The sequence below is a fragment of the Cynocephalus volans genome, chromosome 11 (genome assembly GCF_027409185.1).
Source record: "Cynocephalus volans isolate mCynVol1 chromosome 11, mCynVol1.pri, whole genome shotgun sequence".
Lineage (NCBI taxonomy): Eukaryota > Metazoa > Chordata > Mammalia > Dermoptera > Cynocephalidae > Cynocephalus > Cynocephalus volans.
Window position 1 is genome coordinate 104,302,689 of NC_084470.1, and position 288,358 is coordinate 104,591,046.

General features: G+C 43.0%; 7 pseudogenes; 4 read left to right on the plus strand and 3 right to left on the minus strand.

Annotated features, from left to right (window-relative positions):
- Nucleotides 1-46,574: 46,574 nt before the first annotated feature.
- On the minus strand, nucleotides 46,575-47,343 carry LOC134390211 (Parkinson disease protein 7 homolog; annotated as a pseudogene).
- Nucleotides 47,344-61,151: 13,808 nt separating this feature from the next.
- LOC134390527 (ski oncogene-like) lies at nucleotides 61,152-126,167 on the minus strand (annotated as a pseudogene).
- On the plus strand, nucleotides 63,967-109,845 carry LOC134390878 (transport and Golgi organization protein 1 homolog; annotated as a pseudogene).
- LOC134390879 (mortality factor 4-like protein 2) lies at nucleotides 78,877-86,116 on the plus strand (annotated as a pseudogene).
- Nucleotides 126,168-138,698: 12,531 nt separating the features above from the next.
- On the plus strand, nucleotides 138,699-203,121 carry LOC134390526 (ski oncogene-like; annotated as a pseudogene).
- Nucleotides 184,493-185,397, minus strand: LOC134390880 (mortality factor 4-like protein 2; annotated as a pseudogene).
- A 14,047-nt stretch (nucleotides 203,122-217,168) lies between the features above and the next one.
- Nucleotides 217,169-217,725, plus strand: LOC134391255 (Parkinson disease protein 7 homolog; annotated as a pseudogene).
- The last annotated feature ends 70,633 nt before the right edge of the window (nucleotides 217,726-288,358 follow it).

Consider the following 288,358-nt stretch of genomic DNA (forward strand, 5'->3'; position numbering starts at 1 on the left):
CTGGGTGCTCATAAGAAGGAAGGCCATCCACTTGTCTCTAGAGTTATGTCTTCCCTTAGGTTTCCAGCTTAGACATCAAACCACAAATGATGTATATCTAAGCAATTCAAAATTTCAGGTATGGCTAAAAAACAAACAAACAACAACGACAAAAAAAACAGGACAAATGAAAAGTCATTATAGGTTTTGACAAAGCATAAAGAATCGTGCAAATTTATGTTTTTATTATTTTTATCTAATGACACTGTCTCATAACCCTACAAGTTTCTTTGCACATCTGCTGCCACTGATGGGTGAAATTATAGAGGGAAGCTTGCTTCATGCTTTCTTTTGCCAAAGGGTCTTGTGTTTGTGACACCAGAGCCACAGACAGTGTTTTTCTGTGTAAGTGGGATTGTAACTGAGTAGTCCTGTTTTCTGAGCTCATGGAAGAGAAACTTTTCCCAGGGCTTTGGCAATATGTAAGAGATTTAGAATTTGAGGCTGCAGTTTTCCACCGTCATTGTCTTTTATTCCACAAAGGACAGTTTTTTTCTCAATTTGTGGAATTAGTCATTTCTAAATCAAATTGAGAAAGAAATTTTTAAAAGATCAGAGAGAACCTAAAAACTAATTAAAGCAGTCACTTCCTAATCCTGCTAATAACATTTTTATGATTAATTTTTAGTTTGCATTCTTTCTTTGAATTTTTAAATTTGTGTCCCATAGTATTTTTTGATTTAACTTAATGCCAGGGTTTTTAAAAAAAAAATTTTTAACTTTTTCAGCCCAAATGATTGATATTATTTATATTTCTATTTAATATTCTATAAATATTTATTGAATGCCTACAATTGCAAACCTTATGCTAGGCATTGTCAATGATGGTTCTTAACTTCATAGTCTCACAGTCATAGTCATAGATGGTTCTTAACCTCATAGTCTAACTGGAGGGATGTCCATTAATGAAACAAGCAAACACACACAAATCATAATGCTCAAGTTGTAACAGATGCTAGAAAAGAGTGGCAATAGTGCTAACAGTGTATATAATTAGAAAACAAGACTGTCTTGAAGAAGTGACTACTTGTATTGAAATCTGAAGTTCAGGAGTTAATTGAGCAGATAAGGGAAGGAAGTGTGTCCCAGAATGAGCAAACCATTTACAAGGGCATGTACAGTAAAAGCTAAGGCTATAGTGTGTATGGAATCCTAGAGGACCAGTGAGAATGGAGCAGAGCAAGCTGGTCAAGTGCTGTGCAAGATGAAGCTGCGAGGAGAGACAGGACCATGCTGGACAGTGTAGGCTAGGTTAATGAGCTTGCTTTTTATCCTGAGAGCAGTGAGGGATATTAAGCAGGTAGGTGGTGTGATTACAATTGCATGTTTAAAAGTTCAGCTCACAGAACAGAGAATAAAGCGGGACAAGAATAGATGTGGATAGAATACTTAGGAGGCTATTTCAGTATCCCAGAAAAGACATGATGATAGCCAGCATGGACTAGAATTCATGTTTGAGGATAGAAAGAAGTGGATGTACATGAAATGTATAAAGTCAGCTTGACAGGATTGAGTGATGGACTGAATGTGGGATGAGAGGGAGAGAGAGCTGTAAAACCACGCCACCTTTGTAGATAGCATACTTTGATGTATGAGTTACTATTATTGTAAGCAAAGAATGCTGGGGTGGAAGCAGGTTTGGGCAAAGTATAACGAAAATAGTAAAATTCATGTTAGCCATTATTTGTCTGAGGCCTTTTGAATATCCAAAAGAAGATGTCACTGGACTTTGAATAAATAATTTGCAGTTTGAAGAGTGGAATGAGTTGGAGATATATGCTTGTATGTGATTGAATCAGTGAGCATAAATGATTTTCCCAGTGACAGAGGGCAGAATGAGAAAATGAAAAGGCCTAGAACAAAGTCTGGGGAATTCAAACTTTCAATGGCCAAGTAGAGAATGGTGGACTATAAAACAGGCAGAGAAGTAGCTGGAGAGTTAGAACACTGTGAGAAGGTTGTAACATGGAAGTTCATAAGAGAGAGCACTTCAGATGACAAATGAGTCAGCATTATAGAATGCTGCTGAAAACTCAGGTGAGAAGGATAAAAAAGATCTGCTGGAGTCAGTGATGTAAATGTCGGCATTGACCTTAGCAAGAGCTATTTCAGTGGAGTGTTAGGAATTGAAGCTAGTCTAGCACAGTCTGCAGGTGAGAAAATGCAGATGGTGGGTAAAGATAACTCATTTAAGAAATTGGGCTGTGTCAGTTATTATGGATATCTCTCCTTGTCATTATATAACCTCATTTAATGGCTGAATAATGTATGTGTTTATATCTGTACATAATACCACAATTTATTTAACTTTTATCTGTTGGGTATTTAGGTCTCCCTTCCTCCTCCTCTTTTTCATTCCTCCCTTCCTTTCTATTTTGCTATAATTAGTATTATCATATTATTATTATTAAAATTTTCTATTATAAACAATGACTTATTGCACATATTTGTCACATGTCTATATTTATTGTCAGAATACATTCATAGAAGTTGGATTTGGGGCTAAGTAGTAGGGCAAAGTTTTAAGACTTGCTACTTCTGTTGCAAAAATGGTCTCCAGAAAGATTAAAAATTTCATGTCCATTTAGGATGTCCATTTGTCTGCATTCTCTGAAATACTTTGGTTCAATATTTTTTTCTGCTCTTTGCTAATTTTATAGAAAGAATTAATATTATATTACTGTACTAATTTGTATTTCACTGAATGGGAGGTTGAACATTACTTTCGAATTTCGTTATTAAAATTAGGTTTATTCTATATACTTTTTGTTCAGGAATTATGCTCTTTTTCTTCAGGCAGGCTTACATTTTCATACTATGTGGTTGTTAGAATACTTTACATAAAACATATTTATCATTGTAGCAAAAAAAAAAAAGAAAGAAATCGGGCTGTGAAGTTGAGAGAGTATTAGCTGGAGGGGAACATCGGGTCAATACTTATATATATAATTTATTTATTTAGGTTTGTTTTCATTTTTTGATTTCACAGATTTGTATATGTTTAAAAGGTGATGGGAAGGGATCAGGTGAGAGGAAGAGGCTGAATATCTAATTCAGCAAAGGAATATTCTAGTTTTTTATTTCCAGAATGCAGCATGAGATGAAAGCTGTAGCAAAAGTGGTGGGAACGGCTTTATCCAAGCAAAGGGACATGTAATAGGAGAGATGACAGAAAGTGCAGGTGCATATCCAGGTTGGTTTGTATGACTGGTGACATAAATATTGGGAGGAAGTTGAGAAGATGAAGAAATTTCTATCTGAGAGCTTCTATTTTCTTTGTAAAGTGGGAGATGAGAGATCATCGGCTGAATGTGAGGGATTTGGAATGGTAAGAGAGTATAAGAGATTCGATGAGATGGTTTTCAAATGGTTATAGTGAATGGGAGAATTTTTTAGACACAACGTAATGTTTACGAAAGGTATTTTGGGCATTTTTGAATGTGGTAATCATTAGTTTATGATGGAACGAATCTGACCTGTTGTAAAACTTTCTCAAGCAGAGCTCTGCTGCTCTGGTGAAGGCACAGAGAATACAGATGTCTGGTCGTTTCATTCGGGTTTGTGGTTCAAACATTCGAATGCAATGAAACATGTCAGAGACGTCAGAAAGTGTGTTATTAAGAGAAAAAATTTTTAAAACCCTGTAGATTATCAGCTTGATAAGAAGGGAAGTGAAGCAAGCAGAAAGCTGATGTATATCAGAAAATAATAGAACAGAGAACTGGGAAATCCAAGAGTTTTAGAAATAATTGTAAAAAAAATGGAAAAGTAATTGTAAAAAAACCAATAATTGTAGGGGATGTAGTTGAATATAAAGGTGGATTTGGAAGTGTGGTCATTAGAGATGATGGTAAATCCAAGCTGTGACTGTGGGGCGAATGGCTGAAGTGGAACCGGAGAGAAGAGCACTGGGGGTAAGGAGGTCACGGTGATGATCGATCACTAAGATGAATATTGTTATTGGGCATATTAATAGCAGTGTTTATATCAGAAAAGAAAACTGCTAGTGAAGAGCCAGAGTCTTTGAAGAAAGAAGCGAGCAGGACATGGACAGCGTTAACAATGAGAAGGTGGTAAGTGCGATGGCACGTGCTTCACAAGAAGAAAATGCGTGGGCTCTCTAAAGGCCAACAAGAAGAATGACAATTCTCTTTTTGACCATGAAGTCTATGGGATGGTGAGAAAATAGCCAACACTTGTGAGACAGATGTTTTTAGGGACAAGCAGAATTCAATTAAAACATGGAGGTAAAGGAATGATCTGAGAAGAGGAAGAAAGCATGGGGTTTTTTCAGGTTTCGAAGTGGCGGCTCCAGAAGGTGATATGGAGGGTTTGGGGAAGTGGAGCAAGGATGAAGGGCTGGGTTGGGGGCAAGGACAGCCAGAGTAATGAGGGAATGATATACTTGGTGTGCAATGCTTCACTCTTACCAAGAGAGACCAGCAAAGAATTTTCAATCCATATCTAAATATTAATTCACTTTGACTTTAAAAACAAATATTATGGCATGCACCCCTTCCATCTGTCAGGATTAATGAAACATGGACAAAAAAGGATACTGCACAAAATCACATAGTATCAACAAGGGAAAATGTATTCTATTACCTTTACCGTAAAAAAGAAGCAAATTAAAACATTCTCCGTAATGAAATAAGAAGAAACAATTAAAATATTAGTATATCTGAGTAATTAATTATGTACATCTTTCTGAGTGATTTTTAAAATGCATGTAAAGCCTTGAAATAAATGTCACCATATCCTAATTCACTCATGTTTAAATTATATTTTTAATTAAACTGAGTGTATATACTATTTGGGCACTGTCCTATTAAACATATTTTTGAGTGCAACAGATCATGAAAGGTGGTTTACAGTTGTGTCAACTAGCTCCTACAGAAGAGTAACAAGCCACAGTGTGGGAACGACTGTACACCCAAGAAAGATGAGGTGCTTTCTGAAACCCGATGGAAATGTGTAAAACTGTGTGGTCAGGAGAGCAACAAGAGCTGAAGGGTAACAAAGTGGATCTTGGTAAAATTGGGAAGACATTGTTTTATGGTGATTTTGAGTGAGTTGTAATTATTGAAGACATGTCTAGCATTGCTTTTCATCTTATGGATGACTCCAAATATTCTGTCATTTGAGGAAACTAATGGAAAATTGATGAGAAAGTAGATGACAAAGCCAAATCATGGTAGGGTAGACAGTAAATAGGATTGGGATCAGAAAGCTCTAGGTCACAGTCTATTCATCGCTTAGTAGCTGTATACCTTGACCAAGTTGGTTAGGTCTTCCGAACCTCAGTTTCCTCATTTGTAAAATAAAAGTCATGAGAGCTACTAGGAGGATTGCTAGGAATATTAAGTATAAGTTTTTGGATAGTGTGTGACAAAGTGCCTAACACCCAGGAGCTGCTCGGTAACCCCTCATGAAGGTTTTGCAGTGTGACCACTGAGCATGGGCTAGGAAACCAGACATCTGGGTTCAGATCCCAGCTCTGCCACTTAACTAGCTGTGTAGCTCTGGGAAAGTTGCTTACTCTTCCTGTGATACGGTATCTCATCTACAAATGGAGATAATAGCACTACTTATCTCAAAGGACGACTGTCAGAATTAAATAAACATATGCCTCTTAGAACACAGGCTTATCCATAGTAAGTATCCAATAAATACTTATTTGCAAAAATTGTATGAAGATTATGAATTAATTATAAAATAGTATTAACTAATAAGAAATTATTATTAATAATATCATTAAGGATTTTTATTAGGGTATCCAGTTAAGAAGGAGAAATATATTGTTAAAAAGTTTTAGTTGAACCAGTTTTTAAAAATCATACTAAGGTATTATTTCACTCAGTGATAGAGTCTGAATGCTTTTTTGAAGATCAATGTAATTTATGATAATGATCTGCCAAAAAGTTCACATAGGACCATATGAAAAGTAATCTCACGCCTATTGATAAGCCTCAGGTTTTGTTCCCTTCTTTCAGACAATTTTTCAATGCCTGCCTAGTAGTTTAGATGTAATTACAAACATCTGGTCCCACTGACTTCTCCTTAATTTCACAGTTATTGCTCAAGCTCCAGACATTCTTTGTAGAAGTACCATTTTATTGTTCGTTTAGTAGAAATGAGGCAACTCTGAGTGCAATATGGTTGCTGTGAAATAAGTAATTTCTGACAACCCATGGAGACAATGTTTACTACTTTGTTCTTGGTAAATACATGTGCATTTTCCTTGAACATATTACTTGGAGATAGTATTTACTGTTTGCCAATCACAAAAAGGGAAAATGAATAGAGTTAAGATTATTGAGAAAGATGTATGCTGTTTTTATTTTCATTTGGTTGGCTCATTTCTCCACATTTCTGTGTAGATAGTTCCCATAATTTTTCCATGCAGGTAGAAGTTGATACTTTTCTAGAATATCTCTCACAATATTCTGGTATGTTATATAATCTGCATAGCCTAGGCATTGAAATTATTAAATTTGTTGGAAGATTTAGCTATCCCTAAATCTTTTGACAGCTTTGAAGACAAGGGTCATACCATGTGAAACAATAAAAGCACAAAAATATCAACTGTCACAGAATTAAAAGGAACTGGGCTTTGGGGCTTGGTATGTCAGGGTTGAAATCCTAGCACCTCCATGGGATGGTGTGTAATCATCATGGAGGGATTTCTTCTCTCTGAGGCTCTATAAAACAGGGCTAATAATACCCATCAATGTGTGTTGTAAATATTTATTGCAATCATGTGGATTATGCAATGAGTACAGCGTATTAGCCATAATAGATGTGCAGCCAGCATTTCTTCCTTTCTTTATCAACAAGAAAATGTAACACATAGATTTACTTGGCAATTTTTCTTGCTCTGCCACAAAAGAAGTTTCTTTCAAAACTGCATATGGCAGTTTTAAATAAAACTGCATTTTATATAGAAATATGTACGTCGTCACCAGGATCTCTTGAAATTCTTGAGCCTTAGTTTAAGGGGAAAGCTCATTGTGAGGACGTATTATGATAAAAGTGAAATACCTAAACTTTTTCTTATTTTTGTTTTAAAGCAAAAATATTAAAATGTGTTCACTTAAGATTTGAGGTAGAACGTCAACTTGTCCTTAAACGTACTAATGTTGCCATTACTATTTTACTTTCTGGACAAACAAGCTAAACATATTTCTTTATTCATGAATATGTCTGAAGTTAGCAGTTGTAGCCTTTTCATCTTACCTTAACTTATAAAAATGACACTGATCATTTTTGTAGCACAGAAAATAAAAAGAAACAAAAAAAACCATGTAGAAGATTTTTAACCTCTGCAAATTTACTGTAATTCTTATAACAAGTAGCATAGCTCTAAAAAGAGATACTGCCATTTTTTGGCATTCTAAAATTTGAAAATTATTTTTAACTTGTTTATATAATTTCAATATCTCACAATCTACTGTAGGATAGTCTGTTCTTTATAGACAAGAATATAAGTGATTTGCCCAAGGCCACATAATTTGTAAGTGTTTGAACAACAAATGGATCCTAAGTTTTCTGACTTTTAATTCATCTCAATCTCTATTATATTATGTGGGAAAGTTTCTTCACTCTAACTAATATGTAATTATACAAAACAATTTTATAGCCATGCTAGAACTGTTTTTTATTTCAAATATGTTACATATTGGCTTCTAGGATGTGTGAGGTATATGCAATTAATTTATTAACTTTATTGGTTTATTTTTGATGATACTGTTTAATAATCAGAATCTTGTATATAAAAAATTTAGTGAATGGAAGTGACTTTTATGTATTCAAATATGACCAGATATGCAATTTTAGTTTTTGTTCTTTAATCTCTTAAAAAGACAATGACTACAGGAAGCTTCGTAGAAATCACATGTATATAATATTCTAGTGTAGCATTCTGGTTAGGTTAGGAAAAATGCATGCTGTTCAATGTCCTGAGAAAATCTAATGGTATCACGATAGTAAGTAATTCTTACTTACAGTTGACCAGCCACAATAATAAAGTAGTTTTCAGAATTGAGGCAAGATATCAACTAACACACAAAAAAACTGAAATACGATTCTGGGAGTGGAGTCCATATATTGGATTTGGACAAATACAGCCTTGAATTCCAGCTCCTCTGGTGATACTCTCTATGATCGGTGCTGTGAGGGTTATTTAACCACTTTGGTCCTTGGATTCCTCTTCATTGAAACCAATGAACTTGGTGTAGTGGCAAGTAAATGGGCTTAGAAATCAGATTGACAGTGTTCAAGACTCTAATCCACCAATGATTACTCATGTAACTTCAAGCAGTGGTAAATCTATAATTATTAAATCCAAAAAGTTCTGAAATCTCAATTGTTTTTAGCTCATTTGTCTATAATATCCTGTCCCTCCTGAACTGAAATGAGCTATTTATAATCTTTACTTATCTCACTTAGTGTGATGAGTGCTGTTTTGTTTTGCTACTGGTATGGACCTTTATCCTGTTGTCATGTTATACAATTTATGGCTCATGTATATTACCTTCTAAAATAAAATTAATAATAAAATTCTGAATTCCAAAATTCATTTAGTTCTAAAAGTTTTGAATCAGACAGGGTGGACCTATACCTAATATCTCTAAGCCTCAGATACTTCACCTATGAAATGAGGACAAAATTGCTGTACCTGAGTGTATTAGTTAGGGTTCTCCTGAGAAATAGAACAATTGGCATATATATAAAGACATTTATTATAAGGTATTGGCCTGTGCTATTAAGGAGGCTGAGAAGTCCAAACAGCTGCAAGCTGGAGACCCAGGAAAGCTGATATGGGTGGTATAGATTGCTGTCTGGGTCTAAATGAGAATCAGGAGCCTTGAGGGAAGGATATCAATGTCAGGCAGAGTTAATTCAACTTTTCTTCACCTTTTTTGTTCCATCCAAGACTTCAACAGATTGAATGATGCCCACTTGCATTGGGGAAGGCCATTTGCTTTACTCAGTCCACCAATTCAAATGCTAATCTCTTTTGGGAACATCTTCACAGAAACACCCAGAAATAATGTTTAAACAGCTCTCTGGGCATCTCCTAGCCCAGCTAAGTTGACACATAAAATTGGCCATCGCACAGAGTTACTAAATTGCTGTGAACAGTACATAGCATAATCCATGTGAAACATAGTGCATGGTAAGCTTTGAATAAATGTGACCCTTTATAACTATACTAAAGCTTTCTCAATTTCTAGAACTGTCTTCTCTTTTAATAAAAATTTCTAGGCTTTACCTTCATCCATAATTGAATTGAATTCTCTTTTCTTACCAGCATACACTTTGTGCCAAAGCATCATAAATTTGATTCTGTTCTTCCTCCAGACCCCCCGCTTTTGATTTTCTTAATACCACAAATATTTAGAAACATTTTTTTGGCAGTTAGGGAATTTCCAAAATAGCATGTTTAGTGGTGTTGAGAATCTTAAAACTTGGGCCTGTCTTCAGTGTCATGATGATGTTATTTTGGCAAGTGAACAGAGGTTATAAAATTAGACAAAACACATCCTGAGAGACATCCTTGAAAAAAATCAAGAAAGAAACAGCTCCAGATTTGAACAAATGAAAAGCTTGAAATCTCATCTACTGTGTTCTACAAAAGAAAAACAGGCAAATACTGACAGGTTTTCAATAAGATCTCCCGTTACTGCAGTGAAACTTCTTTGAGCTAATCCAAATGAAACAAAATAAATTAAAACAAAAACAAAAACACACCAAGAGCAGCGATATTTACCCCCCCTCCTGGGCACTGACAGCAGCACTTGAGTCACTACTACTCAAACAAATTCAATCACTTGTGTGTTTTTTGGAAGAGGAGTGGAGGAAGGTGACTTCAAAGTGACTCCTTAAGCACAGATGAAATTTCTTTATAACTCGTCAGTATGTCATATTTATATTTTACTTAAATAGTGGAAAATATTAAACACATTTCTTTAAAACACTAACATTTCAGATGTATAAAAATATTTTAAAAATCAAATTGTACTTTGGTATTTTTAATTTTAAATTCAAATAGTATTTTGTTCTGAGTATAATTATTTTTTTCTTTTAGGATGAGAACTTCAATCTCAATTTTACCCTAGAAAAAAATTTTAGACTATCATAGAAATTCTTGTCATATGAATAATGTGCTGAAGAATTTCAGGGACAACCTAGACTTTGTAAACCTGGGAAATTGTAGGCCAGAGAGGCAGAAATGGATCCAGCCTCAGGCTTTCTTGCTTAGGTCCCAGAGAAGCAGTAGAACCTGGTTATTTTTAGATAGAAGTTGGTTTTTGCTGCTTTGTAAAAGATCATTGAAGGCAAAAAAAGACATTGTGGGAAAGTTGAAAATATTGTTAGGTATTCCTAAGTTTATTTATGGTTAATGATTTTTGAAAATGCTATTTAATTACAGATTGTAGAAAGCACCATGATTGTTCTCTGCTTAGCATTGCTAAGGTTCTTAAATCACTCTAGAGCGGAGGCATCCTCAGACTTGTACACTGAACGGTCCCCACTATCCTCCTTGTCCCTTCACTTTGTACAACCTCAGTAACCTCAGTTGTCTGTATCAAGGACAGAGTGTAGACTTACAAGAGCAGTCCTGGGGACTGACTCTGAAATGTTCCATTGTTGACTGCCAGTCCCCTTATCTCAGTCTTTCCAGTTATAACCAGGCGTGCATGCAGTCAGTCTGGAGGTGTATGCCAACCTGATGATTTCTGCTTAGAGCTCTGAAATGGCACCATTTATAAAAACCTTACCAAAGGAAATCCCGAGACAAAAAAAATTTAAAATTTTGTATACTTTAATGAACCTGAAATGATTACAGTGTAAGATCATAAACCTTGATGAAAATCTATAGCATTGCTTCTTTCTGGTCCTTCATTATTTATACAAGTCAGTCCTTAACATTTTTAAACTATATTTTTATTTTAAAATATTCTTATTTTGACTAAAAGTTGACCACATATATATTATATATGTGCGTGTACTTCACTTCTATATGTATGTGTGTATATACATATATGTGTAGAGAGACACACTATCTATGTTATGTAAAAGCATACAAAAGAAATAATACTTTTTCCACATAAGAGCCTTAGCAGATATTATTCACCTCTTGTAGTCCTGGCTTTCAAAACAAATTGTGACCTTTTCCTCTGACTTATTCTGAAATCATGGAGGACTTCATAATAGGATAGGGTGAGCCAAACAGCAACTTAACATTTTCAATTCTTGTGGAAGGTTTTTCTTACCAAAGAGATGGGCAGAAATGGTATTTATGACTAAAATGCTATTTTGAAATAAATAGAAAAATGTGTGGAATATTATAGATGCCATTATAAAATGCAAATGTCACAGCAGAGTGAATTGGACAATGAGGTCTCAGCTGGGTTTTTCTTAAGCTTATTGCTTAATAAATATAAACACTGGTAAAAAGTTTTTCTTCCTAGTCTTAGCAAGCAACTTTGCATAATCCATAGCTATGCTAGTCCCACACAAATCATGACTCTTGTTAAAAGTTTTCTAGAGAATATTTATTAATTGGCTTCACAATATCAAAGTATTTTAAAATTGAAAATTTAAAATCATGTGTTGTTAATTGTCATTTACAGCATAGGATTAGATGAACTCAGCAAGGGAAGGTGGAAGGAAAGCTGGAAATCAATTGCAAAGATGCATGAAGGGAGGGGAGAGATGACAAGAGGAAAGAGAAGCTTGCTGCGTTTGGGATGAGGTGGTGTCTATGGTGCTGGGCTCTGAAATCCCAACTCTGCATGAGATTGATGGGACAGTCTAATCTGACCTTCATCCTAGCAACATATCTCATTTTCTCCATAAATACTAAAGTGGATTTAAAAGGCATTTCCATGTGTCCTTCCCCTATTTCCAGATCCCAGGTCCTTTTTGAACTCATTTTACCATGCTGTTTCTGATTCTGAAAAACACGTTTTGTTAACCAATATTAAATTTCTAAGACACACATTAAAAACTCATTTTAATTGATACTTACATTTCATATTTCACTTCAGCAGTAGATTTCAAATTCAGGCTGTAGAACTTCCGCTAAACTAGATCAATCAAGCTGGGGCAGAACTGCCAATTGTGTACTTGAATCAGAAATGCTTATCAAGGGAAGCCAGGTAGTTACCATGGAGAAGGGATGTTCCAGACAGCATGTGATTAGTGAAATGGATGTTTTATTTTATGTGATCAGGAGTTATTTTTGGGTTTAGGTCAGATGCAGTTTTTAGTACAATTACATTTCCTAGTTGGAGATAAACTAACGTCTCTTAGTGTCTGCATGTAATTTTTTTCGCTCTCAAAATATTGGGCCACAACTTAGCACAACAGAAAGGTAGCAGTGAAGGAAATGTGTGTAGGAGTGAAGGGACAGAATACAAGGAAACAGCTCGTTTTCTGCTGTCATTACCCAAATTGCCTGTGACTAATCACTGAAGAGTCGTTCTGTAAATCAAAAACAAAAGTTACAAAAAATACTGCTAGAAAGTGTTAAACCCTTGCATAGATAATTTTATAGTAAAATTAAAAAATATTTCATGGAGAAAATACAGAAAAGCATAAGAAGCAAAAAAATTACCTATAATTTTACTGCTCAAAGTACCATTAAGTATTGGGTTTATTTATTTCCGTTATTTGTTCTATATCTATTTTTATGTAGTTAAATAATTCCATATATAAAATACCAAATTTTTATTCTTTAGATCGAAACAGAAGCATTTCATAAATTCATCATTAGCATTATTTTAATAACTACGTAATATTTGTTAAGTGGATATGTCAAATTTTATTTAACAATGCCCTTCCTGCATTACATTTGAATTACTTCTAGTTTGTCACTTCTGCAAACATCTTTGGGCATAAGAATTCCTTTTGTAATTTTAAATTATTTTCTTGGAATAAATTTCTAGAAATAAAGTCATAAGATGATAAATGGGATAAAGACTGTGAAAGCCTCTTGGAAAAAGTACTAAATTGCTTCCAAAATAGCAGTTTAAATACACATAAAAAGTACATGAATACCCATTGCATGTGAATGCATGTACCCACAGTATATGACATTTGATAAAAAGCTGTAAGTTATTTTACATTTCTTTTCATCAGTGATAAATTTTTAAATGTTTATTCGTCTTGTATGTTTCTCTTTGTAAAGTGTTTATATATTGACACATTTACTACTGGGGACATTAGTGCTATTCTTTACTAGTTTATATAAGCATTTTACAGAGCAATCCCTTTGTGAAAACTTCAGCAAATATTGTGATATGTTTGTTTTATCCAATTATATTTTTATTTAGGATTTTCAACAAACTGAAGTTCTTGTTATTTATTTTATCTATTTTACCTGACATCCTTTTGGCATTTTTCATTTTTATGCTTAGAAAATTTTTATCAATACTGAGATTGGCTAGATATACATTTTGCTTTCTTCTAAATTTTATACTATGATTTTACACTTATCTCCTTAATCCATCTGGAATTTAGTTTGTTGAGCAATGTTCATTAATCAGGAATTGTCTTTTGTGGCCACACTGCTTTGGATTAAGGTGGGCAGGTGGCTTGGTCCATGAAATGGGGAAGAGAAACACTGTACTTGGGGATAAGAGTGGTTGGGACTGGATGCCACCAGGATGCTTTCTCTCGTCTCTCATCCCCTCTGCATGCTAGTTTCATTTTCTCCTTGAAGTTGGGAGAAGGTGACTGGCCGTATATATCCTCACAGCTTTGCCACCAGAGAGTAAGTCCCTTCGTGCTGAAGCATTCTTAAGAATGGATGTCAGTTGTCACAGCACAGGTCATGCATCCACCACAGTGACCAAAGTAGGTCAAAGTACCAGTATTAGCAGCCCCTGCTTGAACCAAATGGCTGGCACGGGAGGAAAATATTTACCCCATAGGGGAAGGAAGGGTTTTTGCAATTAACTGGAAAAGAAAAGTTCTGGGTGAACAAAATGGGACTGGGGCACTGAGGTGGGATGTGACTTCCCTTTACTGTTCTGTTTGAATTTGTTTCCCTGTTTGGGGCCTACAGAGGTTGCTAATCATGCTCCTACCCTTCCCACTTTTTCCTCTTCCCCATAATGTGGAACCAACTGAGAAACAAAAGAAGGACATCAGGCAGATGCTGATTAACACATTGATTGTATTGCTTACGGTGCTTTTTGGAGAAGACAGCATGTCTTTTGCCCAACAATGATGTTCTTAGTGTGAAACTTCTAAATTGAACCTATAACTTTATCCTTCAGACCTGCACCTAAGGGAAGAGGCTTCCTTGCTAAACTTGGTACATGGATGAACAACGGATCTGAGTATCTCCCCAAGGACAGGCAGATTTAAGTATACAGGACATCTTTCCTGCCTGAGTGGGTAGAGTTAATCCAGAATTAGGATCTGGGGAATCATAATGTTTAACGGATTGGTGAAAGAAGAATCCTCAATGTTCTCAAAAAAAAAAAAAAAAAAAAACTGGGTAAAGCATTTTGATGAGGTAAGAGAAGAACAAGGGGAGAGAGGCTTCCAAAGTTGAGTCTTCTGCTTGTGTGGGTATTGTGACCATTTAAGTCCACAGCTGATCGTCAGCGCACTACCACACCACGGTACCTAAGGTGGTGACGCAGCGTATACTGATGCCTGAATTCTTCATGGAGCAACATGATCCAATGATTTCAAACCTGAGTCCTCCACACCATAAAGAACCTTTGAAGCTTAAAAATTTATCTCTAGAGACTGATGTCCTCACATGTTTACTTTCAATTAGGAAAACCTAGTTGAAATTTACCATTTAACATCTCTTCTTCTTCACTCTGGCACTGCTGTGCAGTGAGAAAAGCTAAGTGTAATACTTGGGGCTCAAAAGTGCCATGCCAAATTTTGCTGAAACAAAAACGTAGCTTTTGAGTTGCATTTATACCTTTTAGAAACCATGTTTTTCATATTTTATTAATTATAAACTTGCTTTGCTTAATCTTTAAAAAAAAAGTGGGTACGTAGATGTGTGTGTGTGCACTATTTACAGAATTCCATCTTTCCTTACAGGTAGCTAATGTATCTGGGCAATTATTCAATGGTGGAAAAAACAGTCTATTGCAGGCCATATGCAAGTGCATAACTTTATTCAGTCTTACTTCAAAATTGTAATTATTGAAATTTCCACAAGGGCTGTATTTTAAAGTGAGTCATTTGAAACAGGAGATTAAGAGCAAGGAGATTGAGTATGCAGCTGAAAATGAAGACAGGACAGAGAGATGACTAAAAGGAAATGTCTTGAAAGATGGTGAGGTGCAAATGAAGTTATTTCTACATTTTTATGGTTTTAATGCACCAGCTCATAGGCATTAGCACAAATTTTGGAGCTCTATGAATAACCGATTCAACTTTGCATGAAATGTCATTTTATTCATAGCCGTAGGTCTCTGGGAGATAAAAAAAATTTTTATTGGTCCTCTACTGTTCTTACAAGAGGTGGCAAAACAGAAATTTTAATTATATTTATTTAGTCTATTGACTTTCTTAACATAGGGTTTAATTATGGACCACTGAATTTTCTTTCAGGTATTTTAAAATTATTTAACTTAATATTTCTGTTAAACAGTTATTTTTAAACTTTGGTGTGCATCAGAATGCCCTGGAGAGCTTGTTAAAAAATATCATTTGTCCCCAACCCTAGAGTCTTTGCTTGAGTAGGTCTGGGATAGAGCATGAGAATTTTCATTTCTGTGAAGTTCCCAGACAATACTGATGCTGGTCAGAGAACTACACTTAGAGAACCAGTGCTACAGAATTGATTGTGACTCAAAAAGTGAACCAAGTCTCTGGATGGTGCCTGCTTATTATGAAAATGTGCAAGACCTGTGGTAATATGGTTTTCCTGGCAAGCGAAGATATCTACGAGTCGTCCCATGGTAGTCCTATGTGATAGTTCTTTAAACAGATCATTTCACTGTAATCTCAGTTTGACTCAAGAGCTGCTTCTCAAAGATTCTTTCTTTCTCAGTCAAAAGTGCACCTTAAACATTAACTTGTCTAGAATAGGAAGGGTGTACTGAGAAAAATAAATGAATCAAAGCATGTCTGCCATGTTGCATGTTTTAAGAAGCATGTTTTGTGAAGCTGCTGTTGTTTCAGTTGCAGAAACCAGCTGCAGTACTAAGTTTACAAGTGATTTCAAATGTTTCTAAGATGGACTCGTGTTAGTGTAAGTTTAAGAATGTACCTATATAGAAATATTTCACTAAAATACACTTCTGAGGTGCAGTTGGAATCAAACACTGAATTTACCTCCCCCACGACCCACATAGGGTTGAAATGGAAAGATACTTCTGTTACTATTACATTGCAGTAAAAAGAACTGACTTCAGCTTCAAGTAAAAATGCATAACATCTTTGATTAACAATATAATAATCTCATGTGGGCACTGTGCTTGAGCTGTGTACGTAGTATTACATGCAAGAGAGTGTGATTGCAAAGCTAAAGGCTGTTTAACACTCATTGGATTTAATTAAAATGCAAAGTTGAAAGACACCTGGAGAGTCAGGGAAGGAAATAGATGTACCCTGTAAGTACATGTTTTACACTGAGAAAATATTATTTTAAAATAGTTAGAAATAATTTCCCAATGATATATGGCCATATAGACCACTCCATCCGGATATTCAAACTGGAGTATTTTAGCAAGAATTCAGCAGACCTTAAGGTCTAGGGAGTCAGAGGTAATATTTTAAGAAGAGACTTACTAATGGAGAGTCACATAGTGAACAGTACCTACTTTAGCACTTGAATGTTCCACCAAAAGTCATCTCTATCATGTGAAAGAGAAGTTTTAGGTCACTATTAGGATAGTGAGAAGAATGACTTTCTGTCGCATTACATTCACCATGACTGGAGCAAAGCACCGGGTATCTTTAACTGATCCATGCCATGGTTAGCATTCTCACCTGAGGAAAGAAGTACGTTGTGTTATTATCTCTCTTTTGTAAATACAAGAAGGTCCTGGTAAGCAAATATGAGCAAAGTTACAGACTACAGGCCCTTGGCAAATCAAATAAAATGTTGGTTAATGGTTTTCTCTCAAGAATTGAATATATCTAATGTATGTTCAAAATTACTGTAGCTTTACATTTTTCAATATTTTCTCTCTACTCCTGTAAAAAACACTGCACTTGCAATGAAAGCTGTTGTGGGAATAAAAAAGAAATGATTGTTTCTATAAAACACACAAATAGCCGTAGCTATCTAAAAATACTCATACAACCATTCACTTATTAATTAGGGAATGAATGTCTTAAAACAAGAAGTAAATTACAGTCTTTCCAAACATATTTGACTCATTACCATATCACTCTCAATATTTGTGAGTGCCTACTTTGTACCTAGCACAGAGCTCCATATTAGCAATTCAAAGTAAAAATATATAGTTCTATGACCAAAACCTCCCTCCCACCCAACATAGGCCACAGTAATCAACCACATTGTATATTGACAAAATAAAATAAAATTTTAAAATAAATAAATAAATAAATACCAAACTGCACCCCCCCCAAAAAATATATATATATAGTTCTGCGTTTTTTGGTTTAGTTGGGGAGATGACAAATAAAGCAACAATGGATCACAGCTTGAATACAGGATGGACAAGGAAGGTTGAGGGGGTGTTTCTATTCAATGATATAAGAGACTGGTGACATTCTCAACTTTTTGAGGGATGGAGTGAGGAAAAGTTCAGAGAAACCTGACGGTAACATGTTGAACTGAGAACTAGAGATCTATCAAAACTCTACAAATGACTACCTTCATTTACGCTTTAACCATCTCCTGAAATAGGACTGTCCATCTGTGAGTCTGTGAGCTTTCTTGAATGAAAAGTCACATTATAAACATTTAGTCCTCCGACAAACTAAATTTAAAAATATTAATTACTTCTTGGGTTAAAACAAAAACAAAAACACTCCAACTGATAAACTATATGCAATACTTACCAGCAATAAAAAAAGAATGAAGAACTATACATGCAACAACACAGATAAATCTCAAAACCTAATATTGAATGAACGAAGTTGTTGGACACAAAACAGTGTATTCTTTGTTTTTGTATTTGTATAGAGTTAAAGAACAGGCAAAATTCATGGAAGGTGATAGAAGTCTGGTTAGCAGTTACCTCTTAGGAAAAGAAATTGGGAAGGGATAATAGCAAGCATATTATGGTGGTGAAAGTGTTGCATGTTTTGACCTGGATGTAGACATGTGTGTATACAAATGTAAAATTTCATTGTGCTCTATAATTAAGATCAATACACTTTACCAACTTTATGTTATGCTTAAATAAAACATAAAGTAAATGTAAATCACTGTAAATAATTCAAATTATTTCTGTAGCACAGCTGAAAAAACCTTAGGCAGAATCTTCTAAATAGAAAAAAAATGGAATATGCATAGAGAGTTTTAACGAAACTTGTAAGTAGATGCCCAGGATCCCATTTTTTTTTTTCAGGAACTGCTGCATAAAGTATGACAGTCTGTCTTCATATTGGCTTTTGAATGATTCCAGACAATCCATTTCAAATCCTGCCCAGATCATAAATTCATGGACTATTTGTGACTAAAAATAGAAAATTTAGGATTCGTTCTTTTTAAATTCTGGTTAAAAAAAAAAAAAACCACCTAACTAACATGTGTAATTTGGGGGTTTGGTGGGAGGATGCTTTCTTTAAATGGCAGAGCAGTCTTTGTTCTCTCTCCAATTCCCCAGTGCCATAGTGATATTAAAAATTCTTTAGGAATTGGCAAGAGGAAGAATGTGGAAGTTAGGGACAGTCTGCTGTGAGTGCCAGTTATAGACATGAGCAGTTTTAGTATCTGGTGTTTTTCCCCATGAGTATCTCAGTTGATGGTACAGACATAGTCTACAGGATTTAAGAGGCAAATAATTGGTTTCAGAGACACCTTGAACTTCTCAGTTGTTATCTGTTTGTTTGCTGATGTGAGAGCTGGCCTATTTCCCTGGAGTTTAGAGAGGCTGACAACATCTTACCCAATGTCTTTTACCTGATGGAACATCCACATTTAAAAGGTTTGCAATTTTCTCTGGCAATGATTCTCCACTTTTGTAGAGTCTGTAGATTTTCTATTTGAAAAATCAGTGTAAAGAGTAAAACATGACATCATAATTTTCCAAAGCCTCTATACCAGATGAAAAGAAAGTAAATATATTGCATCACAGAATGTAGCCTAGAATTACATTTATGTATATTTTTATTGTCATCAGGATTCTCTGCATATAAGAATACAGAGAGGAGATGGGAGAGAGCTGTTATATGACCTTTAAAGACTATTAATTTTTTATTTAATATATTGCAGTAAGGAGAAAAAAACCTTCTGGAATTATATATTAAGTGTTTTAATAACAGAGTAGCAAAGGAAAAAGATATGGGAAAGATTGCATATGTGCCAATTAAATGAGAGAAAATACTATTTTACAATGACTAATAATATGTAATTAAAAATTTAGAATACAAATAATAAAAATTCAGATTAAGACAATTACATTTCTCAGTTGAATTCTTCATCATTAAAGAAACAAATAATGACTAGTGCCTTATTTTTAAGCTCTGTAAAGATATTACATGTTTTAAAGAAATTTTTTCACTAGAGCCTGGTTGAGAAACATCCAATATTTGTAGGTACATACATTTGTTTTTTTATTATTAAGTCTCAGTCGGGGCCGGCCTGTGGCTCACTCGGTAGAGTGCAGTGCTGATTATTAAGTCTCAGTCGACTTAAGCTTATATGCCTTTTTACATGCTAATGCACACTTTCCTGATTTAGCAAAGAATTAAATCTATTTAAATTATTCATGCCTTTTCAAGTATTCTCAGACATTACATTCACTTTTAGAATGGTATGATGGACACTTGCAAGCATGCTGTGAAATGTGCATTATTTTATGAATAAAGCTTGGAAATTGAAAAACATCCAGAGACAATGCTTTGCCAGAATCATCAGAAATTATTTCTTAAGAATCTCTTTGAAGGGCTACTTACATGAGCGCTGTCCTATAGAACTTCTGTGGTGTTGGAAATGTTCTATATCTGCACTATCCAAAAAGGTAGCTGCTAGCTAAGAAACTAAATTTTTACTTTTATTTAATTTTTGTTAATTTAAACTTAAATACCCATGTGTGGCTAGTCATTATCATATTGGACAGTGCAGCTTTAGGATTCATAAAAAATCAAGTAGAGGGTGACTGTGAAGACAACAATGGCAGCACCACTGAGATTAAATGAGTAGCATGGGTAATATACATAGACACTGCCTAGTATGTACCAAGAGTTGTACATAAGTAACTTCACTTTTTTTCTCCCTGTGTAGTTCAATACATACCTATTACTGCTACTCCTAGAAATTTGTTGAACCATTCTATTACTTTTTACAGATTTTTTTCTGTTCTCTCTTTATGTTCTCCTGAAATTCTCTCTCTCTCTCACTCTCTGTCTCTCTGTCTCTCCCCCCTTCCTCTCACTCTCTCTCCTTGTTTAACTAAACGTTCCATCCACTTCACTGTATTATTTTACTTCCATTTTTACTTTTACTTTTTACTCTTTAGTTTTCTCCTTCCCTTCATGATTGGAAAGGCTACTCAACAATTTTCTTCTCTACAATGTTCTATCCTGAATGCATGTATGACCCAGGAATGAACTTGCTTCATTAGAATTTGGCACTAAGTGGAGGGAAAATGAATCTTCCCTGATAACCTGTAACTATAACCCAGATCTCACATAGCTCAGTGGTCCAAAAAACCCTTCAAAAGGAGAATTAAATTTAAAGTGATATCATGTTGGTAATACTCCTTGTCTTAGTCTGCTAGGAATGCCATAACAACATGCCATAGCCTGGGTGGCTTAAACAACAGAAATTTATTTTTCTGTTATAAAGGCTGGAAGATCCATGGTCAGGGTGCCAGTGTATCTGATTTTTAGTGAGGGCTCTCTTCCTGGCTTGCAGATGGCTGTCTTCTTGCTATATCCTCACGTGACCTTTCTTCTGTGCACTCAGGGAGGGAGAAAAAGAGAAATTTCTCTCTCTTCCTCTTCTTATAAGGTCGCTGATTCTATTGAATTAAGAACTTACCTTTATGACCTCATTTGACTTTATTTATCTACCTAAAGGTCATAACTCCAAATACAGCCACATTAAGGATTAAGATTTCAATATACAAATTTTAAAGACACACAATTTGGTACATAGCACTCCCTAAGTACAAATACATATCTTCTCTCAAAGAATATACCTTCAACCAAGGCCTCTAAGAACTTCTTAATTAAAGTTCTAAAACATACAAGCTCAGAGTTGAAAATTACCAAACACAAACACACAAGTTTTCACATGAATGTGAGCAAGAAACAAGAGAAAAGGGCAGCAGCCTGAGACACGAAAAGACTTGAAATTATTGGGCACCAGAATATTGAACAACTATAGGTATACATTAAAATAAATAAAAAAGAAAATACAAATTGTGGAAAAGTAAAATGGGAATTTTTAAAACACCAACAGACTTAGGAAAAACCGAATTAAAATCAAACCAAAAAAATAATAATTTAACTTAAAAACTCAATGGAAAAATTAAAGAACAGATAAATGTAGCTCAAGAAAGTTAGTGACCTGGAGTTTCAAGCCAAATAAAAAATATAGCACAGAGAAAAACAAATGGAGATTGTAAACGAGATATTAATCGAAACTGAGAGTAATGTAAAAATGCCTAACATAAATCCAGTTTGAGTTCTGGAAGGAAATAATAGACAGAAAAGAGGTGTGGCAATATTTAAAGAGATAATATCTGGCAAGTTCAACAGTTGTTGAAAAACACCAGTCTCATATCAGGAAGCCCAAATAGTCTCACATGGAATAAACACACACACACACACACACACGTACACACACACCCCATATCATAGTGAAACTACATAACACCAAAGACAGAAAGAACTTTAAAAGTACCCGCAGAGAAAAGAGAGATCACTTATAATGGATGAACAACTTCTTGATAGCAAGAATGGAAACCTGAGGGCAGTGTAAAAACATCCTCCTTATATCATAAACATTTTTCTAAAACACACAACTCAGCAAATGTGAACTCCATCTCAAGAATAGAGACAAAATAAAGACAAAGAGAAATAAAAGACTGGGAATTTACCAGAGCTTACTACCAACAGACCATTACAAAAGAAAATCCTGAGTTATGCCTCTGATAGTTAGAAAATAATCTTAAGTAGAAGTTCTGAGATACAAGGAGGAGTAGTGAGAAAAATTAAAATAATATCCATATCTATGGTTTGTGGAGTTAAGAATAAGTAGATCTGACATATTAGATAAAATTAACATAAAAATTGTGACATGATCAAATCTAAAGCATTCTCAGGCCATTATTCAGAAAAAGGGTAAATATATTGACATACTACATACTTATGCAGGTAAAAATTATATAATTACTAAAAATAGCATAACAAATATAACTACCAAAATAGTGGAGATAAAAGGTTAGAAGGAACAATCCAGTATAAGCCCCTCAAAATTATGGGAATAAATACAAAGTATCAGAGTGGATATAAATGAAATATATAAAAGAGAAATTAAGAGAGAATTATTAAAAGAGAAATATTAAAAGAGAAATATTGCCAGATTGTATGAAAAAAATAATGAAATTCAAGGCGTCTTCAGAAAGTTCATGGAGAGATAAGTATCATCTTTTAAGTCCACGATTTCACAAACTTTTTGAAGTACCTTATACAGTGTTACGCTGTTTTTTAAAGTTGAGGACACAGGAAAGTCAAAGGACAAAGAACAGGAAGAAGCAGCAAATAATACTCCTCTACCCTTCCCCTGCTCCTGGGGAAAGAGAACAAAACAAACGGATGTGGCTGTAGTATATGCAGATGAATTAGACTTTAAGCTAAAATTTATTGCTAGAAATAAAGCCAGACTAAATTCTGGTAAAAATTTGCAAAGAGAATATGATAATTACAGATTTATGTGCATTAAATAGCTTTCAAAACTTGAAAGAATTACCTAGAGTAATTGATAAATCCCCTTCATAACAGAAAATGTTTAACGCAATTCTATCAGAAAATGACAGGTCAGGGGGGAAAACAAAGTTACAAAAGACCTAAACAACATAATGTGAACACTCTAACAAGACTGCATTTCTACAGAAGTAAAAATTAGTTAGAGAATATCATTAAAATGTATGGGAATTAATCCAACCAAGGGTGTGCAGCATCTAACGCAGTATTATTGAAAGACAATGAAAGAAGACCCAATGTTTGGATAGAAAAATAAATTTCACAAACTGGCATTTTTATGAATTTGATTTACAGATACAGCTCAATTCCAATCAACAGAAATTTTTCCCAAAATTCATAAACTGGGACTAAAATTTGTATATAAAAATAGGTGAAGAATAGGCAAGACAGGTTGGAAAAAGGACAAGATGGGAAGTATTTAAAATATTGGTAGAGGAAGAAAAGAAGGAAGGAGGAAGGAAGGAAGGAAGGAAGGAAGGAAGGAAGGAAGGAAGGAAGGAAGGAAGGAAGGAAGGAAGGAAGGAAGGAAGGAAGGAAGGAAGAAAGAATCTCAACAATTCATTGAACTTTCAGGAGAGAACAAACCTAAGGTTACTGGAGATGGGGGGAGAGAGGGAGGGGGTTTGGGGAGGGACAGGTAGGGTAAAGGGCATAAAGAAAAATCATGATTTGTAATAATGAATATTCTAATAATAAAAAAAGAAAAAAAAGAAAAACTAAAGTAGTGATAGAATATTCTATTAATTTTGGTGGTGGAATAAAAAATGTTTGTTTTATTGTTTTTTAATCCAAAAATTTATTTTATACATTTTCTGTTCATGTGCTCTATCTCACAATAAATGATTTTGAAAACTCCCATGTTATAAATCTGAGGCTCATATCTCTGCAGAATCAACTAAAAACTAGGATATTTTACAATTAAATGTATAGAATTCTTACTAATAGTTATTCACCTTTGAAAATACAAGATACTTTAATATAGACATAATATATGTATAACCTAGAAAATGTGGAAAAATATAGGAAATATGCAGAAATGAATAAAAATCACCAGGACCCTTATAATTCAGTGTAACCACTGTGAATGTTGTTATGCATCTTCTATTGTTTTCATCTGTGACAATGTGTGCATGTGTTTGTGTATGTTTGTGAATTTTTACAGAATTACTCCCCTATTATGTATTCAATTTGTGTTATCCTTTTTATTTGCCATTGCAAGTTTATTATTTAATGTGTTAAGAATCTTCCAAAACCAGCAATTTTTTTCACATAAAAATATAGTTGAACATGATATACTTGCTCAAGCAATTTCTTAAGGAAATAGTAATATTTTAGAAAACAAAACTTGAAAATTCAGCAAAGAGGGATTATATAGCCAGGAAAATGTATAATATTTTATTATATTTATTTTCAGCAATCCAAAAATATATCTTTTTCAGTGATATGTATTTTCAGTAATGCAAAAAAAAAAAAAAGAAAATGTGGGGGAGGGACAGAGCAAATACGCATTTCACACACTGATGTCAATCTGAATCATAGTACTTTGCACCACAACTGCTACTCAGTTTACTTGTCAGCTGTTAAAATGTACTACCAGGGTTTTCCTTAAGCAGATCTCTCACAGAGGCTGTTTCCAATTGTTTGCATAAATGACACAATTATTTCCACAGTGACTGAGAAAGAAAATATAATATTGAACTTAGTATGACGAAACATTTTATACACTATTCTTTCATTCTATCAATAAAATTAGATTTATCTTCAAAGTCAGGGAATATCCTGAGTAGTGTTTCAAGGAATAGTAAAGGGAAATCACTTGCAGATTAAGAAATTCTTCCTTTGAGGTCCCTATCTTTTCCTCCAGCTAGCAGGAAAAATTACAGGCCTTGGGCTGGATCTGGTCCCTAGCAAGTAATTTTATAAATCCACCAATGACAGTAACACTCAGGACTTTCCTAAATGTTGTTTTCAGTATGTGAAATATGTGTATATTCCTATTACTAGCTAACTGGACAAAATAGTAGGATGATAAGTGCATTGCCATGGCAACTTGCATCTCTAGATTGAAATAATATATTTACCTGTTTATTTCTACAGTGTATTTAGCAATGACTTTTTTTTTGTCTTTTAGATGAAAAAAATAAGTTAGGTATGCATAGAAAGGAAGAAAAACTAAAATTTACTTAACAACTGCTACTTGGTTAATTTGTTTAGATATGGCATTGCGTTCAGTTCTCCCCGGACTCTGGGAAGAAGGTATCATTTTGAGAGGGGGTTTAGAGAAATTTCAGTGTTTTTCTGTGATTAAGGTCAAAAAGCTACAAAGCGATAGAGCCAGAGTCTGTCAGAGATTGATGCTCTTAATTTTCAGGCCAGTGCTTTTACATTTCTCCACTCTTCCTCCTATACTTTTATTTCCTGTCTGGGCTCCTAGTCAGTCTCACTCTCCCCTAAAACTGACAAGCACCTTATGAAATACCAGTATGTACATTGCAATATGTATTTTTTAAGTGTCATGGTTCTTAATGTTTAATTCCAATTTCCATATATAGAAAATTGCATCTAAATCAGGATTGACTGATTATGTTTTACTCTTTGGTTAAAATAGCTATTGAAATGCTTTAATTGCATACCATGTGCTTTAGAAGATGACACCAATTAAGTAGTTAGAATTTAGGTATACATGTGATGGGGATTTACTTATGTCATTATGAAAGAATTATATCTATATTTTAATACAAATTTACAGATAGAAAATGTGACGTATGCATTGCAAAAATTAGATAATGAAAATCTGCAAGTATTTGTTGAACATAAAGATATATCTCCATGGATTATATTTTGGATATGTCATTCAGAAGAGCAAAAGAGTAAACATTAATTATATTTACAAGACACTGAAGCAAAATTAAGCTGGCCATTCAATTCTTAGCAGATTCTAAATATTCTGTTTAATAAAAATTAGATGCCATTTTCTTTACATTTTGTTATAAGGATTTTTTTTCCAAACAAAATAATGTAAAGACTAATGTAGAGAGAAAATTCCTTTGTAAGAGACTTTATGAGACATTTAAATAGTTTTGTTTTAATGATATGTTGGTAATTCAAAGGCATCGCCAATTACAAGAATGAAAGCGAAAATTCTTTTCATTGATCTTATCTTTATGAAGCAGCAAGTGAAAGCAATATTTTATTATTTTAACATTAGAAAAAAGGTGACATCATGGTTTAAGCACCACATCCATTTCTTTTTCTCTTTTGGTTTCCAGCAGAAAAAAAAAAAGTCTCCTAAACAGATATTGTTTGAGCAGTTTGAGGGACATTAGCACTTAAAGGCAGGACAGTTTCTACTGGAGCAGTACAGGCAAAGAGGTGGATTGGAAGCCATTAGGGACCAGTGGGTGATGGAAGCAGACTGCATGGAATGCTTTCCAGAAGTTTAGGAATGGTGGTAGAAAAGAGGTGTGGCAGGATGGAATACAGAGTAATTATTAGGATACTGGAAACCTAATTTGTCTGTAGATAATCAGAAAGAAATCAGAAGAAGGAAACAAACTGAAGATGCAAAATTAAGTTGGAAAAGTTATGCTGGGGTTCAAAGGAGTTGAGGAGAGACGACTGGGTTAGTAGATTTTACTGTCTTCAGGAAGCAGAGCCTCAGCTCTCATTCTGCAGTCCTTTAATACCCACCCTTGTCAATCAGAGGTAGTTTTGAAGTGGTATGATGCCATATTCTAGCAGAAAAACATTTTTGATTGACAAATTATTCTGAAAAGCTAATATGAATATGTATGATATCCAGAGCACAAAAATTTCTAAGATGTTATGAGTCTTATATGTAATTAACTTTAAATGATGCCATAGCCCTCAAAATAATTTCACTGTAATATTCTTTTGGATTTCAATAATACTATATGTGTGTGGCTTTTACATGGGTTATATTATGATAGAAACTAATCTGTAATGGAATAAATGTAATAGCAGCATTTAAAATGTATAATGATAGCTATATATCCACATATGTGTCGTAAGTTTCTAAATCAGGTATGGTACATTTCAGCGAGAAGAAGAAAACACATTCTTTTATGCCTTAATTCAGGTAGTGAATAAATATCCTCCCATCATATTATTTTCTTTATTGTGCTCTTGGAGCTCTTAAGGCGATGGAGTTTTTACATTCTTATTCTGAATTCATTGTTAGCATAGACTTCCGTGCTAAACCTAGGAAGAGTCAATAAATGAGTAATTTTCTCATTCTTTTTTCATAAATATATTAAAGGAGACTGAAAACATGATAAATGTATTCATTGCTGGGAGATGTTGAATGAGAAACTCTTCCTGACATAAATACTGCCCCTTAATTCTATTCCTTGCATGCTAACAACCCCATCAGCCAGGTCCCCTAACAGCTACAGGAATTCTACTTTTAACTCTCATGCCTCTGCTGAGAATGTAGCTCCACGTTTTACTTCTCTTACTTCTCATTCCACAGCTGCCGGAGAATACATTTCCCTACCTCCATCCCCAGACCTCAGCAGTTTGGGTTTAGATTGTGTTCATCTGGGTTATAAAAGGGTGAAAAATTTATACTAGCACTGCAGTTACAAGGTCCAGATTCGTCATTCCTCTGGGTCCATTTTCTAAGAACTCTTCTTTCAACCTCTACGTTTCTTAGGATAAAAGAATCTGATTTTACTCTGAAAATGCAGGTGGCTTTTATTTCAGATCTTTGCATAGCTAAGAGACATTATTAGCACCTAAGTGAAATTTGCATAGACAGAGGAAATATTCTGCCTCCTGAGAACTTTTGAAAATACACACTATTAATAGCTACATTAGATGGAGTCGTGAATTTTTGTTATTTCAGCATCTTCTACCAGGTGGTTAGTTTCTCTCCACATCACGGTGTCATTTAAAAGAGCCACTACCATCTGTCTTTTCAGGTCTAAGGGCATTTGATTTCAGGAATTACAACAGTAAAGGCTCATCTGAACTTTTTGGAAAGATAAAAATAGTAGGAAAATAAAGCACTATTAAGCTGCATGCCTCTTTTTAAATTTCCTTATTAAATATAGTGAACAGATAATTAACATACATTTATTTTTCATAAGACTGTCCCTTGCAACCACCCCTTGGATGTAACAAATACCACAAAGAGATCGATAAAATAAATGGAAGACAATCAAAATATTGAAAAAGATGAAAATTTTCCTCATGCTAGCTATTTATCATGAATCTTCTTTTTCGTGTAGTTATTCTTACTGAAGTTGTGTTTCTAGAACTCTTCAGTATTATAACATTTTCAAATTGATAGATATGATTTTTATTCTTTTACTTACATAATGAAAACATGAAATAATAGTACGTGTAACCAAACTGTGACATTCTGAAAATCATTACTTCATGTGCAAGTATTTTTAAGCATTTTTCCTCAATGTTCTATGATCGGGTTTCCACAAATAATAATGATGACGGATATTATTGATGATTATTCCAAGCAATATATATCAAACACTTTTATGTACATTTATCAAAATTATCTGACATATTTGTTAAAATGCCAATTTATATCCTACCACAGGCTTTCTAATCATAATATAGGGAGGGAAGGGCAAGAATCTGCATTTGTCTAGTTGCTCAGCTGATTCCATTATGCATTAAATTTGAGAAGCATTTTCTAAATATTTCAGTATAAAACTTTCCATTAATTTTCAATATTTTACAAAAAGAACATTAAGCCTTTTTATTTTATTTTTATCCCACGGTATTTGCATGTGTTAAAATATGAGGTTAATGTGCACTAAAATAAAAATGATAGTTTTAGATTGTAATCTAAAGAATAAAATAAATATCCATTAGTCTGTACTGATATTAATTAATGTTTGACTAAATAAATAAGTGGGGGGAAAGAAATGAATTTTCCTTGAAGAAAAATTCCAAACAAAAAAATGTAGACAGAACAAAAGAAATAGAACATTATTAGAACATGCAATAAATAATTGTAGCAGGCAAGATTGGCTGAGAAATGTGAAAATTAGTGGGAAAAACTTCAAGCAGAAACAGGATGTTTGCATGGCCTCAAAGTATCTTCCCCAAAATATTTATTAATCATGTGGTCGTTCTAGTGCATTTCCATGAATTCTTTGAGATTGCTCCCTGCAGTAGGTAACACTTCATTTTCCACCCCTGGAGTGCAGGCTGGATGTAGGGGCTCACTTTTGACAAACAGAATATGGAAAGGGAAAGGTATTCAAAGCAGAATCCTGACAGACACCAATGTATCAAGTGACCAAGGTTAACATCGACAGTACTAGGTCTTGTTGATAGCACGCACTTGCTGATATGATGAAGCACATATATTGTAGCATGTACCTTCTGATATGGTATGATATGGTATGATAAAGGCACTTCACCCCTGCGGTATTCTTTCCCAAAATCCATGACCTCAATCTAATAATGAGAAAACATACCACAAATCTAAATCAATGGGCATTCTATAAAATACTCGGCTAGTACTCTTCCAAAGTGTCAAGGTCATGAAAAACAAGAAAACAGTGAAAAACTCACAGATAAGAGACTAAGGAAACCTGATGAGTAAATGTAATGTAATATCCCTGACTGGACCCTGGAACAGAAAAAGACAATATTGGAAAAACTTGTAAAATCTCAATAAAGTCTTTAGCTTAGTTAATATTGTTGTACCAATGTTAATTTATTAACTTTGATAAATGTACTTGGATAAAATCCTAACATCATGGTTAGAATTCTCTGAGGTGCTGGCAGTGTGCCTGATTCTGGGAGGGGGGCCTAGTTCCCTTATCCATGCCTCGGGTCCCTGGGCAGGCCCCAAGGCACTGGTGTGGTTTGCCTGGTTATAAGAGAGTGTTCTGTTCTCCAGGTCCATGCCTCGGGTCCCCAGGCAGGCCACAAGGTACTGGCACAGTTCCTGTTTGTAGGAGCAGGGTCCGGTCCCCTTCTCCATACCTTGGGTCACCAGGCAGTCCCCGAGATGCTGGTGGTGTGAGTGGTTATGGGGAGGGATCCAGTCCCCGGATCCAAGCCTTAGGTCCCCTGGTAGGCTCTGAGGCACTGGTGGTGTGCCTGTATTGGAACTAATTTTTTGTCCTTTGCTTACTTCCAAAACAGGGGAACTTCCTGTGGGAACCAGTACTTGAGCTGTGTGGTTGAACTAAATTGCTGCTTTGCTGCTGTTTCCTTAGGGAAGGCTTTTTGTGTCGCTCAGGGTTTAATGATTGACCTTATATATGCTTCCAGCTCTCCAGAGACTCAGTTCACCTGGGTTGTGCAGAAACTCTGATCTGGGCCTGAGGTTTTTCATCAAACTGCACCCCATGCAATTCTGCATTCCCAACCAGTCTCCTCTGAGTGGTCCTGCACTGTTTGGGGGGCAGATCGGCTGTCCTTCGTGGGTACCAGTGTTCTCCCAGTGGGCCTTTCTCCCCCACCACCCGTGCTCCAAACATTTCCCATAGACGGGCCCTGGGACAGTCCCTTGCAATGACTCACTGGCCTCTGAATGGCTCCCCATTTTCAGCTGTTCTGGCTCCTCACTCCTGCATGGATCCATGGCAACCCTGTTAGTGGTCTTGCTGTCCAAGGCCCTCTTCTCCTCTGCCATCTCCAAGCAACTCCATTTGAAGGGCACAGCTGCAGCTTCTGCTGGCTCCTGCTCCATGCACTCAGCAGTTCCAGCCTTAAAGTGGCCAGAGCCCAAAATGCTCAGAAGTTTTTTATTTCTCTCATCGTGGCTTCTCCCACTTCATGAACTCTGTAGGTCTCTCTTCCTCTTCTCCTGAGCCCCAGTGGCCCCAGCTTGACTGTTGCTACATTTTTATAGTTGTAAATTGGTTGATTTGTGGGAGAGAGTGATGCTGGAGACCATCTATTCTGCCATCTTGACCGGAACTCCGGTCATATATTTTTAACTGGTTGTTTTAAAAAATGCTACAAAAAACATATGTGTCCCACAAAGCCTAAAATATTTACTATCTGACCCATTACAGAAAAAGTTTGCTGACCCCTGAGCTACAGTAACCAAGACAGTGCAGTGCAAGGCAATCCAGTGGACGAATGATAGTCTCATCAACAAACAGTCCTGGAACGAGGGGATACCAAATGCAAAAAAGTGAACCTTGATCTAAACCTCGTGTGCAATGCATGTGAAAGTTAACTCAAAATGAATCAAAAATCTAAATATAAAACCTAAGACTATATAACTTCTAGAAGAAAACATAAAATTGTGACCTTCAGTTTGTCAAAGAATTTCTTAGATATGACACTAAAGCAAGATTCATAAAGAAAAATTGATAAATTGAATTTCATCTAAATTTAAAATGTCTTCTCTTGAAAGTCATTGTTAAGAGATTAAAAGACAAGTCAAAACCTGGAAAATTTTGCAAATCATATGTCTTATAAATGACTTGTATCTAGAATAGGTAAATAACTCAGAACTCAATAATGAGAAAAACAGCCTAATATGTTTAAAATGGGCAAAAGATTTGAGCAGACACTTCACTAAAGATGACATAAAAATGGTACATTATGCATGAAAAGATGCACAGCATCATTAGTCATTAAATAAATGCGAATTAAAACCACAGGGAGATATTACTACATACCTATTAGAATGACTAAAATGTAAAAGACTGATCATACCAAGCGTTGGAACGCTCATACTCTGCAGTTGGCAATGTAAAATGGCAGAACCACTTCAAAATCAGATTGGCAGTTTTTGAAATGTATAAAAATATATCTGTCATGTGGTCAAGCCATTCCACTGGTAGGTATTTCCAAGAGAAATGAAAGCAGGTGTTTATATAAAGACTTTTACCTGAATGTTTACAGCAGTTTTATTTGTAATAGCCAAAAACTGGAAGCAAATCAAATATCTATCATGAGGTTAATGGATAAACAAATTGTGGTATAAAAATATGATACAACACTACTTGGCAGTAAAAAAGAATTAACTGTTGAAAACACAATAACACAAAACAACAAATCTCTAAATATCTGTGCTATGTGAAAGACACCAAAACAAAATAGAAGAAGTGCATACTGTATAATTCCACACAAAAATCTTTAGTGATAGAAACTCATCTGTAGTGATAAAAACTAATCTGTGGTGATAGAAACTGATATGTCATGATAGAAAGCACATCAGCATTGGCCTGGGGGTGGGGTGGGGGCTGGCAGGGGAGGATAGGGAGAAGGGAAGGGGCACAAGGAAACTTTTGGGAGTGGAGATGTTCATCATCAGGATTGTGATGGTGGGTTCCCAAGTGTATACATATGTCAAAACATCAAATACGTGCACTTAAATGATACCAACCATACCTCAATACAGCTTTTTAAAAAATAGGGCAGGTTATCATTTTTACTTCGTTTCAAAACAATGAAACAATTTTTTTAATTTAAAGCAAATTAATAAAACAAACAAAGAAACAAAACAAAACAAGACAAAAAAACCACCACAACCGCCATTTAAGACCAGAGTGTTTCAGAACACAAAATTTCACTGAGACAGCATAAAGCAGAGAAAAGTGTAAGCATATCTTTGTTAACAAATATAAATAACTTGGGGAAACTCTTTTGCTCTCTACCCTCACCTCATTTGGACATTCTCCATGTTTGTTAGCATGCACAAGACTCCACCCGTCCTGAGGAATCAAACTTACTCAACTTTGTTTTGACCCAAGCCCCTTTACCCAGATAACTATTAATATCCTATAGAACTAGTGTCCATGAAGCACATTTTAAGGAACAATTTCGTAGACTGTAGGTGCTAGCAGAGGCCAAGTGAGGATGACAAAAGTAGCAAGAAAATGATGGATAACTTCCAGCCCGAATATTTTATTAATCTATGACACCCAAAATTTGGACCATTAAGCTGGACCCAAGTCAAAATCCAAATATATGCTAGAAATACCCCACATCATCTTAATTGCACATTAAGTGTTACGAAAAGGAGGAAATAAAAAGAGTTAGTAAGGTCCAAAGTCAATAATAGTCTGATCTTGCTTTTTACATGCTTTATCACATTCGGTCCTTGCCAATTTCTCTATTAGTTTAGCCTCAAATTACTCCCATGCTTTGCAGACTAAGATAATCCTTCTGTAAATTTTACATCTTTAAAGTTCCATGTCTAAGAAGATAAGCATCACCAAGATAAAAATGCAAGCATTAATTTCAAAAATCTTGAAAACCTGCCTTCAAAAAACACCTCAGTGAGTAAATGTGATCATTTTGTATTTTTTATACATTTTTGTGTGTATAAATTATTTCTTTACAAAACTCAACTCTGCCTCATTAGGCCTCTTGAGGCCCATCCTTCACATTTATCCTCCGCACCCTGCCTCCCACCTTCAAAGATATTCTTATATTCTTGAACTCCAAACCAGAGCAGAGAAGCCCTGACTGACTCTCCAGATTATTCAGGCTCAGCCACCCTCATTAGGACACCCCAGGTCAGCTGCTTCAGGAATCTGTGGGGTCAATTGTTCAGGTACATTACATTAGTCCATTTCTGTTGCTTATAACAGAATATCTGAAACTGGGTAATTTATAAAGAAATAGAATTTATTTCTGACAGTTTTCAAGGCTGGGAAGTTCACAGTACAGGGAACACATCTGGTGAAAGCCTTCTTCTGAGTGGGAGCTCTGCAGAGTCCCATGGCAACCAGGGTGTCACATGACAAGAATGAGTTGAGCAAAAGAGAGCTAACCTTCTCACTGGATCTCCTTTGAAAGCATCAGAACCACACCCATTACTCCATGAATGGATCCATCCATTCACAAGGGTACAGTCCTTACAACCTAATCACCTCTTCAGGGCCTACCTTTAAAATGCCAAAATGGATTTTCCACCCTTTTAGTACAGTTACAATGGAGGTCAAGTTTCCAATACATTAACTTTTGCCAGGTTCATTCAACCCGTAACATACCTATTTTTCAACTTTTAGAAATAAAACATGACTCATTTATGCTGTTTTAGAGAAAAAGAAACCTAGCAAGAAGACTGACTTCTAACCTCCTCTTCTGTTGACATTGTGGATGCAAGAATACAACCCAAGTTCTGTAAATATGACTCACTAAGCCATAAGCACACCTCGTACACACCTTCATTCTTCTCCCTTGACCTCCCAGACTCTGAGCAGGCACTAAGTACAATTCACAGCTCTTTAACCACTTTAGGATAAAGGGCAACCAACAGCAGCCACATTTCCCAGACCATTTGTAGACAATCACATTTGTCACTAGACTTGGTCTTTGGGCTTTCATGCCTTCAATGTACTACTACTTGAGGGGTTAAAATAGAGGGTCCCTGGGAAGGAAGTCATAGTCGATCTTATTTCCCATGTGGAGTTTTTTATTGTCTATTGTTTGAAAAAAAATCCTACAATTCAAGAAATTTGGGTATTTCACAGAAATCCTTTGGTTATTATAAAAATCTCTATCTTCTTGGCCTTGTGCAGATAATAAAGCACCTTCACAATTATCATAACACTTAATTCTCACTGCAGTCCATGGGATAGGCAGTGCAGAGGTTATTGTGCCCATTTACTAGATGAGGCCCAGGAGAGTTCTATGGATTCAAAGAACTGGCAAATGCAAGATGTGTATCTCACTAAAGGCACAGCTGAATCCATATTTTCAAATTATATCACTTGGATATACAATAGTCATCTCAGAGAAGTCAAACGTTTGTCAAGGATACACAGCTCATAGCGAGACCAAGACCCGAATGGTAGTCTCCAAATGTGATGCTTTCTCACACCACTTCTCCTAGCATAAAGACAGAAAGGTCAAAATTTCTACACTCAGATTAATTTTCCTCAGATCTGTATTCTCATACTCCTATTATGTTTCATGTCACATTGCATTACAGCTATTTGTTAATGTAGCTGTCTTCCTTGCTCATGAAAGCAGTCACTGTCTTATTGAACATTCAATAAATGTCTTTTAAATTGAATCATCATCAAAAATAATTCATTAATGGTTTGCCTCAGAACATTTTATCTCTCTCACACACACAGACAATACAGAGAGACATGGATGGTCACGTGAACTTCTATAGGACAGACACGAAAAAGAGGCAGTCGATCAATAGATAAGACAGCGAACAAACCAGGAATTTTGCCTACAGTAGTTAAGGCAAAAGAAAAAAAAAAGCCAGAAAAACGATTATATTGGCTCATAGAACTGGAAAATTTAAGAGATATATCTGACTAAAGGCACAGCTAAATCTGGGGTTTCAAATTATATCACTTGGATATACAACACCCATCTCAATCTGCACCTTTGGTCGTGTCTGCCTGGAACCATGTCACCTGGGCACAAAGCCTTATAAGGTTCCTCATCAAAAAAGGCCCTCTACGTTTTTTTAAATGTTCCTTTTTCCATTTGTGGTGAGACCTAGTCCTGCAGCCAGGCTGTAGAACAAAACACCATCCTCTCCTTTTTTGGGAAGACTGGAGACATCTTCCTGTGGATTGCCAGGTTCCCACAGCCAACTCCATCTGGGAACATCCAGCTCTAATGAAGGCTGTGGTTCACAACACCCATTCTCCCTCCTTGAATAACAGAACTCCCACGTTTCAGGTGGGCATCCTGGGAAGCTGTGTGAATAAACTGTGGTCAACAGGATGTGAGCAGAGTGATGTGTGCCACCTATAGGCCCTGCCCCTAGAGAGAAATGTGCTTGTACTTCCCCAACCCCTTCCCGTTATTTTCCCTCTTGCTGGGGCAATGACAAAAATTGACCATCTTCCTTGGACTCTGAGGTGGAAGCTGTATATGGAGGACATTATTCCCTCCCTACCTGCCCTAGACCACTTTCCTCTGGACTGTGATGTAAGAGAGAAATAAACTTCTCTATCATTTAAGCCATTCTACCTTGGGGCTCCTTTGTCACTGCATCCTGCCAATACCCCTTCTGGTACACTTAGAATGTCTTTCTTTCCACTGAGTACTTTAGGAGCAAAGGGAAATAACCTGGGGCTGCAGGAAGGGAGGAGAGGAGAAATGAAGGGCTTTGCCAATCCTGTGGCAAAGCCAATCCTTTGGATCTGTGGCAGATCCAATCCTGCCACAGAATGCTGGGCTCCAAACATCATAAAATGTTAGAATTGATATTTGTACCAACGTGGAACAACCTTTAAAAATTGCTAATATGTTATCGTTAGTTAATTTTTATAAGATCTGTATGTATGCAAGGTCTCCGAGCATAGAGTATTTGTGGAAGAATACCAATGCAACTGTTGAGTGGCTGCCTCTGGAAGTGGGAAATGGACAGGTGACATGGTGCAGAGGAAAAGGATTCACTTTTGGTGCCTTTGGAATGTTATTTCATGTGCAACAATTCAAAAATAATAACATATAAGACTTAAAAATCAACCATTCTAAAATTAATTGTTAGAGATGGCTTGGATCTCACCTGTTACCTCTTCCTCTCATAGAAGTGAGTTTCACCCTTTTTGATTGACTGTGGCCCACGTGGTGAAATGAGGGGGAAATGCAGCATTTCTTGAAGCCATTGTTATCAATGGATGTGGCAGCAAAATTCCTCTTGGACGTGCATGTGCAGCTTTCTAACAGAATACAAAAAAAAAAAAAGGAGTTTTCCCTGGTATGTTTTTTGTTTGTTTCCAATGGACGCAGGAAACAGAAGCAGCTTAGCATCCTGGAAGCGTCTGCCCTCCCCCCCCAACCACCGCCCACCACACACACACACACGTACATACACATCATCATCATCATTTTGTAAAGGTCATTCCACAATGAAGGGGTTGCCATGTCAGGGTGGAGACAGCTCAGCTGCCCTCATTAGGCTGATTCACACCGTCTTCCGTCCCCTCATCAGCACAAAGTCAACATTTCATCTGGGAGCTAGAATTAAGTTATCACCCTTCCAGTGAGCAACACTAGTACTGAAATAAAAATTTTACTGCAGGAGGAACACTTAGCATTTGAAAACACTTCCCCTGTGACCTTGAGCTTTTATCACTTGGGAGCCAAAATGAAATCTCTGAGGCAAGATTTATGAATAAATAATTAACTGTGAAAATAAAAGCAGCACTGAAAAAAAAGTAGCTCCTTTCCATTTACAGCCATAGTTCCTTCTGCGCGGTCACTCAATCTTTTCAAGAAAAAAAATCCAAGACATGAAGGCCTGACCTAACCCCAGGAGCCATAAGGCACTGCGACAGATTCTGCAGGGCCCGCCTCTTCCACGGGCCCTGCTGGACCCTCAGACTGTGCCAGGTCAGCCAGACACTGAGCAGCAAAGACAACACTCACTGTTCCCTATCCTCCTGGGCACTGGCTTCTTCCCATCCCACTCCACTCTTCCCAACAAGGGTGTTGGGGTGTTGTTCCAGTGGCCTGCCCATCCCCACCTTCTTCCCAGATGAGGGAGTCAGAAGGGAGCAGCCCTGGCTGAGTCCTGCAGAGGAGACTCTGAGGTGCACAACCCCCACCTCGGACAGAGCAGTGCTCCCTGAGAGCAACTCATCCAATGAAACAAAAACAATGACATTGGGGAAAGTTCAGCCCACTTTCCAGGCAACTTGGAAAAAAATCACAAATAGAGAGAGCTCCCTCCCTCCCTTAAATGAAAACCCACTGTTCAGAGGAGCCCAGTCCTAATGTTCCGCTTTGACAGTAATAAGGTCTCTCTGAAGAACTGCGAGTGCCTCTCCTTTCCCAAAGCTCTCACCTCCTGGTGCACTGCCCATCCCTGTTTAAGCAAAGAAAACACTCCCAGGGTGGGTGAGAGGAACCCAAACAGGCCTCCCACTGGGTGAGAAAGCAGAGAAGCAAGGAGCCAGGGGACCCCCAGGTGCCAGCTGGGGCTCATGACCCACAAGGAAGCATAGAAAACCCTTGACCTCCTTGATCCTAAAGCTGAAAATCTAAGGATGTTATGTTTTATTTTTACAATTTCTATCATTTTTCTTTAAACTGCTCTAATCTGCTTCCCTCCTAACTCTTTCAAACATTCGCTGAAGAAATATAATAGATCAAATTATACTGAATCAGAAGAAGCCATTCCCAACCTCCTGCTCTCTACCAGGGTCTCCTTCATCAGGGGGACAGGGGTGAGTAACAAGCCTATGGGCTGCTGGAGAGCCCTGTGTATACAGATAAAAGTAGCAGAAACACTCTTCCCATCAAAGGAAGTAGGCGACTTGAGGGAAAGTTATCTTGTCCACCTCAATCCAGGTACCAAGCACATCCAGGCACAGGTTAGGACAGTGAGCATGCAGGAAGAAAGAACTGACTTCACCACCACACCTTCCCTAGCCCCACATTTTCATTTTGCACTGGGCCCCACAAACTATGTGCTCTCTAAGAACACTTTTCATAAAATTAAAATACTTGGTGTAGCACAGGAATCAACAAGACAGCCCCCATCTGTGCCATGTCAAGAGGTTATGTGAGAAATGACATCTCATGATGATAAAAACAATTACTATCCGATGGTCCTCTAGCCCCTAGCAATCCTGTCACTCAGGGGCAGACAGAGACAGATGAAGAATCTCCAGCTGGCTTAAGGAACCTCACAAAATGGTGTTAGCTTAGCTGGAGCTGAGCTGGAGCAAATTCCAAGATGAATTCTGCTACCAAATTGCATGAGTAGATCTAAGCTTCACTGTCGGCTTTTACGTGGGGGCTCCACCCCCCTTCCATATACCTGCCCCACCACCCAACTCCCCAAGACAGCTTCAATAGCAAATACTATCTGTATTAGCTTGCTACAGTTATCATGGCAATGTTCCTCAAATGGGTGGCTTAGAACAACAGCATAATTGTCTCCCAGTTCTGGGGGCTAAAAGTCTGAGGTCAATGTGTCAGCAGGGTTGGCTCCTCCTGAAGGCTGGGAGGGAGAATCTGTTCCATGTCTCTCCTGGCTTCTGACATCTGCCCGCATGCCTTGGTTTTTAAATGTAGCCCCCAATCTTTACCTTCATATTCACATGAGGTTCTGCCTCTGTGTGTTCCTGTGTCCAAATTTCCCACTTTTATAAAACCACCAGTCGTATTGGATTAGGGTTACATCTTCAATAATCCTATTTCAAAAATAGGTTACATTCTGAATTACTGCAGGTTATGACTACAACATATAAATTTGGGGGCGACATCATTCATGGGACCATAAAAGGTCCCATGAGTAAACCATCAGAGACCACACTTCAACAACATGACTCTGAGGAGAGGAAGCACATTGGCTGGCTCAAAATTCACACTAAGGGTGAGCAAGTTTTGGAATGAGAGAGAAAAACCTAAGGTCCTTTGCCTCTAGAATTCAGCTGAGGTCCAGGAGAAAAGGTTCTAAGGACAGAGAAGACGGAAGGAGAATAATAAACGCTCATTATAGAATATGGGAGTAAAAGAACACAGAAAAGAGTGAGAAAGCCACAAGACAGGCTTGCTAGCCTCACAGAAGGCCAGGCCCAGTCCTGAGGCTGCAGGAATAGGGACCGTTTCCAAAAAGTCACCCAGTCTGCTGTAACTTCACTGTCATTTTCTCAGTTTGGAAACTTAAACCAGCGCGCGCGCGCGCCCGCGCCCGCGCCCGCGCACGCGCACGCACACACACACACACACACACACACACACACACACACACCCCTATTGTCAAATAGCCAGTCCTCTCTAACAATCTTCCATTTGATGCAGCAAGAGCCAGTTTCTCTTCCAAATCCAGGTTCTTCCAGAAATGGTTCCTTCATCTCCAACTCTGCCCAGGACTGAATCAACACTTCTTAACTATATTCAGCAAAATCCTGCAGCATCTGCAGGCCTGGATATCAGAACCCTCCCAATAAATAAGAAAAGAAGCTGAAATTGCTGCACCTTTCTGAAAAACAGCAATTGATTTAGAACATCTTCAAATATATTCCAGCACATTATAATGTACATACAAAATGGCAGATGAGTATTTAAAATCCATGAAAAGCCCCTGAATAAGTTATTACCAGTCAACCTCAGCACCTGTAATCTTGTCTATACTCCTGCTTTGGTAACAATCTGCTATGGTGTCAGCTAAGTGCTTGGATAGCAGAGGACAAAGTACATGCATGTTCCCATGGAAATCCATGTATTTATTAATGGCCCTAAATGTTCATCAAACTAGCAGACTTTAAAAATTCATTAACACTTCTGTGCTTTATCCATGGATTTGTTCTTTAATAAACATGAGCTTGTAGTAAGGAGCTATTAGCATATCACAATTGCTGTTTGGAGGGATCTGGCAAAGTGATGAATTAGATTGGCTTTTACTTTTCTAAACCATGTGAGTTGAAATCTTTGCAAGGCAAATTAACCAAGTTTTGTCCAGGGGTAGAGGATCATGGTTTTGAATGGCCCCAGCACTACAAAATAATAATTGCCATAAATAAATACTAAGTACTCTTTGAATCCTCCCAAATACTCTACAATGTAGGTGCTATCATTATCCCCATTATATGGTCTTAGTTCCCAGGCATATTGGATTAGGGGCCCACCCTACCTCAATATGACCTTATCCTAACTTAACTAATTACATATTCAATGACTCTATCTCTAAATAAGCTCGCATTCTGAGTTACTGCCAGCTTGAACTATGCTATGATTTGAATGCCCCTCCAAAACTCATGTTGAAATTTAACTGTCATTATAATCGTATTAAGAGGTGGGACTGTTAAAAAGTGTTTAGGTCATGAGGACTCCACCCACATGAATGGATTAATGCAAATTATAAAAGAGCCTGAGGTTGTGAGTCCAATCTCTTCCTTTGTCTTATACCTGCTCTTTTGCCCTTTCTCTCTCCTACCACAGTATGACACAGCAAAAAGCCCTTGCCAGATACCAGCACCTGGATCTTGGATTTCCCAGCCTCCATAACTGTGAGAAATAAATGTCTCTACTTCATACATTACCCAGTCTGTGGTATTCTGTCATAGCAACATAAAACGACTGAGACAGACTACAACATATGAATCCTGGCAGGATGCAATTCAACTCAATACAGGCCCACGAGTAGACCTTCAGAGGCAATGCAGTCACTAAGAAACTACAGCTGCAGAAAAACAGCTTGACTTCTGGATTACAGAGCATGGAGCTACATGGAGGGAAAAAAAGAAAGATGAGGACTTTTTTTTAAAAAAAAAGGAGAAATGGAACTTTTATCCACTTTTCTTTACTAATGCCAGGATAGAGGAGAAGGAAAGGAGAAAAGGCAGTAGAGTTCCACTCCTCATGGTCAGCATCTTTTACCTGCTCCTGTTCTCATAGTTTCTACTCCATTTCTTCATTTCTGAAATTACAGACTCATGAGAGATGCTGCTTTTATTCCCTGTACACATCTTCCTACTTGACAAGGACATTTTCAGTGTTGCTTTGCCTCACCCAGGGTGATGGAGATGCAAAAAGGATTACTCAAAGCCCATCTCTTCTGAGCAGTGAGACACCCCAAAGGAGTTCATTTCCTGGAAACCTCAAGAGGGAGGCATTCCTCCTTCGGGAAATTAACCCTGAACTGGGGTTGTGCCTTGGTATTTATTCTCCAGGCCAGAAAGTTACATAAAAGGAACATAGGTGGAGTAATGGTTAAGTATAGTTTAACAATAGAAGCTGGTAACATCTGTGAAACAACAAAGTGACATGCCATAATGCAATTTGCAAAAGGTTAAGTTGATCCACCAACAAAAGTTTGTTCTTAGCAAATACTGTGTTTTCCTACAGCAGTTTCCTCAATATTTTTACATAACAAACGCCTGCTGACCCTCCCATCCTGCTGTTGAGTTTCTGACTCTACAAGTAAAGAAAACAATTTTATCACTTCCATATGGTTATCTAGATATGCCAATACCACATATTAAAAAGTCTGTTTTTTGGGCGGCCCCCTGGCTCACTTGGGAGAGTGTGGTGCTGGTAGCACCGAGGCTATGGGTTCAGATCTTATACCGGGATGGCTGGTGCACTCGCTGGCTGAGCATGGTGCAGACAACACCATGCAAAGGGTCACAATCCTCTTACTGGTCAAAAAAAAAAAAAAAAAGCCTATATTCTTCAGCTGATTTTTACTGTATCACAGATGTCCACTGCAGCAGGGTCTGTTTCTGGATTTCTGTCCCATCCTGTGGTTGGTCTGTGTCCTTGGGCTGGTACCCTACTGACTAATGACAGGACCTGCCCTGCCCTCTCACTGTACCCTTCATTGCTCTTCTCCTTAGGCTTTCCCTGCTTCATGCTTGATTGTTCTTCTGAATTGACTTTAGATTCAACTCAAAGACATCTCTTTAAAGATCTACAAATACTTGTTTTTCTTTCTGCAGTGTAAATGTCCCCAGTTTCATCAACTTTTGGAGTGATTTCCAGGCCATTCATTCTCCCTGTCCTTTTCCATGAGTCAAGTAACCTTAAAATGTGGGACCCAGAACTGGACCCACTAGCATAGGGGTGATGATAGCATGACTGTGGCAGGATAGGCTTTTTAAAGGGGTGTCACCAGAATGGTAGGCCGTGTGAGCAGCTGGAGATTGTGCAGACAGAGTCAGCAGAGGATGGAGGGTGCGGGGCTGCTCCTTTTCTGTCTGGACCAGAGGGCAGCTGTGGGTCTCGGCACTTTGTGACATAGGGGCCAGCTCTGGGCAGCTGGAGAGTCCTGCCTTCCTCCTGTACCCCGGCCCCGGCACATGGTCCTCTCCCGGTAGCCCACTGGCTGCCTCACTCCGGCTCCTTGCGTCGCCCATTCTCTCAGCTGCTATGGCAAGCGACCCCATTCGTCACCTCCCCTGCTTGGATGCTTCTGCTCGGCTGCCTCGCTCACCCCCGCACTGGTCGGCAGTTGGTTCTTTCCACGCAGGCCCCACCCTCGCGGTGCTCAGAGTGTTGGCTATCATCACCATGGCAACAGGGTTCTCCGTGTTCTGTGGCAGAAGAGCCGGCCCGGGGCAGACTGAGTTCAGTCTCCTCTGTGAGCCGGTCTTCATTAGAGGAGACGAGTCGTGTGCTGTTCTGCAGGGAAGCGTCTCACCCGCTGCCTGTCCATAGGCGATAGAGGCAGTCCCTGCCATTGTGTCTCCCGTAGCCATGTCGGACAGGGAGCTTTGGGGACCCCTGTCGGTGCTGTACACAGCCCTCACAGCCAAGCTGCTGGAGGTGACCATCCCCGTTCCCACGGAGGGACCCCAATTCTGGCAGGCGGGTGGACAAGTTGTGAGTGGAGTGGGTGCCCTGATCGACCTGGACAAGGAAATGGAGTGTGTCAGGCCCGAGACACGCAGGATGTTGTTGTGCTGTTTAGGGAGGCTAGTGGGATTGTATTTGAAGTTTCATCCCTTGCTCATTTCTTACTGAACAGTTCGAAGTGACAGGCACTGTGTTGTGTTTAAAGCCACTATCCAAACACTGAGAGCCAGTGAGTCTTTTCCCAGTAACTGCTGGCACTGTTGGGGGATGGGGTCAGTATGGTAGTTAACTCGGGTACTTGTAGAGGGCAGTAAAAACGGTGTGGAGCTGGCAGGTGTTTGATGGACTATCTCCCAGGCAACATTTGAAATTAAGGTGCCGAGTTTTATAGAAGACAGTTAAATTCAGGATTGATCTAGACCAGTTACCAGGAACTATCTGACTTAGCATTTGTCCTTCTTTATGTAAGAGTAGAATAAAATTAAAGTTTAAATTTTGAGAGGAATAACACATCCATTACCATCATATTGGTTTTATTTGCAGCCATGAAATTTGATTACTTTTACTGGATTTAAACTTTTTGTCTTATGTGGGGGGTTTTTCTTTTTGTTTTTTTAAGTAATAAAATCCACTTAAGCAAGAGAAAAGTGTGATCCAGAGGGACTCTAGCCATGTGTTGGACAAAATGATGTGGCAGGGTCTCTGCTAACTGGAAATATATGCTCAACTTAAAGACATTTAGACTTGTAATACTTAAAAACACTACTAGTCAAAACAAGAAATGAGATGGCCAACATCCTGTCTTTCTTGAAGCAGTAAGAGCTATTGAAGCTTTTTGAGGGGGTTGTTATCTGGTGGAGTTTGGCATAGAATTTCTATGGCTGACTCTTTGTGAGTGCATTATTGCAAATTTCTTTAAGGCTTCCCATTATTTCTAATATGTCTATTTCAGTTTGTTGCTACATTGCCTGATGACGTTCAGCCTGGGCCAGATTTCTATGGACTGCCATGGGAACCTGTACTTGTAACAGCCTTCTTGGGAATTGTTTCATTTGGTGTATTCTTCTGGAGAACTGTCCTTGTTGTGAGTAAATTAATTTATACTTTAACTCATAAATGCAAGGGATGTTTTATAATCACTGACCCTTTTATTTGCTTCTTTTTCAGTAACATAAATGCTAATTAATGTTTATAGTTCAAGATAACCTTCTAAAATAGTGTAATCTTTCTGTTTTAGACTTAAGTGAACAAGATAACATGTATAAATTCAAGTGGCAAAGTTCAATTTATGAATCCCTTATATCAAAACCTAAAGATTAAGCATGAGGAGGGTGCACATATGCACTGTTAGTAGAATTGGGAATTCATACAGCCACTCTGAAAAGTAGTTTAGTGATATGTATAAGAAGCCTTACAAATGGTCATACCCTTTTATATAGTATAATATCATGTCTAATTATCTGTCCTAAAGAAATTACCAATCATGCATTAAAGATCAAATACAAGGGTATTCATTGGAACAGTACTTATTAGAGTGAAAACTTGTCACAACTTAAATGATCCCTATGGTAGGGGAATTGTTATATAATTGTATATCCATATAATGGGATATAAGGTGGCTTTACATATTTCACAGACATTGGGGAACCGAAAGTGCTCACAATTTAACATAAAGTGGAAAAAAGCAGAAACCAAGACTTCAAAGTATAGGTAAACTGTGCATTATATAAAACACATATGTACACTCGCACCCACCCAGAAAAAATAATGCAAGGAAATAAAATAGAATGATAAAAATTCTTATATCTATGAGATGAAGTAATTTTTCAGCTTTTTCCCCTTACATATACAAGTGTTTGCCAGATTTTCTGATTAGATCATGTGCTCAGAAAATATCTTATTTGGAAATACAGGTTATATAATTTTCAGACACTATTAAACTTTTCTATCCTTTTTTTCTGTACAGAATTTGACTTTCAGACATATATATGTATGTATATGTGTGTATACTCCTACATATTTTTATTGTACTGTATGTCATTCTGCTTCACACTTGTTTCACAAAATTGGGGGATTATTCTCTGTAAATGAACTGTGCAAATGAAAAGCTTTCATTTGAAACTTAACAGTTAAAGTGGTCAAAAGAATTGAATGCAATTCTTTCTAAAACTGAGTACTGTATTGTTTTATGAATTTCTTAACTATATTACATTGGACATATTATTGTTAATAAGTTTCCTCTCCTTGCCCAATTGATTGTAAAATTACTCCAAAAAGAAGGATTTCTTTTGACTGGATTCTATAGCCTCATGAGGTTTTTCCTTAGATAAAAGGAAAAGGGGAGAATAAAAGTGTGAACAGAAGGGGAAAAGGTGAAAACATTTTATATTTCCTACTTTTCTCTCTCCCATTCATAAAAACCCTAACACCTGTTTTGATTTGCACAAGGTTTTGTAGTCTCTTTGTCCTATTGCTTCTCAGCCGTAGCATTTGCCTTTTCGAAGGCTGGTCCCTATGTGACTTTTAGTTTGGGTGAAAGGGAGCAAAGGAAGCTTACTCTCATTAGCTAGGCTGTGACAGTAAAGAAATAGTCATTTCTTTCCAAGTTGGAATTTTCTGAATGCATTTTCCTTGAACAGCATTCTTGTAAGTGGTGTTTAGATACTGTACTAATAATGAGATACCATGGATGATTTTGTGGACTGGTCTGAAAATCCCATCACCATTTATAACATTTGAAAGGAGAAACGTATTTGGAGTTCTAAAGAAATATAGTAGTATTTTTTTTAATTAGTTACTGCTTAGATTTTATTATCCTGTAAATTTAGAGCGTCTTCAGGGGGTGATTTTGTTTTTGCCCGTTTAGAAAGATGTTAGCAGTTATTTCTCTTGTCTCATCTGCATTTTGCTCTAGCAGTCTTCCCTTCCCTTTCAGATGTATGATCACTGTTTATAGTGGCTTGGGAAAATTAAATGATCTAACTCATGAGATTTTTTTTTTTTGTCTAAATGCCCTGTTTATTTGGCAGACAATGTTCAGAAATGTACAGACACAATTTATAGGCTGAGAAATCTCTGTGGAGTTGTTACTTCACAACTACACTTCACAAAAGCAGTAATGACAGCTTCTCGGCACATTAACCAGTCATTTTTTGTTTGAAGTGAACACAGAGAGAATGGATTATAAGGCCTATTTCTCTAACTCAGCATCAACTTCTTTTGCTCTAATCTTTAAGAACAAGTGGAGCCTTCACTTGATCAGCCACCTCCTTGATGCTCAGCACCTCAACAATGGCAAGAATAAACTCAAATCAGGTCCCAGGACCTCGGCTTGTAAGAATCAGGCCGTCCTTTTCCACACAATTCTGAATGGCTGTAATGACTTCCATTCATCATTTTGTTTTTAGCAAGTGGGTATGTTGTATCTTTGCTTTCAAAACCTATTTGATGAGCCAACAGAGCAGTAGGACCTGCACAGATGGTAGCTATGAGGCCCTTCCTCTTTTCTTGTTCCTTCAGTGTCTCTTTCACAGCAGCAGACTCAGATAAATTCTGTGCACCCAGACTATGTAGTGGAGAACCACCACATTATATGGTCCTTGTTTTTTTTTTGCACCTTCAAGACTGCCATCAGGACAAATGACAACATCATGGCTACACTGTACGGGGTCTTTTCCAGCCAGACCTGCAATGGTGACCTTAATCCCAACGTGTCTCATGACATCTACAGGGATGACTGTCTCCATTTCCTCTGCTCCCTTAGCCAGGATGACCAGAGCTCTTTTTGAAGCTCCAGAAATATTTTTAGGTCATATTTTTTAAAGACCCAAACCTGACTGAAAGGGACCACACGCCCAGAAGTATTTCTAAATTCAGCCAATATCCAACTTTGAATAAGATTTCAAAGATGTTTTCTGGTGAATGAAAAAGGCTTAACTTAGTACAAGGATTATACCTTAATTTTTTTTCCTCAGACTCTTTTTGAACAATCATTGTTTCTAGACCTCATCTTGGCTATTTTGGGTTATTGAATAAATGACTTTAGGTAAATAAGCATTAGCATAATATGAAATATTAGCCATATCTGTTGTTAAAATCATGTTCATTTTGTTAGATTGGTACTCATTTAATAGATATATAAACATATCTTTAGCTCCAAGGTATATTTACCTTAGTGCTTTTGTCTATCGAGACTATTTATGAAGTATCGCCACCAATTAAATTTGAAATTCTTTCTAACCTTTTTTTTTTAATCCTTTGAATTCATTAGGCTGAATCAAACCATTATTAAACTCTCACTTGGTTTTGATTTTTCACCGTTATATTACGAACTATATATTTTTATTAATAAAATGTTTAACATCAAATTTAATTATATTTCTCTCTCTTCCAGGTAAAGAGTAGAGTTTATCAAGGTAAAATTTTAGAATTATTTTATCTATGGTAGTGTTTCCTCTGTATTGGTGTTTGTCATGAGTTTTATATAAGCTAGAAGTAGATATAATGACTTCTTATGTCTGATTGACTTATTAGCTCCCAAAAGTTTTAGTTTTCCTGAGTTGCTAGGTTGGATGATGGAGTAGATGGTGGTGATACCAATGGAGAGGAGATGAGGATGAGTTAATTGTGGGACTAGAGAGAAGATGATTAGTTTAATTTGGGGCAGCCTGACTTTAAATGTTGATGCAATGCAGATTTATTACAGGTGAACAACGTTCCTGTGCTAATGATTTAATCAATACATGAAACATTTATTATACTAGATAATTTGAGGAATAGAAATATCAATCAATATATTTGCATTTTCATTCTGTTTCTTTTTGTAAATAACATGTATTTGAAGGGATCCCATTTTCTGAGAAGAAATGTGCTTCATGCAGAAAGGAACATCAAGCTATAACGTTCTACTATATTTCCCATTTTTGAAATATATTTAAACTAGAATCTCATTTAAATAGCCATTCTATTATAAGAATATTTTTCTTAAATTTTAATAATATTTTTATATCCTTATTGCTGTTAACTACAGATTGCTCTTTAAGTCATAAAACTTTTGAAAAGAAGTAATTTTTCCTCATAGTGCCAAATAACATGTCTTTGCTGCTAATACATTGGGTAACAATTTTATTTAGTGACGTATTGATTTTTGCCCCCTTTTTAGTCACTGAACAGCAAATTTCTGACAAGGTGAAAAACATCACAAGAGAAAATAGAGAACTTGTTCAAAAGTTGTCAGAGTATGAACAGAAGGTATAATGATTTTTTAAGTTTTGTTCCCCATTGTTCCCGCTTGAATTATTTCTGCCTGTTTTACAGTTACTATAAATTTAGTTATTATAGTATTGTTAAATCATATTTTCTTATTATTTGCTACCAACCATTCAGATCTTAAGCAGTCATCATATGTGTAAAGCACTGCTTCATTCTGGAAGGGGTCACTTATTTGGAATTAAGTTTTGGTAGAACTATAATTTATATTTTTGAATTCTGAATGCTTTATTTTATATAGATCAAGGAATCGAAGAAACATATTCAAGAAACCAAGAAACAAAATATGATTCTTCGTGATGAAGCGATTAAATATAAGGTAAAATTCCCTTCTTGGGATTACATTCTGAAAACAGAAGTAAAAGTAATGAGTAATTATTACCAATCTTAATATCTTTTTTTGTAGGATAAAATCAAGACACTTGAAAAAACTAGTAAAATTCTGGATGACACAGCTAAAAGTCTTCGTGTTATGTTAGAACATGAGAGAGAACATACTGTCAGGAATCAGGACTTGGTAAGAGTTTTGCTGCTAAGTGTTACTGTAGTGTAACACTTTTAAATATTTTGTATACTGCATGAGCTGAACACGATATTTTCCATGCTGTTATCTAAAGTAAGAGTGGGAGTCAGAGAAGTTGAACCTACTTCTGTCCATTTTTGAGGAATTTTAAGGACTAATATAATTTAAAGTGGTTTTGTGGAAGTATTTTTGTCCTCAGCTCTGTGTAATTTTCATATTACTTGGTTCTGTCCTCTGAAGCATGTAGAGCAACCAAGAAACTGTAACTCTGATAACTGTAACAGTCCTTACATTTGGTTCTGTAAGTTTTTTCAATAAAATTTTTACTTTAGTTTTAGAATTACATGAAAGTTGCAAAGACAGTAGAGAGGCTTCCTGTATGTCAGACACCCAGTTGAGCTTGACCACCTAGCAAAGGTAGTCTTGACAAGTTTTTCTGTTATGAAATTACTCTTTTTCCACCTTTTATATACTGGAATCTTTGGAAGGAAGTTACCCACAGTCCAAGAGGGGAGAGTTATGCCCCACCTCCTTGAAGAGCCAGTATCTTCATAAATTCTTTGGAATTTCTTCTGTATGTGAAATTTATCTTATCTCCCTCAAATCCTGCCATTTTTAATTCAGGCAAGAGAATTTTTAAAGTGTTCTTGGGTTTGTTTCTTTGTTTGTTTTCTCTGCCATTAGAAAAAAATTACTGATTTGAATTGGTTTACTTGAAAGTTTGTTCATTTTCTTTGCTTTCACCTTTCTGTCTGGTCATCTAGTACATTATCTCTTAACCAGGAAGGTTGTGGATGTCATGAAATATTTGTGCACTCAATTATGGTTCCTCTTTAAGTTCTTGATTTTTCCCCTATGCCAAAATTGGTTCACATGCTTTTACATGAAACATACAGGATGGCAGAGGGATATGTTTTGTTATTGCTTCTTCTTTTTGGCACATATTCTGATGTTTCTACCAAACTTCTAATATATGTTTTGTGTTCTGTTTCCACATGGCAGATATTAGAAAACAGGAAATCTATAGAGAAGTTAAACAATGTTATCTCCATGAACGCTTCAGAATTTTCAGAGGTAAAGCTGACTACAATTCCTACGGAATAGTTATACTATGTTTTAGTTTTGTTGAGGAGCAAAAATGTGATGTGTGCTAAAATATACAGAAAATGAAAACTACATTATTTCTGGTTGGGAAATTGTAACGTGCTTGTCCTTTCGAATTAATTCACTGATAGGAATGTTTTCACATTAGGTTCAAATTGCTCTTAAAGAAGATAAGCTTAGTGAAGAGAAGATGAAGTCTGAATGCCACCGGGTTCAAGAAGAAAATGCTAGGCTTAAGAAGAAGAAAGAGCAGGTAAAAAAAAAATAATGGATGTCTAAGGTCATGTAATCTAGACAACCAAATACCATTACCTCATGAATATTTTTTCTCAGATTGGTTTTTAAGGTAATGAAATGAGCATGCAGAATTCTGTACCTGGATATGCAAAGTTAAAACTCTGCTTCCAGAACTGAGTGCATGTCTACATTCTTATCTGTTCCAGAGCTCCTGTTCTTCTGTACAATTTATGATCAGAGTGTTTAGACTTTGTCTTATCAAACATTAACCAACTACTAACTTGAGTAACTTCAAAGGTTTAATAGATTGGCTTTTTAGACCAAAGAAGTAGGTATTTTTTAACCCTTCTTCGAGTAATTAACTGCTTCACTGGCCAAGGGAAGGTTACATAATCAAGAGTCTGGACTTGGGAGACGATAGGACATGCTCTTCCATTCCTACTGGAAGTGAGTTATTTGAATTGGCCCCAATTTTCTGAAGGATACAGTGAACTGGATCAACTTCCTTGACAGATCTGGTGTTCATGCTATAGCTCTGAATGTTAAGACCACTCTCCACTTTCCTTTAGCAAGGGTTTTAACCCATAGTCACAGGTCAGGGAGGGGCTTAGTTTCTTACTTCCCAGTCTCATTCACATAGTTCTCATGTCTTCAGTGCAAAAGCCCTAACCTGTGGGAATTCACATGTTTGACCTTTCAGTTGCAGCAGGAAATCAGAGACTGGAGTAAATCACATGATGAACTCAGTGAGCAAATCCAATCCTTTAAGAAGTCTCAGAAAGATTTACAAGTAGCTCTTACTCACAAAGATGATAATATTAATGTAAGTTCATTCTCATGAATACATGCTTAATTCTCATGAATTCTCATGAAATTTGCTGGATTAAAATTGAGAGGCTCTTACGGATCCCCTTTTGCTTCTTTTCTAGGCTTTGACTAATTGCATTACACAGTTGAATCAGTTAGAGTATGAGTCTGAATCTGAGAGTCAAAATAAAGGAGGAAAGGAGTCAGATGAATTAGCAAATGGAGAGGTGGGAGGTAAGATCAGTCTCAGGAAGTTGGACCCATTGTTGCCTTCCTGTCTTTAATTTAGTACACTGATGCTGCTTCTCCGCTGGCAGAATTTCCTCTTAAGCTTTACAGTCATAGAAAGATATCATTCGATTTCTATATATGTCTGTCTGCATTGGGCAGAGGTGGTCTGCTGGGTTGTGATAAAGCAATTGGAATGCAAAGAACACTGAACTTTTTTTCCATCCCATTGAGAACTAGATGACATGCATTAGAACGGTACGGGTCATGTTTTATACCTCTAAGTATTGAACACATGCAATAGGAGAAACCTGTTTCTCAGCTTCACAGAGATGACATATTGTTTTAATACTCGTCTCTGTAGCTGTGCAGTTTTAAGCCTTACAACCAGTTTTAAGAGTACTGAGGTGGTTGGAGCTATAAACTAACTTAGGCTGTGACAGTAGCAGTGTTTGCTGATGAAGAATATGTTTCTAAACACAGTTTCCCAAGTTGGCTATTGCTTGCATTAGTGGTTGTTTTAAACCACACCTGATAACAGATTCTGGGGGAGAACAGAGGAGTGACTCTTTCTAAAATAAGACACTTACCGAAGCAGAGATCTAAGAGAGAAGACAGAGCTTCATCTCAGATATATCCTCTTGCTCAAAAACAGCATGGATAACATTTTTATTGTACATACTAGGAATTTACTTTTTAAATTATATTTCTAATTCTCTTAAAAGTCAATTAGTCTCATTAGTTCTGTTGGTTAATTTGCTTTTTTCTTTTAGAATTTGAACACGATAATTTTGTAGTTTTGAGGAAGTCAAGAAAATATATACTTAAAAAAGCAAGGGAAGAAAAAGCAATTAAAACCTTCTGTTTTTTAGGTAACCAAAATGGGAAAATGAAAACTCGAATTAAGCAGATGATGGGCATCTCTCAGGTATAATCCTTTTTATAGAGTCCCATAAGTGCTTGTGAATACTAACGATGACTCACTTTTAAGAATACTTCTCTCTTCTGCACTTTTTAGACACAAACTACAATATCAGTAGTTGAAGAAGATCTAAAACTCTTACAATTTAAGCTAAGAGCCTCCATGTCCACAAAATGGAACCTGCAAGGTAGGTTGCTTCTTCAAAAGAAAGCAACACATATTGGAAAGATACAAAATATCATTGGGAAGACGAGGAATGGCTTATTGCTTTGCCCTTCTCATTCCTGTCGGCACCACCTTCTCAACCACGTTCTGAAGTCCTTGTGCACACACATAGAGCTCAACTGTTTTATCCTTTACAGATGGAATAAAGCAATTAGAAAAGGACTGCAGTTCACTGCAGTCTGCCAAAGCTGGACTGGAGGATGAATGTAAAACGCTGAGGCAGAAAGTGGAGATTTTGAGTGAAATATACCAGCAGAACGAGATGGCTCTGCAAAAGTAAGATTTTCATTGTTAGTTGTTAACACAATTGTCATGACTAAATACGTATACTAATGTAGATAATTTTATCTTAAAGATTATTTATGGTTTTTTCCATCTTTGATGGGTATGTGTTGTCTATCCTTCTTTGCATTTTTTTCCCCAGAACTTGCATTTTTCTTTCTGTTCTGACCAGCCATCAGGAATTGTTGACTGTAATTCATGTGAGGGGCGCGGTTTACTGGTAGCAGCGGCTGCTGCTGCACACGTGCTTCTTTTCTGCAGATGCACACCCTGTCTGTAGTCCACCACTTACTCCATTGGCCTTTCTTTGTGGTCATTTATGTAATTCGGATTAGTCTTACATTTGTTTTACTAGTGCTTGATATAGTCTTTTCAAATTCCAGGTGATTTTTACGACATGTTTTTTAGTAGAATAAGAACTTCAAAAGGAATATATAGTTACTGAAAGTATAGGACTTAATAAAATCAAATATTCAGACTAATCATGATGTAATTATGGTAAGGATGTTAGGAGTTTTGAATACAGAAATATCTGTTTGGTGTGCATATTTGGGTATTAATCTTTTGAAATATACATCTCAAATTTGGAGCTAAGTATCTCTCAAAAGATGTATTTTTGTAGTCAATTTTGAGGTTTTTCTCCACAAAAATATTTGAATTCCTAAAAATAGCTTGTCTGTGGCATTGCTATTTGTGTTTACTCTTACACTTTACTCAGTCTGGGAGAAGGCCTGTATTGCTGAATAAAGGTAACTTCTTAAAAAGTGCTTGTACTGCCTGATTCCATTAAACACTGAAAGCACACCGTTAACTTTCTCTAATTCTGCGCTCATCAAGCAACCAATTTAGATTTCCGAATTTTGTTCAGGCGAGATCTAACAACTGGGCCCACTTGAGAGAAACATTCCTCTTTTTATTACCTTTTCTAAGAATAAGCATGTCTCTGCCCTAATAGTAGGGTGAATCATGTAAGTGACAGTTTTTCTTCAGGACTCGGGCACTGTGGCACTATTTTATTCAGCTCCTCCAGCCTCCTTTCAGTCACCATGTCTGGTCTGTATTCTACTGTCCTCTCTCAAAGCCACTATGTTAGTTCAGGCACATGTCATCTTTACTGCCAGTCCCCTAACTAATCACCTGTCTTCAGTCTCCCTTTCTTATGCAACTTCCTCCACACTCTGATCAATTTTCTTGAAGCTCCAAGAGTGTATATTCTAAAATACAAGTGGGTCCATTTCATTATGTGCCTAAACTCTGTCAAGGATACGCCATTCTCTTCAGTATCCATGTTGGACTCCTCAGCAGGTATAGCGGTTGCTCCCCTTACATGGTCCCGAGCTGCCTCTCCAGGTCCATTTCCTGTAGCTCCTTCGGATGCTTCCTGACCTACAGCCACACACAGTACAGTCCCTTCATACCACTCCACGCCTCCTTGTCGTCATGTGTGTGGTTTTCTCCGTAGCAAAACTGTATTCTAACACTATTTCCACCTGCCAATCTCCTGCTTACTCAAATGTTTATGCTCCTTAAAATCTTTTCTGGAGGGAGTGGTGGCATAAATAGCCATAGACACTGGGTGAGTACTCATTTTTTTCTTATAATGTAACTGCTAAATATGTGTTTAAGTTTAAATCTACATATTGGTATTTGCTTTCCGTTTGTTGGTTTGTACTGTGTTTCTTTTCTTCTTCCTCTTGAATTGTTTGAACATTTTAAATTATTCTCTTCCCTTGTTTAAGCTTGGTAGTTAGTTACAGGTCATCTTGCTCATCTTGTAATGACATTTTGGTCAATGATGCACCACATGTATGATGGTAGGCCCACAGATTATAGATGTGTAGTAGGCTATAGCATTTAGGTTTGTGTACGTACACAGTCTGGTGTTTACACAGTGATGAAATCACTTAGCAATGCATTTATCAGAATGTATCCCCATTAACTGACACGTGACCATAGCTTAAAAGACCACAAAATTATATCCCAGACTTATCAAAAAGTCTGACATAAATTAATAGATTTACCTCTTTCTGGGCTTTATTTCCTTCCCGACTTAGGTGCTTTTGTGCTAGTGTATATTAATATTCTGTATACCTCAAACTCCACAAGACTTTTTTGTCTTTCACGGTGCTGTCCTGCAGTGTTCATTCAATTTACACACATATTTATTGTCCCTGTAGTTCTTTATTCACCTACATCTTTGGTCTTACATTTGGGATCACTTTCATTCTACTGGAACATCCTTTAGTAACAGATTCGATGAGTTTACCTTTGTATCAGATGTCTTTATTTTGATTCCATTTTAAAATATCTTTCTGCTGCCTCTAGAATTTTTCAGTTATTGAATTTCAGCACTTTAAAGATAACCAATTGCTTATTTTCTGGTTTTAAAGTTTCCCTGAGGAATCTGTTATCATTCTTATTTCCCCTCTTTCAAATGTTTCACCCCTGTCCTAGCACCTTCAGTCATACTTCTTTTTGGTTTTCAGCAGTTTTATGGGGAGGTGCCCAAGAGTGGGGTTTTCATTTTTCCCCTTTCTCTGTCTCTCTTTTCCATTTATGCTGCTTGGATGATGAACACCTCTTGAATTTGGAGGTATTTTTTTTTCTGTATTAATTTTGCCTCAGTTTGTCTTCTCCTGAGATACCAATTAAACATGTCAGGCTTTGTAAAAATTATTTCCTCTATCTCCTGCATTCTCAATTTGCTTCATTCTGGATGTTTTCTTTAGACCTGTCTTCCAAAGTACTAAAATATCACTTCAGTTATGAAACCTGCTGCTAAAGTCAGTCATTGAGTTCTTAATTTCAATTACTATTATTCATTTTATAATTTCTAATCCACTGCTGAAATTCTTGATCTTCATTTTCACTTCCTTGAATATGTAAGGCACAATAATTTAAAAAATCTGTGTAAAACTAATTCCATTATGAGAAGCCGTTGAGTCCATTTCTCTTGTATTTTAGATTTTGATCACATTGTCTTGTCTTGTGGAGTGCCTGCCCAGTTTAGATTGAGTGACAATTATGATAATGATAAAGGAAATTTGAGGCCTAGGAGGGTGTGATCTTCCCACCGGAAATATTTGAGGTTATTTCTAGCAAGTCATCATCAAATAATCCAGTCAGCAGTTAAGGTCATTCAGAAATGTCATAGTTTCTTCAAAGGACAGTGTATTACCAGTTTAATATTCCACATATCCAGCACTCTCTACTCTCAGCTCAAAGCCCAGGGCTTTTAATAGAGTTCCTCCATCTCCAGCAGCCCAGAACTCCACCTCTTTTTTATTTGAACCAGAGACCTGTTGGAAGCTTTGTTCAGCCTCCTTATCTCTCTGCACTGTCTTCAATGTGTGGATGAACCTAGGGGAAGAGTGGCTTAAAATGCCAGTCTTACTTGTAATTCTGAGATTCTTTTTCCTACAGGATCTTGGCCATACACATGTATCTTTCATGCCTTATCAGCTCTCTGATGCCTTCAAGCACATTCTTTCTATTTTTGTCAAGATTTTCTCATTGTTCTCAGACTAACTCATCCACTATTGGAAGCAAAATTCTCTCTGGTCTTTCTTCAAGTCTCAGTTTTTTCACATTTCTTACTAAACCAGAGTTAGGGAGGGATTGTTCAGTTCTTATATATATCTTTTACATATTAAACTGTGAGCTCCTTTTTTTTAATGTGGGTATAGTACTTCACCCATACTTTTATCTTAGCACCTTACAAGGTGACTGCTGTATTATAGCCACATGTAAAATATTTCCTAAAGTACTGAATGAGCAGTTATAAAAAAATACGTAAACCTTTTTCTTTGGTGTTAGGAAACTTTTTTTACTATAGCTCTTCTAATTTTGCTTCTGATTCATAGAAAGTTAAGTTTCAATTTAAGTATCATGAATCAGAACTATGGGTAAAGAAGTACAAGGGTTACTATAAAAGGGCATTTTTAAATCATTAAATGTTGCTCCCTTTACAATCTATGTTATACTAGATTGAAATCATGAACTTGAAGGTTATTAGGTTGAAACCAGTTTCTAGTAGATATCACCCTGACCATTTGGATTTTTTTTCTGTTCAATAAACATTGCCAATACTCAGATTGGCCTCTTTCCTTAATCATGATTCCATCGAAGTAGGTAGTAGGAGTTCCACACCTGACATGTGAAAATGTTCTCCCGTTAATTGCACAGTTACATGACATGTTCCAAGGGCTCTTTCGCTGACTACCTTTATCATGTCTTGGTTTCAGAAACAGTTCATCCATAACAAAATAAGAAAAGTAACTAGTGGTCTTTCCATGGTAGAAGGAAGAGAAGTAATTCTCCCTTGCTTATCCCAAATAAGCTTAGCTATGCTCGGTTGATTCAGCTGGGTCTCCACACTGAAGTAACGTGAGCTTTCTTCATGTCCAGCACAAGAGATTGCCCACTGTGTTTTTACATCTGTTTCGTTCATTATTGAGCAGAGAATTATGAGTTAGAAAATGCAGGTGATTCTCAAACAGGCCATAGTTTGATTTTTATCCCTAAATGGCAGGTTTGAATTCCTTCTTAGACTCTGTATGTCTGTGTATTTTTGGGAGTAGGATGGGAAGTGACATTTGAATAGAGATTTCAGCTAGACTGCTGGGAAGAAAGAGAAACACTTTCACTTGACAACCCATTTTATCTTAGGAAATTGAGTGAAGAAGTGTATGAGCGGAAAGAAAGAGAGCAGCAGCTGTCAACTGCAGATGAGAAGGTGGTTTTGGCCGCAGAGGAAGTAAAAACTTACAAGTGAGTTCAGCTTCTAAAGGTGGTGTCAATGGCTAATGAAACTAGTGTTAGTTTTTTTATAACCATCTTTACATTTTGTAGAAGAAAATAATTGAACAGAAGCATAAATATCAGTGGGCATGAATACCTTCAGTTCTCACAAGAGAAAAAGTAAATTTTATACCCAGTGCTGGCAAGACTGTATGTAAGGGAACTTGGTTAATGCAAACAGTTTGGGGGAGAGGGGAGTATATATTGCAGTGATTCTTTAAGAGACCAATTTGTTATAGGATGTATCAAAAGCCTTTAAAGTTACTGTGCCATTTGATAGATGCAGTAGTCATAATTTTCGGAAGTTTTCTGATAATGGGGGTAAAAAAGCTTTACCAAGGAAGATATTAAAAGGATTATTTGGGAACATATTGAAGAACATATAAGGAAACTATAATTTATCAACTCATAATCTCCATCGACTCAGAATTTCTAGCCATTAAATAATAAGGAAATTATGTAGCATTAGCTTTCAACATTCTTGTACTCTATTTATATAACCATGTAAATATGTTTTTATATGTATGGATGAATTCTTTTAGGGTACAGTTGTTAAGAGTATTGGGAATGTGGCCAGGTTGTTTGAATTTTTATCCAGTTGTGCTTTAACTGGTAAAAACAAGTGTAATTCTTAGGCGCAGAATTGAAGAAATGGAGGAAGAACTGCAGAAATCAGAGCGCTCATTTAAAGATCAGGTAATAATTATACTGCCCTACAGTTGCAGAATTTTTTGGTATTGAGTACAGACTGTTCTAATGGCTATTATAATGAGTTCCAAAACATATTTTTTGATGTATCTTTTCAGATTGCTGCTCAGGAAAAAAAAGTGCATGCTAACTGGGTAAGCTTTTCTTTCTTTCCTTTACTTTGTGTGTAATCTACCACAACTGAATTTAAATATATTTTCTCCAACAGATAAGAATTCACAATGCAGAAAGGGCTTTAGCTGAAGAGAAAAGGGAAGCCGCTGACCTGAGATACAAGTCAGTGATTTTGATATCTCTATTTTCAATGCAGTTTAATTTTTTAAAGGCTGAACTATGTGGTCTCTAATAAGGAATTGATTTCTATTTCATATTTAAGTCCATGCTTTCTCTATATTCAAGATTATTGGAAATAACTCAGAAGGTGGCACTGCTGAAAGAAGAGCCTGTGACTGTAAAACCAATGCCAGGAAGACCAAACACACAAAACCCTCCACGGAGAGGTGGGAAACATTTCGTAAAAAGCAGCATTCTGTTTTTTGGTGTAAAGAGTATATAAATTACTTTTTATTTTGTGTGTAATAGTTATGATGCCCTAGAAATAATTCCAAGAACTTACCGAAGAAAATTAAGGTCTTAAAGTGGTAACAAGACGCTGTCTTCTTCAGGTCCTTTGAGCCACAACGGCTCATTTGGCCCATCCCCTGTGAGTGGTGGACAATGCTCCCCTCCACTGGCAGCACAGCCACCCGGGAGGCCTCTCTCCGATACTCTCAACCCAAGAGATATGCCTAGAAGAGAATTTGGTGAGCATTCACATGTGACCTTGAAATAAACTTTTCAAGAGTGCTCTTTCCCTCTTATTCAAGATTTCTAATGCAAATAACATTTTAGAATTTTGGGTCGATCCAGTAGACAGAAGCAAATTTCTTCATTTGTGTTGGTGGATAGTCTACTGAAGATCTACTTTAGAACAGAAAGCATTTATTTATTATTTCTGTGGAGGTCCTTTTCTTGTTTTTGGTTTCTTTTAACTTTTTACTGGGAAGTATCACCCTACATCTTTAAATTTGAGGTTCCTCTCCTGAATATTATAAAACTAGCCTTAAAACTTTATAGTTTATGCAGTATATATACTTCTGTATATCACCACTATAATCTGAAATACTATAAGTTTGTTTTAAAAATCCTAAATATGTCTATAATGCTAGGTAAAATATTGAAGTCCGATTATGTAGTGAAACAAATCAGCCTATAGAATTTATATCAAGCTTAAATGAATTACAGGACCAGTGCTACTAATGTGCAGGGTTTATTGCTGTTATTTCAATCTACAACAGTTCTTATTTTAATTCTTTAAGCCCGTGCATAAATTACAAGTGATTTCCCTTAATTGTATTGGGAGTCCCGTTTCTAATGCCGCTTTTTAGCTAGAGTTGAACCCAGGTCTGTCCACAATTGATTTATTTCTTCTGAAAAAATACATTCAAGGGCTCAGTTATCTCTTTCTCAAGGGTCAGTGGACAGGCCTCTGTCTCATCCTCAATGGTCTTCTGAGGTGTCTGGGAAAACCTCTGCCTCTGGAAAGAGACCTAAGTGTGTTCAAAGAGTCTAAAGTCATGGTGGAAGGTGAGTGGAGGATTTTTTTCACAGTGTACAAGTCAAAATCAGTCTAAATAAATACTCTGGCCTTTCACAGACCCAGGATCTGGTGCAGCTGCCATGATGAACAGCAACTCAAGAAGCTCTTCCCCTTCTAAGGTGATGGACGGGGACAAGGTAAATGCTGCAGCTGTTGTGAATTACAATTAGGTATTTCAGGAACATTCAGCTTTTCCTACAGCACTCTCTCTTTGCCTCATCTCCTCTTTGAGTGTTCGATTGTTTTTTTTTTTTTAAATCAAACTGTTCCCCAAGAGCCTGAAGGCCCTTCAGTTCCCAGCATTACTTCATTGGCTGAGCATCTAGGAGCAGTAAGTACATAGAGTTCGAGGACTGGACTGAGCTTGTACTTGGTGTATTTCTGGAAAGGATATGAGGAGTACTAGTGTACTTGGCTTTAAATTGCACTGCAGTACTGATCTCACTCTTGTCCTTGATTTGGGAATGTTGCTGAAATCTGACTAGTTGGTTGGCTGTTTTTTTCTCCTCTTGCCTGTTTTGGTTAGACAATTAACCTGTTCAGAGCATCTGCTATAATTGTAATTACTCTTAAAAATGTGAAAAGTCATCATTTCAACTATATTGTGTGATTCAGTGTTGAATGCTCTTAGGGAAAGTAAATTCATTTTAAGTTGCAAGACCCATAGTTCTTATATTTTCATTTGGAAGACTGCTATTTAAAAATTTCTCCACTTGTACACTAACCAAAGCCCACTATGTTTTTTGGGGTTTTTTTAAAAAGATGACCGGTAAGGGGATCTTAACACTTTACTTGTTGTTGTCAGCACCATGCTCTCCAAGTGAGCTAACCGGCCATCCCTACATAGGGATCCGAACCCATGGCCTTGGTGTTATCAGCACCACACTCTCCTAATTGAACCACAGGCTGGCCCTGGGAAAGCCTACTTTGAATGATCTGAAATTACAGATTGATAACAGAAGAACCTTTGCTGCAAGTGAAATAGTAGTGAAAATCTGTAATTACCTGTTGATTCCATTCCCAGCAATGGCTTTAAATTATGTTCACATAACTGTATTCTCTTGTTACTTCTGTTGCTGTTATAACTGGTAAGTCTTCTGATCATACCTCATAGGGCTTCTCTATGTTGAAATCAAAGTAAGTTTAAATATTTAGAGTTTCCAAGCCAGTTTAACATAGGAAATGATTAGTCAGTATCTTATAATATATAGAATTTCTAATGAATGAAGGTAAATATTAGAGCTGTGTCTGCCTAATTGTATATATAACATTGTTTCTGTTGGAAGATACTTCTGAGTTCCAGGGCAGGACTCCAGGAACACATATCTCTTGAGAGATCTCTTTATTGAAGGGAAGCTTGGGTTAGACCCAAAAGCCCTTTGAGGTGGAAGACTTTAGAGAGAGTAGAGACCCCTTTGTTAGAGATGAGAAGCAGAGGTGGAAAGAGCAAGGGCTTGGAGGCAAACCTGGTATTGAATTGTAGCTTGGCCTCTTCCATGCTGGGGGACCTTCAGCAAATTATCTAAAACTCTGTTCTCCCACAATGAAAATAAGATGTTCATACTTAGAGATTTAGAGATCTGAGAATTCAAGATATACAAAAGCCCTTCTGAAAGTACTCTGACTAGTAGCTATTAGGACATGTGTAGAGAATGGAATTTTTATTCCTTTTTATTCTCTGCATTCTTAATATGAAAATAAAGAGCTATTGTGGTGAATGGAGAGAGTGACTGCCTTAGAGGGACATCACAGTGTGTGTGGTGTGGCTTCTTCATTAATCAGGAGTCATCTCCACTGATAACCTTTGACAGTCCTCCAGGTTTTCCCTTCCATTCGCAGACACAAACAGTAATATGCTTACAGTGAGACCGTTCACTCCTGTGGCATCCCTATAACCTCTCTAAGCTGTCATTGAGAACAAACAGGGGAGGGACAGAATTTTGTTGCACTGATTCTGTTCTTTGGACAGGTGTCTGACATCTGCTTCTTTGGGTTTTACCTTTTACTGGTGTTGGTGCTTTTGTCTGTCAAACCGAAGTATTTTCAAAACTTGAATTGCTTCTATTCTGCAGGTTAATATGGCTCCTAAAGGCCCCCCACCTCCTTTTCCGGGGGTGCCACCCATGAGCTCCCTCGTTGGAGGCCCCATCCCACCACCCATTCGATATGGACCACCTCCTCTCCTCTGCGGGCCTTTCTGGCCTCGGCCATTTCCTCCACCATTCGGTATGATGATTTCAATAGTAGTAACTGACTTGTAAAGCATATTCATCTTTTCTCTCTGTTCCTCGCTAAAACAGTTGCTATTGCAGGGCTTTGCAATACAAGGATAAAGCTGACTGTGTAGATTTTAATTTTGGCTCAAGTTCTTAGGACACATGGAGTGCTACACAGTCTCCCTGTACTAAGATGGCAGTAACTATCTCTTCTAGACAAGAAAAGGAGCTCTTGATGGACAGATATATTATTTCTGCAGCTGTTTATTAAACACTCATGGCTATGTACCAGGCTCTGCAATGGATAGAAAGGTGGTTAAGACACATCCCTGAACTCAAGGTGTCCTGTTGGTCACAGAAACATAGATTCTACAACATAAAGCTTGTGATCACCCATAACAGAAGCATAAGAAATGGGTCACAGAACACAAAAGAAGGAAAGGTTAAAGCCTCACTCCTCACTTGGGAATAGATGAGGAGTTTTGAAAGAGAAGGTAGGATGTAATAGCTATCCAGTGAATGTTGCTGATTTTAATTGGATGAAGCTAGAATGTCTTCTCCAGGAGAGCAAGCACCTTGAATTTGATGGTGTACGTTAGTTCTATGCTGAGCTATTGCATGAATTTTTACAGTAGTACACAATGGGGTTTCATTTCTCTAAATTTCTTTGTTGCAGGGAAGACCTATTTCATAATCTGTCACTTTTGGTATGGTATTATGGTATGTCCAAGTACAAATTGAGCTCTTATGAGAAAAAGAAGGCAAGACTGTATAGTGGAAAGAATGCAGGTGTGGAGCTAGGTACAGCCATGTTTAAATCCTGCCCATGCTCTTTCGTGGCTGGCCGGCCAAAGGCATGTAACTTAAAAATGCTGAGTCTCATTTTGCCTCATCTATAAAACCGGGATGCCACCACTTGACGTTCTAGGGTTGTGAGAAATTAGAGAATATGTTAATGTACATGGAATCATCTTAATTTAGATATGTTCGTAGGTATCTTTACATGACTGAATGTTTGTTTTCCAGGTCCTGGTATGCGTCCACCACTAGACTGAAGAGAATATGCACCAGGCGTTCCACCTGGAAGATGGGACCTGCCTTTTGACCCTTGGGGATTTGGACCAGGACATACACCATTTAGACCTTTTGGCTCTCTTGGCCCGAGAGAGTACTTTATTCCTGGTAGCCGATTACCACCCCCAACCCATGGCCCCCAGGATTACCCACCACCCCCTGCTGCAAGAGACTTACTACCTTCAGGCTCGAGAGAGGAGCCTTTACCTGCCTCTCAAAGCAGCATTTAAGAACATGTATTTCCATTATCTTGTTTTTAGTATGCACCAGATAAATACATAACAATGGTGTTTATAAGACTGTTATGCTAAAAATGTTTAGTAAAAGATCAGTAAACTTTATCTCCCCTCTTGCTGAAGTTCTCTGTAGTAATAGTTAATAAAGATTTGTTTTATTAATATTTCCCAAGTGTCTGTTTCACTTGATTATCATGATACTTGTGACATTTGGGGAACATGTAAATCAAACTCTTCAGAACTAAAGATGGTGACTTGGCAGCACACTCCCTGTTGCTTACTGCTAAGGATTCAACCTATAAGTCACCTGTGAATTCCCTCTGGCAGGTCCAAAACACAACACAGGGATGGGGCCGAGCAACCTCACCAGCCACATGAATCATTCCTTCCCTGGGGTAGAGAGAATGAAGCGAAGCCAGGAGTACTACTTGGGTGGGAAAGTGGACTCCAGCCTCCTGGCCCCCACTGCCTGAGAGTAGTCATCACTCGAGGTTGACACAGGAGCCCCTCTAGACCCAAAATGAACTTGGAGTTATGTCTGTCAGTAGCATGGTAAGAGTTTGCTCTTGTGCCACTTAGTTAGAGACACATTAATCTTTTTCTTCCCTTACAGGAGACAGATTTTGTTTGTTTTGATGGCAGAAGAGACGATTTTGAGAATTATAATGTAGAAGAACTTTTAGGGTTTTTGGAATTATACAATTCTGCAACTGGAGTTTCTGAGAAAGCTCTAGAAAAAACTTCTCTACATGTGCATGTGGAAAACACTCCTGAAGTATCTAAGGAAAATGAACCTGAACCTAAACCAGAAGAAGCTGACTCAGGGGAAAACAAGTGTGTTTCTAGAAAACACTAATGATCTCAAGGAATGGTTTATAGCTGAGGAGAAACATGCAAACAGTCAAATGGGAGATGCTAAGGGAGAGTAGTCTTTGTTTCAACTTCTTGAAGAAATGCTGCAAGATCAATTAAATTTAAACAAAGTGAAAACAACAAAACCAGCAATAGCTCTCAGATTTCCAGTGAACAGGAGAAGATTGATGTTTATAAACTTTTGCAAAAGGACATGACTCTGGAGTTGAAAACCACATTTGGCTCAACTGCTGATGCACTTGTATCTGACGATGAGACAAGCAGACTTTTTACTTGTTTAGAAGATAATTTTGATGAGGAATTAGATGCTGAGTATTACACATTTGAAAAAGAAGAGGAGAATAAAGAAAACTTTGATGAGCTACCATTACTAACCTTTACAAGTGAAGAAGATATGAAAACTCCAATGACGTCTGGAGTTGAGAAATATTCAACAGAGAAAGAGCAGAATTCAAATGGAGAGGATAAGGTTGAGATAACTTTGCCTCCTGCCATCAAAAAGGGTGATAAAACTATACTAACAACTTGGGGGATACTATATTCTCTATTGTCATGGGAGGTGAAGAGAAAACAGGTGTGATGGATTTAGAGTCCTTCTTCAGAGGAAGAAAAGGAAGGTGATGATTCATTCATCCCGAATATCAAACAGGAGACACCAAGATCAGCCATAGAGTATACTGATACTGAAAATGTAGAAGACAGTCTTTTGATTGTAGAAGTCCCTGAAAGAAATAATGGGAAGACCCAGAAGTGGACACAGAATTTTCACATTAGAGGCAAAAGGAGGGAAGTTCAAGAACCTGAGAGGGGCCTGGTACAAAGTGAGAGTGAATTACACGGTGAGAGGCAGGAGGAGATGGCTGTGCACAGCTCTACTCCAGACAGTAACCCTGACTCTTTATTAGCTGCTGAAAAGCATAAAGACACATTAAAATCCACCTCTGGTGACAGAGAAAATGACCAGAAAGGAGCAGCTATTCATGTCTCAGAAGGCACACTCCACGGAGAAAAGCCTGGGGAGCAGATTTTGGAAGATGGCTCAGAGAGTGGATCTGTACATAACGCTGCAGGGAATCAAATGAGTGAAGGAAAGATTAAATGGGAATCCTTGGACATTGTGCCACTTTTGGGAGATAGTCCACATAATGCATCCAGAGACAGTGTGGCAGAAGTGAATGTTTTGGTAAGTGAACCGGAACCACACATGCCTTCAATGGAGCATCAACATGAGGAATTTAAAGAGCAAGTATTTCATAAAACTCAAAATCAGCCTAGATTCTCCTCTTCAAATAAAATCGGTTTGCTGAGAGAACAAAAATCAGAGGCTCCCTCTCTGGGAAGAAGTCTTTCCGAGCAACGAGGAAGAGCTGTGGCCGCTGCAGGCAGCGAGCGAGTGAGTGAGAAGATGAGGCCACTGCGGCAGAGGACAGCGAGGACTCCTCCGGCACGCGGGAGGCAGACCAGACTGACAGCACACGAGGGCCAGGTTCCCATGCGGAAAATCCAGAAGCAGCAGAGGATGACTATCCCCCTGAAGAGCTACTGGAAAATGAAAATGCTGTCACTGCAAAACAGTCTAGAGAGAAGAGCCCTGGGACTCAAGACAGGCAGGCAGACGTAAATGTGCAAGTCACCGAAAGAGCAATTTTAGGAACCATTAATCCTGAGCTGGAAACTGAAGAAAACAAACAAGAAACCAGTATGATTTGGGATACTAAAAGAAAAAGGTGAACCCATGGCCGAAGGAGTAGACACAATAGGCAGGGACCCAGGCGGTATCGTGGTGGGAAAAGAAGAGAGCCCTCTGCTAGATAAGAAAGCACAGAATCCATCTGACATAACTGATTTCCCGAACAAGGAGAAAACTAGGACTCCAGAGCAAGGCAAAGCATTTCAGAATAGAGATGATCTGAAGAAAGACAACCCACAGGAACCCCTCGGGGTTGCAGAGAATCCTGGGGGAGAACTCTTAAAAGAGGACCACGAGGATATAGAGAAATTCATGGACACAGAATACCAGGGGTCTGTTTCTGAAGAACTTGAAGATGACCTGTCCCACTGGACGCCACATACACCTGTAGATGTACACATACATCAGCACAGTGACCATAGGGAGGACTTGCGTATAATAAGCAGCTTCTTTAAAAGAAGAGCAGTGCTTGCAGTGGTTCCAGAAGTACTTCGATGTCCGTGAGCTGGAAGCCATACTACAAGAAATGTCATTAAAGCTGAAGTCAGCACAGTGGGAGAGCCTGCCCGACAATGTAGAAAAAGTCCTAGATAAAGTCTTCCGTGCTTCTGACTCGCAAATTCTGAACGTAGCAGAGAACATGCTCGATACATGTGTGTCCAAGAACGGTGATGTGGGAATGAAGGGAGATAATATATTTGAAGAGGCTGCGGTGCTAGATGACATTCAAGACCTGATCTATTTTGTCAGGTACCAGCACTCTACAGTGGACGAGACTGCCCCACTGGTAATGGCACCACCCCTAGAGGAGGGCTGGTGCAGACCCATGGAAGGTAAAGTACCTGCCTGTGGCCTCGTAGAGCAGGCCTGGAGAAGAAGGTGGGGAAAGGGGTCGCTGAAGTGCCTCATACCTTCTCCATAAAGCTCTGTTCACATATCCAGGGTGCGTGAAGGACAGAGACAACACAAGGGACCACATGTTCCTTCCTGCCTTCTTTTGTTTAGGCTGGAGTATGGAGAAGAATTCCTTACTTTTCCTGGACAGTTGAGACTGATTAACATTTCAATATGAAACTTTATAGAAAGCTAAAGAGAAAGACATAAATAAGAAAATGATATACGAGTTGCACTTGTTAACGAAGTACAGATATCATGTAAAATTCTGAAAGGGCTTTACTGAGTACAATTTCTTATTCGAGTTACCTGCACTCTAACTGATCCTTGCCTGTGTTCCTGCATTTCCCCCAAAGTTCGTCTTTTGTGGATGTCATGTTCTTTTGTGCCTCTTGGCAGCAGTCACTTTCTCCAGTTAAACTAGGGCTCCTGCATCCGATTAATCAAGGGTGGAACCAGTATGAGGAGCCCCTAACACAGCCCTTGACACATAGAAGTCATTCAGTAAGTATTTGCTGAATTGATCCCAAGCCAGTATCCTGATATAAACTTTCTGATTCCTGGTTCCATGCACTGTTCTTTGTATCCAGGATTTTCAAATGGAGGTATTTGAACTGAAGATATAAGTTAGAGTAACAGGAGGACATAAAGCCTCAGAATAACATATTTCCCCAGGATGCCAGTTATTCCTGAGAATTAGGGGAGGAAAACGTTTTTGCATTTAATCAAAGCAGATATATTTGGGGTGGGAATAAAAAATTCAAATGAGTTTTCAGGGTAAATTGTGAGGCGGCAAAGAAATTTGTCTTTGCCATGGATCACATTGCAGCATGCCTTGAGTGTCTTAGGGAAAGGGATGGGTGTACTCTTTTGGCTCCTTGAGATACTTTGAGAATATTTGAAAGACACTTCAGCCACCTGCTTCGTGTGGAATGCCTTCCTCTGTACTAGCTCTGTGAGACAAGCGTGACTGTGCATGTGCATGAAATTCTGTATTACTCTTTATAGAAGAGGCATTTCACACTTTTGCTCTTGATTGAAGTTCCCTTCTACACATTTCTTTGTGTGCATATATGTTGGTTTTCCAAGGGGAGTTAAATTATTGAAGTCCCTACTATAAATCTATTTATTTATGTAATACTAGGGAATACAGGCTTCTTTGTAAGTTGTATTATGTAGATTAGTCATCCTTGAAGTGGAATAAAAGAAACTGAAACTCCTATTTCCCGCCCAGCTGGGCTCCATGTGATGGCCCTGCATGGTGGGCGTGCAGGAGAGAATGCTGAGATGGGGGTGGGCTTGAGGTGCAGATTGGCTGCACAGGTGGTGTCAAGCTGTGCTAGCCTGGTGCACTCTCCTCTTCCCTCCCTGTAGAGAAGCAACCACCACGTGAAGATCTCCCACAAGAGAGTAAGGAAGACCTTAGTATGCAGGGAACTGCAGCGCTCAGCAACTTGGATCAGCCAACAACTGATGACACATGAGCCTCAGAGGTATCACAGAAGCCAGATACTGAGAACAACTTAGACCCAGGTAAAACGTGCTCATTTTTCTCCACAAAGTAGAGGCACGTCATAGAGAAAATCTTCTAGGAGATTTGTAGTCAAAGGTGGGAAATAGAGGGGAAGATAATGCAGATACATAAGAGGTGTGTGTGTGTGTGTTTTTTTTTTAAGAGATCCCAGAGCTAATTGAGAGAAAGGCAGGAGTTTAAAAATATGGTGTGAGGAAAGTCAAGACAGACTGGTTGGGCTCCCTCACCTCGTACCTGGCTGACCACAAGAGCATGTCTGTTGTAAATACGTTAACTGCACATGTGCGCCAAAGTGTTCCTTGGCTCTCTGACTCGCACCCATGTGTTAATTGGCTATCTGACTCTAGTATAAAAGACAATGGCTCTGATCCATGAGGGGCTGAGCTCGCATCTGAATAAAGCATGTCATCCTTGCCAATGGCTCCCAGGATCTTTCCAATTACCTAGCTCATGACCTGCATATGAGGGGTCTGTGCCCTGTCTGCACAGGATGGGTTTGAAGGATCTGTGACTCAGTCTAGCAGGTGGAAATAAAAAATAGGAGAGGCCAGGGGCCATAACTAACCTACAAACCAATGTTTGGCTATCACTAACCTGTGTAGATCATTTTAATCTAAAGTATTATTCTTAAAAGGACTTATACTCTCAAATAGTAGTTTTCAACCAAAACAATAGCATCAGAAACTCTGGTGATGGGAACCAGCAGTCTGTGTCTAACAAGCCCTTCAGCAAGTTCTTGCCTGATGCTAGTTAGAGTTTGAGAACCACTGCTCTAAACCTCAAGAATTCTGTGGTTTTTTTCCCACCTTAACCCCCTTTTCCATAAATAGGATACAATGTAGTACAGTTCTTTTTCTGATTTGCTACCTAGACATGGTAAAACCAAAAAAAAAAAAAAAAAAAACAGGACAAACTTTAAAATACAGGGAAGGGTCCAGGTATCTGTATACTATGTGCTCATAGGAAGTAGTCAGAACTTTGCAGCATGTGACAGTCCGTTGTAGGCTGTCATTTGTCATTGCAGCACACAGTAAACTTCCAGTGGGAGATGAGAAAGTTTAAAATATTTTTTTAAAAACTCAATAATGGTATCAACAGCTTTCTAATGCTTGCATAGCTCACATTTAACCAGTGAATCAGAGAACAGCTGATTGTGTTATTTTGTCTGTCCAGTACGGGGGCATGATGACATTGTTACTGTTTTTTGTGTTTTTAGAGTTTCTGATCTCTGAGCACAGGTGCAGCATTACCCAGTGACACTGCAGGGCTGGGAAGCACTGGGCTGACACCTGCCCACCCCTGGCACACACACAAAGTATAGGAGGTCACAGCAGGGAAAGGAATAAAGCTAATTTGCAAAGGAATGACATCACAGAGGCCCCCCCATGTTCCAGAGGACATTGCATTCATATATAATACTCTCTACTTCTAAACTTGTTTAACTCAAAATGTTCTGCTGCTGAAGATGAGCTATGCACATTAAGACTTGTTACTCTCTTGCTCCGAAACTTTCAGGATTACGCAAAGTTCTGCTTCCAGAGTTAACAAATACTTTGCCCTATCTTTTATGTCCCACCACAAAATAACATCATTAACCTTCACAGGCAAGTCTTCCTAAATGCGTCTCCGTGCATTGCAGGCACTGAGGTGCTGACTTGATTGGGAAAACTTCACCAGAGGTTTCATAGATCCATAGTGGGTGGAACCTTCAGGTTGGGAGGGACCTTAGAGGCAACTAGTCCTACCCCTCACTAATTGATCAGCATTTTGGACTCCTAGCTGTTTGTAAGACATGCCCCAGGCTCATATAACACATACTGAATCCCACGCCCCCACCGCCTCCTCACGTGGAGATACTTTCAGGTGTAAGTATCTACCACTTCCTCAGAGGCCTGAGGCAGTTCTCTGCCCTGTAAGCGATTCCCTTTGGTCTCTCTTGGTATTTACCCTCTTCTCTTTATGGAGCTGCCATTCATTCACAGAGAGGATACTTACTGCACACCTGCCGGGTGCCAGACCCTGTGGTGAGCACGAGTGCATTCTGCCTACATCTGCAAGCCAGGACGCACTCTTTTTCACTCCTCGTTTTTCTGAAGTTTTTACTAATTTGCTTCACCAGCACTAAACAAATGTTTGTTGAATGTGACTGTCTATATGGAGAAAGCTTAAAATTCTTGTTTTTCTCAATTCCCATGAGTAAATACTCCTATTGTTCCCATAGTGGTTGTGTTGCCAGGGAGGTGATGGGGGACTGGTGGGTGTAGGGTGGGTTGGAGATTGTAAAGCTACACAACTATGCCAGTTGTTGGGTTAAGGCAATAGCTACACTAATTGTATGGCTAGGCATTTCCTAATTAAAGCAAAAACATTTCATTATTTTAGTTATACTAAGTTTCCATTTTGTATTGTCAAGGCTAGGGCTCAGACCATTCAAACCCATTGTACAGACTGGATCATAGACCCCTCACATGCAGGTCCATGCTAGGTAATTGGGAAAGATGCCAGGAGCCATTGGCAGATGACACGAGCTCAGTCCTCAGCAGTAGCAGTAGCAGCTTACAGCAGCAGCGGCGGTCGCCTCTCAGGGCATCCCAGGGGCACTGGCAGCAACAGCCTCCAGCAGCAGTAGCGGCCTCCCCCTGGCCCCGCAGGGGCATTCCGGGTTGGGGGCCCCCCCCCGTGGATCAGAGCCTCTTGTCCTTTATACTTATGTCCATAACCCAGGACACCTGGATGCACATATGCAATTACATTGGACAATAACCAAGGAATACCTGGGTGCACGTGCATATTTACATCAAATGCTCAGCAAGATTCTGAACATTTGAGGGGCCCTGAACATTTTCCTATATTTTCCCAACGGAGATATGTTCATTTTATAATTAAAGGGTACGAAGGCTCCAATGGGGATTCTAAAGATTTTTCCTCTGTGCAATTGTCTTTAGGAGAAACACTTACTCAAGGCACAGTGTCTAATACTTACTGCATACTCAGTAAATATTTAAACTGAAGAGAATCCTTATTCTAAAGTGTAAAATAAAATACTTGTTTTCCCCTCAATTTAGGGGAAAAACAATAGAAGGCACTAACAATAGAAGGCACTCCTGTCACTGCTGTTGATGCAAGAAAGCAACTAGAGACAAATGCTGAAGAGCCAGCAAGTGTTAATCCTTTGAAAAACACAATTCTTTCACTATTTTCATACATGGATTTATTTAACTAAGAGAGCAAGTTTGATACATACAGTTTCTTATAAACACAGTAGAATGTTGATTATTACAGTTTTTAAGTTGATTTTGAGCATGAGCTGAAGACCTTAAAATATCTTTATGAAAATGCTACTGATCCTTTGAAGATAGCCCCTGAAATGAGCCATAGGTGTATGGCTTTGATGGGTTCCTAGTTCAGCACAAGAGGAGGATTTGCTGCTTGCCAGGGCTGGGCACACGTGTAAGAAATGGTTCTTCCCCTCAGGGATCTTTCGGTCTAGCTGGGAGATAAAGACAATCACTTGAAACATAATATGATACAGGCAGAAAGAAGTATTTACCTGAAGGTAGAACAGTATATTGAATAAATTGGATCATTGTGGTGGGACGATGCTGAGACAGGCTTGAAGCAGAGTCAAATGGGAGTTTGACATGTAGTTTGTGGTTGAATAGAAGGGCTGGGGGAGGGAGACGGGGGCAGCATTCAGCCAGACAGGAAATTACATGTTCAGAGAAATGGAGGCCTGAAGACGAGGTTACTTGATGAAGCCAGGGGAACGTGGGTGGTTGGTGGTGGTAGTGTGTGGGACCAGAGGGGGATGGTCTGTGAAGGGAGGCAGGGTGAGTCATGTGTGCCGTGAAGAGTGGCATTAGGCCACTCATTTTAAGTGGGAAAGGGATTGGTCAGATGTGTTTCTTAGAAATAGTCATTTTGGCAGAATGTTTATTCAGATTGATCTTTCTGAAGAGAGTCATGACCCAAATGAGGCATTTAATCTGTTTAGAAGTTTATCTAAGCTTTTTAGGATTTAGCTCCCCCTTGTGGTATTTGCGGAAATTGGACATTTCTTTAGAAAATTATGGAAATGTACAAGCTTTCAGAAGTTGAAGGCTAGGGCCGGCCCGTGGCTCACTCGGGAGAGTGTGGTGCTGAGAAGTTGAAGGCTAAGTTGCCTTTAGGGCTGTGGAGAAAGTATCCTTTTCAACAAATGTACAGTATTTTCCTCTAGGTTTTATTATTGCAAGATATGTATAGGGAAGAGGGTTTTTGTTTTTTGTAGTTGCTGTTATCGTTCTATAAAATGCATGGGTTTTGAACCAGGATGATCTGGTTTCCAATCCCAAAGCCATCATTTAGAAGTTTGGTCAAATCACGAAACTTTGAATCTCAGCTTCCTCATCTGATAAATGAAGACAAACCCTACAGCAGTTGTTGTGCAAACTCAATGATTAGACAATGTTAAGTGTGGTGCAGTGCCTGGAATTTCATAGGATCCCGTTCTCCACCTGATTCCCACTTGCAGGGCTAGAGGGCAGTGTAAAAACATTGAATACCTGGGGAATTCAGGAGAAAGACCACCAAGATGGGAAAGATGGAGAAAATAATCAAACCCTTTTTCAATTTTCTCCATGGTCGTGGTGGTAGCAGCCGCCTGGATGAAGGTGTGTGTGATCCATGCAGTTAGCATGATGAAATCTTCAGTGATGGAGGCAGTCTCAGAACTCAGAATTTAATTATCAGAATGAATCGTCATCACTTGAAAAAGTTATCCACCTCCAGATGTGGGGAAGATTCTTTTTTATTGTATGTCTAGATATGAACAGTGCCCTCTTGTAGGCCTGTGTGACACGATGCGTTGTAGGACACGTCTGTGATTGGTTGTGACAAGGGAAGACACAGCCATGAATCGTAAGATAGAAGTGCTGGCTCCGTGTTACAGATGCTGATGTGAAAGGGATTGTCAAAAAAGGATTTTGATGGCCCAATATGTACAAGACATTGTGCTAGTAACAAAAGATTCCAAGAGGTATAAAGCATAATTCTGATTTTTGAAAGGCTTAAGAAAATGTCTTAGCAAATATCTACAAAAACCGGGAAATGTGAAGAATATGGGAAATAGTTTATCTTAAATGTCCAATAGATCATGTAGATAATTACTCGACAGGGCTTAGGGAGTAATGGGATGCTGATGTGATTGGGAAACCTGCACCAGAGGTCAGATTCATTGATCAATATTTAGTAAAACCTTATGTAAGAGGTCTCAGAAGGCTACTAGTCCAACTTCTCACTAGCTGCAGTTATTTCTTCTACTCCAGCCCTGACAAGTGATTTTTAGTTCTGTGCATCATCAGTTCCTGGTAGAGCCACCTACATTCCAAGGCTACGCACTCCTCTGCTGGTTAGTTCATTCTTATATTGACTCCAAATTTTCTTCCACATGATTTCCTCTTTAGAATCTAATTCCCTTTTTACATAGTGAGCCCTTAAACATTTGAAGTCACATCTTAATTTTTTTAGCGTCTTATCATGGGACATTTCAAACATGCTAAAGCAGAGAAGCCATGGGCCCATCATCCAACTTAACAATAATTCCTTAATATCACCCAATATTTGGCATATTTAAAATCCCTTTTCCTCCTTTTTTTCCTGCCTCCATTTTTTTTAACTTTGGTAAAATATACATAACATAAAATTTACTCTCTTAACCATTTTGAAGTGTGCAGCTAAGTGGTATTAAATATATTCATAATATTGGTAACCATCATGCTCTCCTTTTAAAAATTGTTCTTGTTCAAATTAGGATCCTTCTGAGGTCCTGGTGTTGTAATAGATTGATATGTATCTTAACTCAACTTTAATCACATATAAATTACATATAATTAAAATGTACCTATTGATATAAGTAATTACCCTACACAGGTATTGCTTAAAATTCAGCCCAGAACTGAAGAACCCCTTGCAGAAGTCTGAAACTCTGTTCCTTTGTAGTCCTATCTTTCTGTTGCCTTTCCCTGTGTATTTCAGGTACCTTAGTCTCCCCAAACTCCGATTGCTGCCTCCACACTGGGATTGATGTATTCTGCCTGCGTTTTCCCTCCCTGCACTGAGGTCTAGAAAGTGCCTCCAGGGAGAAAGCTGGGTGGTCCCAGGGCTTGCCAATTTGTTTTCTTTATCTCAGGGATCACAGGTGTCCTGCCTGTTCTCTATCTGAAAAACAGTTGTTTTCATATATTTTATCAAGTTTTCTAGTCACTTTCAGTCGGAGGATTGAAAGTAGTTAGATGCAAATTCAATTTTGTTTGGCAAGAATCAGGAAACATTTAACATCTGGGTGTTACTCTTTTACTTTTTTTTTTTCTGATGTCAATCATCATCGGTGACATTAACTAGACCTGTCACTATATTACAGGCTGCAAAATGATGATAGTCTCATTGTATTGTTCCTTCTTCATTTAAAGTCTGGGACAATTCTACAAAGAGAAACTACGATCAACTATTCTTTACACTGAGATTTGGTATGTATAGTTAAGGCAGGGTAATTATTTTTTTTTCTTAACTTAAACGGTTTTCAAAACAATGAGTTGTCTTTCCAGCATTATCCAGTGATGCCCAAAAGGTGGTTTTGTTTGTTTTTTCTTATGTTTATTTTGTTGTTATGGATTTAAAAATCTTTGGTGTGTTTCAGTCCAATCAAGGATATTGATCATTCTTAGTGATGCTCAATTGCTCTCATCTTTGGCTACTGCGAGACTCCTCAGCTTGGCTCTTGGGACCTTTTTTGTCACCATCTACTGGTCATTGTAACCTTTCTTGCCTCCTAGCATGACAAAGTGATCACAGCTCATCTTGTACATTTCCTACCAAGATCTTGAAGGAACTGTTTCTCTAAACAGCCCTTGTTCCTTTTAATGGATAATTGTATTTAGAGACTACATTCTGGTGCTGAGATTGCTTATTGCTTTTGAGTTGGCCATCATTTCTAGGCCTTTTCAGAGGACAAAGCTAGGAAATATGTGGGATTTTTTATGTGAATATTCATCAGAATGTCATATGGTTACTCCCAATCAAAATTCAGGATGCCAGAGAGATTTTTCTTTCATCTAACATTTGTTTTTCCTCTGATGATGGAAATCCCAGTTTTCAATGACATCAACATATATTTACCTTATTTTACAATAGTCATATGAGCATTAAAAATACACATATCAGCACTACCACAAACAGTAATTGATTGAAAATATTTTAAGACTGTTTAGCAGTTCCTTTGTCTTTAAGGTATATCCCACTAGGGTGACTTTGAAAAACACTCTTTTATGTGGTCTTGCTACCAACTTGATACATAGGTGGTTTCATTTTTCTTTCAAGTTTTAGAGCCTACTTTTAAAGGTTTTTGTTTGTTTGTTTAATAATTATCTAAGATGTTTACAGGATCCAAAGTCAATTTGTAAAACAAGGTGTATTTGGAGAACTCTAGCTTTTGTCCCAGTCCCATTCAGTCTGTTCTAACCCTTCTCTATAGGTAACTTTTAAAATTAATTTTAAAATAAGCAAATGATTTCCATATCCAGCCATGATAGCTTTATAACTACTGGCTTTACCCTCCCAAATGAAACTACTAAAAAGAAAATACCAGGCAAAATAAATAACATAACATTTTTTCAGCCACTGGACATCAGGCAACAAAGGACAGTAATGTCTGAATGATAAGGAAAAAATGCTGTGAGTACAGTTGTCCCAGCTTACAGTGTTAAGAACGTTCCCAGGCTGTGGCACAGAAGGGAAGAACCAAGTGGAGCCAGTGGACACCCTGAGCTGAGAGAGTGGTCAGAGTCCATAGAGAAGAGGGCAGCTGGAATTCACAGGATGGAGAACCAGGAGGAGAGAGCTACATGCCGAGAAAACTCTGGAGATCCATTAAGAGTCCCCTTCATTCATCACAGTATCGATCAGCTCAAGAGTATGACAAAACTACTGGAAGTCCGAGCTGTGGGACACTTTTAAGCAACTAAATGTAACTGGAGAGTAGAGACAGTACCTATAAAGCTATCGTGGCTGGATATGGAATCCAACCTACATGTAACTGGGATCCCTGTAGAAGAGGAGAAAAGAGGTATTCAGAAAAATATTTGAAGGAAAAATGGCTGAAAGACTTCCAAAATTTATGAAAACTATAAACCCATAGATCTAAGAAGCTCAATGAAACCCAAGCACAAGACGCATGAAGAAAACTACACCAAGGTTTATCATAATCAAATTGCTCAAAACAAGTGATAAAGAGCAATCTCAAAAACAGCCAAAGAAGAAAGACATTTTACATAGAGAGGAACTAAGATAAGGATTACTTTGGATTTCTCGTCATAAACAAGGCATGAGAGAATACAGTGGAGTAATATCTTTAGTATATTTGAAGAACGATATTATTGACCTAAAGTATCATACCCAGTGAAATATCTTTCAAAACCAAAGTTGAGACAAAGAATATTACAACATCTAATAGTGGAAAGAATTCCGTAGCACACTTGCCATAAGTAATGTTAAAGGACATATGGGGCAGTCACCAAGAAAAAAGAAATGTTAAAGGAAGTTCTTTAGGCATAAGGGAAATAACAACAGATGGAAGTTATGGAGCTACACAAAGGAGTGAAGAATGCCGGAAATGAGGACCACATGGGTAAATATATAAAACCGTTTTCATATTATTTAAATATCAGTGTAAATGGGATTTAGAAAATACATAAAAGTAAAACATATGCCCATAGTATAAAGGTCAGAAGGGGGGAAAATGGTATTAACTATCATCAAGTGTTGCTTTGTGTTGCTTCGCCCCCACGGAATTGTCACCCCACTTCCCCTGGGTGATGGAGATGCAAAGGATTACTCAAAGCCCATCTCTACTGTGCAGTGAGAGGCCCCAAAGTGGTTAATCTCCCTTTGGGACCCTCAAGAGAGAGGCATCCCTTCCTTGGGAAATTAACACTGACATGGGGTTCTCTTCCTGCATTTATTTTCCAGACCAGGAAGTTACAGGAAGAGACATAGGTGGGGTTATAGTTTAACAGTATAGGCTGGTAACTTTCAGTGAAACAAGCCAGATGACATTCCAGTAGACAAGTAAATGGTCCTAGCAACAAGTTTGATCTTAGCAAACATTCCTTCTTAACAGCAATCTCTCAGTATCCTTACATAACCATCAGTAACTAGTCTGTCTTTTGAGCCAGCAAACTGCTGTGCCACAATCCCTATTTTGCAACAGAGAATTATACCCTGAGGAAAATTTCCTGTCCTTGCAAGGTCAATATATTAAACTGCAAGGCTTTGGAAAACCAGGCCCTGTGAAGTACATATACTCTATATAGTATATTCCACAATCAAGTTCTTATTATAGACATGAAGTAGTGCAGTGTCATTTGAAGGAGGACTATGATTAAGTTAAAGATGTATATACTATAAACCCTAAAACAACCACAAAATAACAATACAGGAAGTTATAGCTACTAAGCCCACAAAGGAAATAAGTTAGAGTCTTTAAAAAGACTCAACTGATCCAAAGGAAGGCAGAATAAGAGGGAAAAGGGAACAGAGAACAAATGGGATAAAGGGAAGAAAAGGTGATGCTGAGTTTAAACTTAACCATATCAATAATCACAGTAAGTGGAAATTGTCTAAATACCCCAATTAAAAGGCAGAGATTGTCAGGTTGGGTAAAGAAGCATGACTCAACTACATGTCTACCAGGATCACCCTTCAAATAAAAAAACATATCCCACACTCATCCTAGTCCATTGAAAGCTGGAGTGACTATATTAAACCAGACAAAGGAGATTCCAGAGCAAAGTATATTACCAGGGATAAAGAAAGTTATTTCTTTAAGGAGTCAGTAAATTAAGACAATATAACAATTCTAAATACTTGTGCTCCTAATAATAGACCTTCAAAATACATGAAGCAGGCTATGGCAGTTGTAGGAACAGCAGAGATCACACATCAGCTGCTGGGAAGAACTGGACTTCAGGTCACCATCAGAAAAGCTAAGTTTGCTGTACAGTAAGGATCAGATTGGATCTTGATTGCAGAACCGTCCCTGATTGCAGAATCTTGGATGATTTCACAAAAGTTCTTCAAATTTGCAGAACCTGCTTTCCTTTCCAGGTTATGTCTCCTACTTCATCCTTTGAGACCATCCCAGAAGATCTATAAGAGTCCATCTGGGAACTCACTAGGCATTCTTGGGAGGAAAAAAAGGAAGATTGTTGGTTGGAATAAATACAGGGTTGAATGAGTTCCAGAAAGCAGGGTTCTCAAACTCATGGACAACAATTTGTGGAACAAAACAACTTCAAAAAACCAACTAGAAGCAACACTCAGAGAAGTAAGATGAGAGGGTCCTGTTCAGGAAAGAAGACAGCTGGTCCACAGCAGAAGAATCTTGAACCAGCTCTCCCAGGATGTTGGGGGGTCGTTCAGCAGACAACCTCCCTTCAGAATCCATTAGAACACAAAAAAACAAACAAACAGAAGACTCCTGGAAATGGAGATGGTGGCAGTGCCAGCAAAGCACTTCAGCCCCCTTGGAAGAAAAGGGCCCATGCAGACCATACTGTTGAAAGTGAAGTGGTATTTAAGAACAGGATGGAAGTTAAAGTGAAGATTCTTGTAGAATTAAAACCATGGCTTGTTGAGGACTGGGACTTAGTTACAAGGCAGAAGCAGCTCTTTCAACTCCTAAGAGAAACATATATGCCATTCTGGAGGAGTATGTGAATTGCAAGAAATCACAGAGAAACATCAATAGTAATGAATACCCAGTTAATGAAATTGCTGCAGGAATAAAAGGATATTTCAACATGGTGTTGGGCACTCAGCTGCTTGACAAATTTGAGAGGCTCTAGTATGCTGCAATCCTCTCAGCTCACCCTGATGCACCAATGTCATAGTTTTACAGAGCGCTACACCTACTGAGATTATTTACAAGAATCAGAGCAATGTTGGCATATACACCCCTTGGTGAGAAGAGCCTTCTGTTATTGTTGGGCTATTTACATGATTTCCAAAAATATCTGGCAAGGAATTCCACAAGGATTGCAAGCTTTTTTTCTCATTTCAAAGTTGCTGCTAGTATATGCAGTAATACGCCAAAGAATAAACATTCAGTAAAACATTTTGTTGCCTACACTAGTTGACCATATTCCTTGAAGGCTGGTGGTTCTATCCCTTTGACACTACACAATTTTCTATATGTGTTAATGCTACTGACTTAATGTCCTGATCAATCATGCTTATTAATGCACGATTAATCCCAGTTACTACCCTGATTCCTAGTGCCAAATGATTCAACTTAATGTACATAATTGAAAACCCATGCATTTGTGCTCTTTTTTTTTAAATGGTGCTTGAAGTGAAACAGCCCATCCTGTCTGCTAGTCCATCTATGCTGTTTCTTAGGTATACTATCTTTAAGTTGCTGAAGGATGGTGGTTTGTTTAATGGTTTTTGTATTTGATTCTAATGCACATTCTAACATGATAGAGGCAATGCATTATTGTGTAACCAAGCTTTTGGGGAAAAGTTGATATTTTAGGAATTGTATTTCAGATCTTCAATAAAATTTGTTTCTAAATTTCAAAGCAGCAAAAAACATATACATGAAGTAAAAATTGATAGAACTACCAGGAAAAAATGAATTTACAATTATAATTAGAGATTTCAATACTCACCTCTCAATAATTAATAGAACAGTAAGAATCTAGAAGGTGTGAACATCATCAACCATCTTATTACTATTGACATTTACAGAAGAGTGAAAAGCATATTCTTTTTAGTGTACATGGAGCTTTTACCAAAATAAACCCTATTCTGGCCATAAAACAGGTCTCAATAAATGTGAAAGGATTCAAAGCATACTAAGTACGTTCTGTGACCATAACAAAATTAAATTAGAAATCAATGAAAAAATCTGGAAAATCCTCAAATATTTGGAAACTAAATGATACACTTTAAATAACTTATGAGTTAAAGTCAATGGGGAAATTAGTATTTTGAGCTAAATGAGAGTGGAAACACAACATGTCAAATTTGTACAATGCCTCTAAAGCACTGCTTGGAAATTTATAGCACTACCTATATTAGGTAAAAAGAAAGTCTCAAATCAGTGACCTCAGTTTTCACCAAAGCAGACTAGAAAAAGAAGCATAAAGTGATTCCCAAGTAAGGAGAAGAAAAGAAATAATACAGATAAGAGCATAAGTCAATGGAATAGAAAACAAAAGGAACATAGAGAAAATCAATGAAACCAAAAGCTGGTTCTTTGAGAGTAATAAAATTGATCAACTTCTAGCCAAAGTGATCAGGAAAAGGAGAGGCGACACAGATTACCAATATCAGCAGTCACTGAGGAGCATCACCCTAGGTTCTACCGATATTCAATGATAACAAGGGAACGCTACGAACAACTTAGGCCAATTAACTTGACAATTTAGATGAAGGAATTCCATCTAATACACAACCTGCAAATGCTCACTCAAGTAGAAATAGGCGACCTCAATAACCATGTAAGTATAAAACAAATTGAATTCATACTTAAAAACTTTTCCACAAAGAAAACTCCAGCGCATATGGCTTCACTGGTAAATTCTATTAAACCTATAAGGAAGAAATAATACTAATTCTACACAAACTCTTCTAGAAAATTGAAGAACAGAAAATACTTCCTATCAAAGTGAAACCAGTGTTATGATATGAAAACAAGACAAACAAGAAAAAAAAACACAGACCAGTATCTCTCATGAACATAGGAACAAAAAGTCTAAACAAAATTTTAGCAGATCAAATTTAACAGTATATAAAAGGGAAAATACATTATGATCACATAGGTTTTATCCCAAGAATGCAAGTTTCATCTAACATTTGAAAAGTTACAGTTAGGTAGGAGGAATAAGTTCTACTGTTCCATTACACAGTAGGGTGACTCTAGTTAACAGTAATATATTATATATTTCAAAATAGCTAGAATTTGAATGCTCTCACCTCAAGGAAATGATAAATGTCTGAGGTGCTAATTACGATAATTTAATTACTACATACTTTATACATGTATTAAAACATCACACTGTGCTCCATAAATATGTACAAATGTGTCTAAATTTAAAATAAATTAATTAAACTGGCTAGCCAGTTAGTTCAGTCGGATAAAGCATGTTGTTATAACACTGAGGTCGAGGGTTCAGAGCCCTGTACCAAGCAGCTGCAAAAAAAAAAAAAAAAAAAAAAAAAAAAAGACAAAACAAAATCAGTGTAATTCACCATGATGACAAACTTAGAAAAGACAATCCATATGTACAGCTCAATAGACACAGAAAAAGAATTTGAAAAAATAATCCAACATGCATTACTGCTGGAAAAAGAAAGTCAACAAACTAGGAATAGAAGAGAACTTAAATAGGCTCTATGAAAACTTACGATAATATCATATTTAATGGTGAATGATTGAATGCTTTTTCCCACAATCAGAAAGCAAAACATGGATGTCTACTCTCATCACATCTATTAGACATCATGCTGAGGTTCAGTAAGGCAAGAGCCAGTACATTAAGGTAAGAAAAAGAAATAAAATGCATCCAGATTGGGGAGGAAGAAGTAAAATTGTTTATTTGCAGAAATCATGAACATCTATGCATAAAATCTGGTGTGATCTACAAAAAAGCTACCAGAGCTAATAAAGGAGTTTTGTAAAGTTGCCAGAAAAAGATTTACATCTAAAGCAATTTTATTTCTATATACTAGCAATAAATAATTGGGAATTGAAATTTTAAGAAATTTCCAAGTACAACAGTATAAAAAGAATGCAGTACCTAAAGATAAGTATGTCAAAAAATGTGTAAGACATATGCATTGAAAACTATAAAATACTGCTGAAATTAAGGAAGATCGAAATTTATAGAGAAATATATCTTGTTTATAATTCAGAAGACTAAGTATATTGTTAAGTTGTCAGTTATCCAGTTTGATCACTAGAATCAACATAATTACATTCAAATTCCCAGCAGGATTTTTTTTTTTTTTTATAGAAAATGTGGGGCCGAGTGCAGCGCTGGGATCGCAGCGACACTCCCGCCGCCGGTTTGCATCCTATATAGGAATGGCCGGTGCACTCACTGGCTGAGGACTGGTCACAAAAAAGACAAAAAAAAAAAAAATGTGAAGCTGATTCTACAGTTCTTATGGAAAATAGAAAGGACCAAACATTACATAATTTCAAGACTTTATAAGTAATCAGGACAGCTGACAAATAGATCAATGAAACAGAATAGAGAATCCAGAAATAGATCCACACATATCTGGCAATAAACTTCTGACAAAGGTGGAAAGAAAATTAAATGGAGAAAAGAATGTCTTTTCAACAAATGGAACTATTGGCTATTTCTGTGCAAACAATCACCCATACCTCGTGTCATATTCATAAACTAATTCAAAATGGGTTATAGACTTTAATGTAAAACCTAAAACTATAAAAGTTGTAGGAAAAACAAGAGAAAATTTCTGATGAACTTGGGTTAGGCAAAGATTTCTTAGATTTGACATCAGAAGCATGATTCATGAAAGTGAAAGTTGATAATTTGGACTTTATCAAAACAAACACTTTTCAAACTAAATGATAAATACAAACCACAGACTGGGAAAAATTCACTACAAAGCATCTGTTTAATAAAGGGCTTGTATCCAAAATATATAAAGAACTCTTAAAGCTCATTTGAGAAAAAAGCCCAGAAAAACATAACACAGTAAAATAAACACTTTACCAAAGATTTGTGGGTAGCAAAGAAGCACATTTTAAAATGCTCAGCATCATTAATTGTCCAATTTAAACCACAATTAGTTACCACTACACATTTATTAGAATAGCTAAAATTTGAAAGACTGATTATACCAAGTGCCACATTTTGTTTTGTTTTTTAATATTCTGGAAACCACATTTTATATATAACAGTATAAAAAATTATTTTGTTTCTTTTTTATAGCTGCACAGTATTCTTTGGTTTATTCAATGTCTCTTTTATTGATGGAAATTTTATTTCCAGTCTTGTTACTATAAATAATACTGGATTAACATAGTTTTGTGCATATATATTTTCAACATTCGTTGTTCTCCAATATCTTTGAGATAGAGCTTTAGAAGTGGGATTGTTGAGTCAATGGGTAAATACACACTTAACTTTGGGCGATTTTGCAAAATTCCCATTCATAGGGGTTGTATCATTTTGCATAGTGATCAGCAATGCATGAGAGTGGCTATTTTCACCACATTCACTCACCAGCAGAGTACAAGGTATTTCAAAAATCTTATGGAAAGATTCGTATTATCTTTTAATTCCGTTTTTCCACAGACTTTTTGAAGTATCCTCATATGTGGTCACAGATTTGGATCTGGCCAAGGTAAGTGAGAAATGGCATCTCAGTGTAGGCTTTATTTGTATTTCTTTTATTATGAACAGGGCAGAGTGTGTTTCCTTATGTCTACAAGCTATTTATATTTCTTTACCCAGATCCGTTCATTCTTTCAGCCCATTTTTCCATAGGTTTGCTGGCCACTTTCTTCTCTATTTGTGAAGCTTTTTATATTTTAGAAATATTAATCCCTTTTAATTTGTTACAAATGTATTTTCTCAGGTTGTCACCATCAAATTTTGCTTATTTTGCAATTTTTGGGGTGGGGGACTGGGCAAGTTTTTTTATATTTAAGTAACCAAGTTTAAAAATCTCTTCCCTTGTTGCTCCTAGATTTTGAGACATAATTAGGATTTCTCAATGCATGAGACATAGAAATTATTTTCTAGTACACTGCTTTTTCATTTTCATTTTTTCCATTCAGGTTTCTGGTCCATTTGGAACTTATCCTTGTGAACAATGAGAAAAAGATCAATTTTATCGTTTTCCATATAGTTATCTAGATATGCCAATACCACGTATTAAAAAGTCTGTTTTTCAGGCCAGCCCCTTGGCTCACTCGGGAGAGTGCGGTGCTGGTAGCGCCGAGGCCGCGGGTTCAGATCCTATACATGGATGGCTAGGGCGCTCGCTGGCTGAGCGTGTTGCCAACAACACCGTGCTGAGGGTCGCGATCTCCTTACTGGGCAAAAAAAAAAAAAGTCTTTTTCTTCAGCTGCCTTTTATTGTATCCCAGATATCCACTGCACTGGGGTCTGAATCTGGATTTCTGTCCCATCCTGTGGTTGGTCTGTGTCCTTGGGCTGGTACCCAACTGAGTAATGACAGGGCCTGCCCTGCCCTCTCACTGCGCCCTTCATTGCTCTTCTCCTTAAGCTTTCCCTGCTTCATGCTTGATTGTTCTTCTGAATTGACTTTAGATTCAACTCAAAGACATCTCTTTAAAGTTCTACAAATGCTTTCTTTTTCTTTCTGCAGTTCAGTAATGTTCCCAGTTTCCTCAACTTTTGGAAAGTGATTTCCAGACCATTCATTCTCCCTGTTTATTTCCATGAGTCAAGTAACCTTAACATGTGGGACCTAGAACTGGACCCACTGGCATAGGGGTGATGATGGCATGACTGCGCAGGATAAGGTTTTTTAAAGGGGTGTCACCAGAATGGGAGGTCGCGTGAGCAGCTGGAGCTTGGGCGGGGCGGAGTAAGCAGAGGATGGAGGGCACGGGGCCACTCCTTTCCTGTCCAGATGGGAGGGTGGCCAGGGGTCTCAGCACTTTGTGACATACGGGGCCAGCTCTGAGCAGCTGAAGAGGCCTGCCTTCCTCCTGTCCCCCGTCCCTGGCCCATGGTTCAATCCCAGTAGCCAACTGGCCGCCTCACTCCAGCCCCTTGTGTCATCCTTTCTCTTAGCTCCTACGGTGAGTGAGCCCCATTCTTCACCTCCCCCTGCTTGGATGCTTCTGCTCCGCTGCCCACGCAGGCCCCGTCCACGCAGCGCCGTCTGACTTGTGCACAGTGTTCACTATCATCTCATTGATTACAGTGTTCTCAGTGTTCGGTGGCCGAAGAGCCAGCCACGGGACAGACGGATTTCAGTCTACTCCGTGAGCCGGACGGTCTCCATTAGAGGAGATGGTGAAGGAGACGAGTCCTTTGCCATGAGACAGACGGTCTCCATTAAAGGAGATGGTGAAGGAGACAAGTCCTGTGCCTTGGGCTGGACGGTCTCTGTGAGAGGAGAAGGTGAAGGAGATGAGTCCTATGCTGTAAGAAGGATATTGTTCATGAGAGGAGATGATGAAAAAGACGAGTTCTGTGCCTTGAGCGAGACAGTCACCGTGAGAAGAAGCAGTGAAGGAGACAAGTCCTGTGCCGTTCAGCAGGGAAGCGTCTCACCCCCTACCTGTCCATACGCGATGTTGGCAGTCGCTGCCATTGTGCCTTCTGTTGCCACGTCGGACAGGGCGCTTTGGGGACCCCTGTCGGTGCTGTACACAGCCCTCACAGCCAAGCTGCTGGAGATGACGATCCCCGTTCCCACAGAGGGACCCGAGTTCTGGCAGGAAAGTGGATGAGTTCTGAGCGGAGTGGATGCCCTGACCGACCTGGCCAAGGAAATGGTGTGTGTCAGGCCCGAGGCATGCAGGATGTTGCTGTGCTGTTTAGGGAGGCTAGTGGGAGTGTATTTGAAGTGTCGTCACTTGCTCATTTCTTACAGAACAGTTAGAAGTGACAGGTGCTGTGTTATCTTTAAAGCCACTATCCAAACACTGAGAGCCAGCGTGTCTTTTCCCAGTGGCCCCTGGCACTGTTGAGGGATGGAGTCAGTATGGTAGTTAACTCGGGTACTTGTAGAGGGCAGCAAAAACAGTGTGCAGCTGGCAGGTGTTCAATGGACTACAACCCAGGAAACATTTAAAATTAAGGCACCAAGTTTTATAGAAGACAGTTAAATTCAGGGATTATCTAGACCAGTTACCATGAGCTATCTGATTTAGCATGTGCCCTTGTTTACATAAGAGTAGACCAAAATTAAAGTTTAAATTTTTAGAGGAATAAGACATCCATTACCATCATATTGGTTTTATTTGCAGCCATGAAACTTGATTACTTATACTATATTTAAATTTTTTGTCTTACGTGGTTTTTTTTTTAAAGTAATAAGAACCAATTTACCAAGAGAAAAGTATGATCCAGAGGGACTCTAGCTATGTGTTGGACAAAATGATGTGGCAGGGTCTCTGTTAACTGGAAATATATGCCCAACTTAAAGATGTTTAGACTGGTAATATTTAAAAACACTATGAGTCAAACAAGAAAGGAGACTGCCAACATCCTGTCTTTCTTGAAGCAGTAAGAGCTATTGAAGCTTTTTAGGGGGTAGTTATCTGGTGGAGTTTGGCATAGAATTTCTATGGCTGACTCTTTGTGAGTGCATTATTGCAAATTTCTTTAAGGCTTCCCATTATTTCTAATATGTCTATTTCAGTTTGTTCATACATTGCCTGATGATGTTCAGCCTGGGCCGGATTTCTATGGACTGCCATGGGAACCTGTACTTATAACAGCCTTCCTGGGAATTGTTTCATTTGGTGTATTATTCTGGAGAACTGTCCTTGTTGTGAGTAAATTAATTTATACTTTTAACTCATAAATGCAAGGGATGTTTTATAATCACTGGCCCTTTTATTTGCTTCTTTTTCAGTAACATAAGTGCAAATTAATGATTATACTTCAATCTAACCTTATAAAATAGTGTTCTAAAATTTGTCTTTTAGACTTCAGTGAATAAGATAACAAGTATAAACTCAATAGGAAAAGTTCAATTTATGAATCCCTTATATCAAAACCTAAAGATTAAGAATGAGGAGGGTGAACATTTGCACTATTAGAATTGGGAATTCATACAGCCACTCTGAAAAGTCATTTAGTGATATGTATAAGAAGCCTTACAAATGGTCATATCCTTTTATATAGTATAATATCATGTCTATCTGTCCTAAAGAAACTACCAATCATGCATTAAAGATCAAATACAAGGGCATTCAGTGGAAAAGTACTTATTAGACTGAAAACCTGTCACAACCTAAATGATCCCTATGGTAGGGGAATTGTTAAATTATTGTATATCCATATAATGGGATATAAGGTGGCTTTACATATTTCAAAGACACTGGAGCACAGAAAGTGCTCTCAATTTAACGTGAAGTGGAAAAAAGCAGAAACCAAAACTTTAAAGTACACGTAAGCTGTGTGTTATATAAAACACATATGTACACACACACACACACACACACACACACACAGAAAAAATGCTGCAAGGAAATACAATAGAAGGATAAAAATTCTCATATCTACGAGATGAAGTAATTTTTCAGTTTTTTTCCCCTTACATATACAAGTGTTTGCCAGATTTTCTGATTTGATCACGTGCTCAGAAAATATCTTATTTGGAAATACAGGTTATATAATTTTCAGACACTATTAAATTTTTTTATCTTTTCTATACAGAATTTAACTTTCAGACATATATATGTATGTATATGTGTGTATGCTCCTACATACATTTTCTAATACTGTATGTCGTTCTGCTTCACACTTGTTTCACATAATTGGGGGAAATTATTCTGTGTAAATGAACTGTGCAAATGAAAAGCTTTCATTTGAAACTTAACAGTTAATGTGGCCAAAAGCACTGAATGCAATTCTTTCTAAAACTGGGTACTGTATTGTTTTATTAATTTCTTAATTATATTACATTGGACATATTATTATTAATAAGTTTCCTCTCCTTGCCCAATTGATTGTAAAATCACTCCTAAAAGAAGGATTTCTTTTGCCTGGATTCTCTAGCCTCATGAGGTTTTTCCTTAGATAAAAGGAAAAGGGGAGAATAAAAGTGTGAACAGAAGGGGAAAAGGTGAAAACATTTTATATTTCCTACTTTTCTCTCTCCCATTCATAAAAACCCTAACACCTGTTTTGATTTGCACAAGGTTATGTAGTCTCTTTGTCCTGTTGCTTCTCAGCCTTAGCATTTGCCTTTTCGAAGCCTGGTCCCTATGTGACTTTTAGTTTGGGTGGAAGGGAACAAAGGAAGCTTACTCTCTCATTAGCTAGGCTGTGACAGTAGAGAAATAGTCATTTCTTTCCATGTTGGAATTTTCTGAATGCATTTTCCTGGAACAGCATTATTGTAAGTGGTGTTTAGATACTGTAGTAATAATGAGATACTAGCGATGATTTTGTGGACTGGTCTGAAAATCCCATCACCATTTATAACATTTGAAAGGGGAAATGTATTTGGAGTTCTAAAGAAATGTAGTACAATTTTTTTTTTTTTTTTGATTAGTTACTGCTTGGATTTTATTATGCTGTAAATTTTCAGCTGTCTTCAGGGGGTGATTTAGTTTTTGCCCTTTTAGAAAGACGTTACCTGTTATTTCTCTTGTCTCTTGTGCATTATGCTCTAGCAGTCTTCCCTTCCCTGTCAGATGTATGATCACTGTTTATAGTGGCCTGGGAAAATTAAACGATCTAACTCATGAGAAGTATTTCTTCTTCTTTTTTTTTTTTTTTACTAAATGCCCTGTTTATTTGGCAGACAATTTCAGAAATGTACAGTCACAATTTGTAGGCTGAGAAATCTCTGTGGAGTCGTTACTTCACAACTAAACTTCACAAAAGCAGTAATGACAGCTTCTCAGCACATTAACCAGTAATTTTTGTTTGAAGTGAACACAGTGAGAATGGATTTTTCATTCCTTTTTATTCTCTGCATTTTAAATATGGAAATAAAGAGCTCCTGTGGTGAATGGAGGGAGTGACTGCCTTAGAGGGACATCACAGTGTGTGTGGTGTGGCTTCTTTATTAATCAGCAGTCATCTCCATTGATAACCTTTGACAGTCCTCTTACTTTTCCCTTCCATTAGCAGACACAAGTTTCACTCGCTGTCACTGTCACATGGAGAGGCCACAGCCAGGAGAAGATGGCCGGCCTTGGAAGATGGAACATGCCCAGCCCACAAGCTCCAGCGAATGACACCATTAGTCACCTAATTAGCACAACACTAACAGTGTTTGGAAGAGCTGTGCCTGGTGGGTACTGGGGTCCAAACCCTTGACCTCTACAGGCATCTTCTAGAGGTGATGCTGCCTGGTGCAGGTGGATGCCCCCTACCCACCTGCACATGCACCAACTTGACGCCAAGCCCACATCAGGGACGCAGCCTGATCAGATTCACGCATGTGCAAAGGTGCTCGCTGTGGCATGTAGGGAACATGGCAGCCACTGAGACCAGGGGCCAGAGCCCATGGTGCCAGCCCAAGATTCTTACAGGCTTTCTCCCAGAGTGTGGGCTGAGGGTCAGGTAAGGCAGCATCCCAACCACAACCAGCCAGTGACCACATGTGCACGAGGCGCCAGCAGTGCCTAGAAACCCGACTTCAGGAGCCTCAGTGTCATGGCAAAACGCACTGGTGTGGTCAGTGAGGCATAGTGAGCCCACCGCAGCCCCTGACCATGCAGCGCCAGGCAGGCCATGGGCTCCACGGACCAGCGGCAGGGGTCCTGGCCCTCCACACGGGCAAGATTCGCTAATGCAAGCCAAGAGGGCCCATGGTTCTGGCCAAGCCCCAACCAGGACCTGCAATCTCACCATGGATTTGTCACTTCCCCCTGGATATTCTCGCAGTCTGCTTGCCAGTCACCCAACCTGGGGACCCCACACTTGTGTCACCCCACTCAGGCACTGAAGAGGCCATCCTGAGGACTGGGGTCATGGGCATCCAAGGGCTCAAGTTCATGAGAGGAAGCAGGGCTGGGGCTTTGTCACCACCACAGGCAGAAGAGCGAGGACGGGAGCTACACCACCTGTCCCTGGCCCTGGGCTCCCAAGGACCCTGGAAGGAGTGCCCCCTTTCTGCTGAGGTCCCAGGCGCCAGCTGCAGAGGGACATGCCAAGCAGTACGTGGGACCAGAGAACAGAGACTCTCCCCATGCACACTTCCCAGGACCCAGCGCCAGGCAGGACAGAGCGGGGAGGCCAGCAGCAGCACCGACAACAGGAGAGGCAGAGCCTCCCGCGCCTGAGGCTGCCCCAGGTGGGGCTCGAGCACCACCAAACAGACCTCCCTCATCTGTTACCAAGATGAAGGGCCAAATGGCTTTGGGGTCAACTCAGAAAGAAAGAGCACTGTGACATTTGCACTTTGAATACTGGTAGCAACATAAAAAATGTCTTTATGGAGAAGGCAAGGAGCCTGTGTTTTTGGGTGCTCTTTCAGGGCAGCTGGTTATTTTTACTACTGTCAGGACAGTTTTCCTGGTTTAAGACCTGGTGTTCCTGCCCCCTGACCATCTCCCTGGGTAGACGCACACCCCCAGCATCTAGCTCCAGCGGCAGAAAGGCTCAGCGACACATGGGGGCAAGGGAGGGCTTCATAGGAGCGAAATATCTTACCTGCTCCAGGGTCCAGAGAAACAGGCCAGCACATGCAAAGAAGGGAAAAGGGAAAAAGAAATTAGATTCACATGCACACCAACAGAATACTGGAGTAGCAACAGGAAAGTCTGGGTTCTGACAAAATGTACAATTACATTAAGGACAACATTTACAAGACATGGTTGTATTTAAGGGCTTTTTGGCCAATTACAATGCAAAAATATGAACCAACTCACTCTCTATTATGTAAAAAAGTCACAAAGCGCTTCCCCGTGCCTCGGCTGGGAAAGGGGGCTTGTGTGGGTCTGTGGGAAGGGGGCCCACACACTGCTGGCGAGTGCAGATGCAGAGCCACAGCCGCCCCTTCGGACGTCGTGTGGAAAAGGCCCTCTTCCCACTGCTTTCCGAATCACTTCTGTTTTAGGAGGTGGCACAGTCTCCAGTAGCTCTGGTCCGTGTTCACCTTAAACTTGGAGATGCATGTGTATTTTTGCTTAATTTTTAGCACTATTTTGTGCTACTGTAACATTTAACCTTGGTGGCTCACCATTCAGACCTTTCAGTAGCTTTTTAATCCCATGAAAGGCCGGGGCCCTCCTTGAAGCTCAAGTCCCACCCATCAGTGTGCAAGGCAAGAGGTCGTGAGAACACAAGAGGCAGCAATGAAAATCAGAGCAGTGACCTTTTGAACTGGTCCCTTTGCAGGGTGAGAGCCAGGAGAGGGTGACAGGCAGGTGGGGGCCCCAAGAACCTCAGCTCGGCAGCCCCTGCACCTGCCCAGGAAGAGAACACCCTGTGGAGAAAAAGGAATGAAGGAAACAGCAATCATGGGCCACCCTTCCCGTCCCAGCACCCTGCCTCTTGTTTAAGGGACCAGGTGTGCCTTGAAAAGCCACTTTCTGCAAACACCACCAGCCGGGCCTCCCCGGGGTGTCAGCGTCTGGAACCATCAGCACAAATGTTGTCAGAAACCTCCTGGTCCTTCAGCAATTGGCCTGGATGTGAGGGAAGGGGTGGCAGGGGCGCCCTCGACCACCAGAAGCTGCTCTAGGGCAGAAGGGCCACAATCTCTGCCCAGGTAAGGCCTGTGGGTACAGCAAGGGGCCCCAGGCGCTGGCAGGGCTCAGAGACAAAGGTTTTCATGGGCGAGAGCAGCTGAGCATAAAAGGTGAGCGTCTGGCGTCAGCCCGGGTCAGGGTGGCCCACACAAAGACCCCGTGAGGAGTAGCCTTCTGGTGTGCCTCCCAAAATGTGCCATTAACCTCAGACTTTAACTTTGCAACTGCAAACTGTGTGAGTGATGGGACCTTAAATAGGTCCTCTTAAAAGGAAAGCTCAAAAGGGGGATGTGCAACAGTCACATGCTCACTAAGTCCGAGACGGACGCCACGCAGCCCCTCCGTCAGGCTCGGGCAACAGGGCAGAGCCAACTCCCAGCAGGGGAGGCCACCATCTTCCCACAGCTCCCGACCACAATGGACTTCTGTGGACAGGTGCCAAGTTTCCTCTGTTCAACAAACACCTGAGAATACATGCTCCTGAGCACCTGGAGCCACCGGGGAAGGCGCTGCTGGGGCAGGGGGGCAGCGGTGATGACCAGCCTGGCTGGAAAGTGCAGGGTCTGTTCTCAGGGACTGTCCTGGGCACCCACAGTCCCCCATTACCCAAGCTAGCACAAAGCCCACCTTGGCTCACAAATGCACTCACTCCCATCGGGTGACCCAAGTGCTGGGTGTGCTGAAGGGCATGACCCTCCAGTCCTCAAGGGCCCTGCAGTGTACCCACAGCCCCAGCCCAGGGCCAGGTGCTTGCTGGGGCCATCAGGTTGGTTCATTCACATGGAGATGCCCACCCTGTGATGTGGGCACCCAATCCAGCCTATAGCAGCCCAGGATGTGGAAGGGTGCTCTTGATCTGGAGAGGCACTCCAGCGAACTTGTCTGTCCCACGGCTGGCCCAACTGGAGAGTCCTGCAAAATACCACCTGGGACTTCGACAACCACACAGTCTGTACCCCGCCCCCCAGGCCAGGGTACCAAAAGGAAGGGAACTGAGGAACATCCGGCTAGATCCAGCCTCTGTGTTCCTGTCCCACCTCCGGCCCCTCTGGGGAGACAGGACAGCCTGAACTTTTCACCTTGGGAACAGACACCCAGAGAAAGGCCACAGAGGTGTCTGCCTAGGAAGCAGGGTAGGGCAGCCTCCTGACCGTCTGCAGCTTTTCCCCTACCATTCCCCCCTCCAAAAATGTGTATTGCCCGTTTTACAATCACCAGATGGCACCCCAGGAACTGCAGGCCTCTCATCGCCCGCTGTGACCACCTGACCTCTCATAAACAGGACAAAGCCCAGGACCTGTTGCCACACCCCCGGGCCCGCAGTGGACCAAAACAGGACGCTTCAGGTCAGCAGGGCTGCATCTTGGGCACCAGAGCCTGGGACCACCATGGGAGGGAGCTGGAAGCTGAGGATTCTGTGCACAGGACCATACACGAGCCCATCCCAGGGCTAGCACAGGCGCCACAGACAAGGAAGGAAGGAGGACCGTGTCCAGGACCAACCACAGAGGCTGCTTCCCCAGAGCCTATTTTTATCAGCAAAGCACCTTCAGCCCACCACGAGGCCCCCACCCCTCATGAGTGTCATGCTTTAGGGCAGCAAAGCTCATTGTCATGACCAAAGAACAAGACATTGTTACATCCTTTAAGCACAGACGCCACCACCTGTAACATGGCTTCACTTGAGGAAAGGCCACAGAGAGCTGAGCCGGGCCTGGGATGCAGGGCATCCGTGCCCCCAGGTCTAAGTTTACACTCACGTACCTGCCAAATCCACTGTCACCATCCCGCTCACTCTACCCAAGGCATGGCCATGACAAGGCCCTTCCCTCCCTCCTGGAGCTGAACATGCAGAACGACATCACAACACAGCAGTTGGGGCTCCCAGGCCCTGCCACGCTGCCCCACCAGTCCCCACACCCCTCCTGCTGCAGCTTCTCTTCAGCTGTGCTCACAGCCTCTCATCCCTCTGCTGTGCAGCCCTCATGAGCCAGAGGGACACTGGAAGTCTCACCTGTGCCAAGGAAGAAAATTAGGTAAATCTCTCCACTTGGCTAGAGAAAAGAAACCCACCGCAAGCCCAAGAACCAAACAAAACACGGCTCCGTGGCTGCCGTGCAGTTAGCTCAGCACTGCCTGGGGAGGCCGATGAGTCCCTGTCCACCTGGATGCACCTTGCCAGGTGATGTGTGAGCTCTAGGGGACCTGGCTCACACTGAGAAGCCCCCTTGTCAAGAAGCCCGCGTCAAGAGGCCACTTGTCCGTCAACGACAAGTACAGCAAAGCACCTTGGCAGGAAGCAAAATGCCCCTCAGCAGCAGTGACACTGCCACAGTCTCCTCTCCACTCCCACATGCACAGCACTTTATTCCACACTTGGGTGCATTCCATGGCCAAGGATGCGTGGCTTGATCCACCCCTGGCCCACCTCCAGAGCCCCAGCCCCTCACTCCATACCTGACCACAGCTTGTCTAGTGGCCTCCAAGGAGGAATCTGAGGGGTGAGAAACATGCACACTGGGCCACAGCACTAAGGTCTCAATGGCCACCAGGAAAGCCCCAGACAGCAGCAGCAACACAGAGGCCCACCGGTGAGGGTCCTGCCACATGACATGCTCTATGCCACAGCTCCAAGACCTGGAGGCATCTGGCCCAAGGCTATGGAGTGAGACCAATTCCAGAACACAAGCACCAGCTCCATGTAGGACTCTCACAAAGTTCCTGAGCCCTGGCCCATGGGAATGTGACATCCACAGGGGGTGGCCGCCACCTGGCCTGCAAGACCTCTGCCCGATGCCCAGGCAGCCACAGCCACCGGGGCAGCCACAGAGTGAAGGGCTCCAGGCTGCTGGGAAGTTCTCCAGCCTCCCATCAGAGCCAGCCTTGGGTTCAAGCTGTGACCTGGACCTTCTAGCATGTCTTGCAGGAGATGCAGGGTGCTTCCATTCAATTGAACTTACTCACAGGCAGCATCATCACAGACCTGTGTCCTCGAACAGTCTGGCAGCAGAAAGCCAATGAGTCAACCCACCATCCAAGACACCAGGCCACCAGGGCAGCCATGTTCTCTGCTGCTGGCTGTGTCCCAGAAAGCAGGCTCAGGAGTGGGGATGGCAACACTGAGAGCCTCCCAGGTACTGCCCTCCTCTGAACCATCCTCTCCCGGTGCCCAGCCACCACCTGACTTCAGATGACAATGGAATGCAGAACTGAATGCGTGGTCCCCAAAACCCTCATGGCCCACACCCCCCAGCACTACCCTCAGGCCTGGCCAAATCCCAAAGCCATCCACCAGGCCTTCTGCCCTAGAGGAAGTCCCTAGAACAAATGGGATATTTAACTGGGAAGAGTTTGTCTCAAGACAACACGAGAAGGAACAGGCTGTTCTCACTGCTCTGCTCCAGCCGGAACAGCACCATGAACATGCCCCTTCCTCACTCTTAAAGGGATCAGACTGCCTGAAAGTTTTGCAGACAAACAAAAAATTCAATCTTCTCTCAGCTCAAGCCGAATTCTGAGTGGCATGTGGCAGTCCCCCTTCCTAACGGCCAGCATCGCCCACTCACACAGATGTTCCTGAGAGTGCAGGGATATCAAGCACACTGCAGAGCTGCACGGCACCAGCTTGATGTGGTCCCAAGTCTGAATAGTCAAAATCAGTGCACTATGTTCGCCATTGCTCCCAATGGAAATGAAAAGGCGGTAATGAAGATGCACACAAAACGAACCCAATGTAGCCAAAATTATTTCAAAAAGAAACACATCCTCTCACAATGGATATGCCAGTCAGCACAATTCAGCAGCTTTTCAAGTCTGCCACCACAGAGCACGATTTGCTCACATTCCCCCTGAACTCGAGACACTCCCAAAGACCTGTCATCTCAAAGTCTCAAGTTATTCTTGCTTTTTGCAGCTTTCAGTCCTAGAGTGACTGGGCAACATGCGCACGACCACAGCCGCGGCCTGGGGAGGAAAGCCTCTGTGCTCCGCAGGTCAGGCCAGGCAAAGGGGCAGCAACGCCGCTGTTTTTTTTTTTATCCCATCTCTCCAATGTAGTTTACGAAGAGGGTGCCTGGTTAGAGAAGCTGGAAGTCATTAACAGACGTGGCAAAAACCACACTATGTTGAGAGGGCCCACTTGCAGCCAAGTTAGAACTACGGGCACCCACCACCTTCCCACCTGGAACAGTGAAAACCCAGACAAGATACAGGAGGCAATGGCCCTCAAGACCCTGGACGTCAGGTGGCAAAGCATGGTGATCCCCAAGAGACAGACAACTCCGATGAGCCCTCCACCCCCAGCTCACTGCCTGAGAGTTTCCTGGCAGGGAGGGGATCTAGGAGGGACCCAGTGGACCCCCGGAGTTCACAGGAGGGAGCAGCATAGAGGAAAGCATGGCACAGGGGAAGCACCGGGTCCATAGGGCCCTCCAAGAATTCAGCAGAACCAGATAAGGGCTTGTGAGTGAGGAAACTCCACCAGTCACTGAGAGGACTGTAGGGAATAGGCCTGAGGTTCACATCCAGCTGGCAGTGGCCCCATTGCCCACTGGGCAGACAAGAAAACCCAAAAATCCCTGGGGAAGTGGTAGAGAACTCAAAAGAGCCTTGCCTCAGTGGTGGGTAAAAACTAACCCAACAGGGCCAAGCCCGTGGTGCTCTCGGGAGAGTGCAGCGCTGGGAGCGCAGCGACGCTCCCGCCGCAGGTACGGATCCTATATGGGAACAGCTGGTGCACTCACTGGCTGAGTGCCAGTCACGAAAATGACAAAAAAAAAACTAGCCCTAGAATGAACCCTGCTCCGGAACCACCTAAGAAAGCTAAAGGTAGACCCAAGAGGGTCAAAATGTCTCCAACTAACTTAACTGCACCTCAGAACAAAGCTCAGGAAGATTGAAAGACACACAAAAACATTCAGCACCCAAACAGGTAAATTTCAAAATGTCTGGCATCCAAAAAGCAGGAAAATATGAACTGTAGTGAGGAGAATCATTGCTCAATTGAAACTGACCAGAACTGTCACAGACAAAAGAACTCACAGAGGACATTGGAACTGTTATTACAGCTGTATTCTGCATGTTTAAAAAGCTGAATAGAGACATAAAAGATATGATCGAGTCCCAATTCAAACTTCTGGAGATGAAAACTACAATGCATGAGATGAAAAATGCACGAGGTAGGATTAATGGCAAAGTCGACACAGCAAAAGAGATGTGTGGACTTGAATACACAGTAATAAACTGTCCAAAAAGAAACACACAAAAAAGAACCCAAAAGATGGAAAAGAGCACTGTGAGCCAGGTACTGCAGTACTTCAAAAGGCCCAACATATGGGTAACTGGGGGGCCCAGAGGAGACAGGGGGTAGAAAAAACATCTTTAGAAATCATGGCCAAAAATTTCCTAGACGTAACAAAAACTGTAAACCCCAAATGTTCAGTAAATCCCAAACACATGAAACATGAAGAAAACTACAGTGTGCATCATGATCAAGTGGCTGAAAAAAGTGAGAAAGAGAAAATCTTAAGGGAAGACATGCTATGTAAAGAGGAACAAAAGGTCGTGAGCAGATTTCTCTTTGGAAACAACACAAGCAAAAAGATAGTGGAGCAGCATCTTTAATTAAAGTTCTGAAACGTTTGTTTAAAAAAGCTACAATTCATTACCAGCAGACTTGCAGTACAAGGAACATTAAAGGACATCCTTCAGTCAGAAGAAAAACAATACCAGATGGAATTCTATACCAACAAAAGGAATAAATAGTGGCAGAATTGATAACTAATTGGTAAATATACAAGGTTGTTTTGCACTAAAGTCCCTTTAAAAGATAGCTGTTTAATCATAAACAATAACAATGCCTTACAAGCTTATAACATATGTAAAAGTAAACTGCACGATAACAAGAAGCCAGGAGGGGAAAACGGAAATATCCTATAGCAAAGTTCCTATAAGACAAAAGAAGTGCTATAGTATCATTTGAAGGTAGGCCATTGTATGTTAAAGGTAATAAGTATAAAGGTGTTATCAATCAGCCCTAGAGAAATCACATAGATAGAAAGTATTTGATTAATCCAAAAGAAAAGAGAAATCATTCAAAAAGGAATGAAGAACAGATGGAACAAACAGAAAATAACCAGCAAGACAAAAGACTCAAACCGAATCTTATCAATAATCACATTAAATGTGACTGGAGTTAACACCCCAATTAAAAGGCCAAGATTGTCAGATTGGTTTTAAAAAGCCATATGTGGCCTACAAAAAAACCCTCATTTTAAATATAAGGACACAGATAGGTTAAAAGTAAACAGGTGGAAAAAAATATACCATGCTAACAATAGTCAAAACAAAGCTATTAAAATACTAATATCAGACAAAGTAGATTTCAGAGCAAAAAATATTAACCAGAGACAATGGGAGACATTTTATGATAAGAGTCAAAGAACCAAAAAAGAAAAAAGAAAATGACAACAACAACAACAAAAAAAAACCTAGAAACTCTGATGAACCTAATAACAAAGCTACAGAACACATGAAGCAAGAACTGACAGAACAGCAAGGAGACAAATCTACAGGTGGAACAGATGTAAGCACCCTTCCCTAAGTAACGGACAGAGCAGTAGACAGAAAACCAGCAAAGATATAGCAGATTTAAAGCACTGTCAACAACTTCACCTCATCAACATTTCTATAACACTCCCCACAACAATGGGAGAATACACATTCTTCTCAAGTGCACACAGAATATTTACTGAGATAGACCATGCTTTGGGTCATAGAACAGGTCTCAACAAATTCAAAAGGACTCATATCATACAAAGCAAGTTCTCTCACTACAATGAAATTCAATTAGAATTAAGTAACAGAAATATCTCTGGAAAAATCCCAAAGGTTTGAAAACTAAATAACAAACTTTTAAATAACCCACACATGAAAGAAGAGATCAAAAGTCAATTATTATGAACTGAATAAAAATAAAAACAACATACCAGAATTTGTGGGATACCACTAAAACAAAACTTAGGAGAAAACTCAAAGCACTGAATGCTTACATTGGAAAAAAAAGACTCCAAATAAATGATTCAACTTCCAACTTAACTAGAAAAAGGGCAAATTCAACCCAAAGTAAGCCAAAGGAAATCATAAAGACCAAGATGTAAATAAATGAAAGAGAAAACATAAAAAAATAATAGAGACAATCAATGAAACAAAAAGCTGGCTCTTTGAGAAGAACAATAATAAAATTGATAAACTTCAAACAGATAGATCTGGGGGAAAAAAGAGAGAGAGAAATACCAGCATCAGGAATGTGAGGTGTGGCATCACTACTGATTTCTAGGCTATTAAGCAAATAGAGGAATACTATGAACAACCTTATGCCAATTAATTAAACGACTTAGACAAGTTGGGCAAATTACATGTGTAACACAAACTAGCAACTCAAACTCAATAAACAGCAGACAACCTCTCAGCCTATGCCTGCAGAGTTAAAAACCTTCCACAAAAAACACACTTGGCCCAAGTAGGCTTCCATGGTAACTTACACCAAACATTTTAAAGAGAAATAGTAATTCTTTCAGAAAATATAAGACGAGGGAACACTTGCCAAATCATCCCATAAGGCCAGCATAATTCTGATACCAAAACCAAAGATATTACATGGGGAAAAACAAAACACAGCAAAATGAGATACAGACCAATCACTGCCCCTCGTGAACAGGAATGCAAAAATTCTAAACAACATTTTAGCAAATGAAATTCAACAATATTCTAAAAGAACAATTCATCATGAATAACAGGGAGTTTATCCCAGGAATGAAAGGCTGGCTTAACATTCAAAAATCAGTGACTATAATTCACCATATTAAAAAACCAAAAAAGAAAGATATTTACCATATTAGTCATCTCAATGAATGCAGAAAAAGCATTTGACAAAACCCAACACCCATTCCTGATTAAAGTAAACTACTAGAAATAGAATTCTAGGGACCTCCTCAGCCTAGTAAAGGGCTGACAAAAACCCAACAAGTAACATCATATCAGTGGTGGGGACTGCATGTTCTCCCCATTCTGGTAAGCGCCATCCTAGACATTCCAGCTGGTACAGTCAGGCAAGACAAAAGGCATCCAGATTGAAAAGAAAAAAATAAAACTGTCTTAATTTGAAGATGACATAATCATCTATGTAGAAATCTGATGGAATCTTCAAAAATGCTACTAAAACTAAGTGAGTTCAGCAAGGTTGCAGGCTGCAGGTTCAATACACAAAAGTCAACTGTACTGGCAACTTATAAACAGGAACAGAATCTTTAAAACAATACTGTTACAATAACAACAAAAAAAGGAAAACAAATAAATCAAAAAGTCTGACAAAAGATATGAAAGACCTGTGCGCTGAAAACTACAAAACATCGCTGAGAGAAATTTAAAACAAACCAAGTGGAGAGCAGTACTATAATCATGGGTTGGAAAACTCAATATTGTTAAGATGTCTGTTCTTCCCAAATTGATCTACAGAGCCAGTGCAATCACAAACAAAATTTCAGCAAGATTTTTTTCATGGAAATTAACAAACTGATTTTAAAACTCATATGGAAATGCAGAGGACCTAGCATAGCCGTAACAGCTGTGAGAAAGAAAAGTTAGAGAGCCAATGTTACCTAACTTTAAGAACTGATATAAAGCTACAGGGATCAAAAACTGTGGGTTTTGATACAAATAGATCAACTGGACTCACACATGGAGAGCTGATTTTTGACAAAGGCACAAAGACAATCCAGTGGAGGAATGATCTTCATAGCAAATGGTGCTGAAACACTGAACACCCTATGCAAAAGATAAATGAACTTGGATCCACACTTTGCAACATTCACAAAAATTAACTCAAAATGGGTCACAGACTTAAAGCTTAAAGGTATAAAATTTCTAACAGAAAACAGGAGATAATCTTTGTGACCTTGATTTAAGGAAGGTTTTCTCAGCTAGGAAACCAAAGTCCAATCCAAAAGTACAAACTGAAAAATTGGACTAGATAAAAATTTTAAAATTCTATTCTTCATAAGACACTGTTAAGAAAACAGCCAGACAGGGAGAAAGTCTTTGCAAAGTATAAATGTGAAAAAAAGACTTATATCCAGAATATATAAAGAATGTAAAACTCAACAAGACAACAACACAATTTAAATCAGTGGGTAAAAATTTGAACAGACACTTCACCAAAGATGTATGGATGGCAAATAAGCACATAAAAGGATGCTCAGCATCGTTAGGTAAATGCAAATTAAAACTACAAGGAGATACCACTACACACCTATTAGAATGTCTAAATTGCAAAGACTGACCACACCACGTGCTGGCGAGGATGTGGAGGAGCTACACTGCCCGTGGGAACGTGAAATGGTGTAACCACTTTGGAAGACAGTTCAGCAGTTTCTAAAAAGTTCATCATGAACACAATGTATTATCCAGCCATTCCACACCTAGGTATCTATCCAAGAGAACAAAACTTGTTATGTCACCACTAGAACTTGCACATGAATGTTCATAGCACCTCTCTGTGTAATAGTCAGGAACTGGCAATAACCCAATGTCCCAAAGGGTGAGCAGATAAATCGAGTGCGGCATCCATATGAGGGAGCACTACCCAGCAGTTAGAAGGAAGAGCTACCGACACACAACCACACAGGAGAGTCTCAAAATAACTACACTGTGAGAGAAGCCAGACCAAAAAAAGAACACATTGTATGATTTCATTTACATAAAGCTGTAGGGAAGTTTCTGTGGCTGCCTGAGCAAGGGTGGGGCAGGCAGGGTGCCCACTACGGGTTGAAGACACTTATGGATGATGGATAGGTTCATGATGTCCAAGCAGTGATTGTTTCACAAGTGCATACACACATCGAAAGTTACCAAACTGTATGCTTTAAATACATGAGTTTACTGTATGTTAATTATACCTCAAAAAAGCTGCTTTAAAAAACAACCATACAGCAATTATCCCACCTAGACCCTTTGTATTCCAGGATTTGTTTGTTCTCTTGCTTTAAACAATCTCCACAGGTCAACACAAATGTGAACTAGCAACGTAAGACCACCATTTCTTCTGTGGTTACCCCAAGTATATCCTTTTCCATCCCAGAAAGTTTCACAAAAATTGTGTAGCACTGCATTACAATCATTTCTTTCTCTAGATCAGGAATCTTCAAGCTTTTCTTGGAAGAGCCAAATAATGAATATTTTTGGCTTTTCAGGCCGTGTGATCTCACAACTACTCAGTCTGCTGCTGTAGTGCAAAAGCAGCCATAGACAACACGTGCAATTATGGGCACATTCGTGTGTCAATAAAACTTTATTCACAAAAACAGGTGGGAGCTGGATTTGGCGCATAGCCAGAGTTGGCGGAGCTGTAGATCTGGGGTTCCTGGAGCAGCAGCAGCAGCCACGTCACCTGGGTTTTGTTATAAATGCGCATTCTCAGACCTGGGAGTCGAAGCTCTGGGAACAGGACCCACAAACATGTTGTTTAAGAAGGTACCCCATGATTCCAAAGCCCCAGTTTGACTCACTGGTCCAGAAAACCTGCAGAATGATGGACTCATCCAAAACCCAAAAGGAACAAAGCTTAGGTAAACTCTCAGCAACTAAAAGCTACAGACCACACTCCCAGCAGAAACACTGGGCTGTGGGAAGTCTGGATTACAAAACAGAAGTCAAGAACACTCATGGGGGTGGGGGTGGGGGCAGTGAAAAAGGAGGGAGGGGATGAGCCTCACTGAGCAACCTCCATTACTAATGGCTGGTGTTCCTTCCACTTCTGGACTGACCAGAGTTTCAAACCTTTGCAAAAAGCAACCCCAAATGCTTCCCCTCACGTTCTTCCTTGACTCTGTGTCACTCAACAGAATTCATCCTTTAATCATGCCGTGGGGATGATTAAACCTTAAAATCTCAGAATTGGAGTATCTGGGTCATTCCTTCAAACATCAGTCAAGACTATACTATGCTGCAGACACTGAATGTAAGGATTCAAGGACCATGAGTCCTGCATGAACATACACAAATGCATGCACACACCCACACTAGCATGAAATAAGTAGGACACTCCAACAAAATAAAACCTGATGATCTGAGCATTACTTCTGGCTAAAGTCACAAATAATTGGCCTTACTGTATTTTCCTTCTTTTTAATTTTATTTTATTTTAAAAAATACAAAAACTATTGCTTACAATTTCAGAGGCTAGGAAGTCCAAAGTCCAGGGAAACACAGCTGGTGAATGTCTTGGTGGTGGTGACAGTGATGGCAGGTTATCGCATTGTGAAAATGGTGGAGCAGAGAAAAAGCGCATTTTCCTTTTTAAAGCAGTTCTTTATGCCCTCTCTTCCTCAATGCTTAAAATGCAAACACTTACCTAAAAACTTTCAAATCCAGTGAAACATGTCAAGAAGATATAATAACTCAAAAGCATCATGAGGAAAGAAAAGCAGTTTCAAGATGGAAGAATGAAAACACTTCAATCCCCTTCTCCTCTCAAAAATCACAAAAGCCCTGCTCTTCAATGGAGGAGGAACAGTCTTGACCTGGAGCACACACAGGGCAGGAGGCACTGGGGAGGAGGCTGCGGCTGAGCCGCTGCAGAGGCAGGGGCCAGAGAACCATGCGCAAGAGTCCAGGGAGCAAAGACACAGCTACCACAGCAGGTGGAAAGGAAGTTTCCAGGGAGCGAAATCAGGGACTGGTCTGCAAGTCTGCATGGGCAACAGTTGGGGGGAGGGGCTCCCTGGGGCCTTGCCGCCCCCCTGCTGCCCAACAGCATTTCAGTTTGGACGTGACCCGTCAAGAATTGCCAACCCAGGGAAAGCTGCCCCTTTAAAGCCAAGGTCTGAAACCAACCAGAGAAGAGAATTCAGGAGAACCAACAGAAGACACTGTCAATATAAACATCATTAATAGCTGTGGCAGTAACAGGCAAGACATGCATTCAAAAACAAAGCAGGTGGGGGCTTTTACAAAATACACAAAGAACAAAAAAGGATATCTTAGAAACTAAAAAGACATCACAGAAACTAACACACAGAGGGAGAAAGCAGGGCAGCTATGGCAGTTAGAGGACCAGCCATCCAAGTGGAACACAATCCAGCCAGGAGGGGCTCCAAAGGAAAACAGAGGAACAGAACAGCAAAGAAGCACCACTAACATGATCCTGAAAATGGGGGCATGAGCCTCCTGGGCCCAGTGGGTGCCCAGCACAGGAACAAAAACAACTGGCCTTGAGGTCAGACACGGGGATCAACAGAAGGTCCTGAAAGCTCCCACAGGACAGAGGCAGGTTACATGCCATGGCCTGAATCAGAGGGTATTGGAATTCTCCACTAGGTCACTGGAGGCAAAATGCTGAGAGCAAGGTCAACTGAACATCCTGCTCTTAAACCAAAAACCATAGGGTGGAAAATTAAACATTCAGCTGTGCAAGATCCAAAGTACCAACCTCCCAGGCACCTGTTCTTACACATGCTGTGGTCGTTCAGATGAGGGAATGAACCCTGGAGGGGGGCTCCTGGAACCCCACACTGGGCAGAGGCCCAGAGACACCAAGAGCAAAGAAAAACCCAGGAACAGCAACTAGCAACAAGAGGGCAGGCGGAGGGGACCAGCAGGCCATGTGGCTGCTGGATCACACAAACAATTGTGCAAAGAGGCAGGGGATAGCACCGGAGCAAGCATGTAGCCAGAGATCCTGAGAAAGCCAAGCAAGTGAGCAAAAGCATGAGGACCAACTCCATAACACAAAGTGGAGAGGAAATAAGGTCAGACACGCAGCTTCAGGGCAGTGTGTTCCCAAGAGGAAATGAGGGCAGGACACACAGTGGTGTCGAGACAGGAAATGAGGTCAGGACATACAGCAGTATCTAGACAGGGAATGAGATCAGGACACACACTGCTGTGAACAGGAAATGAGGTCAGGACACACAGTGGTCTGGACAGGAAATGAGGTCAGGACACACAGTGGTCTACACAGGAAATGAGGTCAGGACACATAGTAGTCTAGACAGGAAATGAGGCCAGGACATACAGTGGTCTACACAGGAAATGATGTCAGGACACACAGTGGTCCAGACAGGAAATGAGGTCAGGACGTGCAGTGGCCTGAAAAGCAATGCGGTCAGGACACACTGTGGTCCAGAAGGAAACGAGGTCAGGACACACAGTAGTCTAGAAAGGAAATGAGGTCAGGACACACTGTGGTGCAGACAGGAAATGAGGTCAGGATGTGCAGTGGCCCAGAAGGAAGTGAGGTCAGGACACACAGTGGTCCAAAAGGAAACAAGGTCAGAATACCCAGTAGTCTCAACAGGAAATGAGGTTAGGACACACCATGGTCTAGATGGGAAATGAGATCAGGACACATCATGGTGCAGACAGGAAATGAAGTCAGGACACACAGTGGCCCAGACAAGAAATGAGGTCAGAACACAGAGTGGTCTAGACAGGAAATGAGGTTAGGACACACCATGGTCTAGATGGGAAATGAGGTCAGGACACACCATTGTGCAGACAGGAAATGAAGTCAGGACACAGAGTGGCCCAGACAGGAAATAAGGTCACGACACATAGTGGCTCAGAAAAAAATGAGATCAGGACACACAGTGGCCCAGAGAGGATATTAGGTCACGACACACAGTGGCCCAGAAAGAAATGAGATCAGGACACACAGTGACCCAGAAAGAAATGAGATCAGGACACACAGTGGCCCAGAAGGAAATGAGATCAGGACACACAGTGGTGCAGAAGGAAATGAGGTCAGGACACACAGTGGCCCAGACAGGAAATTAGGTCAGGACACACAGTGGCCCAGAAAGAAATGAGATCAGGACACACAGTGGCCCAGAAAGAAATGAGGTCAGGACATATAGTGGCCCAGAAGGAAATGAGGTCAGGACACACAGTGGCCCAGACAGGAAATAAGGTCATGACACAGTGGCCCAGAAAGAAATAAGATCAGGACACATAGTGGCCCAGATAGGAAATGAGGTCAGGACACACAATGGCTCAAAAGGAAATGAGGTCATGACACACAGTGGCCCAGACAGGAAATGATGTGAGAAGATGCCACTGAGTCCTAGTAATCAGCAGAAAGAATGGATTTATCAAAACTGGAGATGCAGTGACGTAGGCATGTGGGAGCTCTGAACAGCTGAACTGGAGGTCAAGCAGCACCGTGCTGGTCCCTCAGAGACATGGGGTTGACAGAAGAATACTCAGCAAGAATGGAAAAGTACCTGCCTGTAGCTGACTTGAGGAGGAGAGGATGGGGACACCTGCATGTTGTCATTTGACTTCTGGCACTCTGACTCTAGCTACTGTCCATGGATTCCTTAACTGACTACAAAAGAGAAAATGAAACCCTGTATAATGGTATGACAGACCAAACAGAGAGAGAAGTGGACTGAACTTGGCTCGTGGGTGTGCAGGTGGGGCAGCCAGTCCGAACCAAGCATCACACAACTGAGAGGTGACACTGCTGGGCAGCACCAGGCTGCCATCACCTGAAGGCCCCCTGAGCCCAACTGGATGGCACAGGCATCTAGAGGAAAAGAACTACCATCTTGGTCCCTTCTCTCCATTCTCAAAAACTGATCTAGAGCTCACTGAGACCCTAGGGACCCCACAGGTATGCAGCAGAGGGGCCACATGCATCAAGTGAATGTGTTGATGGCCTGTACTGTCCTATCACAAATGCCCAGAGTCACATCCAAACAGCCTAGCCAACTGTGAGGTCATCAAGCACAAATAACATTCCAAGTCAGCTCCCACCTCCAGGTCTACTTCACCTATGCCCAGGCACAGCACCAGGCAGGCAAGATACCGATCACATGTGCACAAGGACACAGCAACAGCCAGTGGGCCGCAATTTCAATATGTCCAGAGTGAATTCTGAGTAAATGAAGAGGAAATGCAGCCAAATCAACATCAAAATAGGATCTTCAGCTTTCACAGTCAGCAATTCCTAGAATCAGGCAGAACTGAGACAGCGGCAGGGCTGCTCAAGGGACAGGGCATAACAACACGGGAGGCCACAGGGAGGAGGGCAGAGCCAAGTCGTCCTGCCCCTTGGTCAGCTCCAATGTGGGGGACGCAGGCCCAGGCCAGCACTTCCAGCAGGTGCACCCAGGCAGGCCACCACCTCCTCCACACAGAGGCCTCCTAGACCCTTCAGAATCAACGTCTCCAGGTGAACAGCAATTCCTATGTGTGCCAGACACTTCGCAGGGGCAGCACCAGCCCAGAGTGTCATAACTGTGAACCTGTCAGGAGCACCTGCAGCAACGATTCTGACAGAGAACAATGTGGTGCAGCTTGGGACAGCTGAGCACCCGTAAGGACGCTTGAGCACTTGAGCCCTGAACACTGGCTCAGAACCACGGCCTTGAAAGGCTGCACGGCCCTCGCCTCCTCCTCCTGCTACAAGGGCAAGGCTGCAGCCAGGGAACAGTTCTTCCACCAAAGCAGATGCTGACAGCTCAGCAGGGTGCCCGCAGGAAGATGCTAGGCATGCTGTTTTGAGGTTTTTTCTCTCATGAGATGAGCATCTAGAACACAGAACTTTCTCCTCCTGCACTGAGAGCTCCATGGGCAGCACCCTGTACCTAGGTGTCCATGAGCCACCAGGGCTGAACCCCCAGCAAGGCCTTTGCTTACGCTGCCACCCCAGCACACTCCTCACTGTATCAGTCACCATGGATGTCTTCAGACAGGTCTAAGAATCACACGCACCTCGTCTGCTCCTGCGTGGAGCACAAAGAGCATACGTACATGTGGGCCTCGTGCCAGGTCCGTATGGAGGGGCGCATGGCCTTGCTTCCCCGGGCCTCTGCAGATACAGTGGACAGGGACATCAGAGCTGGCACACAGACTCACTAGAAAGCATCAGCCAGTTCTTGCCTCCTAGTCCTTTCAAAGTGATGTTTTTTCCTTTGCTTCATACCATTTCTAACTGCTAGCAGTAGGGAGCATGTGGCTAATTTCAAATAAATGCACCTGTGCAGGGAACATGTCCTCAAGAAGAGAAGCGAAGCACCCGGGGACGCCAGCATCCTCTGGGACGTGCGTGTGCATGGGGGGTGGTTATTGAGAGAACACATGTGTGTGCTCTGTACACTGTTTCCTCACTGTGCCTGTCTGAGGACAGACCTGGGCTCACATGCTCCTTTGCCCCCAAGAAGGCCTGGACGGGCCTCTCTCTGGGTGTAAACAAACAAAGGGATACATCAAAATTAAAATAAAAAGACGACTCTCAGGACACCTCTTTAAGGATGACTCCAGACTCCCCAGGCCTGTGGAGCCTCCAGGCTTTTCCCTCATGACACCCACTTTTGTTAAATGTGGTGGCTGATGTTAGAGATGGTGGTTCCAGCCCAAGTCTGGGTGTTTTGGATTCAGATCACGGAGGCAGTGTGTGGAGAGCTATATTCACAAGGCGTGACTCATGTCACAAAATATTGATTCCAGGTCAGTAATCCTCACTTCCTTCCTGTAACGCTCAAAATTTCCAGCCTTCTGCTGATGAACTGGAACCCCTGGAGGTTCTTAAAGACAAGCTGAGCACCAGCCTGGCACTGGTCCAAAGGAAGAGCCCACAACCGAGCTCAGGAGCGGCTGTGGGGATGCCGGCCTGACTCTCTGGAGGACCACATTAGACAGCCATTCACTTCTCCAAGCTCCATCCTCTCTTTGGCCCTGATCACTGAGTCACTTGAGGTTTAAAGTCATGGCTTTGCTTTGAGGTCAGCAGCTCGAGCAGACAAAAGCCTGCAGTAGGGAGAAAACACAGAACCATGTGGGGACCCTTCAGGGAATCCCAGATAGGACCACAGGCCCAGGATGCTCCCAGAAAGGGGAGTGCAGCCCAGCACCAGGACCTCCGGGACATGGGCAGCCCCCAGCTGCCACAGGCACCAGCTCAGGAGCCCTGTGGGGCCTAAAGGACCCATCAGCCCCATCGTACAACAACAGCCACTCCAGTCAAGACTTTCCTGCTTTTCCTAGAGCAGCTGGAAATGAACTGAGCTAGTCATTACCTCATAGGACTTCCAAAAATTAAAAGTGGGATAAGGTTTGTTTTAAAACTGGACAAGAAAGGACAGTTTTCAGTCCTCAGTATCTGAAGGAGCCACCATCCACACTAGTCCGCTTTTCTCCCTCCAACCCCACTCACCCAGATGGGGCCACACAACCCCGGGGGAGGACCTCGGGAGGCCTCGCAGAGAGGTGCGCAAAGCACAGCAAAAGGAGCATGAGTCCCCGCGTGCCTCGGCCTGCCTGGGCACAGACACTGCCGGGGACAGTGAAATGTCAATGGGGCACAACAGCAGGGAGGCCTCCGGAGACAGGGCCAGATAAGCTGCACTCGCCATGCTGTGCCCACAGCTAAGGAGCAGAGAGGGAGTTCAGCAAAGAGAGGAAGGTGTTCGGTTGTAAATGATCAATGACAATGAGGCCTGGAAAAATGGCCAATGTTCATGTGCAGAAAAATGCCTTGCTGCTCATTTTTCTAGAAAAGCCGTCTTGTGCAGACACAACTTTGTGATTCAGACTTGAGAATCTGTCAGATAAACTGGGCTTTGCCAGTGACATGTGGCACCTCAGCTGCCTGGCACCAGAGCCACATATGCCGTCCACTTGCAGGTGTGCATCTGCTCATCACGCAGCTCTGGCTGAAGGGTGTCCACAAATCCACATACCAGGTCCTGCGGGTCAGGAACAACAAGCCACACGGCACTGCCATGAGACGTGAGGGCGCCTGAGGGACTGCAGGGAAAGCTCTGCTCGCTCTCAAAAAAGACACCAGCGAGGACTGGCACCAGCAAACAGCCAAAATGACAATTTGGGCATCAAAATAATGACAAGAACAGATCGTACTGGTGATGCTTTAAAAAGCAGGGTCCACAGTGATACCAGCCAGCAAGAGGCAGGAGAGGAGAGGAAGCGCTCTACAGCCAAGGAGGGAAACTCCACAGTCTCCAAGGCCGAGCCCGGCAGAATCCCCAGAGGACCCCGAACCCACAGAGAGAAAGTTCACAGGGTCAGAGACGTTACAGGTTCTAAAGTCTACCTGTGGATTACTCATTAATTACCGAGGGAAAAGGCTCCTGAGGACAAAGCATGGAGGCCAGGCTCCTACCCAAAACACCTCCCATGCATCCAACCATGGATCACTGGGCACAGCCAGGCTGGAGGTGCTTCACACGACGGCCCCCGGTGCCCTTCAAATATGCCAGCATCGTGAAGGACAAAGGGCAGCTGAGGGACTGCCCAGGTACAACAGGGCTCAGGAGAGTCATCGGCTGCACTGCAAGGCAGGGCTTGGGCAGAAGTAAGCGGTGGAAAAGGACGGGGACAGCAGGCAAGCAGGCTGATGGCTGCGGCCCAGCCACAGGTGGTCATGGGGTTAGCTTCCCAGATATGGTGACCACAATGCCCTAGCTTTTAAGAGATTCACACAGAAGAGCTTGAGAGAAGAACCAAAACATGTTCTCAAAGGATCTGCAAAAAACTACAAGACCTCTCACATGGAGACAGGAAGCCAACATGGCAAGCATCGGCGATGGTGCATCTAGGTGAACAGGGCCGCCACGCTGCATGATTCTCACAACATTACCATACATCTGAAGATTTCTCCAAACATCAAGTCCTAACCCAAGGAGAGGCAGCAGGCTTGCACACAGGCTCATTTCTGCTCACCCATCAGCCATGGACCGCGGCACACCTGGGGTGGCAAGGCCACCCCACAGACAAGGAACACCTGTGAGTGGATGTCAGGCCCCAGGGACAGCCCCGGTGTAACTCAAGGCTGCCCCAAGCCTGTTTCAGCTTGTACAGGACAATGAGCGCCATTAACATCCAAGCCGTGTTTAGCGGTTTCTCTGAAACAAGCAGCCAAAAATCACGCAGACTAAAACAGCATTATGAAATTCAACTCCAAAAAATTCCAAATTCTCTCAACTGCAACAAACCCTGGCCCACTATAAACAGATCTCAAATTCCAGGTCAACTCTCTAGTGCAGTAATGGACAAATCCAACGTGCCTGTGGGCCTGGACAACAGTGGCAGAAGGATGGGAAGGCCCCAGGGATACTGCAGCTTAGAGTCCATCTACAATGCTGGTGCCATAACCCTTCCCACTGACTCTGTCTCTCCCAAGCTTTCAGCCCCAGCAACAGCAGACAGAATCAGGGGTCTCCAAGCTGGTTCTCCACACACCGCCTTGCTCTCAGTGTAACCCCGAGGACGGGGAAGTGGGCAGCATGGGCACCGCCCATTCTGGCCGAGGTGACTGTCCAGGCCCCAGGTTCCACCTCCCAATCCTCGAGGCCTCATTACCTGGACAGGGAGCTGGCCTAGCCTGTTGGGCTGCAGGGAAGGGACGTGGCTGTTCCACACAAGGTCCCACAAGCATACTCTACAAGTCTCAGAGCCACAGTCACTCACACAACACGCTCATCAACAGCCTCCCAGAAACCAACAGAGTCACACAGCCGAACACATGACGAGAAAGGGCCCTAGCCTACAGGCCCAGGTGACGGAAGCAAGCTAGCCCATCAGGGAGACGCCAACACCAACACCAGGCAGCGGTGGGGGGCGGGTAGAGGGGCCAGGGTCGTGGTCACCTCTTTCCCACAGCCAGACTGGACTTGGCCATAGGTCAGTTGTGCATGCCCCAAGCACCTCTGGAGTCCAGGAAGGAGAAAGCGCAGTGCTGGGCCCGGGAGCAGGCCCCGGGCTCCCCTCCTCCCACTCTACAGGGAAAGTCGAGGTCCAGCCCGTGGGCTGTCCCCACTCTTGAGTGGTCAGGGAAGGGATGTCCCTCCTGCCTAGCAGCTGCACCCCATGCCAGGGAGACATTTCAAGGAGGTGCCAGGACACCAACACCTTGCCTTGGGTCCACGCAGCCCAACTTTGGCAGAGAGATTAAGGAGGAGGAAGGAGTGCAGACCTCCATGTGGCGAGAAGTCTCACTCTCGGTGAGCCCATCTCTTCCTGAAGAACTTTCTCCAAGTATGGCAGAAGGCAGACTGAAGAGTGAGAAGCGAAATCAGTACCAGGCCCACCTGGAACCCGAAGCCCTCCTGCCACCTTTCCCTGTCCCCAGACTGAGCCAGCCATCTGTCTAGGCCCTGCCATCTCCGCGCGCGCGCGCGTGCGCACGCACGCACGCACGCACGCACGCACACACACACACACACAGCTCTGACACAGGCCTCCCCAAGAGGCAAAGGCAGTCCAGGCACAGTGGGCAAGGCAGGGTCTCCAGACCACCAGACTGGACCCCAGGCCCACCAGCACGTTCTCTCTCGTGGCTGTCACAGCCCAGGCACACAGCAGGACCTCTGCAAGAAAACAGTGTCCACACTCAGGCCTGCTTGTTGCTGTGCTTCAAGGCCACACTTCCACTCGGAGACTCACTCCCACCATGACTCTCACAGCCTCCATCCCAGCAGGCTGCAGTCACCTCTGCATGGGGCAGGCACCCTCTCCCTGAGCACCTGGCAATCCCAGGCACAGTCCCTGCCCAGCACAGGGGGACAGAAAACTCACAGGCAGCCCTGGGCACTATCATGTGCAGGGTCTCCTCTTATAAAGAAGATTCCGGCACAAAGACGTTCCTGCCTCCCAACATACCACAGCAGAGACCTGCGGGCAGCCCACCAGTAACAGAGAGCAGCCAAACCAGGTACGTTCAGCAGATGCACCAGGAGAAGGTCACTTACAACAGTGGAGACACTCACTTATGACAGTGAGAAGCGATGAATACCCAGAACAGAGAGAACTACAACCAAAAAAATGGATCCACATAGCCCAATTCAAAATGGGCAAAGGACTTGGACAGAGCTCCCAAAGAAGACACACAGATGGCCCATGAGCACATGGAAAGATGCTCAACACCACTGATCATCAGGGAAATGCATATCAAAGCCACAGGGAGACACCACCTCATACCCACAGGATAGCTACCATCAGGAAGACAGAAGATAACGACATGGGCAGGACATGGAGGAGTGAGAATCCCGTGCACGGCTGGCAGGAGTGCAAAACAGGGTTCTGCTGCAGAAAACGGTCTGGCAGTTTCTCAAAAAGTTAAAAATAGAATTACCACATTATCCAGCAATTCACTTCTGGGTCTATACTCAAAAGAACTGAAAGCAGGGTCTCAAGGAGCTATTGGAGCACCCGTGCTCTCAGCAGCATATTCACAGCACCTACAACATGGAAGCGGCCCAGTGTCCACCCACAGATGAGTGGGTAAGCAAGATGTGCACCACACATACAACGGAATTATTATTCAGCCTCAAAAAAGGAGGAAATTCTGACACATGCTGCAACACGGGTGAACCTTGAGGATGTTATGCTCAGTGAAATAAGCCAGTCACAAAGCAACAAGTACCATATGATACTACTCATGTGAGGTCCCAAGAGTAGTCAAATCCACAGAGTCTGAAAGCAGAAAGAGGTTGCCAGGACTCGGGGAGGGAGACAGGGAGCAGTCGGGGTTCGTGTTTGGGAAGACGAAGAGTTCTGGAGATGGACGGCAGTGATGGTTGCACAGCAGAGTGAATGTGCTTAATGCCACTGAAGTGTATTTAAAAATGGTTAAAATGGTAAATTTTACATTATGTCTGTTTTGCCACAACAACAACAACAAAATAATATGCACAAGGCAAATTACAGAAAAGAGCACTAAAAATAACAAAATGGTCGATCCCACTAGAAAGAAAAGAAATACAACTCAATGTGACTTTCCACCTGCCAAACTAACAAAGCTATTCTAAATAACAGGACCTTACGGAGGTGGAAAAATGGGTAGCTTCTTTACAGTTCTGTGGGTGTGTAAATTGGCACACCATTTAGAAAAAAGTTTTGGTAATACGTAAAACCGACAGTCTTTGAAATGGCCCTGCCTCTTGGGGACCTCAGGGCCTATTATATAAGTGATCAGAACACGCACAAAGACTTAAGCACAAACATGGTCAGCCCACATGATTTCAGATGCAAAAGAAATCCATCCAGGCGTAAGTTGTATCTGTGTGAGTGCACGTCCAATGTAAACAAACAGAAGGGTGACAAGCGGGCATCCCTCTGACCTGCCAGATCTGCAAGAAACTCACCACGCCCGGTGTCACATGACAAAGGGGAAGGCAGGACAGGGACATTTCAGAAGACAGCCTGGTGTGATCTACGCACCCTCTGATCAAGCCATTTTACTCCTAGGTCCGTGGTCCACATAGACATGCAGCTCGTGCACACGCGTGCACCAAGACGTACCCAACAACACTCTATACACTTAAACTGAGGAACCCACACCGGAAGCCCAAATGTCCACTAACACAAGAACAGGGATGCAGCAAAGCCACACAACAGTGACAGGGATCCAGCCAGACTGATGACAGTGCTGAGTGAGAGGGCCCTGCACAGACAAGCACCAAAGACTGGGGATCCTGGGACACAGCTTGGCGACCACCCTGCTGCCCCACAGGGCAGACACAGGGAAGGGAGGCTCCTGGGATGGAGATCCTGCAGGGGCACAGGAAGACAGAAACAGGGGTATGCTGCCTCTCTTAACAAGGCAGAGACGAAGCAGCTGATCTGCAGAGTACATGACATTTCCTGCTGGTGCGTGTTGCATAAGGAAGCTCCTATGTTGCAAGTTTGTTAAGACAAGCCCTGAAGCACCACTTACAGTAACAAAAAATAGCATATGCCCTAGACACTAGAGAAACTCCAGAACCCTCAACACCAGCAAACGCTCGGAAATACCATGTGGACAGCCAAAGGCAGCACCCAGCGCCACTGATACCCCAAAAGACAGGAAGCAAGAAGGACAGGCACAGAACAGCATGCCGCATCCACCTGCAGTAACCGAGAACAACATCACCCGTGCTGCATCTCCGTTTTTCTCTCATGGCCTTCTGTACCACTTGAATGTTGTCATCATGTGCTATTTTATAGCTTATCTCCTGAAAGAAAGAACAATATTCCTATAGAAAACCTAGCAAGAGAGGAAAGTACTTTCAATATTGCACTCAGGGGAAAGGCAGACTGTACAATGGGGTACATAAGGGAAAACCCAGTCAAGAAAAACACTTCCAGTCAGTGTGGTGGAGATTAAGGTGAGGGCAGTACCACAGGGACTGGCCACTCTACTCTGCCCTTTTCTCTACCATTTGAGGATCCTTCAGCGAACCATGTGCCAACTGCTTTTCTTATGACACATGTACAGGGAAAAGCTCATACGTTTACAAGGGCTCACCACTTCCACTTCCAGAGAACCTGGTGGGTGCTGGTGGCTGTGCTGATGGGCACACCTGGTCCCAATGCCAGGCGAGGAGGCTGTCCCTCCACAAGGGGGAGAATCTGGCTCCAAGGCCAGCAGATCTGATGACCATACTCTGCCCTCTCCCACCCCTGCTGACTCTCAACAGGAAAAAATGTCACCTCTGCCATGTTCAGGACAGCACTTGGGACTGTCCATACAAGCCGATCACAGCACCACACACACACACACACACACACACACACAGAGGCAGACAAGGACATAGACACACACACACAGAGGCAGACAAGGACATAGACACACACATAAATGTGTGAATGAAGACATGCATACGCACAGAAGTGTGCACACAGACACATGCGCACAGACGTGCGCACACAGACACAAGTACACACATACAAAGACATGCACAGACACGTGTGCACACACATGCACAAATGCATGTGAATGCAGGCACACGTGCACACAGACATAGGTACACACATACATACACAGGCAGATATGCACACAGACACACACATGCACAAAAACACTAGTGAGTGTATGCACAGAGAAGTGCACACTGACACAAGTACACACACAGGCAGATGCACACACACAGACACACAAGCACACACATGAATGCAGACATACATGCACACAGATAGGTGTAAACAAGTACACACACATATACACAGGCAGACACACACAGAGACATGCACACAGATACACACACAAACTTGAATGCAGACATACATGCATACAGACATGTAAACACAGATATGATCACACAGATAAAAGTACACGCATACATGCACAGGCAAGTACTCACAGACATGCACACAGACACACATGCAAACACACACACAGAGACACACACAGACATGCACACAGATGCAAACACAGTAGATTCGTCAACCACACGCGATGTTGTCCCTGGATTCTGAAAAGCAGTAGCATAGACCCTTTCTGAGACAGCAGGGACCTGAACGCAGGCTGTCGCTAAGGAATTCCACTCATGTTGTCGGGCATCTTAATGGTGTCATAGTTATGACTTTTTCTAATTCCATATCTATTAACATAGATATTAAAACACTTAAATATGAAATCAGAAGATGCCTGGGATTTGCTTTAAAAACCTAGTCCCTTTGCAAAAAAAAAAAAAAAAAAAAGGAGGAAGAAAGATGAAACAAATTAGTAAGCGTACTGATAACTGCGGAACTGGGTACATGGGGTGCACTAAGCTAGTCTCTCTACTTTGGGGTAAGCTTGAAATCTTCCACATAAAACTGTTTTTATATAAGTGCACGGACAAGTTTAAGACCCACAGTCACAAAGACAGTGAAAGGAAATGTTCCCTACCGGCCCGTGGGGAAGTGCGGGGAGTGGAGAGGGACCTGGCTAGCCCTGCCTCTCCAGACTCACGGCCTCCTGGTCTTCTGCTCCCATGAGATTTGAAGTCTCAGCAGAAAACAGAGAGGCCAAGTGTGCAGCACAGCCACAGAGCTCCACAAAGCGTGGGACCCTGGGGTGGCCAGGCACCACAGGGTCCAGACCGTAATGCTGCACTGCAGCCCCAGGCGCCAAGGAAAGGGCAGGGCCGCCCTTGCAGGGGGGCAGGAAGGGAGTTGTGGTGGCAAGGCTGGCACGCACACGTGGGCATCCTCCACCCTGGCTTCAAACGTTTCCAGGGAAATAGTGGTGGTTCACTCCTGCCTTTTACCTGACCATGGAAACAAGATGCCACACTCCTCCCCAACGATGCGGAGTCTCACTGCCGCTCCTCAGGTGGGTTACAGCTGCAGGGGGAGCCGTCAGGGCAGCCTCGCATCCCACAGCCCCAAGTGCACTTTTACTACTGCGCAGTCCCGTCAGGCTGAAGAGAGCTTCACATCTTAAAATCCACTTGGTTTCTTTTACTGTGGATCTCAGCAGCCCAGGAAGCCCTGCCTGGGGGACCAGCCTGTGAGTTCGTCCCTGCAGCCACCACCTACACGTCAGCCTAGGCGGGTGAACCAAGCGGCCACCCCCCTCCAGCTCTTCACCTGCCATTTGCTTTTGAAAATTTAGTGTTGCAAACATATTCCCATCTAGCCAGCCAAGCCAACCAAGCCCACACTTCTCGAGGCTATTCGGAAAGGCGCAGATGGGACCTCCCCCCAGGACATGAGCATGCTCTGGGCACAGCCCCTCCCCACTGCTCCAGGACCTTGCTCGCTTGCCCTCCCTCCCTCACTCCCTCCATCCACTTCTCCTCCTGTGCGTTACACACCCCCATGGCCATTTCACCCTCCCAAAGGCCGAGATCCCAGAAGCCTGGGCCGGACAAACAGGACGGAACTCCAGAAACAGCCGTCCACTTCATGGGGCTATCCTGCTGGGTCCTAGGCCTCTTTCCTATGCCCCAGGGGAGCATGCCTCATAGAGAAAAGGAGGGCACAGGACATCACAGACATGCCTGAGAGAAAACAGATCCAGTCCTCATTCAGAGCTGAGTAAGTCACCAAATAAATCACAACTCAAATAAAAATGTTTAAATTGTTAAAAACTTATCTATACCAGAGACATCAAGCTCAATCAGGCAAGTAAACGTGGGGCACTAAAAAATCATACAGGACACCCTGCCCCACACGGGAGACAACTTTAAGAACAAGCAAATTAAAGCATATTCTGAATCCAGCTGAAAGAATAATTTGCACCAACCTCCTGTTCACACTGGGACATCCTGGCAGAGAGGGCAGGGGCCCAGCCAGTGGTTGAAAAGGGCACCAGTGGACAGAGCCTGGACACAGGCAGGTCTTACCCAACCCCAGTGCTGTGGAAACTGCCTCTGGTTCAAGGCAACGGGGACAAAGGCTCTCGGTGATCAGGAAAGGAACTTCGAGATCAGGAATTCTCGCCTCTCAAAAACTAAACCATGAACCCCCCAAGGCAGTGCAAACAAACATCCAGCCACAACAGCAGGCCTCAGGGACCCCAGGGGCGTGCCCGTGCCCACCCGTGTAGGTCCCCCAGCCTGAGCTCTGTGACTGCTGGCCCTCAGGGGCCCCACCTTCCTGACTCCTCTGCAGGTCTCCCAACCCTGGGGCAAGGCACTGCCAGTAGCTGCCCAGATCCAACCTGGGAGGAAAGGTCTGCATGTTCTCCACGCAGGGAGCCCAAGACCCCCACCAGCAGGCCCCCCCACCAGACTGTGCACGGGAAAACACAGATCACAGCTTAACTCACACAGCCGCCAAAAGGCAGCCCACGGGGCTCACCTTGTTTTCACAGTTTAAAAAGCTTTATAAATTGAGACAAAATCCATGAGGGTCAGGCAGCTAGGCAACACTTTTTGCATACAAGAATGATTTTTTTAAAAAAAAAAATCACAGTTTTGATATTTCTGCAAAAAAACACTTAGCAAATTTACAACAAAACTGTCAAGGAATTAAGGCAAGGCACTTCACACATGAACTGAAACTGCTAATTAAAATCCCCTCGCTTAACTGACTACATTTGCATATCATTCAACTTGGGAGTATAATTTTTTTAATGGTTTGGGCAACACAGGTTGTAACTCCAAGAAGGGGAGGCAGCAGGTGAGTCAGAGTAAAGATGGGGCCAACAGTGCCTCAGGCCCTAGGCAATGGCTCTGGGTCCCCACCTCCCAAGTGTCCAGTTACACCAGCCTGGAGGTCCTGGGCATCTTTCACCCAGGCCCCCTCCCCAGTAAGTCTGATTAGCCTGGGGCGGGCTCTGCAAAGCCCCCACCCCCACCCAGGTACACAGAATGCCCCAGCAGGGCACACCTTTGGAGGGAGAGAGGAAGGGGAGACAGCAGGACCCCCTGCAGCCTCTTTGGCACAGAGACCTTGCTGCAGCCCCGAATGCTGACAACACAGGCTCTAGGCGTGACCCTCTTTTGGTTACTGCCGGTCCGGGGGGACGCATAGAAGCAAGCCCTAGGGGCTTCAGGAGATGCACAAACTGCACCACATGTGGTCGGGTGTGCTACCCACAGCTTGTGCAGGGGACCAGGCTGCCCCCACCCTGTCCGGCACACTCCCCCTCACACTCAAGCCAGGGGTCAGAGTCCAGACCCAATGCTCACCTTCAACAAACAAGCATGAGTCCCTCACCCTGGCACCCTGGCTCTCGCCACTTCTGCAGAGGCGAGCTGTGGGGCTGGACACGCCACAGACCAAGGAGCACCCCCTTGGGTGTCAGGGATGGGCAGGGAAGCGGGAGCCCAGGGGCACAACCAGTGCTGCGGCACAGGAGATGGACAGGGCCACGAACCTGTCAGGGTGGCACAGAGAAAAACATGTCCAGGACACAGAGGCCCAACACGGTCCAGTCAGCTGGGACCCACCACAACTGTTAGAGCCAGAGAGCCGAGGGTGGGCTGTGAGTGGCAGGGCAGCGACGGTGCCCGCCCACTGCCATGCTGAGGAGCCTCGGGCCATGGGATCACTGACAGGAGTGCAAGAACAAACTGCTGTCCGAGAAAGGCTCAGGCTCTCTGGATGAGGAGGATCAGGCGCAATTCCTTGCAAGCTTCCCAGGCCAAGCCGCCCTGACTCTGCAGCAGCCCCACCAGGAAGCCCCAGCACAGTGCCCCACACAGAGAAGCCCCTGACCCCAGCACACACGGGGTGCCCACCGGGAAAGTCGCACCCACGACATAATAAAAATCAGCCTCCCGATGCCACGTGACTCATTAAATAACTCATCCCAGGCAGGGTAGGACATGCTGCAGGTTACAGGTGCCGGGTGCCACCAAGTCCCCTGAGGGTGTGAACGGCATGGGTGCTGCGTCCACCCTGGGCCTTCTCCTAGGTTTTACTACTGTCACCCACAAGTCTCACCGAAAATTCACACCCAAGTCTTGGTCCTTCATTTCAGTAAGTAAGTAGATGCAAGTGGTGATGAGCCTGGAGCTGGGGGACCCCCAGACCCCGTTCCCCCAGCGAGGCCTCCTGGAAAAGCATCAGGTACCGTACAGTGCAACAAACAAACAGGCTCTGGAAAGCAGAGCTCTTCAGGAACTGTCTCCGTATTCACAAAAAAGCAGCACTAAGAGCTATCGCTTACTACGCGCCGGCCCCCAGGACGTGCCAAGTACTTCCTGAGGGTGACCTGAGTTACCCACAACAGAGAGCAAGGAGAAAGGTGGCCAGAGCAGCACCCAGTCACCAGAGGAGGAACCAAGCTTCCCTGAGGTCAGGTGCAAAAGTAGGGGTAGACCTCGGCCAGGCTTACACAGTCAATAAAGTGTCCCCAGGGACATGACAGGTGATGGCCAGGGTGGGAAGGAGGCCCCACCCGACAACTACCCCCAGCAGCAGTTGGGAGGGAGGTGTGACGGTGAAAAGCTAGGCCTGTCTCCGGTCGGTCCCCAGCTCCACGAGCCCTAGTGACGAGAGGATGAGGAAGAGCGGGACATTCTTCTTTCTCAGCTGTCCAAGATCTTCAGGAAATAACTCAGCCACTGTATTTTGACTCAAAACAAAGAAACTCTTATAAAACATTTCACTTGAAACTTGCATAATACTTCTAGTGGAGAAATCCTCCCTAAACTTTTGCAATCCTTAGAAAGAGACACAATGCCGCAGAAAGCCCAGCCGCCAGGCTGCGGACACCTCCTTCCAGATGGCCAGGGTGCAGGCCCCGGACCCGCTGCCACCTCCCCCCAGGCCTCCCTGGGCGCAGGGCTCAACCTGGGCTGGGGCTGCCCCCCACGCCCGGCTCCAGGGTGGGGCCCGGCTCACACTTCATCCAAACTTCCTCACGCGCCATATCCTGTCTGCCTCACGGACGTTTCAGACAGACATTACACAAACTGGCTTCAGGGAGGTGGAGAAACAGATGCCGCACAGTCAGCGACCTTACTCTCCAAAGCCGCATGCTGACTATGGCACCCAAGGAGCAGCAGGGGAGCGACTCAGTGATCCTGCTGACCCCAGAAGGCAAGGCACCCAGCCCAGCTCCCAGGGGATCCTGGAAACCAGCAGGACAGACAGTCAGACGGATGGGACAATGGACCGTGCCCAGAGAACGAGCTGTGTGAGGCTCTGCACCCAGCACAGGCCAGCCAAAAGCACAGGAGGGGCAGGCAGGGCCCCAGCCCCCCCCACTGCAGGACCAATTGTCAGGAACTCAGACAATCCACACCGCCATGCCTGCCGCGCACGGCTCCATGCACCACGGACTGACATTGGTCAGACACATGAGCAATTCTAACAAAGACCCCTTGAAGACCTCAGGCGTCTGGAGACAGAGGTGAAATAATGTAACAACAGAAATTCTTCACTCACAAGGATATTCAAAACCACACACAGTAGTTTGGAGCCTGTTTCTCAAACACAGAAGCGGTGGACACTGCTCTGGCCGAGGGAGGCACCATGCCACCTTGTCGTCAGCCTGAAAGGAAGTGCTTGGCTACCCAGCGAGAGGCCCCGTGGGACAAGAAGTCGTGTCCCAGGCAGCGGGCCAATTGGCAGCTCAAACTGCCACCGTATGTCTACTTTTCTTACTGACAGCAATCTATGACAATGAAAAGATTTAGTCCAATTTCGTGCAATGGCCATCAGACAACCCAAGAGAGGGACAGATTTGACCAGGCCAAAGAAAAGGGAAGGATGGAGAGGTAAAGGCTCCTGTCTCTTTGCCATGTGTTCCAAGCAGCAAGGACCAGTACAGACCCCACCTGTGACACTCAACACATTAAACACCCAAGATCAATAAAACATTAGTCCCCAGTTTACACATGAGGAAACTGAGACACAGAGAAGCTAGGCAACTCACTCAAGGTCACACAGCGAGGGACAGAGTGGAGATGTGAGACCAACCCCCAGGTTCCAGAGCTGGGCTGGCTCACTGCAGATACCCCGCAATGACAACAGCCATAGGAATCCCTAAGAGGTGACTTGCGGCACTCCCAGGTAGCGCACGTGGTCATCCAAGCTACACCAGCAGGAAGCCGGGACAGCAGTGAACACTTCCTCTGAGCCCATGACATTAGGGAGACATGACCAAGGAAGACTGCCAATCCCTCACACTGTCACAGCACCACTGACATGCCAGGCCTCAGGCACAGCCTCCTGCCTGCACAGGGCCCCCCCAGGGCTCAAAGCTGGAGCCCTGCCTCCCACCCGGTTCCACACTGGGATGAACACAGGAACCATGACCGCACCACAACCAGGCCCACCCAGAAAGCAGGGCGGGCAGAGGAATCAGGGTTCCAGAGAAACTGGGAAAATCACCGAGTCCACCCTAGCAGGAGACCGGGACCACACCTCACCTCGCACAAACAACCAGAAGGCTCACTCCCACTCAGCAGGGCCCAAAGACCTGCTGGAAGCAGCGTCCCCTGCAAAGAGAGTTCCAGTACATTTTTTGTTCCTTCTGCCTCATCCTCCATAGATCAAAAATACTAAAATAAGCTACAAAAGAAGTGAAGAAATCAAAACATATCCCATCAAGCTGTCAAGAGGCAACTGGGAGGAGCCAAAGGAGATCAGCAGTGGGGCTACGGGTGGGGCTCGGGGGGTCCTCCCAGGCCACTCCTCCTAGGACCAGTGGGGTCTGGGCAGCCATGGGTCCACGCCCACCTTGAGAGAGATACCCCCTTCTCACGTCGTGCCCCTGGCACGTACACAGACAAGCACGCTGCTGTAGAGGGAGATTTAGAGGGGACCACGTAGCTCAGACCTCCCAATGGCATGGTCACTGAGCAAGGGGAGCCCAGCCGCTGCACCATCGAGAACTTAAAGAGAGGCGAGGCTCGGAGCCCGAGCGCCCCACAAGGAGTGGACAGTGGCCGTCTGGTCCCTCCTCAGGAAAGCATGCAGGAGCTGGCAAATGTGCAGGGACCCAGTCCACGCCACCATTGTGAGGGCAGGGCTGGGACTGCCACTCAGGCATGGACACCCCAGTCACTCACACTCACCACTCAGGGAATGTCTTTTTAATCAGTAAACTGGACTTCAGAGCCGTGCTAGAGAAGGCACTGAAAGAGAAAGGCCTCTCCAAAACTTCTGCCAAGGTGACCCAAGTGGAGGCCTGGCCTGTCTCTAGGACCACAGCTTGGGGACGTCCTGCCTTTCGCTCAAGGGGCACCTGGGCCGCAAGCTCTGGCCAGGCCTGCCCTGAGCCTCAGGACCCCTCACCCAGAACCACAGGGCCTGCTGCAAGGGAGGGAGAGGCCAGTCCTGGGCTCCACTCTACAGCAGCTGTGACAAAAAGGCCCTGCTGGCCACTCCACCGGGTCCCTGCAAAGCCCAGGAAGACAAAAAGACCACAAACACACAAATGACCCAGACTCGGACAAAAACAAGACACACCCTGCTCAGACAAGATCCCCTGTTCAACACGCTGGAGATCGGTAACATGAACGTTTCCCAGCAGCTCGGGCCTCGCCGACGACCAGCGCCACGGTCCGCCCGGGCTCCTCACCACAGTCCCTGGGGAGCACACTAGCTTCCTCAGGCCACAGAAGTTGGCGAGGGTGTGGGCACCCCAAACAGAAAGGCCCTCGGCTCACTGGGAGCACCCATCGTGTCCACCCACAACCACCTCCCCACCTGAAAGAAATGGCCACCAGCATCCTCACCCATCCCCCAGGGGTCAGCACCCAGTGGCCACTGGGGCACTGCCCTAGTCCGGGACAGAAACACCACTGCACACACACAGATGCACATATGCATGCGGCCCCCTCCAAGCAGAGGCGACACTCGCTTCCACAGCCCCTCCTCCCACAACTCTGACACTCTGCTGGAGGGGCGCCCAGAGAAAACCAGGCTGGAGCATCTATTCACAGATTTAGAATAAAAAGCTTGATGCAATAGCTGAATTATTTAGGCCTCCAAAAAATAGCTGAGCCAATACAGCACTGCGTGTGTGCAATTTAATAAACCTGGACGTGTCAAAGAAAAGTTACAAGTACTTTTGGGGGGGCGTGCAACAGAAAGTCCCTGAGGACCCCCAGTGACTGGTTTCAGCATCTAGTGGGTCACAAGCTGTCCAAGCCGGATCCCACAGATCCTCCTCCTGGCAAACAACAGAGCCACGACCAGGACCCTTCCACTCGGCGCCCTTTTGCATTTCAGAAAGGCAGAGAAGGAAACGGGCAAGTCCAAAACAAATCGCAGGCGCCAGTAACTCCAACACTGCCCACTGATCAGGCCCCAAGCTGGGAGCTCAGTGGCCCTAGCCCTCGACTCCGCCCAGGGCCTCTGGGACTTGCTCCCTGGCACGCCCAGGGCTGGAGTCACCAAGTCTTGGCCCCCTGCCCCTGCAGCCCGGACACCTGGCTTCATTTTTGTGTCTGTGTCCCAAGACTTCAAGGCACAAACAGGGAAACAAAACCAGGCCCCGCCTTGCCAAAACTGTCTCCTGGGGACCAAGGGCAGGCACCCATCTGTCTGCAATCTGGGAGGCTTCTGGGGTGAGGGAGGAACCTTCACCCCAACCCATCTGGACACCCCAAAGAAGACCTGGGCTGTGGCTCGAGGCCTGGGTCCACCCGAATCGAATTTGCCGAGTATGGGGCAGGCTTCTCTCTCGAGCGCCCTCCCGGCCTATCCAAGCAATGGCTGTGGGCCTCAGGGGGGCTTTTCCACCCACCAGGCCAGGCCTCCAGCCCCTACGCAGGCTTGTCATGGTGGTCAGGCAAGAGGGCCTTCCAACCAGGCCATCTGGCCCTGTTGATGGGGACACTGGTGCTGCCCTGAATCTCCTTAAAACAAAACAAAACCCTAAGACGTGGGGTAAGGCAGTAACGCGGGTGCCAGCCTTGGGAGACTAGAGCCCCTGGCCCAGGAGGGCCCTCCACACCAGGTGTGGCCTGCCCAGCTCCCAGGCCTGGGAACACTCACCCGGGGCACCTGCTGCTTGTACTTGTTGCCATAGTCAAACTTCTCCTTCACGTCGTCCCGGCAGCGGCAGCGGCCCAGGCGAGCCTGCCCCTCCTTGCTCCTGTAGTCCTGGCTCAGCAGGAGGTAGGCTCGCCACTTGGCCCAGTCGAAGTCCCAGTGGCAAGTCCGGTTCTCCTGGATCTTGTGCGAGTGCACCACGAACTTGTGCGGCGGGTACACGAGGCGGCAGTCGAGGCACTGAATGCAGGCGGCGCTTGGGCTGCTGTAGAGTTCGGGCACCAGCTGCCCCTTGCACTTGCCGAAGCACTCCTGGTACACGCGGACGCTGCGCTCGCTGAGCTCCAGGCCCAGCGCCAGGCCAGCGGCCAGCTCCTTCTTGCAGGTCAGCGGGTAGGCGCCAATGTAGAGCAGAGCCTTGCACAGGCGCTCAGCTCCGTCTTGGTGATGAGCCCGCACGAGGGCGCCGAGAAGAGCAGGATGCCCATGACTTTGAGGATCTCCAGCTGGTCAGCCGTGCAGCACTAGCAGTACATGTGCAGCTCATCGCACACTGAGTTGATCTGCAATGAGAAGTCGCGGCAACACAGAGTTGAGCATTTGCGACAGGCACTTCTCGCCGCCCACCACAAAGCACGAGATGGTCTCGCCCTCCAACACGGTCTCCCAGCGCTCGGTGGAGCGGTCGGACGGCATGAAGAAGGGCCGGGCAGCACAGGCAGCGGCGGCTGGATGGCGGGCAGGTGCAGCACGGCGGCGGCTCCGCCACCACGGGCACCGGCGCCGCGGTCGCGCCCGCCTCCTTGGCGCTCTCCTTCTTGTAGGCCTCCTGGGCCCAGCGCACCGAGAAGGCAGCCGGGCCGCCCAGCGAGCTCATGGAGCTTAGGAGGAACTGCTCCACCGTCTTCTGCAGCCCCGGGTGCGTTTGGAAGCCGCGGCGGCCGCCCGCCGCCGCCTCCATGGTGCGCTCCGGTTCCCCGGGCCGCTCCTGCTTCCGCGCCCGGCCCCCGGCGGCGCCCGCGACGCCGACCCCGGCCGCCTCCCGCCCCCGGCTCCCGGCCGATCACGGTCGTGCCCTCAGCCTCGCCGGGGGCGCGAAGGGGAAGGTCGGGCGGGGAGAAAGGGTCCCGCTGCTGGAGCCCGCCGCCGCCCGAGCCGACCCCACATCCACACGCCCTTAGCCGCGCCCGCCGACGCCGCCGCCGCCCGGACCCCGCGCGCCCCCCGCGCTCTAGACGTGGGGCATGACCCTGCGCGCGCCGCCAACGGCCAACGCCAACGGTCGCGGGTCTGGGGCTCGCGGGGGAGGGGGGGGCGCGTAGGTGCCAGCGCCGCGAGGCGCGAATCACCGCGGCGGCCAAGCCCGAGCCGCCCGGGAGGAGCGAGGGCGCGGGCGCGGGGCCGCCGCCGCCGCCGCCGTCCCGCTCCTCCCACCGCGCGGCGCCCGCCCGGCTCGTCCCGGCGGCTCTGGCCGGACTGCGTCGCGCCCGCCAGCTCCGCGCCCGCCCGCCCTCGAGGCTTCCGGGGCGGCGGAGGCGCCTCTGGCCCGCGGCCCTCAGAGCTCGGCGGCGGCGCGGGGCTCGGTGCGCTCGGCGTACATCCTCCCGGCGGCTCGCTCCGGCGGACTGAGCGCCCGGCGCTGAGCTCACGCCGCCGCCGCCCGGTCCCTGCGCTGTTTGTTGCCGCGCGTCCGCCTCAGCCAAGCGCCGGCCATGAAAGTGTCCCGCTCCCGGCCCCGCTCTTCCAGCAGCGCGCGCTCCCCCCCGCGGGCTCGGTCCCGCCCGCCCCAGCCCACCCGAAGGCCGCTTGGCGGAGGCGGCAGCTGCTTCGGCGGCGACCAGGGCCCACCTTCCGACGGGGGCCGCTTCCTGTGCGTCTGGGAAGGCGCCCGTCCCGCCACCGCCGCCCAGGCCAGAAACCCATAGGGCCCCGCCACAACCGCAGACCAGCGGAGGGGCGGGCGGGGCGGTCAGCGCAGCCTCCGCCCCACGGCTCGGGGTCCCCGGGCCGGGGCGCCCCGCACACGGCGGTGAGATTCCACACGTTAGGAGACACACATCAGGCAGGTGACCTGGGACACCCCCACAGGACGCAGCGGGGCACACCCCCTAGCCCCAGCACTGCTGGCCGGCAGCACTGACCACACTGTGACCCCGCGGCCCATTCGCCGAGTGACCCTCCCCGCTGCCCGGGCTGGGGGCTCGGGCCTTGGGTTGACGGCCACACCTCTCTGAGCCGCCCACCTACCAGCTCGCTGGAAGGCCTGGGAGCCCGGGGAGCGGCTGGCGTGCCCTCACCTCGCAGCCTCCAGGGCCAGGAGCCGCTTGCACGTCTGCCAGGCTCGTGGCCGGACTGAGAGGCCACTGTCTGTCCCTCGGACACTGGCTGTGTTGTGGGTGAGACACGCGCCAGGAAGGGCCGGGAGGGAGAAGACCAGGGGCCCCCAGAGAAAGGCAGCACTCAGCAGACGCCCAGGGAGTGGGGACTCGAATGGGGGGCACAGCCCCAGCTGGCTCAACCTGATGCAGGTGGACAGTCCAGCGAGCTGGGCATGGCACTTTCTCACAGGACAGGGGTGTTGAAGCTGTCCTGGGTGACTTTCATCTCTTGACCTTCTGTTCCTTTCTTCCCCAGTGGAGGCTGGAACCGGCCCCAAACCAGCACCCCTGGTGCACAGCTCCTGCCCTGGGGAGCCAGTCTGTGCAGGCCTCGGGTCGCCCCCGAGACAGGGGCAGATGTCGAGCGGCAGCGACCACCCCAGGAAGGGCTTGAGGTTCAGGGTGTTTGAAAACATGATTGCTCCCGCCACAGACACGTGAGCCCTCTCCCTGGTCCCTACTGGCCAGTGCCCTGGGGGGTTGTCCCTCCTTGTGATCACAGCCCCTGCTGTCCCGCCCACTCTTCCTTTCACTCGCTGGCCCCCACCATCGGCAGCCCCCACCAGGAGCGTCTGTATTTGTTCCCACGTAAGAAGACAGGCCAAGAAGAGTATTACCTTAAAACAAATGCTTAAAAAACAAAGAAAAACGACTTATTTGATTTCCTAGAGATGGTCTTATTGGCCCACATTTTGGAACCCAGAAAAAGGTAAGATTGCACCTGAAGGAGTCATTTCCTTCCATCTGGATTTGAATTCTGTACAACCAAAGAAGGTATCTGGAGAACCTAAGACAGCTGAGAAGTGTCTCCAATCAAGGGAGGAATTTCTCTTGCTTTTCTGGCCAAGCAGGAGTTCTGGACAGGACTCCGAGCATGGCCCCCAGCATGGGCAGTGTCCACTCAGATGCTCCACTTCCATCTGTGCCTCTGGCTTTGCAGGGCCCAGATGAGGTGACAACACTTTCCCCAGCAAAACAGGCAGGAGTGTGCAGGAGGGTGAAAGTACTGTGGACAGGGGCGGCGAAGGGCCCTAGGAAGCAGGGAGGGCCTTGGGCTGGCCTCTGAAGCTGCCTCTGCCCTCATTGGACTTCCAAGCCTCCTCCCCCCAAAATGGAGTTTCCGGAGTAGCCCACCCCATCCCCACCCCACCAAAGATCAGAGCTGCTGTGCCTAGGCAGAGCTGGCAGGGCCCTACTTTCTCCCTGAGCCCAGTGGGGGTTCCCACCTGCTGGCCTTCCTCCCTCCCACCCACTTCCAGCAGCTGCTCTGGCCAGTCGCCCACTCATGCCACTTGCCAGCCCACTTTGCCAGGCTACCATGCCAGTCCGTGGAGGGTCCAGGCCACAGGCACAGCCACATCGGGGAGTGGGGTGGGATGGGCTTGGTGCCTGTCCAGAGGAGCCTCCACATTTGGGCAGGGGTAGGGACCTCTGAGCCAGGCCCTCCTGCTCACTTCCTGGCCCTTGGCACACAGATGGGTTGGGCAGCTTGCCATGGTTGTCCCCTTGTTGGATAAGCATGCATGTGTGGAGCTCCTACTCCTGCAGGCTCTGAGCTGGGCACCAGGACAGCAGAAGGAGACGAGCCCTGCACTGTGCGGCTTCCACTCCTGTGTGGGAGACTGATGACCCTAGTGTAGGAGCAGTACCACCCCATCCGTGGGGAGGCAAGAGTGGTGGGGAGCTGGCTTTAGGCAGGGAATGACCTCTGGGGGCTGGCCTTGTAGTTGAGACTCCAACCTCAAGAAGCCAGCAGCCTGGAGATGGGATGGACAGCCCTCAGGACCGAGAGATGAGGGTGCCATCATTCAAAGGGGTACCCCTACTTGTCAGGGAGCTCAGAGGCCCAGCTGGAGAAATGTACTATGGGCATCAGACCAGCCCCAACACACACAGCTTCCCCACCGCAGACCAGCTCTGCTCCACCCTGCCCTACTGTCCCCCCACTGCCATGCCACCCCTCCTTCATTGGGGATCAGAAAGAAAAGCCTAGTAGCAGCCAGGAATGAACTTCCATTGTCAGGAAAGTGCTGAGTGACTGTTTTAAAACTTCAAATTTGAAAAAAATGTTACTCAAGAAACATAAACTTGATGAAACCTAGAAAAGACTTTTGCCTTGTTTTAGGTTCCCTGCAAAGCAGACCTTGAGACAGATCTGAGTGCAAGTAAATTATCTGGGAGGCAGTCCCAGGAAGCAGAGGTAGGGTCAGAGGGTGTGAGGGAGGGAAGGGAAGCCAGGCCCTCTGGGGTAAGATGCAAAGCCTCTTACCTCCCCAGGCACCTGGAGACAGGCTCAGAGCCATCCCCAGGGGGCAGCCCTGAGCAAGAGGTCAGAGCCCAAGAGGGTGAGGGGACATCCACTGGAGCAGGGAGATGGATTATGTGTGTGTGGTGCGTGGAGGGAGGTTTGACCAAACCAGGAAGTGTTTTAGGGCAACAAGAGTCAGGTTTCTCACTGTTAGAGGTGAGAATTTAAAATATGGAAAGGGAGAAATTAACCGTGCGGTGTTGGATTAGAATTAGCAATACCTATGTGATCTCAGAAATGTTAGGTTTTATAAACAGAACTACAGATGTAAATGTGTGTGTTGCACAGATGTGTGTACCTAGCTCTGTCACAGAGAGGCCCTGAGAGGAGGGACCCCTAACAGCAGTGAGCACAGCAAAAACCCAGAGTTTGCCTTCTGAATTCCATTCTCTTCTGAAAGAAACCTTTGGAGAAAAAGCTGATCCCAGGGCTGGGGCAGGGAGAGAGTATAGGATGAGAAATAAGGAAGAGCTCAGAGAATGACAAGATGTGTCCAAAGGACCCAGGCCCGGCCTCAGCTGCTGGACAAAGCTGGGTGGGGTGGCGATGAAGCCACCTGGCGTATGAGGGCCTGGGCAGCGCATTGGGCAGTCCTGGGAGCCAGATGGTCACCCAACCCCCTACCTCCAGACCCACTCCAATGGTGAAACGTGGCCTGGCCCAGGCCCCAGGCTGGGGAGGCAAGGCTGGCTCTTGGACCCTTTCCCCTGCAGGAGACTCCTGCCCTGCCAGCACAGGGGACCTTGAGGGCTGAGGGTGCCGCAGCAGCAGGAATGAGCAGGAGTGAGGGAGGGGCACATGGCCCTGATCCCCCCAGGGGTCCCCCCTGAGCAGCCCACAGCCTGTCCCTTGGGACTTGCCCCCACCTGTGGGCGGTGGGTGGGACACTCCCTCCAGGCCCAGCCTGGAGGAGCTAGCTGCATACTGAGCTGAGAAGAGAGCCTGTGTGGGTGCCCTGCCCTGAGGTCCCACCTCTGCCTGCCAGACCCTCTCCCCCAAAGCATCCTGTGCTGTTCTGGAATGTGCACTGTGCTGGCCATGGCCCACGTGGGGCCGCGGCCATACCATGCCAATAACAGGGAAGCCACCTCGTCCCCGTGGGGTCTAGTCCTGACTTGGCTAAAGAGATCACATGAAAAACGAAATGGATGGGGGCCATAGAGGCTTCAGTGGGGGAGGGAAGCTGGGGACCCGGCCAGGGCCTGGTCATCACTAGTATCCTCCAAGCCCAGCACACAGCGCTGAGCATGGCACTGTCCCTGCCCACATGAGGGTTTCAGCCAGCGCCATTAAAAGTGGAGTGCCACTGCCCACAGCACCTTCCGGAGGCCGGAGGCTGTGACGCTGTTGGTAAGAAGAGGAGAAATTCGTGTGTCACGAGCATCAGTGCTAGGGCTTATTTCCCCCTCACGGTACTGAGGCAGGTGGTATCACTATCCCTGTGTCATACCAGAGCATGCCAAGGCTCAGGGCACCCGGGACCTGCCACGTCACTGGATGGTAGGCAGTGGGAGCCCAGGTGAGGCCCAACAACCTGCTGCAGGGCACAGACAGGTGGGCTCTGCTGAGAGGGCACAGGGCAGGGTGAGCTGTGAGGGCCAGACCCCAGTGGCTTGGTGGTCCCCTCCATGCAGGTCCTGCCCTCCAGACACCCACTTTATCTCTCAGGAGCCAGTGACATCCACCTTCCTGTTATCCGGAGGGAATCCAACCTTCCACTCCCAGACAAGCCCTCTGTGGAAGCCTCTGCCCCTCGTCCCCTGCTACCTACCACTCTCCCATGCTCACCCCTCCCCCTTGTCAGCAGGACATGGTCCACCTCCCCTCTCCTGGACCCACAGCTCCTCCAGCCACACTTCCTGAGCACAGGGTCTGCCCCATGCTGGGCTCCGAGCACAATGCTTGACCCCCTCAGGTGGCCACAGGCCTCAATCCAGTTCCCGGCTGGGCGTCCAGTGGATGGAGGGGCAGCGGGCTTCTCTCTCTCCTGCCTGAGGCTTTAGAGCATAGTCCAAGACCCTTCCCAGAGGCTGCTGACCTCTGCAGATCTGGCCTCTGGCCATGCTCACTGCCCGGGCCAGTGACCCAGGCATGGGGCTGGCCTCCTCCTGCCTGGTGGCCCCCTCACTCTGCCTGTCAGGGTCGGCTGGCCTGCCTGGTGGCAAGCACCAAGTAGAGTCTCATTAAATCTGTGTGAATAGATGGACGAGGTGAGGCACATCCCCCAGGCCCAGCCACTGGCCAGCCAGGTATCTTCAGGCTGGGCAGCCCACCCACACAGCATTGGCAGGATGGTGCCCACATGGCTGTGGGTACTACCCTAAGGACCCCCCACTGCGCACTCAGGCCCCAAGAACTGCCCCGCAGCCCCTGACACAGCCTCTCTGGAGCACCTTCCACTCTTTGAACCTGTGGTCTTCCCAGGAGACGGGGGTTCTGGGTTGGCCCTGGGGTTGGGGCCTGGCACGGTGGCGGGGGACACTGCATGTGCCCCAGGGAAGCAGAGGCGGAGCAGTGGTTGGGGCTGGGTCTCCAATGAAGGAAGAGAGGAAGGGGAGTCCAGGCAGCCACGGGCCTCAGTCTGGTTCCCAGCTGGGCGTCCGGTGAATGGAGGGGCAGCGGGCAGCAGGCAGTGGGCGCTGCGGGGAAAGGGCGCTCTGCCAGCCCACTGCAGAGCTGCTCCCAGAGGGTCTTGGGTGAATCAGGAGGGTCCCCCTTCCTGTGACATCACGGTCCTGTGGTGCCTGGCTTGCGAGGCAAGGGTGGACCCGGGACTGTGGCCTGCTTGGCCAGGCACACGCGTGCTGAATGAACTGCCCAGCAGCCAGCCATGCCCACTCCCCAGCCTCGGCCACAGCACGGCCCCACCAGCCCTTGCTGCCCTCATGCCCCTCCTGGGCCCCCTGCCCCCATGAGGACCCAGGTGTGTGCTCTGATCGCCTTGCACCACTGCACGGCCCACGGCCCCTCTTGCTTCAAGGCAGGGCCCAGCCGGCTTGTAAATCTGAGCCGCACTTGGTTTCCCGAGCAGGCCCCCTCCCGCCCTCCACGTCGTTTCTCGCAGGCAATCGAGTGAGCTCAGTCATTACATAAGGCATGAGAGCTATTTCTTGTGGGAGTGAGCTCCCTGACATGGGGCTCCCTTTCCCCTCTCTAACCACAGACCACCGCAAGCCAAGGGTTGCCTGGGCACAAGAGGTGAGACCCCAGTGCTCCCCCTGCCCTGAGGACAATGGTGTCTGCAGAATAGTAGGGACTGCAGCTCTTTGCAGATATCCCAGGACTCAGTACTGCAGGAGCAGGAGCAGAGACCCAGCCCCACCTTGCCACAGGCATGAAGGAAGTAAGGGGCTCCCAGGCTGCCCAAGGCAATGCTTGCTGCTGTCCTGGAGACAGCCGCCCTCCCCTGGATGGGCTTTCCTTGCCTCTTGGATTGATTGGTGCTCCCCCCACCGCCCTCCATACTCTAGGCCCATCTGAGGGCACCAGGGTCATCCTTGGATCCTGAGCCCAGGGACATTTAACTCAGGACCTGTGCTCTCGAGAGAAAGAAGCAAGTAGACCTCACTCTGGTCAGAAGAGAGGTCCCCCTTCCCCGTGAAGTTCCTGCTTGGGGGAGAGGAGCCCCCACAGATGCTGGAACAGTATTCTTTTCCCAGAAGCGGCACCAGCCCAGAAGGCCCCACCTGGCTGCAGGGCTCCTCCAAGGATGTGACCATCTAGGGAAAGCAGCCCAGGACCCTCAGATCTCCGGCTCCATTTCTGTGTTCTGGAACTGAGGAGGGACCCATGAAGACACAGAAGACCCGCATGGGATGCAGCTGAAGGGAAATGCAGACAGTTATATACTTGGTGTTTCTAGGGGTCAAGCCTTCTCCTGTCCTGGCCCAGGAGCAGAAGCAGGCCAGGCAACCTCCTGGCCTGGAAGGAAAATCCTGGCTCCTGGCATGAAAACCACCCTGGAAGGGGAGAGTTGCAGCGTAGGGGGAACTTTTCTCATGCAATTGCCCCTTCCCTGTTCCAAAATCAGGGCAGGAAAAGAGCACCTAGGCCCAGGCAGCAAAGACTCGGTCTGCGCCTTCCCGCCCATCAGAGGCTGCCTGGAGGCCTGGAGTTTCGGCCTGGAAGGGGCCTGGGAAGCAGAGCATCTCCTAGGCCACAGCCGCTTCCCCGTTCCAAGGAAGGAAGAATCCTTGTAAAGTGACCCACGGGCTCCAGCATGCTACAGGCTCCTGTGTCCCATTCAAAAGAAAGAGAATGTGCTTGCAGACCCTCCTGCTGGGAGCCTGCCATGCATGCCTCACCCTGCATGGGGACAGAGCTCCCATGGCGGCAGTGACCTACGGGCGCATGCAGTGTGGGCGGCAGCCAACGGGAAGCACAGCGGGCCCCCTCACTAGACTCCCAGCCCCAGGGCCTCTGTCATCTGTGAGCAGCAAGAACATGTATTCCTTGCTTTTCAGAGCCTCGGGTTCTTGGAACTTAAGCCCTCTTGGGTTTGCTATTTTTATCCACCCAGAGCCTTCCTGTCTCCATGGCAATGTCTCCAAACAGCAGATTCCTGGCGGCAATAGTCATTGTTCCTTTCCTGCAGCACAGGCCTCTGGGGCCTGCTGCCTGGGGCTGAGGGGCTGCAGGATTTCCCTGGAACCCCTCTCAGGCCCCCAGTGCTTCCTCAAGCTGAGACCCCAAGGGTCTGTGGGTCACAGCTGGGCCCTCCTGACTCTTGCTTACCTGGTGGTCAGGGCCCTTGGGGGCAGCACCTGCCCTTTTCCCTGAAGTTCTGCCGGAGCCCATGGCAAAGGACACAGGCCCAGGGGACTTAACCCAGGAGCAACCGTCCTCCCATTTGGGGATCCCTGCCATGCCGGCTGCCCTGCAGAGCCACCACAGGCCACAGCACCGGAGAAGGAAGGTACAGGCCAGCACCTGTCAGGCCTGGGAAGCCCCATGTTTCCCCCGCATCAGAAACTCGTTCCCAAGAGAGGCAACGACAGTGACAGTGGCCCAAGGACCTGGAGGATGCAGCTGATGTGGGGTCCACCTAGGCACTTGCTCCAGCAGCTGTGGGCACCCAGACCCCTCAGGTGAGGCTGTCAGAACTCTCCAGCCACAAGGCCTAGGCCTGCCACAGGTCGTGTGGCTCTAGTCCCCAGCTTGGGCAAGCCGTCTCTGCAGGGCCCTGTGCCACACCTCAGTCCTGATGAAGAATCTGGAACTGACATGGGGCAGTAGCCCCTAAGCCCAGGCCCATGCCTCCTGCAGTGATCACCAGCCTGTGTCTCCACTGGAACCACACTTTACCCAGGTGTTCCCATAAGGGCAGCCCGAGGTCTGCCCTCAGCCCAAACCAAGAATGGGGATACTCAGGGCTGAAAGGCTACCTGTGACCACAAGGGGGTGGGAGGGTGAGCTACCTGCTCCCTGAGTCCCCCTCCAGGAAAAGAACCCCACCCCCAGTGCATATTTTGCTGTGGACTCAGACAGGTGCCAAAATGAACAAGGAGACTTGGCAGTGCCTCGCAGGATGGACAAGGCTGCTTAGAACACTCTACATCCCTCACTGTGGCCGGCAGCTGAGGAGCCCCTTGGAGCCAGCATCCCCAGCCCCTGGGCTTGCTGAGACCTGCCGCCTTGCCTGGTAGGATGCTGGGTCCTGATCCCTAAGCAGGGCTTGCTCCTCCCCATTGCCCTGCAGGGTCTGGAACTAAATAAACCTTAGTCCCACCTCCACCCAGCCTCAGCGCTGAAAACAGGCACTGGGGTAGGAGAGCAGGGGGACAGGCAGGGCTGTGGGGGCCCTGAGAGGGGCTGCAGCACCTGGCACAGGCCGGGACAAGGCCAAGGTCCCACTCTGTCCTGTCAGCACCCAGGTGGGAAAAGAGGGGCTCAGCAATCCTCCCTAGTTGCCGACTGGCCGATGCCTGTGCTCCAGAAATGATATGGAATGAAGGTGGCTTCGCAGCTCACATTCCTGCCCCCTACTTGATTTCAGGTATGAAGCCCCGACTCGCCCCTGTCTGACATTGGCAGCCATGCGTGCAGGTCTGGGCATGGGGCAGGCAGGTGGGCAGCCCATCTCCAGAGCCCCATGCAGACCCAGCCACACACCAGGTGCGCAAGGGGCCTTTCCGGCCAGCCCCGCCACAGGAGCCCCCTGGCCTAAGGCTGTGTTTCAGGTGTGAAGTGCTGGGAGAGGCCCCTCCAGAGAGGGCCCAGCTGGACAGAGGCCCTGTGAGAGTCTGGTGCCCAGCACATGTGGTATTTATCCCTCTGTGTTTTGCTTATTTCACTGAATGTAAGTTTCTCGAGGTTCATCCATGTTGTTGCAAAAGGGAGTATTTCATTCTTTTTTATGGCAGAGTAGTGTTCGTGGTGTGTGTATACACCACAGTTTCCTTATCCAATCATCCATTAATAGACATTTAGGTTGGTTCCGTGTCTTGGCTATCGTAAACAGAGCTGCGATGAACATGGGAGTGCAAGTATCCCTTCAACATGATGATTTCCATTCCTCTGGGTATATACCCAGAAGTGGAATTGCTGAGTCATATGGAAGATCTGCCTAGAGTTGTTTGAGAGAACTCCATACTGTTTTCCATAGTGATTGTACTAATTTGCAGTCTCACCAACAGTGTAGGAGTGCTCCCTTCTCCCCACACCCACACCAGCATTTGTCATTCACCGTCTTTTTGGTTATAGCTAGTCTAACTGGGAGGAAGTGGTATCTCAATGTAGTTTTAATTTGCATTTCCATGATGACTAGTGATGTTGAGCATTTTTTCATGTACCTGTTGGCCATTTGTATGTCTTCCTTTGAAAAATGTTTATCTAGCTCCTTTGCCCATTTTTTAATTGGGTTATTTAGTTTTTTACTATTTAATTGTTTGAGTTCCTTATATATTATGGATATTAATCCCTTGTCAGATGCATAGTTAGCAAAAATTTTCTCCCCCTCTGTAGGTTGTCATTTCACTCTGTTGATTGTTTCCTTTGCTGTGCTGAAGTTTTTAGTTTGATATAGTCCCATTTGTTTATTTTTTCTTTTGCTGCTTGTGCTTTCGGGCTCCTGTTCATAAAATCTGAGCCCAGACCTAGTTGCTGGAGTGTTTCACCTATATTTGTAATTAGAAGACTGTGTTATCAATCTCATTATTTCTAACATGAAGGTTGTCCTTTGTTTAAGTTTCTGAAGAGCAGTTTCCTCTAATGAGTATGCTCATTACTCTCAGTTGCTTCCAGAAGAGACATACTGTGATCCTCTTTACTTTCTGATCTTGATGCCATGTGTTATGTTTTTCCTGTGGAGTCTACTTTCAGGAATTACTTGTATAACTAGAAGCTTAATGCATTAAAGACTTCCTTCACTCACCAGTACTCTAGCAGTATGGAAATTGTGTTAGCACTACTTCTTTTCTGGAACACTCTGTTTTTCTGCACAGATTTTGAACTCTTGTCTTGTTTTTTGGTTTCAGTGTAGAATGATCCAAGTCCTGGTTCCTCCTTCATTCTCATGCTTCTGCTGTGTTCTCACTGACCTTGACACATCAGAAGCACTTGCTTCTCAAGACAAGACGTGTTGAAAAGAAAATGCTTCATTTCCTTGGCAGGAAACTTTCAAGGCAAAAAATTGTACTTGTAATAGTAATCTTATTTAATTGGACTCATTCTAGAAAGAGCAGAAAAATATTTGGGGGCCACAAATTCCAGGCGTACACTACCTTCTTAATATTTGATACAAAACCCAGATGAGATTTTAGGAAATGGGTCAGAATACCTCCAATGTACTCCATGGGTTGGAGTCAGCCCTTACTAATATAATGCATGATTTATTACAAACCAGGGCCTGGCTTTCTGTGAAAGCACATGAAATCACACCAGTAAGGCCTCCTTCCCAGACACGCAGGAAGCGGCCCCCGTCGGAAGGTGGGCCCTGGTCGCCGCCGACGCAGCTGCCGCCTCCGCCAAGCGGCCTTCGGGCGGGCTGGGGCAGGCGGGACCGAGCCCGCGGGGGGAGCGCGCGCTGCTGGAAGAGCGGGGCCGGGAGCGGGACACTTTCTTGGCCGGCGCTTGGCTGAGGCGGACGCGCGGCAACAAACAGCGCAGGGACCGGGCGGCGGCGGCGTGAGCTCAGCGCCGGGCGCACAGTCCGAGCCAGAGCGAGCCGCCGGGAGGATGTACGCCGAGCGCACCGAGCCCCCCGCCGCCGCCGAGCTCTGAGGGCCGCGGGCCAGAGACGCCTCCGCCGTCCCGGAAGCCGCGAGGGCGGGGGCGGAGCTGGCGGGCGCCACGCAGGCCGGCCAGAGCCCCGGGACGAGCCGGGCGGGCGGCGCGCGGTGGGAGGAGCGGGGCGGCGGCGGCGGCGGCGGCGGCCCCGTGCACGAGCCCTCGCTCCTCCCGGGCCGCTCGGCCTTGGCCGCCGCGGTGATTCGCGCCTCGCGGCGCTGGCACCTGCGCGGCCCCCCCCTTCCCCGCGAGCCCCAGACCCGCGACCGTTGGCGTTGGCCGTTGGCGGCGCGCCCAGGGTCATGCCCCGCGTCTAGAGCGCGGGGGGCGCGCGGGGTACGGGCGTCGGCGGGCGCGGCGAGGGGCGTGTGGATGTGGGGTCGGCTCGGGCGGCGGCGGGCTCCAGCAGCGGGACCCTTTCTCCCCGCCCGACCTTCCCGTTCGCGCCCCCGGCGAGGCTGAGGGCACGACCGTGATCGGCCGGGAGCCGGGGACGGGAGGCGGCCGGGGTCGGCGTCGCGGGCGCCGCCGGGGGCCGGGCGCGCGGAAGCAGGAGCGGCCCGCGGAACCGGAGCGCACCATGGAGGCGGCGGCGGGCGGCCGTGGCGGCTTCCAACCGCACCCGGGGCTGCAGAAGACGGTGGAGCAGTTCCTCCTAAGCTCCATGAGCTCGCTGGGCGGCCCGGCTGCCTTCTCGGCGCGCTGGGCCCAGGAGGCCTACAAGAAGGAGAGCGCCAAGGAGGCGGGCGCGACCGCGGCGCCGGTGCCCGTGGTGGCGGAGCCGCCGCCGTGCTGCACCTGCCCGCCATCCAGCCGCCGCTGCCTGTGCTGCCCGGCCCTTCTTCATGCCGTCCGACCGCTCCACCGAGCGCTGGGAGACCGTGTTGGAGGGCGAGACCATCTCGTGCTTTGTGGTGGGCGGCGAGAAGTGCCTGTCGCAAATGCTCAACTCTGTGTTGCCGCGACTTCTCATTGCAGATCAACTCAGTGTGCGATGAGCTGCACATGTACTGCTAGTGCTGCACGGCTGACCAGCTGGAGATCCTCAAAGTCATGGGCATCCTGCTCTTCTCGGCGCCCTCGTGCGGGCTCATCACCAAGACGGAGCTGAGCGCCTGTGCAAGGCTCTGCTCTACATTGGCGCCTACCCGCTGACCTGCAAGAAGGAGCTGGCCGCCGGCCTGGGGCTGGGCCTGGAGCTCAGCGAGCGCAGCGTCCGCGTGTACCAGGAGTGCTTCGGAAGTGCAAGGGGCAGCTGGTGCCCGAACTCTACAGCAGCCCAAGCGCCGCCTGCATTCAGTGCCTCGACTGCCGCCTCGTGTACCCGCCGCACAAGTTCGTGGTGCACTCGCACAAGACCCAGGAGAACCGGACTTGCCACTGGGACTTCGACTGGGCCAAGTGGCGAGCCTACCTCCTGCTGAGCCAGGACTACAGGAGCAAGGAGGGGCAGGCTCGCCTGGGCCGCTGCCGCTGCCGGGACGACGTGAAGGAGAAGTTTGACTATGGCAACAAGTACAAGCAGCAGGTGCCCCGGGTGAGTGTTCCCAGGCCTGGGAGCTGGGCAGGCCACACCTGGTGTGGAGGGCCCTCCTGGGCCAGGGGCTCTAGTCTCCCAAGGCTGGCACCCGCGTTACTGCCTTACCCCACGTCTTAGGGTTTTGTTTTGTTTTAAGGAGATTCAGGGCAGCACCAGTGTCCCCATCAACAGGGCCAGATGGCCTGGTTGGAAGGCCCTCTTGCCTGACCACCATGACAAGCCTGCGTAGGGGCTGGAGGCCTGGCCTGGTGGGTGGAAAAGCCCCCCTGAGGCCCACAGCCATTGCTTGGATAGGCCGGGAGGGCGCTCGAGAGAGAAGCCTGCCCCATACTCGGCAAATTCGATTCGGGTGGACCCAGGCCTCGAGCCACAGCCCAGGTCTTCTTTGGGGTGTCCAGATGGGTTGGGGTGAAGGTTCCTCCCTCACCCCAGAAGCCTCCCAGATTGCAGACAGATGGGTGCCTGCCCTTGGTCCCCAGGAGACAGTTTTGGCAAGGCGGGGCCTGGTTTTGTTTCCCTGTTTGTGCCTTGAAGTCTTGGGACACAGACACAAAAATGAAGCCAGGTGTCCGGGCTGCAGGGGCAGGGGGCCAAGACTTGGTGACTCCAGCCCTGGGCGTGCCAGGGAGCAAGTCCCAGAGGCCCTGGGCGGAGTCGAGGGCTAGGGCCACTGAGCTCCCAGCTTGGGGCCTGATCAGTGGGCAGTGTTGGAGTTACTGGCGCCTGCGATTTGTTTTGGACTTGCCCGTTTCCTTCTCTGCCTTTCTGAAATGCAAAAGGGCGCCGAGTGGAAGGGTCCTGGTCGTGGCTCTGTTGTTTGCCAGGAGGAGGATCTGTGGGATCCGGCTTGGACAGCTTGTGACCCACTAGATGCTGAAACCGGTCACTGGGGGTCCTCAGGGACTTTCTGTTGCACGCCCCCCCAAAAGTACTTGTAACTTTTCTTTGACACGTCCAGGTTTATTAAATTGCACACACGCAGTGCTGTATTGGCTCAGCTATTTTTTGGAGGCCTAAATAATTCAGCTATTGCATCAAGCTTTTTATTCTAAATCTGTGAATAGATGCTCCAGCCTGGTTTTCTCTGGGCGCCCCTCCAGCAGAGTGTCAGAGTTGTGGGAGGAGGGGCTGTGGAAGCGAGTGTCGCCTCTGCTTGGAGGGGGCCGCATGCATATGTGCATCTGTGTGTGTGCAGTGGTGTTTCTGTCCCGGACTAGGGCAGTGCCCCAGTGGCCACTGGGTGCTGACCCCTGGGGGATGGGTGAGGATGCTGGTGGCCATTTCTTTCAGGTGGGGAGGTGGTTGTGGGTGGACACGATGGGTGCTCCCAGTGAGCCGAGGGCCTTTCTGTTTGGGGTGCCCACACCCTCGCCAACTTCTGTGGCCTGAGGAAGCTAGTGTGCTCCCCAGGGACTGTGGTGAGGAGCCCGGGCGGACCGTGGCGCTGGTCGTCGGCGAGGCCCGAGCTGCTGGGAAACGTTCATGTTACCGATCTCCAGCGTGTTGAACAGGGGATCTTGTCTGAGCAGGGTGTGTCTTGTTTTTGTCCGAGTCTGGGTCATTTGTGTGTTTGTGGTCTTTTTGTCTTCCTGGGCTTTGCAGGGACCCGGTGGAGTGGCCAGCAGGGCCTTTTTGTCACAGCTGCTGTAGAGTGGAGCCCAGGACTGGCCTCTCCCTCCCTTGCAGCAGGCCCTGTGGTTCTGGGTGAGGGGTCCTGAGGCTCAGGGCAGGCCTGGCCAGAGCTTGCGGCCCAGGTGCCCCTTGAGCGAAAGGCAGGACGTCCCCAAGCTGTGGTCCTAGAGACAGGCCAGGCCTCCACTTGGGTCACCTTGGCAGAAGTTTTGGAGAGGCCTTTCTCTTTCAGTGCCTTCTCTAGCACGGCTCTGAAGTCCAGTTTACTGATTAAAAAGACATTCCCTGAGTGGTGAGTGTGAGTGACTGGGGTGTCCATGCCTGAGTGGCAGTCCCAGCCCTGCCCTCACAATGGTGGCGTGGACTGGGTCCCTGCACATTTGCCAGCTCCTGCATGCTTTCCTGAGGAGGGACCAGACGGCCACTGTCCACTCCTTGTGGGGCGCTCGGGCTCCGAGCCTCGCCTCTCTTTAAGTTCTCGATGGTGCAGCGGCTGGGCTCCCCTTGCTCAGTGACCATGCCATTGGGAGGTCTGAGCTACGTGGTCCCCTCTAAATCTCCCTCTACAGCAGCGTGCTTGTCTGTGTACGTGCCAGGGGCACGACGTGAGAAGGGGGTATCTCTCTCAAGGTGGGCGTGGACCCATGGCTGCCCAGACCCCACTGGTCCTAGGAGGAGTGGCCTGGGAGGACCCCCCGAGCCCCACCCGTAGCCCCACTGCTGATCTCCTTTGGCTCCTCCCAGTTGCCTCTTGACAGCTTGATGGGATATGTTTTGATTTCTTCACTTCTTTTGTAGCTTATTTTAGTATTTTTGATCTATGGAGGATGAGGCAGAAGGAACAAAAAATGTACTGGAACTCTCTTTGCAGGGGACGCTGCTTCCAGCAGGTCTTTGGGCCCTGCTGAGTGGGAGTGAGCCTTCTGGTTGTTTGTGCGAGGTGAGGTGTGGTCCCGGTCTCCTGCTAGGGTGGACTCGGTGATTTTCCCAGTTTCTCTGGAACCCTGATTCCTCTGCCCGCCCTGCTTTCTGGGTGGGCCTGGTTGTGGTGCGGTCATGGTTCCTGTGTTCATCCCAGTGTGGAACCGGGTGGGAGGCAGGGCTCCAGCTTTGAGCCCTGGGGGGGCCCTGTGCAGGCAGGAGGCTGTGCCTGAGGCCTGGCATGTCAGTGGTGCTGTGACAGTGTGAGGGATTGGCAGTCTTCCTTGGTCATGTCTCCCTAATGTCATGGGCTCAGAGGAAGTGTTCACTGCTGTCCCGGCTTCCTGCTGGTGTAGCTTGGATGACCACGTGCGCTACCTGGGAGTGCCGCAAGTCACCTCTTAGGGATTCCTATGGCTGTTGTCATTGCGGGGTATCTGCAGTGAGCCAGCCCAGCTCTGGAACCTGGGGGTTGGTCTCACATCTCCACTCTGTCCCTCGCTGTGTGACCTTGAGTGAGTTGCCTAGCTTCTCTGTGTCTCAGTTTCCTCATGTGTAAACTGGGGACTAATGTTTTATTGATCTTGGGTGTTTAATGTGTTGAGTGTCACAGGTGGGGTCTGTACTGGTCCTTGCTGCTTGGAACACATGGCAAAGAGACAGGAGCCTTTACCTCTCCATCCTTCCCTTTTCTTTGGCCTGGTCAAATCTGTCCCTCTCTTGGGTTGTCTGATGGCCATTGCACGAAATTGGACTAAATCTTTTCATTGTCATAGATTGCTGTCAGTAAGAAAAGTAGACATACGGTGGCAGTTTGAGCTGCCAATTGGCCCGCTGCCTGGGACACGACTTCTTGTCCCACGGGGCCTCTCGCTGGGTAGCCAAGCACTTCCTTTCAGGCTGACGACAAGGTGGCATGGTGCCTCCCTCGGCCAGAGCAGTGTCCACCGCTTCTGTGTTTGAGAAACAGGCTCCAAACTACTGTGTGTGGTTTTGAATATCCTTGTGAGTGAAGAATTTCTGTTGTTACATTATTTCACCTCTGTCTCCAGACGCCTGAGGTCTTCAAGGGGTCTTTGTTAGAATTGCTCATGTGTCTGACCAATGTCAGTCCGTGGTGCATGGAGCCGTGCGCGGCAGGCATGGCGGTGTGGATTGTCTGAGTTCCTGACAATTGGTCCTGCAGTGGGGGGGGCTGGGGCCCTGCCTGCCCCTCCTGTGCTTTTGGCTGGCCTGTGCTGGGTGCAGAGCCTCACACAGCTCGTTCTCTGGGCACGGTCCATTGTCCCATCCGTCTGACTGTCTGTCCTGCTGGTTTCCAGGATCCCCTGGGAGCTGGGCTGGGTGCCTTGCCTTCTGGGGTCAGCAGGATCACTGAGTCGCTCCCCTGCTGCTCCTTGGGTGCCATAGTCAGCATGCGGCTTTGGAGAGTAAGGTCGCTGACTGTGCGGCATCTGTTTCTCCACCTCCCTGAAGCCAGTTTGTGTAATGTCTGTCTGAAACGTCCGTGAGGCAGACAGGATATGGCGCGTGAGGAAGTTTGGATGAAGTGTGAGCCGGGCCCCACCCTGGAGCCGGGCGTGGGGGGCAGCCCCAGCCCAGGTTGAGCCCTGCGCCCAGGGAGGCCTGGGGGGAGGTGGCAGCGGGTCCGGGGCCTGCACCCTGGCCATCTGGAAGGAGGTGTCCGCAGCCTGGCGGCTGGGCTTTCTGCGGCATTGTGTCTCTTTCTAAGGATTGCAAAAGTTTAGGGAGGATTTCTCCACTAGAAGTATTATGCAAGTTTCAAGTGAAATGTTTTATAAGAGTTTCTTTGTTTTGAGTCAAAATACAGTGGCTGAGTTATTTCCTGAAGATCTTGGACAGCTGAGAAAGAAGAATGTCCCGCTCTTCCTCATCCTCTCGTCACTAGGGCTCGTGGAGCTGGGGACCGACCGGAGACAGGCCTAGCTTTTCACCGTCACACCTCCCTCCCAACTGCTGCTGGGGGTAGTTGTCGGGTGGGGCCTCCTTCCCACCCTGGCCATCACCTGTCATGTCCCTGGGGACACTTTATTGACTGTGTAAGCCTGGCCGAGGTCTACCCCTACTTTTGCACCTGACCTCAGGGAAGCTTGGTTCCTCCTCTGGTGACTGGGTGCTGCTCTGGCCACCTTTCTCCTTGCTCTCTGTTGTGGGTAACTCAGGTCACCCTCAGGAAGTACTTGGCACGTCCTGGGGGCCGGCGCGTAGTAAGCGATAGCTCTTAGTGCTGCTTTTTTGTGAATACGGAGACAGTTCCTGAAGAGCTCTGCTTTCCAGAGCCTGTTTGTTTGTTGCACTGTACGGTACCTGATGCTTTTCCAGGAGGCCTCGCTGGGGGAACGGGGTCTGGGGGTCCCCCAGCTCCAGGCTCATCACCACTTGCATCTACTTACTTACTGAAATGAAGGACCAAGACTTGGGTGTGAATTTTCGGTGAGACTTGTGGGTGACAGTAGTAAAACCTAGGAGAAGGCCCAGGGTGGACGCAGCACCCATGCCGTTCACACCCTCAGGGGACTTGGTGGCACCCGGCACCTGTAACCTGCAGCATGTCCTACCCTGCCTGGGATGAGTTATTTAATGAGTCACGTGGCATCGGGAGGCTGATTTTTATTATGTCGTGGGTGCGACTTTCCCGGTGGGCACCCCGTGTGTGCTGGGGTCAGGGGCTTCTCTGTGTGGGGCACTGTGCTGGGGCTTCCTGGTGGGGCTGCTGCAGAGTCAGGGCGGCTTGGCCTGGGAAGCTTGCAAGGAATTGCGCCTGATCCTCCTCATCCAGAGAGCCTGAGCCTTTCTCGGACAGCAGTTTGTTCTTGCACTCCTGTCAGTGATCCCATGGCCCGAGGCTCCTCAGCATGGCAGTGGGCGGGCACCGTCGCTGCCCTGCCACTCACAGCCCACCCTCGGCTCTCTGGCTCTAACAGTTGTGGTGGGTCCCAGCTGACTGGACCGTGTTGGGCCTCTGTGTCCTGGACATGTTTTTCTCTGTGCCACCCTGACAGGTTCGTGGCCCTGTCCATCTCCTGTGCCGCAGCACTGGTTGTGCCCCTGGGCTCCCGCTTCCCTGCCCATCCCTGACACCCAAGGGGGTGCTCCTTGGTCTGTGGCGTGTCCAGCCCCACAGCTCGCCTCTGCAGAAGTGGCGAGAGCCAGGGTGCCAGGGTGAGGGACTCATGCTTGTTTGTTGAAGGTGAGCATTGGGTCTGGACTCTGACCCCTGGCTTGAGTGTGAGGGGGAGTGTGCCGGACAGGGTGGGGGCAGCCTGGCCCCCTGCACAAGCTGTGGGTAGCACACCCGACCACATGTGGTGCAGTTTGTGCATCTCCTGAAGCCCCTAGGGCTTGCTTCTATGCGTCCCCCCGGACCGGCAGTAACCAAAAGAGGGTCACGCCTAGAGCCTGTGTTGTCAGCATTCGGGGCTGCAGCAAGGTCTCTGTGCCAAAGAGGCTGCAGGGGGTCCTGCTGTCTCCCCTTCCTCTCTCCCTCCAAAGGTGTGCCCTGCTGGGGCATTCTGTGTACCTGGGTGGGGGTGGGGGCTTTGCAGAGCCCGCCCCAGGCTAATCAGACTTACTGGGGAGGGGGCCTGGGTGAAAGATGCCCAGGACCTCCAGGCTGGTGTAACTGGACACTTGGGAGGTGGGGACCCAGAGCCATTGCCTAGGGCCTGAGGCACTGTTGGCCCCATCTTTACTCTGACTCACCTGCTGCCTCCCCTTCTTGGAGTTACAACCTGTGTTGCCCAAACCATTAAAAAAATTATACTCCCAAGTTGAATGATATGCAAATGTAGTCAGTTAAGCGAGGGGATTTTAATTAGCAGTTTCAGTTCATGTGTGAAGTGCCTTGCCTTAATTCCTTGACAGTTTTGTTGTAAATTTGCTAAGTGTTTTTTTGCAGAAATATCAAAACTGTGATTTTTTTTTTTAAAAAAATCATTCTTGTATGCAAAAAGTGTTGCCTAGCTGCCTGACCCTCATGGATTTTGTCTCAATTTATAAAGCTTTTTAAACTGTGAAAACAAGGTGAGCCCCGTGGGCTGCCTTTTGGCGGCTGTGTGAGTTAAGCTGTGATCTGTGTTTTCCCGTGCACAGTCTGGTGGGGGGGCCTGCTGGTGGGGGTCTTGGGCTCCCTGCGTGGAGAACATGCAGACCTTTCCTCCCAGGTTGGATCTGGGCAGCTACTGGCAGTGCCTTGCCCCAGGGTTGGGAGACCTGCAGAGGAGTCAGGAAGGTGGGGCCCCTGAGGGCCAGCAGTCACAGAGCTCAGGCTGGGGGACCTACACGGGTGGGCACGGGCACGCCCCTGGGGTCCCTGAGGCCTGCTGTTGTGGCTGGATGTTTGTTTGCACTGCCTTGGGGGGTTCATGGTTTAGTTTTTGAGAGGCGAGAATTCCTGATCTCGAAGTTCCTTTCCTGATCACCGAGAGCCTTTGTCCCCGTTGCCTTGAACCAGAGGCAGTTTCCACAGCACTGGGGTTGGGTAAGACCTGCCTGTGTCCAGGCTCTGTCCACTGGTGCCCTTTTCAACCACTGGCTGGGCCCCTGCCCTCTCTGCCAGGATGTCCCAGTGTGAACAGGAGGTTGGTGCAAATTATTCTTTCAGCTGGATTCAGAATATGCTTTAATTTGCTTGTTCTTAAAGTTGTCTCCCGTGTGGGGCAGGGTGTCCTGTATGATTTTTTAGTGCCCCACGTTTACTTGCCTGATTGAGCTTGATGTCTCTGGTATAGATAAGTTTTTAACAATTTAAACATTTTTATTTGAGTTGTGATTTATTTGGTGACTTACTCAGCTCTGAATGAGGACTGGATCTGTTTTCTCTCAGGCATGTCTGTGATGTCCTGTGCCCTCCTTTTCTCTATGAGGCATGCTCCCCTGGGGCATAGGAAAGAGGCCTAGGACCCAGCAGGATAGCCCCATGAAGTGGACGGCTGTTTCTGGAGTTCCGTCCTGTTTGTCCGGCCCAGGCTTCTGGGATCTCGGCCTTTGGGAGGGTGAAATGGCCATGGGGGTGTGTAACGCACAGGAGGAGAAGTGGATGGAGGGAGTGAGGGAGGGAGGGCAAGCGAGCAAGGTCCTGGAGCAGTGGGGAGGGGCTGTGCCCAGAGCATGCTCATGTCCTGGGGGGAGGTCCCATCTGCGCCTTTCCGAATAGCCTCGAGAAGTGTGGGCTTGGTTGGCTTGGCTGGCTAGATGGGAATATGTTTGCAACACTAAATTTTCAAAAGCAAATGGCAGGTGAAGAGCTGGAGGGGGGTGGCCGCTTGGTTCACCCGCCTAGGCTGACGTGTAGGTGGTGGCTGCAGGGACGAACTCACAGGCTGGTCCCCCAGGCAGGGCTTCCTGGGCTGCTGAGATCCACAGTAAAAGAAACCAAGTGGATTTTAAGATGTGAAGCTCTCTTCAGCCTGACGGGACTGCGCAGTAGTAAAAGTGCACTTGGGGCTGTGGGATGCGAGGCTGCCCTGACGGCTCCCCCTGCAGCTGTAACCCACCTGAGGAGCGGCAGTGAGACTCCGCATCGTTGGGGAGGAGTGTGGCATCTTGTTTCCATGGTCAGGTAAAAGGCAGGAGTGAACCACCACTATTTCCCTGGAAACGTTTGAAGCCAGGGTGGAGGATGCCCACGTGTGCGTGCCAGCCTTGCCACCACAACTCCCTTCCTGCCCCCCTGCAAGGGCGGCCCTGCCCTTTCCTTGGCGCCTGGGGCTGCAGTGCAGCATTACGGTCTGGACCCTGTGGTGCCTGGCCACCCCAGGGTCCCACGCTTTGTGGAGCTCTGTGGCTGTGCTGCACACTTGGCCTCTCTGTTTTCTGCTGAGACTTCAAATCTCATGGGAGCAGAAGACCAGGAGGCCGTGAGTCTGGAGAGGCAGGGCTAGCCAGGTCCCTCTCCACTCCCCGCACTTCCCCACGGGCCGGTAGGGAACGTTTCCTTTCACTGTCTTTGTGACTGTGGGTCTTAAACTTGTCCGTGCACTTATATAAAAACAGTTTTATGTGGAAGATTTCAAGCTTACCCCAAAGTAGAGAGACTAGCTTAGTGCACCCCATGTACCCAGTTCCGCAGTTATCAGTACGCTTACTAATTTGTTTCATCTTTCTTCCTCCTTTTTTTTTTTTTTTTTTTTTGCAAAGGGACTAGGTTTTTAAAGCAAATCCCAGGCATCTTCTGATTTCATATTTAAGTGTTTTAATATCTATGTTAATAGATATGGAATTAGAAAAAGTCATAACTATGACACCATTAAGATGCCCGACAACATGAGTGGAATTCCTTAGCGACAGCCTGCGTTCAGGTCCCTGCTGTCTCAGAAAGGGTCTATGCTACTGCTTTTCAGAATCCAGGGACAACATCGCGTGTGGTTGACGAATCTACTGTGTTTGCATCTGTGTGCATGTCTGTGTGTGTCTCTGTGTGTGTGTTTGCATGTGTGTCTGTGTGCATGTCTGTGAGTACTTGCCTGTGCATGTATGCGTGTACTTTTATCTGTGTGATCATATCTGTGTTTACATGTCTGTATGCATGTATGTCTGCATTCAAGTTTGTGTGTGTATCTGTGTGCATGTCTCTGTGTGTGTCTGCCTGTGTATATGTGTGTGTACTTGTTTACACCTATCTGTGTGCATGTATGTCTGCATTCATGTGTGTGCTTGTGTGTCTGTGTGTGTGCATCTGCCTGTGTGTGTACTTGTGTCAGTGTGCACTTCTCTGTGCATACACTCACTAGTGTTTTTGTGCATGTGTGTGTCTGTGTGCATATCTGCCTGTGTATGTATGTGTGTACCTATGTCTGTGTGCACGTGTGCCTGCATTCACATGCATTTGTGCATGTGTGTGCACACGTGTCTGTGCATGTCTTTGTATGTGTGTACTTGTGTCTGTGTGCGCACGTCTGTGCGCATGTGTCTGTGTGCACACTTCTGTGCGTATGCATGTCTTCATTCACACATTTATGTGTGTGTCTATGTCCTTGTCTGCCTCTGTGTGTGTGTGTCTATGTCCTTGTCTGCCTCTGTGTGTGTGTGTGTGTGTGTGTGTGTGTGTGGTGCTGTGATCGGCTTGTATGGACAGTCCCAAGTGCTGTCCTGAACATGGCAGAGGTGACATTTTTTCCTGTTGAGAGTCAGCAGGGGTGGGAGAGGGCAGAGTATGGTCATCAGATCTGCTGGCCTTGGAGCCAGATTCTCCCCCTTGTGGAGGGACAGCCTCCTCGCCTGGCATTGGGACCAGGTGTGCCCATCAGCACAGCCACCAGCACCCACCAGGTTCTCTGGAAGTGGAAGTGGTGAGCCCTTGTAAACGTATGAGCTTTTCCCTGTACATGTGTCATAAGAAAAGCAGTTGGCACATGGTTCGCTGAAGGATCCTCAAATGGTAGAGAAAAGGGCAGAGTAGAGTGGCCAGTCCCTGTGGTACTGCCCTCACCTTAATCTCCACCACACTGACTGGAAGTGTTTTTCTTGACTGGGTTTTCCCTTATGTACCCCATTGTACAGTCTGCCTTTCCCCTGAGTGCAATATTGAAAGTACTTTCCTCTCTTGCTAGGTTTTCTATAGGAATATTGTTCTTTCTTTCAGGAGATAAGCTATAAAATAGCACATGATGACAACATTCAAGTGGTACAGAAGGCCATGAGAGAAAAACGGAGATGCAGCACGGGTGATGTTGTTCTCGGTTACTGCAGGTGGATGCGGCATGCTGTTCTGTGCCTGTCCTTCTTGCTTCCTGTCTTTTGGGGTATCAGTGGCGCTGGGTGCTGCCTTTGGCTGTCCACATGGTATTTCCGAGCGTTTGCTGGTGTTGAGGGTTCTGGAGTTTCTCTAGTGTCTAGGGCATATGCTATTTTTTGTTACTGTAAGTGGTGCTTCAGGGCTTGTCTTAACAAACTTGCAACATAGGAGCTTCCTTATGCAACACGCACCAGCAGGAAATGTCATGTACTCTGCAGATCAGCTGCTTCGTCTCTGCCTTGTTAAGAGAGGCAGCATACCCCTGTTTCTGTCTTCCTGTGCCCCTGCAGGATCTCCATCCCAGGAGCCTCCCTTCCCTGTGTCTGCCCTGTGGGGCAGCAGGGTGGTCGCCAAGCTGTGTCCCAGGATCCCCAGTCTTTGGTGCTTGTCTGTGCAGGGCCCTCTCACTCAGCACTGTCATCAGTCTGGCTGGATCCCTGTCACTGTTGTGTGGCTTTGCTGCATCCCTGTTCTTGTGTTAGTGGACATTTGGGCTTCCGGTGTGGGTTCCTCAGTTTAAGTGTATAGAGTGTTGTTGGGTACGTCTTGGTGCACGCGTGTGCACGAGCTGCATGTCTATGTGGACCACGGACCTAGGAGTAAAATGGCTTGATCAGAGGGTGCGTAGATCACACCAGGCTGTCTTCTGAAATGTCCCTGTCCTGCCTTCCCCTTTGTCATGTGACACCGGGCGTGGTGAGTTTCTTGCAGATCTGGCAGGTCAGAGGGATGCCCGCTTGTCACCCTTCTGTTTGTTTACATTGGACGTGCACTCACACAGATACAACTTACGCCTGGATGGATTTCTTTTGCATCTGAAATCATGTGGGCTGACCATGTTTGTGCTTAAGTCTTTGTGCGTGTTCTGATCACTTATATAATAGGCCCTGAGGTCCCCAAGAGGCAGGGCCATTTCAAAGACTGTCGGTTTTACGTATTACCAAAACTTTTTTCTAAATGGTGTGCCAATTTACACACCCACAGAACTGTAAAGAAGCTACCCATTTTTCCACCTCCGTAAGGTCCTGTTATTTAGAATAGCTTTGTTAGTTTGGCAGGTGGAAAGTCACATTGAGTTGTATTTCTTTTCTTTCTAGTGGGATCGACCATTTTGTTATTTTTAGTGCTCTTTTCTGTAATTTGCCTTGTGCATATTATTTTGTTGTTGTTGTTGTGGCAAAACAGACATAATGTAAAATTTACCATTTTAACCATTTTTAAATACACTTCAGTGGCATTAAGCACATTCACTCTGCTGTGCAACCATCACTGCCGTCCATCTCCAGAACTCTTCGTCTTCCCAAACACGAACCCCGACTGCTCCCTGTCTCCCTCCCCGAGTCCTGGCAACCTCTTTCTGCTTTCAGACTCTGTGGATTTGACTACTCTTGGGACCTCACATGAGTAGTATCATATGGTACTTGTTGCTTTGTGACTGGCTTATTTCACTGAGCATAACATCCTCAAGGTTCACCCGTGTTGCAGCATGTGTCAGAATTTCCTCCTTTTTTGAGGCTGAATAATAATTCCGTTGTATGTGTGGTGCACATCTTGCTTACCCACTCATCTGTGGGTGGACACTGGGCCGCTTCCATGTTGTAGGTGCTGTGAATATGCTGCTGAGAGCACGGGTGCTCCAATAGCTCCTTGAGACCCTGCTTTCAGTTCTTTTGAGTATAGACCCAGAAGTGAATTGCTGGATAATGTGGTAATTCTATTTTTAACTTTTTGAGAAACTGCCAGACCGTTTTCTGCAGCAGAACCCTGTTTTGCACTCCTGCCAGCCGTGCACGGGATTCTCACTCCTCCATGTCCTGCCCATGTCGTTATCTTCTGTCTTCCTGATGGTAGCTATCCTGTGGGTATGAGGTGGTGTCTCCCTGTGGCTTTGATATGCATTTCCCTGATGATCAGTGGTGTTGAGCATCTTTCCATGTGCTCATGGGCCATCTGTGTGTCTTCTTTGGGAGCTCTGTCCAAGTCCTTTGCCCATTTTGAATTGGGCTATGTGGATCCATTTTTTTGGTTGTAGTTCTCTCTGTTCTGGGTATTCATCGCTTCTCACTGTCATAAGTGAGTGTCTCCACTGTTGTAAGTGACCTTCTCCTGGTGCATCTGCTGAACGTACCTGGTTTGGCTGCTCTCTGTTACTGGTGGGCTGCCCGCAGGTCTCTGCTGTGGTATGTTGGGAGGCAGGAACGTCTTTGTGCCGGAATCTTCTTTATAAGAGGAGACCCTGCACATGATAGTGCCCAGGGCTGCCTGTGAGTATTCTGTCCCCCTGTGCTGGGCAGGGACTGTGTCTGGGATTGCCAGGTGCTCAGGGAGAGGGTGCCTGCCCCATGCAGAGGTGACAGCAGCCTGCTGGGATGGAGGCTGTGAGAGTCATGGTGGGAGTGAGTCTCCGAGTGGAAGTGTGGCCTTGAAGCACAGCAACAAGCAGGCCTGGGTGTGGACACTGTTTTCTTGCAGAGGTCCTGCTGTGTGCCTGGGCTGTGACAGCCACGAGAGAGAACGTGCTGGTGGGCCTGGGGTCCAGTCTGGTGGTCTGGAGACCTTGCCTTGCCCACTGTGCCTGGACTGCCTTTGCCTCTTGGGGAGGCCTGTGTCAAAGCTGTGTTTCTGTGTGTTTGTGTGTGTGTGTGTGTGTGTGTGTGTGTGTGTGTGTGTGTGCGCGCGCACATGTGTGTGCAGGTGTGCACAGCTGGAGAGGGCAGGGCCTAGACAGATGGCTGGCTCAGCCTGGGGACAGGGAAAGGCGGCAGGAGGGCTTCGGGTTCCAGGTGGGCCTGGTACTGATTTCGCTCTCACTCTTCAGTCTGCCTTCTGCCAGACTTGGAGAAAGTTCTTCAGGAAGAGATGGGCTCACCGAGAGTGAGACTTCTTACCACATGGAGGTCTGCACTCCTTTCTCCCCCTTAATCTCTCTGCCAAAGTTGGGCTGCGTGGACCCAAGGCAAGGTGTTGGTGTCCTGGCAGCTCCTTGAATTGTCTCCCTGGCATGGGGTGCAGCTGCCAGGCAGGAGGGACATCCCTTCCCTGACCACTCAAGAGTGGGGACAACCCACTGGCTGGACCTCGACTTTCCCTGTAGAGTGGGAGGAGGGGAGCCCTGGGGCCTGCTCCTGGCCCCAGCACTGCGCTTTCTCCTTCCTGGACTTGAGAGGTGCTTAGGGCGTGCACAACTGACCTATGGCCAAGTCCAGTCTGGCTGTGGGAAAGAGGTGACCACGACCCTGGCCCCCCTACCCGCCCCCCACCACTGCCTGGTGTTGGTGCTGGCATCTCCCTGATGGGCTAGCTCGCTTCCGTCACCTGGGCCTGTAGGCTAGGGCCCTTTCTCGTCATGTGTTGTGCTGTATGACTCTGTTGGTTTCTGGGAGGCTGTTGATGAGTGTGTTGTGTGAGTGACTGTGGCTCTGAGACTTGTAGAGTATGCTTGTGGGACCTTGTGTGGAACAGCCACGTCCCTTCCCTGCAGCCCAACAGGCTAGGCCAGCTCCCTGTCCAGGTAATGAGGCCTCGAGGATTGGGAGGTGGAACCTGGGGCCTGGACAGTCACTTCAGCCAGAATGGGCGGTGCCCATGCTGCCCGCTTCCCTGTCCTTGGGGTTACACTGAGAGCAAGGCGGTGTGTGGAGAACCAGCTTGGAGACACCTGATTCCGTCTGCTGTTGCTGGGGCTGAAAGCTTGGGAGAGACAGAGTCAGTGGGAAGGGTTATGGCACCAGCATTGTAGATGGACTCTGAGCTGCAGTGTCCCTGGGGCCTTCCCATCCTTCTGCCACTGTTGTCCAGGCCCACAGGCACGTTGGATTTGTCCATTACTGCACTAGAGAGTTGACCTGGAATTTGAGATCTGTTTATAGTGGGCCAGGGTTTGTTGCAGTTGAGAGAATTTGGAATTTTGGGAGTTGAATTTCATAATGCTGTTTTGGTCTGCGTGATTTTTGGCTGCTTGTTTCAGAGAAACCGCTAAACACGTCTTGGATGTTAATGGCGCTCATTGTCCTGTACAAGCTGAAACAGGCTTGGGGCAGCCTTGAGTTACACCGGGGCTGTCCCTGGGGCCTGACGTCCACTCACAGGTGTTCCTTGTCTGTGGGGTGGCCTTGCCACCCCAGGTGTGCCGCGGTCCATGGCTGATGGGGGAGCAGAAATGAGCCTGTGTGGAAGCCTGCTGCCTCTCCTTGGGTTAGGACTTGATGTTTGGAGAAATCTTCAGATGTATGGTAATGTTGTGAGAATCAAGCAGTGTGGCGGCCCTGTTCACCGAGATGCACCATCGCCGATGCTTGCCATGTTGGCTTCCTGTCTCCATGTGAGAGATCTTGTAGTTTTTTGCAGATCCTTTGAGAACATGTTTCGGTTCTTCTCTCAAGCTCTTCTGTGTGAATCTCTTAAAAGCTAGGGCATTGTGGTCACTATATCTGGGAAGCTGACCCCATGACCACCTGTGGCTGGGCCGCAGCCATCAGCCTGCTTGCCTGCTGTCCCGGTCCTTTTCCACCGCTTACTTCTGCCCAAGCCCTGCCTTGCAGTGCAGCCGATGACTCTCCTGAGCCCTGTTGTACCTGGGCAGTCCCTCAGTTGCCCTTTGTCCTTCACGATGCTGGCACATTTGAAGGGCACCGGGGGCCGTCGTGTGGAGCACCTCCAGCCTGGCTGTGCCCAGTGGTCCATGGTTGGATGCATGGGAGGTGTTTTGGGTAGGCGCCTGGCATCCATGCTTTGTCCTCAGGAGCCTTTTCCCTCGGTAATTAATGAGTAATCCACAGGAAGACTTTAGAACCTGTAACGTCTCTGACCCCGTGAACTTTCTCCCTGTGGGTTCGGGGTCCTCTGGGGATTCTGCCGGGCTCGGCCTTGGAGACTGTGGAGTTTCCCTCCTTGGCTGTAGAGTGCTTCCTCTCCTCTCCTGCCTCTTGCTGACTGGTATCACTGTGGACCCTGCTTTTTAAAGCATCATCAGTACGATCTGTTCTTGTCATTATTTTGATGCCCAAATTGTCATTTTGGCTGTTTGCTGGTGTCAGTCCTCGCTGGTGTCTTTTTTGAGAGCGAGCAGAGCTTTCCCTGCAGTCCCTCGGGCGCCCTCATGTCTCATGGCAGTGCCGTGTGGCTTGTTGTTCCTGACCCGCAGGACCTAGTATGTGGATTTGTGGACACCCTTCAGCCAGACCTGCGTGATGAGCAGATGCCCACCTGCAAGTGGCCGGCATCTGTGGCTCTGGTGCCAGGCAGCTGAGGTCCCACATGTCACTGGCAAAGCCCAGTTTATCTGACAGATTCTCAAGTCTGAATCACAAAGTTGTGTCTGCACAAGACGGCTTTTCTAGAAAAATGAGCAGCAAGACATTTTTCTGCACATGAACATTGGTCATTTTTCCAGGCCTCATTGTCATTGGTCATTTACAACTGAACACTTTCCTCTCTTTGCTGGACTCCCTCTCTGCTCCTTAGCTGTGGGCACAGCATGGCGAGTGCAGCTTTTCTGGCCCTGTCTCCGGAGGCCTCCCTGCTATTGTGCCCCATTGACATTTCACTGTCCCTGGCAGTGTCTGTACCCAGACAGGCCGAGGCACGCGGGGACTCATGCTCCTCTTGCTGTGCTTTGCGCACCTGACTGCGAGGCCTCCCGAGGTCCTCCCCCGGGGTTGTGTGGCCCCATCTGGGTGAATGGGGTTGGAGGGAGAAAAGCGGATTGGGGTGGATGATGGCTCCTTCAGATACTGAGGACTGAAAACTGTCCTTTCTTGTCCAGTTTTAAAACAAACCTTATCCCACTTTTAATTTTTGGAAGTCCTATGAGGTAATGACTAGCTCAGTTCATTTCCAGCTGCTCTAGGAAAAGCAGGAAAGTCTTGACTGGAGTGGCTGTTGTTGTACGATGGGGCTCAACTTTGGCAAAGCTGATGGGTCCTTTAGGCCCCACAGGGCTCCTGAGCTGGTGCCTGTGGCAGCTGGGGGCTGCCCATGTCCCGGAGGTCCTGGTGCTGGGCTGCACTCCCCTTTCTGGGAGCATCCTGGGCCTTTGGTCCTATCTGGGATTCCCTGAAGGGTCCCCACATGGTTCTGTGTTTTCTCCCTACTGCAGGCTTTTGTCTGCTCGAGCTGCTGACCTCAAAGCAAAGCCATGACTTTAAACCTCAAGTGACTCAGTGATCAGGGCCAAAGAGAGGATGGAGCTTGGAGAAGTGAATGACTGTCTAATGTGGTCCTCCAGAGGGTCAGGCCAGCATCCCCACAGCCACTCCTGAGCTCGGTTGTGGGCTCTTCCTTTGGACCAGCGCCAGGCTGGTGCTCAGCTTGTCTTTAAGAACCTCCAGGGGTTCCAGTTCATCAGCAGAAGGCTGGAAATTTTGAGCGTTACAGGAAGGAAGTGAGGATTACTGACCTGGAATCAATATTTTGTGACATGAGTCACGCCTTGTGAATATAGCTCTCCACACACTGCCTCCGTGATCTGAATCCAAAACACCCAGACTTGGGCTGGAACCACCTTCTCTAACATCAGCCACCACATTTAACAAAAGTGGGTGTCATGGGGGAAAAGCCTGGAGGCTCCACAGGCCTGGGGAGTCTGGAGTCATCCTTAAAGAGGTGTCCTGAGAGTCGTCTTTTTATTTTAATTTTGATGTATCCCTTTGTTTGTTTACACCCAGAGAGAGGCCCATCCAGGCCTTCTTGGGGGCAAAGGAGCATGTGAGCCCTGGTCTGTCCTCAGACAGGCACTGTGAGGAATCAGTGTACAGAGCACACACATGTGTTCTCTCAATAACCGCCCCCCCCCGTGCACACGCACGTCCCAGAGGATGCTGGCGTCCCCGGGTGCTTCGCTTCTCTTCTTGAGGACATGTTCCCTGCACAGGTGCATTTATTTGTAAATTAGCCACATGCTCCCTACTGCTAGCAGTTAGAAATGGTACGAAGCAAAGGAAAAAACATCACTTTGAAAGGACTAGGAGGCAAGAACTGGCTGATGCTTTCTAGTGAGTCTGTGTGCCGGCTCTGATGTCCCTGTCCACTGTATCTGCAGAGGCCCGGGGAGGCAACGCCATGCACCCCTCCGTACGGACCTGGCACGAGGCCCACATGTACGTATGCTCTTTGTGCTCCACGCAGGAGCAGATGAGGTGCGTGTGATTCTGAGACCTGTCTGAAGACATCAATGGTGACTGATACAGTGAGGAGTGTGCTGGGGTGGCAGCGTAAGCAAAGGCCTTGCTGGGGGTTCAGCCCTGGTGGCTCATGGACACCTAGGTACAGGGTGCTGCCCATGGAGCTCTCAGTGCAGGAGGAGAAAGTTCTGTGTTCTAGATGCTCATCTCATGAGAGAAAAAACCTCAAAACAGCATGCCTAGCATCTTCCTGCGGGCACCCTGCTGAGCTGTCAGCATCTGCTTTGGTGGAAGAACTGTTCCCTGGCTGCAGCCTTGCCCTTGTAGCAGGAGGAGGAGGCGAGGGCCGTGCAGCCTTTCAAGGCCGTGGTTCTGAGCCAGTGTTCAGGGCTCAAGTGCTCAAGCGTCCTTATGGGTGCTCAGCTGTCCCAAGCTGCACCACATTGTTCTCTGTCAGAATCGTTGCTGCAGGTGCTCCTGGCAGGTTCACAGTTATGACACTCTGGGCTGGTGCTGCCCCTGCGAAGTGTCTGGCACACATAGGAATTGCTGTTCACCTGGAGACGTTGATTCTGAAGGGTCTACGAGGCCTCTGTGTGGAAGAGGTGGTGGCCTGCCTGGGTGCACCTGCTGGAAGTGCTGGCCTGGGCCTGCGTCCTCCACATTGGAGCTGACCAAGGGGCAGGACGACTTGGCTCTGCCCTCCTCCCTGTGGCCTCCCGTGTTGTTATGCCCTGTCCCTTGAGCAGCCCTGCAGCTGTCTCAGTTCTGCCTGATTCTAGGAATTGCTGACTGTGAAAGCTGAAGATCCTATTTTGATGTTGATTTGGCTGCATTTCCTCTTCATTTACTCAGTATTCACTCTGGACATATTGAAATTGCGGCCCACTGGCTGTTGGTCTGTCCTCGTGCACATGTGATCGGTATCTTGCCTGCCTGGTGCTGTGCCTGGGCATAGGTGAAGTAGACCTGGAGGTGGGAGCTGACTTGGAATGTTATTTGTGCTTGACGACATCACAGTTGGCTAGGCTGTTTGGATGTGACTCTGGGCATTTGTGATAGGACAGTACAGGCCATCAACACATTCACTTGATGCATGTGGCCCCTCTGCTGCATACCTGTGGGGTCCCTAGGGTCTCAGTGAGCTCTAGATCAGTTTTTGAGAATGGAGAGAAGGGACCAAGATGGTAGTTCTTTTCCTCTAGATGCCTGTGCCATCCAGTTGGGCACAGCTAGCCTTCAGGTGATGGCAGCCTGGTGCTGCCCAGCAGTGTCACCTCTTAGTTGTGTGACGCTTGGTTCGGACTGGCTGCCCCACCTGCACACCCACGAGCCAAGTTCAGTCCACTTCTCTCTTTGTTTGGTCTGTCATACCATTATACAGGGTTTCTTCTTCTCTTTTGTAGTCAGTTAAGGAATCCATGGACAGTAGCTAGAGTCAGAGTGCCAGAAGTCAAATGACAACATGCAGGTGTCCCCATCCTCTCCTCCTCAAATCAGCTAAAGGCAGGTACTTTTCCATTCTTGCTGAGTATTCTTCTGTCAACCCCATGTCTCTGAGGTACCAGCACGGTGCTGCTTGACCTCCAGTTCAGCTGTTCAGAGCTCCCACATGCCAATGTCACTGCATCTCCAGTTTTAATAAATCCATTCTTTCTGCTGATTACTAGGACTCAGTGGCATCTTCTCACATCATTTCCTGTCTGGGCCACTGTGTGTCATGACCTCATTTCCTTTTGAGCCATTGTGTGTCCTGACCTCATTTCCTATCTGGGCCACTGTGTGTCCTGATCTCATTTCTTTCTGGGCCACTGTGTGTCATGACCTTATTTCCTGTCTGGGCCACTGTGTGTCCTGACCTCATTTCCTTCTGGGCCACTATATGTCCTGACCTCATTTCTTTCTGGGCCACTGTGTGTCCTGATCTCATTTCTTTCTGGACCACAGTGTGTCCTGACCGCATTGCCTTTCAGGCCACTGCACATCCTGACCTCATTTCCTGTCTAGACCACTGTGTGTCCTGACATCATTTCCTGTGTAGATCACTGTATGTCCTGGCCTCATTTCCTGTCTAGACTACTATGTGTCCTGACCTCATTTCCTGTGTAGACCACTGTGTGTCCTGACCTCATTTCCTGTCCAGACCACTGTGTGTCCTGACCTCATTTCCTGTCCAGACCACTGTGTGTCCTGACCTAATTTCCTGTCCAGACCACTGTGTGTCCTGATCTCATTTCCTGTCCAGAGCAGTGTGTGTCCTGATCTCATTTCCTGTCTAGATACTGCTGTATGTCCTGCCCTCATTTCCTGTTGGGAACACTCTGCCCTGAAGTTACGTGTCTGACCTTATTTCCTCTCCACTTTGTGTTATGGAGTTGGTCCTCATGCTTTTGCTCACTTGCTTGGCTTTCTCAGGATCTCTGGCTACGTGCTTGCTCCGGTGCTATCCCCTGCCTCTTTGCACAATTGTTTGTGTGATCCAGCAGCCACATGGCCTGCTGGTCCCCTCCGCCTGCCCTCTTGTTGCTAGTTGCTGCTCCTGGGTTTTTCTTTGCTCTTGGTGTCTCTGGGCCTCTGCCCAGTGTGGGGTTCCAGGAGCCCCCCTCCAGGGTTCATTCCCTCATCTGAACGACCACAGCATGTGTAAGAACAGGTGCCTGGGAGGTTGGTACTTTGGATCTTGCACAGCTGAATGTTTAATTTTCCACCCTATGGTTTTTGGTTTAAGAGCAGGATGTTCAGTTGACCTTGCTCTCAGCATTTTGCCTCCAGTGACCTAGTGGAGAATTCCAATACCCTCTGATTCAGGCCATGGCATGTAACCTGCCTCTGTCCTGTGGGAGCTTTCAGGACCTTCTGTTGATCCCCGTGTCTGACCTCAAGGCCAGTTGTTTTTGTTCCTGTGCTGGGCACCCACTGGGCCCAGGAGGCTCGTGCCCCCATTTTCAGGATCATGTTAGTGGCGCTTCTTTGCTGTTCTGTTCCTCTGTTTTCCTTTGGAGCCCCTCCTGGCTGGATTGTGTTCCACTTGGATGGCTGGTCCTCTAACTGCCATAGCTGCCCTGCTTTCTCCCTCTGTGTGTTAGTTTCTGTGATGTCTTTTTAGTTTCTAAGATGTCCTTTTTTGTTCTTTGTGTATTTTGTAAAAGCCCCCACCTGCTTTGTTTTTGAATGCATGTCTTGCCTGTTACTGCCACAGCTATTAATGATGTTTATATTGACAGTGTCTTCTGTTGGTTCTCCTGAATTCTCTTCTCTGGTTGGTTTCAGACCTTGGCTTTAAAGGGGCAGCTTTCCCTGGGTTGGCAATTCTTGACGGGTCACGTCCAAACTGAAATGCTGTTGGGCAGCAGGGGGGCGGCAAGGCCCCAGGGAGCCCCTCCCCCCAACTGTTGCCCATGCAGACTTGCAGACCAGTCCCTGATTTCGCTCCCTGGAAACTTCCTTTCCACCTGCTGTGGTAGCTGTGTCTTTGCTCCCTGGACTCTTGCGCATGGTTCTCTGGCCCCTGCCTCTGCAGCGGCTCAGCCGCAGCCTCCTCCCCAGTGCCTCCTGCCCTGTGTGTGCTCCAGGTCAAGACTGTTCCTCCTCCATTGAAGAGCAGGGCTTTTGTGATTTTTGAGAGGAGAAGGGGATTGAAGTGTTTTCATTCTTCCATCTTGAAACTGCTTTTCTTTCCTCATGATGCTTTTGAGTTATTATATCTTCTTGACATGTTTCACTGGATTTGAAAGTTTTTAGGTAAGTGTTTGCATTTTAAGCATTGAGGAAGAGAGAGCATGAAGAACTGCTTTAAAAAGGAAAATGCGCTTTTTCTCTGCTCCACCATTTTCACAATGCGATAACCTGCCATCACTGTCACCACCACCAAGACATTCACCAGCTGTGTTTCCCTGGACTTTGGACTTCCTAGCCTCTGAAATTGTAAGCAATAGTTTTTGTATTTTTTAAAATAAAATAAAATTAAAAAGAAGGAAAATACAGTAAGGCCAATTTTTTTTGACTTTAGCCAGAAGTAATGCTCAGATCATCAGGTTTTATTTTGTTGGAGTGTCCTACTTATTTCATGCTAGTGTGGGTGTGTGCATGCATTTGTGTATGTTCATGCAGGACTCATGGTCCTTGAATCCTTACATTCAGTGTCTGCAGCATAGTATAGTCTTGACTGATGTTTGAAGGAATGACCCAGATACTCCAATTCTGAGATTTTAAGGTTTAATCATCCCCACGGCATGATTAAAGGATGAATTCTGTTGAGTGACACAGAGTCAAGGAAGAACGTGAGGGGAAGCATTTGGGGTTGCTTTTTGCAAAGGTTTGAAACTCTGGTCAGTCCAGAAGTGGAAGGAACACCAGCCGTAGGTAATGGAGGTTGCTCAGTGAGGCCCATCCCCTCCCTCCTTTTTCACTGCCCCCACCCCCACCCCCATGAGTGTTCTTGACTTCTGATTTTTAATCCAGACTTCCCACGGCCCAGTGTTTCTGCTGGGAGTGTGGTCTGTAGCTTTTAGCTGCTGAGAGTTTACCTAAGCTTTGTTCCTTTTGGGTTTTGGATGAGTCCATCATTCTGCAAGTTTTCTGGACCAGTGAGTCAAACTGGGGCTTTGGAATCATGGGGTACCTTCTTAAACAACATGTTTGTGGGTCCTGTTCCCAGAGCTTCGACTCCCAGGTCTGAGAATGCGCATTTATAACAAAACCCAGGTGACGTGGCTGCTGCTGCTGCTCCAGGAACCCCAGATCTACAGCTCCGCCAACTCTGGCTGTGCGCCAAATCCAGCTCCCACCTGTTTTTTGAATAAAGTTTTATTGACACACGAATGTGCCCATAATTGCACGTGTTGTCTATGGCTGCTTTTGCACTACAGCAGCAGACTGAGTAGTTGTGAGATCACACGGCCTGAAAAGCCAAAAATATTCATTATTTGGCTCTTCCAAGAAAAGCTTGAAGATTCCTGATCTAGAGAAAGAAATGATTGTAATGCAGTGCTACACAATTTTTGTGAAACTTTCTGGGATGGAAAAGGATATATTTGGGGTAACCACAGAAGAAATGGTGGTCTTACATTGCTAGTTCACATTTGTGTTGACCTGTGGAGATTGTTTAAAGCAAGAGAACAAACAAATCCTGGAATACAAAGGGTCTAGGTGGGATAATTGCTGTATGGTTGTTTTTTAAAGCAGCTTTTTTGAGGTATAATTAACATACAGTAAACTCATGTATTTAAAGCATACGGTTTGGTAACTTTCGATGTGTGTATGCACTTGTGAAACCATCACTGCTTGGACATCATGAACCTATCCATCATCCAGAAGTGTCTTCAACCCGTAGTGAGCACCCTGCCTGCCCCACCCTTGCTCAGGCAGCCACAGAAACTTCCCTACAGCTTTATGTAAATGAAATCATACGATGTGTTCTTTTTTTGGTCTGGCTTCTCTCACAGTGTAGTTATTTTGAGACTCTCCTGTGTGGTTGTGTGTCGGTAGCTCTTCCTTCTAACTGCTGGGTAGTGCTCCCTCATATGGATGCCGCACTCCATTTATCTGCTCACCCGTTGGGACATTGGGTTATTGCCAGTTCCTGACTATTACACAGAGAGGTGCTATGAACATTCATGTGCAAGTTCTAGTGGTGACATAACAAGTTTTGTTCTCTTGGATAGATACCTAGGTGTGGAATGGCTGGATAATACATTGTGTTCATGATTAACTTTTTAGAAACTGCAGAACTGTCTTCCAAAGTGGTTATACCATTTCACGTTCCCACCGGCAGTGTAGCTCCTCCACATCCTCACCAGCACGTGGTGTGGTCAGTCTTTGCAATTTAGACATTCTAATAGGTGTGTAGTGGTATCTCCTTGTAGTTTTAATTTGCATTTACCTAACGATGCTGAGCATCCTTTTATGTGCTTATTTGCCATCCATACATCTTTGGTGAAGTGTCTGTTCAAATTTTTACCCACTGATTTAAATTGTGTTGTTGTCTTGTTGAGTTTTACATTCTTTATATATTCTGGATTTAAGTCTTTTTTTTCACATTTATACTTTGCAAAGACTTTCTCCCTGTCTGGCTGTTTTCTTAACAGTGTCTTATGAAGAATAGAATTTTAAAATTTTTATCTAGTCCAATTTTTCAGTTTGTACTTTTGGATTGGACTTTGGTTTCCTAGCTGAGAAAACCTTCCTTAAATCAAGGTCACAAAGATTATCTCCTGTTTTCTGTTAGAAATTTTATACCTTTAAGCTTTAAGTCTGTGACCCATTTTGAGTTAATTTTTGTGAATGTTGCAAAGTGTGGATCCAAGTTCATTTATCTTTTGCATAGGGTGTTCAGTGTTTCAGCACCATTTGCTATGAAGATCATTCCTCCACTGGATTGTCTTTGTGCCTTTGTCAAAAATCAGCTCTCCATGTGTGAGTCCAGTTGATCTGTTTGTATCAAAACCCACAGTTTTTGATCCCTGTAGCTTTATATCAGTTCTTAAAGTTAGGTAACATTGGCTCTCTAATTTTTCTTTCTCACAGCTGTTACGGCTATGCTAGGTCCGCTGCATTTCCATATGAGTTTTAAAATCAGTTTGTTAATTTCCATGAAAAAAATCTTGCTGAAATTTTGTTTGTGATTGCACTGGCTCTGTAGATCAATTTGGGAAGAACAGACATCTTAACAATATTGAGTTTTCCAACCCATGATTATAGTACTGCTCTCCACTTGGTTTGTTTTAAATTTCTCTCAGCGATGTTTTGTAGTTTTCAGCGCATGGTCTTTCATATCTTTTGTCAGACTTTTTGATTTATTTGTTTTCCTTTTTTTGTTGTTATTGTAACAGTATTGTTTTAAAGATTCTGTTCCTGATTATAAGTTGCCAGTACAGTTGACTTTTGTGTATTGAACCTGCAGCCTGCAACCTTGCTGAACTCACTTAGTTTTAGTAGCATTTTTGAAGATTCCATCAGATTTCTACATAGATGATTATGTCATCTTCAAATTAAGACAGTTTTATTTTTTTCTTTTCAATCTGGATGCCTTTTGTCTTGCCTGACTGTACCAGCTGGAACCTCTGGGATGGCGCTAACTAGAATGGGGAGAACATGCAGTCCCCACCACTGATATGATGTTACTTGTTGGGTTTTTGTCAGCCCTTTACTAGGCTGAGGAGGTCCCTAGAATTCTATTTCTAGTAGTTTACTTTAATCAGGAATGGGTGTTGGGTTTTGTCAAATGCTTTTTCTGCATTCATTGAGATGACTAATATGGTAAATATCTTTCTTTTTTGGTTTTTTAATATGGTGAATTATAGTCACTGATTTTTGAATGTTAAGCCAGCCTTTCATTCCTGGGATAAACTCCCTGTTATTCATGATGAATTGTTCTTTTAGAATATTGTTGAATTTCATTTGCTAAAATGTTGTTTAGAATTTTTGCATTTCTGTTCACGAGGGGCAGTGATTGGTCTGTATCTCATTTTGCTGTGTTTTGTTTTTCCCCATGTAATATCTTTGGTTTTGGTATCAGAATTATGCTGGCCTTATGGGATGATTTGGCAAGTGTTCCCTCGTCTTATATTTTCTGAAAGAATTACTATTTCTCTTTAAAATGTTTGGTGTAAATTACCATGGAAGCCTACTTGGGCCAAGTGTGTTTTTTGTGGAAGGTTTTTAACTCTGCAGGCATAGGCTGAGAGGTTGTCTGCTGTTTATTGAGTTTGAGTTGCTAGTTTGTGTTACACATGTAATTTGCCCAACTTGTCTAAGTCGTTTAATTAATTGGCATAAGGTTGTTCATAGTATTCCTCTATTTGCTTAATAGCCTAGAAATCAGTAGTGATGCCACACCTCACATTCCTGATGCTGGTATTTCTCTCTCTCTTTTTTCCCCCAGATCTATCTGTTTGAAGTTTATCAATTTTATTATTGTTCTTCTCAAAGAGCCAGCTTTTTGTTTCATTGATTGTCTCTATTATTTTTTTATGTTTTCTCTTTCATTTATTTACATCTTGGTCTTTATGATTTCCTTTGGCTTACTTTGGGTTGAATTTGCCCTTTTTCTAGTTAAGTTGGAAGTTGAATCATTTATTTGGAGTCTTTTTTTTCCAATGTAAGCATTCAGTGCTTTGAGTTTTCTCCTAAGTTTTGTTTAGTGGTATCCCACAAATTCTGATATGTTGTTTTTATTTTTATTCAGTTCATAATAATTGACTTTTGATCTCTTCTTTCATGTGTGGGTTATTTAAAAGTTTGTTATTTAGTTTTCAAACCTTTGGGATTTTTCCAGAGATATTTCTGTTACTTAATTCTAATTGAATTTCATTGTAGTGAGAGAACTTGCTTTGTATGATATGAGTCCTTTTGAATTTGTTGAGACCTGTTCTATGACCCAAAGCATGGTCTATCTCAGTAAATATTCTGTGTGCACTTGAGAAGAATGTGTATTCTCCCACTGTTGTGGGGAGTGTTATAGAAATGTTGATGAGGTGAAGTTGTTGACAGTGCTTTAAATCTGCTATATCTTTGCTGGTTTTCTGTCTACTGCTCTGTCCGTTACTTAGGGAAGGGTGCTTACATCTGTTCCACCTGTAGATTTGTCTCCTTGCTGTTCTGTCAGTTCTTGCTTCATGTGTTCTGTAGCTTTGTTATTAGTTTCATCAGAGTTTCTAGGTTTTTTTTTGTTGTTGTTGTTGTCATTTTCTTTTTTCTTTTTTGGTTCTTTGACTCTTATCATAAAATGTCTCCCATTGTCTCTGGTTAATATTTTTTGCTCTGAAATCTACTTTGTCTGATATTAGTATTTTAATAGCTTTGTTTTGACTATTGTTAGCATGGTATATTTTTTTCCACCTGTTTACTTTTAACCTATCTGTGTCCTTATATTTAAAATGAGGGTTTTTTTGTAGGCCACATATGGCTTTTTAAAACCAATCTGACAATCTTGGCCTTTTAATTGGGGTGTTAACTCCAGTCACATTTAATGTGATTATTGATAAGATTCGATTTGAGTCTTTTGTCTTGCTGGTTATTTTCTGTTTGTTCCATCTGTTCTTCATTCCTTTTTGAATGATTTCTCTTTTCTTTTGGATTAATCAAATACTTTCTATCTATGTGATTTCTCTAGGGCTGATTGATAACACCTTTATACTTATTACCTTTAACATACAATGGCCTACCTTCAAATGATACTATAGCACTTCTTTTGTCTTATAGGAACTTTGCTATAGGATATTTCCGTTTTCCCCTCCTGGCTTCTTGTTATCGTGCAGTTTACTTTTACATATGTTATAAGCTTGTAAGGCATTGTTATTGTTTATGATTAAACAGCTATCTTTTAAAGGGACTTTAGTGCAAAACAACCTTGTATATTTACCAATTAGTTATCAATTCTGCCACTATTTATTCCTTTTGTTGGTATAGAATTCCATCTGGTATTGTTTTTCTTCTGACTGAAGGATGTCCTTTAATGTTCCTTGTACTGCAAGTCTGCTGGTAATGAATTGTAGCTTTTTTAAACAAACGTTTCAGAACTTTAATTAAAGATGCTGCTCCACTATCTTTTTGCTTGTGTTGTTTCCAAAGAGAAATCTGCTCACGACCTTTTGTTCCTCTTTACATAGCATGTCTTCCCTTAAGATTTTCTCTTTCTCACTTTTTTCAGCCACTTGATCATGATGCACACTGTAGTTTTCTTCATGTTTCATGTGTTTGGGATTTACTGAACATTTGGGGTTTACAGTTTTTGTTACGTCTAGGAAATTTTTGGCCATGATTTCTAAAGATGTTTTTTCTACCCCCTGTCTCCTCTGGGCCCCCCAGTTACCCATATGTTGGGCCTTTTGAAGTACTGCAGTACCTGGCTCACAGTGCTCTTTTCCATCTTTTGGGTTCTTTTTTGTGTGTTTCTTTTTGGACAGTTTATTACTGTGTATTCAAGTCCACACATCTCTTTTGCTGTGTCGACTTTGCCATTAATCCTACCTCGTGCATTTTTCATCTCATGCATTGTAGTTTTCATCTCCAGAAGTTTGAATTGGGACTCGATCATATCTTTTATGTCTCTATTCAGCTTTTTAAACATGCAGAATACAGCTGTAATAACAGTTCCAATGTCCTCTGTGAGTTCTTTTGTCTGTGACAGTTCTGGTCAGTTTCAATTGAGCAATGATTCTCCTCACTACAGTTCATATTTTCCTGCTTTTTGGATGCCAGACATTTTGAAATTTACCTGTTTGGGTGCTGAATGTTTTTGTGTGTCTTTCAATCTTCCTGAGCTTTGTTCTGAGGTGCAGTTAAGTTAGTTGGAGACATTTTGACCCTCTTGGGTCTACCTTTAGCTTTCTTAGGTGGTTCCGGAGCAGGGTTCATTCTAGGGCTAGTTTTTTTTTTGTCATTTTCGTGACTGGCACTCAGCCAGTGAGTGCACCAGCTGTTCCCATATAGGATCCGTACCTGCGGCGGGAGCGTCGCTGCGCTCCCAGCGCTGCACTCTCCCGAGAGCACCACGGGCTTGGCCCTGTTGGGTTAGTTTTTACCCACCACTGAGGCAAGGCTCTTTTGAGTTCTCTACCACTTCCCCAGGGATTTTTGGGTTTTCTTGTCTGCCCAGTGGGCAATGGGGCCACTGCCAGCTGGATGTGAACCTCAGGCCTATTCCCTACAGTCCTCTCAGTGACTGGTGGAGTTTCCTCACTCACAAGCCCTTATCTGGTTCTGCTGAATTCTTGGAGGGCCCTATGGACCCGGTGCTTCCCCTGTGCCATGCTTTCCTCTATGCTGCTCCCTCCTGTGAACTCCGGGGGTCCACTGGGTCCCTCCTAGATCCCCTCCCTGCCAGGAAACTCTCAGGCAGTGAGCTGGGGGTGGAGGGCTCATCGGAGTTGTCTGTCTCTTGGGGATCACCATGCTTTGCCACCTGACGTCCAGGGTCTTGAGGGCCATTGCCTCCTGTATCTTGTCTGGGTTTTCACTGTTCCAGGTGGGAAGGTGGTGGGTGCCCGTAGTTCTAACTTGGCTGCAAGTGGGCCCTCTCAACATAGTGTGGTTTTTGCCACGTCTGTTAATGACTTCCAGCTTCTCTAACCAGGCACCCTCTTCGTAAACTACATTGGAGAGATGGGATAAAAAAAAAAACAGCGGCGTTGCTGCCCCTTTGCCTGGCCTGACCTGCGGAGCACAGAGGCTTTCCTCCCCAGGCCGCGGCTGTGGTCGTGCGCATGTTGCCCAGTCACTCTAGGACTGAAAGCTGCAAAAAGCAAGAATAACTTGAGACTTTGAGATGACAGGTCTTTGGGAGTGTCTCGAGTTCAGGGGGAATGTGAGCAAATCGTGCTCTGTGGTGGCAGACTTGAAAAGCTGCTGAATTGTGCTGACTGGCATATCCATTGTGAGAGGATGTGTTTCTTTTTGAAATAATTTTGGCTACATTGGGTTCGTTTTGTGTGCATCTTCATTACCGCCTTTTCATTTCCATTGGGAGCAATGGCGAACATAGTGCACTGATTTTGACTATTCAGACTTGGGACCACATCAAGCTGGTGCCGTGCAGCTCTGCAGTGTGCTTGATATCCCTGCACTCTCAGGAACATCTGTGTGAGTGGGCGATGCTGGCCGTTAGGAAGGGGGACTGCCACATGCCACTCAGAATTCGGCTTGAGCTGAGAGAAGATTGAATTTTTTGTTTGTCTGCAAAACTTTCAGGCAGTCTGATCCCTTTAAGAGTGAGGAAGGGGCATGTTCATGGTGCTGTTCCGGCTGGAGCAGAGCAGTGAGAACAGCCTGTTCCTTCTCGTGTTGTCTTGAGACAAACTCTTCCCAGTTAAATATCCCATTTGTTCTAGGGACTTCCTCTAGGGCAGAAGGCCTGGTGGATGGCTTTGGGATTTGGCCAGGCCTGAGGGTAGTGCTGGGGGGTGTGGGCCATGAGGGTTTTGGGGACCACGCATTCAGTTCTGCATTCCATTGTCATCTGAAGTCAGGTGGTGGCTGGGCACCGGGAGAGGATGGTTCAGAGGAGGGCAGTACCTGGGAGGCTCTCAGTGTTGCCATCCCCACTCCTGAGCCTGCTTTCTGGGACACAGCCAGCTGCAGAGAACATGGCTGCCCTGGTGGCCTGGTGTCTTGGATGGTGGGTTGACTCATTGGCTTTCTGCTGCCAGACTGTTCGAGGACACAGGTCTGTGATGATGCTGCCTGTGAGTAAGTTCAATTGAATGGAAGCACCCTGCATCTCCTGCAAGACATGCTAGAAGGTCCAGGTCACAGCTTGAACCCAAGGCTGGCTCTGATGGGAGGCTGGAGAACTTCCCAGCAGCCTGGAGCCCTTCACTCTGTGGCTGCCCCGGTGGCTGTGGCTGCCTGGGCATCGGGCAGAGGTCTTGCAGGCCAGGTGGCGGCCACCCCCTGTGGATGTCACATTCCCATGGGCCAGGGCTCAGGAACTTTGTGAGAGTCCTACATGGAGCTGGTGCTTGTGTTCTGGAATTGGTCTCACTCCATAGCCTTGGGCCAGATGCCTCCAGGTCTTGGAGCTGTGGCATAGAGCATGTCATGTGGCAGGACCCTCACCGGTGGGCCTCTGTGTTGCTGCTGCTGTCTGGGGCTTTCCTGGTGGCCATTGAGACCTTAGTGCTGTGGCCCAGTGTGCATGTTTCTCACCCCTCAGATTCCTCCTTGGAGGCCACTAGACAAGCTGTGGTCAGGTATGGAGTGAGGGGCTGGGGCTCTGGAGGTGGGCCAGGGGTGGATCAAGCCACGCATCCTTGGCCATGGAATGCACCCAAGTGTGGAATAAAGTGCTGTGCATGTGGGAGTGGAGAGGAGACTGTGGCAGTGTCACTGCTGCTGAGGGGCATTTTGCTTCCTGCCAAGGTGCTTTGCTGTACTTGTCGTTGACGGACAAGTGGCCTCTTGACGCGGGCTTCTTGACAAGGGGGCTTCTCAGTGTGAGCCAGGTCCCCTAGAGCTCACACATCACCTGGCAAGGTGCATCCAGGTGGACAGGGACTCATCGGCCTCCCCAGGCAGTGCTGAGCTAACTGCACGGCAGCCACGGAGCCGTGTTTTGTTTGGTTCTTGGGCTTGCGGTGGGTTTCTTTTCTCTAGCCAAGTGGAGAGATTTACCTAATTTTCTTCCTTGGCACAGGTGAGACTTCCAGTGTCCCTCTGGCTCATGAGGGCTGCACAGCAGAGGGATGAGAGGCTGTGAGCACAGCTGAAGAGAAGCTGCAGCAGGAGGGGTGTGGGGACTGGTGGGGCAGCGTGGCAGGGCCTGGGAGCCCCAACTGCTGTGTTGTGATGTCGTTCTGCATGTTCAGCTCCAGGAGGGAGGGAAGGGCCTTGTCATGGCCATGCCTTGGGTAGAGTGAGCGGGATGGTGACAGTGGATTTGGCAGGTACGTGAGTGTAAACTTAGACCTGGGGGCACGGATGCCCTGCATCCCAGGCCCGGCTCAGCTCTCTGTGGCCTTTCCTCAAGTGAAGCCATGTTACAGGTGGTGGCGTCTGTGCTTAAAGGATGTAACAATGTCTTGTTCTTTGGTCATGACAATGAGCTTTGCTGCCCTAAAGCATGACACTCATGAGGGGTGGGGGCCTCGTGGTGGGCTGAAGGTGCTTTGCTGATAAAAATAGGCTCTGGGGAAGCAGCCTCTGTGGTTGGTCCTGGACACGGTCCTCCTTCCTTCCTTGTCTGTGGCGCCTGTGCTAGCCCTGGGATGGGCTCGTGTATGGTCCTGTGCACAGAATCCTCAGCTTCCAGCTCCCTCCCATGGTGGTCCCAGGCTCTGGTGCCCAAGATGCAGCCCTGCTGACCTGAAGCGTCCTGTTTTGGTCCACTGCGGGCCCGGGGGTGTGGCAACAGGTCCTGGGCTTTGTCCTGTTTATGAGAGGTCAGGTGGTCACAGCGGGCGATGAGAGGCCTGCAGTTCCTGGGGTGCCATCTGGTGATTGTAAAACGGGCAATACACATTTTTGGAGGGGGGAATGGTAGGGGAAAAGCTGCAGACGGTCAGGAGGCTGCCCTACCCTGCTTCCTAGGCAGACACCTCTGTGGCCTTTCTCTGGGTGTCTGTTCCCAAGGTGAAAAGTTCAGGCTGTCCTGTCTCCCCAGAGGGGCCGGAGGTGGGACAGGAACACAGAGGCTGGATCTAGCCGGATGTTCCTCAGTTCCCTTCCTTTTGGTACCCTGGCCTGGGGGGCGGGGTACAGACTGTGTGGTTGTCGAAGTCCCAGGTGGTATTTTGCAGGACTCTCCAGTTGGGCCAGCCGTGGGACAGACAAGTTCGCTGGAGTGCCTCTCCAGATCAAGAGCACCCTTCCACATCCTGGGCTGCTATAGGCTGGATTGGGTGCCCACATCACAGGGTGGGCATCTCCATGTGAATGAACCAACCTGATGGCCCCAGCAAGCACCTGGCCCTGGGCTGGGGCTGTGGGTACACTGCAGGGCCCTTGAGGACTGGAGGGTCATGCCCTTCAGCACACCCAGCACTTGGGTCACCCGATGGGAGTGAGTGCATTTGTGAGCCAAGGTGGGCTTTGTGCTAGCTTGGGTAATGGGGGACTGTGGGTGCCCAGGACAGTCCCTGAGAACAGACCCTGCACTTTCCAGCCAGGCTGGTCATCACCGCTGCCCCCCTGCCCCAGCAGCGCCTTCCCCGGTGGCTCCAGGTGCTCAGGAGCATGTATTCTCAGGTGTTTGTTGAACAGAGGAAACTTGGCACCTGTCCACAGAAGTCCATTGTGGTCGGGAGCTGTGGGAAGATGGTGGCCTCCCCTGCTGGGAGTTGGCTCTGCCCTGTTGCCCGAGCCTGACGGAGGGGCTGCGTGGCGTCCGTCTCGGACTTAGTGAGCATGTGACTGTTGCACATCCCCCTTTTGAGCTTTCCTTTTAAGAGGACCTATTTAAGGTCCCATCACTCACACAGTTTGCAGTTGCAAAGTTAAAGTCTGAGGTTAATGGCACATTTTGGGAGGCACACCAGAAGGCTACTCCTCACGGGGTCTTTGTGTGGGCCACCCTGACCCGGGCTGACGCCAGACGCTCACCTTTTATGCTCAGCTGCTCTCGCCCATGAAAACCTTTGTCTCTGAGCCCTGCCAGCGCCTGGGGCCCCTTGCTGTACCCACAGGCCTTACCTGGGCAGAGATTGTGGCCCTTCTGCCCTAGAGCAGCTTCTGGTGGTCGAGGGCGCCCCTGCCACCCCTTCCCTCACATCCAGGCCAATTGCTGAAGGACCAGGAGGTTTCTGACAACATTTGTGCTGATGGTTCCAGACGCTGACACCCCGGGGAGGCCCGGCTGGTGGTGTTTGCAGAAAGTGGCTTTTCAAGGCACACCTGGTCCCTTAAACAAGAGGCAGGGTGCTGGGACGGGAAGGGTGGCCCATGATTGCTGTTTCCTTCATTCCTTTTTCTCCACAGGGTGTTCTCTTCCTGGGCAGGTGCAGGGGCTGCCGAGCTGAGGTTCTTGGGGCCCCCACCTGCCTGTCACCCTCTCCTGGCTCTCACCCTGCAAAGGGACCAGTTCAAAAGGTCACTGCTCTGATTTTCATTGCTGCCTCTTGTGTTCTCACGACCTCTTGCCTTGCACACTGATGGGTGGGACTTGAGCTTCAAGGAGGGCCCCGGCCTTTCATGGGATTAAAAAGCTACTGAAAGGTCTGAATGGTGAGCCACCAAGGTTAAATGTTACAGTAGCACAAAATAGTGCTAAAAATTAAGCAAAAATACACATGCATCTCCAAGTTTAAGGTGAACACGGACCAGAGCTACTGGAGACTGTGCCACCTCCTAAAACAGAAGTGATTCGGAAAGCAGTGGGAAGAGGGCCTTTTCCACACGACGTCCGAAGGGGCGGCTGTGGCTCTGCATCTGCACTCGCCAGCAGTGTGTGGGCCCCCTTCCCACAGACCCACACAAGCCCCCTTTCCCAGCCGAGGCACGGGGAAGCGCTTTGTGACTTTTTTACATAATAGAGAGTGAGTTGGTTCATATTTTTGCATTGTAATTGGCCAAAAAGCCCTTAAATACAACCATGTCTTGTAAATGTTGTCCTTAATGTAATTGTACATTTTGTCAGAACCCAGACTTTCCTGTTGCTACTCCAGTATTCTGTTGGTGTGCATGTGAATCTAATTTCTTTTTCCCTTTTCCCTTCTTTGCATGTGCTGGCCTGTTTCTCTGGACCCTGGAGCAGGTAAGATATTTCGCTCCTATGAAGCCCTCCCTTGCCCCCATGTGTCGCTGAGCCTTTCTGCCGCTGGAGCTAGATGCTGGGGGTGTGCGTCTACCCAGGGAGATGGTCAGGGGGCAGGAACACCAGGTCTTAAACCAGGAAAACTGTCCTGACAGTAGTAAAAATAACCAGCTGCCCTGAAAGAGCACCCAAAAACACAGGCTCCTTGCCTTCTCCATAAAGACATTTTTTATGTTGCTACCAGTATTCAAAGTGCAAATGTCACAGTGCTCTTTCTTTCTGAGTTGACCCCAAAGCCATTTGGCCCTTCATCTTGGTAACAGATGAGGGAGGTCTGTTTGGTGGTGCTCGAGCCCCACCTGGGGCAGCCTCAGGCGCGGGAGGCTCTGCCTCTCCTGTTGTCGGTGCTGCTGCTGGCCTCCCCGCTCTGTCCTGCCTGGCGCTGGGTCCTGGGAAGTGTGCATGGGGAGAGTCTCTGTTCTCTGGTCCCACGTACTGCTTGGCATGTCCCTCTGCAGCTGGCGCCTGGGACCTCAGCAGAAAGGGGGCACTCCTTCCAGGGTCCTTGGGAGCCCAGGGCCAGGGACAGGTGGTGTAGCTCCCGTCCTCGCTCTTCTGCCTGTGGTGGTGACAAAGCCCCAGCCCTGCTTCCTCTCATGAACTTGAGCCCTTGGATGCCCATGACCCCAGTCCTCAGGATGGCCTCTTCAGTGCCTGAGTGGGGTGACACAAGTGTGGGGTCCCCAGGTTGGGTGACTGGCAAGCAGACTGCGAGAATATCCAGGGGGAAGTGACAAATCCATGGTGAGATTGCAGGTCCTGGTTGGGGCTTGGCCAGAACCATGGGCCCTCTTGGCTTGCATTAGCGAATCTTGCCCGTGTGGAGGGCCAGGACCCCTGCCGCTGGTCCGTGGAGCCCATGGCCTGCCTGGCGCTGCATGGTCAGGGGCTGCGGTGGGCTCACTATGCCTCACTGACCACACCAGTGCGTTTTGCCATGACACTGAGGCTCCTGAAGTCGGGTTTCTAGGCACTGCTGGCGCCTCGTGCACATGTGGTCACTGGCTGGTTGTGGTTGGGATGCTGCCTTACCTGACCCTCAGCCCACACTCTGGGAGAAAGCCTGTAAGAATCTTGGGCTGGCACCATGGGCTCTGGCCCCTGGTCTCAGTGGCTGCCATGTTCCCTACATGCCACAGTGAGCACCTTTGCACATGCGTGAATCTGATCAGGCTGCGTCCCTGATGTGGGCTTGGCGTCAAGTTGGTGCATGTGCAGGTGGGTAGGGGGCATCCACCTGCACCAGGCAGCATCACCTCTAGAAGATGCCTGTAGAGGTCAAGGGTTTGGACCCCAGTACCCACCAGGCACAGCTCTTCCAAACACTGTTAGTGTTGTGCTAATTAGGTGACTAATGGTGTCATTCGCTGGAGCTTGTGGGCTGGGCATGTTCCATCTTCCAAGGCCGGCCATCTTCTCCTGGCTGTGGCCTCTCCATGTGACAGTGACAGCGAGTGAAACTTGTGTCTGCTAATGGAAGGGAAAAGTAAGAGGACTGTCAAAGGTTATCAATGGAGATGACTGCTGATTAATAAAGAAGCCACACCACACACACTGTGATGTCCCTCTAAGGCAGTCACTCCCTCCATTCACCACAGGAGCTCTTTATTTCCATATTTAAAATGCAGAGAATAAAAAGGAATGAAAAATCCATTCTCACTGTGTTCACTTCAAACAAAAATTACTGGTTAATGTGCTGAGAAGCTGTCATTACTGCTTTTGTGAAGTTTAGTTGTGAAGTAACGACTCCACAGAGATTTCTCAGCCTACAAATTGTGACTGTACATTTCTGAAATTGTCTGCCAAATAAACAGGGCATTTAGTAAAAAAAAAAAAAAAGAAGAAGAAATACTTCTCATGAGTTAGATCGTTTAATTTTCCCAGGCCACTATAAACAGTGATCATACATCTGACAGGGAAGGGAAGACTGCTAGAGCATAATGCACAAGAGACAAGAGAAATAACAGGTAACGTCTTTCTAAAAGGGCAAAAACTAAATCACCCCCTGAAGACAGCTGAAAATTTACAGCATAATAAAATCCAAGCAGTAACTAATCAAAAAAAAAAAAAAAATTGTACTACATTTCTTTAGAACTCCAAATACATTTCCCCTTTCAAATGTTATAAATGGTGATGGGATTTTCAGACCAGTCCACAAAATCATCGCTAGTATCTCATTATTACTACAGTATCTAAACACCACTTACAATAATGCTGTTCCAGGAAAATGCATTCAGAAAATTCCAACATGGAAAGAAATGACTATTTCTCTACTGTCACAGCCTAGCTAATGAGAGAGTAAGCTTCCTTTGTTCCCTTCCACCCAAACTAAAAGTCACATAGGGACCAGGCTTCGAAAAGGCAAATGCTAAGGCTGAGAAGCAACAGGACAAAGAGACTACATAACCTTGTGCAAATCAAAACAGGTGTTAGGGTTTTTATGAATGGGAGAGAGAAAAGTAGGAAATATAAAATGTTTTCACCTTTTCCCCTTCTGTTCACACTTTTATTCTCCCCTTTTCCTTTTATCTAAGGAAAAACCTCATGAGGCTAGAGAATCCAGGCAAAAGAAATCCTTCTTTTAGGAGTGATTTTACAATCAATTGGGCAAGGAGAGGAAACTTATTAATAATAATATGTCCAATGTAATATAATTAAGAAATTAATAATACAGTACCCAGTTTTAGAAAGAATTGCATTCAGTGCTTTTGGCCACATTAACTGTTAAGTTTCAAATGAAAGCTTTTCATTTGCACAGTTCATTTACACAGAATAATTTCCCCCAATTATGTGAAACAAGTGTGAAGCAGAACGACATACAGTATTAGAAAATGTATGTAGGAGCATACACACATATACATACATATATATGTCTGAAAGTTAAATTCTGTATAGAAAAGATAAAAAAATTTAATAGTGTCTGAAAATTATATAACCTGTATTTCCAAATAAGATATTTTCTGAGCACGTGATCAAATCAGAAAATCTGGCAAACACTTGTATATGTAAGGGGAAAAAAACTGAAAAATTACTTCATCTCGTAGATATGAGAATTTTTATCCTTCTATTGTATTTCCTTGCAGCATTTTTTCTGTGTGTGTGTGTGTGTGTGTGTGTGTGTGTACATATGTGTTTTATATAACACACAGCTTACGTGTACTTTAAAGTTTTGGTTTCTGCTTTTTTCCACTTCACGTTAAATTGAGAGCACTTTCTGTGCTCCAGTGTCTTTGAAATATGTAAAGCCACCTTATATCCCATTATATGGATATACAATAATTTAACAATTCCCCTACCATAGGGATCATTTAGGTTGTGACAGGTTTTCAGTCTAATAAGTACTTTTCCACTGAATGCCCTTGTATTTGATCTTTAATGCATGATTGGTAGTTTCTTTAGGACAGATAGACATGATATTATACTATATAAAAGGATATGACCATTTGTAAGGCTTCTTATACATATCACTAAATGACTTTTCAGAGTGGCTGTATGAATTCCCAATTCTAATAGTGCAAATGTTCACCCTCCTCATTCTTAATCTTTAGGTTTTGATATAAGGGATTCATAAATTGAACTTTTCCTATTGAGTTTATACTTGTTATCTTATTCACTGAAGTCTAAAAGACAAATTTTAGAACACTATTTTATAAGGTTAGATTGAAGTATAATCATTAATTTGCACTTATGTTACTGAAAAAGAAGCAAATAAAAGGGCCAGTGATTATAAAACATCCCTTGCATTTATGAGTTAAAAGTATAAATTAATTTACTCACAACAAGGACAGTTCTCCAGAATAATACACCAAATGAAACAATTCCCAGGAAGGCTGTTATAAGTACAGGTTCCCATGGCAGTCCATAGAAATCCGGCCCAGGCTGAACATCATCAGGCAATGTATGAACAAACTGAAATAGACATATTAGAAATAATGGGAAGCCTTAAAGAAATTTGCAATAATGCACTCACAAAGAGTCAGCCATAGAAATTCTATGCCAAACTCCACCAGATAACTACCCCCTAAAAAGCTTCAATAGCTCTTACTGCTTCAAGAAAGACAGGATGTTGGCAGTCTCCTTTCTTGTTTGACTCATAGTGTTTTTAAATATTACCAGTCTAAACATCTTTAAGTTGGGCATATATTTCCAGTTAACAGAGACCCTGCCACATCATTTTGTCCAACACATAGCTAGAGTCCCTCTGGATCATACTTTTCTCTTGGTAAATTGGTTCTTATTACTTTAAAAAAAAAACCACGTAAGACAAAAAATTTAAATATAGTATAAGTAATCAAGTTTCATGGCTGCAAATAAAACCAATATGATGGTAATGGATGTCTTATTCCTCTAAAAATTTAAACTTTAATTTTGGTCTACTCTTATGTAAACAAGGGCACATGCTAAATCAGATAGCTCATGGTAACTGGTCTAGATAATCCCTGAATTTAACTGTCTTCTATAAAACTTGGTGCCTTAATTTTAAATGTTTCCTGGGTTGTAGTCCATTGAACACCTGCCAGCTGCACACTGTTTTTGCTGCCCTCTACAAGTACCCGAGTTAACTACCATACTGACTCCATCCCTCAACAGTGCCAGGGGCCACTGGGAAAAGACACGCTGGCTCTCAGTGTTTGGATAGTGGCTTTAAAGATAACACAGCACCTGTCACTTCTAACTGTTCTGTAAGAAATGAGCAAGTGACGACACTTCAAATACACTCCCACTAGCCTCCCTAAACAGCACAGCAACATCCTGCATGCCTCGGGCCTGACACACACCATTTCCTTGGCCAGGTCGGTCAGGGCATCCACTCCGCTCAGAACTCATCCACTTTCCTGCCAGAACTCGGGTCCCTCTGTGGGAACGGGGATCGTCATCTCCAGCAGCTTGGCTGTGAGGGCTGTGTACAGCACCGACAGGGGTCCCCAAAGCGCCCTGTCCGACGTGGCAACAGAAGGCACAATGGCAGCGACTGCCAACATCGCGTATGGACAGGTAGGGGGTGAGACGCTTCCCTGCTGAACGGCACAGGACTTGTCTCCTTCACTGCTTCTTCTCACGGTGACTGTCTCGCTCAAGGCACAGAACTCGTCTTTTTCATCATCTCCTCTCATGAACAATATCCTTCTTACAGCATAGGACTCATCTCCTTCACCTTCTCCTCTCACAGAGACCGTCCAGCCCAAGGCACAGGACTTGTCTCCTTCACCATCTCCTTTAATGGAGACCGTCTGTCTCATGGCAAAGGACTCGTCTCCTTCACCATCTCCTCTAATGGAGACCGTCCGGCTCACGGAGTAGACTGAAATCCGTCTGTCCCGTGGCTGGCTCTTCGGCCACCGAACACTGAGAACACTGTAATCAATGAGATGATAGTGAACACTGTGCACAAGTCAGACGGCGCTGCGTGGACGGGGCCTGCGTGGGCAGCGGAGCAGAAGCATCCAAGCAGGGGGAGGTGAAGAATGGGGCTCACTCACCGTAGGAGCTAAGAGAAAGGATGACACAAGGGGCTGGAGTGAGGCGGCCAGTTGGCTACTGGGATTGAACCATGGGCCAGGGACGGGGGACAGGAGGAAGGCAGGCCTCTTCAGCTGCTCAGAGCTGGCCCCGTATGTCACAAAGTGCTGAGACCCCTGGCCACCCTCCCATCTGGACAGGAAAGGAGTGGCCCCGTGCCCTCCATCCTCTGCTTACTCCGCCCCGCCCAAGCTCCAGCTGCTCACGCGACCTCCCATTCTGGTGACACCCCTTTAAAAAACCTTATCCTGCGCAGTCATGCCATCATCACCCCTATGCCAGTGGGTCCAGTTCTAGGTCCCACATGTTAAGGTTACTTGACTCATGGAAATAAACAGGGAGAATGAATGGTCTGGAAATCACTTTCCAAAAGTTGAGGAAACTGGGAACATTACTGAACTGCAGAAAGAAAAAGAAAGCATTTGTAGAACTTTAAAGAGATGTCTTTGAGTTGAATCTAAAGTCAATTCAGAAGAACAATCAAGCATGAAGCAGGGAAAGCTTAAGGAGAAGAGCAATGAAGGGCGCAGTGAGAGGGCAGGGCAGGCCCTGTCATTACTCAGTTGGGTACCAGCCCAAGGACACAGACCAACCACAGGATGGGACAGAAATCCAGATTCAGACCCCAGTGCAGTGGATATCTGGGATACAATAAAAGGCAGCTGAAGAAAAAGACTTTTTTTTTTTTTGCCCAGTAAGGAGATCGCGACCCTCAGCACGGTGTTGTTGGCAACACGCTCAGCCAGCGAGCGCCCTAGCCATCCATGTATAGGATCTGAACCCGCGGCCTCGGCGCTACCAGCACCGCACTCTCCCGAGTGAGCCAAGGGGCTGGCCTGAAAAACAGACTTTTTAATACGTGGTATTGGCATATCTAGATAACTATATGGAAAACGATAAAATTGATCTTTTTCTCATTGTTCACAAGGATAAGTTCCAAATGGACCAGAAACCTGAATGGAAAAAATGAAAATGAAAAAGCAGTGTACTAGAAAATAATTTCTATGTCTCATGCATTGAGAAATCCTAATTATGTCTCAAAATCTAGGAGCAACAAGGGAAGAGATTTTTAAACTTGGTTACTTAAATATAAAAAAACTTGCCCAGTCCCCCACCCCAAAAATTGCAAAATAAGCAAAATTTGATGGTGACAACCTGAGAAAATACATTTGTAACAAATTAAAAGGGATTAATATTTCTAAAATATAAAAAGCTTCACAAATAGAGAAGAAAGTGGCCAGCAAACCTATGGAAAAATGGGCTGAAAGAATGAACGGATCTGGGTAAAGAAATATAAATAGCTTGTAGACATAAGGAAACACACTCTGCCCTGTTCATAATAAAAGAAATACAAATAAAGCCTACACTGAGATGCCATTTCTCACTTACCTTGGCCAGATCCAAATCTGTGACCACATATGAGGATACTTCAAAAAGTCTGTGGAAAAACGGAATTAAAAGATAATACGAATCTTTCCATAAGATTTTTGAAATACCTTGTACTCTGCTGGTGAGTGAATGTGGTGAAAATAGCCACTCTCATGCATTGCTGATCACTATGCAAAATGATACAACCCCTATGAATGGGAATTTTGCAAAATCGCCCAAAGTTAAGTGTGTATTTACCCATTGACTCAACAATCCCACTTCTAAAGCTCTATCTCAAAGATATTGGAGAACAACGAATGTTGAAAATATATATGCACAAAACTATGTTAATCCAGTATTATTTATAGTAACAAGACTGGAAATAAAATTTCCATCAATAAAAGAGACATTGAATAAACCAAAGAATACTGTGCAGCTATAAAAAAGAAACAAAATAATTTTTTATACTGTTATATATAAAATGTGGTTTCCAGAATATTAAAAAACAAAACAAAATGTGGCACTTGGTATAATCAGTCTTTCAAATTTTAGCTATTCTAATAAATGTGTAGTGGTAACTAATTGTGGTTTAAATTGGACAATTAATGATGCTGAGCATTTTAAAATGTGCTTCTTTGCTACCCACAAATCTTTGGTAAAGTGTTTATTTTACTGTGTTATGTTTTTCTGGGCTTTTTTCTCAAATGAGCTTTAAGAGTTCTTTATATATTTTGGATACAAGCCCTTTATTAAACAGATGCTTTGTAGTGAATTTTTCCCAGTCTGTGGTTTGTATTTATCATTTAGTTTGAAAAGTGTTTGTTTTGATAAAGTCCAAATTATCAACTTTCACTTTCATGAATCATGCTTCTGATGTCAAATCTAAGAAATCTTTGCCTAACCCAAGTTCATCAGAAATTTTCTCTTGTTTTTCCTACAACTTTTATAGTTTTAGGTTTTACATTAAAGTCTATAACCCATTTTGAATTAGTTTATGAATATGACACGAGGTATGGGTGATTGTTTGCACAGAAATAGCCAATAGTTCCATTTGTTGAAAAGACATTCTTTTCTCCATTTAATTTTCTTTCCACCTTTGTCAGAAGTTTATTGCCAGATATGTGTGGATCTATTTCTGGATTCTCTATTCTGTTTCATTGATCTATTTGTCAGCTGTCCTGATTACTTATAAAGTCTTGAAATTATGTAATGTTTGGTCCTTTCTATTTTCCATAAGAACTGTAGAATCAGCTTCACATTTTTTTTTTTTTTGTCTTTTTTGTGACCAGTCCTCAGCCAGTGAGTGCACCGGCCATTCCTATATAGGATGCAAACCGGCGGCGGGAGTGTCGCTGCGATCCCAGCGCTGCACTCGGCCCCACATTTTCTATAAAAAAAAAAAAAAATCCTGCTGGGAATTTGAATGTAATTATGTTGATTCTAGTGATCAAACTGGATAACTGACAACTTAACAATATACTTAGTCTTCTGAATTATAAACAAGATATATTTCTCTATAAATTTCGATCTTCCTTAATTTCAGCAGTATTTTATAGTTTTCAATGCATATGTCTTACACATTTTTTGACATACTTATCTTTAGGTACTGCATTCTTTTTATACTGTTGTACTTGGAAATTTCTTAAAATTTCAATTCCCAATTATTTATTGCTAGTATATAGAAATAAAATTGCTTTAGATGTAAATCTTTTTCTGGCAACTTTACAAAACTCCTTTATTAGCTCTGGTAGCTTTTTTGTAGATCACACCAGATTTTATGCATAGATGTTCATGATTTCTGCAAATAAACAATTTTACTTCTTCCTCCCCAATCTGGATGCATTTTATTTCTTTTTCTTACCTTAATGTACTGGCTCTTGCCTTACTGAACCTCAGCATGATGTCTAATAGATGTGATGAGAGTAGACATCCATGTTTTGCTTTCTGATTGTGGGAAAAAGCATTCAATCATTCACCATTAAATATGATATTATCGTAAGTTTTCATAGAGCCTATTTAAGTTCTCTTCTATTCCTAGTTTGTTGACTTTCTTTTTCCAGCAGTAATGCATGTTGGATTATTTTTTCAAATTCTTTTTCTGTGTCTATTGAGCTGTACATATGGATTGTCTTTTCTAAGTTTGTCATCATGGTGAATTACACTGATTTTGTTTTGTCTTTTTTTTTTTTTTTTTTTTTTTTTTTTTGCAGCTGCTTGGTACAGGGCTCTGAACCCTCGACCTCAGTGTTATAACAACATGCTTTATCCGACTGAACTAACTGGCTAGCCAGTTTAATTAATTTATTTTAAATTTAGACACATTTGTACATATTTATGGAGCACAGTGTGATGTTTTAATACATGTATAAAGTATGTAGTAATTAAATTATCGTAATTAGCACCTCAGACATTTATCATTTCCTTGAGGTGAGAGCATTCAAATTCTAGCTATTTTGAAATATATAATATATTACTGTTAACTAGAGTCACCCTACTGTGTAATGGAACAGTAGAACTTATTCCTCCTACCTAACTGTAACTTTTCAAATGTTAGATGAAACTTGCATTCTTGGGATAAAACCTATGTGATCATAATGTATTTTCCCTTTTATATACTGTTAAATTTGATCTGCTAAAATTTTGTTTAGACTTTTTGTTCCTATGTTCATGAGAGATACTGGTCTGTGTTTTTTTTTCTTGTTTGTCTTGTTTTCATATCATAACACTGGTTTCACTTTGATAGGAAGTATTTTCTGTTCTTCAATTTTCTAGAAGAGTTTGTGTAGAATTAGTATTATTTCTTCCTTATAGGTTTAATAGAATTTACCAGTGAAGCCATATGCGCTGGAGTTTTCTTTGTGGAAAAGTTTTTAAGTATGAATTCAATTTGTTTTATACTTACATGGTTATTGAGGTCGCCTATTTCTACTTGAGTGAGCATTTGCAGGTTGTGTATTAGATGGAATTCCTTCATCTAAATTGTCAAGTTAATTGGCCTAAGTTGTTCGTAGCGTTCCCTTGTTATCATTGAATATCGGTAGAACCTAGGGTGATGCTCCTCAGTGACTGCTGATATTGGTAATCTGTGTCGCCTCTCCTTTTCCTGATCACTTTGGCTAGAAGTTGATCAATTTTATTACTCTCAAAGAACCAGCTTTTGGTTTCATTGATTTTCTCTATGTTCCTTTTGTTTTCTATTCCATTGACTTATGCTCTTATCTGTATTATTTCTTTTCTTCTCCTTACTTGGGAATCACTTTATGCTTCTTTTTCTAGTCTGCTTTGGTGAAAACTGAGGTCACTGATTTGAGACTTTCTTTTTACCTAATATAGGTAGTGCTATAAATTTCCAAGCAGTGCTTTAGAGGCATTGTACAAATTTGACATGTTGTGTTTCCACTCTCATTTAGCTCAAAATACTAATTTCCCCATTGACTTTAACTCATAAGTTATTTAAAGTGTATCATTTAGTTTCCAAATATTTGAGGATTTTCCAGATTTTTTCATTGATTTCTAATTTAATTTTGTTATGGTCACAGAACGTACTTAGTATGCTTTGAATCCTTTCACATTTATTGAGACCTGTTTTATGGCCAGAATAGGGTTTATTTTGGTAAAAGCTCCATGTACACTAAAAAGAATATGCTTTTCACTCTTCTGTAAATGTCAATAGTAATAAGATGGTTGATGATGTTCACACCTTCTAGATTCTTACTGTTCTATTAATTATTGAGAGGTGAGTATTGAAATCTCTAATTATAATTGTAAATTCATTTTTTCCTGGTAGTTCTATCAATTTTTACTTCATGTATATGTTTTTTGCTGCTTTGAAATTTAGAAACAAATTTTATTGAAGATCTGAAATACAATTCCTAAAATATCAACTTTTCCCCAAAAGCTTGGTTACACAATAATGCATTGCCTCTATCATGTTAGAATGTGCATTAGAATCAAATACAAAAACCATTAAACAAACCACCATCCTTCAGCAACTTAAAGATAGTATACCTAAGAAACAGCATAGATGGACTAGCAGACAGGATGGGCTGTTTCACTTCAAGCACCATTTAAAAAAAAAGAGCACAAATGCATGGGTTTTCAATTATGTACATTAAGTTGAATCATTTGGCACTAGGAATCAGGGTAGTAACTGGGATTAATCGTGCATTAATAAGCATGATTGATCAGGACATTAAGTCAGTAGCATTAACACATATAGAAAATTGTGTAGTGTCAAAGGGATAGAACCACCAGCCTTCAAGGAATATGGTCAACTAGTGTAGGCAACAAAATGTTTTACTGAATGTTTATTCTTTGGCGTATTACTGCATATACTAGCAGCAACTTTGAAATGAGAAAAAAAGCTTGCAATCCTTGTGGAATTCCTTGCCAGATATTTTTGGAAATCATGTAAATAGCCCAACAATAACAGAAGGCTCTTCTCACCAAGGGGTGTATATGCCAACATTGCTCTGATTCTTGTAAATAATCTCAGTAGGTGTAGCGCTCTGTAAAACTATGACATTGGTGCATCAGGGTGAGCTGAGAGGATTGCAGCATACTAGAGCCTCTCAAATTTGTCAAGCAGCTGAGTGCCCAACACCATGTTGAAATATCCTTTTATTCCTGCAGCAATTTCATTAACTGGGTATTCATTACTATTGATGTTTCTCTGTGATTTCTTGCAATTCACATACTCCTCCAGAATGGCATATATGTTTCTCTTAGGAGTTGAAAGAGCTGCTTCTGCCTTGTAACTAAGTCCCAGTCCTCAACAAGCCATGGTTTTAATTCTACAAGAATCTTCACTTTAACTTCCATCCTGTTCTTAAATACCACTTCACTTTCAACAGTATGGTCTGCATGGGCCCTTTTCTTCCAAGGGGGCTGAAGTGCTTTGCTGGCACTGCCACCATCTCCATTTCCAGGAGTCTTCTGTTTGTTTGTTTTTTTGTGTTCTAATGGATTCTGAAGGGAGGTTGTCTGCTGAACGACCCCCCAACATCCTGGGAGAGCTGGTTCAAGATTCTTCTGCTGTGGACCAGCTGTCTTCTTTCCTGAACAGGACCCTCTCATCTTACTTCTCTGAGTGTTGCTTCTAGTTGGTTTTTTGAAGTTGTTTTGTTCCACAAATTGTTGTCCATGAGTTTGAGAACCCTGCTTTCTGGAACTCATTCAACCCTGTATTTATTCCAACCAACAATCTTCCTTTTTTTCCTCCCAAGAATGCCTAGTGAGTTCCCAGATGGACTCTTATAGATCTTCTGGGATGGTCTCAAAGGATGAAGTAGGAGACATAACCTGGAAAGGAAAGCAGGTTCTGCAAATTTGAAGAACTTTTGTGAAATCATCCAAGATTCTGCAATCAGGGACGGTTCTGCAATCAAGATCCAATCTGATCCTTACTGTACAGCAAACTTAGCTTTTCTGATGGTGACCTGAAGTCCAGTTCTTCCCAGCAGCTGATGTGTGATCTCTGCTGTTCCTACAACTGCCATAGCCTGCTTCATGTATTTTGAAGGTCTATTATTAGGAGCACAAGTATTTAGAATTGTTATATTGTCTTAATTCACTGACTCCTTAAAGAAATAACTTTCTTTATCCCTGGTAATATACTTTGCTCTGGAATCTCCTTTGTCTGGTTTAATATAGTCACTCCAGCTTTCAATGGACTAGGATGAGTGTGGGATATGTTTTTTTATTTGAAGGGTGATCCTGGTAGACATGTAGTTGAGTCATGCTTCTTTACCCAACCTGACAATCTCTGCCTTTTAATTGGGGTATTTAGACAATTTCCACTTACTGTGATTATTGATATGGTTAAGTTTAAACTCAGCATCACCTTTTCTTCCCTTTATCCCATTTGTTCTCTGTTCCCTTTTCCCTCTTATTCTGCCTTCCTTTGGATCAGTTGAGTCTTTTTAAAGACTCTAACTTATTTCCTTTGTGGGCTTAGTAGCTATAACTTCCTGTATTGTTATTTTGTGGTTGTTTTAGGGTTTATAGTATATACATCTTTAACTTAATCATAGTCCTCCTTCAAATGACACTGCACTACTTCATGTCTATAATAAGAACTTGATTGTGGAATATACTATATAGAGTATATGTACTTCACAGGGCCTGGTTTTCCAAAGCCTTGCAGTTTAATATATTGACCTTGCAAGGACAGGAAATTTTCCTCAGGGTATAATTCTCTGTTGCAAAATAGGGATTGTGGCACAGCAGTTTGCTGGCTCAAAAGACAGACTAGTTACTGATGGTTATGTAAGGATACTGAGAGATTGCTGTTAAGAAGGAATGTTTGCTAAGATCAAACTTGTTGCTAGGACCATTTACTTGTCTACTGGAATGTCATCTGGCTTGTTTCACTGAAAGTTACCAGCCTATACTGTTAAACTATAACCCCACCTATGTCTCTTCCTGTAACTTCCTGGTCTGGAAAATAAATGCAGGAAGAGAACCCCATGTCAGTGTTAATTTCCCAAGGAAGGGATGCCTCTCTCTTGAGGGTCCCAAAGGGAGATTAACCACTTTGGGGCCTCTCACTGCACAGTAGAGATGGGCTTTGAGTAATCCTTTGCATCTCCATCACCCAGGGGAAGTGGGGTGACAATTCCGTGGGGGCGAAGCAACACAAAGCAACACTTGATGATAGTTAATACCATTTTCCCCCCTTCTGACCTTTATACTATGGGCATATGTTTTACTTTTATGTATTTTCTAAATCCCATTTACACTGATATTTAAATAATATGAAAACGGTTTTATATATTTACCCATGTGGTCCTCATTTCCGGCATTCTTCACTCCTTTGTGTAGCTCCATAACTTCCATCTGTTGTTATTTCCCTTATGCCTAAAGAACTTCCTTTAACATTTCTTTTTTCTTGGTGACTGCCCCATATGTCCTTTAACATTACTTATGGCAAGTGTGCTACGGAATTCTTTCCACTATTAGATGTTGTAATATTCTTTGTCTCAACTTTGGTTTTGAAAGATATTTCACTGGGTATGATACTTTAGGTCAATAATATCGTTCTTCAAATATACTAAAGATATTACTCCACTGTATTCTCTCATGCCTTGTTTATGACGAGAAATCCAAAGTAATCCTTATCTTAGTTCCTCTCTATGTAAAATGTCTTTCTTCTTTGGCTGTTTTTGAGATTGCTCTTTATCACTTGTTTTGAGCAATTTGATTATGATAAACCTTGGTGTAGTTTTCTTCATGCGTCTTGTGCTTGGGTTTCATTGAGCTTCTTAGATCTATGGGTTTATAGTTTTCATAAATTTTGGAAGTCTTTCAGCCATTTTTCCTTCAAATATTTTTCTGAATACCTCTTTTCTCCTCTTCTACAGGGATCCCAGTTACATGTAGGTTGGATTCCATATCCAGCCACGATAGCTTTATAGGTACTGTCTCTACTCTCCAGTTACATTTAGTTGCTTAAAAGTGTCCCACAGCTCGGACTTCCAGTAGTTTTGTCATACTCTTGAGCTGATCGATACTGTGATGAATGAAGGGGACTCTTAATGGATCTCCAGAGTTTTCTCGGCATGTAGCTCTCTCCTCCTGGTTCTCCATCCTGTGAATTCCAGCTGCCCTCTTCTCTATGGACTCTGACCACTCTCTCAGCTCAGGGTGTCCACTGGCTCCACTTGGTTCTTCCCTTCTGTGCCACAGCCTGGGAACGTTCTTAACACTGTAAGCTGGGACAACTGTACTCACAGCATTTTTTCCTTATCATTCAGACATTACTGTCCTTTGTTGCCTGATGTCCAGTGGCTGAAAAAATGTTATGTTATTTATTTTGCCTGGTATTTTCTTTTTAGTAGTTTCATTTGGGAGGGTAAAGCCAGTAGTTATAAAGCTATCATGGCTGGATATGGAAATCATTTGCTTATTTTAAAATTAATTTTAAAAGTTACCTATAGAGAAGGGTTAGAACAGACTGAATGGGACTGGGACAAAAGCTAGAGTTCTCCAAATACACCTTGTTTTACAAATTGACTTTGGATCCTGTAAACATCTTAGATAATTATTAAACAAACAAACAAAAACCTTTAAAAGTAGGCTCTAAAACTTGAAAGAAAAATGAAACCACCTATGTATCAAGTTGGTAGCAAGACCACATAAAAGAGTGTTTTTCAAAGTCACCCTAGTGGGATATACCTTAAAGACAAAGGAACTGCTAAACAGTCTTAAAATATTTTCAATCAATTACTGTTTGTGGTAGTGCTGATATGTGTATTTTTAATGCTCATATGACTATTGTAAAATAAGGTAAATATATGTTGATGTCATTGAAAACTGGGATTTCCATCATCAGAGGAAAAACAAATGTTAGATGAAAGAAAAATCTCTCTGGCATCCTGAATTTTGATTGGGAGTAACCATATGACATTCTGATGAATATTCACATAAAAAATCCCACATATTTCCTAGCTTTGTCCTCTGAAAAGGCCTAGAAATGATGGCCAACTCAAAAGCAATAAGCAATCTCAGCACCAGAATGTAGTCTCTAAATACAATTATCCATTAAAAGGAACAAGGGCTGTTTAGAGAAACAGTTCCTTCAAGATCTTGGTAGGAAATGTACAAGATGAGCTGTGATCACTTTGTCATGCTAGGAGGCAAGAAAGGTTACAATGACCAGTAGATGGTGACAAAAAAGGTCCCAAGAGCCAAGCTGAGGAGTCTCGCAGTAGCCAAAGATGAGAGCAATTGAGCATCACTAAGAATGATCAATATCCTTGATTGGACTGAAACACACCAAAGATTTTTAAATCCATAACAACAAAATAAACATAAGAAAAAACAAACAAAACCACCTTTTGGGCATCACTGGATAATGCTGGAAAGACAACTCATTGTTTTGAAAACCGTTTAAGTTAAGAAAAAAAAATAATTACCCTGCCTTAACTATACATACCAAATCTCAGTGTAAAGAATAGTTGATCGTAGTTTCTCTTTGTAGAATTGTCCCAGACTTTAAATGAAGAAGGAACAATACAATGAGACTATCATCATTTTGCAGCCTGTAATATAGTGACAGGTCTAGTTAATGTCACCGATGATGATTGACATCAGAAAAAAAAAAAGTAAAAGAGTAACACCCAGATGTTAAATGTTTCCTGATTCTTGCCAAACAAAATTGAATTTGCATCTAACTACTTTCAATCCTCCGACTGAAAGTGACTAGAAAACTTGATAAAATATATGAAAACAACTGTTTTTCAGATAGAGAACAGGCAGGACACCTGTGATCCCTGAGATAAAGAAAACAAATTGGCAAGCCCTGGGACCACCCAGCTTTCTCCCTGGAGGCACTTTCTAGACCTCAGTGCAGGGAGGGAAAACGCAGGCAGAATACATCAATCCCAGTGTGGAGGCAGCAATCGGAGTTTGGGGAGACTAAGGTACCTGAAATACACAGGGAAAGGCAACAGAAAGATAGGACTACAAAGGAACAGAGTTTCAGACTTCTGCAAGGGGTTCTTCAGTTCTGGGCTGAATTTTAAGCAATACCTGTGTAGGGTAATTACTTATATCAATAGGTACATTTTAATTATATGTAATTTATATGTGATTAAAGTTGAGTTAAGATACATATCAATCTATTACAACACCAGGACCTCAGAAGGATCCTAATTTGAACAAGAACAATTTTTAAAAGGAGAGCATGATGGTTACCAATATTATGAATATATTTAATACCACTTAGCTGCACACTTCAAAATGGTTAAGAGAGTAAATTTTATGTTATGTATATTTTACCAAAGTTAAAAAAAATGGAGGCAGGAAAAAAAGGAGGAAAAGGGATTTTAAATATGCCAAATATTGGGTGATATTAAGGAATTATTGTTAAGTTGGATGATGGGCCCATGGCTTCTCTGCTTTAGCATGTTTGAAATGTCCCATGATAAGACGCTAAAAAAATTAAGATGTGACTTCAAATGTTTAAGGGCTCACTATGTAAAAAGGGAATTAGATTCTAAAGAGGAAATCATGTGGAAGAAAATTTGGAGTCAATATAAGAATGAACTAACCAGCAGAGGAGTGCGTAGCCTTGGAATGTAGGTGGCTCTACCAGGAACTGATGATGCACAGAACTAAAAATCACTTGTCAGGGCTGGAGTAGAAGAAATAACTGCAGCTAGTGAGAAGTTGGACTAGTAGCCTTCTGAGACCTCTTACATAAGGTTTTACTAAATATTGATCAATGAATCTGACCTCTGGTGCAGGTTTCCCAATCACATCAGCATCCCATTACTCCCTAAGCCCTGTCGAGTAATTATCTACATGATCTATTGGACATTTAAGATAAACTATTTCCCATATTCTTCACATTTCCCGGTTTTTGTAGATATTTGCTAAGACATTTTCTTAAGCCTTTCAAAAATCAGAATTATGCTTTATACCTCTTGGAATCTTTTGTTACTAGCACAATGTCTTGTACATATTGGGCCATCAAAATCCTTTTTTGACAATCCCTTTCACATCAGCATCTGTAACACGGAGCCAGCACTTCTATCTTACGATTCATGGCTGTGTCTTCCCTTGTCACAACCAATCACAGACGTGTCCTACAACGCATCGTGTCACACAGGCCTACAAGAGGGCACTGTTCATATCTAGACATACAATAAAAAAGAATCTTCCCCACATCTGGAGGTGGATAACTTTTTCAAGTGATGACGATTCATTCTGATAATTAAATTCTGAGTTCTGAGACTGCCTCCATCACTGAAGATTTCATCATGCTAACTGCATGGATCACACACACCTTCATCCAGGCGGCTGCTACCACCACGACCATGGAGAAAATTGAAAAAGGGTTTGATTATTTTCTCCATCTTTCCCATCTTGGTGGTCTTTCTCCTGAATTCCCCAGGTATTCAATGTTTTTACACTGCCCTCTAGCCCTGCAAGTGGGAATCAGGTGGAGAACGGGATCCTATGAAATTCCAGGCACTGCACCACACTTAACATTGTCTAATCATTGAGTTTGCACAACAACTGCTGTAGGGTTTGTCTTCATTTATCAGATGAGGAAGCTGAGATTCAAAGTTTCGTGATTTGACCAAACTTCTAAATGATGGCTTTGGGATTGGAAACCAGATCATCCTGGTTCAAAACCCATGCATTTTATAGAACGATAACAGCAACTACAAAAAACAAAAACCCTCTTCCCTATACATATCTTGCAATAATAAAACCTAGAGGAAAATACTGTACATTTGTTGAAAAGGATACTTTCTCCACAGCCCTAAAGGCAACTTAGCCTTCAACTTCTCAGCACCACACTCTCCCGAGTGAGCCACGGGCCGGCCCTAGCCTTCAACTTCTGAAAGCTTGTACATTTCCATAATTTTCTAAAGAAATGTCCAATTTCCGCAAATACCACAAGGGGGAGCTAAATCCTAAAAAGCTTAGATAAACTTCTAAACAGATTAAATGCCTCATTTGGGTCATGACTCTCTTCAGAAAGATCAATCTGAATAAACATTCTGCCAAAATGACTATTTCTAAGAAACACATCTGACCAATCCCTTTCCCACTTAAAATGAGTGGCCTAATGCCACTCTTCACGGCACACATGACTCACCCTGCCTCCCTTCACAGACCATCCCCCTCTGGTCCCACACACTACCACCACCAACCACCCACGTTCCCCTGGCTTCATCAAGTAACCTCGTCTTCAGGCCTCCATTTCTCTGAACATGTAATTTCCTGTCTGGCTGAATGCTGCCCCCGTCTCCCTCCCCCAGCCCTTCTATTCAACCACAAACTACATGTCAAACTCCCATTTGACTCTGCTTCAAGCCTGTCTCAGCATCGTCCCACCACAATGATCCAATTTATTCAATATACTGTTCTACCTTCAGGTAAATACTTCTTTCTGCCTGTATCATATTATGTTTCAAGTGATTGTCTTTATCTCCCAGCTAGACTGAAAGATCCCTGAGGGGAAGAACCATTTCTTACACGTGTGCCCAGCCCTGGCAAGCAGCAAATCCTCCTCTTGTGCTGAACTAGGAACCCATCAAAGCCATACACCTATGGCTCATTTCAGGGGCTATCTTCAAAGGATCAGTAGCATTTTCATAAAGATATTTTAAGGTCTTCAGCTCATGCTCAAAATCAACTTAAAAACTGTAATAATCAACATTCTACTGTGTTTATAAGAAACTGTATGTATCAAACTTGCTCTCTTAGTTAAATAAATCCATGTATGAAAATAGTGAAAGAATTGTGTTTTTCAAAGGATTAACACTTGCTGGCTCTTCAGCATTTGTCTCTAGTTGCTTTCTTGCATCAACAGCAGTGACAGGAGTGCCTTCTATTGTTAGTGCCTTCTATTGTTTTTCCCCTAAATTGAGGGGAAAACAAGTATTTTATTTTACACTTTAGAATAAGGATTCTCTTCAGTTTAAATATTTACTGAGTATGCAGTAAGTATTAGACACTGTGCCTTGAGTAAGTGTTTCTCCTAAAGACAATTGCACAGAGGAAAAATCTTTAGAATCCCCATTGGAGCCTTCGTACCCTTTAATTATAAAATGAACATATCTCCGTTGGGAAAATATAGGAAAATGTTCAGGGCCCCTCAAATGTTCAGAATCTTGCTGAGCATTTGATGTAAATATGCACGTGCACCCAGGTATTCCTTGGTTATTGTCCAATGTAATTGCATATGTGCATCCAGGTGTCCTGGGTTATGGACATAAGTATAAAGGACAAGAGGCTCTGATCCACGGGGGGGGCCCCCAACCCGGAATGCCCCTGCGGGGCCAGGGGGAGGCCGCTACTGCTGCTGGAGGCTGTTGCTGCCAGTGCCCCTGGGATGCCCTGAGAGGCGACCGCCGCTGCTGCTGTAAGCTGCTACTGCTACTGCTGAGGACTGAGCTCGTGTCATCTGCCAATGGCTCCTGGCATCTTTCCCAATTACCTAGCATGGACCTGCATGTGAGGGGTCTATGATCCAGTCTGTACAATGGGTTTGAATGGTCTGAGCCCTAGCCTTGACAATACAAAATGGAAACTTAGTATAACTAAAATAATGAAATGTTTTTGCTTTAATTAGGAAATGCCTAGCCATACAATTAGTGTAGCTATTGCCTTAACCCAACAACTGGCATAGTTGTGTAGCTTTACAATCTCCAACCCACCCTACACCCACCAGTCCCCCATCACCTCCCTGGCAACACAACCACTATGGGAACAATAGGAGTATTTACTCATGGGAATTGAGAAAAACAAGAATTTTAAGCTTTCTCCATATAGACAGTCACATTCAACAAACATTTGTTTAGTGCTGGTGAAGCAAATTAGTAAAAACTTCAGAAAAACGAGGAGTGAAAAAGAGTGCGTCCTGGCTTGCAGATGTAGGCAGAATGCACTCGTGCTCACCACAGGGTCTGGCACCCGGCAGGTGTGCAGTAAGTATCCTCTCTGTGAATGAATGGCAGCTCCATAAAGAGAAGAGGGTAAATACCAAGAGAGACCAAAGGGAATCGCTTACAGGGCAGAGAACTGCCTCAGGCCTCTGAGGAAGTGGTAGATACTTACACCTGAAAGTATCTCCACGTGAGGAGGCGGTGGGGGCGTGGGATTCAGTATGTGTTATATGAGCCTGGGGCATGTCTTACAAACAGCTAGGAGTCCAAAATGCTGATCAATTAGTGAGGGGTAGGACTAGTTGCCTCTAAGGTCCCTCCCAACCTGAAGGTTCCACCCACTATGGATCTATGAAACCTCTGGTGAAGTTTTCCCAATCAAGTCAGCACCTCAGTGCCTGCAATGCACAGAGACGCATTTAGGAAGACTTGCCTGTGAAGGTTAATGATGTTATTTTGTGGTGGGACATAAAAGATAGGGCAAAGTATTTGTTAACTCTGGAAGCAGAACTTTGCGTAATCCTGAAAGTTTCGGAGCAAGAGAGTAACAAGTCTTAATGTGCATAGCTCATCTTCAGCAGCAGAACATTTTGAGTTAAACAAGTTTAGAAGTAGAGAGTATTATATATGAATGCAATGTCCTCTGGAACATGGGGGGGCCTCTGTGATGTCATTCCTTTGCAAATTAGCTTTATTCCTTTCCCTGCTGTGACCTCCTATACTTTGTGTGTGTGCCAGGGGTGGGCAGGTGTCAGCCCAGTGCTTCCCAGCCCTGCAGTGTCACTGGGTAATGCTGCACCTGTGCTCAGAGATCAGAAACTCTAAAAACACAAAAAACAGTAACAATGTCATCATGCCCCCGTACTGGACAGACAAAATAACACAATCAGCTGTTCTCTGATTCACTGGTTAAATGTGAGCTATGCAAGCATTAGAAAGCTGTTGATACCATTATTGAGTTTTTAAAAAAATATTTTAAACTTTCTCATCTCCCACTGGAAGTTTACTGTGTGCTGCAATGACAAATGACAGCCTACAACGGACTGTCACATGCTGCAAAGTTCTGACTACTTCCTATGAGCACATAGTATACAGATACCTGGACCCTTCCCTGTATTTTAAAGTTTGTCCTGTTTTTTTTTTTTTTTTTTTTGGTTTTACCATGTCTAGGTAGCAAATCAGAAAAAGAACTGTACTACATTGTATCCTATTTATGGAAAAGGGGGTTAAGGTGGGAAAAAAACCACAGAATTCTTGAGGTTTAGAGCAGTGGTTCTCAAACTCTAACTAGCATCAGGCAAGAACTTGCTGAAGGGCTTGTTAGACACAGACTGCTGGTTCCCATCACCAGAGTTTCTGATGCTATTGTTTTGGTTGAAAACTACTATTTGAGAGTATAAGTCCTTTTAAGAATAATACTTTAGATTAAAATGATCTACACAGGTTAGTGATAGCCAAACATTGGTTTGTAGGTTAGTTATGGCCCCTGGCCTCTCCTATTTTTTATTTCCACCTGCTAGACTGAGTCACAGATCCTTCAAACCCATCCTGTGCAGACAGGGCACAGACCCCTCATATGCAGGTCATGAGCTAGGTAATTGGAAAGATCCTGGGAGCCATTGGCAAGGATGACATGCTTTATTCAGATGCGAGCTCAGCCCCTCATGGATCAGAGCCATTGTCTTTTATACTAGAGTCAGATAGCCAATTAACACATGGGTGCGAGTCAGAGAGCCAAGGAACACTTTGGCGCACATGTGCAGTTAACGTATTTACAACAGACATGCTCTTGTGGTCAGCCAGGTACGAGGTGAGGGAGCCCAACCAGTCTGTCTTGACTTTCCTCACACCATATTTTTAAACTCCTGCCTTTCTCTCAATTAGCTCTGGGATCTCTTAAAAAAAAAACACACACACACACACCTCTTATGTATCTGCATTATCTTCCCCTCTATTTCCCACCTTTGACTACAAATCTCCTAGAAGATTTTCTCTATGACGTGCCTCTACTTTGTGGAGAAAAATGAGCACGTTTTACCTGGGTCTAAGTTGTTCTCAGTATCTGGCTTCTGTGATACCTCTGAGGCTCATGTGTCATCAGTTGTTGGCTGATCCAAGTTGCTGAGCGCTGCAGTTCCCTGCATACTAAGGTCTTCCTTACTCTCTTGTGGGAGATCTTCACGTGGTGGTTGCTTCTCTACAGGGAGGGAAGAGGAGAGTGCACCAGGCTAGCACAGCTTGACACCACCTGTGCAGCCAATCTGCACCTCAAGCCCACCCCCATCTCAGCATTCTCTCCTGCACGCCCACCATGCAGGGCCATCACATGGAGCCCAGCTGGGCGGGAAATAGGAGTTTCAGTTTCTTTTATTCCACTTCAAGGATGACTAATCTACATAATACAACTTACAAAGAAGCCTGTATTCCCTAGTATTACATAAATAAATAGATTTATAGTAGGGACTTCAATAATTTAACTCCCCTTGGAAAACCAACATATATGCACACAAAGAAATGTGTAGAAGGGAACTTCAATCAAGAGCAAAAGTGTGAAATGCCTCTTCTATAAAGAGTAATACAGAATTTCATGCACATGCACAGTCACGCTTGTCTCACAGAGCTAGTACAGAGGAAGGCATTCCACACGAAGCAGGTGGCTGAAGTGTCTTTCAAATATTCTCAAAGTATCTCAAGGAGCCAAAAGAGTACACCCATCCCTTTCCCTAAGACACTCAAGGCATGCTGCAATGTGATCCATGGCAAAGACAAATTTCTTTGCCGCCTCACAATTTACCCTGAAAACTCATTTGAATTTTTTATTCCCACCCCAAATATATCTGCTTTGATTAAATGCAAAAACGTTTTCCTCCCCTAATTCTCAGGAATAACTGGCATCCTGGGGAAATATGTTATTCTGAGGCTTTATGTCCTCCTGTTACTCTAACTTATATCTTCAGTTCAAATACCTCCATTTGAAAATCCTGGATACAAAGAACAGTGCATGGAACCAGGAATCAGAAAGTTTATATCAGGATACTGGCTTGGGATCAATTCAGCAAATACTTACTGAATGACTTCTATGTGTCAAGGGCTGTGTTAGGGGCTCCTCATACTGGTTCCACCCTTGATTAATCGGATGCAGGAGCCCTAGTTTAACTGGAGAAAGTGACTGCTGCCAAGAGGCACAAAAGAACATGACATCCACAAAAGACGAACTTTGGGGGAAATGCAGGAACACAGGCAAGGATCAGTTAGAGTGCAGGTAACTCGAATAAGAAATTGTACTCAGTAAAGCCCTTTCAGAATTTTACATGATATCTGTACTTCGTTAACAAGTGCAACTCGTATATCATTTTCTTATTTATGTCTTTCTCTTTAGCTTTCTATAAAGTTTCATATTGAAATGTTAATCAGTCTCAACTGTCCAGGAAAAGTAAGGAATTCTTCTCCATACTCCAGCCTAAACAAAAGATGGCAGGAAGGAACATGTGGTCCCTTGTGTTGTCTCTGTCCTTCACGCACCCTGGATATGTGAACAGAGCTTTATGGAGAAGGTATGAGGCACTTCAGCGACCCCTTTCCCCACCTTCTTCTCCAGGCCTGCTCTACGAGGCCACAGGCAGGTACTTTACCTTCCATGGGTCTGCACCAGCCCTCCTCTAGGGGTGGTGCCATTACCAGTGGGGCAGTCTCGTCCACTGTAGAGTGCTGGTACCTGACAAAATAGATCAGGTCTTGAATGTCATCTAGCACCGCAGCCTCTTCAAATATATTATCTCCCTTCATTCCCACATCACCGTTCTTGGACACACATGTATCGAGCATGTTCTCTGCTACGTTCAGAATTTGCGAGTCAGAAGCACGGAAGACTTTATCTAGGACTTTTTCTACATTGTCGGGCAGGCTCTCCCACTGTGCTGACTTCAGCTTTAATGACATTTCTTGTAGTATGGCTTCCAGCTCACGGACATCGAAGTACTTCTGGAACCACTGCAAGCACTGCTCTTCTTTTAAAGAAGCTGCTTATTATACGCAAGTCCTCCCTATGGTCACTGTGCTGATGTATGTGTACATCTACAGGTGTATGTGGCGTCCAGTGGGACAGGTCATCTTCAAGTTCTTCAGAAACAGACCCCTGGTATTCTGTGTCCATGAATTTCTCTATATCCTCGTGGTCCTCTTTTAAGAGTTCTCCCCCAGGATTCTCTGCAACCCCGAGGGGTTCCTGTGGGTTGTCTTTCTTCAGATCATCTCTATTCTGAAATGCTTTGCCTTGCTCTGGAGTCCTAGTTTTCTCCTTGTTCGGGAAATCAGTTATGTCAGATGGATTCTGTGCTTTCTTATCTAGCAGAGGGCTCTCTTCTTTTCCCACCACGATACCGCCTGGGTCCCTGCCTATTGTGTCTACTCCTTCGGCCATGGGTTCACCTTTTTCTTTTAGTATCCCAAATCATACTGGTTTCTTGTTTGTTTTCTTCAGTTTCCAGCTCAGGATTAATGGTTCCTAAAATTGCTCTTTCGGTGACTTGCACATTTACGTCTGCCTGCCTGTCTTGAGTCCCAGGGCTCTTCTCTCTAGACTGTTTTGCAGTGACAGCATTTTCATTTTCCAGTAGCTCTTCAGGGGGATAGTCATCCTCTGCTGCTTCTGGATTTTCCGCATGGGAACCTGGCCCTCGTGTGCTGTCAGTCTGGTCTGCCTCCCGCGTGCCGGAGGAGTCCTCGCTGTCCTCTGCCGCAGTGGCCTCATCTTCTCACTCACTCGCTCGCTGCCTGCAGCGGCCACAGCTCTTCCTCGTTGCTCGGAAAGACTTCTTCCCAGAGAGGGAGCCTCTGATTTTTGTTCTCTCAGCAAACCGATTTTATTTGAAGAGGAGAATCTAGGCTGATTTTGAGTTTTATGAAATACTTGCTCTTTAAATTCCTCATGTTGATGCTCCATTGAAGGCATGTGTGGTTCCGGTTCACTTACCAAAACATTCACTTCTGCCACACTGTCTCTGGATGCATTATGTGGACTATCTCCCAAAAGTGGCACAATGTCCAAGGATTCCCATTTAATCTTTCCTTCACTCATTTGATTCCCTGCAGCGTTATGTACAGATCCACTCTCTGAGCCATCTTCCAAAATCTGCTCCCCAGGCTTTTCTCCGTGGAGTGTGCCTTCTGAGACATGAATAGCTGCTCCTTTCTGGTCATTTTCTCTGTCACCAGAGGTGGATTTTAATGTGTCTTTATGCTTTTCAGCAGCTAATAAAGAGTCAGGGTTACTGTCTGGAGTAGAGCTGTGCACAGCCATCTCCTCCTGCCTCTCACCGTGTAATTCACTCTCACTTTGTACCAGGCCCCTCTCAGGTTCTTGAACTTCCCTCCTTTTGCCTCTAATGTGAAAATTCTGTGTCCACTTCTGGGTCTTCCCATTATTTCTTTCAGGGACTTCTACAATCAAAAGACTGTCTTCTACATTTTCAGTGTCAGTATACTCTATGGCTGATCTTGGTGTCTCCTGTTTGATATTCGGGATGAATGAATCATCACCTTCCTTTTCTTCCTCTGAAGAAGGACTCTAAATCCATCACACCTGTTTTCTCTTCACCTCCCGTGACAATAGAGAATATAGTATCCCCCAAGTTGTTAGTATAGTTTTATCACCCTTTTTGATGGCAGGAGGCAAAGTTATCTCAACCTTATCCTCTCCATTTGAATTCTGCTCTTTCTCTGTTGAATATTTCTCAACTCCAGACGTCATTGGAGTTTTCATATCTTCTTCACTTGTAAAGGTTAGTAATGGTAGCTCATCAAAGTTTTCTTTATTCTCCTCTTCTTTTTCAAATGTGTAATACTCAGCATCTAATTCCTCATCAAAATTATCTTCTAAACAAGTAAAAAGTCTGCTTGTCTCATCGTCAGATACAAGTGCATCAGCAGTTGAGCCAAATGTGGTTTTCAACTCCAGAGTCATGTCCTTTTGCAAAAGTTTATAAACATCAATCTTCTCCTGTTCACTGGAAATCTGAGAGCTATTGCTGGTTTTGTTGTTTTCACTTTGTTTAAATTTAATTGATCTTGCAGCATTTCTTCAAGAAGTTGAAACAAAGACTACTCTCCCTTAGCATCTCCCATTTGACTGTTTGCATGTTTCTCCTCAGCTATAAACCATTCCTTGAGATCATTAGTGTTTTCTAGAAACACACTTGTTTTCCCCTGAGTCAGCTTCTTCTGGTTTAGGTTCAGGTTCATTTTCCTTAGATACTTCAGGAGTGTTTTCCACATGCACATGTAGAGAAGTTTTTTCTAGAGCTTTCTCAGAAACTCCAGTTGCAGAATTGTATAATTCCAAAAACCCTAAAAGTTCTTCTACATTATAATTCTCAAAATCGTCTCTTCTGCCATCAAAACAAACAAAATCTGTCTCCTGTAAGGGAAGAAAAAGATTAATGTGTCTCTAACTAAGTGGCACAAGAGCAAACTCTTACCATGCTACTGACAGACATAACTCCAAGTTCATTTTGGGTCTAGAGGGGCTCCTGTGTCAACCTCGAGTGATGACTACTCTCAGGCAGTGGGGGCCAGGAGGCTGGAGTCCACTTTCCCACCCAAGTAGTACTCCTGGCTTCGCTTCATTCTCTCTACCCCAGGGAAGGAATGATTCATGTGGCTGGTGAGGTTGCTCGGCCCCATCCCTGTGTTGTGTTTTGGACCTGCCAGAGGGAATTCACAGGTGACTTATAGGTTGAATCCTTAGCAGTAAGCAACAGGGAGTGTGCTGCCAAGTCACCATCTTTAGTTCTGAAGAGTTTGATTTACATGTTCCCCAAATGTCACAAGTATCATGATAATCAAGTGAAACAGACACTTGGGAAATATTAATAAAACAAATCTTTATTAACTATTACTACAGAGAACTTCAGCAAGAGGGGAGATAAAGTTTACTGATCTTTTACTAAACATTTTTAGCATAACAGTCTTATAAACACCATTGTTATGTATTTATCTGGTGCATACTAAAAACAAGATAATGGAAATACATGTTCTTAAATGCTGCTTTGAGAGGCAGGTAAAGGCTCCTCTCTCGAGCCTGAAGGTAGTAAGTCTCTTGCAGCAGGGGGTGGTGGGTAATCCTGGGGGCCATGGGTTGGGGGTGGTAATCGGCTACCAGGAATAAAGTACTCTCTCGGGCCAAGAGAGCCAAAAGGTCTAAATGGTGTATGTCCTGGTCCAAATCCCCAAGGGTCAAAAGGCAGGTCCCATCTTCCAGGTGGAACGCCTGGTGCATATTCTCTTCAGTCTAGTGGTGGACGCATACCAGGACCTGGAAAACAAACATTCAGTCATGTAAAGATACCTACGAACATATCTAAATTAAGATGATTCCATGTACATTAACATATTCTCTAATTTCTCACAACCCTAGAACGTCAAGTGGTGGCATCCCGGTTTTATAGATGAGGCAAAATGAGACTCAGCATTTTTAAGTTACATGCCTTTGGCCGGCCAGCCACGAAAGAGCATGGGCAGGATTTAAACATGGCTGTACCTAGCTCCACACCTGCATTCTTTCCACTATACAGTCTTGCCTTCTTTTTCTCATAAGAGCTCAATTTGTACTTGGACATACCATAATACCATACCAAAAGTGACAGATTATGAAATAGGTCTTCCCTGCAACAAAGAAATTTAGAGAAATGAAACCCCATTGTGTACTACTGTAAAAATTCATGCAATAGCTCAGCATAGAACTAACGTACACCATCAAATTCAAGGTGCTTGCTCTCCTGGAGAAGACATTCTAGCTTCATCCAATTAAAATCAGCAACATTCACAGGATAGCTATTACATCCTACCTTCTCTTTCAAAACTCCTCATCTATTCCCAAGTGAGGAGTGAGGCTTTAACCTTTCCTTCTTTTGTGTTCTGTGACCCATTTCTTATGCTTCTGTTATGGGTGATCACAAGCTTTATGTTGTAGAATCTATGTTTCTGTGACCAACAGGACACCTTGAGTTCAGGGATGTGTCTTAACCACCTTTCTATCCATTGCAGAGCCTGGTACATAGCCATGAGTGTTTAATAAACAGCTGCAGAAATAATATATCTGTCCATCAAGAGCTCCTTTTCTTGTCTAGAAGAGATAGTTACTGCCATCTTAGTACAGGGAGACTGTGTAGCACTCCATGTGTCCTAAGAACTTGAGCCAAAATTAAAATCTACACAGTCAGCTTTATCCTTGTATTGCAAAGCCCTGCAATAGCAACTGTTTTAGCGAGGAACAGAGAGAAAAGATGAATATGCTTTACAAGTCAGTTACTACTATTGAAATCATCATACCGAATGGTGGAGGAAATGGCCGAGGCCAGAAAGGCCCGCAGAGGAGAGGAGGTGGTCCATATCGAATGGGTGGTGGGATGGGGCCTCCAACGAGGGAGCTCATGGGTGGCACCCCCGGAAAAGGAGGTGGGGGGCCTTTAGGAGCCATATTAACCTGCAGAATAGAAGCAATTCAAGTTTTGAAAATACTTCGGTTTGACAGACAAAAGCACCAACACCAGTAAAAGGTAAAACCCAAAGAAGCAGATGTCAGACACCTGTCCAAAGAACAGAATCAGTGCAACAAAATTCTGTCCCTCCCCTGTTTGTTCTCAATGACAGCTTAGAGAGGTTATAGGGATGCCACAGGAGTGAACGGTCTCACTGTAAGCATATTACTGTTTGTGTCTGCGAATGGAAGGGAAAACCTGGAGGACTGTCAAAGGTTATCAGTGGAGATGACTCCTGATTAATGAAGAAGCCACACCACACACACTGTGATGTCCCTCTAAGGCAGTCACTCTCTCCATTCACCACAATAGCTCTTTATTTTCATATTAAGAATGCAGAGAATAAAAAGGAATAAAAATTCCATTCTCTACACATGTCCTAATAGCTACTAGTCAGAGTACTTTCAGAAGGGCTTTTGTATATCTTGAATTCTCAGATCTCTAAATCTCTAAGTATGAACATCTTATTTTCATTGTGGGAGAACAGAGTTTTAGATAATTTGCTGAAGGTCCCCCAGCATGGAAGAGGCCAAGCTACAATTCAATACCAGGTTTGCCTCCAAGCCCTTGCTCTTTCCACCTCTGCTTCTCATCTCTAACAAAGGGGTCTCTACTCTCTCTAAAGTCTTCCACCTCAAAGGGCTTTTGGGTCTAACCCAAGCTTCCCTTCAATAAAGAGATCTCTCAAGAGATATGTGTTCCTGGAGTCCTGCCCTGGAACTCAGAAGTATCTTCCAACAGAAACAATGTTATATATACAATTAGGCAGACACAGCTCTAATATTTACCTTCATTCATTAGAAATTCTATATATTATAAGATACTGACTAATCATTTCCTATGTTAAACTGGCTTGAAAACTCTAAATATTTAAACTTACTTTGATTTCAACATAGAGAAGCCCTATGAGGTATGATCAGAAGACTTACCAGTTATAACAGCAACAGAAGTAACAAGAGAATACAGTTATGTGAACATAATTTAAAGCCATTGCTGGGAATGGAATCAACAGGTAATTACAGATTTTCACTACTATTTCACTTGCAGCAAAGGTTCTTCTGTTATCAATCTGTAATTTCAGATCATTCAAAGTAGGCTTTCCCAGGGCCAGCCTGTGGTTCAATTAGGAGAGTGTGGTGCTGATAACACCAAGGCCATGGGTTCGGATCCCTATGTAGGGATGGCCGGTTAGCTCACTTGGAGAGCATGGTGCTGACAACAACAAGTAAAGTGTTAAGATCCCCTTACCGGTCATCTTTTTAAAAAAACCCCAAAAAACATAGTGGGCTTTGGTTAGTGTACAAGTGGAGAAATTTTTAAATAGCAGTCTTCCAAATGAAAATATAAGAACTATGGGTCTTGCAACTTAAAATGAATTTACTTTCCCTAAGAGCATTCAACACTGAATCACACAATATAGTTGAAATGATGACTTTTCACATTTTTAAGAGTAATTACAATTATAGCAGATGCTCTGAACAGGTTAATTGTCTAACCAAAACAGGCAAGAGGAGAAAAAAACAGCCAACCAACTAGTCAGATTTCAGCAACATTCCCAAATCAAGGACAAGAGTGAGATCAGTACTGCAGTGCAATTTAAAGCCAAGTACACTAGTACTCCTCATATCCTTTCCAGAAATACACCAAGTACAAGCTCAGTCCAGTCCTCGAACTCTATGTACTTACTGCTCCTAGATGCTCAGCCAATGAAGTAATGCTGGGAACTGAAGGGCCTTCAGGCTCTTGGGGAACAGTTTGATTTAAAAAAAAAAAAACAATCGAACACTCAAAGAGGAGATGAGGCAAAGAGAGAGTGCTGTAGGAAAAGCTGAATGTTCCTGAAATACCTAATTGTAATTCACAACAGCTGCAGCATTTACCTTGTCCCCGTCCATCACCTTAGAAGGGGAAGAGCTTCTTGAGTTGCTGTTCATCATGGCAGCTGCACCAGATCCTGGGTCTGTGAAAGGCCAGAGTATTTATTTAGACTGATTTTGACTTGTACACTGTGAAAAAAATCCTCCACTCACCTTCCACCATGACTTTAGACTCTTTGAACACACTTAGGTCTCTTTCCAGAGGCAGAGGTTTTCCCAGACACCTCAGAAGACCATTGAGGATGAGACAGAGGCCTGTCCACTGACCCTTGAGAAAGAGATAACTGAGCCCTTGAATGTATTTTTTCAGAAGAAATAAATCAATTGTGGACAGACCTGGGTTCAACTCTAGCTAAAAAGCGGCATTAGAAACGGGACTCCCAATACAATTAAGGGAAATCACTTGTAATTTATGCACGGGCTTAAAGAATTAAAATAAGAACTGTTGTAGATTGAAATAACAGCAATAAACCCTGCACATTAGTAGCACTGGTCCTGTAATTCATTTAAGCTTGATATAAATTCTATAGGCTGATTTGTTTCACTACATAATCGGACTTCAATATTTTACCTAGCATTATAGACATATTTAGGATTTTTAAAACAAACTTATAGTATTTCAGATTATAGTGGTGATATACAGAAGTATATATACTGCATAAACTATAAAGTTTTAAGGCTAGTTTTATAATATTCAGGAGAGGAACCTCAAATTTAAAGATGTAGGGTGATACTTCCCAGTAAAAAGTTAAAAGAAACCAAAAACAAGAAAAGGACCTCCACAGAAATAATAAATAAATGCTTTCTGTTCTAAAGTAGATCTTCAGTAGACTATCCACCAACACAAATGAAGAAATTTGCTTCTGTCTACTGGATCGACCCAAAATTCTAAAATGTTATTTGCATTAGAAATCTTGAATAAGAGGGAAAGAGCACTCTTGAAAAGTTTATTTCAAGGTCACATGTGAATGCTCATCAAATTCTCTTCTAGGCATATCTCTTGGGTTGAGAGTATCGGAGAGAGGCCTCCCGGGTGGCTGTGCTGCCAGTGGAGGGGAGCATTGTCCACCACTCACAGGGGATGGGCCAAATGAGCCGTTGTGGCTCAAAGGACCTGAAGAAGACAGCGTCTTGTTACCACTTTAAGACCTTAATTTTCTTCGGTAAGTTCTTGGAATTATTTCTAGGGCATCATAACTATTACACACAAAATAAAAAGTAATTTATATACTCTTTACACCAAAAAACAGAATGCTGCTTTTTACGAAATGTTTCCCACCTCTCCGTGGAGGGTTTTGTGTGTTTGGTCTTCCTGGCATTGGTTTTACAGTCACAGGCTCTTCTTTCAGCAGTGCCACCTTCTGAGTTATTTCCAATAATCTTGAATATAGAGAAAGCATGGACTTAAATATGAAATAGAAATCAATTCCTTATTAGAGACCACATAGTTCAGCCTTTAAAAAATTAAACTGCATTGAAAATAGAGATATCAAAATCACTGACTTGTATCTCAGGTCAGCGGCTTCCCTTTTCTCTTCAGCTAAAGCCCTTTCTGCATTGTGAATTCTTATCTGTTGGAGAAAATATATTTAAATTCAGTTGTGGTAGATTACACACAAAGTAAAGGAAAGAAAGAAAAGCTTACCCAGTTAGCATGCACTTTTTTTTCCTGAGCAGCAATCTGAAAAGATACATCAAAAAATATGTTTTGGAACTCATTATAATAGCCATTAGAACAGTCTGTACTCAATACCAAAAAATTCTGCAACTGTAGGGCAGTATAATTATTACCTGATCTTTAAATGAGCGCTCTGATTTCTGCAGTTCTTCCTCCATTTCTTCAATTCTGCGCCTAAGAATTACACTTGTTTTTACCAGTTAAAGCACAACTGGATAAAAATTCAAACAACCTGGCCACATTCCCAATACTCTTAACAACTGTACCCTAAAAGAATTCATCCATACATATAAAAACATATTTACATGGTTATATAAATAGAGTACAAGAATGTTGAAAGCTAATGCTACATAATTTCCTTATTATTTAATGGCTAGAAATTCTGAGTCGATGGAGATTATGAGTTGATAAATTATAGTTTCCTTATATGTTCTTCAATATGTTCCCAAATAATCCTTTTAATATCTTCCTTGGTAAAGCTTTTTTACCCCCATTATCAGAAAACTTCCGAAAATTATGACTACTGCATCTATCAAATGGCACAGTAACTTTAAAGGCTTTTGATACATCCTATAACAAATTGGTCTCTTAAAGAATCACTGCAATATATACTCCCCTCTCCCCCAAACTGTTTGCATTAACCAAGTTCCCTTACATACAGTCTTGCCAGCACTGGGTATAAAATTTACTTTTTCTCTTGTGAGAACTGAAGGTATTCATGCCCACTGATATTTATGCTTCTGTTCAATTATTTTCTTCTACAAAATGTAAAGATGGTTATAAAAAAACTAACACTAGTTTCATTAGCCATTGACACCACCTTTAGAAGCTGAACTCACTTGTAAGTTTTTACTTCCTCTGCGGCCAAAACCACCTTCTCATCTGCAGTTGACAGCTGCTGCTCTCTTTCTTTCCGCTCATACACTTCTTCACTCAATTTCCTAAGATAAAATGGGTTGTCAAGTGAAAGTGTTTCTCTTTCTTCCCAGCAGTCTAGCTGAAATCTCTATTCAAATGTCACTTCCCATCCTACTCCCAAAAATACACAGACATACAGAGTCTAAGAAGGAATTCAAACCTGCCATTTAGGGATAAAAATCAAACTATGGCCTGTTTGAGAATCACCTGCATTTTCTAACTCATAATTCTCTGCTCAATAATGAACGAAACAGATGTAAAAACACAGTGGGCAATCTCTTGTGCTGGACATGAAGAAAGCTCACGTTACTTCAGTGTGGAGACCCAGCTGAATCAACCGAGCATAGCTAAGCTTATTTGGGATAAGCAAGGGAGAATTACTTCTCTTCCTTCTACCATGGAAAGACCACTAGTTACTTTTCTTATTTTGTTATGGATGAACTGTTTCTGAAACCAAGACATGATAAAGGTAGTCAGCGAAAGAGCCCTTGGAACATGTCATGTAACTGTGCAATTAACGGGAGAACATTTTCACATGTCAGGTGTGGAACTCCTACTACCTACTTCGATGGAATCATGATTAAGGAAAGAGGCCAATCTGAGTATTGGCAATGTTTATTGAACAGAAAAAAAATCCAAATGGTCAGGGTGATATCTACTAGAAACTGGTTTCAACCTAATAACCTTCAAGTTCATGATTTCAATCTAGTATAACATAGATTGTAAAGGGAGCAACATTTAATGATTTAAAAATGCCCTTTTATAGTAACCCTTGTACTTCTTTACCCATAGTTCTGATTCATGATACTTAAATTGAAACTTAACTTTCTATGAATCAGAAGCAAAATTAGAAGAGCTATAGTAAAAAAAGTTTCCTAACACCAAAGAAAAAGGTTTACGTATTTTTTTATAACTGCTCATTCAGTACTTTAGGAAATATTTTACATGTGGCTATAATACAGCAGTCACCTTGTAAGGTGCTAAGATAAAAGTATGGGTGAAGTACTATACCCACATTAAAAAAAAGGAGCTCACAGTTTAATATGTAAAAGATATATATAAGAACTGAACAATCCCTCCCTAACTCTGGTTTAGTAAGAAATGTGAAAAAACTGAGACTTGAAGAAAGACCAGAGAGAATTTTGCTTCCAATAGTGGATGAGTTAGTCTGAGAACAATGAGAAAATCTTGACAAAAATAGAAAGAATGTGCTTGAAGGCATCAGAGAGCTGATAAGGCATGAAAGATACATGTGTATGGCCAAGATCCTGTAGGAAAAAGAATCTCAGAATTACAAGTAAGACTGGCATTTTAAGCCACTCTTCCCCTAGGTTCATCCACACATTGAAGACAGTGCAGAGAGATAAGGAGGCTGAACAAAGCTTCCAACAGGTCTCTGGTTCAAATAAAAAAGAGGTGGAGTTCTGGGCTGCTGGAGATGGAGGAACTCTATTAAAAGCCCTGGGCTTTGAGCTGAGAGTAGAGAGTGCTGGATATGTGGAATATTAAACTGGTAATACACTGTCCTTTGAAGAAACTATGACATTTCTGAATGACCTTAACTGCTGACTGGATTATTTGATGATGACTTGCTAGAAATAACCTCAAATATTTCCGGTGGGAAGATCACACCCTCCTAGGCCTCAAATTTCCTTTATCATTATCATAATTGTCACTCAATCTAAACTGGGCAGGCACTCCACAAGACAAGACAATGTGATCAAAATCTAAAATACAAGAGAAATGGACTCAACGGCTTCTCATAATGGAATTAGTTTTACACAGATTTTTTAAATTATTGTGCCTTACATATTCAAGGAAGTGAAAATGAAGATCAAGAATTTCAGCAGTGGATTAGAAATTATAAAATGAATAATAGTAATTGAAATTAAGAACTCAATGACTGACTTTAGCAGCAGGTTTCATAACTGAAGTGATATTTTAGTACATTGGAAGACAGGTCTAAAGAAAACATCCAGAATGAAGCAAATTGAGAATGCAGGAGATAGAGGAAATAATTTTTACAAAGCCTGACATGTTTAATTGGTATCTCAGGAGAAGACAAACTGAGGCAAAATTAATACAGAAAAAAAAAATACCTCCAAATTCAAGAGGTGTTCATCATCCAAGCAGCATAAATGGAAAAGAGAGACAGAGAAAGGGGAAAAATGAAAACCCCACTCTTGGGCACCTCCCCATAAAACTGCTGAAAACCAAAAAGAAGTATGACTGAAGGTGCTAGGACAGGGGTGAAACATTTGAAAGAGGGGAAATAAGAATGATAACAGATTCCTCAGGGAAACTTTAAAACCAGAAAATAAGCAATTGGTTATCTTTAAAGTGCTGAAATTCAATAACTGAAAAATTCTAGAGGCAGCAGAAAGATATTTTAAAATGGAATCAAAATAAAGACATCTGATACAAAGGTAAACTCATCGAATCTGTTACTAAAGGATGTTCCAGTAGAATGAAAGTGATCCCAAATGTAAGACCAAAGATGTAGGTGAATAAAGAACTACAGGGACAATAAATATGTGTGTAAATTGAATGAACACTGCAGGACAGCACTGTGAAAGACAATAAAAAGTCTTGTGGAGTTTGAGGTATACAGAATATTAATATACACTAGCACAAAAGCACCTAAGTCGGGAAGGAAATAAAGCCCAGAAAGAGGTAAATCTATTAATTTATGTCAGACTTTTTGATAAGTCTGGGATATAATTTTGTGGTCTTTTAAGCTATGGTCACGTGTCAGTTAATGGGGATACATTCTGATAAATGCATTGCTAAGTGATTTCATCACTGTGTAAACACCAGACTGTGTACGTACACAAACCTAAATGCTATAGCCTACTACACATCTATAATCTGTGGGCCTACCATCATACATGTGGTGCATCATTGACCAAAATGTCATTACAAGATGAGCAAGATGACCTGTAACTAACTACCAAGCTTAAACAAGGGAAGAGAATAATTTAAAATGTTCAAACAATTCAAGAGGAAGAAGAAAAGAAACACAGTACAAACCAACAAACGGAAAGCAAATACCAATATGTAGATTTAAAGTTAGACACATATTTAGCAGTTACATTATAAGAAAAAAATGAGTACTCACCCAGTGTCTATGGCTATTTATGCCACCACTCCCTCCAGAAAAGATTTTAAGGAGCATAAACATTTGAGTAAGCAGGAGATTGGCAGGTGGAAATAGAGTTAGAATACAGTTTTGCTACGGACAAAACCACACACATGATGACCAGGAGGCGTGGAGTGGTATGAAGGGACTGTACTGTGTGTGGCTGTAGGTCAGGAAGCATCCGAAGGAGCTACAGGAAATGGACCTGGAGAGGCAGCTCGGGGCCATGTAAGGGGAGCAACCTCTATACCTGCTGAGGAGTCCAACATGGATACTGAAGAGAATGGCGTATCCTTGACAGAGTTTAGGCACATAATGAAATGGACCCACTTGTATTTTAGGATATTCACTCTTGGAGCTTCAAGAAAATTGATCAGAGTGTGGAGGAAGTTGCATAAGAAAGGGAGACTGAAGACAGGTGATTAGTTAGGGGACTGGCAGAAAAGATGACATGTGCCTGAACTAACATAGTGGCTTTGAGAGAGGACAGTAGAATACAGACCAGACATGGTGACTGAAAGGAGGCTGGAGGAGCTGAATAAAATAGAGCCACAGTGCCCGAGTCCTGAAGAAAAACGGTCACTTACATGATTCACCCTACTATTAGGGCAGAGACATGCTTATTCTTAGAAAAGGTAATAAAAAGAGGAATGTTTCTCTCAAGTGGGCCCAGTTGTTAGATCTTGCCTGAACAAAATTCGGAAATCTAAATTGGTTGCTTGATGAGTGCAGAATTAGAAAAAGTTAACGGTGTGCTTTCAGTGTTTAATGGCATCAGGCAGTACAAGCACTTTTTAAGAAGTTACCTTTATTCAGCAATACAGGCCTTCTCCCAGACTGAGTAAAGTGTAAGAGTAAACACAAATAGCAATGCCACAGACAAGCTATTTTTAGGAATTCAAATATTTTTGTGGAGAAAAACCTCAAAATTGACTACAAAAATACATCTTTTGAGAGATACTTAGCTCCAAATTTGAGATGTATATTTCAAAAGATTAATTCCTAAATATACACACCAAACAGATATTTCTGTATTCAAAACTCCTAACATCCTTACCATAATTACATCATGATTAGTCTGAATATTTGATTTTATTAAGTCCTATACTTTCAGTAACTATATATTCCTTTTGAAGTTCTTATTCTACTAAAAAACATGTCGTAAAAATCACCTGGAATTTGAAAAGACTATATCAAGCACTAGTAAAACAAATGTAAGACTAATCCGAATTACATAAATGACCACAAAGAAAGGCCAATGGAGTAAGTGGTGGACTACAGACAGGGTGTGCATCTGCAGAATAGAAGCACGTGTGCAGCAGCAGCTGCTGCTACCAGTAAACCACTCCCCTCACATGAATTACAGTCAACAATTCCTGATGGCTGGTCAGAACAGAAAGAAAAATGCAAGTTCTGGGGAAAAAAATGCAAAGAAGTAAAGACAACACATACCCATCAAAGATGGAAAAAACCATAAATAATCTTTAAGATAAAATTATCTGCATTAGTATACGTATTTAGTCATGACAATTGTGTTAACAACTAACAATGAAAATCTTACTTTTGCAGAGCCATCTCATTCTGCTGGTATATTTCACTCAAAATCTCCACTTTCTGCCTCAGCGTTTTACATTCATCCTCCAGTCCAGCTTTGGCAGACTGCAGTGAACTGCAGTCCTTTTCTAATTGCTTTATTCCATCTGTAAAGGATAAAACAGTTGAGCTCTATGTGTGTGCACAAGGACTTCAGAACGTGGTTGAGAAGGTGGTGCCGACAGGAATGAGAAGGGCAAAGCAATAAGCCATTCCTCATCTTCCCAATGATATTTTGTATCTTTCCAATATGTGGTGCTTTCTTTTGAAGAAGCAACCTACCTTGCAGGTTCCATTTTGTGGACATGGAGGCTCTTAGCTTAAATTGTAAGAGTTTTAGATCTTCTTCAACGACTGATATTGTAGTTTGTGTCTAAAAAGTGCAGAAGAGAGAAGTATTCTTAAAAGTGAGTCATCGTTAGTATTCACAAGCACTTATGGGACTCTATAAAAAGGATTATACCTGAGAGATGCCCATCATCTGCTTAATTCGAGTTTTCATTTTCCCATTTTGGTTACCTATAAAACAGAAGGTTTTAATTGCTTTTTCTTCCCTTGCTTTTTTAAGTATATATTTTCTTGACTTCCTCAAAACTACAAAATTATCGTGTTCAAATACTAAAAGAAAAAAGCAAATTAACCAACAGAACTAAGGAGACTAATTGACTTTTAAGAGAATTAGAAATATAATTTAAAAAGTAAATTCCTAGTATGTACAATAAAAATGTTATCCATGCTGTTTTTGAGCAAGAAGAAATATCTGAGACGAAGCTCTGTCTTCTCTCTCAGATCTCTGCTTGGGTAAGTGTCTTATTTTAGAAAGAGTCACTCCTCTGTTCTCCCCCAGATTCTGTTATCAGGTGTGCTTTAAAACAACCACTAATGCAAGCAATAGCCAACTTGGGAAACTGTGTTTAGAAACATTTTCTTCATCAGCAAACACTGCTACCCTGTAGCCTCCACTGTCACAGCCGAAGTTAGTTTATAGCTCCAACCACCTCAGTACTCTTAAAACTGGTTGTAAGGCTTAAAACCGCACAGCTACAGAGACGAGTATTAAAACCATATGTCATCTCTGTGAAGCTGAGAAACAGGTTTCTCCTATTGCATGTGTTCAATACTTAGAGGTATAAAACATGACCCGTACCGTTCTAATGCATGTCAACTAGTTCTCAATGGGATGGAAAAAAAAGTTCACTGTTCTTTGCATTCCAATTGCTATATCACAACCCAGCAGACCACCTCTGCCCAATGCAGACAGACATATATAGAAATCGAATGATATCTTTCTATGACTGTAAAGCTTAAGAGGAAATTCTGCCAGCGGAGAAGCAGCATCAGTGTACTAAATTAAAGACAGGAAGGCAACAATGGGTCCAACTTCCTGAGACTGATCTTACCTCCCACCTCTCCATTTGCTAATTCATCTGACTCCTTTCCTCCTTTATTTTGACTCTCAGATTCAGACTCATACTCTAACTGATTCAACTGTGTAATGCAATCAGTCAAAGCCTAGAAAAGAAGCAAAAGGGGATCCATAAGAGCCTCTCAATTTTAATCCAGCAAATTTCATGAGAATTCATGAGAATTAAGCATGTATTCATGAGAATGAACTTACATTAATATTATCATCTTTGTGAGTAAGAGCTACTTGTAAATCTTTCTGAGACTTCTTAAAGGATTGGATTTGCTCACTGAGTTCATCATGTGATTTACTCCAGTCTCTGATTTCCTGCTGCAACTGAAAGGTCAAACATGTGAATTCCCACAGGTTAGGGCTTTTGCACTGAAGACATGAGAACTATGTGAATGAGACTGGGAAGTAAGAAACTAAGCCCCTCCCTGACCTGTGACTATGGGTTAAAACCCTTGCTAAAGGAAAGTGGAGAGTGGTCTTAACATTCAGAGCTATAGCATGAACACCAGATCTGTCAAGGAAGTTGATCCAGTTCACTGTATCCTTCAGAAAATTGGGGCCAATTCAAATAACTCACTTCCAGTAGGAATGGAAGAGCATGTCCTATCGTCTCCCAAGTCCAGACTCTTGATTATGTAACCTTCCCTTGGCCAGTGAAGCAGTTAATTACTCGAAGAAGGGTTAAAAAATACCTACTTCTTTGGTCTAAAAAGCCAATCTATTAAACCTTTGAAGTTACTCAAGTTAGTAGTTGGTTAATGTTTGATAAGACAAAGTCTAAACACTCTGATCATAAATTGTACAGAAGAACAGGAGCTCTGGAACAGATAAGAATGTAGACATGCACTCAGTTCTGGAAGCAGAGTTTTAACTTTGCATATCCAGGTACAGAATTCTGCATGCTCATTTCATTACCTTAAAAACCAATCTGAGAAAAAATATTCATGAGGTAATGGTATTTGGTTGTCTAGATTACATGACCTTAGACATCCATTATTTTTTTTTTACCTGCTCTTTCTTCTTCTTAAGCCTAGCATTTTCTTCTTGAACCCGGTGGCATTCAGACTTCATCTTCTCTTCACTAAGCTTATCTTCTTTAAGAGCAATTTGAACCTAATGTGAAAACATTCCTATCAGTGAATTAATTCGAAAGGACAAGCACGTTACAATTTCCCAACCAGAAATAATGTAGTTTTCATTTTCTGTATATTTTAGCACACATCACATTTTTGCTCCTCAACAAAACTAAAACATAGTATAACTATTCCGTAGGAATTGTAGTCAGCTTTACCTCTGAAAATTCTGAAGCGTTCATGGAGATAACATTGTTTAACTTCTCTATAGATTTCCTGTTTTCTAATATCTGCCATGTGGAAACAGAACACAAAACATATATTAGAATTTTGGTAGAAACATCAGAATATGTGCCAAAAAGAAGAAACAATAACAAAACATATCCCCCTGCCATCCTGTATGTTTCATGTAAAAGCATGTGAACCAATTTTGGCATAGGGGAAAAATCAAGAACTTAAAGAGGAACCATAATTGAGTGCACAAATATTTCATGACATCCACAACCTTCCTGGTTAAGAGATAATGTACTAGATGACCAGACAGAAAGGTGAAAGCAAAGAAAATGAACAAACTTTCAAGTAAACCAATTCAAATCAGTAATTTTTTTCTAATGGCAGAGAAAACAAACAAACAAAGAAACAAACCCAAGAACACTTTAAAAATTCTCTTGCCTGAATTAAAAATGGCAGGATTTGAGGGAGATAAGATAAATTTCACATACAGAAGAAATTCCAAACAATTTATGAAGATACTGGCTCTTCAAGGAGGTGGGGCATAACTCTCCCCTCTTGGACTGTGGGTAACTTCCTTCCAAAGAGTCCAGTATATAAAAGGTGGAAAAAGAGTAATTTCATAACAGAAAAACTTGGCAAGACTACCTTTGCTAGGTGGTCAAGCTCAACTGGGTGTATGACATAGAGGAAGCCTCTCTACTGTCTTTGCAACTTTCATGTAATTCTAAAACTAAAGTAAAAATTTTATTGAAAAAGAACTTACAGAACCAAATGTAAGGACTGTTACAGTTATCAGAGTTACAGTTTCTTGGTTGCTCTACATGTTTCAGAGGACAGAACCAAGTAATATGAAAATTACACAGAGCTGAGGACAAAAATAATTCCATAAAACCACTTTAAATTATATTAGTCCTTAAAATTCCTCAAAAATGGACAGAAGTAGGTTCAACTTCTCTGACTCCCACTCTTACTTTAGATAACAGCATGGAAAATATCGTGTTCAGCTCATGCAGTATACAAAATATTTAAAAGTGTTACACTACAGTAACACTTAGCAGCAAAACTCTTACCAAGTCCTGATTCCTGACAGTATGTTCTCTCTCATGTTCTAACATAACACGAAGACTTTTAGCTGTGTCATCCAGAATTTTACTAGTTTTTTCAAGTGTCTTGATTTTATCCTACAAAAAAAGATATTAAGATTGGTAATAATTACTCATTACTTTTACTTCTGTTTTCAGAATGTAATCCCAAGAAGGGAATTTTACCTTATATTTAATCGCTTCATTACGAAGAATCATATTTTGTTTCTTGGTTTCTTGAATATGTTTCTTCGATTCCTTGATCTATATAAAATAAAGCATTCAGAATTCAAAAATATAAATTATAGTTCTACCAAAACTTAATTCCAAATAAGTGACCCCTTCCAGAATGAAGCAGTGCTTTACACATATGATGACTGCTTAAGATCTGAATGGTTGGTAGCAAATAATAAGAAAATATGATTTAACAATACTATAATAACTAAATTTATAGTAACTGTAAAACAGGCAGAAATAATTCAAGCGGGAACAATGGGGAACAAAACTTAAAAAATCATTATACCTTCTGTTCATACTCTGACAACTTTTGAACAAGTTCTCTATTTTCTCTTGTGATGTTTTTCACCTTGTCAGAAATTTGCTGTTCAGTGACTAAAAAGGGGGCAAAAATCAATACGTCACTAAATAAAATTGTTACCCAATGTATTAGCAGCAAAGACATGTTATTTGGCACTATGAGGAAAAATTACTTCTTTTCAAAAGTTTTATGACTTAAAGAGCAATCTGTAGTTAACAGCAATAAGGATATAAAAATATTATTAAAATTTAAGAAAAATATTCTTATAATAGAATGGCTATTTAAATGAGATTCTAGTTTAAATATATTTCAAAAATGGGAAATATAGTAAAACATTATAGCTTGATGTTCCTTTCTGCATGAAGCACATTTCTTCTCAGAAAATGGGATCCCTTCAAATACATGTTATTTACAAAAAGAAACAGAATGAAAATGCAAATATATTGATTGATATTTCTATTCCTCAAATTATCTAGTTTAATAAATGTTTCATGTATTGATTAAATCATTAGCACAGGAACGTTGTTCACCTGTAATAAATCTGCATTGCCTCAACATTTAAAGTCAGGCTGCCCCAAATTAAACTACTCATCTTCTCTCTAGTCCCACAATTAACTAATCCTCATCTCCTCTCCATTGGTATCACCACCATCTACTCCATCATCCAACCTAGCAACTCAGGAAAACTAAAACTTTCGGGAGCTAATAAGTCAATCAGACATAAGAAGTCATTATATCTACTTCTAGCTTATATAAAACTCATGACAAACACCAATACAGAGGAAACACTTCCATAGATAAAATAATTCTAAAATTTTACCTTGATAAACTCTACTCTTTACCTGGAAGAGAGAGAAATATAATTAAATTTGATGTTAAACATTTTATTAATAAAATTATATAGTTCGTAATATAACAGTGAAAAATCACAACCAAGTGAGAGTTTAATAATTGTTTGACTCAGCCTAATCAATTCATAGGATTAAAAAAAAGAAAAGGTTAGAAAGAATTTCAAATTTAATTGGTGGCGATACTTCATAAATAGTCTCGATAGACAAAAGCACTAAGGTAAATATACCTTGCAGCTAAAGATATTTTTATATATCTATGAAATGAGTACCAATCTAACAAAATGAACATCATTTTAACAACAGATATGGCTAATATTTCATAATATACTAATGCTTATTTACCTAAAATCATTTATTTAATAACCCAAAATAGCCAAGGTGAGGTCTAGAAACAATGACTGTTCAAAAAGAGTCTGAGGAAACAAAATTAAAAGTATAATCCTTGTACTAAGATATGCCTATTTCATTCACCAGAAAACATCTTTGAAATCTTATTCAAAGTTGGATATTGGCTGAATTTAGAAATACTTCTGGGCATGTGGTCCCTTTCAATCAGGTTTGGGTCTTTAAAAAATATGACCTAAAAATATTTCTGGAACTTCAAAAAGAACTCTGGTCATCCTGGCTAAGGGAGCAGAGGAAATGGAGACAGTCATCCCTGTAGATGTCATGAGACACATTGGGATTAAGGTCACCATTGCAGGTCTGGCTGGAAAAGACCCCGTACAGTGTAGCCATGATGTTGTCATTTGTCCTGATGCCAGTCTTGAAGGTGCAAAAAAAAACAAGGACCATATAATGTGGTGGTTCTCCACTAGGTAGTCTGGGTGCACAGAATTTATCTGAGTCTGCTGCTGTGAAAGAGACACTGAAGGAACAAGAAAAGAGGAAGGGCCTCATAGCTGCCATCTGTGCAGGTCCTACTGCTCTGTTGGCTCATCAAATAGGTTTTGAAAGCAAAGTTACAACATACCCACTTGCTAAAAACAAAATGATGAATGGAAGTCATTACAGCCATTCAGAATTGTGTGGAAAAGGACGGCCTGATTCTTACAAGCCGAGGTCCTGGGACCTGATTTGAGTTTATTCTTGCCATTGTTGAGGTGCTGAGCAGCAAGGAGGTGGCTGATCAAGTGAAGGCTCCACTTGTTCTTAAAGATTAGAGCAAAAGAAGTTGATGCTGAGTTAGAGAAATAGGCCTTATAATCCATTCTCTCTGTGTTCACTTCAAACAAAAAATGACTGGTTAATGTGCCGAGAAGCTGTCATTACTGCTTTTGTGAAGTGTAGTTGTGAAGTAACAACTCCACAGAGATTTCTCAGCCTATAAATTGTGTCTGTACATTTCTGAACATTGTCTGCCAAATAAACAGGGCATTTAGACAAAAAAAAAAAAATCTCATGAGTTAGATCATTTAATTTTCCCAAGCCACTATAAACAGTGATCATATATCTGAAAGGGAAGGGAAGACTGCTAGAGCAAAATGCAGATGAGACAAGAGAAATAACTGCTAACATCTTTCTAAATGGGCAAAAACAAAATCACCCCCTGAAGACGCTATAAATGTACAGGATAATAAAATCTAAGCAGTAACTAATTTAAAAAAATACTACTATATTTCTTTAGAACTCCAAATACGTTTCTCCTTTCAAATGTTATAAATGGTGATGGGATTTTCAGACCAGTCCACAAAACCATCCATGGTATCTCATTATTAGTACAGTATCTAAAAACCACTTACAAGAATGCTGTTCTAGAAAAATGCATTCAGAAAATTCCAACTTGGAAAGAATTGACTATTTCTTTACTGTCACAGCCTAGCTAATGAGAGAGTAAGCTTCCTTTGCTCCCTTTCACCCAAACTAAAAGTCACATAGGGACCAGCCTTCGAAAAGGCAAATGCTACGGCTGAGAAGCAACAGGACAAAGAGACTACAAAACCTTGTGCAAATCAAAACAGGTGTTAGGGTTTTTATGAATGGGAGAGAGAAAAGTAGGAAATATAAAATGTTTTCACCTTTTCCCCTTCTGTTCACACTTTTATTCTCCCCTTTTCCTTTTATCTAAGGAAAAACCTCATGAGGCTAGAGAATCCAGTCAAAGGAAATCCTTCTTTTTGGAGTAATTTTACAATCAATTGGGCAAGGAGAGGAAACTTATTAACAATAATATGTCCAATGTAATATAGTTAAGAAATTCATAAAACAATACCGTACTCAGTTTTAGAAAGAATTGCATTCAATTCTTTTGACCACTTTAACTGTTAAGTTTCAAATGAAAGCTTTTCATTTGCACAGTTCATTTACAGAGAATAATCCCCCAATTTTGTGAAACAAGTGTGAAGCAGAATGACATACAGTACAATAAAAATATGTAGGAGTATACACACATATACATACATATATATGTCTGAAAGTCAAATTCTGTACAGAAAAAAAGGATAGAAAAGTTTAATAGTGTCTGAAAATTATATAACCTGTATTTCCAAATAAGATATTTTCTGAGCACATGATCTAATCAGAAAATCTGGCAAACACTTGTATATGTAAGGGGAAAAAGCTGAAAAATTACTTCATCTCATAGATATAAGAATTTTTATCATTCTATTTTATTTCCTTGCATTATTTTTTCTGGGTGGGTGCGAGTGTACATATGTGTTTTATATAATGCACAGTTTACCTATACTTTGAAGTCTTGGTTTCTGCTTTTTTTCACTTTATGTTAAATTGTGAGCACTTTCGGTTCCCCAATGTCTTTGAAATATGTAAAGCCACCTTATATCCCATTATATGGATATACAATTATATAACAATTCCCCTACCATAGGGATCATTTAAGTTGTGACAAGTTTTCACTCTAATAAGTACTGTTCCAATGAATACCCTTGTATTTGATCTTTAATGCATGATTGGTAATTTCTTTAGGACAGATAATTAGACATGATATTATACTATATAAAAGGGTATGACCATTTGTAAGGCTTCTTATACATATCACTAAACTACTTTTCAGAGTGGCTGTATGAATTCCCAATTCTACTAACAGTGCATATGTGCACCCTCCTCATGCTTAATCTTTAGGTTTTGATATAAGGGATTCATAAATTGAACTTTGCCACTTGAATTTATACATGTTATCTTGTTCACTTAAGTCTAAAACAGAAAGATTACACTATTTTAGAAGGTTATCTTGAACTATAAACATTAATTAGCATTTATGTTACTGAAAAAGAAGCAAATAAAAGGGTCAGTGATTATAAAACATCCCTTGCATTTATGAGTTAAAGTATAAATTAATTTACTCACAACAAGGACAGTTCTCCAGAAGAATACACCAAATGAAACAATTCCCAAGAAGGCTGTTACAAGTACAGGTTCCCATGGCAGTCCATAGAAATCTGGCCCAGGCTGAACGTCATCAGGCAATGTAGCAACAAACTGAAATAGACATATTAGAAATAATGGGAAGCCTTAAAGAAATTTGTAATAATGCACTCACAAAGAGTCAGCCATAGAAATTCTATGCCAAACTCCACCAGATAACAACCCCCTCAAAAAGCTTCAATAGCTCTTACTGCTCCAAGAAAGACAGGATGTTGGCCATCTCATTTCTTGTTTTGACTAGTAGTGTTTTTAAGTATTACAAGTCTAAACGTCTTTAAGTTGAGCATATATTTCCAGTTAGCAGAGACCCTGCCACATCATTTTGTCCAACACATGGCTAGAGTCCCTCTGGATCACACTTTTCTCTTGCTTAAGTGGATTTTATTACTTAAAAAAACAAAAAGAAAAACCCCCCACATAAGACAAAAAATTTAAATCCAGTAAAAGTAATCAAATTTCATGGCTGCAAATAAAACCAATATGATGGCAATGGATGTGTTATTCCTCTCAAAATTTAAACTTTAATTTTATTCTACTCTTACATAAAGAAGGACAAATGCTAAGTCAGATAGTTCCTGGTAACTGGTCTAGATCAATCCTGAATTTAACTGTCTTCTATAAAACTCGGCACCTTAATTTCAAATGTTGCCTGGGAGATAGTCCATCAAACACCTGCCTCCTCCACACCGTTTTTACTGCCCTCTACAAGTACCCGAGTTAACTACCATACTGACCCCATCCCCCAACAGTGCCAGCAGTTACTGGGAAAAGACCCACTGGCTCTCAGTGTTTGGATAGTGGCTTTAAACACAACACAGTGCCTGTCACTTCGAACTGTTCAGTAAGAAATGAGCAAGGGATGAAACTTCAAATACAATCCCACTAGCCTCCCTAAACAGCACAGCAACATCCTGCGTGCCTCGGGCCTGACACGCTCCATTTCCTTGTCCAGGTCGATCAGGGCACCCACTCCACTCACAACTTGTCCACCCGCCTGCCAGAATTGGGGTCCCTCCGTGGGAACGGGGATGGTCACCTCCAGCAGCTTGGCTGTGAGGGCTGTGTACAGCACCGACAGGGGTCCCCAAAGCGCCCTGTCCGACATGGCTACGGGAGACACAATGGCAGGGACTGCCTCTATCGCCTGTGGACAGGCAGCGGGTGAGATGCTTCCCTGCAGAACAGCACACGACTCGTCTCCTCTAATGAAGACCGGCTCACAGAGGAGACTGAACTCAGTCTGCCCCAGGGCCGGCTCTTCTGCCACAGAACACTGAGAACCCTGTTGCCATGGTGATGATAGTGAACACTCTGAGCACCGCGAGGGTGGGGCCTGCGTGGAAGGAACCAACCACCGAGCAGTGCGGGGGTGAGTGGGGCAGCCGAGCAGAAGCATCCAAGCAGGGGAGGTGACGAATGGGGTCGCTTGCCATAGCTGCTGAGAGAATGGGCGACGCAAGGAGCCGGAGCGAGGCAGCCAGTGGGCTACCGGGAGAGGACCATGTGCCGGGGCCCGGGTACAGGAGGAAGGCAGGCCTCTCCAGCTGCCCAGAGCTGTCCCCTATGTCACAAAGTGCCGAGACCCCCAGCTGCCCTCTGGTCCAGACAGAAGAGGAGCAGCCCTGCACCCTCCATCCTCTGCTGACTCTGTCTGCCCAATCTCCAGCTGCTCACACGGCCTCCCATTCTGGTGACACCCCTTTAAAAAGCCTATCCTGCCGCAGTCATGCTATCATCACCCCTATGCTAGTGGGTCCAGTTCTGGGTCCCACATTTTAAGGTTACTTGACTCATGGAAAAGGACAGGGAGAATGAATGTCCTGGAAATCACTCCAAAAGTTGATGAAACTGGGGACATTTACACTGCAGAAAGAAAAACAAGTATTTGTAGATCTTTAAAGAGATGTCTTTGAGTTGAATCTAAAGTCAATTCAGAAGAACAATCAAGCATGAAGCAGGGAAAGCCTAAGGAGAAGAGCAATGAAGGGCACAGTGAGAGGGCAGGGCAGGTCCTGTCATTAGTCAGTAGGGTACCAGCCCAAGGACACAGACCAACCACGGGATGGGACAGAAATCCAGAAACAGACCCTGCTGCAGTGGACATCTGTGATACAGTAAAAATCAGCTGAAGAATATAGGCTTTTTTTTTTTTTTTTTGACCAGTAAGAGGATTGTGACCCTTTGCATGGTGTTGTCTGCACCATGCTCAGCCAGCGAGTGCACCAGCCATCCCGGTATAAGATCTGAACCCATAGCCTTGGTGCTACCAGCACCACACTCTCCCAAGTGAGCCAGGGGGCCGCCCAAAAAACAGACTTTTTAATATGTGGTATTGGCATATCTAGATAACCATATGGAAGTGATAAAATTGTTTTCTTTACTTGTAGAGTCAGAAACTCAACAGCAGGATGGGAGGGTCAGCAGGCGTTTGTTATGTAAAAATATTGAGGAAACTGCTGTAGGAAAACACAGTATTTGCTAAGAACAAACTTTTGTTGGTGGATCAACTTAACCTTTTGCAAATTGCATTATGGCATGTCACTTTGTTGTTTCACAGATGTTACCAGCTTCTATTGTTAAACTATACTTAACCATTACTCCACCTATGTTCCTTTTATGTAACTTTCTGGCCTGGAGAATAAATACCAAGGCACAAGCCCAGTTCAGGGTTAATTTCCTGAAGGAGGAATGCCTCCCTCTTGAGGTTTCCAGGAAATGAACTCCTTTGGGGTGTCTCACTGCTCAGAAGAGATGGGCTTTGAGTAATCCTTTTTGCATCTCCATCACCCTGGGTGAGGCAAAGCAACACTGAAAATGTCCTTGTCAAGTAGGAAGATGTGTACAGGGAATAAAAGCAGCATCTCTCATGAGTCTGTAATTTCAGAAATGAAGAAATGGACTTGAGACTATGAGAAGAGGAGCAGCTAAAAGATGCTGACCATGAGAAGGAGTGGAACTCTACTGCCTTTTCTCCTTTCCTTCTCCTCTAACTTGGCATCAGTAAAGAAAAGTGGATAAAAGTTCCATTTCTCCTTTTTTTTTTAAAAAAAAGTCCTCATCTTTCTTTTTTTCCCTCCATGTAGCTCCATGCTCTGTAATCCAGAAGTCAAGCTGTTTTTCTGCAGCTGTAGTTTCTTAGTGACTGCATTGCCTCTGAAGGTCTACTCGTGGGCCTGTATTGGGTTGAATTGCGTCCTGCCAGGATTCATATGTTGTAGTCTGTCTCAGTCGTTTTATGTTGCTATGACAGAATACCACAGACTGGGTAATGTATGAAGTAGAGACATTTATTTCTCACAGTTATGGAGGCTGGGAAATCCAAGATCCAGGTGCTGCTATCTGGCAAGGGCCTTTTTGCTGCGTCATACTGTGGTAGGAGAGAGAAAGGGCAAAAGAGCAGGTATAAGACAAAGGAAGAGATTGGACTCACAACCTCAGGCTCTTTTATAATTTGCATTAATCCATTCATGTGGGTGGAGCCCTCATGACCTAAACACTTTTTAACAGTCCCACCTCTTAATACGATTATAATGACAGTTAAATTTCAACATGAGTTTTGGAGGGGCATTCAAATCATAGCATAGTCCGAGCCGGCAGTAACTCAGAATGGGAGCTTATTTAGAGATAGAGTCATTGAATATGTAATTAGTTAAGTTAGGATAAGGTCATATTGAGGTAGGGTGGGCCCCTAATCCAATATGCCTGGGAACTAAGACCATATAATGGGGATAATGATAGCACCTACATTGTAGAGTATTTGGGAGGATTCAAAGAGTACTTAGTATTTATTTATGGCAATTATTATTTTGTAGTGCTGGGGCCATTCAAAACCATGATCCTCTACCCCTGGACAAAACTTGGTTAATTTGCCTTGCAAAGATTTCAACTCACATGGTTTAGAAAAGTAAAAGCCAATCTAATTCATCACTTTGCCAGATCCCTCCAAACAGCAATTGTGATATGCTAATAGCTCCTTACTACAAGCTCATGTTTATTAAAGAACAAATCCATGGATAAAGCACAGAAGTGTTAATGAATTTTTAAAGTCTGCTAGTTTGATGAACATTTAGGGCCATTAATAAATACATGGATTTCCATGGGAACATGCATGTACTTTGTCCTCTGCTATCCAAGCACTTTGCTGACACCATAGCAGGTTGTTACCAAAGCAGGAGTATAGACAAGATTACAGGTGCTGAGGTTGACTGGTAATAACTTATTCAGGGGCTTTTCATGGATTTTAAATACTCATCTGCCATTTTGTATGTACATTATAATATGCTGGAATATATTTGAAGATGTTCTAAATCAATTGCTGTTTTTCAGAAAGGTGCAGCAATTTCAGCTTCTTTTCTTATTTATTAGGAGGGTTCTGATATCCAGGCCTGCAGATGCTGCAGGATTTTGCTGAATATAGTTAAGAAGTGTTGATTCAGTCCTGGGCAGAGTTGGAGATGAAGGAACCATTTCTGGAAGAACCTGGATTTGGAAGAGAAACTGGCTCTTGCTGCATCAAATGGAAGATTGTTAGAGAGGACTGGCTATTTGACAATAGGTGTGTGTGTGTGTGTGTGTGTGTGTGTGTGTGTGTGTGTGTGTGTGTGTGCGTGCACGCGCGTTGGTTTAAGTTTCCAAACTGAGAAAATGACAGTGAAGTTACAGCAGACTGGGTGACTTTTTGGAAAGGGGTCCCTATTCCTGCAGCCTCAGGACTGGGCCTGGCCTTCTGTGGCGCTAGCAAGCCTGTCCTGTGGCTTTCTCACACTTTTCTGTGTTCTTTTACTCCCATATTCTATAATGAGCATTTATTCTCCTTCCATCTACTTCCTTATGACTGTCAAAGCGGAAGATTAGGACTGGGCTCCTCTGAACACTGGGTTTTCATTGAAGGGAGGAGGGAGCTCTCTCTATTTGTGATTTTTTTCCAAGTTTCCTGGAAAGTTGGCTGAACTTTCGCCAATGTCATTGTTTTTGTTTCATTCGGTGAGTTGCTCTCAGGGAGCTCTGCTCTGTCCGAGGAGGGGGTTGTGCACCTCAGAGTCTCCTCTGCAGGACTCAGCCGGGGCTACTCCCTTCTGACCCCCTCATCTGGGAAGAATGTGAGGATGGGCAGACCACTGGAAAAACACCCCAACACCCTTGTTGGGAAGAGTGGAGTGGGATGGGAAGAAGCCAGTGCCCAGGAGGATTTGTAACAGTGAATGTTGTCATTGCTGCTCAGTGTCTGGCTGACCTGGCATAGTCTGAGGGTCCAGCAGGGCCCGTGGAAGAGGCGGGCCCTGCAGACTCTGTCGCAGTGCCTTATGGCTCCTCCGGTTAGGTCAGGCCTTCAGGTCTTGGATTTATTTTCTTGAAAAGATAGAGTGACCGCGCAGAAGTAGCTGTGGCTGTAAATGGAAAGGAGCTACTTTTTTTTTCAGTGCTGCTTTTATTTTCACAGTTAATTATTTATTCATAAATCTTGCCTCAGAGATTTCATTTTGGCTTCCAAGTGATAAAAGCTCAAGGTCACAGGGGAAGAGTGTTTTCAAATGCTATGTGTTCCTCCTGTTGTAAAATTTTTATTTCAGGACTAGTGTTGCTCACTGGAAGGGTGATAACTTAATTTTAACTCCCAGATGAAACGTTGACTTTTTGCTGATGAGGGGACGGAAGACGGCGTGAATCAGCCTAATGAAGGCAGCTGAGCTGTCTCCACCCTGACATGGCAACCCCTTCATTGTGGAATGACCCTTACAAAATGATGATGATGATGTGTATGAACGTGTGTGTGTGTGTGTGTGTGTGTGTGTGTGTGTGTGTGTGTGTGTCTGTGTGTGTGGTGGGGGGTGGTTTCGGGGGTAGGGCAGATGCTTCCAAGATGCTAAGCTGCTTCTGATTCCTGCCTCCATTGGAAACAAACAAAAAACATACCAGGGAAAAGCTCATTTTTTTCGTTATCTGATAGAAAGCTGCACATGCACGTCCAAGAGGAATTTTGCTGCCACATCCATTGATAACAATGGCATCAAGAAATGCTGCATTTTCCCCTCATTGCACCACGAGGGCCGTAGGCAATCAAAAAACGTGAAAATCACTTGTATGAGAGGAAGAGGTAACAGGTGAGATCCAAGCCATCGCTAAGAATTAATTTTAGAATGGTTGATTTTTAAGTCTTAAATATTACTATTTTTGAATGGTTGCACATGAAATAACATTCCAAAGGCACCAAAAGTGAATCCTTTTCCTCTGCACCGTTGTCACCTGTCTAGTTCCCACTTCCAGAGGCAGCCACTCAACAGTTGCATTGGTATTCTTCCACAAATACTCTATGCTCGTAGACCTTGCATACATATAGATCTTATAAAAATTAACTAACGATAACATACGAGCAATTTTTAAAGGTTGTTCCATGTTGGTACAAATATCAGTTCTAACATTTTTTTATGTTAGGAGCCCAGCATTCTGTGGCAGGATTGGATCTAGAGTGAAAAGCCCTTCATTTCTACTCTCCTACCTTCCTGTAGCCCCAGGTTATTTCCCTTTGCTCCTGAAGTACTCAGTGGAAAGAAAGACATTCTAAGTGTACTACATAGGGTATTGGCAGGATGCGGTGACAAAGGAACCCCAAGGTAGAATGGCTCAAATGATAGAGAAGTTTATTTCTCTCTCACATCACAGTCCAGAGGAAAGTGGTCTAGGGCAGGTAGGGTGGGAATAATGTCCTCCATATACAGCTTCCACCTTGGAGTCCAAGGAACATGGTCAATTTTTGTCATTGCCCTAGCAAGAGGGAAAAAAACGGGAAAGGGTTGGGGAAGTACAAGCACATTTCTCTCTAGGGGCAGGACCTGTAGGTGGCACACATCAGTCTGCTCACATCCTGTTGACCAAAGTTTATTCACACGGCTTCCCAGGATGCCCACCTGAGACTTGGGAGTTCTGTTATGCAAGGAGGGAGAATGGGTGTTGTGGACCACAGCCTTTGTTACAGCTGGATTTTCCCAGTTTGAGTTGGCTGTGGGAACCTGGCAATCCACAGGAGGAGGTCTCCAGTCTTCCCAAAAAAGGACAGTTTTGTTCTACAGCCTGGCTGCAGGACTAGGTCTCACCACAAATGGAAAAGGGAACATTGGAAAAAAGTAAAGGGCCTTTTTGGATGAGGAACCTTATAAGGCTTTGTGCCCAGGTGACATGGTTCCAGGCAGACACAACCAAAGGTGCAGCTGTCCATCATTTCTTTATGGAACACACTGGTATCCTCCATTGGAGAAAGGAATTTACATTCTAGTGGGAGAGAGAGACATAAACCAGACACTGTAGTAAGTTATAGAGCATGTTTGGGGAATGCTTGGAGATAAATAATGAGGAAGGGCAATAGGGAACAGTGGGTGTGGGGAGAGATTGTTGCAATTTCTAAAGAGCAGCCTAGGAAGGCCTCCCTGAGAAAGGAACGTTTATGCCAAGACCGGAGGGTGTGAGGGTGTGAACTGTGTGGCTACCTGGAGGAAGCGCATTTGGGCAAAGGGAAGAGTGAACCTGAAGCACTGGAGGTGAGAACATGCCTGGGCATTTGCAGATGAGCAAGGAGGCCACTGTGGTTGGAGCAGAGTGGGTGGGGGGAGAGAGGGAAGCACATGGCATGGGGCCTTGTAGGCCATTGTGAGGATTTTGCCTTTATGTAGAATGAGATGAGGAGGCAGTAGAGGCTGTTGCAGAGGGGTGACATGACCTGACTTACTTAAAGCATCTCTCTAGCCTTTATGTTGAAAACAGATCCTAGAAGAGAAAGTGCTATCGTAATTACGTAGGTGAGGAGTGATGATGATTTGGTTTAGGAGACGTAGTGGGAACATTGCATTTAGAATATATTTTGAAGGTAGACCTGAAGTATGATGAAGGATTGGATACGGAGAGTCAGAAAAAGAGAGGGATCAAGGATGACTCTAGATTTTTTGGCTTGAATGACTGAAGGATGGAGCTGCCAATCACTGAGATACAGAAGATACAGGAGGAGAGGAGCTTGAAGGAAGATCAGGACCTCAGGTTTTCACGTGTTAGGCTTGAGATGGGTGTTGGATATCCAAGTGATATAATTTGAAACCCCAGATTTAGCTGTGCCTTTAGTCAGATACATCTCTTAAATTTTCCAGTTCTATGAGCCAATATAATTGTTTTTCTGGAGTTTTTTTTTTGTCTTAACTACTGTAGGCAAAATTCCTGGTTTGTTCGCTGTCTTATCTAGTCATCGACTGCCTCTTTTTCGTGTCTGTCCTATAGAAGTTCACGTGTCCATCCATGTCTCTCTGTATTGTCTGTCCTTGGTTATAATCCATGAGAAGGCAAGAATTAAGACTGTTACCTTCTCTTCATCACTCCTCCTAAGTTTTTATGTGTGTGTGCAAGAAAGAGAGAAAATGTTTTGAGGCAAACCATTAATGAATTATTTTTGATGATAATTCAATTTAAAAGACATTTATTGAATGGTCAATAAGACAGTGACTGCTTTCATGAGCAAGGAAGACAGATACATTACCAAATAGCTGTAATGCAATGTGACATGAACCATAATAGGAGTATGAGAATACAGATCTGAGGAAAATTAATCTGAGTGCAGAAATTTTGACTTTTCTGTCCTTACGCCAGAAGAAGTGGTGTGAGAAAGTATCAGATTTGGAGACTACCATTCGGGTCCTGGTCTCGCTATGAGTTGTGTGACCTTGACAAGACATTTGACTTCTCTGAGATGAATATTGTATATCCAAGTGATATAATTTGAAAATATGGATTCAGCTGTACCTTTAGTCAGATACACATCTTGAATTTGCCAGTTCTTTGAATCCATAGAACTCTCCTGGGCCTCATCTAGTAAATGGGCACAATAACCTCTGCACTGCCTATCCCATGGACTGCAGTGAGAATTAAGTGTTATGATAATTGTGAAGGTGCTTTATTATCTGCACAAGGCCAAGAAGATAGAGATTTTTGTAATAACCAAAGGATTTCTGTGAAATACCCAAATTTCTTTAATTGTAGGATTTTTTTTCAAACAATAAGCAAAAAAAAAAAAAAAAATCCACATGGGAAATAAGATAGACTATGACTTCCCTCCCAGGGACCCTCTATTTTAACCCCTCAAGTAGTAGTACATTGAAGGCATGAAAGCCCAAAGACCAAGTCTAGTGACAAATGGAATTGTCTTCAAATGGTCTGAGAAATGTGGCTGCTATTGCCATTTCTCCAAAAGTGGTTAACGAGTTGTGAATTGTACTTAGTGGCTGCTCAGAGGTTGGGAGGTCAAGGGAGAAGAATGAAGGTGTGTACGAGGTTTGTGTATGGTTTAGTGAGTCATATTTACAGAACTTGGGTTGTATTCTTGCATCCACAATGTCAACAAAAGAGGAGGTTAGAAGTCAGTCTTCTTGCTAGGTTTCTTTTTCTCTAAAATGGCATAAATGAGTCATGTTTTATTTCTAAAATTTGAAAAATAGGTATGTTATGGGTTGAATGAATCTCGCAAAAGTTAATGTGTTGGAAACTTGACCTCCATTGTAACTGTACTAAAAGGGTGGAAAATCCAGTTTTGCATTTTAAAGGTAGGCCCTGAAGAGCAGATTAGATTGTGAGGACTGTGCCCTTGTGAATGGATTGATCCATTCACGGAGTAATGGGTGTGGTTCTGATGCTTTAAAAGGAGATCCAGTGAGAAGGTTAGCTCTCTTTTGCTCAACTCATTCTCGCCACGTGACACCCTGGTTGCCATGGGACTCTGTAGAGCTCCCACTCAGAAGAAGGCTTTCACCAGATGTGTTCCCTAGACTGTGGATTTCCCTGCCTTGGAAACTGTCAGAAATAAATTCTATTACTTTATAAATTATCCAGTTTCAGATATTCTGTTATAAGCAACAGAAATGGACTAATGTAATGTACCTGAACAGTTGACCCCCAGATACATGAAGCAGCTGACCTGGGGGGTCCTAATGAGGGTGGCTGAGCATGAATAATCTGGAGAGTCAGGCAGGTCTTCTCTGCTCTGGTTTGGAGTTCAAGAATATAAGAATATCTTTGAAGGTGGGAGGCAGGGTGCAGAGGATAAATGTGAAGGATGGGCCTCAAGAGACCTAATGAGGCAGAGTTGAGTTTGTTAAAGAAATATTTTATACACACAGAAATGTATAAAAAATACAAAATGATCACATTTACCCACTGAGGTGTTTTTTGAAGGCAGGTTTTCAATATTTTTGAAATTAATGCTTGCATTTTTATCTTGGTGATGCTTATCTTCTTAGACAGGGAACCTTAAAGATGTAAAATTTACAGAAGGATTATCTTAGTCTACAACACATGGGGGTCATTTGAGGCTAAGCTAATAGAAAATTGGCAAGGACGGAATGTGATAAAGCATGTAAAAAGCAAGATCAGACTATTATTGACTTTGGACCTTACTAACTCTTTTTATTTCCTTCTTTTCATAACACTTAAATTGCAATTAAGATGATGTGGGGGTATTTCTAGCATATATTTGGATTTTGACTTGGGTCCAGCTTAATGGTCCAACTTTTGGGTGTCATAGATTAATAAAATAATAGGGCTGGAAGTTATCCCTCATTTTCTTGCTACTTTTATCACCCTCACTTGGCCTCTGCTAGCACCTACAGTCTACAAAATTTTTCCTTAAAATGTGCTGCATGGACACTAGTTCTATAGGATATTAATAGTTATCTGGGCAAAGGGGCTTGGGTCAAAACAAAGTTGAGTAAATTTGATTCCTCAGGACGGGTGGAGTCTTGTGCATGCTAACAAACATGGAGAATGTCCAAATGAGGTGAGGGTAGAGAGCGAAAGTGTTTCCCCAAGTTATTTATATTTGTTAACAAAGATATGCTTAGACTTTTCTCTGCTTTATGCTGTGTCTCAGTGAAATTTTGTGTTCTGAAACATTCAGGTCTTAAATGGCGGTGGTGGTTTTTTTTTTTTTTTTCTTTTGTTTGTTTCTTTGTTTGTTTTATTAACTTGCTTTAATTAAAAAAATTGTTTCATTGTTTTGCAACGAAGTAAAAATGATACCCTGCCCTATTTTTTAAACAGCTTTATTGAGGTAGGTTTGGTATCATTTAAGTGCATCTATTTGATGTTTTGACATATGTATACACTTGGGAACCCACCATCACAATCAAGACACAATGAACATCTCCACTCCCAAAAGTTTCCTTGTGCCCCTTCCCTTCTCCCTGTCCTCTCCTGTCAGGCCCCACCCCATCCCCCGGCCAATGCTGATGTGCTTTCTATCACAACATATCAGTTTCTATCACCACAGATTAGTTTTTATCACTACAGATGAGTTTCTATCACTAAAGATTTTTGTGTGGAATTCTACAGTATGTACTTTTTTTGTTTTGGTGTCTTTCACATAGCACAGATATTTAGAGATTTGTTATTCTGTGTTGTGTTTTCAACGGTTAATTCTTTTTTACTGCCGAGTACTGTATCATCACATGGTTACACCACAGATTGTTTATCCATTAACCTCATGATAGATATTTGATTTGCTTCCAGTTTTTTGCTATTACAAATAAAACTGCTGTAAACATTCAGGTAAAAGTCTTTATATAAACACCTGCTTTCATTTCTGTTGGAAATACCTACCAGTGGAAGGGCGTGACCACATGACAGATATATTTTTATACATTTCAAAAACTGCCAAACTGCTTTTGAAGTGGTTCTGCCATTTTACATTGCCAACTGCAGATTATGAGCGTTCCAACAATTGGTGTGATCAGTCTTTTAAATTTTAGTCATTCTAATAGGTATGTAGTAATATCTCCCTGTGGTTTTAATTCGCATTTCTTTAATGACTAATGATGTTGAGCATCTTTTCATGCACTGTGTACCATTTTTATGTCATCTTTAGTGAAGTGTCTGCTCAAATCTTTTGCCCATTTTAAACATATTAGGCTGTTTTTCTCATTCTTGAGTTTTGAGTGTTATTTACATATTCTAGATACAAGTCATTTATAAGACATATGATTTGCAAAATTTTCCAGGTTTTGACTTGTCTTTTAATCTCTTAACAGTGACTTTCAAGAGAAGACATTTTAAATTTAGTTGAAGTTCAATTTATCAATTTTTTCTTTATGAATCTTGCTTTAGTGTCTTATCTAGGAATTTCTTTGACAAACTGAAGGTCACAATTTTATGTTTTCTTCTGGAAGTTATATAGTTTTAGGTTTTATATTTAGATTTATGATTCATTTTGAGTTAACTTTCACGTATATTTCACCAGGTTTAGATCAAAGTTCACTTTTTTGCATTTGGTATCCCATCGCTCCAGCACTGTTCATGAGACTATCATTCGTCCACTGGATTGCCTTGCACTGCACTCTCTTGGTTACTGTAGCTCAGAGGTCAGCAAACTTTTTCTGTAATGGGTCAGATAGTAAATATTTTAGGCTTTGTTGGACACATATGTCCTTTGTAGCATTTTTTAAAACAACCAGTTAAAAATATATGACCAGAGTTCTGGTCAAGTGGGCAGAATAGATGGTCCCCAGCATCACTCTCTCCCACAAATCAACCAATTTACAACTGTAAAAATGTAGCAACAGGCAAGCTGGGGCTGCTGGAGCTCAGGAGAAGAGGAAGAGAGACCTACAGAGTTCATAAAGTGAGAGAAGCCACGAAGAGAGAAATAAAAAACCACTCTGAGCATTTTGGGCTGCGGCCACTTTAAGGCTGGAACTGCTGAGTGCATGGAGCAGGAACCAGCGGAAGCTGCAGTTGTGCCCTTCAAATGGAGTTGCTTGGAGATGGCAGAGAAGAGGGCCTTGGACAGCAAGACCACTAAAAGGGTTCCCATGGAGCCATGCAGGAACGAGGAGACAGAACACCTGAAAATGGGGAGCCATTCAGAGGCCAGTGAGTCATTGCAAGGGACCATCCCAGGGCCCATCCATGGGAAGTGTTTGTAGCATGGCTGGTGGGGGAGACAGGCCCACTGGGAGAACACTGGGACCCAGCAAGGACAGCCGATCTGCCCCCCAAACAGTGCAGGACTACTCAGAGGAGACTGGTTGGGAATGCATAATTGCATGCGGTGCAGTTTGATGAAAAACCTCAGGCCCAGATCAGAGTTTCTACACAACCCAGGTGCACCGAGTCTCTGGAGAGCTGGAAGCACCTATAAGGTCAATCATTAAATCCTGAGCTACACAAAAAGCCTTCCCTAAGGAAACAGCAGCAAAGCAGCAATTTAGCTCAAACACACAGCTCAAGTACTGGTTCCTCCAGGAAGTTCCCCTGTTTTAGAAGTAAGCAAAGGACAAAAAATTAGTTCCAGCACAGGTACACCACCAGCGCCTCAGAGCCCACCAGGGGACCTAAGGCTTGGATCTGGGGATTGGATCCCTCCCCATAACCACTCACACCACCAGCATCTCAGGACCTGCCTGGTGACCCAAGGTATGGAGAAGGGTCCCGGACCTCGCTCCTACAAACAGGAACTATGCCAGCACTATGGGGCCTGCCTGGGAACCTGAGGTATGGAGCCAGGAACTGGACACTTCCCACTGCCAGGCACACCAGCAGCACAATGGAGCATGCCAAAAACATCACCTCCATGTGGGTGGCCCACTACAGCCACCATAATAACCATGGCTGCTGCAAAAGCAGCTAGATGCCACGACCACCACAAAGATGGTCCACTAGCCACTGGAGTGCATTGACACAAGGAGAGTTGCCAGCAGAGATAAAGAAAAGAAGAGGACATCTCTCCTCACAAAGCCCATTTCAGAGTGACAGAAGAAGCATCTGCTCTATGATAATATTGGGGGACCTGATCACACCTCTCAGCATTGGACAGATCATCTAGGCAACAAATCAACAGAGTAACCATTATTCTTTTAGAAGGAGAGAAGAAACCTAGAGTTATCAGTGTTGGGAGAGGGGGAGCAACAGGGGAATAGGGAGAGATTGGACAAAGGGCCTAAAGAATAAGTACAACTTGTAACAAGATATATATGCTAGTAATATTGATTTGATCACCATATCTCAATGTTAACCCCCAAAATATGTATAATCAATTTTGATTCAATAAAAATGAATAAAAAAAAAGAAAGGTTTTTATCTCTGAATGCATTCTTAGGTACTGTGGGTTAGGATCTTAATACATCAATTTTAGGGGGACATAGTTCAGCCCATGACAGGGAGAAAACATCCAGTCTTTCCTCATTACGTATGATGTTAGCTATAAGTTTTTTGTAGGTGCCCTTTATGGAGTTGTGAAAGTTCCCTTCTATTCTTAGTTTGCCGAGAGTATTTATCAAGAATTAATGAAATTAATGTTAAAATTCGTCAAATGCTTTTTCTATATCTGCTGAGATAATAATATGATTTTTGTTAGTTTATTTATAGTGTGCTTTTAGAACATTAAACCAACCTGGCATTCCTGGAATAAACTCTAACTGGCCATGCTGTATGTATTGACCTTTTTTATACATTGTTGGATTCAATTTTTAGAGATGTACTGGCTAAAGAAACAATTAAACTACCAAAATATAAGTGACACGTGTACACAATACATAAAAAATAAGTACAAAACCAAAAGAATTATTTGAAAGTATGCTGAATTAAAAAGATGGAAGAAATAAATGCTCAATATTTCATGTATATAGTAGAACTTCATGGTGCTAACAGTAAAAGCCATATATAATTGCTGAAGCTGTTTGAAAGAGGTTTGCTTGGAAATGTGGGATAAATCTGCAGCAAAGCAGCAGCTCAAATATCTTTAAATGACACAATAGCTTATGGCTATGTAATATGGTCATGACAACTAGCTGATGGTATGGAAGGCCACTTGAAGAACAAATAAATCTAGCAGAGTATTTTTCATTTCAACCTGATGTATGCACAGATGTTACTAATTTGAAATTCAACTTGAGCATGGTGGTGGTTTGAAAAATTGATTCATTTTTTAGCTTCATTGTTGGCAATTATGATTAGCTGTAAACTGCATGAAACTGTGAAGGATTGCAAACTTAACAAGTGTGTTTTAGAGCTGAGGTTTTGTGTAGAAGTACGCTCTGATGTCACAGTTGTGATGAAAAGAAAACTTTGTAAATCATTTCCAAGATCAAGGAGCTCGGGCCAGAATGAGAATCAATGCGTTGTTAGTTTTATCAAGGAAGTCTTGCTATAAAAAAAGTCCAAAAAATAAATAACATGCCAAGTGACATAATAAAATAGTAATTAAGTAAAGGGTAGTGCATTGCATTCTAGATCATTCTTTTTACTCTGTGATAATGTGGAAAATGAAATATAAATGACTTTCACTGTATAGTGAGGCACAATAATTGTAGAGAAGAAAAGTCGAGAATGCTTGATCTTTAGAACAAACTCTTAATCTTTCTGCAAGAAAAGAAAGCTGTTAGGACTCATCTTTGTAGAGATATGAGTTGGGCAGCTGGGCTTGCTTATTTGTATGGTATCTTCAGTATTATAATGATCCTGATACTTCCATGAAAGGAAGGAGTACAGCATGATTTTCAATGACAGATAAAATCAAAGGACAAGAACAAAAATTAGAAGCTTGGAAGAACAGGGTTTTTACAGATTGTTATGACAAATTTCACAGTTTAGCAACAATTATCAAATAAGTTATCAACTTGATATTTCAAAAATACAAAGACTTATTACCAACCAACTTATAGATTTGAGAGAATTTTTGCATTTTATTTTCCATTAAAAGAAGATCTTTACATAGGAAATTCATTGATCTGAAATCCATTTGTTTCATTGAGAGATAATTTAAATTTAATTATAACTTTACAGGAAAAAATTATTGGAGTGTTTAGTGATGAAGGATTGAAAATGAATTTTGAAAATAAATCATTGCTTTCTTTGTTTTTTTCAATAAAGTTCAGACGTATATCCTGAGCTTGCTAAAATTCCTTTTAAAATCACTTCTGTCAACATACCTCTGTAAGACTGGTTTCCCTACTACTGGTATTATTAAGATGAAACACAGAAACAATTGAGATATAAATCATCACTAGTGAGAAGCATTGTGATCAATCCAAACTTGATCAGGTGTTAACAAGCACAAACCATGCTCATTTGTCATGTTAAGAACTTTAATACTGATAAATACGGTGTTTCTTCAAATGTACTTAAGCATTTAATATGGGGATTCACTTTTTCACACATAACTCTTTGTTTAGTTACAACAGCAGAATAATAAAAGCTGTGAATGTATCAGCAACTCATTATTCACCTATATACACACTTTCAATAAATATTTTGTACAGCTTTTGCCATTCATTGTCTTTCTATGTAATATTTGTCATATTTATTGAAATGTAATTTTGTGTGTGCTGAATATAATAAATTTGGAACTTGTATTTCTTCCCACCCCAATTTATCTTTCTAGTGCATTAAATTTTAAATGATAGACTTTATTTTTCAAAACAGCTATAGAAATACAGAAAAACCTCAAAAGATAGTACAGAAAGATTCCATATACCCTACATCCAATTTCCCTTATTATTAATATCTTACATTAGTATGGTACGTTTGTTACAATTGGTCTTAAAGTCTGCAGTTTCCTTAAGTTTACCTAATATTCTTTTTCTGTTCCAGGATGTCATCTAAAAGACTGTGTTACATTTAATTATTGTGTCTCCTTAGGCTCCTCTCGGCTATGACTTTCCTTGTTTTTGATGACTTTGACAGTTTTGAGGAGTACTGTTGGGTATTTTGGAGAACATCCCTCAATTGAGATCTGTTTGATGTTTTTTTTCATTATTATAGTAATTAAGTTATAGTAACCTATTTTTTGTTGTATCTTACCAGAAGCACTGATGTGTAGTGGATCGGATATTAAAAACAAACAAACTGGTTCTTCTCCAAAGATGGTTGAAGAAGCACTGCTCTGGTAACCCTGGAGTCACTCACGGAATTGAGGTGCTATTGAATGCCCTAGGGAAAGGTGGGTCCAAGGCTCCTCTGGGTTTTGGGGGCCCCATCTGCAAGACTTTTGCTCTGATGACTTTCCTCCAAAATCTTTCAGTCTCTGGGTCTCTCCCATTGATCGTCAGATTCCAGGGGAGGGACTCCTGAACTCAGCTTGGGGAAGGGCAACTAGCAAATGTGCAGTGACCTGGGGTGGGTTTGCAGGTGTGGGGCTCTGCCGGGATGCCAGGCTCAGGAGGCTGACGTGTCTGAGCTCGCTCATCCCCACTTCCATCACATCCTCGCCCAGGTCTCGTTTCTTTTCTTTTCTTTTTTACCCCCCTACATACTCTTAGTTTTCTAATTCCAAAGCCCTGACTTCTCATTCTACTTTCTAAAGGGGGATGATGAGATACCACTTAACTATCTCTTCAAACAGATGAGGCTGGGACAATGAACCCAAGGTAGGAAAGTAATCTCTATTGTCTGGTTTTAATCATAGGATGGATTTCTTGATAGAAAATGTGTGTAGCTGCTGTTCTACTTCTCTTAAATATATTTTCTTTTAATGTTGCTCACTTTTGATGTGGTGATTCAAATAACTAATTTAAAGAACAGCCACTGCAAAAATGACACATAGATTAGTGCACTGTGATGTTCTATGGGTAATACATGTGCTATTGCTAACTCACAGTTATGCTGTGGTTTGTCTGCCTCCTTTTCCATCTTGGCCTCTGCCACAGCCTCCTAACTGGCCTCCCCACCTCCAGTCCTTGCCCCGTCATTGCAGCCTGCCCAGAAGCCCAAGGCCTCTAAGAGGCACTGCCTGCCTTCTCACTACCTGCTTGAAACTCTGCCTGCCGCTTCCTTTGCCTAGGGTGTGGTCTCAGGACCAGCAGCATCTGTGTCACACCAGAACCTGTTGGAAATGGAAATTCTCAGGCCCACTTTGGTGTACTGAATCAGAAACTCTGGGGGTGAGGCCCAGCAACCTGTGTTTTAAAAACCCTTCAGGTAATTAGGAAGCATGCCAAAGTTTGAGAACTCCTAACCAGTGGGATAAAATATAAGCTTCTGCTTTTGGGAAAGCCTGCTCCAGTCAGGTCCCCACCTGCCTCTCTAGCTTCTTCTCCTCCATTTACTGCCTTACACTTTACACCATAGCAATGAGGACTTGTCTGCAGTTGCTTGCATAAACCACTCTCTAGCTCATTGTGGAGTCTCCCTTCTCCTCGCCCGGCCAGCTCCTACTTGTACTTGAACACTCAGCTCCAGTTACATTTCTCCAGGAAGCGTTCCTCCTGCCTCCCTTTGCCCCCTGGGGTGCTCCCCAATACCCTGTACCCACCTCTATGACTAAAAATCATCACATTGTGTTTATCTGCCTATATCTGTTTTTGCCACTACATTGTGAGCTCCTTTTTTTAGGGACTACGCTTCGTTCATTTTTGACCCATAGTACCTAGCCAGCCCAGTCTTTGAGCGCTTGACATGTAATGGGTTACTGTACATTTGCCAAATGATTGATTATGAATGAGTGAAATAATGAATGAATAAATACTTGTCAACATTTCTGTTACATCTGTGGTTATATTCCTGCATTTTCTTTAGCCAAGTGAAAATCCCCTTTAATTCACCAGATGTAGCAAGCCCAGGAGATATTAATTCTACCTCTTTTGCTTCTTGAGGTTACCAAATGCAATACAGATTCTTCCTGTCTTAGTACTTACACATAATGTACTTTAAGGCTCCCATATTTGGTACAAGGGCCAATCTTAGCTCCCTCTCAGTCAAAAGCATTATCATTTTATGAATTTGGCAGCAGTAGAGTCTTCTGATTGATTTCTGTCACTTAACAGCAGACTCATTTATCTGAATTTGCTGAGAAGTCATCATGAAGCTCATATTGACTGAATCAGTGCAAACGTTTTTTAAAAATTATACTCAGTGCTCCCTTAGGGCTTCTCTTTGCTGCCAGGGGAGAAGCATATATTTAAAAGCAGAAAGCAAAACATCTCAGTGCTTTTTGCTCATATTTCCCTGCTTCCTTCCCTCCCTCCCTCCCTTCCTTCCTTCCTTTTTCCCCTGTGACCTGCTTGTATCAAAGGCAAAGAGAAATTTGAAAATGAGACATTAAGTAACCCTGTATAAAATCACACAAGCAGAAAACCACATTGAGTGCCAAAGTCATTTCTCCTTTTCTCTTCCTTCTGCATCCCTGTGTCCCTGAGTAATCCAGACCTGTACATCTTTGCCCCAGCTGTGGCAGGACATGCACACAGTGGCTCAGCCTGTGGAGGCTGTCAGGCTGTGCTGACCAGCATGCTTCTGCCACTGCCCCTTTGTCATCACAGACTGCAGTTGGAAGTGGACTTTCTGGCCATGGTATGGATAGAGCAATAATAAAAATAAATAATAATGATGATAAGTAATTTTATCTTTTACGTGGTTTATATTTTTCAATGGACTCTCCCTTTCATTCTCACATTTCCTTTTTTTCTGATAGCTGAGATCTATTTGTGAAAGGATTATTATCTCAAATGTATTGATAAGGAAGCTATGGCAGGAAATATTAAATTTCCCAAGTTACCTAGCAAGTTGCCTGAGAACCTGGAAGTAAAACACTTTCTTTGAATTCTCATCTAGTTACTGGACAAAGAACCAAGATAGAAATGGTCAGATGACAAATTGTTCAATGGAGTATGCGGAATGTTCATGCAGTGTCCTTAGCAGGTGCACTCACATGGACACAGTAGGGCCATGAGTTTCAAAGCAGAAGCTTTGGAGTCAGACCCAGGTTTGAATTTTATTTCTTCCACTTGCTTAACTGTGTACACTGAGCAAGTCACTTAAACTCTCTGAACCTTAGTTTCCTCTTTTGTAAATGGGGAAAATTGTAATAATTATCTCATGTTATTTTGAGGGTTAGATGAGCTAATATCTAAAGAGCCTAAAATTATGCCTTAAAATTATAACAAGTATGTAATAAGTGTTAACTTCCATTATTGCATTCAAAAATCCCTGATGAAGCCTTCTCTAATTATACTAATGAATCCATATTACTCTCTTTCTTCTTTGAACTCTGGTCATAAAGGACTCATTTTTTTGACACAACTTAGCAGTTCAGAATATACTTGCTAATACTCTTTAATAATTATTAAAGGTGTATTCAGCTTGTCTCCCTAATTACGTTGCAAACTCCAGAGGCAGAGTTTTTGCTTTATACATTTTCTGAATCACTGCCAAGCCCTGAACTGATATTTGGATGAATGATCTTTGCATCTGTCTGGCATATTAGATTTTTATATGTAAATTACCTTATTCATATTTTACAATGATACCGTGCAGTTAAAAACATTTTATTATGTATGCCATTTCATAGGTAACGAACATGAGCAGTTGAGCATTTAAATGACATAGTTATTAAGTTCATTGGACAGAATTTGAACCCAGGTCTTCTGACTCCAAAATTAGTTTTTTTTTTTTTTTTTCTTCACTTGAAGGGTCTGGTCAACTTAGACTGGACTAAATGGCTGACAGTCATTTGCTTTACAAATTCCTCTTTTTGTTTCCCATTTGGAGATGTCTGATTAAGGAGTTAAAGCAGGTACATTCAGAAAGGGATAGAAATCAAGTTTTCAATTAGGGAGTGGTACAAATAGAGTTGGACCACGTCATCCAAGCCCTTCCAGACCTTGGGTTCAAGGCCAAACTGACCAGGACTGGTGGCAAGCATTTTCTTTCTTCCTGGTCACACCTACAGAGGAGTTGAAATTTTAGTAGCGTAGCCAAGTAGGAGATGACGTTTTAATGACCTGAAAAAAAATTTAAAAGAAAAACAAACAGAATTTCATAACAATATCAAAATACTTGTTAGGAAGAATATTTCCCCCAAATTTGAGAAAATACTTCTGAAATGTGAACATTTATTGTGCAGATACTGCATTGAAGTAAAACAGACATTCAATCTTAGTTTTCTATGCCAAGCAAAGACAGACAACATATTTCTTGCTATTTTCAGATTTGGAATATCATTGAGTCATGATTAGGAACAGGTTCTCTCTATTGTGACCTCGTGCTTTGATTAACCTGTCCTGTCCAGCCTCCAGTCTGCTCAGGTTCTTTTATTGGAGTTTGTTTCCTTCACTTGTAGAGTCAGAAACTCAACAGCAGGATGTGAGGGTCAGCAGGCGTTTGAAGAGAGTCAGCAAATGGACTATGTTCCAATGAGAAGGCAAAGTGTGGGAAAGCGACAGGGGAGAGTGTGGTGCCCCAGAGGAGGTAAGGCAGGGTAGAGGGTGTGCGTGGGGCTGCAGGAAGAGGCAGGAGTGCTACGGGAACCCAGAGGTAGATTTCCCAGGCAAGAGCTGGCCGACAGGAGCAGGCTGCTTCCACCTTGGGAATCAGCCAGGACTGCGCAGGGAGGAGGCCGCGGGTGCACTGACCTGTGTCTTCCTTCCTCCCTCCCATTTCATGCTAGTGTTCCCCATTGGCTGGACCCAAGAAGGAGCTAGAAAGTCTATGGGTGTCATGTGTACGGGGTGGTGAGTGTGGACAGGGATGGGAAGGCGGGGGTGAAGGAAATGGAAGACAGCCGGCATCACATTAATGAGTCCTTGTCAGGGATGAGTTTTTTTTTTTTTTTTTTTTAATGCAGCACAAGGCTCTGAGTGATCAGCAATTTCCTGTTCTATTTGGGTGTGTTTCCTGGGTATGCAGTGGGGTTCTCTACTTGCAATTTGTTCTGGGAAAATGGAACTGCTGTAGAGTTGGGGTGAAGAAAAGAGTGAACTAAATACTGAAATCTCTGCCCCTAATGTGTCTGTGGTTTCTAAAAAGTCCTTGGGCAGGGGCGAGGGTTTGGGGGGTTTGGGGGGAGGGAAAGTCATGAACCCAGAAGAATAAGAAAAGAAAGCGGTCTCTCCTGTGGTCAGATGGAGGGCTTGGTTGCTGCCTTCCCTTTGGGTGTATCTGCTTTTAAAGAACCCGCCACGGCTCCTCTGTTCCGAATGCCCCTTCTTCATCTCTTTGCTTTCTCCCTTACTCTGTGTGCTTACCTGTGTTCTCCTCTGTGCCCTGCTGGCTGCTGGAGAGCAACCTCAGCATGCTCTGCTGGGCTCCCAGACACTGCAACTCTCCGCATGTGCTGCTTTGGCCATCGTTTGCCAGGCACTGGCTCTCTGTGGTTTCCCATGCGACAAAGTGGCTGCTGTCTCCTGCTGCAGGATGTGGGTGGACATAGCAGGCTGCCATCACTAGGGGAGAGAGCCTTGGGATAGGGTGCTTTGGTTCTGGTTAGGACACAGAATAACCGAAAGATTTTCCAACAAAATGTGTTTGGAGGTGATTTTTTCCCTTTTCTTTTTATCTCTTTTTGTAATATTTGGATGAATTCACTGGTGAAGTCTTGTGGACTTGGCATTTTTTTGGTGGGAAGATTTTACATTATAGATTCATTTTTAAAAGTTGATATATTGCTAGTCAAATTTTCTTTTTCTATTTTTTTTTTATGCACAGTTTATAAATGGATATTTTTTTCAAGGAATTTCTTTGTTTCATTCCAATTCTCATTTTTTTTTTTTTTGGAATAAAGTTGTTTGTAATATCCCATTTTAAACTTTTTCTACCTTGTTAATCTTTGCTCAGATTTATTTTCTTTCTTTCTTTTGGTTTATCTGTTCTTTTTATAGTTTGCATTTATTTTTATCCTTTCATTTTTTATAGATATAAATGTCCTGAATTATGTATTTCCTCTTACCACTGCTCTAATACATCTCATAGATTGATGTGCAGTATTTTTATTATCATTTTTTTCCAGAAATTCTGTAATTTCTGTTTGTATTTCTTTTTAGCCCAAGAGCTAGAAGGTTTTCAAATTTCCAGGTGAAAAGGCCTTTTTTCACTTTATTTTTATATTCTACCTTTTTTGCATTGTGATCAAAACGTGTTGCTTGTAATATTTCTACTGTATGGCACTTACTAATGATTTCTTTGTAGTAGAGTATGTGATCATTGTTCATTCAATGTGCACCTGAGAAGAAGGTATATTCTCTATTATCAGGGTACAGTGTTTGATATATGTCCAAAACATCCACCTCATGTTGTTTACATATTTTGGCTGGGCACAAAATATGATCTTTGGACCTATATTGTTCTGAGTGCTATTGTTAGTCTGCTTTTACTTATTTTTCCTTGCATCATTCATAACTTTCATTCTGTATAGGTGGTTTCTCAGTTATATGGTGCCTGCATATTCATAATTGTTACACCTTCAATGTGGAATGTAACTTTTAACTTTGTAAAATGTCCTTCTCATCTCACTGAATGCTTTTTGGCTCAAAGTCTACTTTGGATATCAGGGTAGTGACCTCAGCTTTCTTTTATGTGGCACCTATTTGGCCACCCCTTCACTCCTAGTCTTCTTGAATTACTCATTTTAAGTATATGTCTTAAATATAGCATAGACTTAGGTTTTGCCTTATACACCAATTTGAAAATATTTTCCATTGCCAGATATTTTAAGCCTACTCACAATTATTGATATAACCATAATGTTTAGTCCCAATTGTGCCCAATTAGGTTATGTTGTGATTACTCTCTGCACTATTCTAAATTTACTAGGTTTTCACCCGCTTTACTTGTTATACTTTGATTTTTTAAAATTTTATTTTGGTATTTAGGGAAGTTTTAAATTTTTTTCTAAGTGGTTACCTTTGTATTAATACAGTTTATAGTGTTCTCAACCCCCTTTATTTTTACTTAAGTTTTAATGTGTCTTTTCAATGGTGTCCTTTGACTCTCACCTGTTGCCTCTACAACAGTTAATGATCTTATTCTACTTTCTCCCTCCTCCTCCTACTTTTGACTTTGTCAGAACATACGGTCTTCACATATTATTACTCAGCTGATAACCCATTCTCTACAACTTACCTCTACAACTGAGTGTACAAATGATCACTGCCAGTCCTCTTGAGAGTTTTGCCCAGCCATTTGTTTGCTGGGTGAAGCTTATCCTCTGCTATGTTTCTTAGAAAGGGCACATGTGTATAGTATTTCCTTCATTCTGGCACATTCAAAACTGCTCTCCCATGGCCTTAAAACTTGAAAATAGCTGGGTTAGATATAATATCCTTCATTTACAACTTTTTCTTTAATTTCCTAAAAATGCTGTTGCACTGTTATCTTGCTTTGTAAGTTATTTTTGAGATGTTTGGGGCCAATCTATTTTTCTGCCTTTGAAAATTATTCTGTCTGTTTGCCTGGAGACCTCTGAGGATATTTATCTTGATCTTTATGGTCTAATAGTTTTGTAAGGGCATATCTGACAATCAGTAATTCAGGTTAATTTCCCCCCATATCTGGCAGACCCTTTTGGTTTGTAGATTCAAATCTTGTTTTATTTATGAAAAGATTTATTGGACTATTATCTTAATTATTAGTTTGTTTCCTTTTTAAAATTTCTTTTTCGGGGAATCAATAAAATTAATGTTCAACCTCCTTTGCCTATCTTCTGTTTCAATGACTTTCTCTCTCACCCTTTATACGTCTGTATTCCATGTTTATTCTCTTTGTTGATTTTCTCCAATGCTCTTCAAAAGGGTTCATGACAGACTATCCTCTCTTGAGTAATTTGTAATTTAGTCTTGCTGTCTCATATGATCTTGCTTTTTTTTCTATTTCTTTCTTCAGGGTCCACAGAATGGTTTGGATAAAGAAACCCTAGGATGTTGTGAATTCTTCAATTATTTTCTAATTCCATGCCTTTTTAGGGCTAGGGAAGAACTCGTTGAAATGTTTTTAATTTGCTACATATGAATGAATAATTTTTTCTAAAAATAGTATCTACCTTATAGGGTTGTTATAAACATTAAATGAGTTAGTAATTGCAAAGAACTTAAAACAGGGGTTCACAAACATTTTCTGTAAAGGGCCAGATAATAATTGTTTTAGGCTTTGTGGGCCATCTGGTTTCTGATACAACTATTTTAGTATGAAAGCAGACATAAAATATATAAATACATGGGCATGATTATGTCCCAATGAAACATTATTTAAAAAGCAGGCAGCAGCCTGGATTTGGCCTGTGGGCCATAGTTCACTGGCATCTGGTTTAGAACAAAACTTGGCACATAATAAGTAATATATAAGTATTGATAAATAGAACTAACTAAATAAACTCTATGTGAAATGGCTATTTATTTATTTTTTCCTATTTTATTTCTCTTTTTAAAATTTTCATTATTTATTATTAGCATATTCATTATTACAAATGAAAGTCCTACTTTTTAAGGTGACAATCGCACAAACTTGTACCACAGGTTTGAATCTGAGGCAAACACATGAGATAGACATGCACAGGTGCACACACAGACATGCACACGCTCACACAGACTCATACATGCCACACAACACATGCTCACGCTCTGCACACATGGCTTCTTCATGTCATGGTTCAGTGGCACTACTCGATTCACTTCTCACTGACTGTCCCTTGCCACCCAGAACATGCTGAAGGGTACTCCCCCATGACCTGGCTTGGTGTGTGAGGGAAAGGGAAGCTAATTTTAGTGGGGCCTGAGTACGTATCAAATCACTGCAATAAAAATCATATAACATTCCTAAGGTAAATACTGATGGCATCTTGGTTAAGTACTGCTTTGGTTTAACTACTTTATTCTTTTTTTTACTAATGAGGATAATGGAGATTTGCTTATATATTCATGATCTGTAATTTGATTAAATGGGTATTTAACAAAGTGTCTCAAAGTATCTTTCAATGAATGATCACTTTGGTGCTTTATATTGGATGGTACACTTTGTTTTAGTTCAACTTGCCAGCGTGTTTGGGACCCTGCTTTGGACTGTGCAGGTTAGTGCAGCCAGCAAGCAAGAGGGAATAAGTCACAGTATCTCCAGTGCAGGGACTTACGGACTACAGAAGCACATGCTTACACAGTCCTGCACCATTAATTCCAATACAGGGTGGAAAACTAGACCCAGAAAGGAGCACAGTGGGGACCTGGAGAGGGAGAGATTGCTTCTGTGGTGTTTGTTCTGCACCAGGTCCTGTTCTGTATGCAGGTGGGAGTTTGATTAATTCCTGTGTGTGATGATCATGACCTTGATGATGCTGATGGCACTGATGAATAATTAGGTTTCCCAGGTAGCTGAATCTCAAACACAGAGAATAGGCTGATTTGGGCTACATGATGAGTTTGGGCCACCTAGGCACCTGAACTTCTGAGTTTCCTGAGCTGCTGGCTGATTCTAGAAGTCCCACCTGACTAACGAATATCTTTGCTTCCCAGATTGCAATTCCACAGAGGCCCTGACACAGCTGGAACATTAGCTGATGGTAACCAGTGAGTCAACCAGCTGTTGTTACAGCGAGTCAACTGTTTTTGTGCCCTGCTGGTCAAGTCAGAACTGATGTTGAAGAATAAGTAGCTTATTCTTTAATAGCTGAGCTGCCTTTTTTTCCAAATCCAAAGGAGAAATTTAAAAAGTACGACATTTTTGCCAGTTACATTGTGTTTTGAAAAGATGAATCATCCTCATGTTTGAACTCAAAGACATCTAGTTAGGTGGAAGATGATTTGCAGACTAATTTTGTACAGGAATCACCTCCTGACAGCAGATCAATATCAGAATTAGTGTGTCCTCTGGTGAGGAGAAAAAAGGCACACATTTTGCTGGTTAGGAGAAAACTCGAGTTACTATCTTTCAAATATATTACCGTAATGTTTCTACATATGCCAAAGCTCATTAATGAATAAAATTACATTTAAAACGCTAGCAAACAAAATCTCTGTTAATGGTTCGAGTACGTCTCAGAAATATCCTAAAGCAGCTGCTTACTCTCTCTTTAATAAGTTTCAGATTGGGTGAGATTGTAGTTTTAAGGGCATTTTAAACTCCTTACCTCCTGGATTTCTCCTATTCTTTCTTGTACTGGGCAAAGAAGTCTGGAGGCTGGCAAAGGGCATGGCAGGGAGCCCAGAAGAATCAGGGCAGTGTCAAGGACACACACTGCCTTTGAGAAACCTGGGTCACTCACCGATCTATTTAGCTTTGATTGCAGGGGGAGGGTGCATGACAAATTTCTGTACCCAAGAATCATCAATAGCAGCATTTTCAGTGCAAGCTACAGATAGGGCAGATTGATGGTAAATTTCATTGAACTTTAGCTAAAAATGGAAGTGAGTAAAATTATTTCTATTCACTTTTATTATGAAGGAGTAAACATTGTTGCCAATTAAAACACTGGATACTTTTTTAGTGAGGGGCCAGAGGTAAAAATGATGACTCAAATTCAAAGAGAATTAATTATGCCCAAGTGTTCTGGACTCTTTTGCCCCTTTGCTTTAGAGCCTTTCTCCATAAGAAAAGGACCACGTTTTCTCTCAGGCTTCCTCTCATTTGTTAGCCATTCCCACAGATCTGCACGTTCTGTGAACTGGTCTTTTTTATTATACATGTAAAAACATGCTGTCTTATTGTTATTGTTGTACTCATTATTTTAACCCATCATTCCTGCTTTTATCACTGGTGCCTTGCATCTCTCCCAGTTACATTTTTAAGTACCACTTTGTTATACGTGGGGAACTTCTGGAAGCTACTAAGCACTGTGACCTGACTACAGCTGTGTCTAACTAGCGTTAAGCCTATTTTTTTAACTTCAGCTTAAGGGTGTCCTCTGAAGAGTATGAAAAGCCACAGCATTTTCTAAGCTGTCATAAAATGTGACTCAGCCATCCTGAATGCAACCTTACAGGGGTTAAGAATGAACACTGACCCTCAAAAATGATTAGAAATAGAACCAACAGCAAAGTAAGACCTGTTCCTAGGAGACTTGTGGGTTTTTTTTCTTCTCTTATGCCCTTATCACTGTACCTATTTCCAGTGCCTACAATTTGGGGGCTTGTATTTATGATGTCCAACTTGGCATCTCCCAGAGAATATGGGGTATGGGGTCAGTAGCTGATACTTATTCTGAAGGTGAAGATTACTCAATGCAACAACCCTTTCCAAGCTCTATTTTCTAATTCCATATAGGCCTTACCTATATCCTGAAAACCCCAGAAACGTTCCATGAGGATCGATCAGTTGGCATTTGCCCTGATGCTGAAGCAAAGTTTTCTATCCCTTTTGCCATTTTTTCTTATGAGGTCAGTTGGCCCAAGTGGTTGAGTGGATGAGGCTTTGGAAGTCAGTTAGATTCCATAATGCCCCCCACACAAATGGCACATGCAGGTCCACCACCTCGCCTGATGGAGTTTTGCAGGCTCCAGCTGGAGAATGCTCTGTATTCTCCAAATTACTTTTCTTCTTCCTTAGCAGAGGTAATGGGAGTTGGGTGGAGAGCCACAAGTGATTGCTTTCCCAGCCTCTTGACCACCTGACTCCTTCCATTATCAAAGTAATCATAGTTCACAGGCAATTGTTCAAATGACAGGGAACATTTAGAATCTGGAGCAGAATGCCTGGGAGAAAGGTTGAAACGTGGAGAGAGAATTAAAGATTTCGGATAGCTGGGTCTTCCCAGGTCAGAGTCATTGCATGATTCTTAAGAGACAAGTACAGCTGGACCTGGCCAAAGGGTGCTGAGTGAATGCCAGGTGAAGGCAGAGTCCTCAAGGGCAGTTCCAGGACCAGAAGCAGGTCAGAGCTGCAGCAGCCCCAGACATATAAATGTAGATGTTTCATCAGTGGTGTCAATTATTTTAAATTGTAAGTTGAATTTATTGTTTTTGTTGTTGTTAATGTTGTTTGGCTTTGGTGGTGGCTGGGAGGGTGTGGAGGGCTGGGATTATAAATACCTAAAGCAACGTTTTTCAAAATTCCTTCCACAGAAAACTAATTCAGTGGGGAATTAATAGGTATTACAAGAGAAAAAAAAGAGATTGGTTAGTCAAATAATTTCAGGAAACTCTGGCTTAGACAAAGTTAAACACCCAAGTGCTCCTCAAATGTTTAATACTGTATATATTTATGCAATATGAATCCATGAGATTGGTGTATAAAACACAGGGTTTTTAAAATTTATCAGAGCATAAAACACTTTATAATGGTAATCTCATGCAACTAGTCTTCTGGGGAACACATTTTGGGGAATATTTTTCTAGGCACGTCCAATACTGTCTTGAAAGTCAGGCTGGAGGGAGGCATCCAGTTTTGATTTCTAGATATTTTAGCCAGTGCAGAAAGGGCTAAAGAAGGGCACAAAAATGGGAGTTTATCAACTTCAGATTTTTTTCCAAATCTTGGCTCAGCACTGGTACTTAAAAGAAAACACAATAGCCACCAAAAACATAAAATACTTAGGAATTGAGTTAACCAAGGATGTGAAAAAAATCTCTATAATGAGAACTACAAACCACTGCTGAGAGAAATTAGAAAGGATACAAGAAGATGGAAAGATATCCCATGCTCTTGGATTGGAAGAATCAACATTGTGAAAATGTCCATACTACCCAAAGTGATATACAAATTCAATGCTATTCCCATCAAAATTCCAATGACATTTTTCTCAGAAATGGAAAGAACTATCCAGACATTTATATGGAATAACAAAAGACTACACATAGCTAAAGCAATGCTGAACAAAATACAATAAAGATGGAGGCATAACACTACCTGACTTTAAACTATACTACAAAGCTATAATAACCAAAGCAGTGTGGTACTGGTATTAAAACAGACACACTGATCAATAGAATAGAATAGAGAATGCAGAAATCCACCCACACACCTACAGCCATCTGATCTTTGACAAAGGCACCAAGCCTACACACTGGGGAAGAGACTGCCTGTTCAGCAAATGGTGCTGGGAGAACTGGATATTAATATGCAGGAGAATGAAACTAGACCCATACCTTTCACCATATACTAAAGTCAACTCAAAATGGATTAAAGAATTAAATATACACCCTGAAACAATAGAACTTCTTAAAGAAAACATAGGAGAAACACTTCAGGAAGTAGGACTGGACACAGACTTCATGAATCTGACCCCAAAAGCATGAGCAACCAAAGGAAAAATAAACAAATGGGATTATATCAAACTAAAAAGCTTCTGCACAGCAAAAGAAACAATTGAAAGAGTTAAAAGACAACCAACAGAGTGGGAGAAAATATTTGCAAAATATACATCTGACAAAGGATTACTATCCAGAAAATACAAGGAACTCAAACAATTTTACAAGAAAAAAACAAGCAACCCATTTAAAAAATGGACAAAATAGCTCAATAGACAGTTCTCAAAGCAAGATATATGAATAGCCACCAGATATATGAAAAAATGCTCAACATTACTCAGCATTCGGGAAATGCAAATCAGAACCACACTGCGATATCATCTCACCCCTGTTAGGATGGCTAAAATCCAGAAGAATCTGACTGATAAATGCTGGTGAGGTTGCGGAGGAAAAGGAACCCTCATACATTGTTGGTGGGACTGCAAAATGGTGCAGCCTCTATGGAAAATGGTATGGAGGTTCCTCAAACAATTGCAGATAGATCTACCATATGACCCAGCCATCCCACTGCTGGGAATATAGCCAGAGGAATGGAAATCATCAAGTCGATGAACATTCCCCAATGTTCATCGCAGCACTCTTTACAATAGCCAAGAGTTCGAACCAGCCCAAAGGTCCATCATCAGATGAATGGATATGGAAAATGTGGTATATCTACACAATGGAATACTACTCAGCTATAAAAATAATGAAATACTGCCATTTGCAATGACATGTATGGGCCTAGAGAGAATTATATTAAGTGAAACAAGTCAGGCACAGAAAGAGAAATATCACATATTTTCACTTATTTGTGGGAGGTAAAAATAAATAAATAAATACACACAAAAAAGGGGTGGAAGAAAACATAACAATTGCAATTCCTTGAAATTGATACAGCAAGCAAACAGAAAGGACATTGTTGGGAGGTAGTGGGGAGAGGGAGGAAGGAGGGAGGTTATGGTAATTGGCCACAATAATCAGCCACATTGCATATTGAGAAAATAAAATAAAACAAAATATTTTTTAAAAAAACCACTAAAGTTACAAAGAAGAACTTACTGCTGCAATATATGAGGGCAGTGGCTGACAGTTCTCTGTGGTCAAGAGAGATTGAATTTTAAATCCAGCATTTAGGAATTCTGGGAGGATTAGGATTTTGGTCCCCTCATTTGAAGATTATTTCTTGATTGGTCTCTGGGAGATATTTTGTGGAGGTTATGAGGACTGGATGCATTAGGGTGGAGAGAATGAGATAGGAAAATTCAGTGTAGGTGCCCTAAGTCTTGAGGGCTCTTCACTTAGCCGAACATATTATTGGTCCAAGTATTACTTGAGTGGAAGCTGAGGGGTCCCAATGTGGTGTTTTGATCAGTTTTGATCAGTTTTCTTATATTAGGAGAATATAATTGGCTAGAATAAATGAAAAAATAGGAGAAATTATGGTCAACTGTGTTCACATCTTGAGTTTTGAAAAATGCTTACCTATTTTTTTGGGATTTCTACATTTCTCCAGGACTTGGTACTTTTACTAATTGGAACTTTACCGAATTTGTGGAGGGAGATTGGATGGTATAGTGAAAAAAACCCAATTTTAGAATGTAAGGGCCAATCTCGTTTTTCCCACTGCTTAGGGCTTTGGGGTACCTCTCAATCTGTTTGAAACTTTGTTTCCTTATTTAATATGGACACAATGACTTAACCTGTTCTATGTTTCTCTTACAGTTAATTCATTAATTCATTCAACATATATTTTTGGAGTCCCTTCTTTGTGCTAGGCAATCTTCTAGGCATGGGGGCAGGAGTGCACCAACTGGACAAAACAGAATTTAATATTCTTGTACAGGAAGCAAATGGCAAAGAAATAAACCAATAATATAATGTCAGATAGTGATAAGCATTATGAATAAAAATGAAGCAGCACAAGAGATTAGAAAGACAGGAAGGCAGGGGTGGTACTTCTGAGGATGTCACATTTGAGTATAGACCTAAATGAAGTGAGGGATGGAGTCAGTGAATATCTTGGAGAAGTAGCAGGTACAAAGTGGGAGGTGTGAACGTGCTTGGCAAGATAAGGTAACTGCTGTAACAATAATGACAATGGGAACAACATAACAACAAAACAGAACAACATAACAACAAAATGCACCATATCCCAGTGGCTAAATTCAATTAAGTTTGTCTTTCATTTATTTATAGCAGAATCTAGTAGGCATCAGTAGCAATGGGAATTCTGCTCCACTTAGTCATTCAGGGATCCAGGTTGGGCATGGGGTGGTTGTTCTGCTACTTTTAATAATGGCTCCCAGAGATGCTGGGGATCACCAATTGTCCAGTCTGAAAAGGATGCTGAGAGTGAGTGCATGTGTTGCAGGAGTGGTTTTGGAGACCAGGTGTGGAATTGGTGTACATCACTCCCATCAATGACCCAAACTCGCACACGTGGTCTCACTTAATTACAAAGTGCTGGGATTTGTAATCTGTCTGTGTGCCCTGGAATAAGAGGAGCAACAGGGATGTTAGTGGGCACAAGCATTCTCTGCCACAGCCTGTTTGAGTCACTTTAGGAAGGTCAGTTTGGTTGGAACATGGAACTATTTGTAAGAAATAGTTGTTGAAGGGATCAAGTAAAATGATAGAATCTGGAAAAATGGGAAATACTGCTGTATTTCATTAAACTCAAAATGCTGTTGGCTGTAAGCTACTATATTTCATGTACTGCTAATAAAGAAAATTTTCTTCAAAGCAAAGTTACATTGATTTTTATCATTTAGAATTTTTATGTTAAGCTTATTGAAAGAATTCTTTTAGACATATATAGACATTTAAAAAATATCACTGTCAGGTTACACTAATTGCTACATGACTATGCTAATTATACGGCTAGGCAATTCATAACTAAAGCCAAAACATTTCATTATTTTAGTTATACTAAGTTTCCATTTGTATTGTCAGGGCTAGGGCTCAGACCCTTCAAACCCATTGTACGGACTGGGTCATAGACCCCTCACATGCAGGTCGATGCTACATAATTGGGAAAGATCCCGGGAGCCATTGGCAGATGACATGAGCTCAGTCCACAGCAGTAGTAGCAGTAGCAGCTTACAGCAGCAGAAGCAGCAGAAGCAGCAGTGGTGGCAGTGGCCTCTCGGGACATCTGGGGGCACTGGCAGCAACAGCTTGCAGCAAAAGCCACCAGCAAAGTAGTGGCCTCCCCGTGGTACCCCCAGGAACATCTGGGGTTTGGGGGGCCGTGGATCAGAGCCCCTCATCCTTTATACTTAAGTCCATAACCCAGAACACCTGGGTGCCCATGTGCAATTACATTAGACAATAACCAAGGAACACCTGGGCTCATGTGCATATTTACACCAAATGCTCCGCAAGATTCTGAACATCTCAGGGGCCCTGACCATTTTCCTTCACTTTCCCTACAATCACTATATCTCACAGAAAGGAAAATATAAGCAAAATAAATTGGTTAATGTGTTCCTAAAACTTATTTACATTAAGAGTATGATTTTTCTGAATTGTTTTTCAGGTCTGTCATCAATATCCACATTTTTCCACTCACTTCTGCTCTCTGTGCCCCCAAGAGCTTTCTTTAAAAATATTCCTCACTGTGTCTCCTGGATCTTTCTCAGGGCTACTTAGACCTTTCCCACATATTTTGGTGCATGCGTTTTCTTGATCTTACTAGGAAATGGCAGCTGGGAATCATACTTCTTCAAGTGATCCTTAAATTCCACCTGGATGAAATGCTGTGTTTCATCCCCTCCTTTTCCCCAGCTCACTCGAGATGCATATAATGACGTCTTCTACCTGAAGCCTCTACTCTGCTTGGGACTGTAGCCAGGCTGACACAGAAGGCTGAACATCATGGAGCTGTGACCCACCAGCCACACAGTTGCTGTGGGTGTCCGCTGGCCTGGGGTGATCCACGGGTGGTGCGGTACATGGCGTCATAGCCTGTCCCTGGAAAGTGTCTCCACTCTACAGGACTGCACTCGTTTCTTACTCAGCTTTGCGTTTCCTCTGAGTCCCATCCTCTGCCTGGACCTCAGCCCTGTCAACAAGGGTCCTACCATCTCAGCTAGCTGTCACCAGCATTCTCTTTTCCCATCTGAGGAGCAAGCTTCTTCCTCGTTTTCTCCCTGGCAGCGGGCATACTGGCCACTTCTGACTTCTGTTCCATTAGATGGATTTTGCATGTACAGGAATGCCAGTTAAAGACAGCTCTATACTGCCCAGTCCTTTGAAGGAGTCCATGTGGGAGTCCATGCTTTCTGCGTCTCTGAATCAGTTTTTCTCAGTCTCATCTTCCAGTGAGTGATTCCTCACACTCATGACAACTGAAGGCCTGGGAAAGTTGGGATGGGAGCCCGTTCAAGTCAAGAACTATGGAGAATGAACATAGATGGTGCAGACCGACTTGTGAAAATTTGGTATCTTAAGGAGGCCCTATCCCTGGAGAAGAGCCCCCTGAGTTTTTCAGAGAGTTCCAGTCTTTTAAAAATGAGTGAATGTGAAGATAGTAATGTTTTAAAGATTAGATGGGACTTCAGACAGTCGTTAACTTACCTATTGAGTGGTCGGTGACTATTTAACTTTGTTTTATTTGAGGACTTTACAGCCATAGTTGGTGGATTGTTAAACTGTGCTCCCTAAAGTCCACAGTTGGGAACTGTTAAGGTTAAATTACTAACAAGAAGCCATGTTTGTGATATGAGTAAGGTTGTGAAATCAGGTTTATCTGGAGTGTTTAATTAAAACGGCCTGTTTAATATTTTCCTTTCTTTTCTCCTTAGATTATTATTTTAAATTAATAAATCTTGACTCTATGGTTTTATTTTATTAGCTTTGCATTTGCTTTACCTCAAATCACTCATACAATTCGCAGAAATAATTATGATCATTTGATTACTATTCCTATAGTTTCATGGGGTGTTTTAGTCCGTTTTGTGTTGCTGTAACAGAAATACCAGAGACTGGGTAATTTATAATGGAAAGAGGTTTATTTGGCTTATGAATCTGGGACAGCTGCATCTGGCACGCGCCTCGGGCTGCTTCTACTCATGGTGGAAAGTGGCAGGTAGTCAGCAGGTACAAGCAGATCACATGGCGAGAGGAAGCAAGAGAGAGAGAGAAGGTGCTCATTTAAGCAACGAGCTCTCGCGAGGAACTAATAGAGCGAGAACTCACTCATTAACCCCCCTCCCCCAGGAAGAGCTTTAATCCATTCATGAGGGATCCGCCCCCCATGACTCAATCACTTTCCAACACTGCCACATTGGAGATCAAATTTTCATGTGAGTTTTGGAGGGGACAACACATCCAAACTCCATCATGGGGCTTCTGTCATTTTTCAGAATATTTTTCCCTCACACCTTTGCAGATCATTGTGTATGTGATCATCCTTTCTTAGATGTTTTATAGATGTGTCTTAAGAGAGTTTTGAGGTACATTTTGCTGCTAAACTCTCAACTAATTGAGCAGGAATCGGGTGGTGGAAGCACAGGGAGGAGACTCGCTCAGCCCCTTCCCCAGCAGGCTCGCAGATGTGGGCTTAGAGTCAGCACAGGTGGCACGGCCAGGTCGGTCTGTCACCGTCAGGGTGTATCGGAAGTAGCCAAATGCCCATGGCTTTTTAGTGTCAGAGCGTGTTTATCCTTTCTTCTCATCAGGGGGCTCTGGGGTGAGATTTGACTCACCTTACTCAAACATGAAGAGATCGTTTCGTCCTTCACAAGCAAGGTAGCCTCATCTGAGTCTAAGTTTTCCAGAAAGAAAGAAGGGTGAGATGGAAGGAGAATCGTGCGTCAGCTCTTTTGAGGAGTTTCCTTTGGTTTTTCTCCCTGGAGGGGTGAAATTGCCTTTCTTCACACTCGATTTTGTTTGACGTTTTTTCTTGCTCTGTGGGAGTGTCTTGGAAGGCAGGTCCTTGCAGCATCAGTCGACACACGTGAAGGGCTGGGCTCCTCACGCCAGGAGTGCACTGGGCTTGCCTTGTCTACTGACTAGGGCTCTGGGTACATTTGGATGTAAAACTGAAGTCAGTTGACTCTGCAGAATGCAGAATCCTGAGGGGAATGCAGAGGGACAAGCTGAAGATGGGACTGTGCCTAAAATGTCCCGGGAGGGTTTGGTTGCGGGTGACGGGAAACTGTGAGGAGAGGAACAGTGTGAGTGAGGCTGCGGCCACCTCCTTCTGAGCAGAGCTTTCGGGCTTATTACTCAGGTTTTGTACAGAGACCGTGACCATGAGAAACCTCCCTGAGTGCTTGGTGTTATCAGTTTGCACAACTTAGATATTTGGTGGAGCAGCACACAGGTGAGACATGTTCAGGAAATCTCAGTTCTGTGGACCTCTGCTGCTCTTAGGCTTTTCTTGGTGGGTGGGGATGGGGGCAGCGAAGTTTTCATTCCACTGAGGTTTAATGGCTCATGACTCTTCGTTGCTATTCGTTTTGTTATTTTTTAACTTGTTATCTCCCACCTATCTTGTACATTATTCCGGTCTTTGTTCTTGTTCAGTTAAAGTCAATGTTCTATTTTATGCACAACCAGGATCCTATGTTAAGATATAGGGCAGGCCTCAGAAATTGCCTTAGTTGCAGCCCTTGAACAAAGTCTTCCCTTCCGAGTGGAGCTCTCTTCCCCACCCAACCCCAGCTGCAGCATCCTAAGGATGGGAGAGGCTGATGTCATACAGACATCTGCAGGAAAAATGATCACACCCTCCAGCATATGCCCCTTATTTCCACATGTGCACAGTAAGTACTCTCTTAATAAACACCTATTACTGTCTGTCCTCTACGAGCAACACTTATTATTAAGCTCCATGAAGCTCTGCGCAGGTGTCAATGATGCAAAAATGCATATGATGGATTTCCTGCTCATAACTGGGTGAAGTCTGAGAGGGGGGGATAGAAAAGAAAGTCAGTGCTCAGCACATGGTGTGGCAAGTACCATGAAGCGAGTAGTGCGGAGGACAGCTCAGCATGTGGTCCTCCTTTAGGGACAGCTCTTCTTGTTTTCCTTCACTACCAGAAAATTCTCAGCCATTTTATTTTTTGAAGATTTTTTCTTCTCTATAGCCTATGTTCTCCCTCTCATCTTACTCTATACTCAGGGTGTATTAACCTTTCATTTTTTATGCTGAACTGTGGGGATTTCCTTAGATCTACTTCTCAGTGCACCAGTCACCTCTCCATGTTTTTCTAAGCTATTGTAGTATCTGTCCATTGTGGCAAAGTCTTTTGTGTCTTCCCTTTTACAAATGTATTTTAATTCCAGAGTGAAGTTAATGGCTTTAAATGGGACTATAATTTCTCTCTTTCCAAACGTCCAATCAATTGAACAAACCAAAAACTAGTAAAAATAAACTATTTTACCTCAGGCTCAAGCCAGAGTTCAACTATCAAATATAGTGAAGTCACCGAGGGCCAAAGGTAAGAAACTGCTTCTCTCTCTGATTTTGAACTGAGGACCACATGCTTGGGAGATGGATGTGAGGGCCTCACAGCTAGGGCAAATCTGCAGAACCTCTGTGGTATTTCTCCTTAGATCCCTTTTTCATTTATTGACTATCCTTCTGGGATCATCTTTTTACTTAGAAGTATTCCACTATTACTTTTTAAATAAAGTATTTTTGGTGGTAAATGCTCAGTGTCTGTTTACTTGTAAACTGCTTCATTCCATTCCTGTTCATGAACATAGTTTTGCTGGTTGATCATTTTACATTGACAATTACTGTCTCCACACCTTGCATGTGTTACTCCACTGTCTTCTGGATTCCACTACTGCTCTTGAGAAGTTTCTGCCGTTCTTTCTGTCATCCTTTTAGATGATCCATCCATTATCTCTGGATTCTTCAACAACCTTTTCTTTGTCTTTGTTGTTTTCAACTTTATTACAGTATGTCTAGGTATGAATTTGTATTTTTCCTGATTGAAATATCTATAGGCTGTTCCTATATCTGTAGATCATATTATCTGGTAGCTGTAATAGACAAAAATCCATGTTGTTTTAAAATCTCGCCTCCTTATTGCTTGTATTCTATGGGAAAACTGGTTAGATGTGTGGTAAACTTTTTCATTTAGTCTTCATATCTTTTGTATTTCCCATCTTTCTGTATTGCAATGTGGCAAATTTTATATATCTTATGTTTTACTAATTCTTCCTTCAGTTGTACCTAACTGGTCGTTTAACCCTATCCTTTGATTTTAAAAATGAAATTTCTAATTTAATTGGATTATTTGTTTTCTTTCTATAGATGTGAGTTCCTTGTATATTTTGGATGTTAACCCCTTGTTGGATGTGTGGTTTGCAAATGTTTTTTCCCCATCCAGAGGTTGTCTCTTCACTCTGTTGATGGTTTTTGTTGCTGTGCAGAAACTTTTTGCTTTAGTGTAGTCCCATTTGTCTATTGTCTGTTTTTGTCACCTGTGCTTTTGGGGTCAAATCTAAAAAAATCATTGCTCAGACCAATGTCTTGTGGTTTTTCCCCTATGTTTTCTTCTGGTAATTATGTAGTTTCAAGTCTGATGTGTGAGTCTTTAAGCTATTTTGAGTAGATTTTTGTAGCTGGTATGAGATAGAGATCCAGTTTCATTGTTCTGCCTGTGTATGTCTAGTTTTCCCAGTACCATTTATTGAAAAGTCTGTCTTTTTCCAATATGTAAAACTTTTTATTAGGGAATATTTCAAACATATGCAAAAGCATATCATATGAGTATAATATTTACTAAACTCCCATGTAATCATTACACAGCTTCATAGGAAATCAACATGTCAAAGGGATACCTGCACTCCCATGTTTATCGTGGCTGTATCCACAATAGCTAAGATATGCAACCAACCTAAGTGTTCATCAACAGATGACTGGATGAAGAAAATGGAATATTATTCAGCCATGAAAAAGAATGAAATCATGCCATTTGTGGGAACATGGATGAGATTGGAGAAAATTATGTTGAATGAAATAAACCAGACACAGAATGAAAAATGCTACATGTTCTTACTAACGTGTGGAAGCTGAAAAAGTTGATCTCATAGAAAGTAGAGAGTACATTAGTATATTAGTGTTTACCAGAGACTGGGGGGTGGGGAGGAGGATAGTGAGAGGGTGGTCGGTGGATGCAAAATTGCAGCTAGATAGGAAGAATAAGATCTAGTGTTCTATAGCACTGTAGGGTGACCATAGTCAACAATAATCTATAGTATAATTTCAAGTAGCTAGTAGAGAGGATTTTGAATGTTCCCAACACAAAGAAATGACAAATGTTTGAGGTGATGGGTCTTCTAATTGTCCTAATTTACCAATATATCACACTGTACTCCATAAATATATACAATTATTATGTGTCAATTAAGAAAAGATAATTTTAATAAAGAATTATTAACTTGATAAAAGGACTTATGGGAAACTGGTGGACTAGAGGAGCCCAGGGCACATTCCTCTTGCAGAAGATTGAAACGGGACCACCACCATGGTGCTGCAGTTGCCAGAGCCATTAGCCAGTCCCAGAACTTACTCCCATCTTGCCACAGAGCAGCAGTTGTATGGGTGATCCGTGAGTGCTGCTACCGCCACTACATAGGAAGCCCCTTACCACCATGGACATATCCCAGTGGGAGGCTGTGCAGCTAAGGACACAGTAGCCCTGTGGGAGGTAGCTGTAGCCACCACCACCACATGGGAAGCCTGTTGCTGCCATGGACATGACAGCCCTGCAGGAGGCCACTGAAGCCACTGCCATGGCTGCAATCACCACCACCACACAGGAAGCTCACTCCTGCTGTGGACACAGTTGCCCTGCAGGAGGCTGCCACTGTCACTGCTGCCACCACCAGACAGCTACCACCATAGCGAGAGTGGCCTTGCTTTTCACTTCTTGAAGGTTTAACATCAAATATATTTTCTCCTAATGAATCAAGCTGTAGTAAGTGCAACTGGGTTAGACAGATCTTTGCCAGATTAAGAAACAAGGACTTTTTTTTGTGAAAACAAAGCTGTGACCTCAGTAGCTACAATATTAGTAATGATAACTTAGAGTACTGTGCTTACCAGATGACTGGCAGTGGTTTTAGTCATGAATATATATGAACTCATTTAATCCGAACAACAACACTAAGAGTTAGATGCTATTATCATCTGCATTTCAGAGATGAGGAAACTGAGGCCAGCATGTTAACTTGGTCAATGTCACACAGTTAATGTGCTTGAGCTGTGATTTGAACCCAGTGACCAGATGGTGGATGGTGTCACATAGGATGTGGCAGAGCTGGGCGTGTCATTGGGCATGGGAGGCTTTTGGAGAGACAGGCTGATCCTGCCATCATTCAGTTGACATTAGTTTGTTTTTAGGTAGAAGGGTCAGAATTTCCTGAAGTTTCTTTCCTATTCAGGCTCCCATCTCTAAGCTTGACTGAAAAGCATGAGTTGACTTTTTATGTCTGCCTAACAGGTTCTTGGTTTCTCCTCTTTACCATTGATTCCTGGAGGCCTTACTTGTGTGCTTTCATGTGCTTTCACAGAAATCCAGGCCCTGGTTTGTAATATATCATGCATTATATTCGTAAGGGCTGACTCCAACCCATGGAGTACATTGGAGGTATTCTGATCCATTTCCTAAAATCTCATCTGGGTTTTGTATCAAGTATTAAGAAGGTAGTCTAGGCCTGGATATTGTGGCCTCCAAATATTTTTCTGCTCTGTCTAGAATGAGTCCAATTAAATAAGATTACTATTACAAGTACAATTTTTTGCCTTGAAAGTTTCCTGCCAAGGAAATGAAGCATTTTCTTTTCAACACGTCTTGTCTTGAGAAGCAAGTGCTTCTGATATGTCAAGGTCAGTGAGAACACAGCAGAAGCATGAGAATGAAGGAGGAACCAGGACTTGGATCATTCTACACTGAAACCAAAAAACAAGACAAGAGTTCAAAATCTGTGCAGGAAAACAGAGTGTTCCAGAAAAGAAGTAGTGCTAACACAATTTCCGTACTGCTAGAGTACTGGTGAGTGAAGGAAGTCTTTAATGCATTAAGCTTCTAGTTATACAAGTAATTCCTGAAAGTAGACTCCACAGGAAAAACATAACACATGGCATCAAGATCAGAAAGTAAAGAGGATCACAGTATGTCTCTTCTGGAAGCAACTGAGAGAAATGAGCATACACATTAGAGGAAACTGCTCTTCAGAAACTTAAACAAAGGACAATCTTCATGTTAGAAATAATGAGATTGATAACACAGTCTTCTAATTACAAATATAGGTGAAACACTCCAGCAACTAGGTCTGGGCACAGACTTTATGAACAGGAGCCCGAAAGCACAAGCAGCAAAAGAAAAAATAAACAAATGGGACTATATCAAACTCAAAACTTCTGCACAGCAAAGGAAACAATCAACAGAGTGAAATGACAACCTACAGAGGTGGAGAAAATTTTTGCCAACTATGCATCTGACAAGGGATTAATATCCATAATATATAAGGAACTCAAACAATTAAATAGTAAAAAACCAAATAACCCAATTAAAAAATGGGCAAAGGAGCTAGATAAACATTTTTCAAAGGAAGACATACAAATGGCCAACAAGTACATGAAAAAATGCTCAACATCACTAGTCATCATGGAAATGCAAAAAAAAAGACGGTGAATGACAAATGCTGGTGAGGGTGTGGGGAGAAGGGAACACTCCTACACTGTTGCCGAAACTGTAAATTAGTACAACCACTATGGAAAACAGTGTGGAGTTTTCTCAAACAACTACAGATAGATCTTTCATATGACTCAGCAATTCCACTTCTGGGTATATACCCTGAGGAATGGAAATCATCATGTTGAAGGGATACTTGCACTCTCATGTTCATCGCAGCTCTGTTTACAATAGCCAATACATGGAACCAACCTAAATGTCCATTGATGGATGATTGGATAAGGAAAGTGTGGTGTATATACACACCATGAACACTACTGTGTCATAAAAAAAAAGAAATACTCCCATTTGCAACAACATGGATAAACCTGGAGAAAATTACATTCAGTGAAATAAGCAAAACACACAGGGATAAATACCACATGTGCTAACTCATAAGTGGGAGCTAATAAAGAAAGGCAGGAAAGAAAGACCACAGCAGTACCTTGGTCTAACAGAGGGAGGGAACATTCCTAGGGCTACAAAGTGGCGTGGGGGGAAGCAGGGGAGGGGAAGGGAGGTTGGGGGATAATTGGGTGTGGACAAGGGGTACAAAAGTAATTTCTGGTAATGAGTATGCTCCCAGTATGAATCTGGCCCTCACATCATGGGCAGGAGGGGTGACAATTAGCTTTGTATCTCATGAATATTCTTAATAATAATAAAAATACCCTTCAATTTGTTAGCACATTGTTTGAAAGAAAATTTGGTAATTGGGATGTGTAGCAACCCCTATTCTATTATGCTAATGGAAAAATGCAACCTAGGATAAATCTCATGAACCTCATGTACCTCCTATACCTGACCTGACGATATGTAGAAGGCAGGTGAGTCAGCAGATTCTGGGTAATGCCAAAAGTCAGTCTAGGTGAAGCAAAGAGAGGCCCATTCCATGAGCTAGCCAGAGGGCTGCTATACTTTGTTCCTCTGTATATAATTACATTTTTCTCTGGCTGTTTTTGAGATTTTCTCTTTAACATTGGCATTTAGCAATTTGATTATGATGTGTGTTGATACGTATTTTTTTTAAAAAATGTTTATACTGGTTAGAATTTGTTGAGCTTCTTGGATTTGTGGATTTATAGTTTTCATCAAATTTTCATCAAAAGTTTCAGCCACTATTCCTTCAAATAATTTTTCTGAATGCTCTTCTCTCTCTCTCCTTTTTTCCCGAGATTCCAATTACATGTACATGAGTTCTATTAACATTGTCCCATGTATCACTGAAGCCCTGTTTATTATATTTCTGTATTTTTCTTTCTGTGCTTCATTTTAGTTCACTACTATTGTAATTTCATCAAGTTCATTGCTGTTTTTTTCCCTGCAGTGTCTAATCTGCTATTAACCCCATCTAGATAATTTTTCATTTCAGATATTTTATTTTCTGTCTCTAGACACTCCATTTCATTATTTTGTATATCTTCCATTCATTTCTCATTATACTCATATCTTCCTTTACATGTTGAGCCTATTTATGCTATTTATAATAGCTCTTTTAAGGTCCTTTTCCACTAATTCCATAATGTCTGTCATTTCTAGGTCTATTTCTATTGATTGCTTTTTCTCTTGATTATTGCATGCCTTGTGATCATTGGTAAGATGACATTGTGCACTTATATGGTTTTGTGATATATTTTGTACTATTTCTTGAGTGCTGGACTTTGTTTTAATGCAGATAGGTTTGCTTGTGAATCACTTTGATACTCTTGAGGCTTACTTTTAAGTTTGTTAAAGTATCTTTTATTCTAGGGCTAATTTAACCCTATTATTAAGGGATGATCCTTGTGAAGACTATATTGAATGTCCCGTGTACCCCAAGGTCTTTCCACTATAGCTGGTAGAAATGTAAACAGTTCCCAGACCTGTATGATTCTGGGGATTATTCAGACTACAGCTTACCAGTGTTTTTTCTCCCTGACATCATGAAGTTTTAACCTATAGATTTGTAGGTCATTCCTCAGGCAAATACTCAATAGGATCTCTCTGTAGATCTCCAAAGATCCCTCTCTGCTTCTCATTTCTCTCCATTATTTTGTGCTGTAAATTCTAACTCCTCAGCCTTCCCCAACTCCCGTCTCATCTCTGTAACTCAGTGACACCACCAGGCTCTGTCAGAGTTCCTCTCTCTGCACTACAGCCTGAAAACTGCCTCTAGGTAGTAAGTTGGGAAGGGGCAGTTGCAGGGCTCACTACATTACTGCATTACTCATGGACCATAGTCCTGCACTGCCTGCTTGCCATGTGTGAAAACAGTGGTTTTAAATATTTTGTCTCGTTTACTTGTTGTTAATGGCAGGATGGCAATTCTTGTATCAGTTATTCATTTATAGATGAAAGTGGAAGCCAGATCCTTATTGAAAATTGGGGAGATTTTAAAGTCTAGAGCACAAACTTCAGTGAATAAGTTTGGTAGGAGGATGAGGCACTTGGAGGTATATGAAACCATAAGTAGAGGTTTTACATAGGTGAAAATAGGTGCAATGATCTGAAGCAGGATTTTGAAGATTACAGCCTGGAAATTGAAAGTGCAGAGGGAGGTGAAAAGAACACAGACAGACCTAATCAGAACACTCAGGCTTTTCTCTGGGCTCTGCTACCGGTTGGTTGAGTGACCATGGCAAGTCACTTGTCATCATATTTCCCACCTTCAAAATGGGAAGTTCAACAATTCTCTTTCAGCTCTGAAGTTTAATGGATCCAAGACAGCTGTTGGTCTATTACCACAAACATATTCTGTGCTTCTGGTCTCCTTGGCTTCATTTCTGCTTATGCTATTGCCTGTACCTGGAGTTCCCTCCCCACATCTTTCACGTGTCCAAGCTCTGCTGGTGTTTCAGGACCAGAGCCAAATGCCTCTTGCCATTCCAGAGTCCTCCAGGATCCTTTTGGCTTGATGTAATCTCTTTTATTTTGAATTGCAACCAAAAATACACAGGGAAAATCCTTAATGAGATGTTGTGTCTCTATATGAATATAATTATAAAGTCTCATTAGATCTTAGAAAAAAGATTTGTATAAATGAGGAGAATTATCAGAACATTGGCTGGTGCACTAGTCAGCGTTCTCCAGAGATACAGAACCAAACATGTACATATACATATACATTCATTAAATATGAAAAAAAAATGAAATTGGCTTACACAGTTATGGAGGCCAAGAAGTCCACGATCTGCTGCGTGCAAGCTGAAGAACCAGGAAAGCTGTGGTGTAATTCATTCCAAGTCCAAAGGCCTGAGAACAGGGGAGCTGATGGTGGAAGTCCAAGTCCAAGGTTGTGGGCTTGAGAACCAGGGCGTTGATGTCTGAGGGCAGGAGAAAGTGAATGTGCTGGCTTAAACAGGAAAGAAATTCATCCCTCTTCCACCTTTCTGTGCTAGTCAGGCCCTCATGGACTGCTTGATGCCCAGCCACATTGCTGAGTGTGATGTTCTATACTCAGTCTACCCGGTACTACTGGTCACCCTCATGGACACACCCAGAAAACCCATTTACCAGCTATCTGGGCATCCCCAAACCCAGTCATGTTGACACATAAAATCACAGGTGGAAAAGCTGTGTGCTATAAAGATGAAAATGGTTTTCTCAAATAAATGAATAGATGTAGCAGAATTGTAATCTAAATAATGAGACATTTGCTTTTGTAATGTAATGAAATAATTCTAAACTTTATTTAAATTTTGCAGAAAAGAGCAGGAACAAAACACTTTGAAAGGGAAGAGTTCTGTGAGGAAAACTTGCTATGTCAAATGATAATATATATTATTAAGCTGTCAAATGATAATATATATATATTGGTGTGGAATTGGTGTAAGAACTGAAAAATTGATTTTAAAAAGGTAGCACACTGACTGTATATATGTATATATATAGAAACAATACAAGAAAAAACAATTGCAGATGTCACTGCTGCTGGGACATCGTCACTGACCACCTGGAATAAATTGGATTTCCTTTGCTGCTGTCTGTGTAATATCTTCCCTATGATTGTAATTGCTCATTTAATATCTGTGAGCTCAGTGAGACTAATGGCCATGTCCCCCTTGTTAAAACCTATATAATCTATACCTAGCACTGTACCTGGTTGATAGTAGAAAACAAATTTTTGTTGAGTTTTTGAAAGAAAAGAGGGAGAATAGTTGTTGAGTACTTATTCAACAACTCTGGATGTGTGGGAAATTAGTATTAGGAAAAAATTGAATCAGATATTTAGCTCGTACTATACTGCACTTCAAATTTCAGATGAATTATAGGAGTAAAGTATAACGTGCAACCAAAAATATCTAAAAGAAATAATAAATGAATATATACCCTCTCATGGAACAAAAAAATGACTTTTAGCATAAAAATTATTTAAAAAATCACAAAGTTTGACAGAATTGATGTAGCAAATAATTCTACATATAATAAACAATATACACAAAATGAAAAGGGGGAATGTCCCAACAAATACAGCAAAGTATTGTGCTTAATTTGTAATGAGATTTTACAAGTCACAAAGAAACAGTATATAACAGAGAAACATATAAAGCCTACAAGGAGGCTTTCTCTTTTTACAAAAGAGATACAAATGGCTTATTAAAAATATTCAAATTTGTTGTCATCATAGAAATCCAAATAAAAATCAGGATGCCATATTCTAATATATCTAAGTAGCATAATTGTAAGAAGAAAGCTATGGTGAAACTAAAGTTTTACCACTGACGTATTTCCTTAGGCTCCGGTTGTGACTGCCCGATGAGCTCAGTTCCTGGCAGGGGTCAGGGGCTGCTGATGAGCTTCAGGCTGGAGGCAGAGGTGACCCATGGAGGAAGCTGTGAACTGGAAGACGGTTTCAGCCTCTGCTCAGGTCGCAGTCACGTGATAGATTCGAGGGTCTGTGGAAGCCCCTCTGAACCTCCAGCACGCTGGAGACTCCTGTGGCACTGAGCACTTGTGGAAGGAGCAACAATGTTTCTAAAGCTGGGAAGCAACACTGGTCTTTGGATTCTGCTGACTGTGTGCTCCCTCCTGCTTCCTGTCCCTTGGATTCTTTTTTGTGTTGGGATTATCGGACCAGTGGAATTCCCCTTGGCCGAGTCTCACTTTCCCCATCTCCCTTTCCTGCTACACACAGCAGACCCAGAACTGAAAAGAATGTGGTGGGAGGCTTGGGCTGCTACCCCTAGGCAGAGAAGAGCGGCCAGAAAGAGCTGGAGAGGTTTCTGCATAGTGTTCCCAGGCTTCAGAAGGACGAGCTGGACCCCCGCAGCTCAATATGAGGGTCGGTTGTGCCTGACGAGGGAGGCCAGAGCCAGATCCTCCTCCAGGTGGCTCCACGTTGTGAGCGAGGCATCAGTATTTCAGAGACAGCAGGGGGTGGAGGCTCCCGTGTGCAGAATGGAGACCTTACTGTTGGCCTAAAGGGACAGCTGGGCTCGGCTCTAGCTGATGCTGGAGGAAATCCGGGCTCAGTGCAGTATGTCTTCTGGATGTTCAAAAGACGTTGGGAATTTGGATCTTTAGATATTGATAATAAATTAAAAACAACAGTAAAATGTACTCCAGCAGCATTCAGGCTGAACAGAACATATTTGGCCCCAGGGCTCCAAGGTGTCAACTCTGGGTTAGACTGTGCTGTCTGGGAGGAGAATGGTTGTTTGTCGTGGGAGGTGTGGTTCTTGTCAGTGAATCAGGGAGGCCCCGTGGTAACCTGCAGCTCTCACTAGTGGGGAGTTAGGTGGAAATGGAGGCCCCATCTCCCCTCCTGCTAAGGGGACTGGAGCCACCTGTGACAGCCATGTGGTGGGTCAGAGGTGAGTGTGCACCCTGTCATCACCGACACGGCAGGGAGTGAGGGCAGCACTCCTTCCAGGAGCGGAGACCATGTCCTGCTGAGGCTGAGCCCAAGCTAGAGTTCCAGGCGGTGTCCCTGTACATCTTGGTGTCCTATGGAGATGGGCGCACCTTTCAGTAAAGTACTCTGTGGGTGTTCGTTCAGTGGCTGGGGTGGTGGGAACTGGAAGGAACAGAGTGCACTCGAAGGGACAGGCTGGCATGGCCTCTGCATTAGTGTGCCAGGACTGCTGTAACAAATCACCACAAACTTAGTAGCTTAAAACAACAGAAATTTATTCTCTTATGGTTCTGGAGAGCAGAAGTCTGAGAGAAGTTTTGTGGGTCTAAAAATCACGGTGTCGGCAGGGCTGGTTCCTTCTGGGGGCACCTGAGGAGAGCCTGTCCTGCCTCTGCCAGCTTCTGGGGCTGAGCATTCCTGCCTTGTGCTGCGTCGTTTGCAGGCTCTGTCTCCGTTGTCACGTAGTCTTCTCCTCCTCTGCTGTCAGATCTCTTCCTGCCTCTATCTTATAAAGGTATTTGTGGTTACATCTGGGTCTACCCAGACAATTCAGAATAACCTCCCACCACGAGACCCTTAACTTAATCACATTTGCAAAGTCCCTTTTGCCATGGAAGGTAACATTCACAGGTTCCAGAGATTAGGATGTGGCTATCTTTGGGGCCATTATTTGGCCTACCATGGCCCTGGTTGACCTTCTGGACTCTGGTGGAAAAGGGAGATCTAGTCAGTGGACATAGATGGGTCTCACCTGTGGCTAATGGCAAGCCTAGAGAGACCCACAACCCAAGGGCCAGAGGAGCCCTTAGGAATGAGTGACCTCACTGATCTCCCAGACCACCCCCATCTGGAGACATTCACGCTTCTGAGAAGGGAAAAGGATAGGGCCTGGGAATGCCTGGTCACAGTATGGGTATCCGGTTCCCCAGGACAGCATTTTTATTTTCCTTTAAGTTGAGAGGGAACATTTAAAAAAATGTCCTGGTGAGGGCTTCTTGAAGCTCTACCTGCTCCCCCAGAGACATTTTACCTCCATCCTCTGCCTCCAGCAAGATGTTTCTGCCTTTCAAATATTCACACACAGAGGTTTCCTAACTACCAGGAGTGTTTTAATATTTGGGCCAGCTGATTGCATAAAAATCCTGTTCTATGTCCACATCAGCTGTGGAAAAATGTGTACCTTCTCCTGTCCCCCTTCCCTCCAGTCCCTTTCTTTATTCTTGATTTAATCTTCCCATACAGCACATCTCTGAAGTTTTGTCCTGATGTCCTGTGTCTCCCCCACTGCCCCACCCGGGTCCCCCTTCCTCTCCAACACTAGTTCACTGGCTTATTGCCTCCTGTGGGGGCTGAGCTCTGTCCCTGTCTGTAATCACAGAGGTGTTCCTGACACTTGCTACCTCAAAGCTTTGCATCATGGGATTCGCACAAGTGGCCTGTGGAGCATGAAAATACATACATACCGTCATTCAGCATTTATTTAGCATATGTTTATTAAACATTGCCATAGGCCAGGCATCTTATTAGTCCTGAGGGAACAAAGACAGATGAGGTGTAAAGCAGTTTATAATCCAAAAATAAAATAGGTAACATTTATTGAGCATTTACTAGGTGCTAGGTAACATGTACTTTCTAAGATTATTTCATTTAATCCTCACAATGACCACATGAAGTAGATATTTCCGTTCCCATTTATACATGAGAAAGAAAAGCACAAAGAGTATCAATAACTTACCAAACTCACATGTCTCCTAGGTGGAATTTCTGCAGCCATTGTCTATGCGATATGACGCAGGGGCCCTGCAGCAAATCAGAGCTCAGGTCTCAACTCAGAAAGCATGTGAGTCAGAGTACATTTTTCCTGATCTTCCTGGAAAAGTAAGGGAGTTCTTAGCAAGTAGGACAAAGAGGAATTACTCTCACATGCATTGCTCTGAAGGGTCAAAATTGCTGCATTTCTTTTGGATAGCAGCCTGGCAGTACATACCAAGATACCTTAAAACTTTAAACCTAATTATCGTCCTTCTGGGAATCTACCCTGAAGAAAGAACCAAGCACATGGAAAATGCTTCAGGCCGGGGATGATCTGTGAAGCCTTATAAAGAGCAGTAGAAGATGCACTTATACTGCACCTTGACATGCAAAGGAAAGGTGGCTTTCCTCTTCTCTTTTCTGTAACCTGCCTAATCTTCCTCGTGAGTGTGCATCTGGCCATCCCCCCCCTCCCTCCGGCCCATGGGCAAAGGGGAAATCTAAGTGTATTCTCAGCTGGTCAGGTCAGCGCAGTCTCTTTGGGAAAAGTTCTGTTTTTCCCGTTCTTGCCCCTCCTCTTGGTCCTCACCAGCAGGGCATCTGGGCATGTGGGCGGACGTATACACACCCTGGGGCTGGAGGACCTTGGAAGCCCATGCACAGGTCTTCATTCTGTCCTCTGCCTGCCCGGCACCTGCGGTGATGAACATTTCACTTGGACCTTCTGCTGTCATTTGATGCTGCAGTTTGGGGCAGTGAGTCCATGGTGGGCTCTTTGGGCATAGCCAGGGACTGGTGGCTGACTCAGTCCCACCTCAGTTCAGGCTGGCGCTTTGGAATGTCTGAGATCTGCTGCCACCCTCCCCTCCAACCCCCATTAAGACCTTGGTGTGGGTATAGATTGTCCTGTAGCCTGCAGCCCTGGGTCACTCAGCTTTGAGGGTCAGCCTCTGGAAGCTGCCCACTGTGAGTGTCACCGACCTCTTTTCCTCACATCAAAGCATGCAGGGGCATTCACCCTCTGCTCTCAGGTGGGAGTCCCAACCTAGGCTGTCTCCCTGCCTGACCCTGTGGCAATCTCAGGTTGTGACCTTGATGCCCAGGGAAGCACCATCTGTGGTGCCAGTGGGAAGCCAGGCTGAAGTCCCTCCTGTGTTCAGCTTTTCCCTCTAAAATGCACCCCACGTTAGGGAGGTGAGATTGTGAGAGACATTTTTTTTCTTTCCAATTTTTATATGTTTCTAAATATGTAAGAAGAGGGTGATTTTTAAACTATGGTCTATGGAAGAGCCTGATTTCCATCCCTAATTAAAGGGGGGGGGGGCGCCTGTACTATTTCTGAGTACAAGCAGTCAAGCAGCACAGATCTGACCCTTAAAACATGCAGCAGAGGCTACACTGGGCAGGAGAGTCATCATATGTGGTAAAGGGGACAGGCCCTGTAGTCACACCCTGCTCTTCTCAGCTACATCCCCTTCCCTCCCTCCTCCCCCCTTCTCCCCTGAAGACAGCCCCACTGTCCCTGCAGCCAAATTAGAAAGGAAAGGGCATGTTGAACGTATAGCACTCAGGGCTCACTGCCTGATGGGCTCTGCTGCCCTGGCCTGGAGCACTTGCTTATAAGAAAACAGCATCTTCAACCTTTTGAGAAAGGGAGTTAAAGCTGGATTGGGAAAGGATGCAGGGCACAGTGACGTTTGGCAAGGGAAGGCTGAGGTCTCAGGAAGACCAGCCCGGTGCTCGGCCTCTTTCTGTGGAGCATGGGTCTGCTGTACTACAGGAGTAGGTAGACATTTATATTTTACCTTCTTATCTATTATTTAATGGACCCTTTTAAGTCCTCCAATGCTTGTTCACAGTTTTAGTCATTTTATGAATTTAATTCAGTGACAGCACTGTAAAACCATTCAACAGGAAATGGTTGTAATATGTTTTGCAGACATCAGAAATACCCCGAGGAGAAAGTTAATGGGAGAGAACACAATAAGCCTTTTTTGTGAAGAGTAAGATGTGGGATGTATTTTATCTTAACTGTTCTCAACAGAGCCCCTGAAGGTTGTTTTTATGTGGGTAGAAGTTTTTCATTAAAGTAGAAGTCTTTTTTTTTTTTTTAATTTAAAACATTTTTTTGTCTTAAATATATTTTGTCCTCCAAGGGAACCTCAGGCCAAGCCCTCTCATCTCCTGTGGTCCTCCAATTATATTGGTTAATCTTTGTTTGTAGACACTCCAGGACAAGCATTACAAAAGGCTTCTTTTGCTTTTCCATGAGGATTTTCCTTTGGGGAAGAGGTTCTTTTAAATAAAAGTGTCTTCTTAATAAGACACAGAGAGGGGCAAAAATCCTGTTAAGTGATCTCGGAGATTTCTTCCTATAGTCAGAGATTAAACAAATCAGAATCTGATTCATGAGGTAGTGTGTATTTGTGTGTGTGCGCATGTGTGTGCACCTGTGTTAGACATGTACGCAAACATAATCAGACCAAGGTGGAGGCTCGGCAGTGCTGTCAGCACTAAGGGTGCACTTATGGGGTGGGGTCACTGTTCCCAGTGTCCTTAGTACCACTGTGCAGTCACACCAGCCTCCATAAATTCTCTTGCCATTAATCTTATACTGGCATCTTTAGTTCTTTCAGTTTTGACTCAAATGACATACAATTCAAGTTTATTTATTAATTTTTGGTCATAAAAAATATTCTCATTTGACAACATCAAGTAAAAATCCTTGAATTTGACAACTTTAATATGTCTGATAAGTAAAGGCCAACAATGAAGGTGACTATTCTTTTCTGTTCATTGATCATAAATAATCGTAATAAGTTTGGAGACAGAGGGTTCCGGGGTCAAATCCCTGCTCAGTCTCCAATTAACTGTGATGTTAGGAAATCTCTTTATGCTTTGCTTTCCTGTATGGGTTAGTTCTGAGAATTTCTTAATATAATTTTTTTTTTTTAAGTGAAAAAGCCTTGAGAAAAAAAGTGCTAAGTTGGTTTTAAGCAGCAAGAATGATCTCTATCAATTATGCACTGGAGTTGACTTTGTAATCCACGTAGTACACACTAACCTCTAGCATCAGTGGTGTTCTGTATTTGGGATAACAGTGAGTTGGCTGGCTTATAGAGTTTCAACCAGATTTACTATAAATAAAAATTAAAATATCAACCACACTCACCACAGAAAATAAGTATTTGAGGTGATGGATATGTTAATTAGCTTGATTTAATCATTCCATATGGTATACATATGTTATAATATCACTTTGCACACTGTAAATATATAAAATTATAATTTGTCCATTTATAATGATATAAAAAATTTAAAAATTAACCACATCCTCTAACATGTAATCATAAATACAGAAAGCAAAAGGTATCTCAACCTGAATTCAAAAGGGAAATTTACTAGGATCACGCCCCAGAGCACCCTGTCACTCACGTCATGCAATTTAAAGTAGGTTCTCCTGCTATTGGCTGCTCTGCATAACACTGTGTATGTGTGAGTGCCTGTGAGCTCGATATGGACTGACTAGCCTGGCTGTCCGTCCTGTGGCTTGAGCTCTGAGTCCTTACAAACACTAGAAGTGGTAATCTCCTCATTCTTATGTGTGCTTAGATAACACACAGCCCTGCCCTAATCACAAGCAGGCAATGTGTTGATATTCTGACCTTCACATAAAGGAGAATGGTTCTCAATGGCCCATCCCAAAGCTCTTTTAAAGGCCTTAGAAAGTGGTATTAGAAGAAGCTGTTTATATTAAAGTCCTAAGGACAAATGATATTCCCCCACAGTTAGGGGAACAAGATGGTACCTGGGGATAAGAGGGAGGATCAGTGTGAGAATTGGAATTGAGAAGACGTCTTTTTATATATTTGTAGTAAAATGTTATAAAAAGCATAATTACAAACATGTTAATAGCAAAGATGGATGCAGAAGAGTAGATGACCGCTCGAACAGCAAGGGGTTGGAGGTCTGGTGGGACATGAATGTGTATTTCCCCTGGTGTTTATTTTTTTCTTTCATTTTTTTTCTCTTTAATGAAAATTTCCCAAAGGTTACATAATAGTGATGAATTGAATTTCGGGTGTTTGGTGTGTTTGGAGTGGGACCTTCTGTGTGCCCTGGATGGCTGCAGTGTAGTGTACTTAGGCACGTAGAGTAGAGTGAAGAGAAGCAGGGGATGCTAAAACCAAGGTGGAGTATTCTCTAAGAGGGCACCGGACCCAGCTGTGGGCTACAGAGAAGATCAGTGATCTTCTGAGGAACTGCAGCGAGATCAGACAAACAATGATGCCTTGTCACTCATGCAGAAGAAATGCAATGGCTGTAAGTAGTGAGGAGGAGCAGGAGTTACACACACACACACACACACACACACACACACACACGCAAAGCCTCAGCTCTACTGTGCTTGAGCTGGTCAGGCTGAAGTGAATCCTGATTATCACATATTAACACTGGAGCAGCACTGGTTAGAGAAGTGCAGGAATCTAAGCAAAATATAATTGGTAGAGATGAAGGGAAGGGCAGAAAGAAGGTTAGGACAAAGCGCAAACATGTTTCCTAGGTGTGGCTCAGGCTTCAAAGGTTGGCCCTAGTTAAATAGGCATCTCTCAAAGGAAGGCATACAAATGGCCAAAAGACACATGAAAGAGTGCTCACCATCACTATCATCAGGGAAATGCAAATCAGAACCACACTGAGGTATCATCTTACCCCAATTAGACTGGCCATTATCAAAAAGACAGAATAGCAAATGCTGGCAAGGATGTGGAAAAAGGGGAACCCTCCTACATTTTTTTGTGGGACTGTAAATTAGTGCAGCCATTATGGAAAACAGTATGGAGTTTCCGAAAACAGCTACAGATAGCACTGACATATGATCCAACAGTCCCACAGCTGGGTATATACCCGAAGGAATGGAAATCATCAGGTCGAAGAAACACCTGCACTCCCATGTTCATTGCAGCTCTATTTACAATAGCTAAGAGTTGGAACCAACCTAAATGTCCATCCACAGATGACTGGATAAGGAAAATGTGGTACATATACACAATGGAATACTATTCTGCCATAAAATGGAATGAAATTCTGCCATTCGCAGCAACATGGATGAGCTTGGAGAAAAATACGTTAAATGAAATAAGCCAGAGAAATATTGCATGTCCTCAGTCATAAGTGGGAACTGAAAAAATAAACAAATGAATAAAAAAGAAAGAAAGATATGACAATCACAATAATTACATTGAACTTTCAAAAGGAGAGAACAGAAATGAGGCTAATAAAGGTAGGAAGGCGGGGGAAGGGTTAGTGAGAAATTGGTAAAGGGCCACAAAAAATGATTACATTGTGTAATGGTGAATATACTAATTATCCTTAAAAAAAAAAAAAATGATTGGCCCTGAGGAGAGAATCCAGATGGTGCATTACAGTGTCCAGAAGGTGCTTCTGGAAGCCTGGTCAGTGAAAGGAGATGTTCTCATGGTCAGCATGCATGTGGTAGGGTGAGCAGGATTCAGCCTAAGGGAAGGAAGCATGGTCCACTCTCTAAACTCAACGTCCTGCCATCCAGCCGTGCCAGACTCGCAGACTCTTGAATGTGTAATGCTGCTCCATGGCTCTCATGGGTCCTTGTGTCTGGAGCACCTTCTGCTTTGCTCATTTGACAAACTCACACCCATTTTGAAGTGCCCAGTTCAAATAACTTGGAAGTTTTTATTTACTCCTTTAAGCAGAACTGAACATTTTCTTCTTAGTATTAACTCTTCTCTCTCCATTTTTCTCTTGATTATCCCACCATATTGCAATTTTACATGAACTCTTGGCTAGGGAAGATGCGATCTTATTCATTTTTGTTCCCTAGTTCTTAATAAAGTATTTGACACATTAATAAGCATTCAATAAATCTTTGTTGAACAAATGCCTTAAGTTCAGAGCAAAGCCCCAGTGCAAGATTTTATGTCGGATGCTAAATAGCAAGCGTAGGGGCAGTGTGGGGAGCAAGCCGCTTTCGTGGACTGGGCCAAGATGGTGGACAGGGAAGGAGAGAGCCAGGAGACTTCAAGGAGGATGCGCCTTCCAGCTCTCCACATGCCAGGTTTCTTGACATGGAACAGGGAACACAGCAACTCAGCACTTGTGGCCGGGCCACCAATTTCCAGGTCTGGGGAGGGAGACTGATTTGCAGCATGGTCTTCCTGAGTTGACTTGGTCAGAACAGGCTCTGGACCTGGGGTATGATAGATCTGAATGCAAAGAGGCAGCAGTAGCAGAGGCAGACACACTAAACTGGAGTTGATACCCGTTCCGACACCTTTAGCCTCTTGTTCTGAGGAAGATGTGGGGTACGTGGGTGACAACGGGAATCTTTCTGATGAGCCCCTAGTGCTGTGGTTCATAAACTATTATGTGCATACAGCTCCTCTAGAAAGCTTGGTAAAATTCATATTCCCAGGCCACATATTCCTTAGATTCTGGTCTACTTCGGTCTGAGTCAGGGTTGAGAATTAGCATTTAAGAAGTTTCCTAAGCAACTTTAATGCAGGAGTGGAGACCACACTTTTACGAACACTGATGGAGGAGCTTGAGCCCCAGGGGCATGGCTGCGGCAGAACAAGGAGCAGAGACCTTTCACCCACTGATGTTCAGGTTTCTCATGAAGCCCTGGGTTCTCCCACTATCTGCGTGTTCGGACTGGAGGGACTATGGCTGGTACTCCTAGGGAGGGCTCACCTGGTCCTTCTACTTCCCAGCAACACAACCACTAGCACAGTACTGGGCTCACAGCTGATACAGCAAGTTCTTTTCAGTCTCCATTGAATAGCACTGTTTGAAACCAGTTGTTTCATCACTGATCTCATAATGCAAAGGCCACTGTCACAGCTCAGAATTCTAAAAAGAGGATGAACAACACAGATGAGAAAGGCCACAGAAGTTTAGAAATTGTTCCATGCTGTAGCTACAAGATCAGAGTGAATGATAGATTTTAGGAGGGTCTCCGTAAAGAATTTGTATAAGTTTTTAACTATATATTGGCAGGTACAGGGACATTAGTTTAGGAGAATAATATCGTCTTCAAGAGAATTATATATCTTTTCCAGAATGATCGGTATCTATCACCTGTATACCCTACCTATGTATCATCTTTTTATCCACGCACACATGACTGTATGGGACACAGACACACAAAGGGTGAGAAATGTGTTTGACTAAATGATAAAAGCCTGGTTTCTATTTATGTTTCAAAGATTTGTGGCGGAAGAAACACTTTGGAGCAGGCCATTTTTATTCTCTTAGCAAAGTGGCTAATGAATGTGCTTCTGCTCATTCTTAATTGATACCTGTGTGATTTTCTTAGCATGCCAGCTGGCCTGCTTGGAAGGCAGTGACACTGGAAGAAGGTCATTTGGAGCAGGTCATTTTTACACTCTTAGCAAAGTGGCTAATGAATGTGCTTCTGCTCATTCTTAATTGATACCTGTGTGATTTTCTTAGCATGCTAGCTGGCCTGCTTGGAAGGCAGTGACACTGGAAGAAGTCAAGACACATCAGGGTTCTTTTTTTCCTCCCTCGGGTTTCTGGTGGGGCCTGACATTAATTCATTAAACGCTTACTGAATTCAGAGGAAGTTCTCATTTCTCAGGGGGTGAAAATAGGCAGTTCAGGTCTGTAGGGTCCACTGATTGGGGAAGAGATACTTCCATTTCTAGTGTTCAGGGCCTTGATACAACAAGTCATGGAAAAAGGAAACGAGCTTAGGACTGTGTGTGTGTGAGTGTGTGTGTGCACACATCCTTCTCTGTCTGAGCAACCCCGGGTATGAGCTGGGCCGCATTTGAAAATCGGTGTGGATAATCACACAGACTCACTCAGAGTGGCTTTCATTTTACTTTGCACTCACATGAGCAAACAAACAGTGTGAATGATGTATGCACATATAATAGTGTTGGTGAGTGGATGGGCTATTCCAGTGTCTCTTTGGTTCCTTCTAGAAGCATGCTTGAAGTAAGGCAGTTAATGTAGCCTGTGTGGACGGGGATTCTGCCAGATTAGATGCCCTAGAGCTATGGGCTGGATGCCTTTCATACCTCTGGCTTGGGGAGGTGCCCCAGGAGCATGTGAAGGTGGACCTGCTACCGTTGTCCTCCTGCAGGCATATGCTTCCCTGTTCTGTTTCCTGCTCCCACAGCAGGCCTGGCTATGGCCTCCGCACTGATCTCCTGAAAGACAATCTCACTTGTCATTATTTCATTGCACCCTGACCTATTCTCTTACTCTACACTCATTAGATACTCTATAACTGAGCGCAAATGAATGATTATGTGATTGAACTCTTTGTTTCTAACACTATTCTGAATCTTACTGGCTCAAAGGGCAACTAGAGATTTTACTACTGAGCTTGTTGAGGTTGGGAAATACACACACAAGTTACAAACACTGTTAGAGGACTGAAGGGGAAAGAAACTGATAGTCTGATCTTGACCTCTATTCCAGGTATGCTAGAATATGCATACATCCATTTCTCATTCATTCAGCATACATTTATTAAGCTCAGATGTTGTGTTAAGTTCTGAAGGTAGATAAGATAAATCACTACTGTGGAATGGCGATGGGAAAATGGGCAATAAATTACAATGCATGTGAATGCAGAGAAAAAGGAATTCACTTTACTTGGGGACTTTTTTTGTTTTTTGATTGGTAAGGGGATCGCGACCCTTGGCATGGCATTGTCTGCACCACACTCAGCCAGCAGCCAGTGAGTGCACTGGTCATCCCTATATAGGATCCGAACCCGCGGCCTCAGCGCTACCAGCACCGCACTCTCCCGAGTGAGCCACAGGGCCGACCCAAGAGATGATTTTTGAATCGAGACTTAAAGTAAATAGAGCAGTTTTTAATTAAGAAATGAGAATACAGAGGGATCAGCTTCCATTAGAGACGGTGTTAGATTGTGGGGAGTGATAACTTAAATGTTATGGTTTGAATGTTCACCCCCACCAAAGCTCGTGTTGGAACTTAATTCCCAATATGGTATTTGAAAAGTAGGGCCTTTGGGAGGTGATTGGATCATGTGGAATCTTCCCTCATGAATAAGTTAACCCATTCATGGATTAATGGGTTGGTGCTTTCGTGGGTTTTCAAGGATCAGACTGGAGGCTTTATGAGGAGAGAAATAAAGCATGTGAAAAAGAGCTCTTGCTTAGCCCTTGCTGCATGATGCCCTGTGTCGCCATGGAACTCTGTAGAGAGTCCACATCAGCAAGCAGGCCCTCACCAGATGCACCCCCTGGACCTCGGACTTCTAAGCCTCCCAAACTGGAAGAGATATGTTTTCTTCATAAATTACCAGTTCCAGGTATTCTGTTATCAGTGACAGAAAAATAAGTAACACAATAAGATCGAACCCCTAACAGCAGAGGGAGTGGCTGTGGGGCTCATCTTTCTTATTCAGATAATACTTTGTGTTCCAACTCATGCTCAGTGATTTTCCCTGCAAGGACAACCCAAACATCTTAAAACTGGGGACAACATAGCAGGAAATGTGCTATTGTTTGGATAGTCTCTCCAAAACTCATACTGAAATTTAAACACCAGTGTAATAGTGTTGGGAAGTGGGGTCTTTAAGAAAGTTGGGCCTTTAAAAATGGATTAATGTTGTTATTTCAGGAGTGGATTAGTTATCTCAGGAATGGCTTCCTGATGAGAAGGGTAAGTTTGGCTTGATTTTCTTCTCTGTCTTATGAGCTTGGCTGCTGTGTGATGCCTTCTGTCATTGGATGACCCTGGTCAAATGCTGGTGTCATGCTCTTGGACTTTGTATCCTCCAGAACAGTGAGCCAAATAAATTTCCAGTTTTTATAGATTACCCAGTCTATGGTATTCTGTTATAGCAGCAGAATGTGGGCTAATATGATGGTACTTCACAATATTCATGGAAAAATAGAATTGAAAGATAATACAAATCTTCCCATGAACTTTTTGAACTGCCCTCATACAACATGGTAAAGCATAAGTTATAGTCATGTAATTCAATAGTCATTTCATCCTAAGAATGAACTGAGAAGGTAGAAAAATAGGGAAATGGGATCAATGCTACTTCTTGATTTTCCTTTTTTGTTCCACAGTACAGAATTATATAGGTCTTTCCCATTTTTTTCAGCACCTGGTGTAGAACATTCAGTATGGTGGACCCATGCAAGTGGGCCGGAGATAAATTACATATGGTAGGACAGAAGCTGTTTGGTAATATGAAATAAAATTTTTATATTGGTGCACTCTGGAAGTAAATGTGGAAGATACTCTGGATGGAGGAGACTCATGGTAGGCAGATCAGTTCCAAAACTATTGTAATAACTCAGCCAGTGATTAGAATGATCTGTATTTGGGCAGACATTTTGAAATAAAATCTGTGGGGCCTGGCGACTGATGGGATATGGAGTATGAGGGTGAGTGGGGAGCTGAGGGTGGTTCAGTGTGGAGGTCTGGATGGATGGCAGTTCGATTCAAAGAGTTACAGGAGGTGGATACATTTTTCTGAGACTGGAGTTACATTTCAGACCTTCTGAGTGAAGGGTTTCTGTGTGACTCCAGGAAGTTGTGCCTAGAAAGCAGCTAGACTGGACACTGGGAAAAAGGCGTGGGAGCCATTAGATCATTGAAATAATGGAAAATTATGAATTATGCAAAGTTTTAAAAAAAGAGAAAAAATTTCAAAGTCAGGCAGAGGAGGATGCTTCAGCAAAGGAGAATAAGAAATGGTGGCAAGAGAGGTTGGTAGAGTATGAAAACTGGGCAGCAGGGAAGCTGGGGCGGGGTGAGGGAGTGGGGCAAGCCAGGCTGGGACTCCCGTGGGGAACACATTAAATTCTGGTATCTGTGCAACTTTGGTATCATGTGCATGTGGGATATGTAGCAGGTGTTTGGAATTGTAGACCTGGAATTGTTAGACTCTGGGGAAATGGTGGAACCAGAAACCAGGTTACAGGCAAGAAGGACACGATAAATTGGAAGTTGAGGGTGTGACTAATTCTTTCAAGAAATTTTGGTGTAAAGTAGGTGAGGTTGGGGAAATCTTTTTTATTAATGGGAAACTCTTTGGCATTTATAATTGCTGAAAAAAATTATAGAAGAGGTAGAATTTGAACTCATAAGAGAAGGTGACTAATAAAGAAAATGAGGGCCCCAGAGAGACAGGAATGAAGGAATCCAGAGAATAAGTAGAGAAATTAGCCCTAGACAGAAGGAGAAATACTTCATACTGGATAACAGGAGAAAGGAGCAATAACGGATGTGGTTACAGGTGTAAATGTGAAGGCAAAAAGTCTTGGAGATTCTATTTTTTCTGAAGTGAGTGGGGATGTGGGGAGAAGATTTTAAATAGCCACTGTGGAGAAAGAGAGTGAAATCTGCCTGTGGAAATGTGGAACAGTTGCCAGACGTCTACCAAGGCCCATATGATACTGATATACATGATTTTGGAGAGATAACAGTCTGCACAGTTGTGATCAGCAGCACCAGTGTAGTAACAGAGATGGTTGATAGTTGAATGGATGTGCATTTGGGCCATGGGGCAAGAGAGTGATTGAGATGATAAAACATGAACCCTATATTGGGTAGGAGGAACAGTGAATAAAAGAGGGGTTGATAGAAAGGGACATGACGCTGGAGTAGTACCATGTTCCATCATGGTATATGCTGTGGTTTAAATGTGTACCCCAAAGTTCATGTATTGGAAATTTGGTCTCCAAGGCAGCAATGTTGAGAGGTGGGACCTTTGGGAGGTGAATGGATTAATCATTCCTGGATTAATGGATTATTAAGGAAATAGGTTAGTTATCACGAGAGTGGGTCTGATAAAAAAGCCAGTTTGGCTGCTTCTAGTGAGCCTCCTTGCTGTAAGATGCCCTGCACTGCCTCTGGACTCTGTAGAGAGTCTCCACCAATAAGAAGGCTCTCATCAGCTGCAGCTCCTTGGCCGTGGACTTCCCAGCCTCCAGAACCATGAAGAATCAATTTCTTTTCTTTATAAATCACCCAGTCTCAGGTATTCTGTTATAGCAACAGAAAACAAACTAGGGCAGTATTGCACAGGTGAAGGAGGAGTAATTGAATGAGAATCAGGATAGGAGGTATGGTCATCAGCATGTGAGTATAGGTTCATAGATGAATGAGCTCAGGGTGATGATGATGTCCAGAATGTTCACTTTTTGGTGGCTGACTGATATGGAATGGTGGTGAAGGTCATTAGAGATAAGAAGCCCCTTAAGTAACTAAAAGACTAGAGTGTAAATCACCCAATATTATGATCATACTTAGAGTGAAAAAGAAGAGGCTAAAATATTCAGTGCATGAAAGGATATAACCAAGACATCAGTGTGTAAAGCAAGTCAAGCAGCATTGATATTGGGACAGCTGAATAGCGTGAGCTTCAGAGGAGCAGAAAAAGTGTGGTTGAGGAGAGGTTGGTCAACGGGTACTAAGTTACAGTTAAATAGGAGGAATAAGCTCTAGTGTTCCATTGCACAGTGGGGTGACTCTAGTTAGCAGTAATATAATGTACATTTCAAAGCAGCTATAAGAGGATTTTGAATGTTCTCACTACAAAGAAATGACAAATGTTTGAGGTAATGGATATGCAATTATCCTAATTTGATCATTACACATTGCATACATGTATCAAAACACCATGCTGTACCCCATAAATATGAAATAAAGCAAAGTGGAAGCAGCACTGGAGAATGAGGAGGATGTGGGCCCCATGCTGGGGTCCTAAGGTCTGTGGGACGTGTGAGACTGGGCAGCTTCCAATTGAGAGTGTTGTGGAAGAAGTGGTGTCCTCAGGAGAGAACCAGGTTTTGGGTGGGCCGAGAAGCAGAGGGAATTGTAAGTGAAGTTTCTAAAGATATAATGGAATTTGCTTACTGTGGAGGGTTTGTGAGAGATGGACAGATGCAGAAGGAATTGGTCCAGGGAAGAAACAGTAAAGCTAGGATGAGAGTATGGGCTGAGTTGGAAGCCAGAGGGATTTAAATCCCAGGTGTTGACCAAGGATAATAATGCTTATAGTCAGAAAGGTGCGTTAAATTGGTCACAAGTCGATCATGAGAGTCAGGTGCAGGATGATGGTAGCTGTAGGAATGGAGAGTTCTGGACTCTGAGAAGTTATCTCAGTCAAAATGAATTGCATTTTGAAAAGGATACTTTTTCTCATGGGTGTTCTATTTGGAAGGAGTTGTCATGGTCTGAGTTAACCATGGGGTTCCAGGGAGAATCTCAGGAAAAGATTTCTTGCACAGGAGCTTCCACAGGGTAGTTAGATTGGGTCATTTTATGCTAAGGCTGGGGGTGGGAGAGGCAGAGACCTGGTGGTTGGAAGCCTGCTTTCTGTCTAAGTTCTACTTAGAATTAAATGACAAGTGTTAGCAAAATAATGTTGTCTATTACATAAACAAATGTAATGATGTTTAATAAATATTGTTAATTAAATTTACTTGTTTTTGTATCTGAATAATAAAAATAATTGATTTTAAATATTAGCATCCACTGCTATAGGGCAGATATTTTATTACTTTGGTGTAAATCATTGTTAGGAAGACAAAATATTATTTGTCCTTTTGTAGTTAATAAAAAACCAAAGATTTATGAGTTCCTCCAGTGTCTTATTTTATTGGTAGGGTTTGTTTATTTATTTACTGAAATAGAAATGATTGTACATATTTGTGTGGTACAGAGTTGAATATCAATACCTGTGTACAATATGTAATGATCAAATCAGGATATTAGTATGTTCATCATTACAAAACATGATAATTCTTTGTGACCCTTAACCAATTTCTCACTAACCTTTCTCTCCCTCCCCCTTTCCCACCTCTACTAACCACAGCTCGGCTTTCTTTCAAAACTTCAATGTATTATTGTGAATATTTCTTTCTTTCCCTCCCTTCCTTCCTTCTCTCTCTCTATCTTTCTCTCTCTCTCTCTCTCTCTCTCTTTCTCACTCTCCTCTCTCACTCTCTCTCTTTTATTTTTTTTTTAATCTCCCACTATGAGTGAGGACATGTGGTATTTCTCTTTCTGTGCCTGGCTTATTTCACTTAAAATAACTTTCTCTAAGCTCATCCATGTAGCTGTGAATGGCATAATTTCATTCTTTTTCATGGCTGAGTAGTATTCCGTTGTGTATATATACCACATTTTTATTATCTAGTCGTCCATTGATGGACACTTAGGTTGGTTCCATATCTTGGCTATTGTAAATAGAGCTGTGATGAACATGGGAGTACAGATGTCCCTTTGACATGATGATTTCTATTCCTTTGGGTATATACCAGGTAGTGGGATTCCTGGGTTGTATGGCAATTCTATCTATAGTTGTTTGAGAAACTTCCATACTGTTTTCCATAATGGATGCACTAATTTAGTCCCACCAACAGTTTAGGAGCATTCCCCTTTTTCCACATCCTCGTCAGTATTTGTTATTCTGTCTCTTTTTTTGATAATAGCTAACTGGGATAAGATAATATCTCAATGTGGTTTTGATTTGCACTTCCCTCATGCTTAGTGATGGTGAGCGTCTCTTCATGTAATTGTTGGCCATTTGTATGTCTTCCTTCAAGAAATGTCTGTTCAGCTCATTTGTCCATTTTATAATCAGATTGTTTATTTGTTGTTAAATTGTTTGAATTCCTCATATATTCTGGATATTAATTTCTCATCTGATGTATAGTTTGTAAATTCATTCTCCCATTCTGTAGGTTGTCTTTTCAAATGATTCCAAAAAATTGGAACAGGCCATTCTCCCAAACTCATTCTATGAGGCCAGCATCACCTTGATAACAAAATCAGACAAAGATACAACACAAAAAGAGAAAACAGGCCAATTTCCTTGGTGAACATAGATGCAAAGATTCTCAGTAAAATATTAGCAAACAGAATACAACAGTACATCAAAAATATTATATGCCATGATCAAATGGGACTCATCCCAGGGATGCAAGTATGGTTCTACATATGCAAGTCAATAAATATGATACATCACGTCAGCAAAATCAAGAATGAAAACCATATGATTATCACAATCGATGTGGAAAAAGCATTTGATGATGTTCAATATCCTTTTATGATAAAGACTCTTAACAAATTAGGTACAGAAGGAAAGTATCTCAACACAATAAAAGCCATATATGACAAACCCACTGCCAATATTATCCTGAATGGGGAAAAGCTGAAAGCTTTTCCTATAAGAACAGGAATAAAACAAGGATGCCCACTCTCACCACTACTGTTTAACATAGTATTGGAAGTACTAGCCAGAGCAATCAGGCAAGAGAAATAAATAGAGGGCATCCAGATAGGAAAAGAAGTCAAACTGTCCCTGTTTGCAGATGACATGATCTCGTATGTAGAAAAACCTGAAGATTCTACCAAAAAACTCTTAGAACTGCTAAACACATTCAGTAAATTTGTTTAATACAAAATCAATGTACAAAAATCAGTAGTATATTTATACTCCAAAAAAAGAAATCAGGAAAGCAGCCCCATTTATGAGTCACCAAAAAGAAAAACAAACAAACAAACAAAAAAAAACACCTAAGAATAAATTTAACCTCCAGTGTCTTTTAACTTTGTGATGAAGTAAACTTGTGGAAATGAATATTAGGAGAAGATTATAAGGGGACAAGCAATAATGTTTGCTGTTACATAGGAAAACACAGGCAAAAGTTCTGTAAATTCTAATATAGTATATAGCCTAATTATCTTTTTTTCTTCCACACAATGGCTCATCATGACAGTAGAGAGAATTTAAAGATGGGACAACAACCTGAGAAAATTTAACTCATCGAGAGTGTCGGCCTGGATCACAGACCACTCTGCCCCGTCCTGTACAGGTCCTGAGTCAGGGAGTCGAAAGAAAAACTGAGCAGCCGGCAGCAAAGTGGACATGCCTTATTCTTCAGCTGTGAGCTCTGCCGACCAGCAGTTCAGAGCCGCTGCCTTCCACACTGAAGACTACACACCAGTGGCAACGAGCCAAGGGGTACACAGGGGTGCATGCACACTAACTCTGCTCTTTCATAACTTGTTTACAAAGGATGTGCTGAATCATACTCAGCTGGACATGAGGCGAGAGGGCCTGACTGGGCTAACTCCATTTTCCTCACACAGAGTCATTTAAGAAGTTTTAGTTTATGAAGTAATTCCTAGCAGCACTATCATCTTCAAGAAATGTGAACTGAACACTACGAAGAGCATTTATTTTCAGTGCTGAAGATATGAAATACATGAGACAATTCGTGGTCTAGGCAGACTTGCATTGCAGCTGGGAGACCAGCTGTACAGGAGAGTTGGTAGTCAGGGAAAGTTTTGCATGGAATGACAACTTGAAATGGGTACCGTTGGGATGGACCACAGACCCTTCTACCCTGTCCTGTGCAGGTCCTGAGCCAGGTAGTCAAAAGAAAAACCAAGCAGCTGCCAGCAAAGTGGACATGCTTTATTTTAAGATGCGAGCTCCACTGACCAGGGTTCAGAGCTGCTGCCTTCCATACCAAAAGGTACACACAAAATCGGCAACAAGCCAATGGGTACACGGGCGTGCGTGTGCACTAACTCTACTCCTATGTCACTTGTTTGCAATGGATGCACTGAATCATACCCAGCAGGATATGAGGTGAGAGGGCTTGACTAAACTGACTCCATTTTCCTCACATGTGAGAAGCAAGTCTTGTTGTAGTGGGAGCAAAGAGCAGACAGAGGGTCAGTATGGTAAAGAAGTCAGAATGTTAAGAACAACATGGACATTGTGAAGTGTTCATGTGAGAAAGAGAGAAATTTGGTGGAATCCAGACTGAAGCAGACAAGGAGTAATTATATAATGTATGCCAAGCTGAGGTCTAGGACAGGGGCAGGAAACCACCGCTGAGACCTCCTGTAGATAAAAGGCGGCATTTGGCTGAATCAGAGAGTCGAGGCAAGAACACTGAAAAAACCTCACTCCTGGGCTCTTGAGCATAGGGCTTCCCTAAGACTCAGAGTATGTCAGGCCAACAGAGAAATAATCCCCTCTGCTCCCACTATGTGCATAGCACAGAGTGACAAGCAACAGGTGTCTAGGGACTGCTGAAAGTGAAGGGTGAAGGACTAACACTGAGAAAAAGCTCGTGCACCCCAGCTCCCGGGCAATCATAGCTGACCTCTAGAGGAACGTGAAGCCTGTGGTCCACTGCAGGTAACTCTACCAACAACATAAGCCATACTCAGTTCAGCTCCTGACTAGATTAACAGCCTGATTAGCCTCCAATACTAACAGCCTGATACAAGATGAGGCTTGTACATTCCAGGAGTAAATACTGTTTACTTCAGTTCTAATTTTCTGGACACAATGTCTGCCAGTTTGGCTCCTTGTAAGAGTGTCCTTTCTAGCTTGCAGAGAGCTGCCTTCTCACTGTTTTCATATGGTGGAGAGAGAGAGTGTTCTGGTGTCTCTTCCTCTTCTCATAAGGGCATCAGCCCTATTGGATTAGGTCCCACCCTTATGATCTCACTTAACCATAATCATTTCCTTACAGGCCCTGTATTCAAATCCAGTCATACAAGGGATTAGTGCTTCACCATATGAATTTTGGGGGAACACAAATATTTAGACCATAACGGAGACATTAAATTATGTAACCGCAATGAAAATGGTTTTTAAAAATATAGTAAACATGTTGACAACATATCTAAATAAATCTGAAATTTCAGCAGACAGAAGAAAACTAGAAGAAATCACCAAATTGTAGAAATACAAAGATGGTATTAGAGATGAAGAATTTCTTTGATGGGATCATCAAACAAGTTGATATAGCAGAGGGAAGAACCAGTGAACTTGAAGATAAGTCAATAGATATTATTCAAACTTAAACACTAAAACAATAAAGTGTGTGTGTGTGGGGGGGGGCGAATTTCAGAGTATCTAAGAGCTGTGGAACAATATCAAATGGTCTAGTACATACGTACTTGGAATCCCAGAAGGAAAAAGAGGAAAAGTGGGTGAAGAAATAATGGATGAGAATTTCCCCCAAATGTTGAAATACATCAAATTGAAGACCCAAGAAGTCCAGAGAACCCAGAGCAGGACAAATTAAAACAACAAATAAACAAAATATGTAGTCATGTTAGAGCCAAATTGCTGAAAATCAAGACAAAGAGAATAGTTTGAAGGTAGCCAAAGAAAAAGACTCGTTTTGCTCAGAGGGAGCATAAAGAATTAGAGCAGACTTCCTGTTAGAAAGTTTGCAAGGCAAAAGATAATGCAGGGTTGTTTTGCAAGTACTAAAACAAAACACAAGGCAGTCTGTAAATGCAGAATTCTATGCTCACTGAAAATGTCTTTCCAAAATGAAGGTGAAATAAATACCTTTAATACAGAAAAAAAAAAAAAAAGATGACAGAATTCACTGTCAGAAGTCCTGTGCTAAAAGAACTATTATTAAAGGAAATTCTTCAGGAAAAAGGAATTTGATATGAGAGAAAGTCTGGTTATATACAAAGAAATAAAAAATGGTAGAAACGAAGCTAAAGATAAAAGACATTTTATTTCTCATTTAAAATTCTAAAATATAATTATCTGAAGCAAAACTAGTGACTCCGTATCGTGGGAATTATAATATATAGAAAAATAAAATATACCATAAAAATTGTGAGGTAAGAATTTGGGACATATTATAAGTTTCTTATAGTAAATGTGAAGTAGTGTAATATATTTGAAAGTAGCCTGTGCTGTATTAAAGTTATATATTGTAAACCCTAGAGCAACCATTTAAACATTTAAAAAAGAGGAATGACTAGTAAACAAATTATGGAGATAAAATAGAATCATGAAAATGCTCAATTAATTTGGAAACAGGCAGAAAAAGGGGAAGGAATTAAGAATAGGTGAATCAAAAAGAAAATACCAAGAAGGTAGATTTAAATCTAAACATGTGAATTATCACCTTCAGTGTAAATGGTCTTAACATCACTATTAAAAGTGATATGGGATAAATAAAAAATGACTCAACTCGATTCTTTACATATAGTGACATAGAAATATTAAAAGGAAAATGATGGAAAGAGATATTACATGCTAACACTAAACAAAAGAAAGCTGGAGTGGTTATATTAATATTAGACAAAGTAGACTTCAGAACAAAAAATATTACCAGAACTA